Below are 285927 nucleotides of genomic sequence, written 5' to 3'. Positions count from 1 at the left end.
TGGATCCTGGGCTTCTGCATCACAAAGTCAGGTAGAGAACAAGGCCAGTATCAGAGGACTGAGCTATGGTCACATACACACAGTCAAGGTTCAACCCAAGAACAATCAGATATTCTCTATTTCCCACACATTCTACTTTGGTTCCAAGGCAGCTCCTCAGTCCTGTTGCATCTACCTAATCATGGACTTTCTGACAAACCTCGAAATCAGGTTATCAAAACTCAAATATTAGACCTAGCCTGTCATTAAAAGCCATGAAGGTAGTTTCAAGTAATGTTCTTTAAAGCATTGTGTTCTTTCGAATGTTTGAGACTGAACCACAGAAGGCGCTGAACCAAAGCGTGCAAGAGTTCAAAGACTGAGCACAGCACAAGAGTTATTTAATGTCAGCTTTTCTAGATCGCAGACCTCGAGAGCTCTTTCCCACCTTTGGTCACCGTGGGCTCTAATCTTTGTAACTTTTCATTGGCATCATATGTCAATTTATCTTAAGTCTAGTGACAATTCACTAAACTTCAGTCTTAACACTTTCCATTTCTCCCACCAAAACATGACTCATTAGAAAAACACCCAAGTGTCTTTTGGGGAAGATCTTTGCCCCACTGAAATCAGTCTACTCACCGTCCTGTTCACCTGAGTCTGCGAATCCAGGCGCTAGACTCTTCTCTAGCTAATGGGTGGGTGAGCACGTGTCTAAAGATAGGCTCACTGGTTGTTCTTCCTAACAGTGACAAATGTGCTGAAAGTGGAGCTGAAATGCTCACAGCAGCCCTTCAGAGGTGAGACTACCTACAGAGACCCTGGGCTACACTGGGCCCTGCCCTCTTCTTGGGTCTTCCCCTTGAACTTGTGAGATACCCCCTCCCCACACCATTCTAATGAGCTTTTTTTCTATTAGATCACCTGAGTTGCTCTCTTTAGTTCACAAATAGAAAACCCTAAAGGCTATAGTTTCTACTTGTGAAATCCTGAGCCACTAGGGACTGTTTGCAGAGTCCTGTTTCCAACACTTTCATGGAAACCCTGGGAAATAGCCCATGTGTGCTCACCGTTTAGTCCTCTCAACTTTACAGTGGTGCCTCAGGCTTGCTGGGCTCATTGAAGTGTTGCCACTAGCCATTGGAGCTGACCTCTGGTGCTCAACTAATTGCTTGATATTCCAAAACTGGCTCTGACCTCCTGGATCTTCATAAACAGAGCCATGCTGTGTTCTTTGCAAAAAATTATGGCGCTCTCTGCAGATACCGCTGCTTTGCCATGTGGGTTTCAGAGTTGTGCTACTTATTTTCGCAGAGTCTTAGACATACTTACACAGAACAGTACTTCTTGTTTTCCCATAAGTGACTCTTACCTACAGGACTGAGAAAGGAACCCATGGGAGGTGGATCTCAGAAACAGTCATTAAACAAAACTTTATTTGCATGATTAGACAATGGTAAAGGTGATCAAAACTATTCTCTGTGGGATAAACATGTTTCCTCTGACTCTACTCTGAGAGGTTTCAAAGTGATTCTGCACAAACAAACACCTGCCTGCCTAAATAATGCATTTGGGTCCCATTCAAGATTGGCTTCAATGCCTAAAATATTTAACTGTTTAAAAGGTCAAATGGGAAGCACTTATGAATTAATTACATGATTGTATTTGCAATTTTTTCCTTCTATGACATTGAATATTACTCATTCCTACCTAATTGGTAAGTGTGCCAATTTCTGACTCTTCTGGAACACTAGCATTCTCTAAATCATCTCATATGTTCTGGGTTGTCATTCATTTTTATTTGCCTTTGTTAAAAATATAGTTGTCACTCTGATTATTTTTCTATCTTTTCTAAGCCACAAGGAAAAAAAATTATGGCTTTTGTATTAAACAAATGTAATTATAAAATAAACTATGTTTTTAGATTTTTTTAAAATGAGGTATCTCTTAATCTTTATTTCTCACAGTTTACCTAATGGTAATATTCAGGTTTCTGAGTCACTTGTTCAAATGCATTATCTGCTATGTGAAATATTTGATCCTTGTCAATATAGAATTTCCATTATTTACAGCTTTCTGTTGATTTTTGTTTTCAATTTCTACTTTATCCATTCTCCGCTGGTCTCTAATCAGAAATTTACTGTAAGTTTTAGAGTAGTATTAATACTCTCACTTAGCTATCAATATATAGCTGGATTCCTTGTCAATTCCACTAATACTGACATGCTAATTACATTTCAACAAGGTTCAATACTATAACAAAACTCAGATGTGTTACCCAACTCTTATCTTACAAATGCCAAGGAATAGAGTTGGATTGATGAGATTATCATATATAAAATTATTGACTAGTATTGTGAAATGCTCCACTTTAAACATCCTTTGAGGAATGGCTGTGAGTGTACAGGAGCTATGATCCAGGGGAATCAGTGATAACTAAAAAAGTTGATGTTGGCATTGTAGAATCTGTATCAATACTGCACCCCCTCCAGTTCAATTACTGGTACCTCCATTTCTATCTGGATTGGTTGCTCATCTCACAGCTGCACCCTTTGAAAAGTCCCTTCGACTCAATGGGTGAGACTCCTTTACCATGTCATTACTCCTTACTCTCAGAGGACAGTCAGAAGTACATGACTGACTGATCTAAGGGGACACAGACCAGTTCCATTGTGTTAAGATGGAATCAGCTGTGGCGTATGATTCCTGCTTTAGAACTCCTCAAGAAAACAGATAACTGAGGCCCGTTTCTAGTCAAGATTACCTCCTTAACCCTTGTAAACTCCTGTGGAAATGTAGGCTGACCTAGTCCCCATGGAAAACAGTATGGAGGCTTCTCAAAATATGAAAAATAGTTCTACCATATAATTCAGCAATTCCACTCCTAGGTATTTATCTAAAGAACACAAAAAACACTAGTATTAAGGGATATATGGACTCCTATGTTCATTACAGCACTAGTGAATAGCAAAATTATGGAAACAATTTACACTCCCAAGGACGAAAGAGTGAATAAGGAAGATGTGGTACACACACAATAGAAAGCTACTCAGATACAAGTAAAGAAAACCCTTGCCATTTATCACAGCAGGGATGGAACTGGAGGGAATAATGCTAAATGAAATAGGTCAGGAAAAAGACAGATACCAGGTAGTTTCACTTATATGAGGAATATAAATAAACCCAAAGGTCAGACAAAACCAAACCAGTAACACACTCTAGAAATCTGACTGTAGAATTAGGCTACCAGAAGGGGAGGGAGAGATCAAGAGCAAAGTGGGAAGGGTGTACAATGGCCTGTGGTGGAGGACTATGGGTGTCTTGATGGTAGGGGTGAGATCTAAAGGGTGACATCCTGTCCCTCTAAATCATGTACAGTGTTGAACTGTTACCTCGGTAATTTAAAAAATATTGGCTTCCCTGTTTAGCTTTCTTCCTCTCCTGCCTTCCTCACTTCCTAGGTCAGATTTGGACCTAGGAAGCATTCTGAGAACAGATTTCTGGAAGTGGGCTACTCACTGATCACATGGCAGTCAGTGCACCATCCCTGGGGGAAGCTGACTTCTGGTAATGCCAGTACGTTACAACAGAGGGATTGCGAATACTTTCTCCCATGGTGAAATGTGGCAGGAAATTGATGGAAGAAGATGCACCAGCTGGCAGGATGTCTCTAGCATTTGAGAACTTCAACAGAAATAATAACTGAGGACTGAAAACTGGATAGCTCTTTCTAATTTTCATGGTTGCTCTGAAGAGGGCAGGTTCAGGTGCATCCACAATTTCAAGCATCGAGAGCTTTCCTTAGCTGCAGTGACAGAAACACTCATTTGCTGCACTCAGGTGGCCAACAGAGCTGAAGGCCAGGCACAAGACCTAATTGGAAGAATGAAAAATTTTCAAAGACTAAATTTTGAACTTAGACAATTCTCCCAAGGCAAACCATATGCCCTGACAGGTGACAAGTGAGATCTGAAACTTTTGATAGTGATGTTCTGGAAACCTTGACCCTCTGGTTTCCCTTGAACCCTTGGAACCTTCATAAATGAGTCAACGATGTTGATGGAAGGAGAGCCCCCCTTTATTGAGAACTATGCAAAGATCTCAACTGAAACATTTCCCAAGACTATGAATGGTAGCCTTACTCTGCCTTTGTCCTTCCCTCTCCTCATGCACTGCAGAGAGAAAACCAGAGTTATTGTCTACCAGACCCTACTGGGAAGTACTGGACTACAGAAGGGAGCGCAGAGCTCACACACTAAGGGGCTGCAGAACTTCTTCTACATGGGTGGCAGATACTAGGAGAACATTCTTCTCAGAGAAATTCTCTACTAAAACAGTCAATGAAGCAAATCAACTGATAAAGGAAGTTGAGGATGACAGGGAAATTAATATCTCTGCTATAGATAGTACCCATTCTGGTATAATATCCTATGGATGATGGTGTTTTACTGCACTTAAAAAGTTTTCCATTTGGAACTACTTCATTGATCAACAGTAGTGTTTATTTTACATCTCTGAGAGAGCTACATGAAATCTCTAATTACCTTTGTGTTCCTTTTGATAAAAACAAAGCTAAACATCATAATTGTTTATAATTGTATGATTTACCTATATATTTATTATTTTATTATTATTATATTTATCTGGGTATGTATTTATAATAATAGTACTTTTCAGCTCTTTTTTATTCCATATTTTTTTTATTCCACGTTCTTAATATTTTATGTGTATTATTATTTCCTCTATAGGGGAGATCTCATTACTGTCCCCATTTTACAGATGAAAAAACCAAGTCACTAAAAGGAAAATTAAGCTTCTCCAAAATCACCCTGTGTGAGGCTGCTGGGCCCAGAAGGCAAAGCCAAACAGCCTCTCTTCCAGTTCTATGCTTTTTGTTTGTTTGCTTTTGAAATACCATTGTTCTACATCCTTGTTAGTGTTTTGACACCAATTCTGCTTTAAAGACTACTCAGACAGGAGCTCTCTAATTTTCTCAATTTTATACATCTTTCACTAGTGCTCCTATAATTTCAGTCATTCGTGCCTTATATGGCTTTTTATTATACCTCTTGATAGCCTGGGTGCATTAAAATTACTTAGTTCTTATCCTCTTCAGTTTCTTTCACAGTTAACTGTCAGCCAATAGTCTATATTATATCCCAACCAAACAGCAGAAGCAAGAACTTCTTGAGTGCTCATCAATGGTGAGAAAAGAGACACGTTAAAATACATTTCTTGTGCATTTAGATTTGAAAACATCTTGCAGGCTTGTTGCTGTGATGTTCTGGTTCCAGCTGTGACACAGCTGTGTGCCGAAATCCAGCTTAAAGATGGAGAAGCAACATGAGAATAAGGAGTAGTTCCATCCATCGGCAGAGTCAAAACTGAAAATAGGCTTGGGAACTATCCACCATCTACAGTGCATGAAGAGTAAATGCTATATATGAAGTTGGCGAGGGACGTGTAGTGAGATGTTTTACCATTTAAGGCACTCCTTAATATGTAATTACCATTCCCTATGTGTTGTTAAATCCAAATGAAAAGGAGAAGAGTAAGCATTTGACTCTTACTAACAAGCCATTCTCTCACAAACTGAAAGATGGGAAAATTGAAGGAGCACCATTTTATTTTGGAAAACTCTAATACAATCCAGAGAGAGTTGTTCTTTACAGAAGAAGGGGGAAGGGAAAAAAGGATTTGCTGGTAAAATTTTTACATCCTTAAAATGTGGCCTGAGAATTGTTTTTGTTTGCCAATAATTTTTATATTTTATATCTAACCAAAGTTAACCTAAAGAATAAATATTTCACAGTTAAGAATAAGCAAGAACTCAGAAAAAATAATCCTGTGAGCCTTTCCTAAGGAACTTAATAGAGAACATGACTCACACCAACTCTATGACTAATGAGGACTGGCATTACACAAAAAAATATATATTTATCTAATAAAGTAAGATTTGTTTTTGTTACTTTTTAAACATCTTTATTTTTTCACAATATAGGATTACTCCCCTCAAGTCCAGTCACCATAGTTTTCCCACCACCAAAGTGCCCACAGCTCTCCACCAGGCTCTCCCCACACCTTGCTCTCTACTCGTTCCCCTCCCTCCCACTCACCCTTCCTCTCTCCTTCCTCGTGTCTCAGGCCTAAGGTCTGCTTTCAAGGGTGAGTCCTACAGTTAGGAAGAAAGAAACACTCTTCACTAAGATAAATGTCTTCAACAGCTTTAGTAATGGGGAAGACCTCCAGGACATAAGCATTATCAGGAATCGAGGCAACAGAAGAATTCACCAGATTATTTTGTAGCAGAGTGATTGGGTTTTCCTTATTTAGAGAGGGAGGAAATGAGAAAGAAAATAGAGCAAGAGAAGAGAGAGAGAGAGAAGTCAGAAGTCAGGGATCTGGGTACTGCTTGGAGAGCGACTGGCAGAAAGCAAATCTCAGAGGAAGGGTAGTTCAAGGACTTTTAAGAACTTTTAAGAATGGGAGTGACTAATGATGAATTTAAAGTTCTATTGTAACAATGACTGTTCCTCTTCTTTTCTCTATCAAGTTATGACAATGTCTATTCTATTTCCGAAGTCCCAGGAAGTCATTTGAAGGGAGATGTCATAGAGTTGTAAGATCAATTTTATGACTGAGTCAGTGTGTGGCCCAGAGGCAAAACTTCTGAGATGGTGAGATGATTCATATCTTGAATTAATCTGACCAATGCGGAAGTTTGAAACCTGAGGTGCAATACATTTTACCTGTATTCCAGTAGGATCCATAACAATTTTAGGGGAACTGCAGGCTTTCAAAAGTCATACATTGGGCTGGTGGAGAATTCAAGGCAATCTTGCATGTATTTCAAAGATCAGGAAATCATCAACTAACATCTCATTGAATGACTACATAACGTGTAAAATGGGAAAAACTAGTTTAACTGGGAAACAATTATAATGTAAATATATAGTCAAGGAGCTTATGACTTTTTTTCAGTCATTTAACTAATGACTAAAATAAGCATATAACAAAGTTGGTACTATTTCACTAGTCAGTACTTTGTAATAGTTTCCAACACCCTCTATCTCCCGCACTACTCTCAATACTAAAATTCTTCTGCTGTGAAATTAAGAGTTTCCTTTCCAATAATACTGACTTCTCAAAGGGAGACATTTAACTTAAGTGTTTGTCAGTGGACGAATAGATAAGGAAGCTGAGAGAGATATGTTCAGTAGAATATTATTCAAGTGAAAAAATGAGATACTGCTACTTGCAGTCAGATAGATGAAAATGGAGGAATTTCTGCTCAGTAAAATAAGCCAGACATGGAACTAAAAAAGCTGCAGGAGCTCACTTAGATGTGGGATCTAAAAGATGGAAAACATGGAAGCAGAGAGCAAACTCTTCCTGGGAATGTAGGACTGGCTGTAGAAACTGTGGAAACTGATCATAAGGATACACTTGTAGTAGCAATAGTATCTTACTTAAGGATTGTTTTTTAAAGTTAGCAAATAAGGTCAAAATAGTTACCAAAAAATCCCTTAAACTGCCCATAATGTGCATTATACATTATTATTTATATATAATATATAAAATTATATCTAAATATGGATTTATCAATTACCAATATTTACTATAATGTAAAATGCATCTTATTCTACAATTATTTTTAATTGCCAAAAGAGAATAAACATAAAATGTGAGAAAGAATAATTATATACATTATATATAAACTGAAGATTATAAAAGTATACTAGAATGAGCAAATTGTAAAGAAAAGAGCAAATATTAATTCTCAAAATTATGTGACTATAGAGATGTGAAAAATTGCTTTGGGTTGAGGATGAGGAGCTTTTAGACACACTGATATTTGAAAAACATTATATAAAAATTATTCCATATCCCTTTACTTGAAAATCCTGTCTTCTCAAAACTCAGATTTTCTGATCAACACAATGTAATTTGTGCTATTTAAAACTAAGGCCAAGGAGTCCCTTTATAACATGCTAGGTTAACCACTTGAAATCCTGCATCTCTATCCCAAATGTCAGTGAACTAATTTGACCTCCCTCACAGATGTAATGTATTCCTTGGCTCCACCTAAGTCAGAAATATGAACCCAGAAAACAACACTTCGTGTGACTCCACTCCAGTTCACAGCGGAAAATAACAAGAGAAGTTACTAGTTTCAAAATAGAGGAATTCTATCACAGCACTATTTTACAATAGCTAAGCTTTGGAAACAACCCAAATGCCCAAAAATAGATGACTGGATCAAGAAGATGAGGTGCATATACACCATGGAATATTACTCAGCAATCAAAAAAAATTAAACACATGCCATTTGCAGCAACATGGATGGAGCTGGAAGGGATCATGCTCAGCAAAATAAGCCAGAAGGAAATAGAAAAATACCGGATGGTCTCACTCATAGCAGGAATCTAGAAAACCTAAGTAAGGGACCAGGAAAAAGAATAACTATAAGAAAGAAAAAATCAAAATCAACAAACGACTATGAACCAGAGACACAAAATGGGGTGGGAGGCGGAAAGGAGGGATTGGAGTCAAAATAAGGGGGTTGCAATTGTATGGGGAATATAAAAATAAAAAAGAAAATTTAAAAAAAAGAAAAAAAACACCTGGTTAAAAATGGAGGAATTCTTATTGTTTTAAAAGGGACAAAGTGTAAATTCATATCATTTCGGAATTTAATTAAAATTAATTTAATTAAAATTAAAATATGCTCCCTATAAATAAAATTTGTCACATACCATGTTTTTCTTATAGGGCATTCCTCAAACCTAACATAGAAACTGACGCCTCCCCACCCATATCATCCTCTAAGACCACCATCTTGGATCTGTAAATCTAAGTGAAACAGATTGCTTTTTTTCTTTGTTTGGTAGAAGACAGGAACTAGACTTACGGTAGTGATCATAAGGGAGTATACATAGATGTCAAGTTCTAATACTAAACACATGAAACCTACATATGTTATAAACCAATATTACTTCAAAAAAATAAAAAAGGATACAAGCAACTGAGATGTATGTGACTGATTTACTAGTGTGACTTGGCAAATTGCATTAAGAAATGTGGCTTTACAAAGTTAAGCTCAACATACATATATTAAATAGTAATACACATGATATATATTTTCTGCAAGAATCTAAGAATAGGAAATGATAAATAAATTAATTGAAGAAATATGATGGTCTTTAAGAAGGAGTTGGCCATCACCTGGTTGGCTGGAAAATACGCCCCGGTGTGTGAAGAGAAGTTGGGATCTAAACATGGACGTTGAGCAAGTTATTTAATAATGTTTGCAAGCTTGTCTTTCTTGGGAGCAGTAAAAATAATTCTAGATCCTTCCTACCTGCTGAGCTTCTGGTACCTACCTGACAGGTGTGGAAAATGGAGAGAGGGGTCCACACCAAGAAATTGGAAACTCAAGCATGTTACTCTATCAGACATGTTTGCCGTGAATTTGAACTGCTGGGATGTAAAGCTACAGGTTCTGAAGGATGGAGTGTAAAATGATTTGCTATCAATTGCTTTGAATAATTCAACTCTTTAAACCCAAGAACAAAGCAATACTTAGTAAAACCACATCAAAGCAGGTATCCATTCTTCAGCACGCTTCTTAAAAAAAGTGTTGGTGGGCCTCCATCTTGGCCCAAGGGATTAAGATGCAGCCTGTGAAGCTGCCTGCAATCTCTACAGCATGAGTTCGATCCCTGGTTGTCCAGGGAGCAACCCACATGGTGCAGCAGACCTCTCCTGACTCGCCCGCTGCTCCTCTCAGCAGTGTACTTCAGTTCATCTGACTGTTCTGGCCCCCACCATCTCTGGTGAATCCTCTCACACCCCACACATCTGGCCTGTACCCCCGCTCTTGTATGCATAAATAAATAAATCTTTAAAAAGTAATTGGTATTATTCTGAATAAATCCATAAATCATACATGTAAGAAAATACAAAGGAGAATAGTCTTTTTTTTTTTTTTTTTTTAACTATAGCAACCCACAGCACTAGTCTGAAGACTGGGCTGGACAAGAATAGACCTAATTAGAGGCTACTTGGCTCTTGCACAGAACACCACTAAAGAAACAGAATTTTAATTCATTAGAGGAAAACATTAACATTGATTTGTCATGTGAATTCAAAATTTTATTACAGTCAAGGGAAAACTGAGTTTCTGATTGTCCTTAGATCTGTTGCCAGTGAAATAGTTCTATGAAATTGGTGATAAAGATCTTGTTCTTTAGTTTTTAAAATTTTTAAATAAAATGCCTAAATCACCACCAAGAAAACTCAGCCACCACATATTTTATTCAACTAGATTTTTTTCTAAATATTTAAAAGCTTGAAAAGTTTGATTTTCTTATATGAAATCAAGAAATACCTATTGGATAATGAAAGTTTTAGAGTTTTTTACTTCTCACTGTCATTTAGCTCCTATTAAGTAATAGGATCTGGGGCCTCCCTGGTGGTGCAGAGGTTGAGTGCTGGGCTGCGTAGCTGCCCGCAGCCTCTGCAGTGCAGGTTCAATCCCCGGCCACCGGGCGAGCGTCCCATATGGCATGCAGACCTCTCCTGCCGCCCGCTGCTCCCCTCAGCAGTGCTCTCCTGCTCTGGCTCTGGTTAATTCTCTCACTCTCCAGAGCTTCTGACTATACCCAGTGCTTGCATAAATAGATAGATAGATAGATAGATAGATAGATAGATAGATAGATAGATAGATAGATAGATAGATAGATAGATAGATAGATAGGTCTTTAAAAAAAGAAAAAGAAATAGGAGCTAAGAAATACCATCAGTCCTAGTCCCTTGAAGGAACTAAAAAGTGGCTGGCAAAAATAAGAAAGCTAATATATTTGCACAGTAATTAGCTAATGTTTTTAAAATGGACTGAAGTGTCTTAGTTATAATATCACCACCCAAATACAACATATGCCCTGATTTCCACTATGCAAAACCACAGGCAGGTGTCAGTATTTGGAGGAAAAGAGTAGAAAGGAGAATGGCTGGAACAAAGGGGAAGAATTTCCTTTTCTCAGATCTTTATTTGTTGTTGCCCTCTTCTTATTTCTCCCGAAGTTTTTTTATATTATATTCTTTAACAGGCAGAGCATCAATATTTGAAGGTATATTCTCTAGTCTTTTATTTTTCTAATTTGATTTCCTTTATTTTATTAACTGGATGAATAGTTTTACTTTGGCACTAAATGTAACTCCTCATTTATGAGGCTTTTTTTACAAAAATAAAGAATTTCTCCCCTCAGGTGTAGCCACTGTAATTCTCCCACCACCAAATCACCCATAATCCTCCACCAGTCTGTTGTGCTCAGCCCACCTGCTCTCCTCCCATTTCTGTGCATACTCATTCATACCCAATCATTGTCTTATAATCTTGCCTTCTTTTTTACTAAGATTTATTTCTTGAATTTTTTTTTTAATGAAAATCATTACAGGTTTGGGATGAGTTTGGGTTCTTTCTGAGAGAATCTGCACAGACCAAATCTGATGAATTGGGTCAGTAAACCCCTGAAAGTAATTTAAATGTCTGCATCTGTAGTGTGAATCAGGATCGCAAGTCTCATGAGAGGTGACTTTCCTTCAATCACAGCAAGGGTGAGGAAAACACTCACCTTCTCTCCGTCTATTTTATGGTCACCCTCACACAAAATGTGCATTCCTGGAGTTTAATTATTGACTTATTTTCTTGCTGATCAACTTTATAGTTTTACCAATGTATGTGTCCTTGATCTTTATGTCTTGATCTCTGTATTCCATAATCCATGAAATGCAAAATTCATGTTAACCCATTAGCTAATGTCCTCAAGGCAAAGTTACCTTACTGTTCCATTTATGTCTGACTTTCCTTTGTGTCTTAGTTTTTGACATTTAGAGATTTCTCTTTTGAACTCATCAATATATTCCAAAGATTAGTTTTATTTTAACCAGTAATTTCAGTCTTCTTTAGTTCTTTCAGTGGAAGAGTTAATGAAATATGTAGTATACCAAGCTCCTAGAACTAGAAGCATGATTTAAGTCTCTTAATCTCTCTCTATATATTTTATGTTTGGTAAACTCTTACAGGACTATATCATGTTATCACCTATTCTGTGCACATTTTGAAAGTTTAAAATCCAATATTCCATTATTTTAATACAAACTGCCTAACTGTTCATATCTCCTCTACTTTATTTTCATGGACACACCCTATCAATTTCGGTCCCCATGCACTTTATCAAACCTCCCATTTTAAACCTTCCCTCCTGAATCATGGACCTAGATGAAGTAACCTGTACATTCACTGGTCAATACTATCATCAAAGTAGGAATTCCTTTCTACCTTGCTTAATCCACAAATCTTGGGACCAGTCCTGTTCTCCATAGTCAGACTGATGAAAAAAAATGACTCGAGGGCACATTGAGATCATGCAAACGGAGCCTCCCCATTTCCAATCACATGCTCCCATTGAATTCCTTTCACCAATGACTATAATACCCACAGAACCTTACTCAAGTCATTCATTCTACACTATTCTCCTTTTCTTAGCACACAACTTTATCAGATATTTTGCAAGGACATGACCTCAACTTCCAGTTCTTCTCATTGAACATAGGTAAAGGCACAACAATCATTCTCAGGAGGAGAGTCTTCTTTCTGTTGAAAATTAAATCAATCTGTGCTATTAATCACTTTACCGTCCATATCCTCAGAAGTATTCCCACTTTACTCTATTAATTACTAATTCACTCTCCACCCAATCTAACTCTACTTACATAGAGACTCTACCTCCTTAAAAATGCCTCTTGCCTCCCACATATATATATAAAACTATATTTTGTATTCCTCTCCTCCCACCCAAAAGCATAGCAATATCTTCTTCACATTTTCATTTTTTCACTCACTCTTCTCCCTAATTTAAGTTGGCTATCTTTACAGCCACATGCCAAAAGCTTTTCAGTAAAATCACAGGTGACTAATTTTCAAATCCAAAGGATTTGTTTTCAATCAACCTGCTTTATATTTTGAAGACCAACTTTTCTTTTCTCTAGGTTTCATAATACTTTTCTTTCTGCAAATTTTCTTTAGGTTCACTTATGAGCTTCTGTCTTTCACCCCTTAAATATTGTTCTTATTTAAGAGTTTCATGCTATACACATCTATTTTACATCTATATCCTCTTTCCGGTTAATATCACCAACACCATTATTCTATGAATTTATTAAACTAATGACCCCAGAATATAATTCCTTGATCTACACATCTTAATGATCATTTCCACTTGTACGTTCACTTCAAACCCACAGCATACCTTAACTAATTTTTATTAGGGGTCTGAGGCCAAGTTATACTCTGATGTTCTTGCTTTTTTAAGGTGGAATTATCCAATGTGACTCACAACTCATGTACCATGCAGATAAAATCTAGGGCTATCTACTTCTTATTGTCTGGACTCTTCAAAGTGCTTTTAAATGAGCTCAGATAAGAAACATTGCCACTAATCAGTAGAGTTGGCTGCTAGCCAGACATGGATACAAAACAGACATTTCAGCAAAGCGATGGATGATGATGAGCCTTTTCAAGACTTTGTCATCAGTAGTTCAGTCAAGTCTTGTCTAGATTCATTATGGCTCTCTGATACTACGTAAGTGCAAGGGTATATTACTTGCTTAGTAATATTTCATAAAAGTAAGCCCCATAGAATCCCATAAAAAGTCCTCAAAATTTAGCTTTTATATTAATTTCACTTTAGAAGCAAATATTCACATTTGACTGATTGTCAAGGAAAATTATACAATAATTTACACATGACTTCCCAAAGAAAATAAATGTATTCTCTTACACATTATAAAACTGATTTTTAAAACACTAATATTTTTGTAAGAGTTCTTACATATCCAAGATTTTTCAAGAGAATATGGAAATGGATCACAAAACAGCAATTCTTAAAATGATGAAGTACCAGAATATTCTACCAGAATAGAAGATTTGATTGAATAGAATTCTGAAAATACACATATATATGTTGAAAGTGGTATTTCTAATAACAAATGGAGCACTTAAAATATGTAGAAAAATTACTTTTGGACCCCTACCTCACACCATACAGGCAAATAATTGTCAGGTTTCAACCATTGATACAAAAATTTAAAAAAATGAAATCAATCCACATAAACTTTAATAACTATAAGACACTATAACCATTAAGACATTATTATTCTTTTTACTGTTTTTATTTACTGCATGGGACTTAGTACTGAAAACTCCAAGTTTCAGAGTGTCCATAATGTTCACTATTCCCTTCTAAAAGATTTGCATTTCCATTTCTCATCTACATGAAATTCCATGTTGAGACAACCCTATCTGTCTCCTCAGCCAAATTTTCATGATAGATTATATAATTTAAGTTCCAACTGTAAGTGACACTAGTGACCTTTGAGGCAATGTAACAGAACTTTGCTCAACAAGAACGACAGTGATTAACTAAACCAATTAGATACTGGGAGGTTTTTTATGGTTGTTGAAGACATAGACAGAAGGACCAACCCAGAGACTGTGGTGGTAGAAAACATGATTAAAATAATAAACAACACATTTAAGCAAAAATTATTGATGAAAAGAAGTTTAAAGTTAGTGCAAAACAGAAAGATATATAGAGAGAAGGTATTTTCAATGAATAAATTAATAGACAATACTATTAAGAATCCTACTCCTAAGACTCAACAAGAATAGGTCATGAGATCTTGCATGGGAAAATGGGTAAAGAAAATTTTAATCAGCAATGAGTTAATCATTTTACTCCTGTCAAACGACAGCAAAGACTTTGCAAATTGACAACATTTAGATATTTTCATGAAGAGTGAACCAAAACAGCTCCTCTAGCTAACAAAAAAGCTTTAGTAAAATTAACTACTTGTAGACTTCACAAGCCAGGTTCAGGAACAGATATAATAGGCAGGGGATTGTTAATGGATGCAATAATTGTGGCATGAAGGAATTATATGTAAGTTATAAGCCCAGGGGAATGAATAAGTAGATATGGCAGGTAAATACAATAAAAAGGATGCAATCTGGAGTAACAAACTTATCCAAAATGTACTATAGATACATGTTAGAATCACAACATTAGCTAAAAATGAAATTAGAAAAATAATTTACTTATAACTTTTGAGTGCCTTCTAAATGTCAGGCACTGTTTTTATACTGGGGACAAATCAGTGAACAAAATAATCAAGTTTCTAATGAAGATTAATTCTAAAGATAAAAATTATAATATCAATAAATGTATCCTACTTATCCTTATGACTCACATGAAACACTATATATTTCAGGGTTAGACATAGTTTTAATGAAATAAAAACACAAGGAAATTGGCCATTATCTGACTTAGCAACTGGAAGGGAGGTCTTATATAGAAATGACACAGCCAAAGGATCTTACAACCCAGGTGTCTATCAGGAGTGAAGTCTGCCAGTAGACAAAATTCTAGTCCAGTACTTACCCAACAACATCTGGAAGAGACCAATATTTTCCCCTAATCCACCAAAGGCCATATTTCTGTGAAATTAATAATAATGATGTCAATTTTATTATAATAAATTTGCAAAATTTTACTTAATTTTTAAAACATGTAATTATTATTTACTACATAATAGCTGTGGGCAAGGTGCTTTTCTGAAGATGAAATTATTAAAAATGTAATCCTGTGGTTTTTGATTATTGAATTCAACAAATAAATTTATATGCTCAAATTCCTATGAAGTTTTTAAGAGTATTTTTATGTCATTTTGAGGGGAAGAAAGAGAAGGTGAAGAGGGCAGGTTATAGAAGAAGGAAAAGTAGATGAAGATATGCAGACTTCATTTCTGCCTTCTCTGTTGAAAGAGGTAAGTAGATGAGATCTTCCCAGTACATACCCTTACTGAGTTTACCTCCCATATTAACACTAATATGAGAGGAAAGTTACAGAAACATGGACAAATATTCATAATACAGTATTAAGTGAAAAAGCAGTTGGCAAATTATATGTGCAATATATGTCCAGATAGACAGGCCAGTCCATGAATTTCAAAAATAATCGAAGTAGTCCTATCCTAATGTGAATTTATGGATGATTTCTTTACTTGTCTATAGAACATAACAAAGATCTTAAAACAACCTTCTTAACATTGTTTACTTATATTAAATCTTAATTTAAAACTTTTAAATGTCAAAATTTAAAGGCACAGTATATAAGGCTAATTTTGACAGAATAATTTGTCTACAGAGTAAAATACCTTATTAGTATTAAAATACCTTATTAGTATTAAATATAAAAATACCTTATTAGTATTAAAAATTAAAAATACCTTATTAGTATTAAAAATTAAAAATACCTTATTAGTATTAAAAGACTGCAAAGGATTGTTAACTCATTGCTTTATCATACCTGTTTATTAGAAGATAGGAAGATATTTGTTGAGTCCATCAACTCATATATCAACTAAGGATATTTTTGCACTAGGGTAAATAGGTCTCAAAGTTGGAAAGGCTTCTAACTAAATATACACTATGTCCAGGTAATAGAAGTAAAAACAAAAGGTCTGTGTGTGATATTTGCAGATACTAAAAATGGTACTTAAATACAAACACAATTCTCCCTTTGGAGAATGAGGACTTGCCACTAAGATAAGAAGAACACTGCTTTCAGAATTCCCTTCCCAACTCTAGGCAAGCCTCCATGAGTAGGCGACATTTTCCAAAATCAGATATATTACTGAATTTTTAAGACTGATTATCCGAGATTGCAACTCATTGATCCCCACAATATCAGAGATCATGCAAAAATGTAAAACTTAGGGAAAATGAGGTTATTACCAGTATTGAAGAAGGCTATAAATTATAATAATGCTTACTCTTTTGTTTTAGTCATGATCTTAATTTTAAGAAATCTATCTTGCCTCCTTCCCACCTTGCTCACACATCTTCCATTTCAGCCAATAGTCCTCCCTATTTGCCCAAAGAAACCATCAAATCCAGCACCCACACCTTTGTTCACCGACTTTTCAGTCTTTAACCTCCCATGTTTCTAACCATCAGAATTTTAGTAATTCTACAGAGTTCACAGGAAAGCATAGTCCTTCATGGAGGCACCCTGTGATCATTCTTATAGCTGCAATAATTCTTGTTTAATCCAGAGCACACTGACTGCATCTGCTGCTTCACATCATCAGTTATTGTTTGATACTATTCGTTACCACTAAGAATTGTGCCATGAGCTAGTATCAGTAAGACTGAAGGAATCATCTGGGAGAATGTTTTAATCTGTTGTTCAAGCATCTGAGAGAAATCAACAAAAGGAGAGATTTTAGAAATATTTTCATATAGTAAACTTATAATAGAGGTTTGGAAGTTTTCACAACTACAATCTGATGGGAAAGACTATTACTGAAATCGAAAAGTAAAAGATCAACTGAAGTTCATAAAAAGAAGTGCTTTCTTGCACAGGATAACACTCTTCATACATATTTAAGGGAGTACCATTATCTTCCATACTTGTTAATTTGTCTAGTATTTTTATTAACTTTTGAGGTTCATTAATTACAGAAAAAATCATCATGAAAAAAATTAACTTTTTCCTCAAAAAAGGTGATTTACTTGCTAATTATTTTTACTTTAAAATTTATTCTTAAATCTACCTTGTGACCTGAGTCAAAACTCTGAAGCATAGTTTTTTCACTTGTCAAAAAAGAATTGGTTGACTCTTTTCCTTAAAAAAAAGACAACAAAAAGTAAAAAGTAGCTCCTACTCTTCGTGTTAAACAAATGGAGCTCTCGGTTATTGTGTGTTCAGTTGGTTTTTATTCCCTCTTGGTCTTCTTCTTTCTTATTTTAGTGGTATTAATCAAAGGCATTGTGACAAGTGGCTGTATATTCTCTTGGACAAGCAAAAAGGAAGCTGGTCTTGGACAATTGTGTGCCTGCGATCACATGTATCCTGGAATAAATGTGAGGGACATGGATTTGTAAAGAGGCTTTGAATTTCTTGACTTGGAGTCTCACTCCTAATCATTAAGGCAATTGGAATTCTCTTTCTGGTCATTTCAGAAACTATTATAAACTGTTACTATCAACCTGCTTTTCAAACTTAAAGAATTTGAAGTTTTTCCCTTTACCTTTTTCAAAGGAGGCAAACACTTCTATTCTCACAATCTGCCTCCACACAGCGCGAGGGGAATGGTTGTGTTTTCTTCCTGGTGGTATTGCTTTGTCGTTTGATCTGCCCAACTTGTGATGTGCTATGTGTAATCTGAACTTCCAGGAACCAGAAAATACAATTAAATAATTCTGATGAAGCCAGTCACAAATGTCTGGGCTATGACATATACTTCATCATTTTATTATGTAGAGAAACAAGCATTAATAGAATAGATTGAGATTTTAATCAGACAAACATGCAGCATGGAAAAAAATCTTCACATTTCCCTGTGCACCCGCATCTTCATTTTTGTGTCTGACTTTACTGCTGTCATTTCTCTAACATAAACCTGGAACTGTCTTCCTAAATTCATTCCCTTTTCCAAGTGGGAAGCTCCTACTTGCTCACGTTGTTTGTTTATTTGTTCTCTGAACTCAGTAACCCAAAGAGAACAATTGATTATTGACTATATCGCTTTTTCCCTAATATTTTCATATGCATGTCTTCTTCTTCCAAATATTTCCTAAATGCAGTCCACAATCCCATCACTTTATGATACATCCAAAGAAACCAAGGTCCAGAAAACTTAAATTCCTTTATGCAGACATTCAATAAATATTTGTTTATCCACACTGCCTGTCACTGTGCTAAATTTGGGGGTTAAATTACCAAGTAATAGCTAACAATTTCCTGTCTTCATTGACTTCAGTCTAAAAGAGAGATTCAGTCATTAATCAAGTGATTATTTAATAATTTCATATATATTGTGATAAGCTGCTTGGGGAGAAGTCTGCGGCAACATGAAAGGATACAAAGGGGACATGATTATGTATACATTCTGCCATCAGATAAGACAAAACATGAATTAGAACCCAGATATTTTATTTCACCAAACAATCCCTAAGATGATCCTTCACATCCTGTGTGTTAGAAAAATTATTCCTAATCAATCAATTGACTACTGTTCAGATGCTCTCGAAGAGGACAGTGGTATATAAATCTGAGGACTGAGACCATTTGTCACTTTAGACAATGATTTCATATGGTTGAAATTCTGTTCTTCTTGAAACCAAATCCAAGAAAAGATGTAGAAGTCATCATTTACATTGAATTTTGCCATTAGAGTACAGGCCAACCAATTAAATGGATAGTTTCTGGGTTCTGGGATTAGGTTCTTTCCAACAGGACTGAAAAATCAGCCAACATATATTTAACCATCACCCGATACTTGAGTTTCCAATTCAACTTCCCAGCTACATGGCTATTTAGTGTACGCCAGAAATCCTGCAGAGCTGAGCAGAACTCTTATGGCAGCATACTCCATATTTACTGAATTATTCTCTTTTAGAGTGGCAGACATCATTGTTCGATACTGCTTTATAATACAGCTACCTTCCAAGAGGTAAAATTCAGTATTAGTTTCCTATTTTAACAGCGTTATATGAAAACAATAAGTGATAAAAGATGTCGCAGAATGTACATGCACGCAGAGAGATGCACACATACAGATGTATATTTCTGGTGAAGATGAGATACTTCAGGTTTCTGACTATAATCTTATAAATAATGGTAGAGTTGATTTTGCCAATTTTGTAGGGAAAAATAATCCAAAACCTGCTCTGTGTATTAAAATGCCCATTTGAAAATATTTAAAAATAATACCGATAAGCCTATATACATTTATAACCAATTATCTTTGGTTTGAAAAATATTCAAGTGGAAAGCTACTGCTCTGTCTCATAAGTGACAGCAACTTGTAACAGCCATGGACTGTGCTGGGGATCATCAACTGCATTCTGATCTGCTCAGTGAAATTTAATTAGCAAGCCTTAGTTTGATTAGCCACCAGTGCCTGCTACCTTAACTGCTTAGTTCCAGTTTGCGAACTAAATTTTATCTTATCATGTTAATGTATTAGAGAGGATACCTAAACATTCTCAAGTGTTTTGTTTGTCATATTATGCTCCCTCCATCAAGAAAATTGTATTACAATGTTTGACGTCAGCTTAAAATGTTCTCAAATAAATTAAATATTTATTTCTGGACATAAGAATATTTGATTTCATTTTAGATATGACCTACTAATCTATAGTGCTGTTTATATCAGGTGCCTATAACAATATATTGATCACTATAATTTCAAGATTGTTTAGATTTACCTGTGGTATGCGTTTATTTGTGAATGTGTGGGAAGGTGTGTTTCAGAATGGGTGACTATATTCTGGAAACTAACCCCTTATCAGATATAGGATTTACAAATATTTTGTCCCATTCCACAAGATAAAAGATTATCTTTTCATTCTATGATTGTCTTTCTTTTTAGATAAAGTCCCACATGTCCGTTTTTGCTTTTGCTGCCTGTGTTTTTGGTGCTATATTCAAATTTGTATTGCCAAACCCCATGGCAAGATTCTCTTCCACTATGCTTTCCTCAAAGAATTTTACAGTCTTAGGTCTTACGTCAGCCATGTAATGGTCTTCAAACCATTTTGAGTTGATCTCCGTGTATGGTGTAAAGGAAGGGTTCAATTTCTTTTTTCTTTTCTTTCCTTTTCCTTTTTTTTTTTTTTTTTTTTTGTATGTGGATACAGTTTTGCCAACACTGTTGTAGAGATTGTTCATCATTATGTGTTCTTGGCACCTTTGTCAAAGACCAGTTGATCATTTATGTGTGGATTTATTTTTGAAATCTCTATTCTTTCCCATTGACCCATGTACTTATATTGATGTTAGTACCATACTGTTTTAATTATAGTAATCTTGTGATTTATTTTGAAGCCAAACATGTGGCTGGCTTTGTCCTTTCTCAAGATCACTTTGGCTATTCTGGGTCTTTTGTGGTTCTATGTAAATTCCAGGATTCTTTTTTCTAGTTCTGTAAAATGGATAGCAGGTATTTGAAAAAATATTCAACATCATTAATTATCAGGAAAATGTAAATCAAAACTATGGTGAACTATTATTACCTCATACCTGTTAGAATATTATTTTATTTAAAAAATATATTTTGGGGCCTCCCTGGTGGCGCAGTGGTTGAGCGCTGGGTTGCGAAGCTGCCCATGGCCTCTGCAGCACCGATTCGATCCCCAGCCACCGGCGAGGGTCCCACATGGCGTGCAGACCTCTCCTGCCACCCGCTGCTCCCCTCAGCAGTGTACTTCGGTCCTCCTGCCTGCTCTGCTCCCTGCTCTGGCTCTGGTGAATTCTCTCAACCTCCCGCACTTCTGACTGTACCCAGTGCTTGTATAAATAAATAAATAAATCCCCAAAAAAAAGTCTTAAAAAAATAAAAAAAAATACATTTTGGCAAGATATTGGAGAAAATGGAACTTCTGTATACGGTTACATGGAGAGTAAAATAGTGTTGTGGCTAAGAAAAACAATATGAAAATGCACAGAAAAAACAGTGCTTCATATGATCCAGCAATCCCACTTCTGGGTGTATATACAAATTAAATGAAATTAGGATCTTGAAAGATATATACACTCCCATGATCACTGCCATAATTTAGTCACAATATCCACACTATGACAAATAATCAGAGTACCCAATGGTGGATGAATGGATAAAGAAAATAGGGTATATGTACAAAGGACTATTATTCAGACTTGAAAAAGAAATGCTGCCATTTACGACAATGTCAATGAGCCTTGAAGAAATTACACTAAGTGAAATGAGCCACTCACAGAAGGACAGATATCACATGCTTCTTATATAAAATATCTAAAATTGTCAAACAAATAATACAATAATGGTTTCCAGAGACTGTAGGCAGAAAGAAATGTGGAGTTGTTGAATGAATATAGAGTTTCAATTATGCTAGATGAAGAAGTTCTAGAGATCTGTTGTACAACATAGTGCTTATAGAGAACATTGCATTGTGTGCTTCAAAATTTGTGGAGAGTAGATGTCATCTTAATACAAACACAAAGAAACCCTGGAAGGTGGTCAGATATGTTTTGTGCCTTAGTTGTGGTAATGTGTCTACTACTTTGATGGCAGCATAGGTGCTAACATTTGTTCAGACTCATCAAGTTATACATGTTAAATATGTGCAGGGTTTTGTATATCAGTTATACCTCAAAAAAACTGTCTAAAGTAATGAATGGTTATAAATAGTCCCTACTAAAAAGGGGTGAGGCCTAGAAACTAAAACAATCAAATAAGGTCAAGGAAATCAGTTCTGCCTTCAGAAAAAGAAAAGCAGTCTACGCTGATGGGATGAAAATATTGATAGAATAGCTGGAAAGCCATATGAAAGATAATAGAGATTGTCCAGGCAAAATGTGAAAATCAGGAAGTCTAAAAAAGGGTTAACAGGGCATCTTTTAGAACAAATCCATTTGGAGGTAGCCACATCAGCAAAGATTATTCAGAATAGAGTTAGCTTTTGTCCCAACTTCAGACACTAGAAACAAATATAAGGGCTTTAACCTTTTCAGTTTCACACTTGATGGAGAAACTTCCCATTTGCAGAGATTGTCAAATTCACAGTAGGGTAATTTCATTGGTGTTTTGCTCACTCTGTATGCGAGATTCATAGTAGTAATTAGAAGTGTATCACAAGACCTAACAAAAAAATGTGGACTCAAAGAGAATATGTAGGAACTGAAGAAAATGTCAGACATTTTAACATATGGGATTTAACTTTTTTCTAACATTACACAAATGTAATTTTTTTAAATGTGTTTCATATGAATATTGGCACAATTCATATTGTTAATTGGTTCCTCTTTTTGTGTATAACTTATAAGGTGTTTATTTATTACATTAGTAGATTATAAGCTTTGGGAAATGAAGTGTTAATGCCTTTTCTTATGTATCTTGGCACCCTTATTAGTGGGAGACCCAGGCATACCATGAAGCCCCCAAACTTGCACACTTCCAGCCATTCATGTGCACAAACACAAAGCAAACAGTGCAAAAGAACCTGTATATGAAGGATTAGTGTGCATAGAGAGAGAAGAAGGAATAACGGTTTCCCAATAAAATACCCAAAGTTACCCATCCCCTCATGGGCAAATGCCAAACCAAACAGGGTTTACCCAAAGTGGGGCCAGTGAAGCCCAAAAGCTTGCCAAAGGTCTAAGACACATTCTTGTAGGGAACTGTAGGAAAAGGGCAAAATGGGTCAGGTAAGTTGAAACAAAAGGAGCAAAATCTAATACAAATCAAGTCTCCTCTTGTCTCTCCCCAAGGGTCTCTATCAAGTGTCTCTATATGTCTTGCCTCCACATGTCTTCTCGCATACTCCTTCCCAGCAGAACCAGGGTGCAAGTCAGGCCACAGGAACAAGTTCTTTTCTCTCCCCCAGAGCCCACCTGCCTTCTGTGTTATATAGCTTCACCTGGCCGCTTAGCCCCACCCATCATTAAGTGGGGCAGGAAACATGGTGCCTGCCTCTTCTAAACAGATGTTTCTACAACACCCTCACTATGTGAATTATATAGTATCTGCCCAATCAGCATTCCAGAAGTAATAGCAACCTGATCACATACTCAGTCTCAGCACCATTTCCTCACATCTCTTCAGGGGATGCCTCTTCTGATGTAATCACGGTACTACAGATGAACAACTCTGGTAGTGCAAGTCCTCTCAGCAGTAAGGCAGGCCCATACCTTTCCCAAGCTGTTGTAGTCAACTTAAAGGCTCATATCTGTAATGAATTCCTCTTCTCATTCAACATGATGTTGTCTGATATTGAAAGACTTCAGTCTATTTAAGGGGGAATGTTAGCTCCAAAGCTGAGCTTAGGGTATTACCAGAAACCCAATAGGAAATGAGTTCTTAGTAAATAGAAGCCATACTGAACTTGTCTCTCCAGAGATCTCTACAAACAGAGGCTCTGACAGCGACCCTGACTACTGGCTGCTCAGGCAGGTGAGTGGTGCTTTGGATTGTCATGAGTGTCTTCTCATAGTTTGGCTTCAGACATGAAATGGTCTTTTCCAGGGTCACAGCAAAAATAATTGAAGATAATATGGGATGCTCATAATTGGATGAAAGGCTCCTGACTTCACTGGGTGTGACCTTTGCTAATCAGCAGTTTCCTGTCCACAAATGTTTGGAAATTAGAAATTATTCAGGAAATTGTTCAAAAATGACAGAATGGCTTTATGTTTTAATGTCAAATAGTTTAAGCAATTGGACTGGAGACACACAAAGTCCAGAGGTCAATTCTGAATTTCCCAATTGAGTTACATGCTTCAGTGTCTAAAGTCTCTGCTACTAGAGGAGATTGAGAGCTTCATTTTGAAGTTCCTGAGAAGACAGGTCAACTGGTAACTTGAAAGGAAAAAACAAAACACTTGGTTTCAAAAAAGATTCTGACGTAGATATAAAACCTTCAAATCCTATAATGAGGGTCTACTTTAGAGGCAGTACACTCTCTAACTATGGAATGAAGGGAAGATTATCAGAAATTCTAGAAAAGTTTGAATCAGCATTTCTGAATGTTTCTGGAAAAACATCAGATAAATTCTTGACTACGCAACTAGAATGAACCAAACAGGAATTTTCCAGTTTTTGAATGATCAGACACAAACATGCTTTGGATTACTCCATTTTAAATTGAAGGTTTTTCTCTATGTTTAGATAGGTCCCATTTATTTATTTTAATATAGATTCACTTATTACAACAGAAATATTTCATGTAGTCATGACATATATTTATAAACATCATGAATTTGAGATAAGCAGAAAGAGCTGGAATTCCTGATTCAAGAACTCAAGGTACAGTTTGACTAAAGCATGACTGTTTAATCCCTTTTCCTCATTCTCAAATGTCAGTGGTTGCATGTGTTCTTAAAGAGAGCACAGATTATTTTTTTATGGGCCTCTATTTTCTATGTGATCAGGCATCAGGCACACAAAACAATGTTAGACTATATAGTATTTTATGAGGTGAATTCCAAAGCAGTATAAAATAAAATTATCAGCAAGTAATGAAATACAAAGAGAGAAATATGGATCTGTAGTTGCTGTTCAGAGACTCAGAAATCTAATCATCACAATTTAAGTGAAACAAATACATCTTAATGCATCACTTGGCATCCCCTCGAGATAGCAGTACATAAATATTTAAAGGCAGGTAACCGCATCTCTACACAAGCTTTATTTTCCCACTGCAAAGTATTAGTGGAATCTAATGCCTGTCTTTTCCTGCCTACACTATTAAAAGATGATAAATAAGTCTGAAATACAATCTCATCCCCTACCCACCCTCCATGATGGCTCAGTGGCCTATTGAAGGCTGATAACATCTTTCAAAGGTAAACTCTCAAAGGACATTGATGGCTTCTTACAATTTCTAACATGGACAAATCCCAAGAAGTTATACAGTAAATATATTAACATGAAAACTTTGTTATTTCATTTGTCATTTTGTCAATTGCTTAATTCACAGCTCGAGTCCCAAGTCCTATCTATGTATGTTTGTTCTGGGGTCCAGACATTCTGAAGAGCAAATAAAGGAAAAGAACCAAGCAGGTGACTATGAATGAGGGGCCATAAGAAACAAGGAAAACCATCTGGTATTTTTCTTTTTCTTTCTGGCTTATTTCACTGAGCATGATCCCTTCCAGCTCCATTCATGTTGCTTCAAATTGCATGAGTTTATCTTTTTTGATTGCTGAGTAATATCCCATTGTGTATATGTACCACATATAACCAAGATGAAAATGCACACATTGTGCAAAAATGAAAAATGATGTAAAAAATACATAAAATTAAAAAAAGAAATAAGGAAATCAGGAGAGTGGAGTCTTGAATACCAAGCGTTTCTGAGTACACAGAGATGTTTTCTATGCACCCACATTTCTTTAACCAGTGTGTGCTTGTTGAGATTATTTTACAGCCAGGACATTTTATTTTATTTATAATGTGTAACTAAAGCTAGATGTAACTAAATATAATTACTAGTATATAATCAAAGCTACTTACTCACAATGTGCAACTAAATTTTTAGCTATATCTGTTTTAGAAATCACTTCTTTTATTTACAGATGTTAAATCTTGAGGTGGAGAGACATGGTTATGTTGAAGAAGGAATTCCCACTGAGATACTAAAGACAACAGGGCCTAGGAACAAGTGGGAAGTGGTAAGAAGCTTTGATTTTTCTGGGATAGGATTTGGGTAAGAAGAGAGAACGGGGTAATTCATGAAACAGAGAACACGAAGAAAATCAAGGATTCAGGGCAAAGGGTTAAAGCTTTGCACAGAGCTATGTTTACTTCTTTGGAGGGAGGAGAGCAGATGAGTTCACATACGTTCAGTTTTGAGAAGAAGAAAGAGTTGAGGCAGTTTACTATTAATGACCTTGACCTTCTTAATAAAATTTCAGTAGGTCACCAGCAAGGAGTAAAGGGATTAGTGGTGGAGTTGAGAATTTTGAAAAAAACAGAAGGTTTAGGAAAGTTGCTATTGATAATGAAGCAGACTCCTGGAAGAAAATCTCCCAGCAGTAGTACAGGTTCAGCTAAGCTTGCGCAGCATGGCTAGAATCAGTGAATTGAACCATTTGCTCCTCCAGTGTTCTCAAATGCAGAAACAGAGACGAACCCAAGATTGGATTACCACACGGCTGGTGGTGAAGTGGGCTTGGGCATGTTAAGTGAATAACCTACTGCAGATACTAGGCGACAATATGTGAATGAGTGAATGAATGTATGTATTGTGTATGTTGCTGTCTCTCTCCAAGTTCATTAGCAAAATGAGGACAAAGTCTTTGGCTTTGGTTGAGAATGGTTACCTGGAAAGATGTATGAACACTTCACAGAATTGGTGGCCATCTGGAAAGAAAATGGTCACTCCTTTCTAGAAACAATTATCTGTGATTGCAAATCTTGGAAATTATGAAAAACTTTGTGGCAGTTAGGACTTCTCTCCTGGACTCAATTTTTTTAAATCTAGGCATGTGTTCTATTTACCATGAGGATGTTCGTGAAGCATTTCATTTAATTTTTACAATAATCCTAAAAGGTGGGGTGTGTGTTCACCTCCATTTCATAAGTGAAAAAACTGGAAAGTTAAAAAGTTCAAATTCACATGTCAAAGAAATAAATGAGCAGGATTTCGAACCCAGATTGTCTGACTTCCCATCCAACATACCTGGCAATGAGGCTACATAAAGATATTTGCATACTTAATAACTCATTTGGAATTTAAAAAGTTATAGGAGGACACAATTATAGATAATCACAAGAAAGAAGTCATAAGAAATCTTCACTATCTACCAAATTCAGAAAAGACTGACATTTCAAAAAGAAAACAAAAGCTATGATGAAAAGAGAGGCAGTTGAACTCATGATGACTTGTGAGGTTGTCTTCTTTCCTCTTCAGTTCCAGAATGCACAGACATGAAGCATGTGAAAGAATATGCCAAGGTCCTCAGATTCACAACTAAACTTCAAGTGAATTTGCAGCATCATTAGGCCTCCAGGCATTATGGTGATGACATATAGATGTTATCCTTTTTAATCAGAACATAAAGCTAGTATCACTTTCAAACGAAAATCTACAGTTGAAACTTATTTTTACCCTTCCCATCATGTTATGCTATGTTCTCTGCCTTCTAAAGATATTTACTTTTATGTACCATTGAAGTATACTATTAAAAAATAAAATTAGATACAAGCACAATTGCAAAGCACTGTTTGAGGACCATGAGTATGTGTAGCAAATTTCTCTCTCAATTAAAGATCAAGTAATGCAATTTCTAGGAAGATCATTTTAAGAGCCACAAAGAATTTCAAACCCTGTTGAGGCTGTAGTTTCCTTATCGCTGATTCTGGCGGTGAGAATAATCCCTGAATTGGAAGGACTTCAGTTTCCATTATGGGGAAGGGAGTGCCCAGTCCTGATCATTGTAATAATTTGGGATCACTTCTCTGTCCTAAGAATACCAATGCAGGAAGAGAAGCTGGGATGTAATTGCTGACAAACATGCCGTGTGTATTGAAAACCAGAGAGTATGCAGCTGCCACCCACTCCCCCCATTGTGCAAATTGACAATGAGCCACAAAAGGGACATGAGGAAAATGTGAGGTGCATGCGGCACGCCATTTTGATGAAGTATCTGGGGGACAATTTGATATGAAAAATCAGCGGTAATAGAGACCAGCTGCTTATTTAGAAGGATGACTCAAGCGAAAAACTCTCGCTCCCATTCCATAATGAAAAGATTGCTGATCTATAAACCTTCCTGGGGGGAGGGGGCTGAAAAGTGTTGGGTGAATGTGCAAAAGTTACGCACGCAAACTTCCAAAGGAACAGTTTTTCCGCGTCTCCTCCAGTCAAACTTACTTGCAAACTCAGTGTGCAGAAACCAATTCTTAGGTGACGTAAACATTCCTCAAAGCACCTTGCTTTTTACATTTCTGTCAGATGTGAGGTTCATAAGCCTTTATGTGCATATTAAAAATTTTAATCCCTTTGAAATTCATTTGTCTCTGAATTTTGCCTCTGTGCCTCTTTCTTAATGATATTTGGAAAAAAAAATTCTTTCTAGTTCATACTTTTGCTACTGGATATTAAGATGGCTTAAGTTTTTAATAAAAGATCTCTTAAAGGGAAACATAGCTTCCTCCTGCCCCCAGTCCTTTCTCTATCTTCATCCACTAATATTTGTTTCATTGATCTTGAGTTAAGTCAAACTGGTAGTGTGCAGACTGAGGAGTGCTCCAGGACCGCAAACTTGAATGCTCTAAAGGGGTTCTGCCATCCACAGCATAAAGACAAGCACACTCTTAGTGTGAAAGAACGGTCACGGGATTGGTGAGCATAGAGGGAGAAGAAAGGATTAATAGTTTCCCAGTGAAACGTCCAAAGTCACCCATCCCCTTGTGCGTAAATGGCCAACCAAACAGGGTTGGCTCAAAATGGGGCCACTGAAACCTGAAAACTTGCCCCAGGCCTAAAGCACCTTCTGGAAGGGAACCACAGGAAAGGGGCAGAATGAGCCAGGCAAGTCTGGGGTGAAAGGAACGAAATTAAAGTAGAAATCAAGATAAGAGCTGACCCCATTGTCAGGTCCCCACGTCTCTCTCACCACCTGTCTCTCCCAAGTGTCTCCACATATCTCCACTCCACGTGTCTCCTTCCATGTCTCTCCTCTTTGTGTTCTCCAAAGCTTCTCTCCAAGGCTTCTCCAGCTCCCCCTCGCTGCCTACACGAAGTGGCACAGGGAACACGGGACCTCCCCTTTGTAATGGAGAGTCCTCTCTGTAACACTCTCAATCCATCCCATCTTTACTGCACAAGCATTCATCTTTCACTGGCCTCTCCTCAGTACTGAGGGATAAGACCTTCCCTTAACCGGTCCCAGCAGAAAGAGAACTCATGACCCCCCAAAATATCTCTGACGGAATGGAAGAGTCTGAATAGCTACTCTCATTTCTAAACCAAGTATGTTAAAAAATGGCACTAGCAGCTGACATTTTTTTTTCAATTCCCCTTTTCCCCAAAAGAATTCACCTCCCCTATATCTCTGCTGCTCTTGCTGGCTCAGTAGCCCCAGAGCTCCCTCTGTCACTGCTGTGGTATAGACCCCCACCTTCTGGTAGTGCTCCCTTCCTGTGGTGCTCCCTTCCCATGGTGCTCCCTTCCTGTGGTGCTCCCTTCCCACGGTGCTCCCTTCCTTGCGCTTCCTCTTTGCTTTCCTACTTCCCTCGCTGCCTTCCTTTCTTTCTCTCCCTTTCTTTTTATCAAATTGATATTGATCATATTGTATACACACGTTATACCTTCCTTTTTCCATCAAAGTATTTTCCAGTACTTCAGTGAAAATACTGTTTTCCTGTCTGATGTTTCACCCTTTAAACTTTATACAGTCCTTTCATTTCACACACTCCTTTCTCCCCCTACTTTAACTTGATGTATATTTGCCCCATGTTGCTTCCTCCTACCTCGCTCTGAGCACAATGCTTCTTTCCTCTTGTTTTTCAAATATAAGCTTTCCCTCTTAATCACTGTCTCCAAACTTCTCCATTTTGAGGCCTTCATCCACTTTTCTTCTACTCCTTTGATCTCTCAACCTCTACAAGAGCAGACCCTTTGAGAAGTGATCTTAGGTGTCTTTGCATCAATTTTACAAAAGCACTCAAGAACTTTGAGCGCTGATTTTACTGTCCCCAGAGCTCTGCCTGGAGTCTTTTCCTCATCACTACACATGCTGTTCCTATTTTCTGATAATCCTAATTGCCTTTCACCTCTTTTAATCTAACTTTTGTTTTCCATTCAATTTAAACTACACTCAAAGGCAGTGAGAAATTTCCTAGTAGATCCAGGAGCAAACCTACTCAAGGGACTTTTACAGTCATTCTTTTTTTTTTTTAAGATTTATTTAGTTTTGCATACAAGAACTAGGGTACAGGCAAGAGGTGCAGGGGTGAGAGGACTCACCAGAGACAGAGTGGGGAATTGAACAGGTGGATCTACTGAAATACACTGCTGAGGGGAGTAGCAGGGAGACAGGAGAGGTCTGCTGTGCCATGTGGGTAGCTCCCTGGCCAGGGATCAAGCTCATGCTGCAGTGGCTGTGAACAGTTGCATAGGTTGTGTCTTAACTCAGTGCACCACCTGGGAAGCCCCATATCATGGGAATTTTGGAACTTGAATTATAGCCTTTCTATGAGCCTAGCGCAGTTCATTACTGCCTTCTGTTCACCAACATAACAAAGGGAGTGGTTGATATCTGCATATATTGACTAGTGCATATCTATCACTAAATATCATTCAATTTTATTAGATTATATATACATGCTTTATAATTCAACTAATTAAGTTTAATTACAAATTCAGTGTAATGAAATTGAGACATTTAATAATTATTTTATGAGCAAGAGAGACAAAAAATTGGCAAACATAGCTTTTAAATTTGCTGAGAATCAAAGGGATTATTCAGCACAAAATTTTAAAAGTATGGAGAAAGTCATTAATAAGAACTATCAAAAAATCCTTTAGTAAATAAACTGTATGGTATATTTGTTCTATACCATATACAGATGAAATAATTAATGGTTCCCTAATTTTAGTGTAGCATGTACCTCTCTCCTTTTTATTTTACACAGAGTTATTTTTATGGATATATGGATGAGTCCCCACAGCAGTAAGCGAAAAAAGCCAGGTGCAATAGTCTACACGTTGAATATCTCCATTTATATGAGATCTAGAAATACCAAATTTATCAAGACAAAACAGAGTGAGGTAGATTGGTTGTTGCAAGAGCTGAGAGTAGGATTGGACTTGACAAGAAAGAGCAGAAGCACACTTTTGAAGGTGATGGAAATATTTTAACACTGGATTGCCATAATAATTTTACAACTATGAATGTACTAAAATAAACAAACTTATATTGGGTGAATTTATGGTATGTAAACTATACCTCAATCAACCTTGTTGTAATATATATCCAAATATACAGTTTATAAATTTGCTTTAGCATAAAATGCTATTCGTGCAGAGGAAAAATCTCATGCTACTATATGAACGATGCAAAATAAAATGAAGACCAGAACGTGTGGTTTGTGTATGGACCAAAATGTAAAAGAGAACTTGAGTGTTGAGTTTGAAAGTTTCCGAAATCTTCCCAAGTGGACAGAGGCCTAAATCCCTGGTCCCAAAACAGAACTGCTTATTTAATTCTCATAATGTATCAGTCAGTGTTAAACAGTTTCCAGCATGTGTTCCCTATCAATTCCCTATGCAAAAAGCATTAAAAATTTCCACTTTCCTAATGAGTCAGCCTTAGAAAGGCTCAGCCACCCTCCATAGCTAGTCACAGCAAAGCAGTCTCAGATTAAATCCTGTCTAATTCCAGAACTGACACCCCACGCCATTAACCTATACAACGTAATACTTCATTCACTCACCATCAACTGGTGCCTGCCACAAGGTTGGGCTGTAATGGAGGACCATGGTTACCTTGGTGGGGGTAAGGATGGTGGCATGTCCCAGAATGGTGTGTGGGATCCTTTACCTCTAAACCATAGACAGTGTAAAACAATGGGGCAACAACAACAACAACAACAAAGTGGAAGTATCCAAATATTTGTCAAATGAATTTTGATTTGTACACATAGAGAGGTAATTATAGGGTATTTTTGATAATCTTGTAGGAATTGGCTGAAATTATTACCCATAATTTGTTTTTCAGATATATGGTTCCTTCCATTCTCAATTATTAACACTAATGGAAGTATTTTATTATATTTTATTATGTGGGTCCTCCAGAAATCATTGTTTTATTATTGTTTTTACACAAAGCAATTTTCTTTTTTTTTTTTTTTAATAAATTTTATTGTTATATTCCCCATACAATTGCAGCCCCCCCATTCTGACCCCAATCCCTCCCCTCCCACCCCCGCCCCCTAAAAGTGTCTCTGGTTCATAGTTTTTTGTTGATTTTGATTTTCACTTTCTTGTAGTTATTCATTTTCCTGGTCCCTTATTTAAGTTTTCTAGATTCCTGCTATGAGTGAGACCATCCGGTATTTATCTTTTTCTTTTTGGCTTATTTCGCTGAGCATGATCCCTTCCAGCGCCATCCATGTTGCTGTAAATTGCATGTGTTTATCTTTTTTGAATGCTGAGTAATATTCCATGGTATATATGTACCACATCTTCTTGATCCAGTCATCTATTTTTGGGCATTTGGGTTGTTTCCAAAGCTTAGCTATTGTAAACAGTGCTGCTATAAACATAGGGGTGCAGGTGTTCTTTGGAATTGATGTTTCTGTGTCCTTTGGGTAAATACCTAGGAGTGGAATTGCTGGATCATATGGAAGCTCTATGTTTAGTAGGTCCAGAAATCTCCATACAGCTTTCCACAGTGGTTGGACCAGTTTGCACTCCCACCAACAGTGCAGAAGAGTTCCTTTTTCTCCACACCCTCGCCAACATTTGTTGTTGCTAGTTTTTTTAATATGTGCCATTCTCACTGGTGTAAGATGGTATCTCATGGTAGTTTTGATTTGCATTTCCCTGATGACAAGTGATGTTGAACATTTTTTCATATGCCTGTTGGCCATTTGCATTTCCTCTTCAGAGAAGTTTCTTTTAAGCTCTTCTGCCCATTTTTTGACTGGATTATGTTCTTTGTTGTTGTTGAGTCTCATCAGCTCTTTGCAGATTTTTGTGATCAGTCCTTTATCATTAGTGTTGGGTGCAAAAATGTTCTCCCAGTTGGTGGGGTTTCTCTTTGTTTTTGTTATTGTCTCTTTTGCTGTGCAAAAGCTCTTTAATTTGATGTAGTCCCAGCTGTTTATCTTTGCCTTCACTATCACTGCTTTGGGTGATGTGTCTGTAAAGATGTCTTTGATGTGCAAATCACGTAGTGTTTCGCCTATATTTCCTTCTATATATTTTATGGTTTCAGGTCTTATGTCTAGTTCTTTAATCCATTTTGAGTTGATTTTTGTGTATGGTGTGAGGTGGTGGTCAAGCTTCATTCTTTTGCATGTAGCGACCCAGTTTTCCCAGCACCATTTATTGAACAAACTTTCTTTGCTCCAATGCATATTCTTTGCTCCTTTGTCAAAGATTAGTTGACCATAAATCTGTGGGTTTATTTCTGGATTTTCTATTCGATTCCATTGGTCTGTATGTCTGTTCTTGTTCCAATACCATGCAGTTTTGATGATTATGGCTTTGTAGTATAGTTTGAAGTCTGGGAGTCGGATGCCTCCATTCCCTTCTTTTTTTTTCAGGAGAGCTTTGGCTATTCGGGTTTTTGGTGATTCCATATGAATTTCATCAATAATTGTTCTATTTCTTTGAAGAATGACATTGAAATTTTGATTGGAATAGCATTGAATCTGTATATTGCTTTTGGTAGGATGGCCATTTTAATAATGTTTATTCTTCCAATCCATGAGCAGGGATGTCTCTCCATTTCTTTGTGTCTTCTTCTATTTCTTTTAACAGTGTTTTATAGTTTTCTTTGTATAGGTCCTTTACCTCTTTTGTTAGATTTATTCCCAAATATTTTTTTTTTTGTTTCAATAACAAAAGGGATGGTCTTTTTGATTTCTTCTTCTTCAGATTTATTGTTTGTGTATAGGAAGGCTACTGACTTTTGCGTGTTGATTTTGTATCCTGCCACTTTACTGAACTGATTGATGAGTTGAATTAGCTTTTCTGTGGAGTTTTTGGGGTTCTCTATGTATAATATCATATTGTCTGCAAATAGTGATAGTTTGACTTCTTCTTTTCCTATTTGGATTCCTTGGATGTCTTTCTCTTGTCTTATTGCCCTGGCTAGGACTTCCAGTATTATATTGAAAAGCAATGGTGAGAGTGGACATCCTTGTCTTGTTCCAGATCTTAATGGAATTGCTTTCAGCTTTTCACCATTGAGAATGATACTGGCTGTTGGCTTGTCATAGATGGCCTTTATGATGTTGAGGTATGTTCCTTGTATCCCCAGAATTTCAAGGGCTTTTATCATGAATGGGTGTTGCACTTTGTCGAAAGCTTTCTCAGCATCTATTGATATTATCATATGGTTTTTATATTTCTTTTTGTTGATGTGTTGGATAACGTTGATTGATTTTCGGATGTTAAACCATCCTTGTGCCCCTGGAATGAATCCAACTTGGTCGTGGTGAATTATCTTATGGATACATTGTTGGATTCTGATAGCTAAAATTTTATTGAGGATTTTTGCATCAGTGTTCATTAGGGAGATTGGCCTGTAGTTTTCCTTTTTTGTGTTGTCCTTGTTCGGTTTTGGTATTAGTGTAATGTTGGCTTCATAAAACGTGTTTGGTATTGTCCCTTCCTTCTCAATTTTTTGGAAGAGTTTGTGAAGGATAGGCACTAATTCGTCTCTGAATGTTTGGTAGAATTCATTTGTAAATCCATCAGGTCCTGGGCTTTTGTTTTTGGGGAGGTTTTTTATTACCATTTCAATTTCGCTAATTGTAATTGGTCTGTTTAGGTGTTCTATTTCTTCTTTATCTAGCTTTGGGTGATTGTAGAGTTGTAGGAATTTGTCCATCTCCTCTAGATTGTTAAACTTGTTTCCATGTAACTGTTCATAGTAGTTACTGATTATTCTTTTGATTTCTGCTGTGTCCGTTGTGATTTCTCCTCTTTCATTGATGATCCTGTTTATTTGTGCTTTCTCCCTTTTTTCCTTTGTGAGCCTGGCTAGGGGTTTGTCTATTTTATTGATTTTTTCAAAAAACCAGCTCTTGGTTTCATTGATCTTTTGGATAGTTTTTTTAGTTTCAATTTCATTTATTTCTGCTTTGGTTTTTATTATTTCTTTTCTTCTACTGGTTTTGGGGTTTTTTTGTTGTTCTTTTTCTAGATCTTTGAGCTTCGAGATTAGGTTGTTTCTTTGCGTTCTTTCTTGTTTCTTGATGTGTGCTTCTATTGCTATATATTTTCCTCTTATTACTGCTTTTGCTGCATCCCATACATTTAGGATATTAGTGTCCTCCTTGTCGTTCAATTCAAAAAATTTTTTAATTTCTTCTTTGATCTCCTCATTAGTCCAATGGTCTTCCAGTAGTGTGGTTTTTAATCTCCATGAGGTAGGAAAGTTCCTTGCCTTCTTTTTATGGTTTATTTCTAGTTTGATGCCTTCATGGTCAGAAAAGATGGTTGATATGATTTCAATCTTGGTGTATCTGTTGATGTTTGTCTTGTGCCCCAGTATGTGATCGATCCTGGAGAATGATCCGTGTGCGCTTGAAAAAAATGTGTACTCCGTTTTTTTGGGGTTTAGTGTTCTATAGATGTCTGTTAAGCCTAATTGCTCTAGGTCCTTATTTAGAGCTTTGGTTTCTTTACTTATTTTTTGTCTTGTTGATCTATCCATTGTTGATAGTGGTGTGTTGAAGTCTCCCACTACGTATGTGTTTTCTCTGATGTCTGTTTTCAGAGAGGACAACAGTTGTCTGATATATTTTGGTGCTCCTTCGTTTGGTGAGTATATGTTAATGAGTGTTATTTCTTCTTGAAGTATTGTCCCCTTGATCATAATGTAGTGACCATTGGGGTCTCTTTTTATCTTTTTGAGTTTGAAATCTGTTTTATCTGATATAAGTATAGCTGTTCCTGCTTTCTTTTTTGGTCCATTTGCTTGTAGGATTGTTTTCCATCCTTTAACTTTGAGCCTATTTTTATCTTTTGTAGCTAAATGTGTTTCCTGGAGACAGCAAAAGGTTGGGTTTTGTTTCTTAATCCAGGCTGCCACTCTGTGTCTTTTTATTGAAGAGTTTAGTCCATTTACATTTAGAGTTAATATTGATATGTTAACATCTGTATTTGCCATTGTGTTTGTCTTTCCTTTGATTTTATTTATTTATTCTTTTAATAACTTTTTTTTTTTTTTTGGCCTTCTTTCATTGTTATTCGTCCCTCTGAGGTTCTGGCTTTAGGACTCCTTGTAGTATTTTTTGGAGTGGGGGTTTAGTTGCAATGAAATTCCGGAGTTTCTGTTTGTCTGGGAAGGTCCATATTCTTTCTTCAAAGAGGAAGGAGAGCTTTGCGGGATAGAGTATTCTTGGTTGGCATCTGTTTTCTTGGAGTCTGTTGACTATGTCCCTCCACTCTCTCCTTGCCCGTAGTGTTTCTTCGGAGAAGTCTGATGTCAGCCTGATTGGTTTTCCTTTGAATGTTATCTGTTTCTTCCCTCTTGCCAGCTTCATTATTTTTTCCTTGTCCTGGATTCTTGGGAGCTTTACTATTATGTGTCTTGCTGTATTTTTCCTTTCGTCGTGGAAGTTTGGTGTTCTTCTTGCTTCTTGTATATCAATTTTCAGCTCCTTCTTCACATTTGGGAAGTTCTCTTCAATTATCTCTTTGAATATTTTCTCTGTTCCTACATCTCTCTCCTCTCCTTCTGGTATTCCTATAACTCTTATATTTCCTTTCCTCATGGAGTCAGATAGTTCCCGAAGTCTTTCTTCGTTCTTTTTCCTTCGTACTTCTCTTTCCTTTTCTGTTTTGGTTCTTTTTATTTCTGTGTCTTCAAGATTACTTATTCGTTCTTCCATTTCATCTATTCTGCTTTCATTGCTTTTCCCAGAATTCTTTAGTTCTTCCATTAATTCTTTGATCTCCTGCATTTCTTTTACTTCCCTCTTTAGGGACTCAATTTCTTTCTTCTGACCATTGTTTTCCCTCTCTAGGGACTCAATTGCATTCTTCTGATCGTTGATTATTTTTCCCTTATCATTGTTTTCCTTTATGACTTCTGTCAGTTTTTTAATCACGGCAATTTTAAATTCTCTTTCTGGAAGGCTCAGAAATTCTTCCAAGTTATTGTCTTTGCAATCTGGGGGCTGGCTTTCTTTTTGTGGTGTGCTTTTTCTCTGGAGAGTTGCTAGGTTGCGTGTGGTTCTTCTCCTCCCTACTGTCTGTTTTCTAATTTGCCGTATGCGTTGGGACACTGTGTTGTTGGGACTGGCCGGCATCTTGGGTGGGCTTCTCTGTTCCCCTCTGGTTCTTCCAGGAGTCATCTGTCAGTTTCAAGCAGCCTTTAATGGAGAAAGGTCCCTGTTCTAAAATGCCGATGTGGGGACACACTCCCCTGTGCGCCTGGTCTGCCCCGGCGGTGGGTTCCTGCTCCCCTCTGGGCTTGGACTGCAGGCCAGAGGGGGTCTGGCGTGGGCGAACTTCCCCCTCTCACCTCTGGCTCCTGAGGAAGCCTTCTGCAGGTAGTCTTTACTGAAGAAATGTCCCTGTTCTAAAATGGTGATGTGGGACACACTCCCTGCGCGTCTGGTCTCAGGCACACTCTTCTGCGCGCCTGGTCTGCCCCGGCTGTGGGTGCTCGCTCTCCCTGTGGGCTCAGACTACTTGTTCGGAAGGAGCCAGGTGTGGGCTAACTCCCCAGCTGGCCACTAGCTCCTTCAGTAGCCTGTGGTGGGGTCAAGTCGCTAGGTGGCGCCAGAGATCTCTCCTAGAGCCCTTGGGGAGCTGATTTTCCACCCCGTGGGACAGGGAGCAGAGCGGGGATGGTAGGGTACACCTCAACGGCTTTGGGGTGCTGTGTCTGCCTTGTGCCCCACCGTCGTGGGGAACCCACGCCCCAAATTTCGTGCCCCGGGTCTCAGTTCCAAAGCCCTCAGTTCCAGGACGCGGGCTGTAGCCCAGATCAGTGGCGCGGGAAGGGCGCCTTTTGAATCCCGCTCCCCTGCCTGGGCGCCTTGTTCCTGCTCACTCAGGGAGGGCCTCCGCCGTCTCCCCGCAAGCCTAGGTCGCAGGCGCGGGGACCTGGGCAGCTGCGATCCGGTCTGGATCCGCGCCACTTTCCGCGCAAGCTTACCGGGCGGCCGGGGCTGTGTGCTGGTGCTGGTCTCCTCCTGGGGGGCGGGGCTCTCTTTAATGGCGCCTGGAGCTCACCTCCAGGGCGGATCCTGCAGGGTTCGCCTCAGCTCCCGTTCACGGGGTGTGGTGGCTGCAATAGTTCCTTTCCATTCACAGTCCCGCTTGCTGTGTCCGTTTTTCTTGTTGGCCGTTTTGGTTTGTTGTTTCCTCCTCTCTGCTGGTCGGAGAGTGCCGCCTCTGTGGGTGGGGGAGGGGAGCAGGGTTCTGCGCTTCCCTCCCTTCTCGTCCTCTTTTATGGCAACTTTCTTCTTCGGGCAGTTTGCTGGAGTCGTCCGTTTATCTTCCGTGTCCCAGTTCTCACTGGGACCTGCCGCTTTTCCTCCCTATTCACTTTTTTTAATGGGAGATCTTACTCGCAGCGTCTCCTCACCGCCATGTTGCTCCGCCCACTCACAAAGCAATTTTCTGAGTTTAGATCCTTATGAACTCCTAATCCCTCAGGAGATTAGCCTGTTCAATTTAGGATTATATAATCATGTCATCTTTCACCAACTCCAGCTCTACATTTCTAGAATTCTGATATGCGTTTTCCCCTGAGTGTGCAGAGAGAAGATCGAAACTTCTGAAAATGGCTTCTTATAACTCAAAATGAAGTCAGAATGTGGGATATGGGGTCAATACAGGCATAATCATAAATCACAATGTCAGGTGTCGGGAAATTGACAGAACAGGTGCTGTGTGTCAGACACAGTTGTTTGAATATTTTTCTTTTTGTTAGGAGAAAGAGAGCTTTGATTGATGCTGTTAGATTGTGAGCTAATTCTGGATGACAGAAAAAGATGACAAAGCAGGAGTAAATGTTCAGAAATATGTTGGAAGGACCTGTTTGGGGGGAGTTGTGGAGGTTGTTGAAAGGCAGGCTACAGAATTTGGGCTTATTTCTGTATCTATATGTAGTAAAATATAAGTCAGTAGTCACAGAAAACACTTAATAGTAATTATTGCTTATTTATATATATACAGAAGCATATTTCCATTTGAAGAAAAAACCCTTCATCTTACTTAAGACCATGGAATCAAGTTATTTAGAAAAATGAAACCTCAGGATTAATATTTAATACATAAGAATAAACACAGAGCTCTGATTTTCAAAAGACTTATCTATTACAAAATTTAGTTTGCTAATTTATTTGTACATATACCTCCCACAGCCACGCTACCCTCCTCTATTCAGTGTTCACAAATAAAATTTGGGTGGACTGGAGAGCTCATACTTTCACTAATGGAGCATCTAGAATTTCATTTTTTATTGGGCTTTTTGGGCAAAAATCATATGGATTTGCATCCAAGGCTGCCTCTGTGCCTTTTCAATGTGTCTATTTGCTTGTCAATTGAAGAGTGCTTTTACTTTCCAAGTGTATATGCAAATTCACTATTCCAAAGTACATTTATCTTGTTTTCCACTATTTAATCTCATCGTAGTATAGCTCTGCAATGCCTATCCAGGGTAGGATGTGCTTCTCCAAGTGCAGAAAGTTATCAGTCATTCTACTGTTAAACTTTCTAGTAATGTCCTGCAAATGCTATCATACCAATCAAATCTTCTGCATTCCAGCATCTTTTGTAACTTAATGATTAAGACAGAAGATAGGATCAACTTTGATGTACCATTAAAATCATTACTATTACAAAGTGATTATTGCAGTCTGAAGATTACTAATAGCTGTGCCTTTTACAATAGTCACTTTAGCATTTACCAGAATACCTGAGCTCAAAGTATTTAATGTCAAAGTATTTATTTCATGTGTTAATAGTTCGATATATTAGTAAGGTTAAAGTGACTTGAGTTCCTAATTTGTGCCAAGCATTTAGCTAGATCTCCGGGGATTTAAAACAAATAAAATACAAATATTTACCTCAAAGAGAATAAACTATAGTAAGGCAAAAGTTCTTTTCTTAAATAGTTATATGAACTAATCAAAAAGTATCGACTTGATTATTTTGTTTCTTCTTTGCTGTAGACAAATAAACATCAGCCTAGAAAGTGGCATTTTTCTCCATTTGGAAAGACAAATTCTCTAAAATAATTTTCCAAAAGCATTATATTCAAGGAGCCATCTATTCATGACCAATTTAGCAAAAACTAATGAATGTAAGGATGGTACATAACTAAATAATCACATTACAAGGAGGATACAAGACCTTAAGTGACAGGTTTCAAATAACCACTTGAGGGCGCCCAAACAGAAACATTTAGAGCCCTCACCCACAGCCCCTTGGAGAACTGCTTTCTCTGCACCTCTGTTTAAGAGATGGTCTTTGCTTCAATCACCACTACAAGAGTACCTCCAAAACAGCGGCTATGGTGCCATGCATGTTCTCACATTACTGTGTTTGGTTGTTCCTAAACTCTGCAACAAACCTAAGAGTTTCTGCCAACAAATCCTTTATTCTCAATGTGAATGTCCCAGGAAACAAAGATTTCTGTCCGAACCCACCCAACACGATTAATTCACTTTCTCTTACAGTCCTTGCATCCCCTTCGGTCCTATTATACTGTACCCCCTCCCCCAAGATACTTCCACTGCTCTGGCTCCATTCTGCATACAAAGGTCTAAACTGTGTGTAGCACTCCATGACCTATACCTCAGAAACATCTTTGAGGACTCATCTCCAGAAGCAAAGAAAATGAAGGAACAGATAAAGAGCTGGGGCTACATTAAACTAAAAACCTTCTGCACAGACAATAACCAAAACAAAGAGACACCTTATTGATTGAGAGAATACATTTGCACTCCATACAACTGATAAGGAACTGACTTCAAAGATTTACAAAGAGCTCACATGACTCAATAAAAACAAAGCAAACAACTCAGTCAAAAAATGGGCAGAAGAGCTGAAGAGACACTTGTCCAAAGAGGAAATGCAAATGGCCAACAGGTATATGAGAAAGTGTTCAACATCACTTATAATCAGGGAAATACAAATCAAAACCACATTGAAATATCACCTTTCACCAGTGAGAATGGCCAATATTAAAAAAAAAAAGTGGCAATGACAAATGCTGGCGAGGATGTGGAGAAAAAGGAACCCTCTTACCTGTTGGTAGGAATTTAACTGGTCCAGCCACTATGGAAGGCTGTGTGGAGGACCCTCAAACTACTAAAAATGGAGCTACCATATGAACCAGCAACTCCACTCTTAGGAATCTACCCAAAGGTCACGAAAACATTTATTCAAAAGGGCACCCGCACCCCTATGTGTATTGCAGCACTATTTACAACAGCTGAGATATGTTAACAAACCAAATGCTCAAAAACACATGACTGGATTAAGATGATGTGGTCTATATACACAATGGAATATTACTCAGCAATCAAAAAAGATAAAATGTCATTTGACGCAACATAGATGGAGCTTGGAGGGATCATGCTCAGTGAAATAAGTCAGAAGGAAAGAGAAATATATTGGATAGTCTCACTTATAGGAGGAACATAGCAAAACCAAACAAGGGGTCAGAAAAAAAGAGAGGGCCTCCCTGGTGGAACAGCAGTTGAGCACTGGGTTGTGAAGCTGCCCGCAGCCTCTGCAGCGCCAGTTCGATCCCCTGCTACCGGCGAGGGTCTCACATAGCACACAGACCTCTCCTGCTACCCACTGCTCCCCTCAGCAGTGTATTTCATCAGTCTGCCTGTTCGGTTCCCCGCTCTGGCTCTGGTGAATTCTCTCACCCTCCCGCGCTTCTGACTGTACCCAGTGCTTGTGTAAATAGATAGATAAATATTTTTTTAAAAAAGAGAAAAACTAGCAGACAAACTATAAATGGGAGACATACAGCAGGGTAGGGGTGTTATAGGGCAGCCCTGATACAAAACGGGGTGCCTGACTGTGGATCCTCACCCACGTGCTTTAAAAGGACTTATCAATACTCTACTGCAGGCACACGCGAAAGGTTAATAAAAGGTTTATTCACAAGGGAAGGGGAAATGAGGAAACGTACAGCTCAGGGAGAAGAGTGGGAGACAAAGTTTTAAACGCTTCCTATCCGATCCACCGATCAGGAATCCCAAATGGCGCTCTGAGAGCTGGCCCCAGGAGCCGTGAAGCCAGGAGGTGAGCGACAGAGTGAGAGACCCCAAGGCCCACGTGTCTAGTTTTTATACCCAACCTGGCTGCTTAACTCCACCCTCAGGTCCCAGCCACCTTCCTTTTGGTGGTGACAGGATTTGTCTTTCCCAATGTCCTGATGGCTTTGGTCTGGAGTTGGGGTGGAGTCCCCAAAGCCTGAATGGAATTAGCTCAGGACATCCTTTCCCCCTGACAGGGGCAGTGAGAGAGATCAAAAGAGTAGAGGGAAGAGCACACACAAGAAACTATGGTGAAGGTGAACGGGTGATTTGGTGGTGGGAATTCTATGGGGATTACACTTGAGGGGAGAAATCAAACATGGTACAAAATTGAACAACGATGTAAATAAATATATTAAAAATAAAATTTAAAATTTAAAAATAGTGTTTTTGACTTTAGTCTCAAAGTCATTAAACTAGAGACACCAGCACTGAAGTTGGTTTCTGTCGTCTGTGGAAGACAATGTATAGAATAAATTTGGTATCTAATATCATGTATAACTGAGGATGAAACAAATGTATGTTGACAAATGCTGCAACTTCATAAAGATGACTTCCAAAAGAATTAAGACTTTATCTAGTATTAAGTATTTAAAAGTAGAAAGACTAGAGAGAGGGTATCCTAAGCAGTTAAGTTACAAGACAGAACAAAGCAGAGCTAGGTGATGTGAGGTGACAGAATGAGTGTGAGAAAAACCCAGAAAGTTAGACTAAGGTCAAGAGCTGAAATCCAGGAGAAGACATTTACACAGTAAGTAATGCAAAACCTCTGAAAACTGTGAACAAGAGAGTTACCATGAAAGGCATTTTCTAGCTTAAAATATCATATTATCAAAAGTTTCAAAGAGAATCACGTAATGGAAGGGCCTCCCTGGTGGCACAGGTGGTTGAGCGCAGTGCCGTGAAGCTGTCTGCAGCCTCTGCAGCGTGAGTTAGATCCCGGGCCACCGCGGAGCTACCCACATGGCGTGGCAGACCTCTCCTGTCTCGCCCGCTGCTCTCCTCAGCAGTGTATTTCAGTCAACCTGCCTGTTCTGTTCCCCGCTCTGTCTCTGGTGAGTCCTCTCACCCCCTGCATCTCTGGCCTATACCCCAGCTCTCATATGCATAAGTAAATAAATCTTAAAAAAAAAAGAGAATCACATAAGTAGGGAAACTAGTTTTATTCATCTGGCAACAGGAAGGACAGTGGGCATGAAGAAGAAAACAGAATAGAATATCAGCATGATTAAAATAAGAGCCAGGGTCTTACTAGCCACAGTCTAAAATAAAATAAGGGTCTGGGTTATGGCCGCTGGAACTAAAGTAAATGAGATAATGTGAGACATGGCAAAGCATCGTTCTTTGGGGCTTGACTGACTATAAAGAATGAGTGTTCAAAATACATTCTAAAAAAGATTGGTTTACAACAATCTTTGCATTTCTGCTAGAGAAACATAATTATCTGTCTGTCTTTCTTTTCCTTCCTACAGATTAAGAATTCTAATCTGAAGGATCATGGCTGTAAACATGTTTGGAGATAACTAGGGTAGTTCAAGAGTTTGGAGCACTGAAATTTTAAGAGTCCATGATATTTCCAAAGAATAAATGAAGGGCTAAAGAAAATGACTCAGGACTCTGTCTTGAGAAATACTTGAACTAAATGAGGAAAGAAAATAAAGTGAGAGATCCAGCAAATTGTTCTGCTATTGCAGTCCAACCAAGAAAATAGCTTAAAAAAATCATATTATCAAAGCTTTCAAAAGAGAATCACGTAAGTAAGGAAACCAGCTTTACTCATCTATTACTATAAATGCTGAAAAATTACTTGCTCTGATGACAATGAATGTTGTATTTATATCTCAATAGTTTGAAGTACAAATGCCCAATGCATTATTGAGTTTTTAGAGACTCAATTATATTCTTTAAAGTACTTCTTTAATAAGAGGTAAAATTTGTTATAGTAGAACACATCTGTGTTTGCTACAAAACTTCACCAAAATAATTTAATAATCTTCATAAAATATTTATCTACTGGAGTGAATTAACTGAATACTCAGTAGAAATTGCTTTAGTTCTCCAGAGCCATTTACCCACGTGTTGTGTTCTCTGTTCAGATTTCATAAATGCTCTTCCAAGCTGCAGACAGCACTCTGGCTGTATGGAATGAAGAGTCTGTCCTACCAGTGTAAATTTACTCTTTAAGACGCCATAAAAGTAAAAACAAGGGAACATAAAATACTGAGTGCCTTGATTACATGTCTATTTTGTGAGAGTAATATGCTTTCCTGGGGGAATAATTCTTGAAAAAATTCCAGAGTAACAATTGAAGTTAAAACGCTCATGGCCAAATAAATAAATAAATAAAAACTATCATCAAGCAAAGTTAAAATACATACAACAGGAAATTTCTAATTACAAGAAAAAAATGCAGATTATAACCTATAAGAATTAATCCACACCAAATGTTATTCCGCACCAAATGTTGTCAATGAAGGCCTACATCCCTAACACATAAGTAACTTAGGAAAAGTTGCCCTCTCTTCACACACACTCACACACACACACACACACACACACACGCGCGCGTGCAGATATAAATGGGGCAGAATTGGCAATGACTCACAAAACAACATATGTATTTACTCTTTGTTACAACAATTTCATCTAGAAGGTTATGCTAAGGATGTGACTCCAACAATACCAAAACATATGAACAAATGTATTCGTTGTGGCATTATATTTAATTGCAAAATACTGGACACAATCCCATTACTCATAAATAGGAGAATGATTAAGAATATCACATATACATACAGGGAAATACTGTGAACTAGAAACACTAACTAGAAAGGTTTCTATGAACTGATCTGGAATAATATTTAAAATAGAATTGCTAAGTGGAAAAAGCAAGATGGAAGATGGTATATAATATGCAACATTTGTATTAAAAGAGGGGGGATATGTATGAATATATATATTTGCTTCATTATACAAGAAAGAAATCTAGGAAAAAAGGATATATCCAAAATTAATGGCATGGCTTCCCACCAAGGGGGAAGGGAACCAGGAAGAGAATAAGATTTAGCTGAGTTTATCTTTTTGTATAATCTTTACTCTCAAACCATGTCAGTACATACACAGTCAAAAAATAAAAATAAATCCATAAAGACCAGAGGGATGAAAAAAGCAAAATAGGACACAACTAGAAAAAAAAAAAATTGAAGCTACATCTACATCAAATGAATAATATAACCATTTAGAAGAAATTAAATCAAGCAACTCTTGATATAGTATTCTGACTACATTCTATGTGGGAAATGCACTAATTGTTGCAGGGCAGGGAGAGGTGCACCCCAGACCCCCCAAAGCCTGCCTGCTCTAAATAGGTTCTGGCATCCGCCACATCAACATAAAACATGAGACTTTAATGGGAAGGAACTTTCATACAATTAGGAAACAATACAGGAAAGGCAAAGAATATACTTTCTAAATCAAGTACCCAAAGTTACCCGTCCCCTCGTGGGGAAAAGTCCACCCAAGCAGGATTGGCCCAGAACAAGGCCCCAAAGCTGCCACAAGTCTAAAGCACCTTCCAGTGGGGACACACAAAAAAGGATCAGAAATATCCAGACAAGTCTGGAGGGAAAAGAGCAAAATCAAAATCAAGATAAAAGCTGCCGTTGCCACCTCCCCACGGGTCTCATGCACATCTGTGTCACCCAGTCCACGACCACAAGGCAAGCGCAGTTTCTTCACATGCCTCCTCCAGGTCTCCTCCTGGCTCTCCTTCCTGTTTCCTTCCTTCCTCAGTCTCCTCTGCAGCTTTTTCTCTCCCTGCTCAGTTCTACCCTCCTTAGGGTGAGGGAGGAAACCTGGAACCTCCCCCTTTCCTGGGGACCACCCTGTTACAATCCCCCCTTTTAATTTTCATTCCACCATATCTATGGTGGCACAGATGTCAGGGTACAGTCTTAAGAGACAGTCTTTTTTCAGGGTTACAATGTGTGTAAGAGAAGCAACAATTAGCAGCAGCATTGTCCATGAATGTTCAGTATGACAGTTTTCCATTCTGGAAAATAGTCCATCATCCAAGCCAAAAGCAAAAAAAAAAAAAAAAAAAATCTGGAGGCATTAGCCAAAACATGACAGCAAATATACCAAAATCACAGGAAAAAAAAATCTTAAAATTGGTTGAACTTATGTAAAAAAAGAACAATTTCTCTCAACCTTCATCCCAAATTGTTTCAACAGCATAGCAAAAGTTTGCAAACTAAATCTACTTTTAAACCATATTACCCATTTTTGCATAAAATCACAGGGCAGAATAACTAAACAGCAGTTTTAGCTGGCTCTGTTGGAATACTCCATATAGGATTAGAGCGAACTCTTGACATCCGGCCCACATAGGCTTCAAGAACAAAGTTGGTCTCAGACTCCACCTGGGCTTTCTATTCTCGAGGGTACCAGAGCTTTTTCTTTTTCTGGGTTGTCCAGTCCTGCCCATGGATGCAGCTTCCTCACCTTCTTTGGAGGTCTCTGGAACCCTTCAAACAAAGCAGAAGTTTCTCCTCTTTTTGGTTCAGCTCTGTTTCAACTTCCTGGAAGAACTCCACTCAAAGCCACACAATAAAACTCATCTCCAATTGTTTTTGTTTTAAGCAGACAAAATCCCTACGGAAGTTATGCAAAAATAGACACTGGCATGAGTAGTAAAAATTACTATCACTTTTTCCATGCTGCATTGCTGTCAAGAGGAAAGAAAATGCAAACACAAGTTAGCTCTTCCGAAAAAAGAAAAAAAAAAAATAATTGAACATTGCTGCAGGTCCTGGTCAGTCAAAACAAGAAAAATTTTGTTGAATCAGAACAAAATGCAACACTTAGTAAAAGTCAGGTGTATCTCCAACAGTCTATTCAGTCCTTTGTAGGAAAAAAAAATTTTTTAACCCATCCAAAGTTCCATCAATAGGAATCTGCTGAGGCCAGCAAGGTTACCAGCAATTACCAATTACTGCTTAAGGCTACCCTTTCCTTAACACCCAGGCATACATTTGCTAATTTAAACACCACTGCTTCACAGTTGCCTTGCAAAACCCCTTGCAATACCTCAGGCAGGTTTTGCCTTGCAAAACCTCAGGCAGAGGTCAGGAAGTAATCCAAGTCAAAGCAAAGCCAAAGCAACATTTAACTGAACAATCATCATTGCCTTTAGAAAGGCTAATGAGACAGCAGAGATCACAAAAAGAAAAAAGGTCTAAAGTCCAAGCAACAAGAACCTCTGAGTTTTACAAGAGCCTGCCAAGTGGCCTCAGACACCATCTTTGGCCTGGCTACATGGTCCAACCTACTACCTAATCTTGTGAGTAAAACTGCTGCACAGAACAACTTCCACAAAATCAAATCTCTTAGCAAGTCACTACAAACAAATTACACACAGACACACAGAATCTTCACAAAGCCCAAGCCAGTTTTTCAACAGCAAATCTACATATGAAACAAACACACTGGAGAAACCAAAAATCACATTTGTGCTTATGGTAGCCAGTGCCATAGGGAAGTCAGCTCCCTCTTGGGCTGACTAACCACGGATGGCTCTGTCCTAAATCACGTTGGGCACCAAATCTGTTACAGGGCAGGGAGAGGGGCACCCCAGACACCCCAAAGCCTGCCTTCTCTAAATAGGTTCTGCCATCCACTCTATCAACACAAAACATGACACCTTAATGGGAAGGAACTTTAATACAATTAGGAAACAATACAGGAAAGGCAAAGAATCTAGTTTCCAAATCAAGTACCCAAAGCTACCCGTCCCCTCGTGGGTAAAAGTCCACCCCAGCAGGACTGGCCCAGAGCGAGGCCCCAAAGCTACCATAAGCCTAAAGCACCTTCCAGTGGGGACCCACAGAAAAAGATCAGAAACAACCAGATGAGTCTAGAAGGAAAAGAGCAAAATCAATATCGAGACAAAAACCGCCATTGTCACCTCGCCACGGGTCTCACCCACATCTGTGTCACCCAGTCCCCGACCAAAAGGCAAGCACAGTTTCTTCACGTGTCTCTCGGCTCCATGCGCCTCCTCCAGGCCTCCTGGCTCCATCCTGCTTCCTCCTTCCTCAGTCTCCTCTGCAGCTTCTCTCCCTGCTCAGCTCCACCCTCCCTTGGATGGGGCAGGGAACCTGTAGCCTCCTCCCCCTCTCCTGGGGACCACCCTGTTACATAATGACAAAAAGAACTTCCAAAAAATCTTAAACTTGACTCAGTTTATTATTGGAAGTGCTACTGGTGGAGCAATTCTGTGCTACCGGTGAAGCTTCGTAGCAGTGGAACTACTAGGAAGTTTTGTTTCTGGATTTGTCTTTATTTCCAGGGATTCTAGGGCATGTGTTTACTCTTGACAGAATTGCCTAGAAACCAAAGCCAAATGTTGGATCTAATTATGAGCCATAAAATCTACCTTACCTTTTCTTTTGCCCTCTTTGTAATATAGTCAAGTCCCAGCTCTTCTTCAAACCACAACTGCTGTTCTTCTACCTTGACCTCGGCTTCAGGGTAAGGTGAAACTCAAAGTCCACTCAGAGGAAGCTCAATTAACTTCACCCCTGCTTGGAGGCTTCTTCTAAATGATAGATAATTGATGCCTCCACGGGGCAGGTAGTATGCAGGTGGTGCTTAGCAGGGGGATTCAATCAGCTCATTTTCCAATGCATAACAAAGAAGTCTTCCTTCTGATCAAGGAGGTTGTTCCTACTCTGGCCACACCTGGATCTGCTAAATTTACCTTGTAAACTTTATCCTTTGCAACAGCCTCTTCAAATACAAATTTCTGTCAGTCAAAACTCTTGTAGCTGCAAATACTGGGGGGGGGGGGGGGGGGGGGGGGGGGGGGTTGGGTAGGAGAGGAAGAACATTTCAATTCAAAGGTAATTGTTGGCTTCGACATGACTACAAAGTCCAAAGAAGTTCTGACTTGAATTCTGGAACTTGAGTAGTATTGTCAGCTCTGCCTTGACTCTCAGAATCAGTGGCCTTATTCTGTGGGGCTATTTAAGGGAACTATCCGCAGCCTGAGATTCACAATGTCCCGGTTGTGACAAGCAAAGAAACAGCTTTTTCTCTATGATAAGAATAAATGCAAATAAATAGAAATAAAATTCCAGAGGTTTCCTGTTACCTGGTACTAGTCAGTCCTCCAATGTCTCATAGTTGCTGCTGTGAGGGTGTGTGTGCGCGTGCAGTCAAACATCTTACAAAAACATACGTCCTGATAAGGCATTTCAAGTACTAGTCACATTGCAGAGAACCGAAAGTTTCTTGGGTTTTGTTTCTAATTCTGATTCAATGGGCTATTTAAGTTATCCCTCTTTTTAGAATTTTATAGTCAACTTTCCACTTGGTTTAGTATGTGTGTTATTTCATGTGTTTCACTTCCAACTCAAGTTTACTTTTGAAAATATTTGGTCTCCTATTTCAGTTAGAAAGGGGCCACATTTATCTACCATTTTATTCTATAACATAATGCTTATCATATACATGCAGGACCACCTGGCTTTGAATCTTGGGTCTATCTTGTTCTAATTGAGAACCTTCTACAATTTATTTAATCCCTTTAAACGTAAATTTTCCTAACCTACGAAATGTGAATGATAATAGGGCCTTACTTACAAACATGTTCTATTAAGTGAAATATTCATCTAAAGATATTAGCACAAAGACCAATTTTTAATGTAATTTACCTACCTAGTATAAGTGTCCTACGACATGTATGTAAACTTCCAAAAATGTTTTGTCTGTGTATTTAGAAAATACACAAGAATATCAACCCTAAAAATATAAACTTGTGAGCACTAAAATAAATAAATAAATAAATAAATAAAGATATTAGCACATATTTGTTCCATAGGAAAGATTCAGAAAGCTTTACTTTAAGTATTACTGTTATTATTCATAAAAATTGCTCTCAAGAATATGGAAATAATGGCAAAATGACCACAACATTTTAAATACACACTGTCTTTATAATTCACAGCTTCTGATGAGTCACCTTATTAAAGTCCACATGTAATTTTAATGTCATTTGTTTACAGTTTTAGCTGTAAGAATGAAAAATGCAGAGAAAAATAGGTATTCAGGAGATGACTTGTAATATAGTACATTAATATAATGTCACTTAAAATGTACCTATCTGTGTCTTAATTATACTAATATTAGATAAATCACCCCAAACTTTCTAAGTGCTGTGTGCTAGGAAATGTGCTTTATTTTACAAAAGGTCTGGATTAAGGACCCAACTTCTGTTAAATGGTGAGAACACTACTGCACATTGTGCTAACAATGAAATATTATGCAATTACCGTTAAGGACTATTTGAGTATATTGAAGGGTGAGATGCATAATGAGAAACTAATTACAGGGAACAATTCTGGCTGCAGATATTTGTAGAATTTTTCTTTTCTGACAAAATGCAGAATACTTATGTGACATTTATGCGAATCAGCTAATTTGTGGGATGAAATGGTGCAGGAAAAAATTGTTATGCTAAATCAACAGGAAGTAGTCTCTCTGCCCATTATTTTGTCATTAAATTTCATGTCCTTTCATCATCAACGAAAACACAAATTGTGATCTTCCCGCCTATGTGGACGAGGCGAGCCGAGAATGACTTCTATGACGTTATTTTCCACCTGAAAATAGGAGCAATTTTTGGACTCTTGTAAATTGTTTTCCAATTCTTGAAGTTTTTGATAAAACATTTCTTCCTCATGAGACAAAAAGGTAGAATCGCAAAGCGAGTCAAACAGGTTACATTATCTTCTCTATAAATCTCCATTCAGAGTTTCTAAAGTACCATAACACCCTCTTCTCCTCCCAACTCTAGACCCTGTCTGACCCCCAAGAAATAAGGGAGTTTCTAGAACATTGGAATCAACTCAGGAAAGTTCGGCTGGGGAATAAACAGATCTTGAATACAATGGATAGGGGATGTTGAGGTTTTTGTGTTACTTTTTGTAAATCTAGGTCCTAGTCAGATAGATTTAGAAGCAGATTTGATGTGTGGTTTTATAATTGATTATTATGTATTCCAAACCAAAAGGTAAGTTCCATCTATATATGAAATCCAGACTGACCCCAAGTATATTATTTAAATGTGCATGATAAATATAAATCTGAAATATATCGTAATAAATTATAATAGACAATTATGTGTGTATAGTACTTTGCAGTTTGCAAATTGCCCTCACAGATATTACTACTTTCCCCACTACCTGTGAGCATCTCAAGAGAAGAGATTTTGGGTCTCCCCTGGTGGTGCAGGCGGTTGAGCGCAGTGCTGTGAAGCTGTCCTTAGCCTCTGCAGTGCCGGTTCTATTCCTGCTGGCCGGCCAGCGAGGGTCCCACATGGCACAGCAGGCCTCTCCTGTCTCCCCCGCTGCTCCCCTCAGCAGTGTATTTCGGTCAGTCTGCCTGTTCTGCTCCCCACCATGTCTCTGGTGAATCCTCTCACCCTCCCGTGCCTCTGGCCTGCACCCCATTCTTGTATAAATAAATAAATAAAAATCTTTAAAAAAAAAAAAAGATTTTGATTCATTTTGTGACCTTCAGATTTCACAAGTTCCCTGGGTGTCCTCTCACATGTCCTTGGGGTACCCAGTGTAGCCAGGAAGCCCCCTTCTTCACAAGTCTGGGTGCCAACTTTTAAAAGCTCTTTTTTTAAAAAAAAAGATTTATTTATGTATACAAGAACGGGGGGATAGGCCAAGAGGCACAAGGTGGGGTGGTGGTGAGAGGATTCACCAGAGACAGAGTGGGGAGCTGAACACGCAGATTGACTGAAATCCATGCTGAGGGGAGCAGCGGGAGAGACAGGAGAGGTCTGCTGTGCCATGTGGGTTTCTCTTTGGCCAGCCAGGGATCAAACTCGTGTTGCAGAGGCTGCTGATTGCTTCATAGGTTTCGTCTTAACCCCTTGCACCACCAGGGAGGCCCTTAAAAGCTCTCTTATTCTAAATTCACGATCCCAGGTTTTTTTCTTTTATCCCTCCTGTAAGTATAGAAGCTACGTTCTGCAGTTATGACTTCTGGGAGTCACTAGTCTATTATAATTATTTGAATTTTCAGCTCCTTAACACCTGATTGAGATGTCTTCATACTAAATCCCACTAAATTAAGTGATATACTTTCTCTTCTTGACTAGACCTGAACTAACAGAGGAGAGAAGATGGAAACAATGTTGGAACTGACATCAGTGCACCATTTTGAATGTCTGTGCACTTTACAGCCACATCTTTATAAACAAACCCTTGGGATCTTGGTATGAAGTTGCATCAACTTCCACATCCCACTCCTCCAAACAGTAACTGCTTTAGTCCTTCTAATAATAGTAACTGGGAATTTTCTGAGGCTGGATAATTTTCTTGGAAATAGGTACCTTTGGCTTCAGTTTTTACCCCCTTATTTTGTGAGCAACAAGCCAAAGCCAGTAGGAGAAAAAGAAAAAAGTGAAGGAATCAAGAGAAACATTTCCTTTAGCACATTTCCTTAATGGAAAGGAAAAGAAAGACATAAAACTGAGAGCCACAGCCTGATTATTAACAGCATTGTAAGGAGGGGATGGGCAGGTAGATCTGTCTTTTGTTTCTTACAGTTTTATGGAGCGCTCTGAAAAAAAACTTAGGTCTCTTTATACTGAAGTGGAAGTGTTAGGGGGAAAAGGCTGTCCTAAAGCTAATTCCATACAGGCTTTGTGGACTCCACCCCCACCCCAGGCCAAAGCCAAAGACACTGGGAACTCCAAATCCCATCCCCACCCAAGGGAAGGTGGCTGGGACCTGAGGGTGGGTTTAAGCAGCCAGGTTGGTATAAAGCCAGACACGTGGGCTTTGGGGGGGGGGGTTTCCCCATTTTGGCTCTCCGCCAGCTCACAGCGTCAGGCCAGCTCGGAGAGTGCCTTTGGGTTTCCAGGTCGGCGGATCGGGTAGGACGCATTAAAGTCTTTATTTCCCTATTTTCTCCCTGAGTTGTACATTTTCCTTATTTCCTTTTCCCTTTAAATAAACCTTTTATTAACCTTTTGTGGGTGCCTGTAGTGGAGTATTCATAAGTCCCTTGTAAGCGCGCGGGTGAGGACCCACAGCCAGGAACCCGTTCAATATCGGGGCTGCCCTATAACAAAAGAATAATGTCCAACTTTGGGCCTCTCTTTCCTTTTTTTTTTTTATGGAAGTAACACTGGTTTTTCAACACTGTATATGATTTAGTTTTAGGATCACAGCTCTTGAGATGTTTGCTACCACACTGCACCCCCACCAGGCACCCACAGTCCCCCACCACAGTCCCTCCCAGCCCTTCCACTTTGCTCTCCCCTTTGCCTCTCCCCCTCTGGAGGCCTGGCTTCAAAGGAAGGATTTCAAACATTCTGGGAAAATATATCTGAAGAATCAGTTTCTAAAACTAATTAATTTGCTTTGACCTAACACAGGCAACCATTCTTGGGACTAAGATATTGCCTTTTTTCGGGCCTGCCCAGTGGCGCAGCGGTTGAGCGCTGGGTTGCGAAGCTGCCCGCAGCCTCTGCAGTGCTGGTTCTATCCCCAGCCACAGGGGAGGGTCCCACATGGCTTGACAGACCTCTCTTGCCGCCCGCTGCTCCCCTCAGCAGTGTATTTCGTCAGTCTGCCTGTTCTGCTCCCTGCTCTGGCTCTGGTGAATTCTCTCAACCTCCCGCACTTCTGACTGTACCTACTGCTTGTATAAATAAATAAATAAATCTTTTAAAAAAATGTTAACTATTAAAGAGAAAGCTTAAAATAGTGTGATCCACTTTAAAAAAGAGAGAGAAAAGAGGTGCTATTTGAATTTAACTCAATGGTGGTGCATTTCATCACACAAGTAAAACTGGAATATGCTACCCCCACAAAAGTAGGAACCACACTTAAAGAAATGAACCCATGCTGTAGGTTTTCCTTCTAAAAATATGGTTAAGCCCTATTCCATCAGAATTATCTGGCTGCTTGTAAAAATTGAGATTCCTATGACCGAAACTGGAGTTTCTGTAAAGACCAAACCAAATCAGGGTCTCTGATTTATTGACTAAGGTGAATGAGTGCAAAAATCTGTTAAACCTACTCTGCAGACCATCCATATATAGGCCTACATCTGAGAATCCTGATTCAGACACTGGATATCAGGCAACACGGGGCGATGCAGAGAAGCAGCTGAAATTAGGAGCATCTGGTGCAGACATTCTAGAAGATAGTCAGCCAGGCACAGCACAGTGTCGGGAAACAGGAGGAGACAAAACTGCTGATCCAGAGAAGCTGGCAGCCAAGCCTCAGTCTCTTCTTATAGGCCCTGCTAGCTGGAACTTAGAGCGTAATGACTCTGTTTTAGGTGAGAATAGAGTGAGACACCAACTGGAAAGAGAAAAGTAGAACCCACAGTTTCAAAGGATCTTGGGAAACACATCAAGGACCTGGACATGGGCAGGAGGACATACACAGTATTTAGTCACCAGAAAAGGGGACAAGGTAAGAAAGTCAGAAGCCTAATTACTTGAAAGAAGACTAAAGCATATTTCCTTAAAATTTTTAATTCTAGTCCATGATCAGAATCACCTAACAAGCTTTATAATAATAGGTACTTCTAAGCCCCACACTGGACCTATGACATCAGAATCTCAGAGGATGAAACCTAGACATGTGAATTCTTGTAAGAGTTCTTCTAGGAAATTCAAATTTTATTTGGGTTTGAGGAGCAATAAACAAAACTTGCTGCATTTTCCTTCTATGAGGACAACTCCCACAACAACCGCCACCATTCAAAGGTCATGATGAGGCTCTTATTCCCCGTCTCAGGAGAGAAAAGAAGGCCGAAGACCAGCTCACAGATAAAATGACTTGATGGTGAAGGAAATCTTAACTTGCAAATTCTATGATTCTTGCAGCCGCCAAGAGATTTCCAGCACAATCATCAAAATTCATTTTTACTGTTGTTTTATAACAGTTTATAAAATAGTTCTCTGGCATATTGATAGTTAAAACAGCAAAACTCCCTTTGGCTCTTGTCTTGCTTCAGCTCAACAAATGAATATCATTTTCACTTATCACCGAGCCTTCCCTATGTTGGAGATTTTTTGAAATGGAGTGACCACTGGCAAGATGCAGTAGGTTTTCCTCTTGAACGTGATGTCAACTTAAACTAAACGGCATTGTCAGCATTAGGCTACTTGCTTGTTGCATGGTTTTATGTCACATTTTGCTTTTTAAAACAAATTTTGCCTCTGAGTTTTAACTTGATCTCTATGTAAAACACAAAAGACATTGATAAATCACTAAAAGAAGGGGTGAGCTAGAAAGGCAGTACCTAGCTCAACTATGTGACAGATGAAACTTCTGTTTGTAAAGAAAGAGCAGGAAGATCACAAGACAATCTGTTTCAAAAAACCAGTAAATTTATGCTAAATAGGGTCCAATTCCATGGGTGCCACCCAGTTGAAATTGAGCCAGGCCACCTGATCCCTTCTCGCCCTGGTAAAGGCCATCATGTAGGAACCAGCTGCTATGGATGTGGTTCAGAAAGCTGTCCCTGAAAAGAACTCTGGGCCATCTGTGCCTCAGCTCTATTCATAGAATGTTCTCCAAATCATAGACCTCTATCCATAACCTCACATCAAGAATTTCTCCAACATGAGATTTGGCAAGCATCGCTCATCACTGATTCACGTGATCCACTGAGGGGTCCAGAGGTGTGGTGGGAACCACACTAACTGTGCGCTCCTTGCAAACAGGAGACTGTCTTCTACCTTCTTCTCCTTTGGGTCAGACACTAGGCCTGATGACCACAGCAACAACGTGTGCACTTGTAAGTGCAAGTGCCTTGTAAGTGCAAGAAGTGCTGCAGAGCTATCTCACAATGGAAAGAGATATTTTCATTATCTTTTAAAAAGGGATAAGGAGGGCCTCCTTGGTGGTGCAGGGGTTAAAAGATAGCACTATCAAGATATCACCAGCCACTGAAGCACAAGTTCAATCCCTGGCCTGCAAGGGAGCAACCCACATGGTACAGCAGAGCTCTTCTGTTGCGCCTGCTGCTCCCCTCAGCAGTGTATTTCAGTGGATCTGCCTGTTCAGCTCCCCACTCTATCTCTGGTGAATCCTCTCACCCCCCCCCCCCACACCTCTGGCTTACACTCCAGTTCTTTTATGCATAAATAAATATATCTTTTTGTTTAAAAAAAAAGGATAAGGAATCTTAGATTCATCAACCAAGTGCCTGACCCACGTGGAGACAGGCAGTGATTAGCAGAACTAAAACTTAGACACAGAACCACAAAACTGCTGTTTTGCAGTTTTCATCTTCACACACTTTTTATTTTGGCTTTTTGGTTGTGCTTTAGAACTTCACCTCTGTCTGTGATTTGAGAAAATCTTTAATACAAGTTTTCAATGTGTCTCCAGAGAACGGTGCAATGACTAATACAATGAGGCGGAAGTAGCAATGAGCTATTTTATTAGGAGATAAAGGCTTTGATACATAGAAACAATAACAGAGGATATGAGACACAAGATAGAGTCAAACTGTTAGGGGGAAATGATGTTCTGAGATAATCCCATACAGGCTATGTGGACCCCACCCCCACTCCAGACTAAAGCCATCAAGACTCTGGGAAAGACAAATCCCGTCACCACCAAGGGAGGGTGGCTGGGACCTGAGGGTGGAGTTGGGCAGCCAGGTTGGATATAAAAAACCAAACACGTGGGCCTTGGGCTCTCTCTGGCTCGCAATCGCTCGCCTCCTAGCTTCACCGCTCCTGGCTGGCGGCGAACTCTGAGAGCACCATTTTGGGATTCCTGATCGGCGGATTGGGTAGGACTCATTTAAAACTTTGTCTCCCACTTTTCTCCCAGAGCTGTACATTTCCTCATTTTCCCTTCCCTTTGTAAATAAACCTTTTATTAACCTTTCACGTGTGCCTGCAGTAGAGCATTGATAAGTCCTTTTAAGCGCGCGGGTGAGGACCCACAGTCAGGCACCCCGTTTTGTATCGGGGTTGCTCTACAACAAAACCAGGCAAGAAATAAAGGCTTAGTAAACCTAAGAGAAATTATAGACTACACTAGAAAAAAACACAACAGACAGAATGTTTATAATATTTAAATCTTTTTTTAAAAAAAGCTTTTGCTAATGTCATCACTATCTTTTCAACATCATCAGTCAGTGCTACAACCAAAAACATTAACATGAAATGTGAGCATAGCATTTCCACATTTAATGTGCTGTAGAGGAAAGAAATATCAGTAAGCCGAGGCTGACCCTGATCACATGTCTCATATGGTGTTAGTTCTCTGTGGCTCTGCTCTTAACAGAATCAAATATGAGAGGCCTGTTTAATGTAGATGACAAAGAGACTTTGAAATCCACATTAAACCCAAGCATATGACATATTATTAGATCTCTGCACCACTATGTAGCTCACAAAGATCCAGAGGACAAATGACTTGACATGACCTGTACAGAAAAAATTAAAATTTCCAAACTCTGTTGGATTTTTGCCACTCAAGTCACATGACACGCTGCACACCCACACAGACTACTTCAAGGACGACTCTCCAGGGCTTCCCTGGTGGCCTAGGGGTTGAATCTTAACGCTATCAATGCTACGGCCTGAGTTCGATTCCTGGCCAGGGAGATACCCACATGGCGCAACAGACCTCTCCTGTCTCCCTGCTACTCCCCTCAGCAGTGTATTTCAGTGGATCTGCCTATTATGCTCCCCATTCTGTCTCTGGTGAATCCTCTCACTCGCCATACCTCTGGCCCACACCCCAGTTTTTCTACACAAATTAAAAAATAATTGTCTCTCCATAGTTACTATTTTAGCTCTTGCTGTGAATTATGCATGCCCTTTCCGACCTGCCATCTGTCCCTTAACATGCAAAGACAGGGATTGCCTGACCTTTCACGAGGAACAATTTATTCAACTTGAATCATATTGAAGTTAAACAGTTTGACTTTAGGCAGGTGAAGATGATCTTTTTGAAGAAAATTTGAGAAAATGCCTCTACCACTAGGTATATTTTGTCCCATTTATAAAATAGCAAGAGAGTAGTATTTATTCATAAATAATAGAGGAATAACCTGGAAAATTTCTCAGATGATTGGCCTATCAACTGGTATAGGATGTAACATGAATACCTTAAAGGGTCAGCTAAGAAATGCTATGTAGTTCTCTTTACATTTAAATTGCATCCCTCAAGATTTATCTCAAATATCAGCTCTGTGAAGGCTTCCTAGATTTCAAAGCATCCTCAGCACTGGGAGGGGGCTCTCTCCCTTGAGCCTCAATGTCTGCTTCTAAGACAGTGGGGTTTGTAGAATGGTTAATATTCATGTCAGCAGCCAACTCTTCCTGAGTCTTGGAGGCACGAGCACAGGAGCTCGAGACAGAAGGTGTTTAATATTTTCTGAAATGCATCATAGTGGATTAAAGTTGTGACTTAACCTTAGAAACTGTTGCTTACTTTTTATGTAACATCCAGTAATGATGCTGACATTTCAATATCTTAAATTTAATATATTATCCTGATGGATCACTTATTGAATAAAATATAGAGACTATTATGAGATTTTTCTAATCAGTATTGAAGTAAGAGAATGATCATATGCCTGAGGAAAGGGTCATTGAGAATGTTATTGAGAACTTTGGGTTCCTCTCTCCTGCACTGTTGGTGGGAGTGCAAACTGGTCCAACCACTATGGAGAGCTGTGTGGAGATTTTCTGGACCTACTAAACATAGAGCTTCCATCTGATCCAGCAATTCCACTCCTAGGTATTTACCCAAAGGACACAGAAACATCCATTCCAAAGAGCACCTGCACCCCTATGTTTATAGCAGCACTGTTTACAATAGCTAAGCTTTGGAAACAGCCCAAATGCCCAAAAATAGATGACTGGATCAAGAAGATGTGGTACATATATACCATGGAATATTACTCAGCATTCAAAAAAGATAAACACATGCAATTTGCAGCAACATGGATGGCACTGGAAGGGATCATGCTCAGCGAAATAAGCCAGAAAGAAAAAGAAAAATACCGGATGGTCTCACTCATAGCAGGAATCTAGAAAACTTAAATAAGGGACCAGGAAAATGAATAACTATAAGAAAGTGAAAATCAAAATCAACAAAAACTATGAACCAGAGACACTCTATGGGGGGTAGGGGGTGGGGAAAGGAGGGATTGGGGTCAAAATAAGGGGGTTGCAATTGTATGGGGAATATAAAAATAAAATTAAGAAAAGAATGCAAAAAATACTAGTTTGAAGGGATATATGCACACTCTGTTCATTGTAGCAGTGTTTACAATAACCAAGTTATGGAAATAACCTAAATGCCTAGTGACAGGAATAGATAAGAAAAATATGATTTTTATATACCTATATACAATAGAATACTATCCAGCTATAAAAAAAAAAAAGTTGAACTCTTGTCATTTGCAAGAATGTGAATAGAACTGGAGGGGATAATGCTAAGTGAAATAAATCAGAAGGAGAAAGAGAAATACCAAACAGTTTTGCTTACATTATGTGGAATGCAGAGAAACAAAACTAAGGGTCAGACAAAATCAACCCAATAACACACCCTAGAAATCTGACTGTGGTATTGAGGCTCCAAAAAAGGGAGGGGAAAAACAAAGAAGAGACTATGGTCTACGTCCTATATGGTAGAGGACTATGGGTGCTTTGGTGGTGAGTGTGGTGTGTTGACACACATCTGAGGAGACATGAGCCTATGCTTTTGAATCATACAGTGTTGTTAATGTTACCTAAAACAACAACAACAACAAACCCTCAAACTGAGAGTTCCAATCTACAGAGATACAGAAGTTCCCTAAACCCATGTCCTCTGACAGACTCACTGAATATAGTCAACCTTTAGTATCTGTAGGGGAATGGATATAGGACCCCCAAACTGATACCAAAATCCACAACTGTTCTTGTCCCTTAAATAAAATAGTGTAGTGTTTGCATATAACCTACATATGTCCTCATGTATTTTATTTTATTTTATTTTATTTTTTTTTTTTAAGATTTATTTATTATTTATTTCTACAAGCACTGGGTACAGTCAGAAGCACGGGAGGGTGAGAGAATTCACCAGAGCCAGGATGGGGAGCAGAGCAGGCAGAAGGACCGAAGTACACTGCTGAGGGGAGCAGCGGGCGGCAGGAGAGGTCTGCGCGCCATGTGGGACCCTCCTCCGGTGGCCGGGGAGCAGCCGGGGGATCGAACTGGCGCTGCAGAGGCTGCAGGCACCTTCGCAGCCCAGCGCTCAACCGCTGCGCCACCGGGGAGGCCCTGTCCTCATGTATTTTAAATACTTGTCTCTAGATTATTTGTAATACCTAATACAATGTAAACGCTATGAAAATAGTTGTTATACTGTATTATTTACAGAGCAATGACTAGGAAAAAATGTTTGTAAAAAAAAAAAAAAAGAACTTTGGGTTCCTGAGGTCCCTCCTCCTTAGATCTCCTTAAATTCTTTAATTCTGAATAGTAAAAAAAAAAAAAACACGATTATTTTCAACCTATTCTTTCGTTCTGACTAGATATAAGAAAGCAGAAAAGCAATTTTCTTCACTTTCTTCAATAGTCCCACAGGACTCAATTCTCCAACAAAAACTTCCAAATCACTGTTAAACCTGTTAATAGAAGAGGAGAAAATCAGTGCAAGAAACAATAGCCAAGTCCATGACACAACAACATTTTCTCTGCTCTGAGATAGTCTTCATCCAGTGAATTGTTCTGTGTGTCAAGGATTATCTAGACCCTATATTTATTTAGAAAGATTCTTAGGGTTTTACCTCCATGAATGGATTCGTTAGATGTTAGGGGATTTCAATGGAAATTATTATAATTAGGGCCTCTGGTGATAATAAACACACCATTATAAGGATTCTTCTTTGCAGTAGAGGCAAAGATGTCAGAGTTCTGAGGACAAAAGCTCCATTCCATCCTCTGTTCTCTATCTACACACAAAATGTCATAGACAGCAAGAAATAATAGTAAATAGAGGAAGGAAATATTAAATGAAGGAAGGTCTTCAACTTAATGGCTTTGTGGTGGCTTCATGTAGGATCAAAACTACTAAATATGCTGCTTAAGAAATTAATGTCTAGAAAGCATAAATGTGTTTAATTTTATACCTTCCTGTGTGTTCTTTTAACATATCCTGGAAAAGGGGACTATACATGCTAATTCAACACTGTCAATAAACACCAAATTTAGTAGTCACTACCGTGGATACCATTAGTGGTCACATTTCCATTAAAGTTTCACTTCTCTTGCCAATAGGAAGGACACAGTACATACCAAGACCATCTAGGAAGCAAAGCTAAGGCAGGGAAGATGGAGTTCCCAAGAGGGCATCTGATTAAATGAAAGAAGCTCGGGCAGACCGAAGCTCGGAGGATAACAGAATGGTTATTTTTGATCTAGTATTGACCACAGGGAGAAAAAGGATTTACATTGTCACAATGACAAAGTCTAAAGGTTTCTAGGTCACCACATACCCAGTTGTATAAAGTGACTTTCAGATGACACATAACTATGTAATTTATCTTTTGGCTGAAGTTAATCAAATAAAATCTAGGAGGTCTTTGAAGACCAGGTTGACCCTGAGCTGCATGTATTCATTCTCCATAGCTTTCAATGAAGAAACTATTTCAGCTTCAGGCAGTCTTAAAAATAACAGAAGGCACATTTTAACAAGAACCTATACATTAGATTGGGGGAAAATAACCATTTTCAGATGTCTTTTCTTTCCAACACTTGATTACACTCATTATGTTTTGATGTTAGACTTGCAAGCTGGCCACCATTTATAGGAACAAGAAAGGCTACAGTGGCCCTCACAAACACCACTGATCCAAAGCCAAAGGTCATATGTAAGAATATGGTGAAATCAACATATCGAGACTAGGGTATTAGAGCCATCAACTCCCACCTGGAGGATCAGAAGAAAAATCGTCCTGTCAGGGTACAGAAGGAAGCACCCCACCAGACTTCAGCAAGTGAGGACAACTTGAAAAATCATCCCCTACAGAATCAGGCCAAAAAATTAAAAATGATGGATGACTTAAAAAAACAAGATTTTTTTTTTCATGTTCAGTGTCATCTATATCTATACATTATTAATGATTCAATTTTTAAATGAGCTTAGGTGAACAATATTTAGATTAAATTATTTGAACTGTAGCATATTTAATTACAACTATCTACTCATTTATCTTGGTTTGTGGTTAATCTCTGAAAACTTTTCACTTACGCATGATCAAAAATGTTTAAACATGAATAAACTATATACTTTATTTTTTTCACTTTTATAAATGCTATACTTACACATCAGTCAATGTTAAATTTTAAAAATGGGTGTCAATGAGTTAATTCCAATTAATGTTGTTTAATTTCTTCTTTGGGGAAATAAAATATAGAATTATCAGTCACCATAGCCATAACGTAATTCATTCAGCTTCTGTTACTGCACTCCCCAAGTTTCCACTTGAAAGATCACTCAGAAAACAAGATAGATGGCTTTTTCTTGATAAATTGTTTTTTAATTCATCTCTGATAAAACTGAAATTCAATTAGTTTCTAAGTTGCAAGTGTCCGTTAAACTATTAGTTCAGCTCTAGAAAGATTTATTTTGGTTTATTGTTATGAATGGCTTCTGTTGTGGTTATTATTCTTGGGAACAAGAACGTGATTGAACTTGTTGCATCCTATGTATCTACATCCATGCCTACCCCAGATTCTTCACTCATTGAATACTGTGAAAGGAAGGAAAGTAAGATTTTTCTCATAGAATGGTGAGTTCTTACCAAAATAATATAATGCTGTCATAGGGTGCTTTTGAGATTATCAGTGTGTTTCCATATTCACTTTTTTTTTTTTTTTTTTTTAAAAGATTTATTTATTTATTTATACAAGCACTGGGTACAGTCAGAAGCGCGGGAGGGTGAGAGAATTCACCAGAGCCAGAGCGGGGAGCAGAGCAGGCAGAAGGACCGAAGTACACTGCTGAGGGGAGCAGCGGGCGGCAGGAAAGGTCTGCGCGCCATGTGGGACCCTCCTCCAGTGGCCGGGGAGCAGCCGGGGATCGAACCGGCGCCGCAGAGACCGCGGGCAGCTTCGCAACCCAGCGCTCAACCGCTGTCCATATTCACTTTTTAAATATAATTTTTAAAAAGATTTATTTATTTACGCATACAAGAACCTGGGTACAGGCCAGAGGTGCAGGAAGGTGAGAGGATTCACCAGAGACAGAGTGGGGAGCAGAACAGGCAGACTGACTGAAATACACTGCTGAGGGGAGCAGCAGGCGAGCCAGGAGAGGTCTGCTATGCCATGTGGGTTGCTCCCTGGCCAGCAGGGATCGAACCCGCGCTGCAGAGGCTGAGGACAACTTCACAGCACTGTGCTCAACTGCCTGCGCCACCAGGGAGGCCCACTTTTTAAGTATAATTTTTACAACATTTTATTTTTACAAAATAGGATACCAATTAATTGATTTACTCCTAAAATACAAATGCAACATACACTTGTATACAAGATTCCATGAATTGTCTTCTCTGTAGGAAAATTTACATGGACAGTCTGATTATAATCAGGTGATTAAATAATCCTGGGAGTAGAGCAAAAGGAGTGATCTGAATGGTTTTCATTGCAATTGTTATCCAGCTGGAATAGCACTGGAGGGATGGAACATGAAGAAAATATTGAAGTCAAGTTGCAGTACTTTTTTCCTAGGTTGTGTCTCGAGAATACTCTTTCCCAAAACTCTTAACTTCACCATCCTTATGTTATCAAATTTTTTAGTCTTATCTCAACTCATCTACTGGATATTGCCTTTATTTGTATAACTCAGAATTATCAACTAGACTTACTACTCCTTGTCAGACTACTGCATTGTACTATGTTGGTGCTTTATACTTAAGGATACTTATATTTTAAAAATATATTAATACATATTTTGACAAGGACTAACATGTCTAACACTGCCCTGAACACTTCATATGTAGTTTTTTTACATTAACTTATGTGGCAGGCAGATATTTAGTCCCATTATTATTGATAAAGAAACAGAAATAGAGTTAAGAAAGGTTGAACAGTTGCCAAATTTAAGTGTTAATTGTACAGAATGAATAGAAAAATTTTCTTAGAATGATTCACTACACTGTTGTAATGAAAATTGAAAATAAACTAAATGTACAAGAATGGGAAGGTTGGATAAATTATGGTACATTCACACAATGGAGTATACTATGTACCTTAAAAGTACAATTAATCTCATTTTCATTGAAATGGGAAGGTCTTCAAGTTCGTATTAAGTGAAAATTCACATTTAAATCTATATGGAGTTGGGATTTTTTTTAGATTTTTACAAATTTATTGAGATAAAATTGATATAACACAACATTGTATAAGTGTAAAGTTTGCAGCACTGTGGTTTGGTACACATACTGGAGTGTCACAGTGGTAGCCCAATATATTCTCCTCAAGTGCCAACTGTTGGCATTTTATTGGATTCTTCTAGAAATTGAGTCCCTAACCTACTCCCATCTGGTACTGCTCCACACCCGTGTTCCTACAATGCCCTGGGTGAGCAATGCCTCCCAGCAAAAACTGCACATGCCCACAGATACCTTTTTGGTAAAATGGAAATGGTTCCTTTAGAAGAGGGTTAAAGTGGATGATCTCAAAGGTCTTTCCAGCTATAGGAGGGTGTGTCTTCTAGCATTCTCAGCCCCTTGCCTGAGAGCTTTGTGGAACTGAAGACAGTGACTGGCAGCCCCCCTCACTGGTTCCATGGGAGCAACTTGGGCCTAACTGAAGTGGACAGGTCATTGATATTCTTCACCAAAGGCAGCACCACCTTTAAAGGCAAAGCAGGTTATGGGGTCTGCAACACCCAATGCAGCCTCAGGCAGCTGTGAGAAGGGCACTCATACTTCAGTCCAACAGCCAAACATTTAGCTGCTCCCCTATCCTCTAAGGTAACCATAAAAAAGGGTCTTTCATGGATCCATATTGTCTCTGACTCCTGGGCTGTTGCTATCAGACAGTCTAATGGTTTGGTCTGGCCATCGCACCCATTTTCAGAAAATAATTAACACACAGTCCAAACACAGATGCAGATGACAGCTAAGCCAGCCATCATCTTATTTCCCAGGATGTTTTTCAACATGTCATGCTGGTTTGTCCATCCTACCAGAGTTCCATCTCTCTACATGACACAACAATCAAACGTGTAAATCACTGGAAAAGAACTACAAAGACTTCTTTCTTTGCATCCCAGTTATAATATGTGATTAGAACCTAGTGACCTGACACCACGATGAAGCTACATGGGAAATGTCAAAATCCAGATGTGGGACACCAAATGCTATCTTGGGGGCAAATAAAACTGTCTTCGAGACCAGGGCGGAAATCAGGAGGAATGAGCACAACCCCATTAATGACTGTTTTTCTCTTTTCAACAGCTGATTTTAGGACTAAATGCTTCCTCCTGCCAAAAGACAGCAGCACTGGGTTGGAGATAAACAATTCCATATATACTTACTTTCCTAGCACACTGATTTAGGGAAAATGAAAATCATGGAATTCGCAATTACTGTTGTTTAAATAGCATTAATATTATTGTCACTATTCATATTATTTTAAGCAATTTAAAAAACAAGAAATATTCCAAAAAATTGGCCATCAGATCACCAAACACTGACCATCACACTTTCTGTATTTTCTGCTACTTTTTTTCTTTCTTTTTTTTTTTTTTTAAAGATTCATTTATTTATACAAGAACCAGGGTACAGGCCAGATGCATGGGAGGGTGAGAGGATTCACCAGAGACAGAGTGGGGAACAGAACAGGCAGACTGACGAAATACACTGCTGAGGGGAGCAGCGGGTGAGACAAGAGAGGACTGCTGTGCCATGTGGGACTGTCGCGGGCCGGCCGGGATCGAACCCGCGCTGCAGAGGCTGCTGACAGCTTCACAGCGCAGTGCTCAACTGCCTGCGCCACCAGGGGAGGCCCTTCTGCTACTTTTTTCCTATGCATAAGTCAAATCATCTAAAATACGTTACTGTGTTTGCACAGGTTATCTGATCCCATGGGAAAAGTATGTATCTTTACACATTTCTTGACATTTTTGGCTAGTATGACAAAAGCGACATGGGCTTTAGAGAATGGAAAGCTGGGGAAGTTCCAGTGTCTTCCTGAGGCAGCTGGCAGTGCCCAGGCCTACCTGTGTGATGATTTACCTGTATCATCCTCTTTCCCCCTCCTCTTGTTTCTACAGGAAGAAGGGGTTAATGATGTGCAATCTAAAGGAAATGTAATGACAAATATTTCTTTTCCTCCTTTATTTTGTCTCTTTTCTAGTTGTTCTCAAATACTAGCATCATGGAATTTAAAAGGCAAAGCAGTAAATGGTTGCTATTAATGATTAAATCATGAAACATGTGTGACTGACTCACATGTTAATAAATTAGGGTGGATGAACCCTACCTGCCATTTCTGATGATTGGCAGCAGAAGGGAGGCAGTTGGGCACAATGATTGAGAACACCCTGGCCTGCCTCAGGTCTGTGAATGAGCCTGTAAGTCTCCTCAGAGAAGAGGCTGAATTGCTTGGCACCCTACACCTTCCCTAAGGGCAAATACAAATTAAAAGCAAAAGGCTTAATTAACCACTTGAAAAACAGAAAAGATATTTCCCTTTGTTGTTTTTCCTTCCTTTATTTACTTGAAAAAACTTGCCATTATAAATTATCTTTCTGCCTCTTTGACAAGTATGTAGATCTTTTCATAAAGCTAACTAGGCCTATTCCAGTTTTTCAGTCCAGGGATTTTTTTCTTAAGAACCTAGGAGCCATCAGGTATTTACCCAAAGGACACAGAAACATCAATTCCAAAGAGCACCTGCACCCCTATGTTTACAGCAGCACTATTTACAATAGCTAAGCTTTGGAAACAGCCCAAATGCCCAAAAATAGATGACTGGATCAAGAAGATGTGGTACATATACACCATGGAATATTACGCAGCATTCAAAAAAGATAAACACATGCAATTTGCAGCAACATGGATGGCGCTGGAAGGGATCATGCTCGGCGAAATAAGCCAGAAAGAAAAAGAAAAATACCGGATGATCTCACTCATAGCAGGAATCTAGAAAACTTAAATAAGGGACCAGGAAAATGAATACCTATAAGAAAGTGAAAATCAAAATCAACAAAAAACTATGAACCAGAGACACTTTTTTGGGGGTGGGGGGGCGGGAGGGGAGGGATTGGGGTCAGAATGGGGGGGTTGCAATTGTATGGGGAATATAAAAATAAAATTTATTATTTAAAAAAAAAAAAAAAGAACCTAGGAGCCATTGCTTCAAAATGTCCCCACCAAGCGAGACAGAGCTCCCCTCCCCCAGTTTCTATGGGAGGGAAGCCAGCTTCCCTGGACACCTTGCTCCAGGTTGCAAACTCACCCTGTCAAGAGGAAACACTTAACAGACACAGGAATTGAGAATGTGCCACTGGCAATCCCGAGTCCTTGCTCTTGTAGTTTTGATGCTAGAACATGCATGGCATGGGCCTCACCCAGCTGTGTAGACAGGACCATGTCTTCCTGTCTGCGCTGTCTCTTCAGGGATCCTTTGTGCTGGGCAGCCTGTTCTGACGGAATACTCTCTCAGCCATGACTGCTTTCTTCCTCTTCTGCCTTTATGGAGAGGTATTCTCAGGTTGATAGTTGTTGACTGAGTGGAAACCTTCTACAATTCATGCAGTGCTAATCCTTAGTACTTCCGGATGTAGAAATAGATGGGGCCTTTGAGTGGCAATTAAGTTAAAATGAGGTTCATTAGCATGGCCCCTCATTCATCTTGACAAGAAGGGGAAATTTGGACCCAGATGCACAGAGGTAAGACAATGTGAAGACACAGGGAGAAGATGGTCCTGCAAGCCCAGGAGGAAAGCAGACACCTTGACCCTGAAATTGCAGCCTCCAAGAACCGGGAGACAATAAATGTCTGTTGTTGAAGTCACCCAGTCTGTGGTGCTTGGTTAGGACGATCTTAGCAAACAAATGTAGCAGATTTTGTATTAATTCTCTGTCCCCAACCACCTTCACTCTTACTTTCTCCTCTCGTTAATTCTTGTTTTTCATAAATATTAAGTGAACATATAATATTAATGTATATTCTATTCTGGGCCAGGTTTTAGAAAGTTGAATAAAGCATGGCATTTCTCTCACAGAAGTAAAGGCCACAGGGAGAGACAAGCAAGTGAATGAAGAACTGCTGGTTGTGAAAGATGAAGCCGAGAGTTCATTTGCGGTGTTTTCCATCATACCTTTCATGCCCAGTTCCAGTTTTGGGCTAACCTAAAGCAGGCTCCTCTGAACCTTGTCCTCAACTATTCAAGGAGTAGTTGAGGTGCCAGGCAGGTGCAGCTCATGCCATATATGTTCTGGAATAAACACTGCAAGTGCCAGGACTTTGGAGTGGGCGCTAGATAAATATTTGTTGAGTGACTGAAGAGATGCACCAAGAATGGATCAGAGGACTTCCAAGAGAGGGTAATATTTCAACTGAGTTTTAAAAGATAACTTAAACCATTTGCAAGTAGGAAAAAAAAGAAGCAGTCTCCTCCGAGCACTTGTCCTCAGCTACTCCCTGACCTGGGGCTTTGTCCTTGACCGCTCAGCCAGTTTCAGCGAGAATCTTGCTGAGTGTGTTTAGTGCGATCCCCTCACCCGTGTATCTGCTGGCCTTGGTTATCTGGTCAGTTTCCTCATCTCCATATCTTCTTCCTCTGGCCAGACTGCTGAAGATACCAGTAGCAAGAATTCTTGGAGATTTAGGGTTTCCTCTCTGTGGTTTTCTATCCACAGACACATACTCTGCTCTTTGAAATCCCCACTCTCCTTGCATTTGGAATGGAGCCCAGTCTCTCTCCCTACTACAAAGCCCTCATCACAGTCATGTTACTTCAATAGTTCCCCTCGCCATCTTTGATAAGTGCCATGAATGATTTTTCTTAAAGTGAAAAAGAAATGAGATTTCAGAATAAGGTCTTTTAGAATTTGGAGCCAACCTTTTGCTTGACTTTTGTCCTGAAAACTAAGGCAGACTACCAAAGAATTTTTATACAGAAAATGACATTAGGGGGATCATTTGGAGGTGGAAAATTAGCTATTACAGATGCATGTGATGAAAAGAAATATAGGCATAGAATAAGTCCAAGGCAGAAAGGAAGGCGAGCATCAGAAAGCAATCTCAAAAGGGAGAGGTCATTGCAGGAATTCTACAGGACAACAGTGGTATAAGTAGGTTAGTGAGTTAAGAAATTGCAAGCTATATCCAATTATTCCCAGATGTCTCAGTAGATCAGAACAGGGATTGCTGCTATGGCTTTATCAGTCCATAGAATTAAAATAAAAAGGAAGTTTATTTGCTTAATTTTACTGTCAGAATGCTCTTTCCAATTATTTTTCATGTGTTTTAAATAGTTCCCATGAAATGCAATTCTCTGACAGCGATAAAATAAATGAATAATCAATACATATTTGACTTTATGAAAAGTAGATTCTCCAATAACATTTTAAAATATCATTTCATTCTACAAATTCTATATATATAAATATATTGATTATATATGGAGATCTTAATTTGTGTCTTTATTTATGTTGATTAGATTTTTCTCTTTTGCTTGAATTAATATATAAAAATTTGACTTGTGTGCTTATTTATAAATTCTATTTTACTATTTATGTATTTATAACTTCTTTTGTTTTAAATTTTATTATGTTCTCCCTTTTTTTAGTCAACATCTAGTATTTCTCTGCCTAACACTTAAACAGATTGTGCCCATGCATATCTATGGAAAGTTCTTCTACCTATTTTATATTCTAATTTCTATATTCAAAGGGGTGTTGTTATATTGCAATAGAAGCCACATTTTGGATGATAGTTGATTGACCCAGACTTATTGCAGAGATGTCTGCAAAAATTTCCTTTCTTAGCTTGCATTCCCCTGACAAAAATATTAATGAATTATGCAACATTTCTCCAGAACACATGCATATCAAATAAGAGTTTTTGTTGCTGAAGAACATAAGAAAATGAAAAAGTTATTTATAAGAGTACACCTAGTCAGCAATAGGTAAGAAATGACTCATTTTAGACTTTGAAAGATAAGAGGCATTACCTAATCTTCAGTGGGCTTCTGTAAGTATTCAGATAGTACATTTTTCAAATATGGAAAATTTTGAATCTCGGAAAACTTCTGTAGAAAAGGAAATTTTCACCTCCATAAACTATAATTCTATTTTAAACTAATAATACATCATAAAATGTAAAAGTTCTAACACAGCGAAGACTCATCAATTTAAAATAAAGGAAGATTCTATTTTCCTTCCCAGTTTCCAGCATTCTTCCTTTCAACAAGCTTTGTAAAATATATGTAAATTTTGATCAATTACTTATTAAATAGTGTACACAACTGAATATTCTCTGAATGTAGAAAAGCATATATACAAATTCTTTTAAAACAGCAAAGAAAATTTATTTGTAATTGTTATTACTTCTTCACCAGACAAGACAGGATCAAGTTACAAGTCACAATTTTTCATCTGAGGCTCTGTCTATCTGAAAGAAAGTAAATATTAACAGGAGATTAAAGCAGAAGACTTAGGCCACCACCTCACTCGTATGGCCAAACCCACAAATAGATGTGGTAGGATTATGCTCCTTTCAATACTTAACTACTTGTCGTTAAAGTGAAACGAGACTCATCCAGCAGTTTTTCAGTCAATTTTGCACCATGAGATCCAAATCCATGATTGAAAACCTCTGCAGAATACATCTGTCTCTCTGCCATTTCAAATTGTAGCCTTTTTTTTTTATGGTACTATTATTTCTTTATTATAGAGCCTTCTGTGTCCTCTTTAAAATCCTCCACCTAGGTTTCACCCTAGAGTCATCAACCAAAGAGGCTGTATAGTGTTCATTTGATAAGTGAGGAAACAATGCCTGAAAAGGTGAAGTAACTAGGTCAAGAGTACAGGATAGAAAAACTCGTGGGGCTAGGATTTGACCTTGGGTAGCCTGGTTTTAGCTGCTGGGCTCTTAAGAGCCATGAAAAGTTCCTGTCTGATCACAAGAACAAATCTCAGGCCTTCCTTAAAAACTAAGTAGTAGCATAAATATGAGCAAAGCAGATAAATAAGATCTGAAATGTGACTGTATGATTGGGAATAAAAACAAAATATATCAAGCTTTAAAACACTTTTTTGGATAAATGACCTGAATTTAATTTGGGTCATGCTTAATATATAATTGATATTTTAATTAATGTTTGATATCCTTAATTAATATTTAATTAATATTTAATTTTAATTAATATTTAATATCTTCCATTGCATTACATTTTCAAAAATTTTCTGGCTGCATTCAGGATTCCTTTCCCAATAGCAGTGTGATGTAGTGGAAAGCAGATGAGTTTGTGACCAGGCTACCTCCATGTAACTCCTTCCCTTCTGTAAGCTTGGTGATAGTAGAACAAGAGACTTCACTTCTTTGAACCATTTCCTTTATTGTTTTTGAACATTTTGATTATTGAGGTAACACTGGTAACAATACTGTATGTTATTTAGGGACACCGATTCATGCGTCCTCTGCTGAACGTCACCACGCCACACCCTTCATATCATAGACCACTGGGCTTCTCATACCTCTATCATAGACCATTCAGCTCCTCTCTCTTTTGTTCCTACCTCCACCCTCCCCCTCTAGTATCCTCAATTCTGCAGTCAGATTTCTAGGGCTTGTTTTGGTTTCATTTTGTCTGTTCCTTTGTTTTGTTTCCCTATATTCCACATAAAAAACCATTCGGTATTTGTGATTTTTACTTCTGACTTATTTCTTTTAGCATAATCCTCTCCAGTTGCATCTATGTTGTTGAAAATGGCAAAATTTCATCTTTTTTCTAGCTGAGTAGTATTCCGTCATGTATATTTACCACATCTTCTTAATCTGTTCCTGGACACTTAGGTTGTTTCCACTACTTGGCTATTGAAAATAGTGCTGTAATGAACATAGAGTGATGTATCCTTTTGAATTATTGTTTTTTGCATTCCTTGGATAAATACCCAGAAATGAAGTTGCCAGATCATATATCTATTTTTACTATTGTAGAAAGTGGTAATAACAATGGAAAAGTAACAAATAAAAAGTAATTTTTTTTAAAGATTTATTTATACAAGAACTGGGGTATAAGCCAGAGGCATGGGAGGGTGAGAGAATTCACCAGAGACAGAGTGGGGAACAGAACAGGCAGATGACCGAGAACACTGCTGAGGGGAGCAGCAGGAGAGACAGGAGAGGTCTGCCGTGCCATGTGGGTATCTCCCTGGCTGGCCGGGCATCGAACTGGCACTGCAGAGGCTGTGGATATCTTCACAGTGCTGCTCTCAACCCGTTGTGCCATCGGGGAGGCCCAAAAAGTAATTTTTTAAGATGAAGAAATGGTAATAACAGTTAAGTACCTAAGACCTATGACCATATACACTTTTCTATGATTTCACTATATTTTTTAGAAGGGAGCAAGTCAATAAAACAATGGGAAATATCATGCTTAAGATTTTGCTGAACACATGGGTTTTTATGCTGCAGGGGGCCTTGCTGCCCCAGCCACGTAAGACACTGGCAAGCTGCTAAGAAAAGGGCCTCACACCGTGGGGCCGAAGCTTAAAGAGCCTCACACTGTGGGGCTGAAGAAAAAGAGCCTCACACTGTGGGGCTGAAGATTTCTTGTGCCTCACACCATGGGGTTGAAGATTGAACATCCCTTTGTTTTTTGTTCTTGGTCATAATAAGAAAGAACTTCTCAGTAAATATACTGGGCAATAAATTATACATATAAGAATATTATAAGTACATGACATGGAAAATTACTTACTTAAAAATTAAACACTGAATAATTTGGCCCACTTGACAATGGGAAATAATTGCTGTGCAAGGGCATGTCTGATAAACAACCTAGAGCTGGTCATAATAACATTCCTTATATGGAAATTCTGTAGAGAAGCGTTGTAATGAATCATGAAGTTGATTATGCTAGTAGTTTCTGAATAATAGAAAAAAGTTCTAATAACTGATTACTGGGAAGCAACTGGTCTCTAGCCATAAGCCATATAGATAGAGGAGTCTCCTGATATTGCAGCCTTGGCCACAGGGAGATACCAAGGACTGTTAGCTGATCTAGGTAGTTGTTTAGGCTGAAATAATGCATCTACGTTTTAATTATCTATTAACTTTTAAGGTCGTTTCTTTTTTTAAAAACACATAGGTGACAAAATGTCTATGGAAAGGAATGTACTGATTGTTACTGATTGTTTTATTTTGCTTCTATGCATACGATGATGTAATCCCATCACTTGCCTTAAACGTACAAATAAAGACCCACTGGGACCCAGGAGATGCTTTCACCAAAACAAGAGTGTTGGTATCTGCCTCACCTCCCCTTCCCTTCAGCTCTTAAAGTTTCTCCTAGCCCGTCTCAGCCTTTCAGGGACACCTGACCTGACATTGTGCCATAAGCTGGTCTTTGACATTTTTGGATGCCAATGCTCTAAATTTGATGTTGTGCAGTTACAATTATGTATTTTCTAAAGATTTTAATACATTCTCTTTAAAACTTCAGGAATTATACCCAAAAATATGAAACACAATCTAAAGAGTACGTTTTATAAAAATAACCTGAAATTCCTTTAAGATTTTGGAGTGCAATTATAGAAATTAAGCAAATAAGCATGTGAGTATAACGGTGGTTTCTATGAGATCATTTTTCTAATCCAAACTTTTTTAGAAAACTTTATGAATCATAAAATACACATTTTGTTAGCAACTAATGATGCATGAGGGAAAAAAAACAACAGTTGACCCAGTACTTGTGCAGATAGATATGATTATAAAAAAAAAATATTGACTTTCCCAGGCTGTAAGAACCATTCAAGAGTCCTGTTCAAGCTCACCTGAATCAAAATAAAAGAAAAATAAGAATTAGCTATGAAAGAACTTGAATTACTTAGGCTAGAAAAAACTTACCTGAGTAGAATTCAACATATCTTTCAGCATTTTACGTCATTATCCTGAGGTAAACTCTCATACATCTAAGGAAGACAGGAAACAAACAAACAAAAAAGAAACACTTCAAGAGAAGTTTATGAAAACTACAGAAGACATTTTTATTATTGCTACTTGTTCAGCAATAACAAGTTCACTGAGGTCAGTACTTTGTAATAAAAAAGTAGTAATTAATTATGACATAAACAAATCACAGATGGCCACTGTGTTTTAAATTCCAGGTTATTTATTCACTGCAGACTGAGACCCGTTAGTTTAAAAGCCCACTGGCAACCATCTCAAATTTTCACACATCCACCTATTATAAAAATGGTGCCAAAAGCAGATTTTTTAGCCACTTAGAAGCCTGCCTACTTTGCAACAACTCACCGAGCAGTGGTCGCTAATAAGACTGTGGTTATAAGACCCTGAGGTGCCGTGGCCTGTCTGACCCAGGGGCGCCCTATCTTGGACTGAGTGACACCACCTGGATGCCAACACTTCTCTGACTGGTCCCCTCTGCTGGAGGATGAGCCCACTGTGAGCCTCAGCACAGCCTCCTGCCGAGAGGGACTCGGTCCAAACGCTGCCCAACCAAGCTTGTTGTGTGCTCATAGTTTCACCAGCCCCCAAATCTCTTAAACCCTGACACATGTTATCAATCTAGAGCTGTCAACAGCTTTTGTGTAAGAAACCTAGCTTCTGCCTTTTTAAAATTCAATTTATTTATTTTTATTTATTTATGTATAAAAGAACCAGGTGCAGGCCAGAGGTGGGGGTGGGGGATGGGGTGAAAGGATTTGCCAGAGACAGAGTGGGGAGCAGAACAGGTGGATCCACTGAAATACACTGCTGAGGGGAGCAGCAGGTGAGACAGGAGAGGTCAATTGCGCCTTGCAGTTACTCCCTGGCCTGGGATCAGAACTCTGCAGTGGCTGCCAATAGCTTCATAGTGCTGAGACTTAACCCCTTGCTCCACCAGGGGCCCTATTTTCTGTTTTTAATGCCTTAACACTGGTGGCAAATTTGAGAAGCCATCCTCTGAAAAAGGAATTGCTGACGCTACCAGCAGGAGCATTTGCAAGAAGACAGTGTAAATGTAGGCACCCCACATAGAGCAGAAGTGCCAGGCATGTGACACAGAAACAGTCTTGTTCACCAATGTTACCTCAAAAAAATGCAATGGAAAAAAATGTGAAGAGCCCTCTGTCCAGCTGGGAATTGGAATATGCTTTTTACTTGTGTCCAACATCTAGGTTAAACTCTCCTATCGGGGGCCTCCCCAGTGGTGCAGCGGGTTGAGCGCAGCGCTGTGAAGCTGTCCGCAGCCTCTGCAGCATGGGTTTGATCCCAGCCGGCCGGCGAGGGTCCCACATGGCATGTCAGACCTCTCCTGTCTCGCCCGCTGCTCCCCTCAGCAGTGTATTTCATCAGTCTACCTGTTCTGCTCCCTGCTCTGTCTCTGGTGAATCCTCTCACCCTCCTGAGCATCTGGCCTGTACCCCGTTTCTTGTATAAATAAAATAAATAAATCTTTAAAAAATAAAATAAAATGCACCTGTTACACTGCACATAACCATTTAAAAATAAAATCACACGTCTGTATAGGCACAGGAGTGCCGATTTTCTTTTCCAGTGTGCTCATAGAGGATCATGATTAATGTGAATTAAATAAAATAATTCTCCTGAGAACATTGTGTGATTTGGGCTACCAGATGAGCACTCCAGGGTAGTCATTTTTTTCATAGTACAAATTTTCTTCTTTATATCTGGGTCTACCCAATGCATGACGCTGCTCTCATCTCAGAATTGCAGCGATGTTGTGCTCTTATTGCATTTGTCTTTCTTTCTTTCTTTTTTTTTTAAAGATTTATTTATTGATTGATACAAGCACTGGGCAGTCAGAAGTGCGGGAGGGTGAGAGGATTCACCAGAGCCAGAGTGGGGAGCAGAACAGGCAGAAGGACCGAAGCACACTGCTGAGGGGAGCAGTGGGCAAGGTAGGAGAGGTCTGCCAAGCCATGTGGGGTTCTCCCTGGCCGGCAGGGAATCGAACTGGCGCTGCAGAGGCTGTGGACAGCTTCACAGTGCAGCCTCAACTGCTGCGCCACCGGGGAGGCCCCTGACTGCATATTTTATATACTATAGTTCATTGCCCGCCTCCACTACCCAGTGAGCTTCTTGGGTGCAGAGAGCAGACTCCATCCCTTTTGGTAAGCCCCTCACACACTCCAGTGCCAGGCACACAGACGAACAAACACATTTCTATTGACTTGCTTTACTAAATTACTGTAAGCTACTGCAAATCCTTTCTGGTAATAGGAAAAGCGTAACACAAATAGTAATTTAAAGTCAGCATTGGGAAAAGCGTCCATATCTCTTGACATTGGACTAGAATAAATATTTAACTGTTGTTCTTCAAGGAGAAGATAATTTTCTCTATATTTATAAATAGGAATCTCATAAGGGAATTAAACACTGGTTTCAAAATGTGCTGAATGTGGTTTCAAATGTGCTGAACCCCTAGTGTGTGTTTTTATAAATAAGAATTTCATAAAGAATGCTAATGTTGTCATTATGATGCTGGGCAACAGGGGCACTAAAATTGGCCAAGGACAGTGCCCAAATAGTTTAATGGTCATAGTCTGAGTTATTCACCTGCATGCACAATTGCAAAACCACTCAGATTCAGAAAATAACAATAATTGGATTTACTTAACAAACAAGGGAAAACAAAGAGTCACTGAGGCCACAAAAGGCCATTTCCCTCACCTGAAGCAGTGTCCAGTGTTTTGACGTCCCAAACAAAAGACTCCCAAGATGGCATCTTCCTGCCACTGCAGACCTGGAGCACCTTGCAGCCAGACAATAGGCTGAGACCCAACTCACAAAGATAGCAGAAGACACAACAGGAGCTGCTCTCTGGAGCTGCTGAGATGTGCCAGCACAGCACCAGACAAGAGACAGTCAAAATAGCAGCTGCAGCAGCTAAACAACCAGACAAACGGCCTCACTCAAGCAGCTCAGCTAGGTGCTGGCTCCAGGTCTTCGCCTTCCCTTCCAGGCTGTAATAGCAGCAAGGCCGGGAACAGTTTCAGCTGCTCGGCTACCTGCAAAACCTCCAAACTTTTCTTCTCTGAGGTTGGCTGCTGGAAGACTCTCCACGTCCTTCAGACCCCACAACAGCCTTCTGGAAGATCCGCAGGGAGGGGGCAGGAATGGCTGGCCCAGGAATCACTGAAGATGGGGAAATGCTGAAATCCCCGAAGATGCAGAATCCCGATGCCTGCTTCTGCAGTCCCTCATGTTTCCTATCAGAGTCTCCGCCCCCACCGATGCTGTGTCCGTTTTTCACCTGGGGTTCTCCATCCTCACCTGTGCCACCCTCTGGGAGGCACCACCAAAACCACCTGCTTTTGGTTTCAGCCCAGGGTTACAAGAATAGATTCATTCTCTTATGATGTCCTTTTAAAAGAAACTCATTTTGATAGTAAGGGGCCCATGGAACTAACAAAATCATCATGAACTCTTAAGGGCTGCGGGTGTAGACAGCTTTTAGTCTGGCACCAGGTTTGACTTGCTCCAGAAAGTTGTAGAAAGGTGATAGAAAACCCAGGTATTCAGGGATCCAGTCCCTAGTCCTTCTGTGACCTCAATAGGTTACTCTTTTAGAAAAAAAAAAACAGATTTATTTATTCATGCAAACACAAGATGGGGTACAGGCCAGAGGTACAGGGAGGTCAGAGGACTCACCAGAGACAGAGTGGGGAGCAAAACAGGCAGATCTACGGAAATACACTGCTGAGGGGAGCAGCTGGGAGACAGGAGAGGTCTGCTGCGCCATGTGAGTCAGCTCTCTAGCAGGCCGGGCTTGGAACTCATGCTGCAGTGGCTGCTGATAGCTTCATAGTGCTGAGACTTAACCCCTTGCACCACCAGGGAGGCTCTCAGTAGGTCACCCTTTCTTAGTATCTTATGTGAAGATCTAGGAAGAGTGCAAGTGATGCAATACATACTAGTGTTTATTAATCTCCTTTCTTTCCTACATTACTAAGTATTGAATAGTCATTTTACATCTATAACTCCTACATAGATATTCTCGATAGATGTTTTTATATATATATATCTGTGTGTTTACATATGTGTGTGTGCATATATATATATATATATATGCACACACACATATATGCACACACACACACATATATATATGCACACACACATACTGTGTTTGCGTGTATGGGATTCTATAACATTAAACTAGTAAATAAATTTACAATGAAAGTATTATTCATAAGGGTAAACCGATACCAAAATGTTTATTTTAAAGCAATGGAAAATAGATGAGTGTTGTCATAGAATGAGATTTAGAAGGAATGAGATTTAAATGGGTTCACAAGATTGTCAGATTCTTATGTTCTTTTCAGACACAGAATTTCTTTAGTAGATTTAAGGCTTACTCCATTCTTTTTTCACTATTGAATATGGTTGGAAAACTCAGTACCTCTGTGTCCAAACATAAAATGACTCCTTTCTTCTGGAGAATACTTTAAAAATCCAGCATTGGGGTATTATTGTCAAATCATAGGTGTGACCCAAACTAAAAAACCTACCCCGTCTCTAATTCTTTACCCCATTAACAGCCAATCAGCAATTTCCCACTGGGGTTGATATAAAATCCAAACCCTTAACTGTCGCCTACAGAGTTTGCGGCAGGTCCAGCCCAGCACTTCCTCTCCTGTGCCTCTCTGCACTTTCCTATCTCTGGCCTTTTTGTCTTCCAGAAGACCCTGCATTCAGGTCCAGTGAGGGCCTTTGTACAGTTGACCTTGAACCACAGCGGGTTAGAGGCAAGGACCCTGAACAGTCTAAAATTAGCATAGAACTCTTTGACTCCCCCAAAACATAACTCCAGTCCTGCCTTGGTGGGTGCGTTGGGGGAAGGAAGTCTCAGGAACCCCTCCCCTATACCAAAATCCTGGGATGCTCAAGTCCAGCATAGTCTAACTTCTATATGAGCTGCTTCCACCAACTGCCATCTGAGGAGAAAGGTGAGCCAGTAAACACAGAAACTGCAGAGAGGGAAACAATTTATTCAAAGCCAACAAGGGTAGAAGGTGGAGCTTTCCAGTCTCCCTCCCCTACCCCCTAGCAGTTCAAGCTGGGACTTTGGGACTGTAAAACTGCTGGAGACCTGGCAGTTAAACTGCTGATAAGAAGGAGTATCAGGGAGAAGACACCTGCTAGCCGAGTACAGCTTCAGCTTGCACCTTGCAGTCCTGTTTCCATGTATGTGCACGGATAAAGGATTGTCTCCTTTTCCTAATGGCCACAGGTGCCAACCTGTGAATTCTCTCTTTGTCTCTGTCTCTCTCTCCCTCCTTCCCTCCCTGTGTAAATAAATCCTGCTATTGTTTCTCCCTAAGTGTTTGCTTTTGGGTCATGTCCTGTGTTCTTAAGTTTGGGTGAAGCCCCACCAACCAGGTAAGCCAGAATCACCTCCCCACTCCCTCCCCCTGCCTATATCCCTACCCCCACCTGCATTTCAACTGCACCTGCACATGACTGCTTGCTTCTCATCATTCAGTTTGCAGCAATATGTTGTCACCTCAAAAGAGACAGTCCATCTCAATAATTTGAAGTATAAACTCCCCAGGAGACCACATGCTTTCTTATTGCCTCATTTATTTCTTCCTAGCACTTTTTAATATCTAAAATTCTTATCTATTGATTTATGTATTTACTATCTATTTCCCCTACTGTAATGTAAGATCTAAGAGACCAAGGGTGTTGTTTGTCTTGTATAGTTGTTCGATAAATACATGTTGCTTGAATGAATAAATGGGTGAATGAATGAATATGAGCCCATCTTGAGCGTAGGTTACATAAATATACATACACTTCACATTCTGCTATGAAATATACATTTTTTTCAACATTTTAATGATGTATATTTAGGGAAAATACAATCCCTGAGTGTATTTTGTTATTATTGTTGTGCATTTATATACATTTACATGTAAATCAAGAATTTATGTACTATTTAACATCTATATAAAAGCATGGTATGTGTGTTTGGGACAACTTGTGTATTTAGATCTATAAATTGCAGTCCTATTTCCATGCATGAGCATGGATAAAGGACTATCTCCTTTTCATAATGACCCCAATTAAAAAAAAATGAGCCCATCTTATTCTAAAATTTTCTCCCCAAAAGTTTAACATTTTAACAGTTCAGTTAAACTAATTCTAATTTTTTTCCCTATAGCTATTTAAAATTCCAGCAAACAAGGATATAAACTAATGGTACATCATTAACAATAAACTTTAAAAACCCTTATCTTTTAGCTAGCACTTTTTTTTTTTACTGCTCTGTTCTTAGAAATGATATCACATATTGTATTTTTCCCCAGATAGTTTCCATTTTTTTTTAAATCTCCTGGCTTGATTTTTATGCATTAATAGTCTACCAATAGCTTGTTTCTCCCCTGAAACCTCGGTTTAATTTTGGAAAAGTAGCCATTACATAAACAATGGTCTAACCAGTATCGAATGCAGGAGTCATCATTTAATACACAAAAGGGGTAGATTGATGGCTAATAGCAATTTGACCCCTTTATCTTTTCCTAATGAAAATTAGAATTTTATTAGTGCAATACACATGCATGTAGAAATATTCAATTAAAGTTATTCCTTATAGTCATCATTTCCTGTCTTCATTACTTTTGAAGAGAAATCAATATGGCTTAATGTTTCCAGACTTTAAAAATGTAGCTAAATAACCTTTAAAAATGTAAGTTATCATAAACAAATATTTCCTTCAGATCCTAATTAACAATTAATCCCTTTTGTCCTTCCTTCTTTGTCATGAGTTTAAATAATATTATGTTCAATTTGTTAAGTGCCCTCTGACAACTGGGCTCCCAGCTTGCCAGACTTTTCACCACCTCTGAAACAGTCTCTCAGAGAATCCAAAGGCCATCAAGTCCCATTCCATGAATATGATTAGGAAGCTATTTGCTCTGTAAGCAGAAAGAATATCATGCTGTAATAAGACCTGATATTAGCCATCTTCCTTGTGCTATTAAGTAGGCAGTTAGAAATGAGTGTTTTTCTGGGAATCATGCTTCATTCATTCCACTATTTTACCAAAAATGATAATCTATTCTGCTTTTTATCCTTTTATCAAGGTCTTTTCTGTGTCACATCTTTCTTGACCAGAATCAGATTTATAGATATATAAATCTGTAAAGCTAGTCCCTTTGCCAAGAGGAGGAAACATCTTTCGAATAAGAAAAAAATAAAGATAATCAATGAGCTAACTTAATATTTATGTTATTTAATGACATTTTACTGGCTTCCTCGCTTTTTTTTATTTGTGTGGAGGGTGTGTGTACACAGGATTTTGAGTAGATTCAAATGGAAAAAAAGAAAAAAGAAAAAAAACGGTCCCCAAACACAACCTCTCTCTCCCACTATTTATTTGAAGGCCAGCATGTCGTCACCTGCCTTGCTTGCAGTGAGCAGCAGCAATCTGTCTACACCCTCTGGGGCTACCTAACCCTTTTGCTGAGTTTTCAGATTCTTTTGCGATTTGCCTTCTACAACCCAATTTTGTTGTCCAATAAATTCCCAGTCCACGTTAGAGCTATCAACACCTAACAATCAAAACGCCATGTCTAACTTTCGTCTCCCACAAAGCACAAAACATATTCATGGTTGTTGACATGGTGTACGCAGAGAGCGAATCCAAAGTCTTTCCAAACCATTAGCAATATACATGGAAGTAGCGTACATCTGTTGTTTGCTTGATTTCTTGCAGGTAAGTGTAAATTTATTATGTTCTAAATGATGAAAACAAGTGACAATCAATGATATGGCTAGAAAGGAAGCACATTTTGGACAAGGCCATGCAAAATACAGGTTTAAAATAGCAATTTTGGCAGCTTCGTCATTTCTGAAAGCATTTGCAAGACTAGTACACTTTAATTATTAAACATGTTTTCTAATTAATTATTAAATTCTTAGAAAGATTTGCATGATAGGTATAAATTGGCTTCACAAACCATTTACAAATGTATAAACAATTGGAACATCATAAGCCTGGTTAATACAAATGAAAGGCAGGATGTCAGACATTCACGGAGGCTTATGCTCCCTGGTGGCGCAAGGGGTGAAGCACAGCACTATGAAGCTGTCCGCAGCCTCTGCAGCATGAGTTCCATCTCTGGCTGGCCAGGGAGCTACCCACATGGCACAGCAGACCTCTCCTGTCTCCCCACTGCTCCCCTCAGCAGTGGATTTCAGTAGATCCACGTGTTCTGCTCCCCACTCTGTCTCTGGGGAATCCTCTCACCACCCACCCCACACACCTCTTGCCTGCTTAAATAAATAAATCTTAACCAAAAAAAGAAGTCTTGTGCTTCCCCCCTGAACATTTCAAGTGTTGGAATGTTCACTGTTTGCACAGTAATCGTGCAATTAGTGCCTGTTGACTGAATTCATCAACCAGGGAGTTTCTAAATATGTAAACTCTGAGCACTGACACTGAATCGGTCTTAGCATTTCAGCTCAGTTGACGCCTTTCAATCACAACGGCCTTTCTTGATGCTTCCCTACTCTGGGTTAGACCTCTGTCTCAGTCCCTTTGGTTTGCTGTAACAAAATACTATAGATTGGCTGGCTGACAAGCAACAGAAATTAATTTATTTCTCAAAGTTCTGGAGGTTGGGAAGTCTGAGATCAAGGAAGTCACTTCCTAGTTCATGGAGCACCATCTCCTCGCTGTGTCCACACACGCAGGAAGGGGGAAGGGATCTCTCTGGGGGCTCTTCATTAAGAGAACTAGTCCCACTCCTGAGGGCCCCACCTCATGACCTAGTCACCTTCCAACAGTGCCCTCTGCAAATGCCAATATTGGGGATCAGATTTCAATAAGTACATGAATTGGGGGCATACAATATTCAGTCTATGGCAGTGCCCCTGATACACCTACTGTGGGAGAGGGGACATGGAGATCTATGCAATCCACCCCACCTGGTTATTAATGTCTAATTCTACACTCCCCACTGGACCCCACTGCTCCCCACTATTATATGTGCTGGAAAAGCAAGGCCTTCTTCAGGGATACCTTCCTGTGTCTTACAGAATATGGAACTTGAATGAATAATTAATTAGCCTGTGGTATCATTAGGCCTGTATTATGCTAACCTCTATTCTGTCTACTTCTTTCCACAATCCTTTGTTTTTTAAAGTCATTTTTTTTTGCTGAAGGCTAATTTGCATCAAATTGATGATAATCATGATTACCCCTTAACTACTACTATAAAACTCGTAAATTAAAGAAGACCTTTTTTGGTCTTTGTCTTTTAAACTCACTTTAATAGCATAAGAACATTTTTAAACAGAGATATTTAATAACTTCTAATAATTAGCAGAGTCAAAATTCACAAAAATGGGACCTTCCTGTTGGACCAAGGGTTAAAGACAGCGCTATCGAGCTCTCACCAGCCACTGCAGCACAAGTATGATTCCCAAGCAGTCAGGGAGAATCCACAGGGCTCAGCAGACCTCTCCTGCTTCGCCTGCTGCTCTCCTCAGCATGTGTTTCAGTAGATCTGCCTGTTCTGCTCCCCACTCTCTCTGGTGAATCTCTCATCCCCCACACCTCTGCCTTACACCCCAGTTCTTGCATGCATAAATATAAATAAATCTTCAAAAAAATTTCACAAAAATGTATTTTGGCAGATAATTAGATGTCCTCATTTGTTTTGCATAATACCTGCAAATAATATTTGGCCTATTTACTTCTTATTTTCTGATTCTGATTTTTGTTACTATGTGATCTTTAAATACACGTTAAAATAATAAAATGACTTAATTAACATAGCTTCATGTTACATTATAATTTTAAGAGAAAAAGCAGGTAATTAAAAATATCCTAGGATTTTTAAATAATTTTATTTCTCTTCTAACTCTGATGATAACTAAGGATGGAAATACTCAAATTTGTATTAACTCATAGTAATATTCATGAAACCCACTCATGCTTGTATTACTCAATCTGCCTGAATAAATCTGTCACCTTTACTAATATGCTCAATATTTTCAACATTACGTTATTATTTTTACCTAGTTGTGTTTTATCCTGTAAAGCTATTAAATCAATGTTTTCACACAGCAAAAGATTATACTAAATACATTTAAATAAACTCAAAGAACAATTGTCAAAATACTTGAAAATATAAGATAAACTTGGTATAAAATGAAAACTATGGGTAAAATGAAAAATAGGCATTACTTCTCTTAAATTGATACATAGCACTTATGTGTAAATATGTAAAGAGAATTACCAATAAGGAAGCATGATGCTAAATCACATTTAAAATATCATTTTATATCTGACATGTCTATTTGTCTTATCTTATTTAAAAAGCTATCATAAAAATTTTCTAAACTATTTTGAAAAAAGAATAAAAACAATAACTGCCTATATCCTGTATTTGCAGAAAGATAGATTATCTTAACTATAATTGTCATCTGGAAATAGATACATTATCATTTTCTTGCTATTACTCACCTCTACGTCATATGGGGCTTTTTTTTTTTTTTTCCATTTGAGGTGGCAGTCACAGCTCCAGGATGGAAGAGCCAGTAGTTTCCAGAAAGGCCAGTCTTAGTCATAGGTGAGGGAACTGGACTACAGTTTATGATTTCAGAGGCATAAGAAAGTTGGCTGTTTGCAAAATAACTTCTCACTAATTCTGACATTTCACAAGTTGTATCATTTTACTGCAGTTAGGAATAGACCAAACATAGGAGTTCTTCAAAGACATGACACTTTGACTTAAATTTACAGTGATGGTTACTACCGAAGTTAGTCCTCTAGATAAAAGGGTTTTGTAGCTAGACTGGCACAGAAGAGAAGGAATACGATAGAAAGGTCCAGGGCCTCCCCTGGTGGTGCAAGGGGTTCAGATACAACCTGTGAAGCTATCCGCAGCCTCTGCAGGACAAGTTTGACCCCCAGCAAGGGAGCTGACCCACATGGCACAGCAGACCTCTCCTGACTCACCCACTCTCCCCTCAGCAGTGTACTTCTTTAGCTCTGCCTGCTCTGTTCCCCACTCTGTCTCTGGTGAATCCTCTCACCCCCCCCAATACCTCTGGCCTGTACCCCAGTTCTTGTGTGCATAAATAAATAAATCTTAAAAAAAAAAAGATAAAAAGGTCCAGGTTGTCCAGGTTACCCAACCTGGGGGGGCGAAGGAGGAAGGCAACGCATATGCAGAAAAAAGGACACATCTCTGGAGCCACATGTGAAGGACACACCTGACTTAAGTGACCCTATTTCTTTGAGTCCCCCAAAAGACGCATTTGTAAATTGAGAAGTGAGGTGAGAGTTTAAAAAGCGTGTGTGTGTGTGTGTGTGTGTGTGTGTGTGTGTGTGTCTGTGGCTTCAAGGGGTAGAGTGGGTTAAATGGAGCAAATGACTCTATACCATGCAAAATGCTTAGCTTAGCGCCAACCACATAGAAAATATTCAGTGATGTTAGTTGCCATAATTACCCTCACATCTGAAAGTAGAACAGGCACATTCTCTTGGCCAATAAACCAGGTATACATGGCTGGCAGCCTAGAAAAATCAGGAAGGAAAGATCTCATCCAGCCATGAGCCTGGCCCTGTGATGGTCCCTTCAAGCAGCTATTCACTTACTGATACTGCTGCCCCAGGGTATCCTTCAGCAATTCTGGGGTAAGAGGAAGGCATTACATTCTCCTCATGTCAACCTGCAGCTAAAAATCAAGAGCAAAAGGGTAGATCTGAAATTCCATTGATTTAGAAATATATACATGTTTATAAATGACCTGTGAGTATAAAAATAAATAACGAGAGCAGTAAAACATTTATCATGAAATAACGGTGAAAATGATACCTATTCAAACTTTTGGCTTGCAGTCAATCAGCTATTGAGGAAATGTATGGCCCTAATTGCCTATGTTATTATATATTCCTCACATATTTTCCTTTCTTCTAAAAGCAGGAATTTTCTTTCTTAAAGATTTATTTATTTATGCATACAGGAACTGGGGTAGAGGCGAGAGTTGCGGGGGTGGGGGGGTGATGAGAGGATTCACCAGAGACAGTGGGGAACAGAACAGGCAGACTGACTGAAATACACTGCTGAGGGGAGCAGCGGGCGAGACAGGACAGGTCTGCTGTGCCATGTGGGTAGCTCCTTGGCCAGCCGGGGATCGAATTCATGCTGCAGAGGCTGTAGATTTCTTCATAGTGTGGTGCTGTGTGCTTAATTAACCCCTTGCACCACCAGGGAGGCCCTTAAAAGCAGGAATTTTCAATGGCTCCCCTCTTTCCCCCTGAAAGCAGGAAATGAATCTTTATGTGAAAGTTACCCTCTCTGTACAGAGATAGAGAGACATCTTAATTATTAGAGACAGGGAGAGGAAACTTTCAAGAATTTCTTTATCTTCTAATTCTTCACAGATTTTTTGTTTCTTTGTCTAAAAATTATATAAACTGGCTGTTTTGGTCATTTATTAGATTCCATATCTTATGGACCTCTATGTGCATGAAATAAAATTTGTTTTTTCTCTTGCTAATCCTCTTGTCAATTTATTATTGGACCACTCAAAGAGGCCAAAAGAGGTGAGAAGGATATCCCTCCCAAATTACCCCTACACTGGTGATTCAAATTCACTTGCCCACTGAAAGCGACTAGAAAAAGGGCCGGGAGTATTTTATGACCTGTTTAAAGACGTGACGAGGTGGATTTGTTTCATTAACATCTTACTTACAACAAATAAGTTCTAAGTAAGTCTAGGAAGGATTTCCAGAGGGTATAGCATACAGCCACTCTGGGGTCCCCGGATGCAGAAGCCGGGGTACACAGGCCAACCCATGACTGGCTCTGACCACAGAGCACCTCCAAGAACATCAGTGAACTGACCCTCTCGGAGGATAGGGCTCTTTGTTCCCTGAAGATTTTTGTCCCTCTGGAGACAAAAATTCTTGAAGTGGTCTTGCTACTAGTGAAGATAGTCCTTCTGCCCTGGAAATCCCTTGAAAATGCCTTTTTAAAATCAATCCTCAGAAGTCAAATTCCCATGGAATGTAGTTAACTGGTAAGTCATCCGAGTTTGCATTTCCTTACATTTGGCATTCCCTTCCTTACAGTTATTGAGTCATAAGATTAGTGCCTTGGCTCTGAATTCCATAATACCCTGAAGGTATTTTTAACTAAAATAAACCAGGAATATGAGAAAATACAACAGAGGTTATGCTTTATAAATAGTTTGCTGCTGCTAATGACTAAACTAACTTCAACTTGACTACATTTCCAAATAGCCCCAACAATCACTATGGACTTGGGCATATGTAGAGGGCAGGACTGACCACTGAGCAGCTTTTCTGATCCCATGCAGACCGGGTAAAGGAGGAGTCAGAGTCCTCAGTGGTTTTGCAGGTTTTTATTGGGGTTCAGCGGGTACGTGGCAGGCAGGGGTGCTGGGGTGCTGGGAGGCTGGCAGGCCTCCCAGCCCCCAGCAAGTCTTCACTCTATCTGGGCTCTCTGGTGTTCGTTCTCCTGCTTCTCGGCTTCTCTTTCGGCTTCTGCTTCGGCTTCTTCTTCGGCTTCTTGGCTTCTGCTGGAGTCCCCGTGACCAGCCGTTAAAAGCAGTCTTAGCACAGGTGAATCCTATCTACATCTGCCCACACCCTCCTCCAGGTGCCCGCCATCAGGCATGCATTCAGGACAAGGATCCATCATCTATCCTGATGGCGGGAGGGCAGAAAAGCCTGACATTTTTCCTTACCCTACAGCATACTAGTTGGAAGGAGAGAGAAAAAAAGCAAATGAAAACAGCTGCCCTTACACACAAGCACAAACATTTTCAGCAGAATAAAGTCCCTGATTTATGGAAGAAAATATAAAATAGAAGGCTGAAGCCAGTATTTTTCAGGTGAAAGTGCTGCAGCTGCAAATGTTGCCATTCTGTTCCTTCCCTTTTTGTTTTTGGAAGCAGGGAAAGAGTCCTGAACAATGAACTGACCAAAGCTGTTGTTTTATTCAATTAGACTTTCAAGCAAGGACAACACTAGAGATAGACCATCCAGGACTACAAATTTATAGAACTTTAAAGAGAAAAAAACACTATCATTTGACTGAGAAATTGAGGTCATTTCAGAGACAATATAATCAAAATATTCTGCATTTCAGATGAGCTAATGTAGTCAGAGAGACACGTGACAGCCCATGATTACTAATCACGTTCATATTAAACATAGAAGTTCAGTTTTACAGGTGAAAACTATGCGTATGGCTTCGTTGAAAAGAAAATGTGTTAATCCATTGCTTTATTACTAATAGTATTCCTACTTGATCAAGTTTTATAGTGCTGACTTGTACAGATATAATTGAATACTAAAAAGAAAAAAATTATCTACCAAAATATTCCAGGGTCATTGCTGTGTTATTTTTAAAAGCATTTATAGATACAAATATCCATTTTTATTTTGAGGATTAATTATTATTGTACCTCCAAACTTTTGGAAATATGTAAGGTATTACAAATTTTATAAAAACAGTCCACACTTGGTGATGTTACAAAAAAATTCACACATATATATTAAATACCACTAAAGTGATATCTATCAATGTTTACATGTTTAATAAACATATGTGGATCTATGTATCTATTGTATAAGTAGGCAGAGATATTTTACAATATATTCCCATGTAGCTGAATCTGTATCTATCACTGGAGAGTTCCTTGCTTTTTCATAGGCGGAAAAGTTTTATGACCTAACATAAGACGTCTATCACCAAGAATGACAGTTTCATAAATTTTAACTTGACTATCCACCTCCACCTTGGATTTAAGACCCACATTTGGATGATTCACACATAGTGTAAAGGTAGCAGTGACAACAAATGACCTCAGTCTAGAAAAGCCCACAAATAAAGGGAAATCAAAACTTTCATACCAGTAATCCATGCAAGAAATCATTTTGTGAAATTGGAGACATCTGTCTTGAACTGGCATTGTCGGTCCCAGTATCTAAAAGGAAAACATAAATCAGTTTGTAGCGTACATTTTTAACACCACCCTCTCCTTGTCTGGCCCCCATCAAAAAATATTTTTAAATTGTATGGTGCTTGGCATAAATTTTTTCCAGTCTTTGCTTTTTGAAAGCATCTCAATGAGATGTGATTCATTAATCAATGGGAGTCAAATATTTGTTTCCACAATTAGCCATACTGACTGGAGTGATAGTTTTCAAACCTCAACGTGTATATAGATCACCTGAGGGCATATTACAACATCAATTCTGATGTAGTGCTTCTGGACCGAGACTCTGCATTTCCAACAAGTACCCAGGTAACGCTGCTGCTGCTGCTGTCAGCAGACACATACAGTGCACCAGAGTCCTCAGCCTCGGTCATTTGTTTTTGTTCCCTCTCACACACACAGTCATTCAACAAACAAGTATTGAGCATGCACTGGGAACCAGACAGCATGCCTTTCAAAAAGTAATTTAAATATAAAGTCAGCATATACAAATTCATTGTAACATTATTCACAACAGCCAAGATACGGAAGCAACCCAGGAGTCCATCCATGGCCGAAAGCGTGGCGGACACACAACTTGAATATTACTCAGCCACATGGAGGGAGGAAATCTTGACATTTGTGACCACGTGGATGGAGCTTGAGGGCGTTATATTAAGTGAAATAAGTCAGGTCGAGTAAAAAATATATGACCCCACTTACATGTGGAATCTTATTTATTCATTTTATTTAAAAAATAAAAATGAAAAAACGAGGTCATAGATACAGAGAGCAGATTGGTGGTTGCTAGAGGAGGGGCACTGGAGGGGGGGGGTGAAATGGGTAAAGGGTAAAATGGTTATAAGGTGACTCCTGGGGATGACATGTGCAGCCTGGGGACTATAGCTAATAACGCCATATTGTGTATTTGGAAGCTGCTAAGAATGTAGCTCTTAAAAGCTCCAGAAAAACATTGAAACCATGTAGATGTTGGACTTACAGTGGTGATCATTGCACAATATTCACAAATTGCAAATCATTGCTCTGCAACTCCTCTGCAAATCATTGCTCTGCAAACTAACACCATCAAACTAATGTCATCAGGCAGCCACAACTGAATATAAATAATCAAACAAGCAAATAAGAAAATAAAGCAAATTTAAGCCTAAGTGGACTTTCAAGGTTTTTTTTTCTTTAGGTTTTGTTTATAGAAACAAACATTTTAGTTATGGAAAATGCTTGCAAAACGCTTTAGGGAAAACGAGAGCTAGGAATATTTGCTAGACTTGCTTGAGAGTAAATAAGTAATTCCTTCCTTAAGTTGACTTTTTGCTAAGCACCATCGAAATCCTGGGGGGAAACAAACCCCCTAACACATTGCTAAAAGGAATGTCTCACATTCCCCCCTGTTAATGGTATAAAAACACAACCTGGATTTTTCTTATGAGTGTCAAACAGAAGTTCATTTTCTTCCACCCTTTTACTCTTTCTTCAAGGTTGGAAAATCCTATGGCAAGGGGGTGGGTTGGGGATGCCATGTGGGTTCATATGCAGCGTGGTCCACTTATGTGGCCCTTGTCGGCTTTCATCAGCCCCTCAGGTCTCCATTTTCTTACCTGTAAACACCAGTTAATAAAAATCATATTCCACTCAATTAAAACATATGTATTGAACTCCTCCAATGGACCAGGCTGCATCAGTGAATACAGATTTCTCCTCATATGGTTGTAAATTGAAAACGATGCATATAAGCAACGTCTACCAGACACCCGAGAAGCGGCAATGGTAATAATTCGGTTGGCCTACTAGTTGCCAAATCTTTGTTGTTTTCAGGTCTCTCTGGGCGAGCAGAACTGCCCTTCTCATCTCTGCAGCTCTCACTCTGTCGTGCTCACTTTACCCGGGCAGAGCTTTCTTTACCTCACGACAAGCCTAGAAGACTGGGGGTTATTCCCATTTCACGAAAGGGACAATGCTGATTCTTAGAGAGGAAATCGAGGAATTTCTCAGGACACAGCGTTGGTAATAGCAGAGCTAGGATCTGAACTCAGTTTGGCTTCAGAGACCGACTCTTAACCACAACACCTTAGAGTAATGAGATCAGACCATTTTAGACAAGTCCATAAAGATTCACTTAAAACGTCCGCGCAGAAGTGTGCATTGCACGGGCTTGCTGTGCCCTCTGCTGGAAGGCTCGAGAAGGGACAGAAAAGCTCAGTGCCAGGGGAAGAGAAAGCAGCAACATTCTGCTGACATTCTGGGCTCTTGAAAATTTACAAGTTGATGAAAATGGCAGGAAAATCTTCCTGGACAACACATGATTATAAAGAATAAGTCAAAGTAGCCATATGAGGCGAACCCTCACGTGCACATCTCCAGAGCAACAGGCGTGCCCAGGAATCTTGAGGCAAGATCTCAAAGAAATAGAATTACAATTTTTACTAGAAATTGTTACTTTTTTAGGATTTATTTTTATTTATTTATGCATACAAGAACTGGGGTTCAGGCCAGAGGTGGGGAGGATGAGAGGATTCACCAGAGACAGAGTGGGGAGCAGAACAGGCAGACTGACTGAAATCCACTGCTGAGGGGGGCAGCGGGGAGACAGGAGAGGTCTGCTGCGCCATGTGGGTCACTCCCTGGCCAGGGATCGAACTCATGCCGCAGTGGCTGGCTTTATAGGGCTGAAACTTAACCCCTAGGGAGGCCCCCAAAATTATTTACTGGATTATTTTAAGTAAAATAAGTATCTGTCAACATGTCCAAACACATGATCAGAAAGCTATTGAGAAGTGAATTGCCAACAGGTGATGTGGAATTGCCCACCTTGACCTAGAATTTGAAGGCTCCTGCATTCCTGGAAGATGCCTTCCTGAGGCCTTAGGGCAGCTTCTGCACTCCCTGCCCATCATAGTCCAGGCAAATGCCAGAGTAGGATAAGATGTCTTTTGTTTGCTTTCTGACCATACACTCAAGTGGTGAGAGCCAATAGGCCTTAGATGCGAGCTGACCCTTGCAGTTTGATCACTGCGGAGCATTTTATATAAATCACCAACATTTCTGGTATTTTTCCTGTGTTCAACAGCAGGGGAGGCTTGGGGTGGGGGTGTGGCGGGAAGGCTTACCCGCTCATGATCTCTCTTCTCTTCAATCCCCACATAAAAGCCAGGAGTGGGGTTCTGGGAAATCTCTAAATTTCCTCTCCGAGAATTATAAAATGGAAAGAATAACTGCCAGTCCCTCAGGCCTATGAGGACTTGCTGAGAAGAGAGACACAGGTAAATCACCCAGCCCGTAGTCTTTAGCTAAGGATTCTTCTCTCTGCCCTGACTGGCTCTCGCGGGAAGACTTTAAAAATTTGCCCACTGTTAAATAACTGTTAACTCTGTTTTTTTTTAAGATTTATTTATTTATGCATACAAGAACTGGGATACAGGCCAGCGGCGTTGGGGGTGGGAGGAATCCACCAGAGACAGAGTGGGGGGCAGAACAGGCAGACTGACTGAAATACACTGCTGCGGGGAGCAGCGGGGAGAAAGGAGAGGTCTGCTGTTGCTGTGCCATGTGGGGTTAGCTCCCTGGCCGGTGATTGAACTCATGCTGCAGTGGCTGTGAACAGCTTCAGAGTGTTGTGCTCAACCCCTTGACCACCAGGGAGGCCCCATAACTGTTCACACTATTAAACTAAAAAATGAACCTTAATAACCAGAGCAAAAAGGCATTAACAAAATAGTATTTTGCAAACTTCAAATTACAGATTCTCTGTGGCTCTCTCAAGGCTCAGGAGGAAAGGAAAAGCTTATTCCTGAAGAAGGTGAGTAGAGAAGAGTTTAAAAAATGGTTCCAGGGCCTCCCCGATGGCACAGCAGGTTAAGCACAGCTCTCTGAAGCTGTTTGCAGCATATGCAGCACAGGTTCGATTCCTGGCCGGTCAGGGAGATTCCCACATGGCGCGGCAGACCTCTCTTGTCTCACCCACTGCTCCTCTCAGAGGTGTCTTTCGTTCAGTCTGCCTGTTCTGCTCTCTGCTCTGTCTCTGGTGAATCCTCTCACCCTCCTGTGCCTCTGGCCTGTACCCCAGCTATTGTATAAATTAAAAATCAAAAAAAAAAAAAAAATGGTTCCAGCGGGTTCCACTGCTGATTAGAGGCAGAGTCCAAGTTCAGTGTCTGCCGGTTGACTCTCACACTAAGTCCACACAGTTCATTGCTTTACTCAATTCATTCACTCCAAATCAATTACGAGGCCTCAGGGACAAAGGACCTGACCTGCATTGGCAACAGCCGTGACCTAGTTTGGGAGTGAGGGTGGGGGCAGAGGTCAGATGAGGTGTGAGTTACTGCAAGAGCAAGACTGGGAGAGGCCTGAGTACAAACCCCAAGAATAGGTAATAACCGCTTGTCCTTCCTTTTCCAGCAAGTGCCCCCTGAGCTCCTCACATGAAGCTTGATTTGTTTTTAGCGGTCAAGGTTGTTCTGGCTGTCAGGGCTCTAGACATGCTCAGGGCCCCTGGCACTTACCTGTGGGGTGATCTTACCCCCACACTGTCCACCAGAAACAAGCTACAAGTCACAGCTGTAATTTCAAATGTTCTCATTGTTGCACTACAAAAGGTAAAAACAAAAAAGTAAATTTAATTTTCATTCATTTTATTTAACCCCGTATTTTATTGAACACAGTATATCCAATATGCCATTATTTCAACAAGGAGACAACACAACCATTACTCGTGACATTTTGCGTTTTTTCATGCCAAGTCTTTGCTCTCTGGTGTGACTCTTACATTTACCGGCACCTGGATCTGGATTTGGAGGAACCACATTTAAAGCCTGTGTAACCATGTGTTGCTGCGGCAGGAAACAGAGAACATCTAGACTTTGCATATAAACAACAGATAAAAATGTGAAGATAAACAAGATTAAAAGCAAATAGTTCACATCTACCTATCCTAGCTTAGCAGTACATTGTGGGTTTTTCATAATCTGACAACACAAATTGAATAGAAAAGCAGTAAGATGGTTTCCCGTATTTTTGTTGTTGTTGTTGCTGTTGTTGAGTATTTTCTTTTTTCTCATTTTTTTATTTTAACATTTATCATTTTTTACATTTTTTTTAGACAATATTTGCTTCCCCCACCCCCTCAGATTGAGCTTTTATACTTAATTTCACAGGAAGGAACACACTTAAATAGCTGGTGTTACGAGTGCGCCATCTAGTGGCTTCTTGTTTGCGTTGTTGAAGCCGAGTTTGGGGAAAAGGAAGTCCTGCCAAGCAACCCCGGCCAGATTCCGAGCTCCTTTGTAGAGGAGCTGTCCCTGCGTGCAGTGTTTTGGGCAGTCCCCAGCCCCATGGAAACGCTAAACGTAGGTGCAGGATGACGCCTTTGCTAAAGGCAAAGCCAGGCTTGAGTGCTTCATGTTAATGCAGGGCATGCTTCAGAGAAAAGTGTGAGGCTGACTCTGAGAAAAGACCGAAGGGAATGAACACATTGATATTTCAGCAGCAACACGAAAAAGTAAGTGCCCACGAGTGACAACCGAGCTACTACGGGACCACCAGTAATGGAACTAGAGTGAAAAGTTTGGTAGCTCCTCAAAAAAAAGAATTATATCTGGAATGAACCGCATGGCCCAGCAATTCCACTGCTTGGTAAACCCAACATAATGAAAAACATGTTCAGACAAATTTGTATAGAAGTTCACAGAAGTTTTTATTCCTAATAGCTCCAAAGTGGAAACAACCCAAATTCCACCAATTGTTGAATGGATAAACAAAACGTGATCGCTTCTTACGGCGGGATATCATTCGGTTAGAAAAGGGCATGAACCATTTGCTCAGGCTACATGGTGAAGGATCCTTGAACACGTTAAGAAATAAGACACAAGCGGTCATCTAGTGTATTCCATTTATATGATATGAAAATTCTAAGAATAAGGAAATCTATACAGACAAAAAATATTAGCAAGTGCCAGCCAGAAAGTGGGGGTGGTGGGTGATGAATATTTTTTAAAATCCTGCATTTTATATTTTGAAGTGGTCAATCTCATGCTACATTTTGGGCCTTAAAAGGCTCAAGACCAGCAGGTCTGAATAGTAAGAAAATTTAGAGACAGTCCTTATGTTCTATGTGTGTGCATGGATTTCTCTGCAAAGGCATAGAGACCAGAAATCTATGGGTAAGTATATTATGTAAATCTCTCAGATGATAAAGAAAAATAATGTAACACAGATGTGACATCATAATGTAAATATATATAAATGTATAATACAGTCTTAGAGGGAAGACGCAGAAGCAATATCATATATGTAAACGGGCATATCATTTGAAGCTAGACTCAAAAGTTACAGAAATACAAATGCCAAAGCAACTAGAAAAACAAATTAGTTACAGCTAATTAACTATCAAATTTGATTAAAAGGAGATAGTTGTTCCTCAATATACTTAGTGATTTTTCCACTTTGTGATAATATGGAAAATTATTCATTCACTAAAAACTATATGATATCAGACTCTTGCAAGTCACACAGCATTCATTCATCATTTTTGACTTATGATTGTTTTCTCAGGAGGTTATCCTATCATAAAGCAAGTAGAGAAAGAGAGGAAATTGGCACAAAGAACAGATGGAAAAATAAATGTTAAGATGGTAGAATCTACCCATGTCAATAGTCACATTAACTGAAAATGGTAAAATCACCCCAATTAAAAATCAGAAAGCATGGAAATGTAAAAGTCAACACTTAAGCTAGAAAAACAATACTTCAAATATAAAGAGTTAAAAGTAAATGGATGAAAGGGCTATACTAGGCAGACAATTAAAAACGACAAAAAGCTGGGGTGCTTATTTTCATATTAGACCATGTAGATTTCGGAGTGACTATATTATCAGGGATTAAAAGGGCATTTAAAAATGATAAGGGGGGTTATTTTGCCAAGAGGACATAACAATACTTTTTGTACAGCTAGTCATTTATACAGGACCTCAAAATACTTAAAGCAAAAACTGATAGACTTATGAAGATACAGACAAACCCATAATTATAGCTGGAAATTTCAATAGCAATCTCTCAATAATAGTACAAGTATATGAACATAGAAACTATGAAAAACACCATTAACCAAGTTGACACATTGGGCATTTATAAGACATTACGTTAAAGAACAGCAAAATTTATAATTTTTTTGTGAACATGAATTTTGTACCTCAATAGATCATATTCTTGGAACATAAAGGTCATTAAATTTTGAGATTCCAGTTGAAAGTATTTTCTCTGATCACATCACAAAAAAATTAGAAATCATAGCTATCTGGAAAACTCCAAATACAATTCTAAATAGCCCACAGATCAGAGGAAATAACTAAAACTTACGAATGAAAATAAAAACACTACATATGATAATTTGCCATATGATATGCCGTTCAAACAGAATTTGTATCTCTGACATGTCCCCCACAAAAGGTCAAACCAATGATTTCAGCTTCCACCTTGAGAATGTAAAGAAGAGCAAATTAAACCCAAAATGAAGAAAGTAAGAAAAAATTATATGGTAAAAGTGAAAAATCGATGCAATCAAAAACTGCTTACTTGAATGTGAGACACTTCTTCTGACTGGTCAATAAAATGAGACCATTTTACCAATATTTGAAGTGAGATGACTGAAGGGATTATAAATAGGCAGGAAACATTTGGAGGTGATGGCCATGTTTGTTACCTTAATTATGGTGATGGCGTCTTGTATGTCACAATATCGAGTTACTTTTCCTGTTGAGTCAACTTTACCTCAATAATGCGGTTTTTAAAAAACCTGTTAACATTGGTTTTACTCCTTTAAATAAAAGGCAAACCCACAAATCCACTTGTTAGATCCGCTACATGAGGCTTTTACTGAGTAATGAAGGGCAAAAGCTCTTAAGCTTTTCTGAGGTCCTGCTGAAGATGCACAAGGTCCACCCTTGTATAGTTAGAAGACTGAATTCAGTTAAAAATTTTTTAGTCTTAATTGAAATGAAAATAGATTCAACTTGAGCACTAGTAAAGATGTCCTTGTCCTGGCCTCCTGTCATTAGCAAAAAATATTCTGCAGTCTACATTTTTCATTCTTTCAAGTATCAATTGTTCTGTGGCTGTTAAGCCCATTATACAATTTAACACATCACCAACTGTGTTTTATGGTCTTGTATTGAATCATCTCAAGGTGCTTATTTTAAGTCCCAGTTCCACAACTAAGATATGGGGAGTGGACAGAAAACTACGGTCAGAGTAGTCTGGGAATCCCGTAAGGTCCCAGGGAGTGTAAGAGGCACCCAAGCCTCAGATGTATGTGGCTCTACAACTTGCTAATTCAGCTGTTTAAAGATTTTACTTATTTTTGCACAGATGACTAGGGTGTAGGCCAGAGGTACCAGGGGGTGAGAGGATTCAACGGATAGTGGGGAGCAAAACATGTGGATCTACTGAAATACACTGCTGAGGGGAGCAGTGAGCAAGACAGGCGAGGTCTGTTGATTCAAGTGGGTCAGCTCCCTGGACTAGATCTAATTAACTCAGGCGACAGGGGTGATAATGCCGATACTTAACCCCTAGGCCACCAGGGAGGCCCCTAATTCAGCTGTTTATGGGATTAAAATGTTTACCAAAATAAAAACTTCACATTATTAAACTTGTAACAATTTTATTCATAACAGGAACAAAATCTTACTTGTACACATGACAGACATACTCACATAAAAAGAGAAATATTTGTGTATGTACAAAAATATTAAAATATACAATCTTTACAAATAAGGAAACAAGGACGATTTCACAAAGAACACTTTTTTTGGTGGAAACGTACACACTGAAAAGAGGTTTTAAGACGACAAAACATTTAAATTAACAGACTCCAGAAGTTGATATTTCAATTGGCAAGGTAAATAAAATCCTCAAAAGCTATAGATGGCAAGCAAAATTTATGTTTAACACTGTCCAGGTAAAACTGTATGGTCTCCCACTGCCATAAAATTTAATGAGTTTGTTTTACCTTTTCATTACAAATAGCACACAACTAGTTTTTCTTTTTTTCTTAAGTGATACTTTCTTATTTATACTGAAAATGGTAAACTTTTTCACATTATATTGTAAAATACTTAAGAGGTAATGTATTCCATTTGCTGAGGAAACCATCTCATGTACAATATTAACTTCAACATAAAAACGAATTGCAAAAACACACTTGTTTTTAAAGTTAAAACCTACATTTTCTAACTAACCTTCATGATTAGTTACAATCGATTTCATAAGAGATCACAGTCGCCGTAAATTCTTCTTGCTTTTTTTAGTGCCAGGCAGAGGACCCATTTTATAACTGGCTTTTAGGGGTTTGCCATTCGAACAGTCTCTGTTGGTGTGATAACTACACAGACACTTTGTACAATAGTCAAATCCACAGCCTTCTCGTTTGCAGGTTGCTCGTTGTAAAAAGCAATCGAATTTTGCAGGTGAATTACAGCGAATACAGGCTTTGAGGCTTTCATTGTTTTTCAAAGTCTTGGCAACCTAGAAAGAAAATCCATGAACAAATTTTAGTAAGGACTACATGTAATTTAGTCAAGTGTACCTTCCCCAAATACATGTAGTAAAGTACTCATCATGAATGTTAATCACTACCATTGTCTAATTTAAATGCCACCCTTTCTATGAGGTCTTCCTGGCAGCATTCAAGAGTTGATTGCTCGTTTATCTTAGTTTTATCTTTAAAGCTAGAACTTACAACATTGTATAGCATTTTTTTTTAAGTTGTCATTTTCCATCTTAGATTATAAGACTATGAAGGTATCCATATTTTCTCATCTACACAGTACCCGATAGCAGAGGATCCATAAGTGCTTTTTGGATAAATGTGCACGCTCTGGTCATTGCATCACGAATATTTAAGACAGAGAACCAAATCTTTAAATATATATACAATTTATATTTATTTGCCAACATATGACAGTCAACATTTTCTTTCAAAATATACACACTTAAGATTATAATTTTCAAAATTTAACTTGCAAATTCTCACAAATGAGTAGAACTTATGATACACATTACCCAATGATCTGAAGGGAAGGAAGCCTCCAGATTCTGAAAGCTGGCATTTTTGTGCTTAGCTCTCTTCCTCAGATATTATTAAAGGCAGCAATTGCAAAATGTAGTATTGGAGTTTTATAAAAATATTTAAAACCAAGGGCCTCTTCTGGTGGCGCAGTGGTTGAGTGCTGGGCTACGGAGTTGCCCACAGCCTCTGCAGCGCCAGTTCGATCCCCGGCCACCAGGCGAGGGTTCCACATGGCGTGACAGACCTCTCCTGCCACCCGCTGCTCCCCTCAGCAGTGTATTTCGGTCCATCTGCCTGTTCTGTTCCCCACTGTGGCTCTGGTGAATTCTCTCACCCTCCCGCGCTTCTGACTATACCCAGTGCTTGTATAAATAAATAAATCTTAAAAAAAAAAAAAATCAAAACCAAGAAGGTTCTCCATTGTTTTCTTAGCTTCTAAATTAGATCACATCACTACTCAACTTTCAAAAGTGCAAAGTGGCATTTGTTACATGCAGCATAGACATTTTTATGTCCTTTCCTAGTTTTGACTGTTAAGTTATAAATGGTTTGATTTCCAACATTTCTAAAAGTAGAATAAAAAGGACAAAAAATAGATTTCCACCACTAATTCCCTAGTGGTTCTAATTAATGCCATAATTTAAAGCTCTTTTACTTCAACCCCATTCAATAAATGCTGCATATACTTGTAAGCTGATAAACAAATTACCTCAGAGAATTCATCGTGTCGACTGTAAGTAGTACCTTTCTGATCAACTGGATTGGTTAACTTTGTTCGAGCATCTTTTTTGGGGAGAGTCTGGGCTGATTCCTGAACAGAAGCTAATTTGGTTCTGCACGTAACATATTCTCTGGTTGAAGCATGTAGTGAAAACTTAGTGTTCTTTTCCTAATTAAAAAAAAAGTTTCAGTTATTCAACAGTCAAACATTTTTATTACTTTTATACATATAAAAATCAACAAGCAACTATAAACCAGAGACATTCTGCAGCAGGGAAGAAGGGAGTAGGATCAAAATAGGGGTGGGAAGTGCACATGGGACTATGGTACACAGGTGAACTGGTGGTGGGAATTTCACAGGGACTATAACTGAGATGAGAAAGCACACACTGTTAAAAAAACGAGTAACGATGTAAAAATTATTTAAAAAATTACTATTAAAAAAAGACAAATGTATAAACCTATTCCTACATCCAGTTTACCTGTACTAGTTTAAACACAGTAATACCCACCTGTTCACAAATATTTAAACCCTAATAATGAAGATACTGACAGTGTACAAAAGCATTTAAGATATCATTTATAAAACACAACAGCCAGAATAAAAAAATTCTTCCCACCACCAGTAGGTGGCAATAGTTAGGTTTCAGTGTCATCTGAGTCATGAATGGATTCAAAACCTTTCAGATTAGAAAATTTTCCTTTGAGAGCAGTTTACAAAGAAACTGAACTTGGAGAATTTAAACAATAAAGCTACAGTTAAGTACAGCACCAAAACCTAAACCTAAGCATGCCCAACTTAGACCTAAACTTTTAACCATCTGATCTAGATTCTTGGAAAAACCTCCAAAGTTTTGAGGTATTTTAAAGCAAATGAATTCCAGTCTACACTAAGAATCTTCAATAAATTGGTAATTACTGTTTATCTGGTAACTGAAAAAAAAAAACAAACAACAAAAAAAAAAAAAAAAACACACAAACAGCAACCATGATTAGCTATCAATATATGGTTAACTCTCACAATCAGAAAACTGAGTAATTAATCATCTCCTTGTTACTTTTGAATATTCTATTTCTAGGGACAGGCCAAGAAATATGACTGGTGGGATTCCTTTACCTTTGAATTTTATTTTCAATGAGTTTTAGTCAGACTGCAATGTTTTGGGAATCAAAAAAATAACCCCCATATCACCTATTAATTTTTTCTATATCTTCCTATTTCCAAAGGTAAAGAACACTAGTAGTTTATATTATAAAATGAAATCAATGCAAAGACTTACAGTAACTCTTTGTATTGCTTTATAGTACAGTTGCAATGCCCCTTTGTCATCTTCTAGAATCTTCTTCCAAGTTGTGCTCACTTTAGACACACTAGAAAAAAACCAATGAAAGCATTATAAAGAGTTAAGATGAACATATTACAGAAACATTAACAATGTGAAAATGACATTTCTACTAGCAGTGCTTCATAAGCCTGGCTCAACATCAGCATTGCCTGGGGGCGCTTGAAGATTTAAAGGGGTCCAGGTCTAGTTATTTGGGTTTAACTGGTCTAAACTGAGGTCTAGGTTCTGTTTTGCTGTTTTCCTAAAGTTGCTGATCAAGTAATGTTTAGTGCTTCCAGGGTTAAGAACCACTGCCTTGTACTTCATTTTCTTTGTGTCTGCAAACAAGTAAGAAGGAACCATTGCACTATGTGGCACCATATTAGCTCCTGGTATAAGATTGTGACAAATCAAATTAGAAAAAACTGCTATTAGTAGAAATTAATTTCAAAATCCCATTATGTTAATAAAGTAGCAAACACGAGATGTCAATTATCCCTCAAGTACCTAGTGAAAGAAAAGTCAATACTTTAATCATAGTGTAAAGTAACACTGCAAAAACCACCGTAGGGTTTTTTTCCCCAAAATGTCAAAAATGCCCAATTAAATTGAATACAATAGTCTGTATAATTACTTTTACCCTTATCGCTACCTCATCCCAATTGATTTTCATTGGTGGAACAAGCAAGAAAAGGTAGTTAGTATGTTTCTAGGAAATAATCTTTTTTTTTAATTAAGATTCTTTTTTAAGATTTATTTATTTATTTACACAAGCACTGGGTACAGCCAGAAGCACAGGAGGCTGAGAAAATTCACCAGAGCCAGAGTGGAGAGCATAACAGGCAGACTGACTACACTGCTGAGGGGAGCGGTGGGTGGCAGGAGAGGTCTGTGCGCCATGTGGGACCCTGGCCCAGTGGCCGGGGATCCAACAGAGCTGCAGAGGCTGCGGGCAGCTTCGCAACCCAGCACTCAACCGCTGCGCCACCAGGGGGCGGTGGGGAGACCCTCTAGGAAATAATCTTAAGCAGACCTGTTTGTTGGTCTCCATATTTTCTACCAGTCAAACCCGGGAGAGCTTTCCTTTGAAAATGGCTTAAGAAGAATTGAATTTATTTAAAATTTTAAGGTAATACAAGTCATAATGCCTACTGGACTTATACACTAGAACTAGGTTGTGGGTTTTAGTTAAGTCAGAGAGATGTAATTTATGTATTGGAAATTCCACAAATAAGAGCAGCAAAAATCCCAATCTAACCAAAACAGTTCTCTATCAGCATAAACACGGAATTTGAAATAAATGGATCAAACGTGTACTTTTAAGTTATCCTTATTTCATTTTAGTTGCACACAGGTAGTAAAATACCAGCCATCAGGCAAATGCTGTAACTTCAAACAACAGTACAAAAGACTACTCCACTAAGTCTTTGCATGAGTGATGGTGCTCACCCATCTAAAAGGTTCAGGATTCTAAGAATACACTCAAGGCAGTAATACTTACTTGATTAAGTCCATATCACTGAGCTGGGCTAAAACAGTTTTTAAGAGATGTCTGAGTCCCCTTCCAAAGAGTTCACTGAGAATATCTACACATTCTAGGCCCATTTTCCTGCCAATTATATTCTGTAGTCTAAAATTTCCACTGGATATAAATTCCTTCAACTTTTCTCGATCTATTTTAGGATTTCGTTTTGTATTCTTTTTTAATGTTGAACAAACCACTTTTGCAAAATGAAGAGCTGGCATCAAGTTTTTGTTGGGATATTGGCATGGGCTTTGAGTCTGTAGCAGGCAAAATTGTGGACTGTCACTGAAATTTTCCTCCAGGGGAAGGATGCCCTGTTCATGTTCATGGAGGCCATTTTGTTGAGAAAATGAAGAATAGCCACTATCTTCACAGGGTCCACTGGTCTCCAGTTCTTCTATTTCATTTGAGCTGTTAAATGTTTGCTGTACATGTTGATTTTCCTTGTTATGTAGGGGCTTGCTCTCATTGTCAAGGTCTACAGTTCTGGTGCTCACAATGGGTGACCCGATATCTGATAACCTTTCATAGTCTTTAATGCAGTCTTTGTAAGAACCTTCCAAATATGCAGGAGTGTAAGAACCTGGTTTTCCACTGTCATCAGGCTTTACCAGTTTAAGTCCAGAATGTACACGGTTACAGTTAAAATCACACTTCATTTTGACAGAAAGCGTGGGATTTTCTTCTTTACAACCTACAAAAAGAACATTATCTACTTAATAACAAAATTCCTACATATATATGAGCATGTATATTAAGACACACTTCTATATCAATTTATAGTTTTATGAACTTGTATTTCAGCATATTAGCTTGTTGCTCAAACTGTTTCAACTTTCACTATTATAAATTGAGGGATTCGGAGCAGAGAAGACATTTGGACATTTTAAAATGATCATTGGCAGCTGTGGAGAATGGATGGTGGGAAGGTGCTAGTGGAAGCAGGGAGGTTAGGCTAGCTAAGCGTCACAGGAGTCCCTACTGCTGAGTACCTGACAAGGAAATGACTACAGTGGATATAAAGGTAATTGGTCATTTAGAGGGTAAGTCAACAGAGCTTGCTAACTTATTAGATGTGGGTGAAGGTAAGTGTAGTGAAAAATACGCACAGGGGTCAAAGGGTCCACTTTCTAGTAGACTAGATGATGTCTAGTCCATGCGACTACTTGTATAGTTTGCATGTTCTGTCCAAGTCTGCCATGAGTTTTCTCCAGGTGACCCCAATTTCCTTCCCCTTCCCAAAGATGTGCATCTGCTAGGTTTATCGGCATGCCTAGATTGTACCAGTTTGAGTGAGTTGACAGAGCCGAGTGCGAGCACACGCATGGGAGAGCACCCTAGGCTGGAAGGGTCTTATGTCCAGCATTGTTGGTTCCCCTCTTGAGTCCTGAGCTAGTAGGCCCCAGCTCTGCAATACTGAACTGGAATAAGTGGGGTGGAAAATGAATGAATACAAATTATTGCTTCATGCTAGAAATAGTTGAGGTCTTTATTTTAGCAGTTTTTGTGACTGGAAATAAGCTACATAGGAACTCACCTCTAGTTTCTACCAATTAATCTATGGTAAAATTGGTTTCACTATTAAGTCATTTTGCTTTGTATAGGCAATTGTGAACATTTTTTAAAAAATAGATACATTCCACACCGAGAATATTACATATTTTCCCTAAAAATCGAATCCAAGTACAAATGAAAATTGTTTTCCAGGCTTCTAACTAGCTTTGAGGCCTTGGAATGTTCTATTAGTCTTTCATTTTCTCTAAAATAGAGATACTAATATCTACCTCATAGAGTGGTCAAGACTCAAGAGACTGCATTTGTAACACCTCTCACTCGCCACCTCCCTGTCCATCATAAAAGTGGAATTCTAGTTAACTGTACCAAGTTTGATGGTCCAATGAATTTTCCAAATAGATCTGACCCTGCATATAAAACAAAGAACCAAAGTTGAATACAGTGCTTAAAAGATCTTCACAGCTACTACAATACTAACTAGTTAAGCCCTACCATCCCTAATGTCTGTGCAACCACCATGTGCCCAAAGGCAGGCAGGGCTGTTTCTGAACTCAAGCATGGAAGAGGCGCGAGGCTTGCAGCCACTCTCTGAAAGGACATTTTACCCAAAAAAACACAAAACTGGTTTGATAAATGGATTTCATGTTCTCCAATTTGCATATGGGGAAAAAAAAGCCCTCACGGAGGTGGCAGCCATGAGGATGAGGCTGGAGGACTGAATGAAAGGCCCCATCTTAAAGTCACCGGCTGCGGCTTCCCAGGATCTTGGGGAACACCCGCCTTTGGGGGTGGGGGGCAGGTTCTCCTGCTCGAGTCTCGTCCTTCTAAAGAAAGGGGCCCCTTCCAGCGATCACCAAACGTCCCAACATCGAGTTGCTCATCTTGCGAGTTTCTGGCAATCCCCAGGACCCCCTGGCCGCGTCCCCAGGGAGCGGCGAGCGGGGGAGCGCGGTTCCCGGGGCGCCCGTCCCTCACCCCGGGGCTGGGGTCGGGCGCCCGGAGAACCCCTTGGGCGCTGCTGAGCCGACCCGCGGGTGCCGCCGCGGCCTTCCCGCGCCCCGAGCCCCGGGCAGCGGGGAGACGAGCCTCTCCCGCCGGGGCGTCCGCGGCCCGGGGCGAGGGTCCCCGTTTGGCGGGAGCGGGCGCCGCGGGGTCGGCCGGGCGCGCCGCGCGGGAGGCGGGAGGCAGGGCCGGCCTCTCCCGCGCCGCCGCCGGCCCGGGCGCCGACCGGGGGTCGCTCCGGCCGAGGCTGCGGGGCCGCTCCGGAAGCGGGGCGCGGGGGGGGGACCCCAGGACGGCCCGCGCCGCCGGCCGGGCTGTCAGAGGCGCAGCCCGGGTGGGGGAGGGGAGGCCTTTGGCGCCCATTCCCGCGGGGCGGGGTGGGGGGCCCGGCGCGCGGGGGGCGCCCCAGGACGCCAGGCCCGCGCCCCGGGGCCCGGCCCTCTGAGCCCGCCGTCCCGCCTCAGCCTCTCGGGGTCCCCCGCCCCGCACCCCAGCTTCTCTCTCCCGGCCCCGACGCCCCCCGCCGCCCGCCCGCCACCCCGCACGGGCCCGCGCGCCCGGGCGGCGGTGGGGCTCGGCTCGCGGGCCCCGCGGCCCCCCGCGCCCCCCTCAGCGCGCCCCTCGAGCCCCCCTCACTCACCTTCCGAGGGGCGCGGGCGCGCGGCGGCTGTCAGGGCGCGGGGGCGGCGCGGGCGGGCGCGGGAGCAGGAGCAGGAGCAGGAGCAAGGCCGTGAGGAGCAGCTGCAGGGGGGGCGGCTCATGCCAGTGGAAGTGGGGTGCACCTCAGGTGGGGGCCCGCCGCCGCTCACGCCCGCCGGCGGCCCTTGCGAGAGCGGTAGCGGCTAAAAGGCGCCAGCTGGTACTTTTAAAATCTTTGAATTTGGTGCCCAAGTCCGCTCGGCCCAATGGGACGCGCCGCTCTCACGCGCGCTCCAATGGGAAGGCGCCGGGCGGGGACTCCCTCAGCCCAGGCCAATGGGAGGCGGCCCAGGGCGGGGCCGAGCGCGAGGTCCCGCCCCCTCGCGGTGGCCGGCGCCGCGCGTCCGCAAAGACGCGGCGGCGCGGGGGGGCCGGGGGCGGGGCCTCGCAGCGCGGGGAGCCGCGGCCGGGCCGCACGTGGAGGGAGCCTACCGCGCCTGCGCGCACGCGCCAAGCGTCCGTCCCGCGTCCGGGCGGCCGGCCTCCGGCGACTCCTGGCTCCATCCTGAGGCAGCTCCGGCGTCCGCTCGACGATCTCCGGCGGGTATGAAGAGCAGCCGACTCTCTCCGAGCTCCTCGCAGGTGGCACTTTGGTGAGCGGCGACTCTGGCCGCCGGGGAATCGAAACTCTCCGGAAGACGCGCCCTCCCCCAGCCCCACTGAGCCCGCCTCTCTGGGATTTAGGCGCGCTCCGCTCTCCGCCCCGCCCCTTTCCGGCCGCTGCTTGTGCGCAGGCGCTCGAGGCGGGCGGGGGCCGCGGAGTTGGCGGGTTGGCGCGTGCGCACTGGGGTCCCGCCGGCTCGCGGGGAGGGGCGGGGCGGGGCGGGACCGCGCAAGGCGGGGACCCCGCGGCGGTGCGTGGCGGGAGGCGCGAGGGCGGGAGGCGTCGCCTGACTCCGAGTGAAAGGCGGTGTTTCTCCAGCCAGCAGTGCTTTGTCCGCGTGTTAAGTTTATTAAACTTGCAGCGACGACTTCTTGGGCTTTTGCTTCTCTGGCTTAGGGCCGGTTGCAGGAGCCGGTCGCCCTCCAGGGGGCTCGAGCGCCTGGAGTCCTGCCCTGGCGCGTCTGGGCCTCGAACCCGGGGCCTCTGGCCAAGGGGACGATTTTCCAGGGATGACAGGACCGGGTGGAAGTTCTGGTGGTTCAGTCTTTGACCACAAACTGTACCGTGTTTCTGGTCCTGCTTAATTTTAAGCTCTTTGAATGAATGTGGACCGAGCTGCTAGCGGGGGCTGCCCTGAGCTCAGCTCTTTTCCTCAGCCCGGTGAGGCCACAGCATGCAAGTTTCAGAAACTTTATTCCTTCCTTTTACAGTTTCCCTTCTCTTGCTTTCTGCAGCCATGAAAGAGTTAATACTAGGCTTATAGTAAATGCTCAGTTAAATTGGTAAATGCTGTGTGAAGCACAGATGGGATTAGGATGAATCCTGCTGCCCTGGGGAATATCGTCCTTATGCAAATCTATAGTTAGTTCATCATGGGTTTTTTGCATTGATTTTTTTTTTTTACGATTTATTTATTTATTTATACAAGCACTGGGTACAGTCAGAAGCGCAGCAAGGTGAGAGAATTCACCTGAGCCAGAGCGGGGAGCAGAACAGGCAGACTGATTGAAATACACTGCTGAGGGGAGCAGCGGGCGGCAGGAGAGGTCTGCGCGCCATGTGGGACCCTCGCCGGCCGGCTGGGGATCGAACCCGCGCTGCAGAGGCTGTGGGCAGCTTCGCAGCCCAGCGCTCAACTGCTGCGCCACCAGGGAGGCCCTGCATTACATTTTTGAGACTGTTTCATTATTTTTCTTCGTTATCGAAATTTTTGCCGTCCTCTTAAATTTTGCACCTGAGTCCTGTGTCTCACCTGCATGATCCCGGTGTTAGATCTTGGAGCTACAGGGTTGACAGTCCAGTGGTGCTCCTTCGGGGAGTTTACCTAATGAGACATATACATTGACAATGAACAATTTCAGTAGGCAAAAGAGAAATAGAACACAAAGTAGAGGATGGGCTGCAAGGGCAATTGGCTAATGACTTCAGGTGGTGAGGAAGGTTTTCTGGGGCTTTGACCAAGATCAGAATGTTGAACTAGCAAGGCAAGTATCTGCATAAGCAAAGGGAAGAGATGTTTCCATATGCATGACTTGTTCCCTGGGATAGAAAGAAATCTAGAGAATTTAGAGCAAGGAAGACTGGGAGATTAGGTCAGAGAGGTAGTAGTACTTCGTATGTTTACTTGTAGAGAGTTTAGAGTTCCATGGCAAGGGACTGATTTGTTGAAGGAATATTTAAAACTGTATTTTTTTATCTTTTAGGCACTTTGTAAATGTTAGCCTTCTCAAAATAATCTTAGCATTATTTTCATTTTGTGACTGTGCTTAGAAGTCTGAATCAATTCCCACAGAACTGCACAGCTGGTTGTCAAAAATTCCAACCCCAGTCATCAGAGTAAGTCCAGGAATTCCTTATATAACACAGTCCTCTGTGTTATACTAAGGAGTAGTATTTGCCGGAGACCTGTTTTACAGGACATCTTTATATTGCTTCCCTGGGGAATATAGTCCTTATGCAAATCTATAATTAGGCTCTTCTCTATTCATCTCTTTTTTTCAGAGGCGGAGAAGTAAATAAAATTTGATGGGAGGAGGGCTTCTCTTTAAATTAATTTAGCACCTAAATTGTAAGCATGGCTTAAAAAGTATTCCCCAGCAGGTTTTTTTTTTTTTCCTTACAGAAAAAGACTAAGGTATATAATTGGAAAAACCAAAATTAGTGTCATAATAGGTTTTATTGCACAGTGGAAGAGTTTGTCAGTTTTTTTTTTCCAGTTTATTTGGTTGTATACTAATGATTTTTAATTAATTGACCTTTAATTGATTATGAGGAAATATTCTTGACTACTAACTTACTTTGTATGTTGATGAGCACCTGTTAATTTCATTTTCAGTGAGAAACCAAAGGGGCCATTCTGAATTTTCCTAGATGTCAACAGATGTATATATACCTCCTTCTTTCAGTATCAGTTAAAATTGTCCGGTTTTAAGGTACAAAATGACAGAGAATTGCCCTCATTGTTTCAACATACTCTTTGCAAGCTATTGTAGGGTATATGGAAATCATTGGCACATGGCACAAGCCTTGGAACCTAGGCCTGTCATGTAACAGACATAGAAGATGTGCACTAATTTTTGGATAAAAGCATCATGGGTCATTAGGGAAGGAAAGAAGGTGTGTAAAAATACGGCTGTAATGGAACATAGGAGGATTTAAATACATCTAGTTATAGTGGGGATTTTTACAGAGCAGGAGTTACTTCTATATGCCCAGATAAGGTAGTGTATTACCTGTTGGACAGGGTTTCTCAACATCAGCACTACTGACATTTTGGGTCGGATACTTCCTTGTCATGGGAGCTGCCCTGTGCATTGTAGGGTGTTTAGCAGCATCCTTAGAGTTAAGCCTTCTATGGCAGAAGCAACAAAATGAGGAAAAGCTTAAATGCAGGTGTGTTTACTAGGAAAAATGAATTTGATGTGACATAAGGATATATCATAGGCACATTTAGGAGCTGAAATTTTGTTTTGGAGGCAGTTGTGACCTATGAAGTTATTGAGCAAAGGCGTGATAAGATCAGTCTTGCTCTTCAGGAAGAGTAACCTGGTGGGTATTTATGTACCCCAAGTTAGAGAGCAGATACAGAGGAAGCAGGGACAACTCGGGATTATTAAAATAGTCTAGAGAGAAGTAATTCTGGGCAGGAGTTGTAATGGACTTGCAGAGAATAGTGTTTAGAAGGAGAGTAGGATTTAGAAACAAATTGCATGTGAGGAAGAGGAATCAATGATTCCTTCATTTTAAATTTCAGAGGGAGAATGGTAGCATTAAACATCTGTTTATGCATCTTCCAATTTTTGTTCTAGCTGTGAGTTTTTAAGATTAACAGGTGGTGTGGGCCATTTTGAATTCAGTTTTGGTTCCTTGTGAACAATACACAAGATTTCTAGACAAATACTTTAAATACAACTGCCTATTAGAGATCTATTAAGTGCCTTCTATACCACATCAGATAATGTAGAGACAAGAACAGAGGAAGCAAGTCTGTTAATGAGATAATGTGGAAGTCTAGCAACACACGTTTAGTCCATTTATTGGCCCACCTTTCCGTATTTCCTCAGTATGCACACAAACCTGAGATAGGAGTAGACCTCTGAGTTTATTACCTTGCCATAAATGTTGTTACACAGGTATTGTAAAGTAGTACAGAATGGCTTGAAGAGCAGTTAATCCTGCAAAGGGGTTAAGGTGTCCTTTAGGGTGTACCTTGAAATCTGCCTGCAGAGGTAAGTGGAAGGTGTTTTCTAGGCAGAGAGGGCAGCATAAGCAAAGGCAGGTAGGAGTGATACTACAGTTTATAATTAAGACAGCAGGGTAGATGCATTGTTTATGCAAATTGCTACAATCTTTGAAGGCCCTTAAAATTTAGACTTAGGGGTTTCATGCCAAAATCATGTCGCTCTACCCTTATCTTTTCTTGCATTCCAAACATTCCATTTGATCACCTGGAATAACTAATTTAGACTAGTGAATGAAGTAGGAGTCAGCTTTAATTCACAGAGCAGAACTTGTCAATTACACCGCCTGTGTTTCTAATACACAATATGTAGCTTAAATTTGTGGTGTTAAAGTTATCTCAGTGTTACGATTTTTTAAAAAAATTGATCAAAGGCTGTTTCCCAATGTCAGTATCACTCTCTCACCTTTTCCCATGGGGCAGGCAGAGCAGAGCAGGATTGTGGGAGAATAATTTTTCATAGATCTCCTTTATTTACTGAAGGAAATCCAACACGGGAGATGTGTGACAATCTCAGTCCAACTTTAACCTGTAAATCAGTCCCTTTATTTTACACAGAAACCAAAAGAATCAAGAGAAAAGTGATAAAACTGTGGGATACGCCCGCATTGGGCCTTAACGCCTATACTACATGATAAGGCGGGCGAATGTGGCGCTGTGCTGTGGAGTTGCTCCCATCACCGAGAGCTGCTCGGGAAGGCGGAATATTACAGGGCTAGGGATGCCCTTCACATTACAATGCTCTGATATATTTGGTAACCTTTGACATTAAATTCTAACCTGTCTTTCATGATTTTTCTACAACACCATTTAAAGGAATGAGAATAAATTGTCAATATAAAATTACTCTTAAAATCAGCACAAGCGGGGACTATAAAAGAAACTTTACAAGGAAAAATTGACTTAAGAGGAGACAGATGACCTGCTGCTAGTTTTTTTTTTTTTTAAAGATTTATTTATTTATGTATATAAGAGCTGGGTGTGGTACAGGCCAGAGATGCGGGAAGGTGAGTGGACCCACCTTAGATAGAGTGGGGAACAGAACAGGTGGAATGACCGAAAAACACACTGCTGAGGGGAGCAGCGGGCGAGTAAGGAGAGGTCTGCTTCACCATGTGGGTTTCTCTCTGGCCGGCCAGGGATCAACTTGTGCTGCAGAGGCTGTGGATTGCTTCATAGTGCGGTGCTTAACCCCTTGTGCTACCTGGGAGGCCCAACCTGCTCTGCTGCTGGTTTTAAATTTACATAGCACAGGTGCTCAAAAGAATTCAGACTAGTGTGGAAAAGGTGTGCCAATTTGGGGCATTAAGTATCATCTCCTAATTCTTTAACATTTTGTTACATAACCTTAAGAGTTAGTAAAATTGTTTTTCTGGAAATCCTACCTTGTTATGTCTATAAATTTAACATTTATTCATTATCATGTAGAGCTTTTCTCCTCATTGTAGAGTCCTTAGTTTACCTCGTTTTAAAATCCTTGAACCAGTATTTCTAGCTTTTCTCACTTTACCTGATAGCAGACTTGCCCTGTTTTGGTTTTTTTTTTTTTGGGGGGGGGTGGGGGGTCAGTAGATTTAACTCCCACTCCTTGAACACTCGCCAGGGGAGAACCAGGGGTTGGTATTTCTTTATCAAGCACATATTCTAACATTTACTCTTTTAATCTGTGCAGCCTCACCGAGACATTCCTGGGCTTTTCCTTCCTTCTCAGGCCCCAAATCTCAACTCATTTCCTCAGAGTGGAAAAGAGCTATCCATAAACAGGATTCCCTTGGAAAAGGAGCAACTTTTCAATCTTTCAAGACAAAGATTCACAGACTGTTCTGATTTAGCTTTAATCTCACTTTCAATAAATTCTCAATGCACAAAGGTGAATTTATTATTCTCATTTCTGACCTCCCCCCCCCCCCCCCCCCCAGCAAAGCCCATGGGAGCATTGCAACCTGACTTAGTGTATATTTTAACGCAAAAATGCTCAATCACAGGAAGAGGAGGTGGAAAGGAAGTATGCAAAGCCTTAAGTCTTAAACTCTAACGTCCACTATGAAGGAAATACTTGAGGAGCAAGCTCCAGGACACCGTAATAGCCGGCTATCTGATGGAAACTCATGCAGTGTTATAAACAGGAGTGGTGGGTGGGGTGGCGGCAAGGCAGTTCTAGATTAAGAGACTGAAGCAATATAACCGCCAAATTCCATGTGTGTTGCTTGGCTGGTTGTGGTTTGAAGAAGCCAGTTAGAATGAAAATTTTAGTAATTCAATATTTGATGATATTAGAGAATTATCAGTTTTGTTAAGTGTGAGGATAGTGTAGAATTAAAGTGTCTTTTTAGGGCCTACCTGGTGGTGCAAGGGGTTAACCACTGCGCTGTGAAGCAATCTGCAGCCTCTGCAGCACAAGTTCGATCCCTGGGCCAGCTGGGGAGAAACCCACATGGCGAAGCAGACTTCTCCTGTCTCCCCGCTGCTCCCCTCAGCAGTGTATTTCAGTCAGTCTGCCTGTTCTGCTCCCCACTCTGTCTCTGGTGAATCTTCTCACCCCCCCCCCCCCCCGGAATCTCTGGCCTGTACTCCAGCTCTTGTATGCATAAATAAATCAATCTTTAAAAAAAAAGTGTCTTTTTAAAATGCAACCGAGCCTCCCTTTCTCTGGCATACTCTTGTGGTCTCACCTCTCCTGTAGTCACTCCTCTCTTAGCAGTGACACCGCCCCTATATCCCTGGCCTCTAGGCTCAGGTGTGCACATGCCCACACCCATACTCTAGGTGCCCACAACCAGGCAAGAGTGCCCCACTCCCACACCCTCAAGAACCTTCTCCAGGGCCTCCCCGGTGGCGCAGCGGTTGAGCGCTGGGTTGCGAAGCTGCCCGCAGCCTCTGCAGCGCCGGTTCGATCCCCGGCTGCTCCCCAGCCACTGGAGGAGGGTCCCACATGGCACGCAGACCCCTCCTGCCGCCCGCTGCTCCCCTCAGCAGTGTACTTTGGTCCTTCTGCCTGCTCTGCTCCCCGCTCTGGCTCTGGTGAATTCTCTCACCCTCCCACGCTTCTGACTGTCCCCAGTGCTTGTATAAATAAATAAGTAAATCTTTAAAAAAAAAAAAAAAAAGACCCTTCTCCATAAACACAATTAATGCCACAGGTGATAGCCAAGCCTGATTAATCCACTTACCCTGCATTGCTCCTCTCCTATTGTGTGATCCATAGAAAAGACTTGCTTGAAAGAAGTTTAATACTTGTTTGAACTTGTTGGGGATTAAGTGGTCCAAGCCAGTGGAATCAGTAGCAATACCATCTCAAGCTCTGTCAGCCGGTAGAGTGTGCAGGGGAAGTGGTTTCTGTTTCTGATGTGCTTCCTCTCTAGCTTCTGTGGCACAGCTGCCAGCGGTGCTCCCCGACACTGATGGCTAATTTTCTGTGTCAGTTTGGCTGTGCCACAGAGTGCATAGGTATTTAGACAACATTGTGGGTATTTCTGTGATGGTGTATTTGGATGAGATTACCAATCAATGAGCTTGGATTAAAGGAGAATGCCCTCTGTGTGCATGGGCCTTACCCATTCAGTAGAAGGCCTGAACAGAACAGAAGGGCCAGCTACCCATGGCTGATGAGAAGTACTGATGCTGACCCCCAGCAAGATTTGCTGACCCTCCACAAGATTTGCTGACATCATGTTGGAGCTGCTGCTTACTGGGCTCAGGATGTGAAGCCCTGGACCCTAGCAGACCAGCTCTGGCCACCACAGGAATGATTCTGTCATTGGAGGGTTGTAGCCACACTCTCCGAGGGGAAAGGAAACCTCTCCATGGGCTTTCTTTACTTGAATATTCACTCAGATCCCAGTATATCATAGTTTTCTTTTTTCCCTCATAGCTTATTCCTTTTCTAGTTAATGCTTTCTTTGTATTAAAATCCCTGTTCAAATTAATGGTGTGGTTTCTGTGTCCTGACTGGACCGTGACCAAAGTATTTACTGCCATATTTCTACTACTTTTTTGAAGATTTTCATAATAATTTTATTTGCTCGCATTAAATGTTATATAAAACTAGACTCATTTCCTTTGTTTCTTGCAAGGAAGAGTTCAAAATTTAAAACCATAGTCATAATCATTACTGTACATTTTTTTACTAATACATTGAAAAGATTTATGTAAATTATTTACATTTTAAAAATATGCTTATTACTTCCAAACTTCGTAACTCATGTAAGAGCTGCTGCAAGTCTTTAATACCATATTAACTTAAGCCTTTTTAGAAATAATTTCTACTAAAGATTCATAATCAGAATAGTCCTTCAGTGATTGTACCAGTTCATCCAGTAGATTCTCTCCTTGCATAAATGTTTCAAGATCATGAAGTGACTTGTTTATTCTGTGATCTGTGACTCGGTTCTGTGGAAAGTTGTATGTTCTTATTTTTTCTGACCTTCCTTTAGTTCCAATCTATACATTTAAAAAAAAAAAAAGTATGAGACAGATTCAAGGCAACTAAAACTACAGATTTAACTTAGAGATTAAGCACTTAATTTATAATGTAAGCACAATGTAAGAAAGAATTTTTAAACATTTTAAATCCTCAAATGATAAGGGAAGATCATAGAGAAAAATGAATTTGGGCCTTAAAATCAGCAGATTAGTATTTGAAGCCTTTGACATTTCATTGCTCTTACTTAAATTTATTTCAACTCTAACCTTTAGTTTCCCTATTTATAAAATACATGCAAGTAATACCTACTACACAGTAATGATACATATCTGTAGCCTGGCATATAGTGATATTCACATGGTATCTACATGTACATAATCTCTGAATTAATCTAGCCATCTTCAGTGATGATGAATTGATTAAATTCCTGTAACAGTAAATTAATAAAAGGACTCTAATTATAAAATTAAATGTCAAACAGGAAGAAAGTACACTTTGCTCTCCAATTTCCATAATTTTCAAAAGACTCAAAAAGACTGGGGACTCCATCTTTTTTTCAAAAACTGATTAAAAATCATGGGGCAAAAAAAACAGCTGAGGGGCCTCCCCGGTGGCACAGCGGTTGAGCTGTGAAGCTGCCCGCAGCCTCTGCAGCACCGGTTTAACCCCCAGCCAGCCGGTGAGGGTCCCACATGGCGCGCAGACCTCTCCTGTCGTGCCCGCTGCTCCCCTCAGCAGTGTATTTCAGTCCTTCTGCCTGCTCTGCTCCCAGCTCTGGTGAATCCTCTCACCCTCCCGCGCTTCTGACTGTACCCAGTACTTGTATAAATAAATATTTAAAGAGAACAACAAAAAAAAAGCTGAGATTAGAAAACAGGGCAGAGATGTATATAGTTTTGTAGTACTCTTAAACTACAAAGGCTAGTTGACCTACTTAAGTTGGACAAACACACTGAAACAATTTATAAATACATTATATAAACGAGTTATCTAAAGAGATTTTTATCCTTTAGAAGCATTCTCAGAAAATCAATTTTACCTGAATCTTTCTAGCATTGTATCTTTTATTTGTTTCTTCTTCTAGATGCATGCTGTATAGCTTTGCACGTAACTTTTTCATAGCCATCTCTCTATTTCTTAGTTGAGATCTCTCTTGTTGGCATTCGGAAACAACACCTGAATAGTGTTATGAGAATTAGAGAGTTTTAATAGAAAAATCTTCTTCAATAGTTATCAAGGAACATGCTTTTTCCGTCTCATTCTTTTTCTTCTTCCTTTATGAAGGGAAAAAACAGGACTCTAATATAAAAGGAAAACTAAATTTAAATAAGTTTTGTAACATCAAATTGAAAATTTAAGTTTGAGCTATAGCACAAAGTACTTCCATGAAGGGAGGTAAGGGATATATACTAAATAATAAGCAATAATCATTGAATACAGATTTTTTTCTTACATCTTCAGCTAGCAAACACAACTTTTAAAAATTTAATCTATTTATAAACTAAAATATAAAAAATCTTATCCCCACAGATAATTACTATTAATTTTTCTGAGAGCTTTCAACCATTTTGTCTACTGTGTAATACTATGTATTACTTAAGATATCTTAAAATTTAACATGAAGATTTTTGTCATAAAGAAAAAGCTCATCAATCCAGCACTCATATCAACCACTACTATTCAACTGGAATTATGTAGGTGAGATATGATTCATAAGAGATTCTTAGATTCTTTTAGATAACTAAAGTTTTTCTGGCGGTATGCTCTATATCACGGGCAAGTCACTGTAGTAATACTTGTAAAACATTTAGTTCTATTTGGATACTGAAGAACTTTCAACTTAACTATCTAGAATCAGAAGCTCTGGAGATCTGTGGATGAACGTAGTGGAAGAAGCCCCTGAAATTATTCATTAAACCTGCTGTATAAGCATGTTTCTGGACAGTAAATACAACCTTTTATTTTCTCAAAGGACCCCATGTGCTCTTCCTTCCATAAAAGGTTAAGAATTAGTGACCTAGTGGGCCTCCCAGGTGGCGCAGCAGTTGAGCGCTGGATTGCGAAGCTGCCCGCAGCCTCTGCGGTGCCGGTTCGATCCCCGGCTGCTCCCCTGCCACCACAGGAGGGTCCCACATGGCGCGCAGACCTCTCCTGCCGCCCGCTGCTCCCCTCAGCAGTGTACTTCGGTCCTTCTGCCTGCTCTGCTCCCGGCTCTGGCTCTGGTGAATTCTCTCACCCTCCCGCACTTCTGACTGTACCCAGTGCATATATAAACAAAAACAAACAAATAAATAAATAAAACATGCCTCTATTAAAAAAAAAAAAAAGAATTAGTGACCTAGAGCATTTCCTGATACAGAAGAAAAAAATCACACTAGTTACTTCCCTATGGGGATTTTCTAAATGGTGACATCTATTAGGTGTAGCTTCAGAAAGCTCCCTAAAGGGACTCTCAGTCACTGACATGAAGATTCCCCAGGTTTAGATCTGGCCTTCTTCCTGGATTTAGATCCCTGCTGTTTTAGCTAAGGATTCTAAATAAATCAAGTATTTAATGACAATCCTTAGTAGCTTACATCCCTCTGGTGACTGAGGATCTGTTCCACTAGAGAATCAAGTCATTCATATCTGACTTCTGTAACGAGTGTTCTGTGCTGGCGCAGGACACGCACCTGTTGGGAGATGGACGATCCGGACTGCGCTGTCTGTGGTGTTGACGTGCTGCCCCCCGGCCCCGCTGGCTCGCTTAGTGTCGATTCTCAGATCTTTAGGATTGATCACCAGATTAATCTATACATACAAGGAAGAGCTGGATTTTAAAAACCACATGTAAGAAATGCTTAAATGTGAAAACTTTGTTTACAAATATAAACACATGTATAGAATGCAGTGTTAGAGATGTAAAAATAATAGCTAAGTTTGACATGTTGTAGAAAAATTCTGAGTTCAAAAGACCTGGGGGGGGGGGGGGAGACCTAGGAGAACAAAGGGAAGGGTTAATTTTCAACAAAAGAGAACTTAAATATATTCCGACAGGGGATAGACCTGACATCAGGAATTCTACCATTAATGGAAGGGGGCTTCCTGGTCGCCCTTTGTGGCTCCCTGATAACGAATGCTACAATTAAAAGAGAGGATATGTGGAGCCTGGTCTCAATCTTTTCCTGAAAACAACTTCTACCTCCCTAATGCTTAAACCAAAATTTAGTTGTGGCTCCTGCCATTTATTCTATTTCATCATCTCCTTTAACTGTTGTATTCCGCATCTAGGCTTCACAGGAGAAACACAACTAAAGAAGGGAGCTCCACTGACTCCACTAGAAAGTCAAGCAGCACTTTTCTTTAGAACTGATGAACAGAAACCCTCAACTAAACCTCCTTCTCAAATCATTTACACATCATTCTTTACCTTACAAATGCACGGACTGAGAATTTGCTTTGTGAGAATAAAGTGTATTTCCCTAGGATGGTAACACTATGTTTCTTTCTTTTTTCTTTTAAAGATTTATTTATTTATGCATACAAGAGCTGGGGTACAGACCAGAGATGCAGGGAGGTGAGAGGATTCACCAGAGACAGAGTGGGGAGCAGTACAAGCACACTGACTGAAACACACTGCTGAGGGAAGCAGTGGACAAAACAGGACAGGTCTGCTAAGCCATGTGGCTGGCTCCCTGGCTGGCTGGGGATCGAACTCGTGCTGCAGAGGCTGTGGACTGCTTCATACAGCAGTGCTTAACCCCTTGTGCCACCAGGGAGGCCCCTATATTTCTATTTAAATGTGACTGGGTTCTGAAGTTGCTATTTTCTTAAGTAGTTATTAGCCTTTTTAGAACAGGATTCTTGCATTAAAATTCTGGGAACTAGTCACACAAAGCAAGTCTTTGTAAAGGTAACCAATCTTAAACTCACTTTAAAGGAGGTTAATATTATTTCTCCCGCAAAGATGGCCTCAATGGGTCTCCCTGGTGGCGCAGCGGTTGAGCGCTGGGTTGCGAGGCTGCCTGCAGCCTCCGCAGCACTGGTTCAATCCTCAGCCCGGTGCGCAGACCTCTCCAGCTGCCCGCTGCTCCCCTCGGCAGTGTACTTCGTTGGTCTGCCTGCTCTGCTTTCCCCTCTGGCTCTGGTGAATTCTCTCACCCTCCCGCGCTTCTGACTGTACCCAGTGCTTGTATAAATAAATAAATAAATCTTTAAAAAAAAAAAAAAAAAAGATGGCCTCAAAATATCCAAGCTTAGTGGTGATGAAGAATTAATAAATAGCACAAGATTAGATCATTTGTGCATCCATAATTTTTACCATCTATTATAAAATCATTTGAACTGAGATGATCAGATTCTGAAAACAAAATCAAAATATGTGATGAAGCTCAAAGAGCAGGAAAAGGAGACTCTCAATTCTGTAACGTGAGTGTTACTAGGCGGCAAGGTACTGTGCCAGGCCCAGGACTGGCAGGATGAGGACTTACTCACCTCGGTGGGCTGGGGTAATATGGCCACAGTCATGGTGCTAGTGTGGATGCGGCCTTGCTTCTCTGTCTTTGGCACTCTTTGCACTCGATGCACGCCTCCTTCAAATTTCAGGTGCTTATAGGCTTCTGAACCCCCAATGCTGGCAGATGCATGTCGAAGGCCACCTTGAAATTATTGGGAAAATTGGATTATTATTCCTGCCATTTATAATTAACTGTCATTTCTACCATCTTCAGACATGTAAAAGAACTAAAATAATAAAAGTATATAGATTGCAAAAAGTTTGACACAAAATGTTTTAATACTTTAATATCTTTATTACTTGAAATTGTCAAGCATGAAGCACTTACAGTGTTAATGAGATGACTCAAAAACATATCTAAAAGACCACTTGTTAAAGACCACTGGATGACTAAAATGCAAAATCCAAATATTTGCATTCAAATTTATTAGGTAAATGATTAGTGTAAAACCATGTAAGCACCCTTACAAATAAATTCTAAGGGGGCCTCCCTGGTGGTACAGCGGTTGAGCGCTGGGTTGCGAAACTGCCCGCAGCCTCTGCAGCGCCAGTTCGATCCCTGGCTGTTCCCTGGCCACCGGGGGAGAGTCCCACGTGGCATGCAGACCTCTCCTGCCACCCGCTGCTCCCCTCAGCAGTGTACTTCAGTCTGCCTGCTCTGCTCCCTGCTCTGGTGAATTCTCTCACCCTCCCCGCTTCTGACTGTACCTAGTACTTGTATAAATAAATAAATAAATCTTAAAAAAAAAGAAAAAATTCTAAGGCCTAGTCATGGTCTTTCTAACCCTTTTGCTAGGACACATGCAGACACAATAAATTATTAACTCTATACTTTAACCCAAACAAATTAAAGAATTTACTGACCTATTTCACTTGGAAAATATTCCAGGGTTTCAAAATGCCATCTTTTAAATGCAGCATATTGCTGATACATATCAAATATCTCTGAAGTAAACAACATTGCCTCCTGACCACCAACTCCTGCGGTTACCTCCAAGATCAAATCACTTTCATCTGTTTCTTCTGAGGGAACCAAAAGGAAGATAATCTGTAAATACAAAAATATTATCCACTCCTATAATTAAGAATTATTTAAAACTTAAAAAAAGGTAAATGATTAAATGCAGTATTCTGAATATTTACTTGAAGTTTATTTAAGCAACTACTGCTGAATCCTGTTTATAATTAGAACTATTGCAATGCAGAACTTCCAAATATTATTGTTGAGACTATATTATAAATGCTAGAAGGTTCAGCTAAAACTTACAGGTTTGTTTTCGTTGATGTTCATGGATGAAATGCCATGTGTAGGACAAAGTACAGAATTCAAAAGGTTCTAGTGCTATCCTAGAAATTTTTAGTCTGCCATAACAGGGTAAAAAAAAAAAAGAAATAACTCAAACTGCATTTGTATTTTTTTAGTATTTTTGTAATATGAGAAACTTGCAAATTTGGAATTGAAAAGGCACTTAGAGATGAAAGGGTCCTGCTCCCTCACTTTACATGGAAAAGAAAATGAGGCAACAGATTAAATGGAGCTTTAGAGGGTGAAGTATCAGTGGCAGAGTAGGCACAAGAAGACAAATCCTGTGCCCAAATCAGTCTCTTCCTTCCAATATTACAGGATACTTCACACTTCAGCGTGTTCCAACAAGAGGATATCAAATAGACTTCTTAGATTAGGTGAGTTAAATAAAAACAAACTGCCAGTATTTATTGGTTCTTTAATGTATGAAAGGCACTTTGCTAAGCATTTCACATACTTTCTTAAAATAATCTTGGTAGGTTCTACCTAAAGATGTGAAAACTGTGTAATCTACTTGCCCAATATCATACAACTAGGAAGTGCTGGAATTTGAACCCAAGTGCTGGAGTTTTGAAACACGTCAGGAGTTATATTACCACTTTCCCATCTCTCTAGCCTCTGCCAGCACATGATCATTCAAACACTGAATTAACATGACAGTATTTATTCACATCTGCCTGTTAATAATTACTAAGTAATGAACAGAAACCTTTAATACATAGGGCTTCCTAGCTCACCAAAAAAAAAAAAAAAAAAAAAAAAAAGGGAAGGAGGAAACGGTGGAAGACAAGCCACACCAGACTTCTCACTCTGTAGTGAACTTACTTTCTGGCTGCTGAAGACATGAATTCCACTGAGTTCCACATCTGGCTGAAGAACAGACTCTGAAGTAAGCACCCCTTTCCAGGCTCCTCTCACCTTCCCAAGCTCTTTCATCCCCCCAGAGATGACTTCTGTAAACCCTAAAGCTATTCTTGAGGGATTAGCAGAATGGTTCTGTTTTCACACGAGTATTCTCAGTCTAACTTCTGCGTGTTCTCCTGAAGCTCCAGCAGATGGAAAACCAAAGCAGTTGTAACAGTAGCCCCAAAGGCTGCTCCACCTTTGGCCTCTAACAGAAGCAGAGACCAAAAGGGGAAATGTCACACCAATATGTCACTGCCTTTCTGGCAAGTCCTACTAATGTGATATCCATTTTTCTTTCACAGTTCTACACTCCTTTCATTATAATAAAAAAAGGACCACACAGAGTATCCTTTTCCCCCTGCTTTAAAAACCAGTTTATGATTCTTAATACTAAGAAGTCAATTAGTTCTTGAATTGTTTTTACTGACTTTCAACAAAATGCATAAAAAGTATATAAATGCTTAATTCTTTGCACAAATACTATACCTGCTGTTTCAACTGAGTTATTTCTTCCTGACATGAAGTTATTTCACTCTCTGCAAGTTTCCTTAAGTCTTCATTTTCATCTAAGAAAAGAAGCAATGGGTTCAGTTTTCCTTAGTGTTACATTGCCAACAGATCAACGTAATAGTTTTACTGTTGTCATAGATGAAGGGAGGAGTAAAATGTCTTTCTTGTCCTTATTACCATTAATTAAAAGTAGCACATAACACATTAACTTTCGTAAATGTAGCTGTAATAAAAAAAGACAGAACTTTCTTCCTAATGACAAAAGAAAGTTAAGTGTAAATAAAATTAAACGTAAAACCCAACTAATTCAGGTCTGCCTGTTTACAGAATGCTTTCATGGAGTTCTCATGTCTTTTAGACATTACCCTAATTCTTATGTCATCTTTCCCTTACAAGATATACTTTTTCATTCCTTTATCCTATGAACACTACAGCCTTCAGCCCTTCAGCAAGGAGAGAAGGGGAGATCTTTTCAGCTATTACAAATTGTTCTCTCTGTTGAAAGAGCAAACGCTTACAAAAGTATCAGTATGTTCATTTATTAAGAACCAGCTATGCTGGGAATGGGGGATAATAATACATAAGATCTGGGCCTCCCTCGTGGGGCAAAGAGTTAAGACGCAACCTATGAAGCTATCCACAGCTGCTGCCAACAGGAGTTTGATCCCCAGCCAGGGAGCTACACATGGCGCAGCAGACCTCTCGTCTCCCCCGCTGCTCCCCTCAGCAGTGGATTTCAGTCAGTCTGCCTGTTCTGCTCCCCACTCTGTCTCTGGTGAATCCTCTCAGCCCCCACACCTCTGGCCTGTACCCCAGTTCTTGTATGCATAAATAAATAAATCTTAAAATATATATATGTAAGACCTGGCCTCCAAGCAGGATTTTAGAAAATTTTAAGTTTCATTATATTTTTTTCTATGGGACAAAAACAAAGAATAGTAATCAAAGACACTATATGATGAAATGTTAAAATAACACCACCTTGACAGAAGTTTTTTTTTTGTTTGTTTTGTTTTTTTTGCCTGTTTTGTGATAGACAGGAAAAGAAAAAAGGATTAGCTCAAGGAGAAAGACTATAACAAAAGCAAAATGAGTCAAACAAGTGGAAGCATAAGTGGGATGGAAGGAAATTATTTTGGCAGAAATTTGGAGTGGAAGATATTTGGTGAAATGGTAAATGGTTTGAAAAGGAAAAGGAAAAATGAATTCTAGCTCTAGTGTGTCCACTGAGATTCTCTTAGGGCAATGTACCCAGTTCTTCTGAGTCCTAGTTATTTTAAGAGTAAAATGAAGGATCTTTGTGATCTCTAAAGTACCTTTCAGTCCTGAAATCCAGTGTTTGGAGTTTGGAATTAGAATCTAGAACTAATGTAATTTTAATGCTCCATTTTATTTATCCCAGGAGACCAAAACATGCGACACTGAATCAATACATAAGTGTAAGTACATTTTGAAAAAAAGTAAGTCTCCGAAATCTGGTATGTATTTCATACATACATGTCACTTGAGACCTGCCTCATTACAGGTGCTCACTCCATGGCAATTTGTGGCCAAAGGCTACCAACCTGGACAGTGAAGCTCTAGGGGCTGTCGAAAGAGGAGTTATTCCTAGGAGAAGGAAATACACTAGTTCTTTACTTTCACCTTCAGTATCATTAGCCACAATGTTCACTGGGCACTCACTTCATGCCTGCCTTCTCCTCCTGACTTCATCATCCAAGGGTCCTCTTCCAAGGGTCCTCTCAAGAAACCACTGTGTCCTCCTCTCTTCCCACCCAAACTCCTGGGGGTAAAATAAATGCCATATTTTCTTATAATTCTCATCACTTCTGAAGCTACTTTATTGGATTATCATATTAATAACACCCTTTAAATAAAAATTAACTGACAAAATTGCCAAATCTAAAGACTTATTTCAGTGTAAGCTGAGCCTGTCCTAAGTCCCAGGTCACCTGCCTGCCTTCAGTTCCCTTCTCTTGCTCTATGTGCAACCTCCTTACCCGTCAGGATCCATTTCATTGCCAGCCTGTGCTATTTATAACACCTTTTCACTCCAGAAATTAAAATACTCATCCACTTGCATTTTTACTTAACTTCTATAAACATCTCTGTCTCAGTATACTGAGTGGTGGTGTCTGACCCATAGAAAGAAGTCAGGATTTGCTAAATGACAGTTTTCTAATGTTTTTAAGCTGAGTCACATTCTGCCAACAATTTTCTAACATTTTTTACTTCTCTGTTGCTCTGTTTTTAAAACATTTAATCTTAAAGCCACTTAGATATTAAGCTAGGCTTATGCTATAAAACTAATGTAACGTATCCCCCAAAGATATTTTCCCTGATTCCCTCAGTTAATGCTTTTTTATGCACCAAGTAATCCTCCATTTTCCCTCAGTCACTCAATTTAGTCGCTCCTAAGTCTCACCTAGACTACTGCTTAGCTTTCTGTTTTTATATGGTATTTTCAATCTAATTGCAGATTGATTTCGAAACTACCACAAACCATGCTTCCTAAGCAACAAAGCTAATTCTCATTCACTCCCCAATCTAAAAGCTTCTCCTGGGCCTCCCTGGTGGTGCAAGGGGTTAAGCACAGCACTGTGGGGCTGTCCGCAGCTTCTGCAGCAGTTTGATCCCTGGCGGCCAGGTTGCTGCCCACATGGCACAGAAGACCTCTCCTGTTTCGCCTACTGCTCCCCTCAGCAGTCTTTCATTCGGTCCCCCTATTCTGTTCCTCGCTTTGTCTCTGGTGAATCCTCTCACCCTCCAGCACATCTGGCCTGTACCCCAGCTCTTGTATGCATAAATTTTTTAAAAAAAGGTTGGGCCTCCCTGGTGGTGCAAGGGGTTAAGACGCAACCTTTGAAGCAATTCGCAGCCACTGCAGCACAAACTGCAGCACGAGTTCGATCCCCAGCCAGGGAGCTACCCACATGGCGCAGCAGACCTCTCCTGCCTTGCCCGTTGCTCCCCTCAGCCGAGTATTTCAGTGGCTCTGCCTATTCTGCTCCCCACTCTGTCTCTGGTGAATCCTCTCACCCCCGCACACCTCTGGCCTGTACCCCAGCTCTTGTATGCATATATACGTATTTTAAAATACATATATATAAAAAAAGTTTCTCCTGGCGCCCTTCTGCCAACAGGATAAAATCAGCTTTCAATGAGTATCACACACCTCCCCTTCCAACCTGCCATTCCCTTTCTCCTCCCTACTCCCTCAGTTAACAAAGAGTTCAGCGATTAAAAGCATGAAAGCTGGATATTCCCTTTTTTTAAAATTTTATTTTACAAACTCTGAGATGAGTTGTACTTGTATGCCTCAGGTTCCTCTTCTGTAGCATGAGGCCAATAGTAACTACCTCAGTTTGCGATGGGGGCCCGGGTGAGTTAGCTTACAGAGTCAAAGTCTGCACATCAGGTACGAGAGGCCTGCAGAAGGAAAGGGACCACTTAAGGCAAGCTGTTAGGCCTTCTGAGGATGGGGCGTTTTTCCGTCCCGGGTCTCCCAACAAGTTCTCCTTGCTCTCCTGTCTTAGTCAGCTGACTGTTATTGCCAGTCAGCTGCATTATAATTAATTCTTCCTCAATAGATCGTGAGCAGAGCCTCACCACCCAAAACGGGGCCTGAAGACCCGCAGTCGGCCTCCCTGGGAGCTGGAAGAAACGCAGAAACGGGCTCCACTGCAGATCCGAATGCGGAGTAACCCCTCAGCCAACTATAAAAACACATATTTCGAGGTCTCAGGGTTTGAACGTGCCTGGCTTCAGCACGCGCCTCTCCTGACACCACTGCAGGCGGCCCCGTCCCACACTCCGAAGCTTGGCTCCGGGCCCTGGAGCGCTTGCGAGGGCGGGCGCCTTTTTTGTCCTCGCTGAGCCGACGATCTCAGCCAGAGCACGCAGCAGAAGGGCCACCTGAGCTCGCGCAGTGCGTGGAGGAAGCACAAAAACTCAAACAGGAGACGGTGCGATCAGAAAGTGGGGGCCTCCCTGGTGGCGCAAGGGGTTAAGACGAAACCCAGCCGCAGCCTCTGCAGCGCGAGTTCGAGCCCCAGCCGGCCAGGGAGCTACCCACACGGCGCGGCAGACCCCTCCTGCCTCGCCCGCCGCTCCCCTCAGCAGTACTTTCAGTCACTCTGCCTGTCCTGCTCCCCACTCTGTCTCTGGTGAGTCCTCTCACCCCCACACCTCTGGCCTGCACCCGGGCCTCACCCCGCAGCAGGCGCCGCGTCTCCCGCAGCTCCAGCTCCTTCTCGAGCAGCTTCCGGGCCGCGGTCGCCAGCCCGGGGCCCCGACGCGCGCCGGGGCTTCGGGCCCTACCAGCCTCTCCAGCAAGGCGCGCAAGGGCCCGCCGCGGGCGAACAGCTCCTCCACGGGCGGGCCGCCGCCGCTGAGGTGCCGCCGGGCCGGGCCGGGCCCCCTGCAGGCCCACAGGCCGCGAGCGGCTCTCAGCAGGCCCCGGGGCCGCATCCCGCCGGCGACCCGCCGCCACAACGCCGGAAGTTCCGGAGAGCGAGTCTCGCGAGACGAGAGCTCCCCGAGCCCGGCCCCGCCCACGCGCCGGCTGTTTAAAGGGCCTCCGGGAGGTCTCGGCGTGGACTTCCGGCCAGGCATTTACACGCCACATCCGTCACGGAGACCGGAAGTAAGGGGCGGGAGGCAGGCTGGGGGGCGGGTCTGGGGGCCAGGCACCGCCTCTGCCGACTGGGCGGGGGCGCCTCCTCGAACGTGGAGGGGCGGAGGCCGAGGCGGGTCGCCCCTCGGGTTCCTGTGGCCGCAGCGCTGACACTTCGCGCCGCGGCGACGAGAGTGCGGCTCCCAGCGCCAGCCCGGCCCTGGCCCCGCCGGGCCCTTGGGTGGGGGGGTCACCCCGCGACCTCCCCCGCGGGGGCCCCGGCGGCCGGCCAGGCCCGGGGGGCTGAGGCGGGGCGCGCGGGTACGGTGCAGACGCGCGTCTCCGCCCCGCTCGTCCCGGCGCTCGCCTGCGAGGGTCTCCCCCCGCGGCGGCTGCGTGGACGGGGCCGCGGGGCCTCAGATCAGAAAGGAAAAGGGGAAAAATTAAGGACAAAACTTCAAAAGCTCCTCAGGCGGCGGGGGAGCCGGTCCCCGCGGGGAGGACGGGGCCGCGGGTTCGGGGCGCCGGCGCCGAGCTCCCCCTTGCTGGAATAATCCACCAAGTGTTGGGTTTTTTGCACTGGAGACAGCTGAGCTACTGGAAAAGCTTGCAATTTGCTCTTTTCAAAAATAGTAAAATAAGGGAGCCCTGGACACGGCTTAGTCATCCTTAAGTGCGCGAACCCAGACTGGGGGGTTAAGGATAAAATTCCTAGAAAACGAGCTCTCGAGCCCGCTCACCCCGGTGCTCCCCACACACGCGCACAGCCCCGTGGAAGAATGAGGCGACTTTCCATGTAATACAAAGCAAAATTAAGTTTTGCTACTTAAAGGATTTAAGTATTTCAGTTCTTCGTTTCACTTAGCATTTGTAGTAACTTTAAATTTGCTTTATAAAATCGCTGTTTGCACAGTAGTGAAACTTCCCGTTGTGATCCGCAAGTGGAACTGGACTGTTGTTAAGTCGTTTATTGCTCAATTAGGGACCTTTACGTCCCCCGTCTAAACTCAACTTTGAATTTTTTTTCCATCGATGGCTATGGTGACAGTCATTTGCATTCACCATTATAAAGCTCTCAGCCGAATTCTCAGAAAACATCCTTTCGAGATATTTTTATTATTTATAGATGATGTAAAATGCAATAACCATAACCCTATAACACAATGTGAAGGAACCAGCCAGAAGTTATTTTCCCCCAGATGCATAAGCAATTTAAATAATATAAATACATATCTTTCACTGTAGTGTTACACCAATGAGGAAACAGTAGCTTGTCTAAAGATACATTGGTGAATTCTTTATTAATTCAAAACATTTCAAGTCACTGTAATGCATGTGAATTTTACAATAATGTCCGTAAGTTTCCACAGTGTCCTCAAATGAAAACAGTTGTAGTTTGATTTACTTTGAAAACTCAAAGAAATATACTTGAGACTTCTGAATTTTTGTACATTATTGTCATGCTTAGATTATTACATATTGAAAATTCTAGCATTTTCAGGAAGTCTATTATTTTACATAGATAAAATGATAAAACAGATTCCAGGAAGGGGGAATAAACTGATACCAACTTAAATTGGAGGAAAAATAATCTGGATTATTCAATTTATAAGAACCTACTGTTATTCTGGCATTGCAAAATAACCAAGCATGGAAACTCTTACTTTTTTATTCATGCACTCAAAACTTCTTTATGTTCCACTAGTAAATATTGGTGGAAATGTGACTATAGTTATTAACTACAATGAACAAGGTAGTAAAAAATTACACACATTCATATGATGAATTTTACAGAACCAAACACATTGAAATTCTTTTTAAAATTTAGCAAACATCTTAAAACCATATACAAGAAACACTGTATATGTGACAAATAGATTAAAGCAAGGGGAAAAACCAATCTTTTACAGTATTTCTATATTCAGTGTTCCTTTTCAATGGAAGGCAATACAGAAAAGCACTCAGCAAAATAATCAATTTAAATTACCTCTATGACAATTAGTACGACTATGATCTTTACTACCTAAGGGATGTAGAGGATACAGGTAGTTCAAGGGAAAAGAATTCATTTTCATCTCAATTAAGTGACTATTCCAAGCTAACACTGTTTTGGAATTTTATTTTCCCATTTCACTTTCTAGTTCGTAATATTTTCTTAATAGGTCTGCTGAGGAACCCGCTCAGAAATTTTTGCTTGGTGCAAATGTCCAATAAATCTACCTCCAATATAAACTCTTAAAATATGTAACTTTACAGTGCAGAAGTCTACCAAATATCTCAGCCAGATCATCCAGTGCTAGGTTGTGGTGATAGGCGCTTTTGATATCATATGATATGAATGGCCCCTTACTTGTGTTGTTTTCCTTCCAAAAAAAACTGTTAGCCTCTATCTGACCATGGGGGGGAAAAAAAAAAAAAAACCATCAAATTTTACAAACTACTAGTCCAGTACTCAACACTGTCAATTTGGATTTAATGGTCATCAATATTGGTTCATTCATGTTGACAAATGTATCATGGATGTGCAGTATATAGAACCTCTGTACTATCTTTGCAAATTTCCTGTAAATCTCAAATTATCCCAAAATAAAAGATATAATGAAAAATTTTATGTCCAATTCATATTCATGGCAAAATTAATTTAAAAACCAGACTACCCTAATATTAAAAAGAATGCCGGTGTTTTCTAACGGCCAATTTCTTATAACATACTTATTTGGCAAATTACCTGATATTATTCTTACCCTGGGAATGTTTCATTTCCTAATTTAGAAATAAACTTTTCAAATGATTTATTTTAACCTATAATGTTATACACATGCTTGCACGTTTATGTATACATGCATGTGTGGTGGGAAGAAACATAGTCCTTGATTATAGATTCAGTGTGATGGTAAACTGAAAATATTAATTTTGATCACATTTTTTAACAGAGCAATAGATATTCATATAGTTATGCATTTTAAAATAAGTTTGGTTGCATTTGTTTTGGATGAATAATTAAATCAAATTTTTAAAGTATGGCTTGAAAAAAGGTAGGGGGAAAGTGCAATAAAATGGTATTTAATACTTGCATTCTTGAAACATGGGAATTATTATTGAGCTGGAGATCTTTCATAAAATAACAACATTACTTCTCCCATGTTTATTTCATTTAATTCTCATGTGAACCCTATAATATAAGTATTATAGTCCTCATGTGAAGACAAGGAAAATAGGCTCAGAGAAAATACATGAATTGCTCAAAGTCACGAGGCAGAACTTGAAATTAAATTTGTAAGTAAACCTGGTATTGGAAACAAAAATATCAATCTGCATTGTTGTGTGCTCCAGAATACTGTAAAACGTGTACAGGGGAGAGCTGAAACAACTTTTTGGCATCACTTATTAAGTTTTTGCAACTGCAGCAAATGAAGAGTTACTAAAATTTTTAAACCTTTAATACTGTTTTTTCCAGAACAAACATATTGATCACAAATTTTTCAAATAGCTTAGAAGAGCACTCAAATGTGTGTTTAAAAATACACTTTGAAAATTAGGGTTGTAAACTATTGATACAAATACACAAGAGAATTTTCTGAAAATATCTTTACTACATTTCAAAATAATGGGCTACTGTATCTAGTTAAAAGTATTTAAAATTCATGTTTGATAGTGTTCCAGGTGTAGACATTTTAGATTTATGAAATTTTAGGTGGCTTTCAAAGAGCTCATATATTCCTATTTTTCACTGTATTTTAAATTTCTCCCTCATATATTTCTGCCTCAAAGCGTCTGATATATTATCTTTTTTTTTTTTTTGCAAATGTGATTTGTCACAATTACAACTTATTTTTCAGTGTAATTTAAAGGTGTATACACAAAAATGGATAACTTGAAAATTAATAATCGGGTATCCTTTAAATCAGCTTGATGGCGAGAAAATGTATTTTTGCCCCTAATAAGTAAATTATTTACCTACTTATAGGGTCCTTTTGCAAAACTGAACTATCAGGTAAATATATGGTACACATTTCATTCTGGAAATAAGAATCCTAGGCAGCATCAAAGGAGACTACTGAACACCCCATGCACCATGACCAAATAGCAGAACCGGTCATCCTATGTACATAATTTAGGATTAAAAAAGGAGACCATATTATGGTCCAGATTTTTGCACTTCATAACATTAATATCAAAATTGTGTTTTGCTATTACTGTTCTTATGCTAGTGCATCTTCTGTGCTCAGAGCTGCCCTGTAACAGGGCATCTGTGTTACCAAGTGACAGTTATCTGGAGTGAAGAAGTATCATCCATCCATTCTTAATGTGATCTATGTACAAGATCCATTTCTGAAGAAATCTGGCTCTCCAATTTATATATATGTATATATATAAATACTTATTTATATATAATCTATATCCTCTAGTTTCTCTTTCCATTATAGACACATTTGAAATTAGGCACTATAGAAAGCATTAACCTCTTTCTGTGTGCATTAGCAGATTGTACAAAGATATCTTGGCAATCTAAAACACAAAGTGTTCCTTCTAAAGTGCTAATTTTTCCCCAGGGAGGAATTTATTCATTAGGAAAAATCAAATACTATCAAAACAAATATTGTGCTCTTGGAATGGTAGCATAGACACCAGTGGAGGGCTTTTTTGTTTGTTTATTATAGCTCGGCAATTTTAAACAGAAAGAATTATATCATACTTTAAAAATTGGTAGAGTTGCAAATATACAGACATACGCTTAGATAGAAACCTTAAAACATCTGAAATTAATGAAAAACCCTCCCCTGTCCCAAAAATAGGAATTTAGCACAGAAATACTCACACAGTATGTTACCAACATCTGATATAAATCTGCTCTAGAATCATTCTCAACACAACTTCCTAATCGGGTTTCAAAAGGATATACTAATCAAAATCTGTATTCTACAAATGCCCAGGTTAGAGATTAGGACTCTTTATAAGGGCCCTTATCTTTTACATTTGGTAAAATATTAAAGGTATTGTCAAACAGACAATTCATCTAAATAAGTCCAAAGTATCTTATGAAGATAACTTATGACTAGCAGGTCACCATCATATATAGTAACAACAAGAATATAAAGTCTACATTTAAAAAGACTGATGCATGCTCTGTATCATAGTATGTTACATGTTTTCTAGTCGTGTGCACCAATGTATTGTGCCTCAAACACAGCAACAAATATGATATTACAACATATATGTGTATACATCAGAGTAGCATTAAACTCAATTCTAATCAAGAAAAAATCAAATATTCAGGACTAGAATTTCACAAAAGAAGTGATGATCCTTTTAGGTTTTTCCTCACTCCTTAGGAAAAAATATGACTTTTTGTAAACATCTTCAGAGCTATCTTTTTTCAACATATTTCTGAAAACTATTATTCAAATAGTAAATATCTAGTTGACATGGTTAAAGTATGTCTGGACACACTAACACTTTCAGACAAAAACAGGCATTTATTAAAACAAATGATTATAAATATTTTCTATCTTGTATTTTAACTACATTTTCATAAATAATGTATTTAAAAGTGCTGAGTATGTTAGGATAGTCAGCAACGCCAGTGTAAACAGAACATTTTGTTTTCTACTCTGCAATCTTTTTTTAAAATCCCATTTTGTCAAACACTGCAACAGTTAAAATATTTGCATAGGGAATAGATAATAGCCCTTTTAATCATATCTCCTGAATTCTATATAAATTAGAAAATCAAATTCACTTAAAAAAACAATTCTTTGAAATGTTTTAAGTTTATGGAAAAAGAAACTCAGAATGCCAACCTTTCAAGTAAAATAAAATTTAAAAAGAAAACCCCAAGCTTGTTTTTAAAAAATGTTCAATAAATTAAAAAATGAGAGGTAGTTAAAAAATGACAAAGAAAACCTATATTTGTTAATATCATCCTTAATATAAGGCCAGTATTCTCAGTGGATATAAATATTTTTAAAACTTTTATTTTAGATTACTCAATATTTAAGATTAAAAAAATAGCTTCCAGGGGATACTGATATTCAAATTCAAATGTAACACCTTGATATAAATATGACACTGACTTTTTTGTGTGTGTACACGATACTGTTTTCTTGAATCTCAAAAGTACCTGCCCAATGTCAGGCAAGTTTTTTGTCTTAAAGATTTAGTGGTACTTATAAAAAATAAGATGGCAGCTTAGAAGATTTGAGCACTGTACTGCCTTTCAATTATGGATGAGAATTAAAAGTATGGTCTTAACATTTTAAAAATAAGTCATTCTTAAGATACTATGTGAAAACAGTTAAGGTCCAAAGTAGAGAATTATCTTCTTCATAACCGTTATAAAACCTTCCTTGGTTAAAAACTTAGCTTTTCACTGGATTTCACTTTTAAGGAAAATATACCACCGGACAGATGTTATTCATCAAAATGTTTTATGATGCTACATGTAAGCATTCCTTTATTAAATACTTTCTTTATAATCAAAAACTAAGTTATCAAGCTTATTATTTTTCTTCTTGCTAAAGTACATACTTTACACAACCACTTTAGAACTGGAGAGCCAGTCTTTAATAAATTAATTACAGTATTGGACATCTGATATATACATAGATTCATTTTCTTCTATTACAATTAAAAACAATATCATTCTTTGATTTGTCCTTGAAATAGAATATCTTCAAATGGTATTGTGCTTTTTTTTCCTTCATATTTTGTCTTTTTTTTTTTTACATAGCAAACTCTGCTGTAATGAAACGCCACAGTTTTGGCAGTGAACAACCAGAGGACTCCCCCATTGGATTTTCCAACAAACAGAGAGAAATAGCTCTTTTTCATGTACAGAAATATTGGCTTCAAAATTAGTGTACTGAACACAGTATATAGCATGTTGAATACCATGGTTACAAATTAAAAATTGGCTTTTTCTGTCTTATATTTAAAAATGCAAACCACAGCCATTTTGGCAATTATTTCTAGAAGACCATATTGCACAAAAGTCCTTAAATACAGATATAAGTTATGCCATTGGATTAAATAGTACAACTAGGTGGCAAACAAAGCAGTTTTACTTTGCACATGCAGTCTCTGGAGATACACTAGGAGACTGTTTGTAGAACTACAAATACAAGTTTGCTTGCAAGTAGATGATTGTTGAATGAAACAAACTTAATTTGGCAATTCATAATGTGATGTGGTATTTTCTCCAAACTTAACCATGGATAACCTTGATAAAAATGGAGACAAAGACCATGTGGTCATATTTTTCACAGTAGCCTGAGGAATGCTAAGCTGTAGTTCTCCAGGAACTCAGTTTCTGATGTGATGTAACTACTTTTATTTCCCATCCCAGCCCTCCAAAATGAAATTTTTTTTTTATGAAAATTAAGATTCAGAAGTAGAGCTGGCAGTACTTTCAACAAATGACTTATAAATTTGAGAGTTCAAAAACCTTGGAAAAGAATCTCTGTGCATTAAAGTATATATCTGAAGCTGGGCATCTTCATACATGTGAGGGTTAGGATCCAACAGATTTCTGTTGATCACCTCTCTAACTCGAGAATCGAGACTGACCTAAAAAGAAATAAGAGCAGATACATTAAACAATATATATTTTTTTCAATAGATCTCAATTGAGTAACTGTAAGTTTGGGATATTTCAGAGAAATTGCAGAGTAAATTGACTACCTGAAGTCTTAAGGTCATCTTTTTTCCAAGACTACATGACCTTGCACACTTTTCTTTCCACAAGTTGAATTAAACAAACAAAAAGCAGCTAGATATTTAAGCCAATCACGAAATTCACAGGTATCTTGGCCTACTTGGGTTTACCTTTTCTGTACGTTTGCTCTGGAGTTTTCGTCATTTTCTATCCATTGTTGAATTACTGGAGAATTCCCTAGCCAGAATATGAATTTATCTCTTCCCACTGCGTCTGCTGGGGGTGACTCTTGATGAATAAGAAAAAAATGTGACAGAGAGTAATTCTCTGGCAAAAAATAATATGTATCTTAAATATTGATTCCTCACCGTTTCATATCCCAATAAAAGTACCAATGGTAGGAAACCAGGTATGTGCAAAGGCCTTATACAGCAAAAATGCATAGACACTCTCCTGTCTTACCTCTACCTGGCAAAGCGTAGGAAGCCATGTATATCCTACATATAGAGGACTAATCCCAAGATCTCTGTGCTAAAGAGTTTGCAGGAAATTGCTTGCAGTGTAACCTTTCCAAGGAAAAATGTCAGTAGGCATTCAGAATACCCACTGCAGTTATCAAAACAGTATTATTTAGAAGTGATTCAGTTATTTTTCTTCCTCATCAAATGGTGATATTTTGGAACTGGTGGGACACGTTGGAAGGGGAGTTAGGGATAAACATGAATAAGGACATGCTTGGGAACAGAGTGAGGCTCTGCCCCCAGATGACAGGTCAGAAAATCCCAAGAGAGGATGAGCATCCTTTGTGTTCACTGTTTAAACAGGACTAGGGCACCGTGGGCCAATTCTCTGTCTCCTGATGAGCCTATGTCTACACAAACCTTTGATTTTTATAACTAAATTTTATAACTAGATATTTATAACAACATGTGTTATCATAAGCATTTTGCAAAAGCCTTTTTGATTCTGGCTTCTGGTTGCTTTCCTACCCACTGCTTAGACTAAACCCAGGGTCTGAAACAGTCCTAGTGACCAAAGCTGCTTATTTTCTATCTGGTGTTCCCTGATTCCTCAACTCTGGAATTGGGTTGATTGATTTGCCCAGGGATGGCTGCTAGGGGAAGGTCAGTCAGGAGACAGTGATTTAAATTTTGGTGGTGTCACTAGACCACTTTGTATATAGGGGGAAAAAAAAATCAAACATATCTTGGTTAAACTAGTATTCTTCTTTGTCAAGAATTCGTTAAAAAAAAAAAGGAGGTTCTGGAAATGGGTCATTGAGGCTTTAGTGTGTTATTGTTGTTTGTAAACAACATCAAGTACAATGTAATAAAAATAGAGACATTTTCCAAAGCTTTTTATTTAAAAATATCACTTATGCTTGTACTCCACAGGAGAACACTGACTTTGGTGTTTCAACTGCTTGATCTTATTCTGCATGTAGTGTTATAGGATGGGGAAGCCTCTCCAAAGATGGCATTACCTCCTGCAGGTCTGCTTTCACACCACTGCAGTAAAGTATTTTAATAAAGCAAGTCAAGTTAATTTTTAGCTTTCCCAGTGCATATAAAAGTTATGTTTGCACTACACTGTTGTTCATCAAGTATGTCCACAGCATGATGTCTAAGAAAAAAAAGTACACGCTTCAGCTAAAAAATAATTCATTGCTAAAAATGTTAACTATCATCTGTGCCTTTGGCAAGTCATCATTTTTTGCCAGTGGAGGGTCTTGTAAAAGAATGCAGTATCTGTGAAACACAAAAAGTGAAGCACATCAAAATTAAGTATGCATGCACACCCCACTGTTTTTATAAATGGTGGGGGCTCTTTCAAACTTGAGAACTTTTCATGTCTATGGAGAAGGGAAATGTAGACTAGTGCTAATGAAAGAGGAAGAGGTCATTCACTTCTTAATAAATAGCTTAATTAAATGTAGTACAACAGTTTCTTATAGTAGGTAGAATCATATCAGTTATTTATCTTCTAACAGAAAACTTTAATTATTAAATGTGTTGAATCTTTGCTGTTGAATTTTTAATTTTGTTTGCAAATTAAAAATAGTGAAATATCATAGAGAAAGCAGTACCATTCAACATTCAGTCATCTGTAACAAAAATGCATTTGCTATTTCCATTTAAAATATAAAATATTTACCTTAACATCTGGTTGTTTGAAAAGGCTGTCGGTCAGGCATAAGAAGTGTAGAGAGGTCAAAAACAAGGATAACCCCCATGGGTGTAACAATCTACAGTTTCATCTTGTGGCATCTTTGTGCTTCTGAATGTGGAACATCTATAATACAAGTTAATGGGGTGGATCCCAGCGCGGGCTGAGCCACAGTCACCCTAGCAGTCAGGCCCGCTGGATGGCTTCTAGGCCACCTCCTATGGGGACGGTGCCTGCGGGGCTGAGGGGTGCCTGGAAAGAACTCTTCCTAAGGAAAGAGGAAGCTGAGGGGCAAAGGATGAATGCTCTCCTTGGGCAATGCAAATCCTTTTCTTCCTCAGTCCCCAAAGACTCACCTCCAAGGGGGAAAGAGTGGAATAATGCAAAAATAACAGAGTAACACAAACAAACAAAAAACTAGTGCAGTGGGACAGTGAGGGCACAAGACAGCAAGGGTGGATTTGGCAACATCTAACTGGCAGCATTAGCCATACTGGATAGGTTGGCAGTGCCGAGAGGTGACCGATGAAACTTTGAAAAAGGCATGAGTGGTGGTGTGACAGGCCTTTGTGAATTCATTGCCACAGGAAGCTGGAGACAGGGAGGAAGAAAAAGCGAGTGGCATGCAAGCATAAAAATACCCACTGGCCACTCCACAAGCTAGTGTGGGGAAAATGTAATGAGAGCTAAAGGCTCAAACGTATTTGGAGGGAAAGTGGAGACAATGAAGATAAATCTTGCTAGTGCGTCTTGGGGAAATTTAAGTCCAACTGAATTACAAAACTTATACATAAGCTTAAATGTACCAGAGGTTCTACCCAATGGAGAATGTTAAGATAAGTAAATGTTGCCGAAAGGACATAACAAGTCTTGACCTTGCTCTTCTGTGCTAACTATCAAGATGCAACGGAAATTTCGACTCTGTGGACATCTTTGGAGAATTAAACTGAAAATGATGAACTTTCACTCGAAGTCTTTTTCCTTTGTAGAGACCTTCCTTTAAGTCAATTCCTTAACCAGTTTTTACATATGATTAGTATTTTTCCCCTCATGTTTTGGTTTTATTTTTATATTTTCCATTTAATTTTTTAAAAAGTAATTTTGACTGAAGCTGCTTTATTTTACAGGCTTTCCAAGTAAAAGTATGATTTTTTTTCCTTTCTCCTTTCTAAGATCTTACGGAGATTTCCCACGACAGGAGATACCCTTTTTAATTTTAGCCACATTTGGCTTTCTCATTTCTTTAGCTAAAGGATTGTTGTGAGACTCATATTGTAATTATGTAAGTCCATTTAGTCAATGACAATACTTAAGGCTAATGTAAAGAAATAATCATTCTAATAACACCGATCATAATTATGATGACCTCTTTTTGATCAAATTCAATGTCTTCAGACTTTGTATCAAGTTGAATTTGACCTTCTTGGAGTGACCTTTCATGAGTACCCCTATTGTAAATTATACCATTTGATCTAACCCCCCTCATAAAACTCATCACAATTTTAGTTACTTGTTTTTGTTAGGATTTGCTTGTCTTCCTAAAGTATAAGCTCGATAAGGATGGGCCAGATTTTCCTTGTTTACTATGATATTCCCAACATCTAGTGCAGTGCCTAGCTCATGAGAAACACTCAATTTTTTTTTTTTGGATATTTATATGCATGCACAAATAGGTGCCTCTAGGAAAATATAGTCAAACGAGTCTATTTAGAGAATCTGACTTAAGTCCTTGAAATAAATTCACTTAATTTTGCTTGCAGAGGCATATATATGCACACAAAATCCACATGTATATCTCATTCTCATATGCACTATATTTAGATATCTATTTCCTAAGATACTTCCCAAATTGTTAAACATACATAAAGTATGCTCTTATGCAAACAATGAAATGTAATTATCAGCACACAGGCTTCATGAAGGAAATGTTAGGTATATAAAAACAATTTTAAGAATGTGGATTTCCCCTATATTTAACACAGAGGAATATGATAGCTCAATTGAATTAAGGTAGAATGAAAATCTAGTGAAGAAAAATGAGGTTCTAAATAAGAATAAAATCTTGACAATTTTTAGCTGTTTAATCACAACTATTTTATAAATGATTGAAATGCTCATATTCTAAATAGGAGCCATGATAGACTAAGAGGCAGAAGGGCTAGATTTTCTAGGTGCCAAATGGGGAAAAAATCCCAACTCTGATTTGTTTGCGGGGGTTGCGGTGAGGGCTGTGTTGAGAGGGATTCTGAGGGGGAGTGTGGGGTAGCAGGAAGGAGGAGCAAGTCTGATCAGCCAGGCCACTAGGGAGAGGGTGAAGAGGTAGCTTTACACAACTATTCTGGATTTGGTTTACTTTCTCTGCAACCACACCACCCCCCGCCCCCCACCTCCGCCTTTGTATTTTTATTTTTGTAAACAAATCAACTGAACACTGAGGCCCAGAGAGGTGATAAAATTTATCCTAGATCATACAATTAGGTTTTAGCAGCCACAACTAGGTTCCTATGCATCCAAATCTTAGTTCATTGCTCTTACAACTATACAATAAGGACTTCTTCATGTGACATGCTCTATTTCTAAAGTTGGAAAATAAAATGTGAAAATGGTGATAATTCAGGACCACCAGACAATTACGAAAATACTGTGCCTGATTAGAAATTGGCAAGTTTTTTTAATAGAAAGATCAATGAGATTATATATTAGAAAGGCTCTGGGATAGCTAGAAAGTGCCTGTGGTATTGTTATGCATCAATGAGTCAAGACACTTGACAGGGTTTAAAAGCAAATATATGTAAACGTTGGCTTAAAACCTAGCTTTAAATTAAAAAAATAAAAAAAAAACCTAGCTTTATAATAATTATACTTTATAATTTCAAATACATGCTTTAGGTTTATTCATTTTATGCTGCTTAGTAATTTATTGACAGGAGAGTAATTATTTGGCTGAACTTCATACAGTGTAATAATTTTGATTCTATTGCAAGAGTTATTTACAAGTCAGCATACAAGTAGAAAAATGATAAAAAATTGACTTTCACCTGTGTTTATGTGTCTCTCTGTAGTAATGTAAGGAGATTAAAGGCTCAACAACCACTCAAATGTGGCTATTAGGATAAATAAAGAAGAAAACTCCATCAATCAATGACATCTGAAAATCAGGAGCTATAAGGACAATGGGGACAGATTTCCCATAAAATAAATAAAAATTAGAAAATGGAGGCTGTGAGACAAAGGAAGTACAGGTAATTAGGATGAAGAGTATCTTTTTAATAACACTTTAAAGCGAAATACTTAACCATTTTAAGGTGACACATAGATATTACAAAGAAAGAGACTTAATAATCTAGACATCATCTTAAAATATTACATGTTATATATTTGAGGGAGAGAAATGGGCTAGATAACCTGCCCCCAAATTCTGTAATCATGGGCAGGAGGAGCATATTTGTAGCCTTTGGAATATATACCATGTAATGAAATGAAAAAAAAAAAAAAAGAGAATGAAATTAATATGCTAATAAAATCCAAGGAGAATGCTGAGATACAGAGGTTCTAGATAGACCAGGAACCTGAGTAATGTATTTTTAGGATGCAGAATTATAAGGTGTTAGAAATGCAAAGTGGCATCATGAATATATTTAGGTTACAGAAAAACACCTTCTCCTACTTTGCTTCTATGAATATTTTTTCTATGTTAATGTAGGAGATGAAAAAATAAAATAATCTTTTGTGTTTACGTACAAGTTTGCTGCTATTTGCTGGATTCTGGAGAGCACGAATGGTACTTGTAACCTAACTAATTTTTAAGTGCTTAGGTATACCTCACGGGAAGTGCAGTAGCTGATATAGAATTCCAAACACAGAGATGGATAAAGAAGACTCTATTTCCTTTTATAGATTCAAGGTAATGAGCATGAGGCAAGTCGGGGCCACATCAAGTGTGGGATGAAGCAATGATGAGTGTGACCTAGTTCTGGGGGATTCCATAAATGCCTGCACACAAGAGAAAATTGTAGCGGTAACCCTGGGAGCAGAAAATACCAGTCAGGATACATAAATGGAGAGACAGAAAAGGCAAAAGGTTGGTGTGGAGAGGCGAATGCATTCTAGGGACTGCAACAACTCTGGCCACCTGTCACCCAGCATTCCAGGGGCCTGGGTACCTGGGCACCAGATGTTTTTGACCCTTGTGACTGGACCATGTCTGAGGATCCAATGGATTTTTTTTTTTTTTTTTTTTTTTTTTATAGAGGCATGCTTTATTTATTATACATGCACTGGGTACAGTCAGTTACACTGCTTCTGCGCGCCATGACCTTGTGAGCAGCCGGGATCGAACTTCGTCAACCGCTGACCGGATCCAATGGATTTTTAGAAAATTAATGGGAAAGTATTATTTGGTCGCTAGCAATGTCCTTTATTCATAGTTTTCACCATGGGAATGGGAAAAAATAGTTTGCATATTCCATTACAGAAAGACTAGAATAAGTAAAATAATTGGCATTATCCTCTCTCTCACCAAAGAATATTACTGGGTCACAAAGGCCCATTTCTCAGTTTTGTAAAACTTTGATCATAAGCATCAATAAATGTGGCAGGTTTCTGTTTTCCTAGAGCCGCTACACTAGAGGCTCTCAGGTTTGTATGTATTTAGAAAGCTTGTTAAAAGTACAGCTTCCTGGGCTCTATTTCCAAAATTTCAGGCTCAGAAGTCCAGGATAGACCTCAAGAATATGCTTTTCAAACAAATGTTCTAGGTTTTTCTCATAGAGGTGGTCTGGGGATCACACTTTGAGAAACACTGTCCCAAAGTCCATGCTTTTCCACACTAAGGCATAGCAAATTGTGTCTACCAGGCTTAATGTTAGTTTAAGAAGCGAGTAGCTACTACACAATTCAGCCAGAGCTAAACGGTCAAAGCATGATGGGAGGACCTACCTTCTAACAAGTGTTCAGGGAAAATCCAAATAGAGTGCAAATTATCCACCCAGAAAAGCCCTCTCTCCACCTGGCCACACCCCAGGCTCTACCCCTGGAGACCACAGTTTCCTTAGGTACATCTGTGGTGTTAGGAAGCCCGCACCAGTGTTTTCCAGATGTTTACCTCTTTTGGTGACAGTATAGAAATATAATCTTCATAAATCATCCTGGCCTTTTCTTCAATTACTTTTTTGTTCTGCTCTTTCTTTAAATCTTCACAGGCGAGCCAGAAAAGGAGGTTCTCTTCACTGTATTCTGTTCGGAGGAATTCTCTGAAGAGATTTCTTCCTGCCGGGGCCTTCATCATCTTATCAAAATTTTGAGACCAGGACAAGACTTCGTCTGAAGTGGGGTTTTGGCTGTAGAGACAGAATGGGGCAATTAGCCAAAGTGACTTGAACCTGTCGGGCAGCTTGAAAATCTGTCCAGTTACTGCCACCTAGTGGTCACTGCCACCTAGCCTGGCTTGATCTGAGAAATAAATGCAGGACTAGGTTGGCTACTTCCAGGTCTTGGTGTTCTCAATGCAAAAGCTGAGTGTTTGGGAGCCACGTTTTCAGACACCAAAGGCCACGGGCACTATCTGTGTGGTCACCATAAATTCCTGATGAAGCTGGGAAACATTTGGACCTTAATAATATGGTATAAAGTGATAGGAATGATCTGTAAATAACTTAGAGGCAAACTGACTTTTTGTTTGCATCTGATGTAGATTTTAATTTTCAAGCCCTAAGGTACAGGTTCTCCTCTCATCTCTGGGAGCCAATTTTTCATTTGTCATTGGATCTAAAATAAGAATCATTGTGTGCACCTGTCACATAATCCCCGGTACTTCAAGGATTTTTCTATTAAGTGCTATCAATGAATTGTTATCCATGAAAGGAGCTATCACAGTTGAAAAGTACAGGGCCTTTAGAGTGACACTAAGGATTACAAAAACATCTATTTCCAGGTTTTCCTACAGGAAATACATTACTACTTTCTTTGCTTATCTCCCAAAGAAGTGGAGGCGTGAAGCTGGGAGGTTCTTATGGTTAAATTGATCCTGGTCATAGCTGCCCAGGTACTGGTCTGTTTAATAACTTTCCAACCTAAAATCCATTTGGTGAAAGACGTACCTATGCTTTATTTTTTCTTCCATTTTTGACTAAGTACTTGAATAGATTTGTAACTAGTTCAAAATGTCTGACCATCTTCATTCATCCACAAAATTTTAAAGATGGAAAAACTACTATGAAGCATACATATTAAAACCTCCCCACAAACAGAAAAAGAAAGCGCCTATAATTATATACATCATCTACATGTATTTTATTCTGTAATTGTTATCACTTGAACTTCATGCTTTGGAAGAAATATTTAGTTAGAGTCTGTTCTGATGGAGGTGGGATTGGTGCCATTTTTGACTGATTTAGGTAATTCCGTAACATTTTTGGTGTTAAACAGACCAATATGTGGGCAGTAGTTTTTCCATCTTTAAAATTTTGTGGATGAATGAAGATGGTCAGACATTTTGAACTAGTTACAAATCTATTTCAAGTACTTAGTCAAACATGGAAGAAAAAAAAGCTTTGACCAAATGAATTTTAGGTTGGAAAGTTATTAAACAGACCAATACCTGGGCAGCTATGACCAGGATCAATTTAACTGTCAGAACCTCTCAGCTTCTCTCCTTCACTTCTTTGGGAGATAAGCAAAGAAAGTAGATTTTAGATTCATCCCCTATAAATAAAACTTAAAAAAAAAAATCCAGAAAAGGAAGTATGAAATTAGGGCAAGTTGAAGGGCATTAGGTTTTAAAAGAGAAGGATAAAGTCAGGCAACCACTAAGCTGATAGCTTAACATAGTTAATAGAAAAATCAATAAGACCAATTGCCTTCGGAAAATAAGATCTCCCAGATTGAGTGGACATTCATTTCACAAGACCGTTTTGAGGCTTGCCAGGAAGCAAGAGATAAGACTTAAGCCCCGCCAGATGTAAACAATACACAAACACCAGACACAGCGACACCGAGTCACACTCACCACTCTTCTAGGACCTGGACGCTCTCCAACTTTGTGGTGTGTGCGGGTCTTCCTGCACTTTCTCCACTTTCTTCGTTCCTAACAGTGAGGCTGTAATGTAGCACAACGCTTTATTTTGTCTAGGGAAAACCCATTACTTAAAGAAACAATAATTCAAGACACATTTTACAGAATTGTTTTCTCAGCTATGTGAGGACATTTAAAGTACAGAAGGAGCAATCTCATCTTTAAGTCACGGCTAAGCTCAAGCCAACTAAGGGAGAGAGAATATTTAATACAATGTTAGAGGAAGTCAAAATCTCAAAAATGGCCACCATCCCGATTTCATACTTACGTCACGTGAATTACTTAGAATCTCTGAGATGTATAATGATATTCTTTAACATTTGATATAAATCATTGTCACCCTTAAGAGCATGGCAATCTGACTTTTGCCTAGTCCTAGGCATGATTTCTTGTTTATCTCCTCCCATTGATAGCCTGAGAAGATAAAAACGTATCCAAGTCTAAAGCATAATTTGCTAAATTCACACGAGCCTTCCCTGCAGACCAGGATTCCCTGTCACCAACACCATCATCCCCCAATGCACTCAAGTTCAAAATACTGCACGCATGTCTGTTCACTCCAGTTCGTCGACCTCAATGTCTCCACTTACTCGGGAGCTTTGGATAGGAGGGCATTCGGTGGGAGGCGTTTTTGACTCTGGGACATACATTTGAGAAATCTACAGGATTACAAGAGCCAGGATAATCCCATGGGCTGCTAGTAGCTCAGAACAAGAAGAAGAATTGCCCAGATCTGTGAACCGTGATGCTGCAGAACCTCACGGGGAAGCTCCCAAGACTGCAGGTGTAGTCCAGGAAGGACACGGGGCCCTGGCAGGAACTAAGAAGCAGTGTGGGGAGGATCACACCATGGCCTTGGAGAAGTCAAGCTACCTTATGAGCAAACTGACCCCTGGGTCTAGAAGCTGAGGAGTTTCACACGATCCTGTCAGAGAACAAAGTAATGGCTCTTTTATTTGTTCCTTCATTTATTCAACAAGAGTCCATGTGTCCTTGTTATGTGCCAGCACCTTTCTCTTACCTTTCATTTTATTACCCACATTTTATAGATGAGCAAAGTGCGGTACAGATCAGGTTGGCCCCAAGTCAGATGCCAAATATGTGGTACGACTGGAAATGAATCCAGCTCAGCCAAATGACCTTGTTATCTCTACTGAGCTCCTCCGGGGAACATGTTCTCTGACAGGTGCTGAGGAAATACACTGCTTACTACGTGGCTACAGAGGTCGGTTGCTAGATATGGCTGTGATGGAAAGAAAGGGCTTAGTGGAGGGGCTCCAACGAGTAGTTGTGCTTACTCTGGAGGATGAGTAAGGCAGCTGAGACATGTCTCTTTAATTCACTCATTCTCTGGAGCGAGGTAAGGATGGAGGGACTGTCACAAAGGGGAGAAGAGGGATCAATCTACAGCGAAAGTGAGACTATTCAGGGGAATTTAGTTGAGGAGGTGGACTACCTGCAGGAAAGAGAGGAGTTGGAAAGGATTTTTATCAGAAAAAGAACATTTCAATTAAAAAAAAATAGTGAAATAATCTAAGTTCTTCACCAAGTTCTAGGGAGAGTGGCAGGACAGATTGGTGGGTAAACCACACAGAAAAAAGAGTAAATCGCTCACAAAAGTGGTGAGGCCTGAAAAATCCAGGGGGGCAGATACTATAACCAATTGTTACAGAGACACCAGCAAACTGACTGCAGGGAGGTAGGGGTTCCCTGGTCTGAGCAGTCAAAACCTGGTATGGGGTGTAGACCTGGAGCAGACAGCAAGGCGGGGTTCAGAGAGAGCAGCACGTTTTCACGTCTCTGCGTGTGGGTTCTGTGAATGTGTATGCAGCTTTAGGAAACCTCGGTCCTCCTTGTTGCTGTATGTTTAGATCAGATACGTGTTTTAGAGGAGATTCATTAACTGCTCAAAGCAGCTCTAGGTAAGAGTGTATCTCTGGAATCCACTTTATCGCTAGTAGTTATGGAAAAGTGGGTGGGAGGAGGCAGGGATATATCACTGACAACATTCCATAAAATTTCCTGGGAGGAATGAATCATGCCAAATGCATACAATATTCAAATTTCTCTAAATTCTAGAAAGATCTTATTTAAATAGGAAATTGATACTTATTCTATCAAGCTTTACTGAGCTTACATGTATGCATGTATAATGTACTATAAAAAGAGTTTTCCCTGATTAAATAATTAACTCCTTGTGAAGCTTTCTCTGCTATGTTTCCATACATTGTACTACAAAGTGTGCTGTAAAAATGCAGATATACCTCATATTATGCAACTTCTTTGAAAAAAAAATTGTTCCCCATTGTCTCTTTGCCATAGAGAAACCAATCTGGAATCAACACGCATGATTCACAAGTTTTTGAACATGAATTCTGGCTCTTCTGTCTGTTTCTGTGATATCTACAAACATCCCAAATGCCACCATATTAGAGTGATCATTATGAAATATTTGGTTGTGTTTATAGCTTTCATGTCTACAGATGGTAAAATATGGACACACATTTGTACTAAAACTACTTGTAATAGACATTCAATAAATGCTTAACTGTTCCCTGTCTGCTCCATTTCTGGATCTAATATTGCACCCAACATAGCCCTGTAGAAAGAAAACGAACTTTAGCTACCGACAAGTGTCCTTGTAAGCAACCGTCCTTTAGGACTGGTCTTAAAGAAAGTGCTTTCACAGTTTCACTCACCCAGAGCCACAGATAATGCCATTTTAAGATGAAAAGAAACGGAGAAAATAGCTGGTACTAGACTGTTTGCCACCTAAGTCTTGGAAAAAACTATAATCTGCTCCTAATCTCACCTGGTCTTGCTCTACGTAACATAGTGTGTTTCTTTTTCTTTTTTTTTTCTTAGATTTATTCATTCATGCATACAAGAACCAGGGTACAGGCCAGATGCGCAGGAGGGTGAGAGGACTCACCAGAGAGAGAGAGTGGGGAGCAGAACAGGCAGACTGACAAAATACACTGCTGAGGGGAGCAACGGGGAGACAGGAGAGGTCTACGCGCCATGTGGGACCCTCGCCAGCCGGGATGGAACCAGTGCTGCAGAGGCTGCGGACAGCTTCACAGCGCGTCGCTCAACTGCCTGCGCCACCACGGGAGGCCCTTCTTTCTTTCTTTCTTTCTTTTTAAAGAAACCAATTAAAACACATGCAATTTGCAGCAACATGGATGGCGCTGGAAGGGATCATGCTCAGCGAAATAAGCCAAAAAGAAAAAGAAAAATACCGGATGGTCTCACTCATAGCAGGAATCTAGAAAACTTAAATAAGGGACCAGGAAAATGAATAACTATAAGAAAGTGAAAATCAAAATCAACAAAAAACTATGAACCAGAGACACTTTTAGGGGGGCGGGGGTGGGAGGGGAGGGATTGGGGTCAGAATGGGGGGGCTGCAATTGTATGGGGAATATAACAATAAAATTTATTAAAAAAAAAAAAAAAAAAAAAGAAACCAATTAAAGGAAATAGTTGCACATGGATATCATCTGTGCTTGAGGAAAGTAGAAAGGAAAACACCAAACTTAACAGTAAAAGGGATTCTGTGGAGACACACTATTTTCACTTTTAGGATGTCTGTATCATTTTTTTAAAAAGATTTATTTATTTATTTATACAAGCACTGGGTACAGTCGGAAGCGCGGGAGGGTGAGAGAATTCACCAGACCCAGAGCGGGGAACAGAACAGGCAGAAGGACCGAAGGACACTGCTGAGGGGAGCAGCGGGCACGGCAGGAGAGGTCTGTCGCGCCACATGGGACCCTCCTTCGGTGGCCGGGGAGCAGCCTGGGATCAAACCGGTGCTGCAGAGGCTGTGGGCAGCTTCACAGCCAAGCGCTCAACCACTGCGCCACCAGGGGAGGCCCTGTCTGTATCATTTTTAACTAACATTTCTACCTTTTAAGCAACTAAAGTCACAAGGAGAGCAGGAAGTGACCGCAGTGCTCACCGTGGCAGTCTCAATCAAAGCTTAAGCACTTTACAGAAGCCAGTAACCGAGGCCGACTGGACTAACAGCAGCTAAGTCATGGAAACAACCGAAATGTCCCAAAACAGATGACTGAGTCAAGGAGACCTGGTACATACACACAACGGAACGCTACTCCGCAATCCTGCAGCAGTCATGCAGCAATGCCACTGCAGCAACATGGATGGAGCTGGAAGGGATGATGCCCAGTGAAATAAGTCAGAAGGAAAATGAGTATCAGGTGATTTTACTTATATGAGGAATATGGGGCAACCAAACAAAGGATCAGGAAAGAGACCAAACTTGCAGGCTGACCATAGAGCTGAGGCACTCAGCAGGCGAGGAGGGGGGAGTCAAAACAGGAGAAGGAAGAGCACAAGGGACCGTGGTGACATCAAGGGCCCAGAGAGCCCCACTATCACTGCAAAGGCAGACTCCATTCAATATTTTAATATTATCAGTTTTTCCTTTTTATTTAACAGCTTCTACCTCCAATTCCCCATGGCAAAGATGGAATCAACTTCCCTCAGGTTTTGAAAAGAATTGGTAGGTTATTCTTGAAATGTTTCTTTTTCCTTTGTCAATTTATCACGGGAAAATATGATAGCTCTATTCAGAAGTCAACAATTTACAAATAGGTACGAGACACCTGCTTCAAGCAATGTTGCCTGGGTTGGAAATTCAAGATGAGTAAGACAGATGCTCTGAAAGGCAGCAGCGGCATGGAGCGTGGCGAGAGCCGAAACCCAGTGGTTCTTAGATACGGTGACGGCATCTACGCTTCTGCTTGAGGGGACTGAGGGAGGCTTCATGGAGGAGGTAATGATTGAGCTGTTTTGAGCAAATGAGCATGTGTTGGCCAGATGGAGACGCGGACAAAGGGAATTCCACGCCAAGGATGAAAACTATCAAGTGTAGAGGTTGGGAGCTGTAAAAAGGCCTGATACAATCACAGAACAAAGGGGCCAGATCGGGTGTTTCTGGATGTGGTCAGTACATGATACGAGGCGGAGAGGTGTAAGTCAGACAACGGGCCAAGAAACAGGGAGGTGGAGCCAGGCTAGAATTCACCTCCTGTAAGACGACCTTGGCTTTCCACGCTTTATCTTCCCAGGTCACGGCGGGGAGAATGGTAGCGACCTACCGCACAGGACTGCAGAGCGAGGACTAGAACCTCCTGACCCAAGAAATGCTTCATTAAGCAAACGGGTTGCCTTTTAAAATGGTGACCCCACGTTTACCAAAGGACTTTTTATTTCAACCTTTTTATTTCAATTAAAGACGTGAACTTTGCAATGACTATGAAACACTCCCTCCTACAATCCCTTGCTATTTCTTCTTCACAACAGCCCTGGAAGGTAAGCAGGGGTGTTATTGATTATTCCCAGTTTCCGGCAGAGGAGACAGGCACCAAGGGGGACATGACACGATGCCCACAACTAACCCAGCAGGGCTGGCATCAGGACTCACGTCTCCAGGCCGCTCACCCCATGCTTATTTTCACTGTGCTATGACGCTTCTCTTTATATAAAGTAATTAACTGTAGCATTTTACCTTTTCAGATATTTACAAAAAATCAATTGCTCACAAATGACTGGAAAGAGTAGAAACCTTTTGCAAGCCAGTTTATGGAGGACAAACACCCCCTCTATGGGCCTTATTCCCCTGCTATGACTCTCCAGGAGCTCTTGCCCAGAGGACTGAAGATACAACAGATACTGGAAAGAGGTCACCTCTCGGTGCCCTGGAACTTGAGATTACTGAGAAAGCCGTTACAGAGGATGGGGCCAGAAAGCCTGACAGGGGGCGAGAAGAAGTGAGACCACTCATGTCTGCAGATCACGTGCTGCTCCTGCACAAGGGCCCCCGGGGACTGGCTCCGTCAGGAAGAGAACTTTGGGGAGAAGGGAACAAGAAAAGGAGGACAGTACCAAGGCATTGCTTAGAAGACAGCAAAGGGCCTCCCTGGTGGCGCAAGGGGGTAAGACACAACCTATGAAGCAATCCACAGCCTCTGCAGCACGAGTTCGATCCCCAGGCCTGCCCGAGAGAAACCCACATGGCACAGCAGACCTCTCCTGTCTCGCCCGCTGCTCCTCTCAGCAGTGTATTTCAGTCAATCTGCCTGTTCTGTTCCCCACTCTGACTCTGGTGAATCCTCTCACCCCCCGCACCTCTGGCCTGTGCCCCAGCTCTTGTATAAATAAATAAATATTCAAAAAAAAAAAAAGACAGCAAAGGAAAACAAGGTGCCAGCGGCGGGGCAGTAGCCACGTAACATCCATAACTGAAAACAGACAAAGCTCATTATGGCTCAAACCTGGGACTTGACCTTCATCACTTTCATTGGTATGTTTGGTGATGCAACTTGGTTCTGAATGGGGGGTGTGGGGATGGGAAAGCTGGTTAGAAAGTTGTGTCTGGAAATGTTATGCAACACTTGTCCTAAAAAAAATCCTCTAAAATCCTCCCCCTCCTTCTAAAATCATGCCCATGTTTTAACACAAGCATCTCTTTGGCTTAGGTTTTTATTTCATAAACTTAATCCTCTCCAAAGTGAAACAATCGGTTTTTAACAATCTGCCCACTAGATGGCTGTGTTGCCTTTATAAGCATCATGTTTTCAACTAACCAGAAAAAAATGAAACTGAAAAAGTTTCTGGTAATAATTATCCTTATTTGGAAAAAAAGCTATTATTATATGTGTGGAGTTTTAATAATTACATCTTTCTAAGGAATTTGAAAAGAATCATTCATTTTTTTTTTCTGAGTGAAATAATCAAACTCAAAGGGGATAAATTTAATCTTGGAAGGTGCCCATAATTGCACCTTTTTTTCTTTTTGGTATTTAGAAATTTAGTTCTAGTTACTCCCCAGCCCCAAACATTTGATTTAGGAATTAGTCTTTTTTAAAAAGGCAGGCATAATCCTATTAACATTGTAATTATCCTTTCTAATAATAAGTTGTATTGAGCTCCAATGTCTCTTGCTGGGGTAATATGACACTTAGGTCATACATTCTTAGAAAAATCAATTAGAAATGGTTTTTAACTTCCAACAGGCAGGAAACAGTTTTTATTCAAAATGCTTTAAAAGAGCCATTGTGAGTGTGGATTTGCAAACTATTTTAATTCCATTTTGGGGTTGCATGTAAAAGTTAATTTCTTCTTTTGAGTGTGGAAAAGGAAGACAAATCTTTTCATTTGTTCCTGTGCTCTCTCTGTCACCCATTTCTCTGTGCGTGAAAAGAGGGATTTCCAAAAATTTTTCTATATTTGCATGAAATGTTATTTCAAACCGTAAGCCATGCATTTTAGGTTCATTCACACTATTGATTTCAAATATCAACTGCATTTAACAAGTCATTACATGGTTACAATCGTGGTAGACTATGTAAACTTATGCTAGTTAAATCACCAAAGCTGCTTATTTGGTGCAGTTTCTTTTTTTCCCCTTAAAATTTTGAGAATTGTAGGACTGAGTACTTAGATATATTTTACCTATAATACATGCTAATCATCAGAATCTTCTACTTCAGTTCTGCAGAATCTTCTACTTTCAGGTTGACTGAAATTCTATTTTAAGCTCTTCCTTCACTCACTATAATTTACCCTGTAAGTCATAATAAAGTTAGTGGATGCTTTTGTGGGAAAGCAAATACCTTGAAAAGGTCAAATGGACTTCTATTGAGCCAGTAGATACTATTATTAATCATCCAATTCTTAAAATGCACCTGCTTTGTTGCAGCACTAGCTTCTAGTTTTAGTTAACTTGTGTCACCATATAAATCCAGAACGAATCAAGTAGAACTCTAGAAGGTGATGCTCAGAAATAAACCTGGACAGCAGGAAGGTCACTAATCTAACCACCAGCTCAATCCTTCCCTGGTATTTTCCATTTACTGTGTTTATGGATATGTACAGGACGGGGCAGGGGGAGTCCTGGAGAACAACAGGAATGAAGAGAGTCATTCTGCAGGGAAATGTATCCCTAGAAGACATTAAACCTGCACCGAGAATCCTGCGGTGGGTGGTGCTCCAGGTGGTACTGAGTTTTCTACCTGTGCTGGTTAAGGAGAGGGTCGGCAGAGAGGGCAGGGGTGTACAGCAATGGGCTCTGCTACATTCACTGACAGCCTGCAAAGAGACCACTGGTAAGCAGACAGTAAGCAAATCCTAATAAAATGTGGTAGATTCCTTTCAGCCTAAGACTTGCTAGGAAATAATAACTATCAATCCAAGGTTATTCAGGGGGCTCTGAGAATGTACTGAATCCTAAACTAACTGATTTAAAACTGCTATTAATCACGTGTTATAGACAAGGAAACTGAAGTTCAGAAAGGTTAAGTCATTTGTCAAAGATTTCACAGCTACATCAGGAAGCTGGAACCCATCAGGTTTACGGAAGGCCATGTTGTAGGAATTGGTGTGTAGTCTTTTTGTAGAGCAACATGACCTCTATTTAGCATGAAACACCTGGAGTTTTATTCCAGCATTACTTATGGAACTGATGATTAAACTGGTTCTGTACTTATTAAAAATCTACGTTACTTTGTATGAAAGTGCTCATGGCAGAAGCTTGCTTTCTACTTAGGAACCAATTCTCCTATGTGTGAGAAAGAAGTGCATTCACACATGGGATATTGGTACCAGAAACAAAGATCCTAGATCCCGGGGAATAACAATATTTATAAGCCCCAGCTAAGTAGTATTAGGATCCATTCAACTTCATATGCACAAGAAGTAGATTTTGTTGTCTTAGCTGACAAAGAAATAACAAGTCATTCTGGAATGATGTCCCAGAGCAGAAGCAGGTTTTAAGAGGCTTAACATGCCTAGACCACGAGAGGAAGTAAGGCAGGCCCAAAGGAATAACACAGCACTTTAATCAGATGGACAATAACTACTTCAATCAGACGTAGTAAAACCAGGACATTTTATAGATAGGGTAGGGTAACAAAAATGTCATAACCTCAATTTTTTTTTTGTATGGGCATTATTTCAGAGAGACTGGGGGAGGTCCTTAAATACTGTCCAGTTAGCTAATATACTGGCCTGGATTTGACAGGGTTGAATTTCATCTTGTTTTAGAAACGGAAAAATTTGCTCTAATGAAATCAAGAAGGGACCTCCAACGCCCCTCAAATTGAACCTTCATCCCGAAAGGTCAGGGTGTCTCAGAAACTTTGAAGAGGGGCTCACTCATTTCTCCCACAGCAGCTTCTTTCTAGATTCTTCCTCCTGTGCACCTTAACAAGTCCATTCTCAGAGTTCCCTGACAGCCTCCAGCAAGTAACAAGGAGGTTTTATGATTCTTATCGCACTGGACTCTCTGGTGTGTGTGTGTGCAACATGGACCATTCCCTTCCATGTGCAACTCACAACCCTCCTGGCCCTGGTGCCAGCCCTGGGCATACGTCACTTCTAGACAGTCGCTTCTTGGGGTTTGCAGCCTTTCTGCTGAGTCTCTTTCAATGTTGGACTTGCTGAGGTTTTAGTCTTTAGCTCACTGCTTTGTACACTGATCCAGATTCTTATCTGTAGACTTAACAGCCAAATCCAGGGCACCTCAGTCTGAGCAAGTCCACTTCGTCATCTTTCCCTGCCCTCAACCAGCTCCAGGTCAGTGTTCTCTCCCTTGGTGGGGTCCTACCCACCCAGCCACTCAACAAGTGGCCTCTGTCTTATCTACCTCCAACCCCCCCCTTTTTTTTTAAAGATTCATTTATTTATGCACACAAGAATCGGGGTACAGGCCAGAGGTGTAGGGGGATGAGAGGAATCACCAGAGACAGAGTGGGGAACAGAACAGGCAGACTGACCAAAGTACACTGCTGAGGGGAGCAGCGGGCGAGACAGGAAAGGTCTGCTGCGCCATGTGGGTAGCTCCCTGGATGGGGATCGAACTCCTTTTGCAATGGCTGTGGACAGCTTCATAGTGCTGACACTTAACCCTTGCACCACCAGGGATCACCGATCCTTATAGCACATCCCAAGGTTCTTCCATCTATAATCTCCCCATTTCCTTTACTGTCTCCTGATATCTCTCAACTTGGTAATTTCAGAAGTCTCCTAATTTTCTCTTTGTTTTTACTTTGTTCTTCTCTGCCCCGAAGGGGATATGCTCAAAATATAAAATGGACTTTGTCTCCCCCTTACATAACATCTTCAATCACTTCCCATATCCAAAAAGAGCGTTAAGTCCTAATTCCTTAACAGGGCACAAAGGACGGTTTATGATCTGTCACCGCCTTCCTCTCCAGGCTGCTGTTTTGCCCTTCACTTTATAACTAAACAGATGTGAGTGCTCCCTCTTGGAATCCTTGTCTCTCTACTACTATTAACCTAACTACTAACATCACCACCACCACCACTGCACACAAGAGAATAAAAGAAAATAGTACCTAATTAGTATTAGGGAGCCGACTGAGTACATGACCGTGTAACTACACCAGGGAGCCCACACCGGGACCATGTGCCTGTAATTTTTGAAATTTGTCTTGTGACACAAATTTCCATCTTTCATAAAATAAATTGAGTTGGAAAATCCAAAGCCATTCATCTACTCAATATCTTTATCTTAAACATCTACTGTGTACTAAATGTTATTATAAGCTAATATATCTTCTTGGCTATTTTAAAACATGAAATTTTAGTTTATGAAAATGCCCACTGCCAATTGTTCAATATGAACTTTTATGAAGTCAATTATAAAACACACATGATATAATTCTACTTAAGGTATTAACCCAAATAACAAATACATGGAAAGCAGAGGGAAAATCATTCATGCAAAAATCAGTACGTGCATCACGATGGCAAACTGACCCTCAGCTTGTCCAGGGCAGAAGGAGGGGTGGCCGAGGCCATGGACACCACAGGCCCAGTGCCAAGGTCATCTCAGAAGCTTGGCCACTTCCTGGCCACTCCAGACCCAGATGGCCCTCATCACATTGCCACTAATGATGAGTCAGCTGAGATTTGAGAGCTCCTCCCTGGGTCCAACCCTGCAATGATGCCAGCGAGCTATCGGGGGTCAGTGGAGCCCACTCACATCTCCATGCAGACCCCCAGCCTTGGAAGCAGCGTCCCACTTCTCTACCTAGTCTCTTTCCTCCTGTCCCCTTAGGCTGGAAGGCTTCTTCACCAGAGGACAAGTCTTTGTTTCCTAGGGAATCCCTCTCGATGTCAAATACACTCTCCTGCATTCTCAGCTTTTCCTGGTCCGTCTCCCCGACTGGTCCCAATTGGCACACAGCCTTCTGAGGGGATCCTTCTCTCAGAGGCAGCTCCTCCTCCCTCATCCTCTGAGGCTTCTGCCATCTAACTTTCTGTTCCCTCCTGGCCTATCCTCTGGCAGCTGTGTGGTCCCTCACCAGGCTCCTCCCATGGACTCCTCCCTCGCTCCTTACTCCCCACCTCTGGGAGCCACTCACAGGGTGCCCTCCCTGCCCTCCCCGTACCTGCAAGACCCTCCCTTGCTTCCTGGTGGAATCAGCATTGTGAGCCGTCCCACCTTCGAAGCTGGCGCTTCCTTCTTCCGGCCTGAATTAATGATATTCTTTCTCCAGTGCTGCCCTGTTCTTCCCACTCCCCTAAACAGGACTGGACATAATATTTTCCTCTATTATTTTGTTTTCTTCATATTCACTTTCCATGGATGGTATAAACACAGCACACTTAGAAAAACCTGTACTTACACCGTGACAGAGAGTACCCGTGGCATACCGTCAACAGAAAAGGGTCAAGCCAGTTCTAGTTCTGGTCATTTCCAGAAGCTGGCATTCTGGCCATCTATAACAAAGGCTAGGCAGAGGCAATGTGAATGCTAAGCTTTTCTTGATGGCGATCTGGGGGAATGATAACAAATACTGATAGCCCTGTCAATGGAGAGATGGGAAATCACCAGTGAAAATGAAAGACATGTAAAAGTGCCAGGCAATACCTGGCATTAAGTAAATTGCCAGTGAGTGAATCAGTGAATGCATGACATACAAATGGTCCACGGTTCTAATGTCTACTTTTTGGTAGTGTTTATAGCCTGGGAAATCTAGGTTCATTTCGGTAGATATTTGTGTGACTCTGAAGTTCATGTACGTTATAGAAACTCTTGAGGAATTTACCTATGCCATAGAGTTCCAAAACTATAAAATTCTTTGTAACTGATATTTGTGACGATCTGGTTATAAGTACTTTGGAAATTCTATGCAGATAACATAGGTTCCCTGTTAGAGAGATCAGATATCCGAGGAAGACAGGTACAGATGAGACTATTTATGCGCTGGCACCACAGAGGAAATGATTCACCTTGAAGTGTGAGCAGATTTATTTCCGGAGGGGGGGGGGATTTGTTTTATCATGCAGGGGACAAGGATTTCTAGCTTTCCTTTCACAAAATATCCTTTGGCTTTAAAGAAGCCATCTTAGTATATCCATTGGCAGAGAGCTAAAGTGTGACAGCATCAGAGGCTAAAATGGGACATTATTTTTGCACTGTTTTGAATTAAAGAGGCTGTGGCACTTGTTAAAAATGGGGGGAGGGGCAACCCGAAGCACGCTGAGGAAGCACGTAACATGTACTGAGATTATCCCATGGTCTGGGAACAAACAGGAGGTGACTTCATCTTTCACAGGGCTAGTTAATTTATTAAATTTAGTCTGTGACCAATGCCAAATAAGAAAACTAATAAGGTCCAGAGTCCCAAGACTTCTGCAGATGAGATTCTTCAGGGGCATGTAGACCTAAAGGAACCTCCCTTAGAATCATAAATTAGGGATTCCTTAATATCCAATTCACAAGTTTATCTTCTGGACTAACCATGAACTTCTGGATCTCCCCACCACACTTAAAATCTTAAAGAAAGTCCCAATTAGCAGAGTCATCTTCTTGAGGATGACTGCTACAGATTCCCAACACCCACTGAGGCTACTGTTATGATATAGAGGCATAATGTTCTATCACACAATAGAAGAGGAAATTGTTATGCTATTCTGCAGGTAAAATCAACCATATGACAATGTTCCTATTCACAATTACAGTGACTTTATATTTTAATCTCAACTTGTTATTTGGTCCCCAAATTACTTTTTTTTAATGTTTCTTTTTGTTCTGGCCCTTTGACCTATCCTAGGAAATTTGAAGACAATTTCTTTTTTTCTTTTTTTTTCCCCACTCTAATCAGCCTCTAGAATTTTTCTTCCTAAACTCAAAATACAAAAAAGGTGATATTTTAAAGCTGCACGTGTAAAGGACATTTTCATTTGCAGTAAGATAATGTAATCGCAATTAAAATCCATAATTTAAGACAATTTAACTTTTATCAAGTTGCTTGCAATAGTAATTACCCACCCTTTATTATGTACAGATGACTTGTAAATGTATAGGCTGAGCATTTTATGGCCTACACTCAACCATTCATGACTCATTGTTAACAAACACAGTACCTGACAAGGATATCCTAGTTGAGCAAACAGTGCGCTCATCCAATGTGCCACGTGTTTAGAGCCCAAATATGCACCCCCTAGAGGTGCAGAGAGTTAATGAACCCTAGTTTGTCTTCTCTGACAATTCCATCTCAAGAACCTAAGTTGAATGTTTTGTTATTTAATGGGGACTTGAAGAATCCACAGAGGCATGTCTTACAAATAAAAAGCAAGTCTCACTAAATATTTGACAGCAAACAAACATACTGTAACAAAACTTTAGCACTCTTTTGGTGTTTTAATCCTGCAGTAATTCAGAAATAAGTTTGGAGAGGTGGATAAATATCATTAAATCATATACTGATTACTGGAATATGGCATAGTGCAAATGAGAAAAAGGACTATGGCATGGTGCAAATGAGAAAAAGAAGTATAGTCCTCAATACTAAGTAGCAATGTATTTGAGATTTGTCTTTGGAAGTTATGGTAACTTTTCTTTACCAGATAATTTCATTTTGACAAACTGATTTTTTAAAAAATATTATTTCAAACCAGCTTCTCTTTAAAGAGATTTTATTTTTCCAGTATGAGGTATTCCATAGGCCAGTAAACTAGCTCTTACTAAATGCTTACTATAGCTGGGTGTTGTTCTCACTCTGTGTTTTATTTCATGTACATTTTACAATAACCTTATGAGCCAGGAATTCTTATTGTTATCTGACAGATGAGGAATTGAAGGACTAGAGACATTCAGTAACTTGTCGAGGGTCACTCATGCAGACAGTGTGTGGACCAGACTCGAATCCAGGTGGTGTGACTTCAGAACCACCATCCTAAGTCCCAATGTTATATTATGTTACATTTCATGGACTAGGACCAGAGCTACATAATCTTTCTTTTTTGAATTTTTAATGCATTTATACATTTGAACTTCATTCCTTCTTTTTTTTTTCCTTAAAGTTTTATTTTTATTTATTTATGCATACAAGAACTGGAGTGTAGGCCCGAGGTGTGGAGGGTGAGAACATTCCCCAGAGACAGAATGGTGAGCAGAACAGGCAGACTGACTGAAACACACTGCTGAGGGGAGCAGAGGGCAAGACAGGAGAGGCCTGCTGTGCCATGTGGGTCAGCTCCCTGGAGGGGGTTGGAACTCATGCCGCAGTGGCTTGATAGTTTGGTAGCACTGAGACTTTAAACCCTGCACCACTAAGGAGGTCCAGCTAGGTAATCTCATTAAGAGTGACATAGAAAAAAAAGTTACACAGTTATGCTGAACAATATCCCTTTTCTGGCACTCTACTTCCTCCATCTGAAATAGTTAAAGCTTAAGAATGAAAGAAAAGGAATGGTATGGCTTTGCTAACAAAGAATCATTTGGAAAACAATTTCGATATTTATAAAACTACATTAAACCTTCCACACTGCTAGAATAACTTTTGGGTGGTTTTCACCATGCCACCCCTCAGTGGGAAACCGTGTAGAAGGACATGGCAAGCGGCAAGCATTTGGGCCTTTCTTTAAAAGGAAATACCAGGAGAGATGGAAGACCATTGCTAACCCAGAAAGTCTACTTGTGCACTGGCTCTTACAGAATCTCCACACTTACGGCTCCATAAAGTCTGGTAACCCTCTGAGCAACCTCCCCTGCGTAATTCTCAGGGATTCTGGGTCTTATTGATTTTCTTATTTGAAGGGATTCTGAGACTTGAGAAATGGAGTAGGTTTTCTGAGGTAGCTGAAGCCTGGGCATTTAGCACAGGATAGGGCCTTGGGAATCAGGTTGTCTGAATCTTCCTTATTTTGCCAACAAGGAAACAAATAAACAAAAACAGAGATTAAGACGTTACATGATGTCCCAGCCTATAAATATTTCAGCAGAAAGCAGGATGTATTATTTCAGTTTTTCACTAACTGACTTGGTTTTCACCCCCAGCAAAGGTCCTGGTCTTTCATGTCAGAGGATGTGCCTCTGCGACTCTTTTTCCTCTGCCTGCTGGCAGGAACCTGTGGCTCGGGTTCCTGCTTGACCCACAGTTTTCTGGCTCATCACCCCAACTGAAACACTGCATTTGGCTACCTAGGCTACTACTAGACATTATCTTAGTGTGTTTGCACCTTTTGGAACATAGTAGAAGACTGTTTATTGCTAACTACATAGATAACCACAGACTCATTTCCACCCAACCTTTAAGAAGCATGGATGGTGAAAAACACGATATAAAGTAATTTTTTTTCAATTATTTCTTACTATGTATTTAAATGTAGATCCTGAGGAAATACTCTATTTTACTTGTGCAAATGTTTGCATTAAAACAATGACCGTCTCCAATAGTTCCTATCTGCAAAGGAGAAAAACCAAAAAGACACACTGAGAAGTTTCTATCATGCCAAGAACTGGCAAGCACGTTCACCTGAGTTACCACCCAGCGCAGATGTGGTACCACACAGAGTGACATACCAGGAGCAGCTGCAGCAACAGCACCAACAAAAGCAACATGTGTTGTTGGGTCTCTGGTTTCCAGGTGCTTGAGACACAGCAGGTGTTCCTTCATTTTGTGACTGCTGCCTTTTTCGCATTTCAGCTACTTCAGTACCCAAGTGTCTGAGGAGAGAGAAGCATAAGGTATGAAAAAATGACAGAATGGGTAAATTGTCTATGTTGAAGGAAACATACTTTAATTAAAAGGGAAGTGGGTGGGAGAAGGGAGAGGTAGTTTAGAAAAAGGTAAAAATAAACCTTAGCAGTCAAATTAAAAATTCTCAGGAAAAAAACTTTAGGAGAATATTCTAAAAAACGTCAGGAACAACTGTCTACCATAGTCTGTTCCATAAACTCATAGTAACAATGCTGGCAGGTAATCAACATCAGTTGGTAAGGTAAATATGATAAGGTTTGAAAATTTACTTTTAACTTCCTTCTTTACTCAGGAATGATTACATCTGCTTCCTTTATGAACACCTTTGTTGCCTATGAGGGGTGTGTGTAACTCGTTTCTCCACTGATGTTTACAGTAAGGTGAACTGAGTCTTGTAAATCATTCCCACTATGTAACATCATGAGGAAGACGGAGCTTGTTCTGAGGGCTTTCTTGCCTCCTTTTAGAACACTCAATCTCCTTTTCGGCGCCTCTGACTCACCCTCCGGGTACTAGTATTGATAATATTGGCAAAATGACTATCTGTTAGCGGTCCCTGTGGCAAAGACAACTCTCTTCCTCTCATAACCCAAAATTTAATTTAGTAAAGAACTGTAGAAAGATACAAAGTCATCAAATCTAGGGGACTTGCTTTGGTGGAATTTAAATATCATGAGAGATAAGAAAAATAGTGGGGTACAGGATGTTGTACCTGTGACCTTACCAGTCAGGTCAAATGAATCCCCACCTATTTATAAAATCTATCCTTATTTGGGTCTTTGTTGAAGATAAAGTAGAAAATTACATTTTAGTAGAATAAAGTTGAATTAAGCATGACCTCTTATTAAAAGGAATGAATTCTACCTAATGACATTTTTCATAAATATGTAATATATAACTCATAAACAGGGGTTACCATATGTGTGACTGAAAATACTAAAAATATAAAGTACTTTAGGTTATTCTAGCATTGTAAGTTAATACTTTTAAAATGATATTTTCATTTCTGAATACAATGATAGCTTTTTTAAAAAAGATTTATTTATGCAACAAGAGCTAGGGTGTGGGCCAGAAATGGGGGGTGGTGAGAGGATTCACCAGAGGCAGAGTGAGAAACGGAACAGGTGGATTGACTGAAATACACTGCTGAGGGGAGCAGTGGGCGAGCCAGGAGAGGTCTACTGCACCATGTGGGTCATCTCCCTGGCCGGGGATCGAACTTGTGCTTCAGTGGCTGCTGACAGCTTCATAGGTTGCATCTTAACCCTCGTACCACCAGGGGGGCCCCCAATGATAGCTTTTTGCACTCTTAAAAACAAGTTGTCCAATACTCCAATTATACCTTTTTTGTGAACATCATTATGTTTCCATATTGTTAAATTTGAGTCATTTTGTCATCACCTTCTGTGCCTGTCAGCTGCCTTTAACACAGTGATGAAGAAAAACTTGACAAAGTTTCTTCTCTTGGCCTTTCCGGGCACCCCACTAACTGGTTTGAACTCTCACTGTTACTACTTCTCAGTCTTTGATTTCCTGTTTACCTACTTCACCTTCAAATTTAAGATGACCACAGTTTCATAGTCTTAGAACTCTTCTTGAGCATTTCTTTGACGAACTTGTTGAGACTTTTACTGAACCTCCTGGCTTTTTGTTCAAAACCCCCAAATTTACATACCCAGTAAGATGATTTTTTTCTGAACTCCAAACTCATACATCCAACTACCTACCTGACATCTCCACTTGGCCTTCTTAACTTGGGAGTCTCAAATATAAGATGTGCTAGTCTGACAGTCTTACCTTCCCCTTCCCAAAGTTTTCCCACTTACAATAAATGAAAAGCCCCATCTTTCTAATTTTTCAGACAAAAAACTTCGGGGTCATCCTCAACTCCTCTATTTCATTCAGATCCCACATCAGCAGATCAGAAAGCGGGAGATGGGGCGTCCCCTGCATGCTTCTCATGCCCCTCATCTCTTCCTCTGCACATTCAATTCTATTTTAATTTTGGCACAACAGCCAAAGCCGTCTTTTAAAACCTAAGGCAGATGATTTCAGCAAAGAACCCACTCAAAATGCATTGGCTTTTCCACCCAGAGCCACTCAATATTTTCAGTTAGTTTTTCATTTTACTCGAAGTAAAAGCCAAGGTTTTTTTCAATCTTGTATTCCATCACTTCTTTGAGAGCCTCCGTGGATGCACTTCGCTCTTCGTCACACTGTTCGACCACCTCACTGCTCCTCCACCACGCCTGGCACAATACATGTCATGGCCTCTGCACTTAACCGTTTCATACTCGCTGTTTGGTTCCTTCAAATTTTTGCAGGTCTATTACATTCTCAGGGAAATCTAATTTAAAATTATGTTATTTAGGGCCTCCCTGGTGGTGCAAGGGGTTAAGCACCACACTATAAAGTAGTCTGCAGCCTTTGCAGCACGAGTTCGATCCCTTGCTGGCCGGCCGGCTGGCTGGGATTGAATCAGTGCTGCAGAGGCTGTGGACAGCTTCACAGCGCGCCACTCAACTGCCTGTGCCACCAGGGGAGGCCCTAAATAAATAAATCTTAGGAAAAAAAGAAAATTACCTTATATAAAACTACAATTCCCCTGGACCTCCCCGGTGGCCAAGGGATTAAGTCTCAGTGCTATCACCACTGCGCCCTGAGTTTGATCCCCGGCCAAGGAGCTGACCCACATGGCGCAGCAGACCTGTCCTGTCTTACCTGTTGCTCCTCTCAGCAGTGCATTTCAGTGGATCTGCCTGTTCTGCTCCCCACTTTCTGGTGAATCCTCTCAACTCCCGCACCTCTGGCCTATACCCCAGTTCTTCTATCCATAAATAAATAAATAAATAACCTTTAAATAAAATAAAACTATAATTCCCTCAACCACCCTCAACATGACTTATCACCCATTCCTATTTAATTTTTCTCCATACTGTCTGTCATCATTTGTTGTACTACAGATTTTATGTATTTATTATCTAATCAAGGAGAAAATAAGCTCCACAAAGGTAGCTATTATCTTTTCTTTATTGTGGGCCTGTAGAGATGCCTACCACATCTAGCTGGTACATAAAAATATTTACTGAACCAGTGAATTTTACAAGTAATCTGATTAACAACAAGAAAACAACGAAGCCTATCACATCCAACATTAAAATCTATAAATTCCTAACTAATGTAATAAAATAATAAAAAATAAATATGGGTTGAAAAGGAAAATACAAATTTTACTACTTATAAGTGGTATGATTGTTTACAAGGAAATTCAAAGATATTCAACACACAAGTTAGTAGAGACAGTTCAACGAGGATACAAGGTAGATTTCAAAGACCAATATTTTTCTAATAGACTATAAATGGATAATTAGGATAGATCAAAGAACAGCATAGTTTAAATGGATCATAAGAACAAAAAGCTAACTTTATGGATACATTACAAAAATTATTCAAAAAGACATTTTAAAATGTTATTGTTCCAAATTATTTTATACAACTAATGTGATTATAATAAAAATTCTAATTGAACTGTTCCTGGAACTTGACAAACAGATTCTAAAAGTTCTTTGGAAGAATAAAGGATAATGAATAACCAATATGTTTCTGAAAATAAAAACAAGTGGATATACCTGTCCTACCAGTATCCTATCAATAAATATAAAACTATAAAAATTAGGATAGTATGGCAATGGAATGGGAATACCTAGTACATCGACAGTAACTAATATGCACTCGTCGTTAAAATTAAGAGGATGCTTCTATATTATTCAGAAAAAAATAAATGGTATTGAGACAATCAGATTTCTGCATCAAAAAATTACATCTCTAGGTGACAACACACACAATAATTTATCTCCAGATAAATTAGAGATAGATGTTAGAAAAAATTTATAACACTATGATAAGAAAACGTATTAGAGTGATTTTATGTCTTCAGGGCAGGAAAATAATACCCTTTGTCAAGTCAAAAAGGAAGAGATTATTGTTGATATAGTCTAATTTACCAAAACTTTTCAACAAATGAGTCAAGAGTATACCATAGAGAAAGGGAAGAATAATTGTTTTATATTCTCTAACTCAGGAAGAAAAAGAATGTTCCAACATCTCTTAGTGGGCAAGATGCTGCTGTAATGAGATTATCAATTTTGGAAAATTAGGCTGAGCTGGAAAAGAACTGATGCTGCACATAAAATTGGGAGTTTCTCACCTCACTTTTAGTGTACCAATATTTTTAGATCTCAAGCTTTATATATATAAATATAGCCTCAATCCCAGCCCCAAGATGCATGGTGATGAAGCTAGCTGTGGAGCCCTGCTGTTGCTGTCCAAAGCTGGCCTTTGCCATAACCTGGATAATGACCTTTAGTCACTGAGCCTCTCTGTGTCCCAGGTACCTCATCTACAGATGACCACCAATGACAGCAGAACACATCTGGGCATCACGCCTAGTATAAGGGTTAACCGGATTGAATGTGTAAAATCTTTGGAACAAATCTTTGCGCATGCAGTAAGCTTACTCATTAAGTTAGTGTGCTACCAAGAGAATACTGAAAAGAGTTGTTCCTAACGTTGCAAAAATTTGATGAAGTACAACGTTTTCTGGCTACGGATGTTAAAGATCCCTATCAGTATCTTCCGGCTGAGGGATCATTTCACTTCTTATAGGGTGGGTGGTAAAGTTTTGTATCTACTGGGTAGGATCCCTATCTCAGGGATGTAAACAAAGGCTTACTCAGGGAAGAAAGGAGACTCATGGTTAGGTTTTTCATTTCACCACTAACAGTTATCTTTATCACACGTAAAAGAACTGAGTCTCAAGTGACTCACAATACCCACAATCAACTCTTCAGTCAACAATCAAACTTCATCATAACTGTGGCCATCTTTTCACGCCTAGTGGCAGCATTCAGCTTTGCAATATAGATGAGATTCGGTGCTTAGACCCACAAAGGTATTTGCTAAGTAAGCCACATTTGTGAGTCCCTCTTGATCAGTGGGGTGGACAAAGAGGCAACTCATCACGAACAGATATTTATTTCCGGCTGTCATGCATTTTCCCTGTGAAGGGAAACAATTCACGCCTCAATTTAAAATTTCTGATAATCACCCTGCTTCATCTAAGCCAAAATGTGTGTGTGTGTGTGTGTGTGTGTGTGTGTGTAATGGAACGCTGGTGTACTTTTCTTTGGCAGTATAGGATGCCCCCTTCTGGTGCTGTTACCATAATGCTCCCACCACCACAGTCCTCCACCATAGTGTATTGTGCTCCCTCCCTACTGTGTGCTCACCCCTCCCCCTCTCCATGTCTCTACACACATATTTTATTAACAGAAAGTTTCCATCTCACTTCTGTCTCATGACATGTCCATCTAAAAAGTGTATCCGAACCAGTTTTTGCTTTTTCTGGGAAGTGGAAGAGTTGGGTCATTGCATTCAAAGTGTGAGAGATACAAAAGGTAAACTCTTTGTGCAATCAGAGTGAATAATCACTAAGATTACATTTCTGGTCTGGCGTGGGGTGCTCAGGCTGACTCCGTCAGCGAGTATGTGCAAGGGCTTCCTTTTGCGAGGTGATACATACATAAAGCGGCTGAAGCGACACATTGGGCTGAGCCAGCGATTTTCTCTCCATGTTCATAATGTTTTCATACATATTTATGAAGACACACATACAGATCGGACTACATCATCGCTCCTGTCTCTTCCCTGTCTGCAAAGCACAGAACCGGTTCCGTGTCAGCCCTTCTACTCTTGGCTGATGTGTCCACCGGCCACACTGAACAGCCCTGGCCGCCTGTGTGATGCGGACGTCCTGGGTGGCTCAGCTGCCAGTGCTGGTCCCCGGGAGAGTGATTTCTACTCCACAAAACATCACAATTTCTCCTCTTTAATTCTGCACTTTTATCAGTGTTCTGTTTTCTTCTAAGCATGCTTTTTAGAGTGCAGCAGCTTTGGAGTAAGATCTCCACTGAATCCACAACTGCCTAGTAATGGTTCCGTGGTGCCTGTGTGTGTGGTACAATGATATTTACTTCACTGAGTAGTCATGAAGAAGAGACATACATATTCTATGACTACGACTCAGCTGTGTGCCAAGGGAAGCGCAGGCAGAATGGATGTTCACAGGTGTAAACATAGTTCCTTTTTATTATTACTCCTCGACAAACTTCAGTCTCCATATTTACCAAAAACACCTGGTGATTCCTTTTTAAAAACTGTAGGATGGGCTTTTAAATCTCACTGCAGGACCAACAGACTTAAGCGGGGCTGCCTGGGTCTCACAGGAATTGTTACCGTGTGGGCCTTTGCCAGTCAGAAGACAAGCCCTATAGGATTTCTCTAGATGAGGTACATAAAGGAAGCATGGACCAAATCAAAAGACCAAATCTGTGATTACCAGAATGGAAAGGGGAGGGAGGTAAATCAGATAAAAAGCTGCAATTCTATTGTGAAGGATGGAACTGGACTTCCAGCGGTGCAGTGAATGTAGCCTGTACAGATGCCGATTTATAACGATGCACACCCGATTTTGACATGCTATAATGTAATGTTACTTCAATACCATATTTACAATATCCAAATGAAACCAAAGTAACCTCCCTGGAACAGCAGCATCTCATCTCCTAGAAGGTTCTCGGGAAGAAGAATGTCAAGACCCTGCAGATGTACTGGATCTGAATTTGCATTTTCACAGGAAGCCCAGGTGACCGTCACACCCACCGGGGTGAGCAGCACTGGCTCGAATCACACTAAGCTGCCCCTTGAAGCTTGGTGACTGATGGCGAGGCGGTCCACCCATGGGGTGAAAGCATCAGGCAGGAGGCCGGGTGGCCAAAGGCTCACTGAACTACTGTCCGTTCGAAGCTCATTCACCCACCATCCTCGCTCCTCTCCTTCCCATTTGGGCAAAACTTGGTTCTCCCTTCTCATGGAGGTCGCCAGACACTTTGTGCTCTAACTCGTATACAGCCTGTTTTAATTACTGGCCCCAACATCATAGAGTTTCCCCCATTTTGTTATCCTCAGGACCTGTGGAGGCCCTTCCTCCAGGTAATCAACCTTCCAGAAAGGGCTGGGCACTGCTTGGCCCTCTTGGACCTGTAATTCATACTGCTGTATATATACCCTTGCCACTGGTGAGCTTTTCCTACAAGACTATGAGCTCGCTGAGGGCAGAGGTGGGTCATTCATCTTGGTACTCCTGGATCGATTTCACTAAGCTCCCAACCAGGCCTGATGGTTTGTGAGCAGAAGCAAGGATTCCACCCACATAAAGCCATCCCACCCTCCCCTTCGCTCAGAGAAAAAAGAACAAACAGAAAGGCCTCGTAACATTTATTCCATGCCTTTTCTTCTTACATTGCTGACACCTACTAATGTTCGCGCATTTTGGAATCTAGTGTAAATCAGTATTCAATGTCACACATAAATTTAAAATTATTTATTTTAATGCTAATACCCCGAAAATGACTGGTGGTAAAACTGCTATGTTTTCCAGGAATTTCACCACATGGAAAGGGTAAGAACTGGGAGGTTGAATCAACGTGCGTGAAATGAGTGAAACAAGAGAAAGAGAAAACTTCATTCTAGCCCAGGCAAGTAGAAAAGGGTTCTCTGTCCAGGGTTAGATTAGCAGTTAGGAAGATGAAAGTCATTCAATTACTAACCAATTTCAGTAAGTCGAGAAGGCCCATACTGACAAAGTAGCACTTTAGAAAATCCAGTTTTTCACCTCACCTTTGCAGGTTTTGCTTTTGTTTAGAACAGCAGCATTAGCTTAAAGGAGAGTATTTTAGAAAAAAAGGACGAAAAGTATGTTACAGTAAGAACAACCTTTGTCATCAACACCCCTTGGTGACAACGAGAATCCTGAGCAGGCTCAATCACCTTCACTGTGCCATTCTAGAAAATACCTGTGATTAATAAAGAGTCATAATGTGTTTACTTAGGAAAGAACTGGCAGCACTTTCATCTATGTGACATATTCAATTTGAGATTCATCAAACTGCCTTTCAGAGAGCAGACATGCTCATTATTTCAATTCACATAAAGAAGATAAGCCAGTTAACATAAGGAAAGAAAAAAAAGCCTTAAAATGTAAAAAGAAAATAATTCAATTGAGAAAACAAAGCCCACAACACTTCAAGAAGGGTGTAGCAAAGACTGTTGTGCCTAATAGTAATTATTCATATAATTATTTCAGATAGTTGCACAAGCAGGGATAATTGCTATGGAAATTCAACGCAGAGCAACGTTTACATAAACATGTTAAATGGGAATAAAGAGATTTATAGCATGTGGAAGCATTCCCAGAAGGAGCTAAAATTCAAAATACGTCCCGTTTATGTTTGTGTTGGATGTAAATCCCTATATGCTATTTAAATCTTTTTTCTACAACCAAGAAAATGTAGGTCACCCCTAACTGTCCTCTACACATCAAAGTACTTTTTCTTTGTCATTATCTATTCAGCATATAAGGTGTATATTATCTATCCTTTTCCACAACCACATTCTATATATTTTGTCTTAATCTAATGAAAACCTAAAAAACAAAACAAAACCCACACATTTAAAGATATGATCACATAACCAGTAAACTTTTTCAATAACTCATTCTACTCCAGGTGAAAATTTGAAGTCAAAGAACATTTGTGGTCACGACTTCCTAGAGCCCACCATTTATTATGTCTGTTTAACCCAAATGATGACTTCCTATCGCACTGCCTGTAATGGAAGCTCTGCAAACTGGTCCTGGTAAGAAGTTTACACCAGTTCAGTCTCTTTCCTTTGTAAATAAACACACCAACCTCCCGGACTTGTGTGATGGAAAGCACTCAGTTGGCATCTTTATTCCACGGAAAGACATTTCACGCATTCCAGGTGAGCAGGCAGCATCTATCACAAAGCTGTGCAGGGCGACGAAGGATAAAGGTGCTGCCCAGAAGCCCCTTCACGGTATTACCACCCGCCCACTAAGAGATGAGAAGTAAAAATGACAACTCTTACTGGGGGTGGGGAAGATGAACTATTTCCACCCTCTCGTATCCATGGAACAGCACAGGTGATCGAAGGAACCCCATTGGTTTCGCTTTTAGCAAAGATTGACTCTGGGGGGAGAAGCTGAGATTGGCAGCAATACCCAGACATAGTCGGGTAAAACAGACATCATAAATACTCTGGCCAATCACAATAAAGTGGATAATAAAATAAAAAAAAAACATGCAAAACATAAGGTGCAATTAGTTTTGCTATTAGATTGAATAGACATGAAATCATTCTCTCAAATTGCTCTGCAAGTTTCTAAATGCTTACTATCCACTTCATTACTTATTTTGTTGTGGACGGATAACAAATGTCTTGCCAGTCAGCACATGGATAACATGTGACAGGACACTGAGTAGCAATATCTAATAGACATGTCTGTGCTAGATGTTAGAACTAGCGTCGTCGAATACCCTGGTGCAGCAGTTAAGAATTCAAAATATGTCAATACTTCTTATTCTTTGAGCAAGTTACCTAACTGTTTGGAGCCTAGGTCATGCAATTATAATACTGAGGTAATCATATTACCAAATTCACCAGGATATGTGAGAATTAAATGAGAAGATTTTTATGATAAGCACAGTTCTAGACACATAAGCTTTGATTACGTTCATCATACATATTCATATGCCTTTGTCCCTCCTAAACCAGTGTTTGAAAGATAAAGGATAAAGGACCTATCAAATTATTATTTGTATCCCCAGGATTTAGGCAGTGTCCAACTATCACTAGCTGCTCTGTTAATGTTGATGATAAAGATTCATCTTGGAGGAAATATTAGCATATTGTGAATATAAGCAATCCACAAAGTGTTGGAAAAAAGTCATCGAATTGCTCTATTTCACATAATTCACAGGCCATTAAGCCATTAAGCCCATAAACCATTAAATACACACACACTCTATAGTTATAGGTCTCAGTAAGTCAGCCTCATGAAACAAAGACTATGGACGCTTTGTTAATGAGTTTGGGTGAAATGGGTCACAGAAGTAAATAGAGATGGGATGCAGATAATTCTTCACAAAAAATTTTAAAGAGCAAGGTTCATTAAAAGCAAGGTACAGAGATGGACCCTACACTCCCTGCCTCGCATGCACATGCACAACCTCACCTGCTGTCAATACCACTCACCAGAATGATACATATTTCACCAGGGATGACCCCACCTGGATACATCATCATCACCTGAACACTATAGTTTACATTATGGTTCCTTCTTTGAGTTGTGCATTCACACAAATGTATAATGGATATACATCCATTATTATGCTATCATAAGAGTATTTTCACTTCCCTAAAAATCTTCCATGCTCAGCCTCTTCATCCTTATCCTGCTCTCCACCCCTGGCAACCTCTAATCTTTTTATTGTCTGTAGTTTTGCCTTTTCCAGAACGTCTTAGACTCAAACAGTATGTAGCCTTTTAAGATTCCACTTACGAATATGCTTAGCACTGCTCTCTATCTTTTTATGACTAGAGTTGCTCTATTGTCTGGATATACTATGGTTTATCTATTCAGTCACCTAGTGAAAGCCATTTTGACTGCCTCCAAGTTTGGCAACTATGAACAAAGCTGCTATAAACATTACGCGCAGGTCTTTGTGCAGCCTTGGGTTTTCAACTTCTTTGTGTAAATGCCAAAGAACAATATTGTGGGATCATACAGTAAGAGTAAGTTTACTTTTGTGAGAAACTGACCAACTGCCTTTCAAAGGGACTGTACCATTTTGCATTCAACAACATAATTTTTTTTGAAAGATTTATTTATTTTTATACAAGAGCTGGGGTACAGGCCGGAGGCACGGGAGGGTGAGAGGATTCACCAGACAGAGTAGGGAACAGAACAGGCAGAATGACTGAAATACACTGCTGTGGGGAGCGGCAGACGCGACAGGAGAGGTCTGCCACGCCATGTGGGAATCTCCCTGGCTGGCTGGGAATCGAACCCACGCTGCAGGTTTAAACTGAAGATGCCTGTTCTAGAATCTGTGACCCTTCCTTCTCTGTGAATAATTCCTAAGCAACAGGCCTACCATAGATTTCTAGAGCAAAGTGCTTATTGGACCCAAGGAGTGCTTGTGACCTGAAGTAACACTAATCTTTTTTTAATATATTTTATTTTATATAATTCTTACATCATTTTTCATTTTTGCACAATGTATGCATTTTCATTTTGGTTATATTCTTTCTCTAGGCATTGAGCACACCTGTGTCGCTGAAAGGCTGGATGGTCAAGTCCCTCATAATGTGTGACTCTGTCAATCTCTTTTGATGGTTTATGCGTCAATTCCTTTCCATAATAACATGGAATCACCAGAGTTTAATTGTTTGATTCAGCAAAGAAATCCAGAAAAAGCATTTATTTAAATACCTGTAGAGACTCACTATACAAATATTTTTACTATACTTGTTTTCTATTTCACATAAGCCATGACATACTTGACTCCAAATTAAAAGTACACCAATTGTGACTTAAAATGGAAGGTTTGCAAATCCAGGAAATCAATGAATACGCATATATTAAGTTCCTACTATATACAGCTCATATTAGGTCAAAGCCAGTGTCTTCTCTTTCATTTTAATGACCCACCAGTTTTCATTATGCTGGTTTGCAATAATAGGGCATCCCAGTCATTGCAAATACATCTCCCGAGGGGCTTCTAAATTATTTAAGAAAACAGTATAAATGTTTTATTTCACTAGAATTACCATAAAGAAACTGTATCCCTCATTTCCTGTGCAACCCCCTATCTGCTTGCCTGCTTTATCCCTTCTTTCAGGCCCTTCCAAACCCTTGTCCAGGAGATGAATTTACTGTCTTTTCATCCCAATGGACTTGCTCCACTCAAGAAAGTCTTATTAAGGCCTCCTCCTTTTCCAGACTCAGCCTGGGATGCCACAGGCATGCCCTTGACAGCTGGAGGATACTCTATGACATCTGTCAAGAGGTTTCAGCAGTCAGGTTCCCGGGAGGTAACGGATGGCCTTGTCAAACTGAGAGTCTTTAAAAATGAATTGTTTTCAAAAGGTGAGAGAAAATGTAGGGCAATCCCAAAGGAAAACAGTTCTGTAGGGTTAGGTAACACGTATACATGTACAGGCAACAGACACATGATGCTATCTATCATCCCTTACCACGCAGGTGCTACGAAGAGAAGGCAATCAGCAGAACTAAGGACAGAAAGGGCTGCGTGGGGAGAGGCTCCTGATCAAAGTCATTGGCTGAGGTTGGTGGAGATGTTGTCGCAGGCGACTGGCAGGAAGTGAGTATCCCAGCCAGGGCCACCCCCTCCCCTTGATCTCTTACCACTGCTCCTACTTGGTGAACCCCTCTCTGTAGCCCATAGAACTCAGTCTCTTGGGACATAGGAGGGCAGTGAAGAGGTGAATGTTCTGTAGGGGCGATGGTAGCAGTAAGGATGACTCTGTTTCCATTTTCACATGTCTTGAGTACAGACAGAACTGATGACAAACTGGACTAAAAGGGGTTCATTGCCTACACTGCTTGTTGTTAAGAATGACAGTAAGACCTAAAGTAAGAAGGATGTAGTTAATAAAATTAATAAAATAATGCTTTTCATTGCTCTTCAAATATAAAAAGATGGAATATTTTTCAGCATTTAAAAATTGTTGAGGAGGGGGCCCTCCCTGGTGGCACAAGAGGTTAAGTCTCAGCTCTATCAAGCTATCAGCAGCCTCTGCAGCATGAGTTCAATCCCCAGCCAGGGAGCTGACCCACATGGCACAGCAGACCTCTCCTGTCTCACCTCCTGCTCCCCTCAGCAGTGAATTTCAGTAGATCTGCCTGTTCTGCTCCCCACTCTGTTTTTGGTGAATCCTCTCACCCTCCACACCCTGGCTATACCCTGGTTCTTATATGCATAAATTAAAACAAATCTTTAAAAAAAAAAATTCTTGAGGAGAAAAAGAACTCCATGATTCCTAAAAAAAAGGAGCTACCCCTACCGGTGAGAGAAATTTACCCAAATTCCTACATCCCTAAGGCAGGCAGGGCTTTCTGTGACTCACTGCCTAGCAATTCACTGTGGCAGTTCACCTACAAATACTCAGCCATGTGCTGTGGATACAAAGTCAGTATTTCCCCCTTTTGACATCAGGTAAAATCCAATCCTCATGGTAGTATTTTGCCTAATATTGTATCCCCTTTATTTTGCTTGGGTTAGCATTCTTTAACTAGTCACCTATTATTCAACTTCAACAGTTTCCTCACAAGACTCCCTATCCAGGCAGAATGGATCTCAGAAATATTGGAACTCTCCAGTTGTCATATTGACACAACTGCAAAGTACAATGAGAACAATGTTTCCTCGCTTCTGTAACTGGCAGGACAAAGGCTTCCTTCCCAGTTATACAGATGTTATAAACAGGAGGCAGTTTATTAGAAATTCATCCTTAGATTTAATAAATTGGATGCTGTCAGCAATATTTAGTCTCATCATTAATTGGGTTGATAATATTTACAAAGATTTTATATATACAGCCACCTGTGGTTAGTATCAAAGATAGATAAGTGACTGATTTGTTGTATGGAAACCTTCATTTGGGAAAGGAATTAAAATTCTTTGGGCTTTCTTTTTCTTAATATTTTTTTAATTGAGGTAGCATTGGCTTACAACACTGGATATGCTTTCCTTTTCCAGAACACTACTAAGAGAGAAGCAGGTTGGCAAGGCAGGGACCATCAGCTGCTCCCCTGTTAATGTAATTCAGCATGAAACTGTGAGCTGCTCAGCTCTGGATGCAGGTCAGAACAGAGCAGAACTGGGCTGAGGATTTCAACGGGATGAATTTACAGAATGGTGCATAAGTACTACTATAAACTAATTCATACATTGTATTTGTTGCTGCACTTAAAATCATTTACATAAATCAAATTGGGCAACCTACTTTATATAAACTGAAGATAATCTGATTTGTTATTTTGTAAAATTCCATTTTAATTTGTCATTCACAGGTAAATCTAGTATAATATTGATACTTATTTACCCCCCAAAATGGAAATTTAGTATAGAATGCAGGTGAAAATGATCCTTTTAAATAGTGTAAGAAATGAATAACCATTTGGAAAGGGAGAAAATTAACTGAATATTCACACGATAAGCCAGAATATACTCAATATTTTGTAGACATAAATGTCAAGAATTGAAGGTCTACAATTACAATAAAACCTGGGGGTGAAATTTGTTTATAACCTGGGGGAGGGATAATCTTGCAAACCATGATAAAATTCTAGAAAAACATAAAAGACTTTAAATGGCAAAAGCAAAACAAAACAGAATCAATATCACCATAAGCGTAACCAACAAATGACAAACTAGGGAAAAAATATTTCTAATTTATAACTTAAAAGGTCAATTTTCAGAGAGTAAAGAGCTATTCTAAAAAGAAAGAAAAGACCAAAAACCTAATCAAAAATCGACAAAAGATATACTTAAATGGCTCACCAAAAATATTTATGCATATATATTTGCACATTAACATAAAAAAAGAGCTTAACCTTATCAGAATAAAGACAAATTATATTACACTGATATATATCACCTTACAAATATCAGACTTTCAGGAAGGAAAACAAAATTTTCCAAGCCTAATGGCAGGGAACTTGGCGATATCTCAGAAAAGTACATATGCTTGTATCCTTTGATTTAGCCAATCTCACTTTCAGAAATATGGCCTGGAGCTTCTAAGAATCTGAAACAGCACTTCCACACACGATACATTGCAAAGTAACTACAGGGAATACAAGACTAGCAACAAAATCTTCTTGACACAGGGGCTGGTTGAATAAACTATGATCCATTCTGTGGGTAAAGAATTAGCCAGACTCCTTCCCCTTCTGCGCCAGGATTTAACTTCCAGCTCACCGTCCAACATTGTATTCATGGCCTTTGATAAAAGAAGAATGTCAACTAGATCCCAGTAATATTGCCTCTGATGAAAATGACCTCTGACTGCATCTAGACAGGGGACTTGTAAATAAATTATAAATACCTTCACTGGGGACAGTGACATTTGTACCTTGGTTTATGCTTTGTGGGGGCTCTGAACGCAATGCCTATGGACGTGTTACAAGAGATTCTGGCTCCTGGGGGAAGGAGGGTGGCTCTCTCTCTTCCTCCCTTCCCTTTCCTGCTCCCACCTTCTCTGCTATGAACCTTACCTCCATGCACCTGAGATGTGTCACCTGGGACAACAGCACCTGAGCAGCTTTGTGGGTGTCACCAGTCAGGACAGCCAGTTTGAAAATCTCCCACTGGCCAAATATTCCCACTGGAATAATTGAAACATCTAAAAAATCATCTATGACTTTGATTTTCACATACTGAATAAACTTTCACAAACTGAATAAATAATAATAATTTCAATAAAGGGGGCAAACAATTCATTTTTATAGAAGAATGCCAACAACAGCTAAACCAGAAGTGACATTTAGAAAGTCAGTTTAGGGCCTCCCTGGTGGCGCAGCGGTTGAGCACTGAGTTGCGAAGCTGCCCGCAGCCTCTGCAGTGCCGGTTCAATCCCCGGCTGCTCCCCGGCCACCGGAGGGGGGTCCCGCATAGCACGCAGATCTCTCCTGCCGCCCGCTGCTCCCCTCAGCAGTGTACTTTGGTCTTTCTGCCTGCTCTGCTCCCTGCTCTGGCTCTGGTGAATTCTCTCACCCTCCCGCGCTTCTGACTGTACCCAGTGCTTGTATAAATAAATAAATAAATAAACAAACAAATAAATAAATAAATCTTAAAAAAAAAAATAGAAAGTCAGTTTACCAGACCAGCCAGTAACTGCCAAAGGGCCCTAGCATGAAAGACTTCGAAAAAATCACTGTATGGGGCCAAAATATCACAGAGTCCGTACTAATGCAAAGAAAAAATGTACTTCCACTCTGGAGAGGTGCTCCCATCACCATTTTCAGCAAACACCATTAATGGGAGCCATTAAATTGTGTCTTGTAAGTGATGCAACAAAAAGGACACCAGAAAGTACTCAGCCATCCCAAATTCTTGTTCCCAAGATGCATTTAACTAGAACACCAAGTCTCTAGAATCAACATTCAGGCTACAGAAATAAAGGAGGACAGATGGAGCAAGCAAGATGACAATAAGAAAATACAATAAAACAAACACAAAATATGGGAAATTCTAAAATGTAACTCTTATGGAATCCTTGCAAAACCACTGCTGTGGAGGAAATGTAGTGGGATTGTTCTAGATTGAAAGGAACAAGAGAAATAGTACCAAAAGGCAATGCATTAGTTTGTATTAGGTCCAATTTGGGGGAAAATGGTTGTAAATAATTCTTGGGACAATTGGGGAAATTTCAATATGCTCTAGACATTAGATGGTATTATCGAGTGATCACTTATTTGACTAGGTGTGATAGTGCCACTGTGGCTGAGGAGGAGATAGTCCTTTTGCGTTGCTGATACACACTGAAGTTGCTTAGAGGGAAGGTTTCATGACATCTATATATAGCATTTTAAATTTCTGTACATTTTGTAATTAAAACACAGAGCAAAAACTAAAGGAGAAACTACCAGCAAAAACTAAATTGTAGCTACCAAGAGTAAAATTTATAAAATCCCTTCTTAGATGAGTAAGGGACAAAGTATGGGGAGGTTCCTGGCAAACTGGGTTAAAGGATCACTTGAGAGAGAGAAAAGGAAATAAATATTTTATGGGGTTGTTTTGGTGTGATGTGTACATTTTCCATTATCTAAAATGACCATGAATTAACAGCATAAAGGTTATTAACTAATACATTCAGTGTTCAAAATTTTAAATATTTTTGATTATAATTTTCCAAGTATATAAAATATTGGGTTGTAGGAAAATGACGTATTTTTTCTGATTTCTATGCAAAGATGCATCCCGACCTAACTTACAACCCAATAGTGGTAAGAAGGAAGGTGGGATTCATGAGAAAAATATTCAACCATGCATGTAGAACCTCTTTCAATTGATCTTTGGAGAAATACTGTGTATATCATCTGTATTGTTTAATATGTAGCAATACCATCCCTTCTGTTTGTAAGTACTTAGTAAGAAAACCATACCCTGTTGAGAAAAGTGTGCAGGAAAATAAAATCTCAACTACTAGCTTATAAAAATTGCCACCACAACTCTATCAGTTATGTAGCCACATACACTGAATCTTTTTCCCTTCCAGGGGATCCCAGATGGGCAATGATACTGACTTTCTTAGTAAAAGGGTATATATGTATATACACTTTGGATATAAAGTATATTTCTATTTAATGCCTGCTCATTTTTAAATTGTATATACTCAAACTTTATTTTTTTAACAAAAATTGATTTGTGGCTCAGCAAATGATTTCAGAAAGACTTGAAAAGAATGTACTGTGCTGTATTTGGTACAGCTTGTAAGTTTCATTTGGTTGATCATGTTCCTCAAACCTTTTATATCTTTTCCACTTTTCCATTTATTATTATATTATCATATTATATGACATATATTATATATTAATAATTCTACCAACTACTCACAAAGAGATGTTGAAAGTCTCCAGTTATTACTGTCAATTTCTCTACTTCTCCCAACAGTTCTTTAGTTCCTATGTGGGTTGTTTTGAAGCCCTCTTATCCTGTGCACACATACTTATCATTATTATTTCTTCTTGAGGATTGTTGGTGTTTGGTGGGGGTTGGGGGGTGGTAACATACACTTGAGGAGGTATGAACTTACTTCTCTAAAACACAATGCAGCGTGGTAAAAATTACCTCAATAAAAATATTAAAAATATCCTTTTTTATTTCTGGTTACATTCTTTCTTGTGAAGACTAGGGCTTTGACAGTAGTGTAACTTCTCCAGATTCCTTATGATTAGCAATTTGACAGTACATCTTGGGTTACCTTTTTACTTTTTACCTACTTGTACCTTTATACTTATAACAAGGGCTTTTTTGGTGCCAACATATGCAGGTGAGTTTTGATTTCTATTTTTATGCAGTCTGAGGATAGCTGATTTCTAAGTGGAATTTCTAGACCATTTATTTTAAAGCAATTGTTAATGTGGTTGGTTTCAATCCACCATCTGTTATTTGTTTTCTATATTTGTCTTATTCTTTCTCCTTTACTCTTTTCCTCCTTTGAGTAAACTTCCATTTCTTATGCCTACAATTCTTTGTGCTATTATTACCATGTATTTTACTTTTATATGTGTTACAGACCTCATATTATGTGTATTTTTTCTTTAACAAATCAGTATATAAATAAAATGAAAAACAAGGAAGAAAGTGTTACATATTTATCCATGTATTAACTCTGTCTGGCAGACATCAATTCTTCATGTAGATGTTTTCACATGGTACCATTTTTTTCTGAATAATTTATTTCATATTTCGGGTAGTATATTTCTATTTGGCCCAAATTTTCTCAGTTATTGATAGCATGAGGTGCAAAAATTCTAGGTAGACTGTTGTATTCTAGCACTTCTCAGTGATGTTCAGTTGTCTTCTGGTTTGAATAGTGTTTGAGAGAAGATTGTAGTCACACTTATCTTTGTTTCTCTATATTGTGTTTGTGTGTGTGTGTGTGTGTGTGTGTGTGTGTGTTCTGGCTGCTGTCAAGATTTCTCTTCATTGATTTTTATTTTATTATAGTGTTTATTGGTGCCATTTATCTTTCTTGAGGTTCACTGAACTTCTTGGAACTGTGAGTTTACAGGGTTCATCAAATTTGGAAGACTGTTAGCCATTATTTTTTTCAAATATATTTTGTGCGCTACCCCCTTCCAAACTCTGCAGCTCCAGTTACATATATATTGTACAGCTTGACTGTGACGTTCTGTTAATGTCTATTTCAATACTTCTCCATGTGTGTTTGAAGCTGGATAGATGCTATTAATATGCCTTCAAGTTCACCAATTTTTCACTATATAATCTCCTTTTAAAACCTATCAGGTGAGGGCCTCCCTGGTGGTGCAAGGGGTTAAGTACCACACTATGAAGCAATCTGCAGCCTCTGCGGCACGAGTTCGATCCCCGGCTAGCCAGGGAGCAACCCACAAGGCGCAGCAGACCTCTCCTGGCTGGCCCGCTGCTCCCCTCAGCAGTGGATTTCAGTCAGTCCGCCTGTTCTGTTTCCTACTCTGTCTCTGGTGAACCCTCTCACCCCCCACATCTCTGGCCTGTACCCCAGCTCTTGTATGCATAAATAAATAAATCTTAAAAAAAAATAAAACCTATCAGGTGATTTTAGGGCATCATAGATGCTGTATTTTCTTCCACAAGAGTTCCGCTTTGTGACTGTTAAGAAATATCATCCATTTCTCCTCTCATTATATTTCTGTTTTCCCTTAATTCCTGAATATTGTTATAATAGTTCTATTAACATTTTTTTCTATTCATTCATCATCTGTGCACTTTTAAAATTCTATTTCTATTGACTGCTATTTCTACTGGTTATGTCATATTTTATTGTGACTTTGTATGTCTAGTAATTTTTTAATGGATACTAGACATTGTAGTTTTTATATTGCTGGATGCCTGGGTTTTATTTTCTTCTTTTAATGGGAGTTGGACTTTGTTTGGATAGGCTAGAAAGCTTTCTTGCAGATGAGCCTGATCCATTCAGGGCCTCTTTTTCAGCTTTGCCATGTGGATCCAGAGTAGCCATCACTGCAGCAGCAATTTAGTCACACTATTAAGGCATTATTCACCAGAGCTCCTGCTACGAGTCTCCAAATGAGTACCGGGCTATAAATCTATTGGGGTGGGTTGGAGTGGGAGTGATTTCCTGGTTGCAAACCCTGGGAACTATTTAGCTTGCAACTCTCTTCTTCTTTCTTTAACTTTGTGAAGTTTTACCTTAAACCATTATGACTAGCAGCCAGCAAAAGACTCAAGAAGACCATAAGCAGATTTCTGCAGTTCTCTATCTGAAAAGCCACCCCTTTGTGAAACTTTCCCCCACAAATTCCAGTCTCCATTTCCTCCAAGATAAGATCGTATCTCTACTGAAATGCTTATCCTAATTCTAATGATGAGAAAACATTTGTATCTCATCTATGAAGAGTAGTTCATGAGACCAAGAAAGCTCATTTTCTTTATTAGTTTTTAGGGGACAGGTTCAAAATAGTTATTATACCTGCCATCACAGATTTTTAAAAAAAAAAATTCTCTTTTGTGAAAAATGCTGAAACAGAGAAAGGGCTATGCCACAGCCAGATTTATGGGGGACAATTTTCTAATTTCTTTTAAATTTTTAACTAATGAATCATTTCCTACAGGCAAGGCTGCAGAAGGAAAGTTGGCAGCATGGTGAGTCTGTTTTTATGGAAATAAGGTCATTAGTACTAATCTTTGATGGACACGACTCATTAATTCTTAGAAAATATTGATGGGGGAGGAGAGAAGGAGAAATAAACATGAAACAGAATCAGTAAGTATCATTCCATTCCTCAGATCTTGGAATTGAAATGTAAGTACTACAACATTAATTAAATTTAAAATCAAAACAAAAAGCTGTATCTTAACAAGGAAAAATCTGAGATCATAAGCTAAAATTGCTTGAATTTGTTGAGGATATGCAGTATCAAATGGTATGCTTAGTTCCAGAGAAGGAGTTTAGGTTTTGAAGATACATGCACACAACATGCACCAAAATTACAACCATCACTATAAACCTTTTTGTCAAGCTATAGGAATGCTGATGCACTATATTCAGACACGCATTGAGGTATGAGGTGTTACTGTAGGTTGTGAGACTCGATGGAATTTGGGTGAATGACCAGGTTGTTTGTTTAGCAGATGGAGATCTCACAAGGGTGGGAAGTGGGCTCTGGCAGTAGAGGGTCTGGTGACTTAAGGCTGGGAAGTGCAGTTTCTATTCCCCTGCCTGGCAATTTTTTTTTAAAGATTTATTTCTGCATACAAGAACTGGGGTAGAGCACAGAGGTGTGGGGGTGAGAGGATTCACCAGAGACAGAGTGGGGAACAGAACAGGCAGACCAACGGAAATACACTGCTGAGCGGAGCAGCGAGTGAGACAGGAGAGGTCTGCTGTGCCATGTGGGTAGTTCCCTGGCTGTCTGGGGGATTGAACTCATGCTGCACTGCCTGGCACTTTATCAAAGCAGAACAGAAGCGACTCCACAGCTGTTCCAGGTGGGTCCTGCTCCAGGATTTTTAGCAGTGGACCTGAGCTCACTGTGAGGAAATTTCCAGAGGCCTGTGAGCCACTTAAAAGCTCTTAACACATTCACTCCCTGATTTAGAGTGGATTTGATGTCAGATTGACACAGATATCAAGAAAATGTATTGGAGTTAATTAATGGGGGTCCGTGGCCACTAGAGGAAGGGGGTTTTAGTGCAAAGACATCTGACTGCCTGGAGGTAGATGACGTACAAAGGACATGTGAGGGAAGGGGACCAGCCAGCTAAATGCCTCCTTCACCTCCGCCAGCATGGTTGTGACTAAGAGAAGAGTGATTGAGAAAAGCTTGAAAGGATACAGAATCAAGGAAGGAATTTTTATCTTTAAAGATGGAAGCGACTTCAGGTTCCTAAGAAGATTGGAGAACCATATGAAAGACAGGTGGAGACAGACCTAGCACGGGGAGCTGTGCTTGCTTCCCCATTATGTGGGCACCATCCGAGGAACACCTGCTCTGACACCAAGTGGCAGGCACTATCTGTGCAGATAATTGCTCAGGAGGGGCTTCCACTGGTGCATGAAGAAGGAGCTGTGAAAGGCCATATGAAATTTCAAATGGTGAAAATACAGCAGTTATAATACTCAAAAATGTAGCAGGTGTATTATGTTTAATTGAATGCATCTGCACGCTATTTATTTATATCTGTGGACAGTATAATCACATTACACACATTTAGACGATGGAGAAAGAAAAAAGTCACTGCATATATATGCCTCAAAGTATCATAAAGCTTTTACAATTGTGTTTTTAAAGTTATATGCAGTCTTTCTTTGTATTTTTTTAAAGATTTATTTATTTATGCATACAAGAGCTGGGGTACAGACCAGAGTTGTGGGGAGTGAGAGGATTTACCAGAGACAGAGTGGGGAGCAGAACAGGCAGATGTACTGAAATACACTGCTGAGGGGAGTAGCGGGTTAGACAGGAGAGGTCTGCTGCACCATGTGGGTTGCTCCCTGGTTGGGGATTGAACTCGTGCTACAGTGGCTCCGGATTGCTTCATAGTGCTGCATCTTAACCCCTTGTGCCACCAGGGAGGCCCCTGTTTGTATTTTTAAATGATTATAATAGGGCATATATGCAAATAGTGTCAGGCAACCTTTGTTTCACTTATAATCATGCTTCCATCTTACATAGTATTTACAGCCGTTATTTTAATAGTATAAATGGTAAATTGCATAATTTACTTAGCTTTATCTCTATTGCTAGCCACAGCTATACCTAAACTCAATCAGTGCATACACCTGAATTATGGTTCCAAAAGAGAACTTCAGGGATTATGAGGGGCCACGTTCTTTTTCTACAAAATAGAGCAAGATACAAAAGACATAAGTGAATTCCGTCAGGACGGCACAGCAAGGAGTCACAGAGCCAAACCCCAAGCCCCATACCACCACATGGGCAGGAGCGGGCTGGCAGGTCTGATGCACCTGCAGGACTCCAGCTCAGTGCTTCTCAAAGGTCTAGCCTGTACAATGCTTACTACTGGTCCACACCGGGCTAAAGGGCTTGCCAAAGAATCAGGGAAGCAGTGCCTTGATTTATAGTCTATGACTGATCAGTAACTATTAGCTCACATACCACAGAGGATGCTTTGGTTTTTTTTCTGTTTTGTTAATTTTTTTACATCATTTTCCATTTTTAAACAATATTTGCTTCTCCCCACCCCCTCTAGTGTAGTCCCCACAGAGTTTCCTTCACCTATGCACCCGTGCACCATCACCTCAGTCCCCTGTGCTCCTCCCTCCCTCCTTCTGATCCCTCTCCCTCCTGTTCCCCTACAGGATGTCTCTGGTTTATGTCTGTTTTTACCTTATTGTGTTTTGTACTGCTATTATTTTTTTTACACTGACCTGTACACCTATGTTTATTGCAGCACTATTTACAATAAGTAAAACCTGGAAACTACCCAAATGCCCAAACACAGATGACTGGATCAAGAAGATGTAGCATACATACACAGTGGAATATTATTCAGCGATCAAAAAAGATAAACTCATGTCATCTGCAGCAACGTGGATGGAGATAAAAGGAATTATGCTCAGTGAAATAAGCCAGAAGGAAAAAGAAAAATATGGCATGGTTTCACTTATAGCAGGAGTACAGAGGAACCACAGAGGATGCTTTGACCAGGACAGCTCTAATTGAAAGAAAAATGACTCCCAAAATGCCTAGTTCTCTTTGTTCTATGAACGGCATTAGTAAATATTATGTGGGCATTTCATAGCGATGGTTACTTCATTACACTTACATTGTTTTGAACAAAATCAAGTAAGTGCCTAAGAAATTGACCTTTGGAAAATAAAGCACACATACCTTGTCTGCAAGTAGAGCATGGTGTGCTTAGTGTGTAGGTTTCCATCATTTTAATTTTTAAAAAAATTTTTAAAAAGATTTATTTATTTATGCATACAAGAACTGGGTTACAGGCCAGAGGTGTGTGTGTGGGGGGTGAGAGGATTCACCAAAGTCAGAGTGGGGAGCAGAACAGGCAGATTGACTAAAATACACTGCTGTATTGACTAAAATACACTGCTGGGGAGCAGCGGGTGACTCAGGAGAGGTCTGCTGCGCCATGTGGGTAGCTCCCTGGCTGGGGATCGAACTTGTGCTGCAGTGGCTGCGGATAGCTTAACAGGTTGCCTCTTAACTCCTTGAGCCACCAGGGAGGCCCCTCCATGACTTTATTTAGAAGGAGTCACATGAAAATAGAGTACAGAGGAGGTGGGCTGTCCTTTTAGTCTGGCCATTTTTTTTTTTAATCTGCTACTTAGCAGAGTTCTTGGGCTCCATGTTCCCCTGTATTTATCTGAAGAAACAAATCCTTGAAAGCCAATTTCATCCCACCTAACTTAAGGGTTTCATCAGTTTCTGACTATGAAAACAACTTCTCAATAATTTTTTTCATGGATTTAATCACCCAGTGTACCATGGTTAAATGTATTGTTTTGTTCCCCCTCAAACAGAGGGAAATAACAATACTTAAATACACACACATACAGGATGGCATAATGCCATGATTCATCACGCTCACTGTGAATTGATTTTTAGAATGATAAATTTGGATACAGTGCTTTTAAAAATATATTCTATAACTTACAGCCTAGCTGGAAGTTAATTCTAAGTGTGAGAAAAATTACTATTGAATCACCAGGATAAAATAGAACACCAGTGGTAACTCATTTCATTTCTCACTTAATAAATCAACCTGCACACTAATTAAGCAGAAAGGAAATTATGAGTCTTGTTTTCAAAGATCTCTAGAGGAAGAACTGATACCACCATCGCTGTGAAGGATAACATATTATATCCTCCTTAAAGGAAACCCCAATCCCAACCGTGTCCCTTCGCCAATTGTCCTCTCAGTTAAAATGATTAAGTGTTATTATTACTACTGTCAATGGCAGCAGACAACAGTCTAGGCACACTGACTGTATCTAATTATTTCTCACAGACATCGTAAGAGGTAGGCACTAATATTTAATTCCATCCTATAAAGGTGGATATTAATTACACAGTCTGTTAAATGCCAATAGCATAGAAATGCTAATGGCATGTGGGCATCAGATTATGCCCTTTTAAGGAATGTGAGATAAGAAAGCAGTAGCCACAGAACTGGACCCAACTGGTTATTCCCAAGATGGCAACTGAGTTGGGGGGGGGAGTGGGTAGGAGAGGGGGTTAGGGGAGGTCAGCGAATGGGCCACTTGCAAGAGAGTCAGTTGCCAAAGAGGACTTTTCTGAGCACCACCATGGAGACTCTGCCCTGAATTCTCCCAAATAAAAGTAAACCTCTTCCCGGGGCGAATTCAGAACATAAATTCTGTCTTCTCCATTGCTTGTTAGACAAATTTTTGCTTTGCTTAACCAAAAAGGGCACCATGAAGTCTTCTCAGAAAGACTTTAACCAGAAGCACTTAGATATGTACCGAGATTCCTGACCCACAGAAACCGAGATAATATTTGTTTCACTACCCATAATTTTAGAGCAATTTGTTATCTAACAATAAATAAATAGTAAATAAAATACAGATGCTGAGTTTGATATAAAACTAAACCCATGCTTTATTATATTATTTATATTTTATTTTATTTCATTTGCATTAAACCTGACCTATTAATAAGTTAATAAATAAAACCAAGTTAAATAAACTACATTTTTCTTAACGTTTTTAAATTTGCAATATATCTAAACATTTCCCCTTTATAGTTTAGTTTAATAAATGACATAATTTATAGCTTATATAAACTCTGAGGATGTCCTTATTCTGAACATGTTTGTTTGCTCAGTGTCAGTGGTTTAAGTTTGTTGCCATAACATTATTTGTTTCTGACACTTGTTTTTCTTGGTCTTTCTTGGCTGTCTACTCATTCTGTATTTTCCCACCTGCAGATGCTTCTAGTACCTGGGGGTACAGAGATGGTATACTGGCGGGGAGGTCATACAGGTGGCTTATCTTAGGAGTATGTAGTTTATTCATTTATAGCTCACATCACCGGCTATCTGGCATAGTACCGTGTCTTTTAAAGATATCTGGTATCTAAGCCTGGGGTAAACACTGGAGTCTGAGGGGTGAGGGACCAGTAACAATACAGCCATCCCAAGTGCAATTTCAACTGCTCACTTAATGCTATGATGCTTCCCAGGAACATCATACTGTGTGTTTGCAGAATCTTCAGAATCATCCCAACCCGCAAGAGTCTTCTCAAGTACTGTTTGGACTGTGGTTTCTGCTTGATCGTTTCTTTCTTTCAGCAATGCCTCAAAAGCTCTGATTGGCTAATGACACTTTCTTTTACTCTCTTTGATTATTGCTAAGGATGTATCATAAACACATTTATATTTAAACTATAAATACATATCTATTGAGGGATGTGGGACTAGCAGAGTTACGTGCTTATTTTGCCAACTGAATCCAATTAGTAAAATAGATTTATTTTCTTGAAATTATATTTAAAGTCATATGCTTGAAACTAGTCTACATAAGACTTCATATAGAAACAGACAGCCCATTTTTAATAAAACTGAGAACCATGTCTCAACTAATGGTAATGCTGGTGATTAAGTAGTTGAGCTGAACAGTTAGCAAGGGGTTCCCTCATGGAGTGGCTGCTTGCTCCTGCCATTAGCACATTAGGAGGCTGGGCACCCTAACCTGGGTATAAGAAAGTGATATTTATGGGCCTCCCTGGTGGCGCAGCGGTTGAGTGCTGGGTTGCGGAGCTGCCCACAGCCTCTGCAGCACCGGTTCAATCCCCGGCCCATAGGTGAGGGTCCCACATGGCGCGCAGACCTCTCCTGCCGCCCGCTGCTCCCCTCAGCAGTGTACTTCGGTCCTTCTGCCTGTTCTGCTCCCCGCTCTGGCTCTGGTGAATCCTCTCACCCTCCCGCACTTCTGACTGTACCCAGGGCTTGTATAAATAAATAAATAAAAAAAAAAGTAAGTGATATTTAGAAAGTCTGTGTAGACATAAACAGAAAGTATGGTTATGAAATTAGTCCAGTGGACTGTAAATTTTTTTTAAAGATTTATTTATTTATGCATACAAAAACTGGGGTAGAGGCCGGAGGTGCGGGGCGGGGGCGGTGAGAGGATTCACTAGAGACAGAGTGGGGAGCAGAACACGCAGAGGGGAGCAGCAGGTGAGAAAGGAGAGGTCTGCTGCGCCAGGTGGGTCAGCTCCCTGGCCGGCTGGGGACTGAACTGCTGCAGAGGCTGTGGACAACTTCACATTGCTGGGCTTAACCCCTTGCACTACCTGAGAGGCCCAACTACAAAATTTTTTTCAAGGGCAAGTAAACACATATTCTGTTTGGACTTGATTTTTCTTTCACTATTTATTCATTTTACAATCCACTTAAAAAAAATCTAATATTTTAGGGGCCTCCCCTGGTGGCGCAGTGGTTAAGCGCTGGGCTGTGAAGCTGCCCGCAGCCTCTGCAGCACAGGTTCGATCCTCGGCCGCCAGCGAGGGTCCCACATGGCACACAGACCTCTCCTGCCGCGCCTGCTGCTCCCCTCAGCAGTGTACTTCATCAGTCTGCCTGCTCTGCTCTCCCCTCTGACTCTGGTGAATTCTCTCATCCTCCTGCGCTTCTGACTGTACCCAATGCTTCTATAAATAAATAAATAAATCTTTAAAAAAATAATCTAATATTTTAGCTGATAAATAGACCAAAGAGAAAGCTCCTCCCTTTGGCTTATTAAAAGCATACAAAATTACAAATTAAAATTCATTTTATATTTTTATAGCATGCTAGTTAATGTCTCGAGCCTTCATCTATCAAATGTTACACAAAAATCTTTTTTTCCAGATAAAAGATGAAGTATCAATAAGTCTTTTTCAGATACCAACATCTAGCTACATAATCTTTACCAGATGGTTCTCCTGGCATCACCATCTTACTCTTGACCTACTTCTCTGTGATTAGCTAAGGATTGAGCACGATGAATCTTTCAGAATAATCATTTATTATTCCCAGTTAAAAATTTCTTTTTCATAAATGCTGTTACCTCTATGGTGTCAGAGAAACAAATCAATGTAGGCAAAAATGATCTATTTGTGAAAAAGAAGAAACTGAAAAAGGAAAAATGGAGATACTGCTAACTTCATTACAACTGTTCACTTCTGCAATAGGTAGAGGTTAAAAATACATAATTTGCACCCTGTTGTGAACTCCTACAAAAGGATCATTTCAGAATTAATAAAATAATAAAACAAAGCTTCAGACAAGGATGACATTATTTGTAAAAACTAAATAATATAAACATTTTTATGTATTTTAAGACATTTTAGAATTTGTAATACCTAGTACTGTAGGTCAGGAAGTTACAAGACAAAAACGACTTTGATGTAGAAACAACAGAAATCTGTGATAGATTCCTAGTAATTAATTTCACTGTAAAATGATATTCACATATTGCTGTTGCCTAGAAATGCAACTTAAAAGCACAGTTCCGATAAGGGGTTAATATCCAAAATATACAAAGAACTCATAAAGATCAACAATTAAAAAAGCAATTAAAATGGACAGAGGATCTGAATGGACACTTCTCCAAAAAGACTTATGGCTGGTCAGTAGGCACATGAACAATGTCCATCATCTCCTGTTAGAGAAATACCAATCAAAACCACAAAATATCACCTCGTACCTGTGAGAGTGGTTTCATCCAAAAGACAGAACACAACAAGAGTTGGAGAGCATGTGGACAAGGGAATCCTTATCTATGGTTGGGGGAACTTAAATAACCATGATGGAAAGTAGTGTGGAGATTCTACAAAAAAAAAATGAAAAATAGAAATTCCAAAATCCAGTTAGTCCACCTCTGGGCATTTACCAAAAAAATACAAAAGCACTAATTAGAAGAGTACTAATCACCCCATATTCACCTAGTATTATTCACAGTAGCCAAGAACTGGAAACAATCAAAGTGCCCACTGATTAATCACCTCATGTATATATGGTATTTGGAGAAAACAAACAGGGACTAAATAAAAAATACAAACTTCTGGACTATAATATTAATTAGTGGTTACCAGGAGGGGACTGGGGGGCTAGTAAACTGGGAAAAGGTGGGGGACAATAGCATGGCGAAAGATCGATTTGGACTTTTAGAGATGAACTTAATGTAGTCTATACAGATGTTGCTATTTAATTATGCGCCTGAAAAATAATACTACAATGCGATAGTACTCCAGTAAAAAAAAAATAAAAAGCCCAACTGATTCTACAATGTATTCCACTGGTTTTCTGAGATACTGAATTCTACTCGTGAACCTGTAAAAAATGACTAGTTTAGAAAACTGTCTTACATGATTTTGTTAAGTGTAAATCCACAACATATTTAAGGAAATATCTTCATAAAGAGTTATTTGTTGGATAATTATCCACATAATTACATATTTAAAGTCTTTAAGTCTTTAAGTATAAAGATCTTAATATGAAGTCTTTAAGTATAAAGTCTCTAAGTATAAAGATCTTAATATAAATACTTGGCTTCAAAAAACCATCTCCATTGAATAATATTCTATAAATTCAGGGGAATTAAAAAATATCCATTTTCAATTAGTAGTTGACAATATACATTTTAAACCAAGCCATGAGATTTTTTTTTGATGAAAAAGGGAAATCTGATGCTCAGATTAAGTTGGAAATGTCTCAAGACTGACACTACTAGCAGAGAATCTCAATTTAGATCATCATTAAACATTTTTCAAAAGATTGCTGTATTTAACTTTTATATATTTTCGTCTGAAAAATCTACACATAATTCATCTTCTTTTAACCCACCTAAATAAATGCCATGTTAGAATTTTACAAGGTATATGAATATCCACTTTGGATAATTCTTTGCCTGAAAAAAAATGCTTTCTTATAGATGTATCTAAATACTAAGGTACAATTTTAACTTTATGATTTTTCATGGCAACAGTAGAAGACTTAGGGAATTTTTCTTCAAGATGGTCAAAAACACTCTTCCGTTTTTGGGTTTTTTTTTTTTGACACTGAAGCTTTTATCCATATCTGATTTATTAAGATCTCTCCAAGAAACGATAATGTTTTGGTACTAGTATTCTAAAATAATGCCCCAGTAATTTGATTATTTTGTCACAAAGTCTTTCTCATCTTCATCCACCTCAACCCCATCTTTACGACCATTCTGTCTTTTGAATGAAGAATGTGCAATTATATTCATGGTTTAGAGCTGAATGGGCTTGAGATCTTGCAAAATTAAAGTGATAGAATCTACTTAAAAAGTACCTCTAAGCTACAAAGTCAAGTGAGCCTTGGAAATGGTAGAGGTCAGAACATTGCTCACAAATTATCCCAGTACAATTTAGCTTATGAGTGTTTTGGAATTATAGAAATGGCGTCTGATGACTCATCACTTGTACCTTAAATGTGTGGTGCTATTGTGCATTCCTCTTAGTCCAAGCATCCCTGAGGAACAAAGTGTTACCAAGAGAAGCAGTTATGGTTTCAATTTCCCTCTATGATTTGCTTTCATTTGGAAACCAGTAAGGGGGGGAATGGACTAACTCCTGACATTATTAAAGCTTCACAGCACTGCATTTCTACTCTCCTTGAATCAGTGAGGGAGTCCTGCCACTGACGTTATACAAACGATGAGGAAATCGAGAAATAGGGAGATCTTCCTTGGGAAATGTAATTAGCAACAGTAATTTGTTTTACAACCATGTATTCTGTACTTGAAACATTTAAACTTATCTTAAATATCAAACACACAGTGTCTTACTTGATTCCACCTGTGAGCTGGTGTCATCCAACCATGGATATTTTTATGGTAGGTTCACACCTTCCACAGGCAGATGAATTTCAGATTATCATGGAATGTGACCTGATTCTTTGTGTACCTCTGAAACACACTGTTTTATCGGGAAGTCTTATAATATGCAGCATAGTGACCCTTTTCTGAAGTCAATGAAGCACTCGTGACTCTAATCATTGATTTGGTTTGACTTACCCTCACCCCACCCTCCCCCACCCCCATTCAGAAATAGCTTACTTTATCTTTCATAAATTCCTTAACTACCAGGTAAGGGACCCAAACCTGATGATGATCATTTCTCACCTTTCTCCAAGGAAGAGCAGTAATCCAAGTGACAAGAGAGAGGGTACTGAAACCCCACTGGGGGCAGTAATTAAGGGGTAGGCTAAGTGGCATATACGTCATCTGCGGGTATCTTATCATCGGCAGGTATCTGTGTATTCTGTTACAGTATACATCTACCAGAATTCATGGAACTAGGGAGAATAGAGGGAGCCAGAAGAGTATCCACTTAATACAATCTTGATTTAGTAGGTAATTGGATAAATAGAAAACAAATTTCTACTTAGCATCTAGAGACCTAAAGTGATCTCGTGAAAAGATCATTAGCCTCTGAGTCAAAAGACTCAGATGTCAATCCTACCTACACTATATCACAGGTAACTTTTGAGCAGTCATTTACTGAAACTGGCTTTCTCTGTCTCTGAAATAGGGATAACATCCTCTAGTACCACAGATTTGTTCTCAGATCCAAATGCCACAATGTGTATGAAAGTATATTGTACAATTGTTACAGAGGGTGTCACCAAGGCAGAAGCTTTCTTAAGTCCTCTTCCACACTGTTACACACCTTCATAACACAAGACTGAACATACTGTAGTGATGTGTTTTCAAAGTTGATGATGAGCGAAAAACACTCCCAATGTTAGCTACAACTTCCCGTCCTATGCCTTTCCTGCCAAATGTCCACGCTTCACACTCCTTGAGAATCAAATATAGAAAATTCAGAACATTGTACAATTTTGAAAAGGCTGGTTCTGTGTTACTAGGAAGTACATGAACTTCAACTTAATTTTAATTCTTTGTCATATTTTTATCTTTGTAATTCTTAGAAAAGTTTTCAATATATTGATAACTTTAAAATTATATTCAAAAAATCAATGGGAAAAAGGCAGAAGTCTCAAAATAATTTCCTGACCTTCTTTTCTTCCTGCTGCCCTTCTACACACAGCTATATATTTCGTGGAGGAAGGTTTTCATACTTCAGCCAAATAGATTATCCAGTTTGTTATCAATTAAAGTTCTATAAAACATTTTTGAATTAGGATACACAATTAAGATTTTAAAAATATTTTTATAACTGCCACATTCACAGATAAACATAATTTTGGGGTTAACATAACCTTATAAATAAACAAGATAAATATTTGCCACCGGAAATATTAATGGTATCAATAATGCAAAACCTCAAAATATTGGGGCTCAATATTTGGTTTTTGTTGGAATATCTTTTCGCCACCCCACCACCCCTCATCTTGGCCTCAGAGCCCTTAGGATGTTTGTTCATGTCAAGTAGTTTTTGAAAGTGTTTTATGTTGTCAAATTTTCTGTTCTATGAATCCAATTTCTTTTTTTCTGACTTGTTTTGCTTCACACCATTCTTTCAAAGTCCTTCTATTTTGAAAAGGGCTATATTTCATCCTTTCTTGTGGTTATATAATATTCCATGGTATGTATGTACTGTATCTTTTTGATTCATTTATCTGCTACTGAAAGAGATTTGGGCTTTCTCCATTTTCCAACTATTGTAAGCAATGGTGCTGTCAACAGTGTAGAAGAAATGGGTTTTTCTGTTGATGGTTTCGTATTTGTTGGATATATGCTCAAGAGTGGGGTTGTTGAATCATATGATATTTCTATTTATAGTTTTTTAAGGTAAATCCACATTGTTTCCCATATTCCTTTGTGGGAATCTCTGATGATCATTCGTATTTTTAGAATGTGCATGTCAGTTATATTAGTCCATCACGATACGTTATTTTATGAATACAGATTCCTATGTTCTCATTAGCATCCTCTCATGGAACATGAGATCAGTGAGGTAAATAGCATGTGTTTTGGTTAAGCTATCATCCAAGGTCTAAGTGGACCTAGAGGAGACTATCGTAATTTTTTTTTATCATGGCAGATACATAAATATAAAATGTACTATCTTATCCATACTCAGTGTACAGTCCGGTGGTGGTAGATATATTCGTAAAGCCCTGTTGTCATCATCATCCATCTCCAGAGCTCTTCCTATTTTGTAAAACTGCAATTCTATGCTCATTAAATAACTTGCTGACCTCCTCTTTCCCCAGCCCCTGGTAACCACCATTCTACTTCCTGCCTGTATGATTTTGACTATTAGCAATCTTATCTTTTTAGAAAAATAATTAAAAAAAAACAACATGAGGGACAGAAATTTAAGTGACTTATTCTCTGAAAGTAGACAATATATATGAAATTCACTTTGGGCCAATCGCTGGCAAATTATTTAGAGATCTGAATAGCAGAGTAATACCATTATTTACATAATGAAATATTTTTACATTAACAGGTCTGTTAAAAAATTTAAGGAGTATGGATCTTGGCTACCATATAGTCAATATTGAAATAAAAAAACAGAAGCAGTAAAAAAAATTTACAACACGAAAAAAGCAAGAGGAATATTTTCTGAAATAGTATTGTTATATCATAATTTTAAATAGCTCCACTCTGTTCTGGGAAACAGCTGCCATTTAATAAATGATTTTGAAATTGAATATCAGATGTATTTATTACTCTAAGAAAAATCTATCCACTTAATAATTGAATTTGTAACAAAGCAAGCTTTTCAATTATACATGCTATTCCGTAGAGATACAGAATTTAATAGCTAATGATTCTCTGAAATAAATATGTTAAGAGAAATAATCTCAAGATGGTTACCAGAATGACATTTCTCAATTTTATTGACAGATTATGAAAAAAAGATCTAATTATATATTATTCATATTTGCTGAGTTGTAAAAGGGATATATAACTTTCCATGGAAAGACAGTTAATATTTAGAGTTTATAAGAAATATTGACAGCTTGCTTCACAAATAACTATACACAATATTTAGAGATACAAACTGATTTTCAGCTTTGAAAATCTGAATATAACAGGTTCAGTTTTCTAAACCACATAGTTTGTTTTACAGTCAATCATTCCTCTAACGCTTTTCAGGGTCTTCTGCTGCCTCTAATGTAAGTGTTAAGTACAAGAAATGAAGGGAATAAGGAAAAAATAAGAGTATTCAAGGAGATAGCAGCTTAGTGGGAAGAAAAACACATGAAGAGATTTGTAGTGCTACAAAATAAGGGCTTGGATAGTGGCATGAACAATGTGTTACTGGAAGCCAGAGGAGACGGATGAAGAGGCTTCCAAGAGCAGTGATGCTCAGGGAGATGTGGTATATAAACCTAATGAAATATTACTCAGTTATCAAAAAGGACAAGTATATGCCTTTTGTAGCAGCATGGATGGAGCTGGAAGAGATTATGCATGCTAAGTGAAGTAAGCCAGAAAGAGAAAAATAATGAATGTTGTCACTTATAGGTGGAATGTAGAGAAACACAAATGTCAGGCAAAGACAAAACTTTAAAATCAACCCTTGAAAACTGACCCTATATCTGCAGCTTTCAGAGGGGAAGTAGAGAGAGAAGGGTGAGAGCTGGGGGGGGGGCAGTGAGCAGAGAGAGCACAGTGGAATTTGGAGGAGGACCTTGGGTGCTTTGGTGGTGGCAGTGCCACGGTGACCACACCTGAGGGTGATATTTTTCATGGTCAAAACACTGGCAGGAATGTGGAACGATGGTATTTCAATAACAATAAATAAATTTAATAAATAAAAAAAAAAGCAGTCATGCCTCAGCTGGGTCTTAAAGATGAGGAAAAGAGCCTCAGCAGATAGAAAAAACATCAAATGCAAAGACACTGGGCTGGAAAAGACAGCAAGTGTTGGTGGGAAATAAGGTCAACGAGCCGGAAGGCAGGTTGTGGCCCTAACTTGCCGTGCAAGAAGGAAATGTTGTGTAGCCTCTTTGGGCTGTTTCCTCATTGGAAGGAAAAGGAGGCATGACATGGGAGAGACACTAAGACTGAGCTCACTACCTTCTTGTGAGGGTTTTGTGATTCATGTAAAATGATGGTGAAGAGTTTATTTCCCAAGCAAAGCCTCAATGGGCAGTGGCTAGTGCAAGTGGGAGATCCTGGTCATCATTTTCTTATCACTCAAGACAGCCATTCAATCTCATTGGGGTTCCTCTCCCATTTCTATACCAAGAGGATGATCAAACTGAATGATGACCTCAAGACACCCAGTTCACAGGTTTATTGTGACTTTATGATCATCGCCACATAAAGCTATAAGCTCAGATTAACATTAAAATGTGGGCATATTTTTTCCTGAAAGTTCCCATTACAAATTTTTGATATCAAGTTTAATGAATTAAGTGTTTATAAAATTGGCTTTTTATATCAATCATTCAGGTTGAATGACTCATTGAAAACCAAAAACTCTGACTTCCATGGTTATCTCAGGTAACTTTTTTATTTTTAAAAGATTTATTTATTTATGCATACAAGAACTGGGGTACTGAGGTGTGGGGGCGGTGAGAGGATTCACCAGAGACAGAGTGGGGAACAGAACAGGCAGACTGATGAAATACACTGCTGAGGGGAGTAGCGGGCGAGACAGGAGAGGTCTGCATGCCATGTGGGACCCTCGCCAGAGGTCGGGGATTGAACCCGCTCTGCAGAGGCTACGGGCAGCTTCGCAGCAGCAGTGCTCAACCACTGCACCACCAGGGGAGGCCCTCAGGTACCTTTTTTTTTGAAGGATTTCAGGAAGATGATAGAAAGCAGCCAATAAACCCAATCAAAGGAAGAGACCTCCCCACTGTTAATAAAGGGGTTTCTTTCTCTCAATATGCCATTGATGAGGAGGAAAACAAAACTATGTTTTGGGGCTGTTTGAACTCAGCATATTGTTGGATTGTTAATTAACAACACAATGTAGGGCCTCCCCGGTGGCGCAGCGGTTGAGCACTGGATTGCAAAGCTGCCCGCAGCCTCTGCAGCACCAGTTCGATCCTCAGCCACCGGCGAGGGTCCCACATGGTGCGCAGACCTCTCCTGCCGCACCTACTGCTCCCCTCAGCAGTGTATTTCATCATTCTGCCTGTTCTGCTCCCCGCTCTGGCTCTGGTGAATCCTCTCACCCTCCCACGCTTCTGCCTGTACCCAGTGCTTGTATAAATAAATAAATAAATCTTAAAAAAAAACCACAATGTAACAGTTCTAACCAGTTACTTATTTGCTCATTGACCAACCACAGAAAAAGCAGTGAACTAGTCAGTTGTTACTTGTGGCTTTGGATAAAATATGTATTGTCACTACATGAGAGAATGGTCAAATATTTCTTAACAGTCAAGAGCAAGGAAAAACGAACCATGGGTTTTAAGTATTCATCCCATGCATTTCTTCTTTAAGTCAACAAACATTTATTGACCAACTATTATGTGCTCAGTAGAGTTTAGACAATAGTGGTCTGGAGGTGAATTCAGAGCATCAGCGCCTATAAGTGACAAGATGTCAAGGGGATGGAGGACAGTGATTCATGGAGTGTAGGTTCCTGTGTGGTCCAAGGATTGCTGAAGACTGGAAGGAGGGTGAGATAAGAGTATGAGCTGTGGAGACAGAGAATGGGGTGTCCACTTGTGAGGACAAGTGCACATGTGGTGCACATGAGAGTGGGAGGCTAGAAGACTAGATCCCTTGGAGAGATGAGGTCAAGGGCCTCTGGGATGGCTCTCTGAATTTATTTATTTATTTATTTATTTATTTATTTATTTATTCTTAAAAGATTTATTTATTTATTTATTCAAGCACTGGGTACAGTCAGAAGCGCGGGAGGGTGAGAGAATTCACCAGAGCCAGAGCGGGGAACAGAGCAGGCAGAAGGACCGAAGTACACTGCTGAGGGGAGCAGCGGGCGGCAGGGGAGGTCTGCGCGCCCTGTGGGACCTTCCTCCGGTGGCCGGGGAGCAGCCAGGGATTGAACCGGTGCTGCAGAGGCTGCGGGCAGCTTCACAACCCAGCGCTCAACTTCTGCACCACCGGGGAGGCCCTCTCTGAATTTATTAAGGATAACAGAGTAACTATGCCCAGAGCAAAAGGTGGTGAGAAGTAAGGGAGAAGGACACGGGAGTGAGGCTGATGCCTTGAGAGGCATAGCGTGCACTCATCTGATTACTTAATGTGCAAATTTTGAAATTTGGGCAGAGAAAGGAGTGGGGCTGGTCCGGAAGGGGCAAGAGAGCATGAAGGATTACCTGGAAATAATGGCAGGGACAGTTATGCCTCTCGATCATAGCAGGATGGAAAAATGATTCTAATTAAGTCAGGGCTGTATTTATTTTAACTTCATGCCCGCCGGCCCCCCCCCCCGCCCCCCGCGGCCCCTGAGGTATTTAAAATTTAGTTCAAATCTTCTCCATTCAATCTTTTCAAAATATTAAAAACAACATTTTAAAGAGCAAAAGAAGGGGGAGCCAAACATAGCAGAGTGGAAAGTTCTTGGGGTCACTGTCAGGTGGCCACTCAATCTGCTTAGTCTGGAATTATTCATGGTCACAACTCCTGGTTCCAGGTGAGCATTTCCAGCACCCCCTTTTCGTTTTCTAAAATGAAACTGCCTTGGAAGGCAAATGGTATGTCACTCTGGACACAGGCACGGGATGGCAACGAACACGCTGGTGAGACACACACCTGCACAGACATTGAGCTGGGACACAAATCTAACCCACTCACTCCCTCATGCACTTGTTAAATGAAGCCATGCCTCGCCTACTGTGCCTTCGTGTCCCAGCAGAGAGAGCCTGGTGAAAAGTAACTTTGCCTCTTTAATTTTAATATTTATTGATTTGCCTCTAGGCTCTTTCAGAGTTTTTAATATTTTAAAAAGATCTAATGGAGAAGATTGGAAACTAAATTTTAAATACCTCTGGGGGGAAACATGAAGTGAAAATAAATACAACCCTGACTTAATTTGAATTATTTTTCCATCCTGCTATGATTGCAAGGCATAACTATGAGGGAAAAAAAACTTTTCTAAAAATTTATTCCTACATAAAGGAGAGCTGGGTCTGTGATGGTGGAAACATGCGTTCTGCTCACACCACCTCTCTTTCCTGCTGTGATCCCAGAGACTATGTTTTCATGAGTGAGTTTGTGAAGAACAATAAAAAGGGATTTGAATGGAAAAAAGAAGTTTGGCTCATCCATCAGAAGTTCTGTATTTGTTATTCAAAACCTTTGGGACTGACTTTTTTAAAGACCCACATACCATTGATAAAAAAAATTGAATTTAAAAGGTTCTGTATTCAAATTCTGGTTGCACCTCTCCTTAAAATGTGACACACCAGAGACACACTCCACCTCCGGTTTTCTTTAGGGGTAAAGTTGGCAAAACTCACACAGCTTCTAACTTAAGTAAAATTAGAAACATAAATGTGTGTGTGTACACAAATATATACCCTGAGAAAGGCTACTTCTAGACTTGTTACATTCCTAAAGATGTGACTTGGTTTAGGAAAGAGTAGAATAAACTGGAACATCCTTTGACATAAGTCTTTAGTCTTTTTATTCCAAGAAAAAGAATGTTTTTAAGTTCTGTACTGACATCTATGTCACTCTGCAACCTACTTCTATTTTTATTTCAGATAGAAGCGGACCCAAGTGGAAGTTAACATTCTCACTTTATAATGTTTAAAGGGGGAAAAAAGAATCAAAGTTGGAATAGACTCATGAAGATAACTTTCTAACAAGTTAATCTAATCTGGTCAATCAATTCTTCAGAGAAGGGAAAGTGAGGGTAGCTGAATTATAAAGGGTTTACAACCCGATGAACTGAATCACGCGTTCCTGACACTAAGAAATGCAGACAGAGAATGTAATCCTTGAGTCATAGACTAGTCAGGACCTATCAAGCACATGATGACGGGTGACTAGAAGAGTTTCCTTAACATTATCCAGGAAAATTCACAGAACCTCTTTCAACCTCACTCCAGTGGCTGCAGCACAGAAAATGCCACAGACCTCAGTGGTCCCTTTGGTTGCTCCAGACTATTCAATGCACCTGGAGGGATCTAATCACATTTGCCAAACAAGGGCTGGCCTAAGTGGATGGATTTTAAAATGTTTATTTTTCTGCATGTCATTTTCTTTCAAATGCTAATAAGGTCTAAGCCCAAAACATCTGAGTGCCCCCCTCAAATAAAGGACAAGTACAATGCAAATATTAGGCATTGTGCATGTTTGTTGTTTTATGCATTCTATCTTAAAATATTTATGTTAGCCACTGCCCTGATATTCAGTGGCTGGCACTTGGTAGAATCTCAACCATAATTGCTGAATGAATAAAATGAATTGTGTAATGAGCTTCCGCTATTGAAACTCATTATGGAAATATACTACATCCATCTCAGAATTTTTATAGTTCAGTAAACAAAGAATATGGCTAATGTGTGTAGAATTTCTTGTAATCACCCACCCACGTAGCACTTTTCGGTTATTCTTTTCCAATTCTGCCACCTGAAAACCAGGACACTACAACAGACCACAAGATATATAGGAGGATGTAACATCTAAGTAATGACCTACGGCTAGATGATAACACTGCATTAGTAGCTTCGATTAAATAGGAGAGTGTTCAAGGAATAATGGGCTGGAACATCACATATCTTTATGATGGCATTCTTAGTAGTAACTTTTATTCCCATTGTGTTTATATTTTATTTAAAATAGATCATAAACTATTATCACCAATTGTCGGGAGCATGGCAGGGCAGTTATATTTCCATGCCCTCTGGCAGAAGGCAGCAGTGCAGAGTGCTGCTCTGGGCTGCTGGTTTCTGTCACAGTCCACTGGTTCCTCCAGGATGGCACAGCCACATGTGCTCAAGCAACTCCCCTATTCTCCTAGCAACCATTTATGTTAAGGTGAGACTGCTCAGGTTGCCAGGATATTCTTCTATTCCTGGCTTCCATGACTGAACCAAAAGGAAGAAAAAGTGTAAACCAAAGTACACAATCAGGAAAACAAAGTGTCCTCTTCTTACTAGGAGGAAATTAATGACTCTGTGGTTAATGCTTGGAGTAAATTCATAGTTTTCTTGGGTAAAATCAGAAAATAAAACATTTGAGAACAACCTGCCAAGTAAGAGCTATTAAAAAATTTGAGACAAAATTCACTGCCTTATCATTAGTCATCAAAAGTCTTCTTTTTTTTTCCCCCAATAGAGGGAGGAAGATAAATATCTTAAAATTGGCGGGTTGACCTGAAAGACTCTGTACTGCAATTACCATTCTGTTTCATACAGAGAAGCTTTGAAGTAGATGCCACATTTCATTAACTTAAAGATGTTGTTGATTGTAAAGTGTGTACTGATTTCTGCAAAAGTTAAAATGCAAAAATATGCACTATACATCTTAGAATCATTGAAACATGATATATTACTTCATTCAGTAATTTAGTCAATTCTGAGATTAAACCAAATTCCTTACTCATAGAAAAGGAGGCAAATTAAATTGCATAGTCATAATAAAAGGTAGAGACAAACTCAAATCCCTATCTGCTTGATTATTATGTTCATTCTTCACTATGACATCTGCCTCTTCTGCTCCTTACACATGTAATATATCAAAATAATTTCCAACTAACATGCTTACAGAACTTCATAGATGTTGAAGTACTTGCTATAATCTTAGCAATTCAGCGGGTTTCATCAGCCCTATTTTACAAAAGAGAAAACTGAAAGATGGAATAAAAACTGGAAAGATGGAATAACTCAGTCAAAGACACATAAGAAGAAAATGGTAGAGTCAGGAATGAAACCCAGGACAAAAGACTCTTGAAATCTACAATATATTTGATGTTAACCAGCAACCAGACCTGGAATTAGATTGTGGACATAAAGATTATTCAAAGAAAATGTATTTGTTGAATATGCAAGAACTGTGTGCATGTCAGACAGATTGGTTGGTTTATTGAGTGGTTGGAGCTGGGCTCTGTTAGAGTACCTGGGATACAGTAGTGAATAAAAGACATGATCACTTGGAACATCTAAGTGCTACACATAAAAAGGAGGTGGTAGGGGGCTAGAAGGGAGGAGGAACTTGTCAATTTTAGTAGTGGTCAAGGAAGGTGTCCTTGAAAAGGTAACATCTGAGCAAAGATAAAGAAGAGAAGGAATAAGAAGCATGGATATCCTCGTAAGAACATTTCAGGTAGGAGGAACGAAGGACCTCAGCTGGGGATATTCTGGTCCATTGCAATAAAAGGCTGTACGCTGGGGTGATGGAGAAAGGGGACAGTAGAAGGTTATAGAATTCAGAGAGGATGGGGGGACTCTGATGCAGAGAGGGGCATGGACAGGTGAGATAAGGCCTTGAAGGCCAAAGTCAGGACGTTTGGGGAACAAAATGGTAACTGTAGGCAGAGACGCCTCATCGAATTTGGAATCTGGTTAACTTCAGAGAGTATGTCCCAGGCACTCCAAGTATGTCTACCTCATTAGTCTAACTTGAGTCTTGAGGTGCCTGAAAAACAGGTGTTATTACTCTGTGTCCACCTTGTATTATATAGTAGAGTTGGCGGGGAAGTTCCCAGCTATATGGACAGCTAATAAATATTTATTAGATACCTATTATCTGTGTTGAGCATTAAAATAAGGTCTCCCAACCCTCTCAGTTCCTTCCCCTCCGGCAACCCCCCCCAACGAGTCTCCACTCTCATAAGCAGTGAGATCATGAAAGTCTTCATCAAGTGTTCCCCTGTGGCAGAGCAAGCATGGAAGCGGTCAGAGGTAGCCGGGGGCAGTTTTATTGAAAGCAATATATGAAGTACGGCTATCCGAGTGGGTAGAGGCAAGTTAAACATACTAGCTAGAGGTAACAGCATGAACACAATAAGGAAGCTTTTAACAGCCTATACTGCAGGTCCATTTATTCATAATTACTGGGTCCCAAGGTACCTGAGAAGTGACAGCAAGAGGGGACAGACAGGCTGGCAGGAATAATGAAGAGACTATGCAAATTATTTGGATTTTATCCATAGGTGATAGGGAGATAATACATGTTCTTAGGTGCCAGGTACCATGGATGTGGTCACTCCAGCACCGGTGTGGAGGACAGGCTAACTAAAGGGAGAATGGAAGAGAGGAGGCTGTTGTAGTTGTCCAGGCGAGAAGATGATGGTGAACTGTGAAAGCAGGAATGGAGACATGGGACAGGGGTAAGATGGACTTAAGAGGTAGACTAAGCCTAAGTTAGGGATGGGACAGGGATGGGCGGCAGGTTAAGTCAACTCCTAGAGTTCCAGACTGGCTGGTTGTATAAAGGCCAGCTTCTGATAAGATTTTGGGGAGCAAAAGGCTTCTGTCATGGAAATTTTAAAAATACAAGTGGCATTGTAACAATGCAGTTAGTTTCAGTGGAGGAAGAGATGTCCTCATGAGGAGATCAGCCAAGGATTCTTAAAGGTCTCAGGACTCTGGCTTAGGTCTTAAAAGGTGGTCCAAATTTGAAGAGGTGAAGGGAAATCTGTACAGAATCGCAAGCAGAAAGCAGGAGGAGCAAAGGCACGGAAGCAGAGCAGAAACCATTTTCTGGAAGGAAGGACATTGGTCTTTGAGAGCAGAAGAGTGGTGGAAGAAGCGGGGTGATGGTGGGTCCTTGACCAATCTGGAGACTGTATTTGAAATGTCCCTTTCAGGGAGAGATATTCACTGTTTCACGAGGCATCTAGGGATGGCCAATGAGCAATCCCTGGTGACTAACAGCCATCACCCTAAGTGTCTTCTTGCTATGCTGAGCGATCTGAGTGGTCTTATATGAATATGATGGTTCTTTGCCTTGCTGGGACTCACAGATTCATTGAGTCATTTTATAGCTACAGCTGGAACTCACGTCTCCTGAATCCTATCTCAAGGTGGAAAAAACATTTTGGTAGTTCATTATTCATAAACATGCACGCTGTGTTTTTCTCCAAACACCCAATAGAATATTTGAAGAGTAAAAAAAAACAAGGTTAACACAGGGTGAATGCTCTTTTCAAATGTACTTCATTTAACCAAGAAGCCTTCAGTTGTTCTGTAAAGTTAAACTTAATAAATTCTATAATGAATTTTCCATACTGTTTGCATAAAACAATTATAAGTACAGAATAAATCTCCTTAAACTCTATATTTTCGATGATCAGACACGAGGATAATCAAATTTTAATTCTAGCCACACAATATATAACATAAAATAATAATATCTCAGTCTCAGCTATAAAAATATAACTTGTTCTGTTTAACCTGAAATTACTGTAGGTGGTGGCAGGCTACTTGCCATGTCTTCTCAAGTCCACCATTACAAAACAAACAAAATACCAACCAGAGCATTAGCTACAGTTACTTATTTTCCTGGAACACAGTCAGATTTCTTTTCTTCATTTCCCCTTGGCAACAATCAAATCCCTAACAGCTCTTGATAATTTATCAGTTCTTGCTTCGGTGCTATCCCTGAAAACAAAGCCATCCTGTTACTCCGTGTATGTCACTATGAACCAGGATCAGTCGCGGGCAAAAGGGGGACTCAGACTGTTCCCAATGAGTTCTTTCAGGAAATCGTGCTTCCCTTATAATATAATTGGAAACTCTGTCAGTTACAGGGCAATCTCCTAAACACCTATCAAAAAAAAAAAAAAAAAAAAAAACAAAAAAGCAGGCCAGTGCCCTGTCATTCCCTCCTTCCCTGCAATTTTAAATTGCCTCTGCCTCTTCTCTTTTACAGCTATAGTCATTTTTATTCATGTCACTCCCATTCTGGCTCTGCACATTCTAGAGATTCAGCACATCATTTTGCCAAGAGCTTAGATATAATAAAACCGCATCCCTCTTTTATTACCTAAATATGCATATCAGGAACATCTTCCTTTGGGTTTTCTACTTCCATGGAGTGTGACTGCAATTTTCTGGTGTACCTCAACATTCTTCTACTTCACTTAATGTTGCTCTAAAACCCCAGAATCTAGAACAGGAGGAAGCAACTTTGGCTTCCAGGCAAATGCATGGACAGCGCAAGAGAGCAGGCAGCTCATTCCTGGGAAATTCCTGGAGGGAAGTGAGCATTCTAGTCTATGCGAAAGGAGCTCGCTTCTCCCCCTTGTGCCCAGAATTTCAGACACTGTCAGCCATGCGTTTCCTTGTTGAGAGAAGGCAGGAGCGTGGAATCTCCTTCCTCTGACTTCTCATTCCAATATTTTCTCAACTGCAATGAATATATTTCCAGTGGTATAGTATATAGGTTTGAAATGGACTAATATCAAGTCATGTCAGTTTTTAAAATCATGAACATGCAGAAAATTCCCTTTACATTCCAATCTGTTCAGTCACCAAACTCTAGATTAGCCTCAACTATTTATACCTAGTGTAGCATTTTATATACATATATGTATTTATATACATATACATGTATTTGTATACACACACACATCTCTCTTAATATAAGGGTGCGAGTATACAGGTGTAAGTAAATCCATATATCTATACCAAAGTATATATGCATACATATATACACATACATCTACATATATATATAATTGGATAACCCTAATTTACAAAGTACCCCAGATGATTTATAAATTATTCTACTACAAGGCAATTAAAGAAATCAAAGAACAGACATCATGTAAGTCTCATGGAGACAGGCATTTCTGCCTGTTTTGTCACCTAACAAATCTGTATCTACCAGAATAGTGCCCAACACATACATAGCAGGTACCCCATGAGTATTTGTTAGAAGAGAAACTTCAGTGGATGAGTCAGACACAAAAGTTCTGTCTCTCCATCATCCCTTACTTACATTTTCCCCCAAATCATTTATTCTTTATTTGCAGATTATTCTCATAAAAGTCAAACACAGGGGAAGATTAGACATAAACAACAAAGCATTGCAGATGAATTGAGTTTTTTCTTTGTGGTTTGAAAGATTTGCAGTCAAATGCTCATGTCTTCCTTTCCTTTATTATCTGATCTGCAATTTCCTGTTTATCCTCCTACTTTTGAGTGACAGTGCACTGGTCTGCCTTCAATTGGGAAGATGAGGGAAAATGAAAATCTACCATTTCCTTTGCATTTGAAAGAGTCCATCCCCAAAGAGTTTGGGAGGTGATCATTTTTCATTTTAAGGTTCATTTCCACTTTTTTAAGCAAGCATTCTTACCTGCTCAGACCTCCAGTGACTTACTTTTGCTTGTGACACATAAACAGCAGTTACTAGATCTAAAATCCCCTTGTGAAATAACTGAACAAATTATAATCGGTAACATCTTTGTTTACTTGTTTGTTTTAACAACCAACCACTTGGTCAACTTGTAACAGGGTGGTCCCCAGGAAAGGGGGAGGTTCCCTGCCCCACCCAAGGGAGGGTGGAGCTGAGCAGGAAGAAGAGAAGCTGCAGAAGAGACTGAGGAAGGCAGCAGGATGGAGCCAGGAGACCTGGAGGAGGCGCGTGGAGCCTAGAGACACGTGAAGAAACTGCGCTTGTCTTTTGGTCGTGGACTGGGTGACACAGATGTGGGTGAGACCCGTGGGGAGGTGACCATGGCAGCTTTTATCTTGATGTTGATTTTGCTCTTTTCCTTCTGGGCTTGTCTGGTTGTTTCTGACCCTTTGCTGTGGGTCCCCACTGGAAGGTGCTTTAGGGGCCTTGCTCTGGGCCAATCCCATTTGGATGGACTTTTACCCACGAGGGGACGGGTAACTTTGGGTGCTTCACTTAGAAACTAGACTCTTTGCCTTACCTGTATTGTTTCCTAGTTTTATTAAAGTTCCTTCCCATTAAAGTCTCATAAGTTTTGTGTTGATGCGGCGGATGGCAGAACCCATTTAGAATAGGCAGGTTTGCGGGGTTTGGGCTGCCCCTCTCCCTGTCCTATAACAAACTGACTGCATAATACAGTTAATAATCAAAACTCTTCACACTCAGCATACAAGAAAAACTAGATCAAGCATTTTTTTATTCAGTCTTCTAAGTTAAAAACACTTTTTGTAATTTCTGATGCTGCCAGTAATACCATTTAAGAAAAATGTAATATTGTCTCACAACATCTTTCTTCTGGCCATGAGCTTGTTGGTAAGGAGATGAGGGTGGAAAAAAAGAATCCATTACTTTCTGGATTCAAACAGTTTCAAGGTGCCTTTTGAGTTTATTATGTTTCGTAATTCTAAAATCCCTTGCCAATCCATAACCCTGGGGAAATTCCACTAACTCAGAACTGCTAACTTTATCCTGGGGTCTGGAGGCAAACCACCAAGCAGTCCCAAAATTAAAAAAAAAAAAGAAATTCTTTTATGCAATAGGGCTAAGCTAGAATGAATGAAAGAATGAATATTATATGTTATTTCCTAATATTTGTGTTTTTTCTGATATAGAAATATTTTACATCTATAGTATGGTGGTTTTTCAAAGTATTAAAAATCAACCAACCATTTGATCGAACAATTCTACCCCTAGGTATCTACCTAAAGAATGTAAAAAGGGGAGTAATTTGAAGGGACATATGCACTACTATGTTCATTACAGCACTATTGACAATAGGCAAGTTATGGAAATGACCTGCGTCTAGGAACAGATGAGTGGACTAAAATGTTGGGGGGGATAAATACACAATGGAGTACGACTCAATCATGAAAAAGATGAACTTTTGCCATTTGCAACAGCATGGAATGAAACTAGAGGGTATCAGGCTGGGTGAAATAATTCAGGAGAAAGACAAATAGAGTATGATTTCACTCATATAAGGAATACATGAAACAAAACAAAGGAACAGATGAAACTAAATCAAAACATACCCTAGAAATTTACCCACAGAGTTGAGTCTACAGGAGGATGGGGGTAGGGGCTAAAAGAGTAAGGGACCCACTGGACTGCGGTGAAGGATTATGGGTGCTCTGGTGGCAGGTGTGGGGAAGCAATACTCATCTATACACCTAGATCATATATAGTGAAAAAAGCCCATATTACCCCAATAAAAATTAATGTATTTTTCTTAAATGGAAAACAAAGTATAAAAAAAAATCAACAAAAAAGAATGAATAGAATTGGTGCTCCGGGAAATTCATGGTATTCTCCCTGGACCTTTACTATTAATAATTCTGCCTCTTACTGTCAACAAGTTTAGTTCTCTCCAAACCTAAAATAAATGTTTTTAAAAAGTTTTCCTTGGTTCTACCTCTCACCTCAGGCTGCTGTTACCGCTTCTCTATTTAGTCCTCACCTCTCATAGTTCTTTCAAGCGAGTATCTGCACTCATGTAATCTCTGGCTCATATTGGCTGGTTCTAGCTGCCAACGTAACTAAAGGGAGCCTCTCACCTGGCAATCTGCTTTTCTATTTTTCTGTCAGTGACTTGATTTATATTTTCAGCAATTGTGATGCATCCCTTCCTGCCAATACATGCACATACACATTTGGGTTTTACTATTAGCTGCCAGGAGGGATCATGATGGAGATGCAGCTAATGGCTAATTAGACAGGGCTCTGCACCTTCATAGGTGCAAATAGCACACGGAATTTTTTAAAAGACATACTTTAAACTTTAAAACGACAATAGTAAATAATCTTTTTTATTTTTAAGATTTATTTATTTATTTATACAAGCACTGGGTACAGTCAGAAGCACGGGAGGGTGAGAGAATTCACCAGAGCCAGAGCGGGGAACAGAACAGGCAGACTGATGAAGTACACTGCTGAGGGGAGCTGCGGGCACGGCAGGAGAGGTCTGTGCGCCATGTGGGACCCTTGCCAGTGGCCGGGGATCAAACCAGCGCTGCAGAGGCTGTGGGCAGCTTTGCAGCCCAGCGCTCAACCGCTGCGCCACCAGGGGAGGCCCAATAGTAAATAATCTTATCTGAAAGGGGCAAAAGCCGAATTTGCCACAATATAAGGCCCTTCCAACACTCCCCACTTAGACTCTAGCCCTTAGAAGCCTGATCAATGAATATTCATGACCTTACCACTCAAATTAGTACTAATGCTTCTTATTAGTAGAAAAGAAAATGGACAAAGAATCTCAGTTGCTCTTCCAAACCCTAGTGTTCTTAAAACTCCACGTACAAAATTTGTCATTATAAATCATCCTCCTCTTCTCAGTTAACGTTTTAGAGAGCAGCCCTGCCTCCCATTTATTATCACACCAGCTCTGAGCTAAGTTCTTTCCCACACCCAAGACATTCACTCCTGCAGCATATTGAGTCCCTAGTCTGTTCCCAGCATTGTTCTAATTTACATACCACCTCCAGGGAAGAGGGAGACTGATAATAAATAATTTTCTAGAGCCATAATGGTATGAATTCAATAAAAGATTACAGAGTAACAGATAACAGGAAGGGTTAAGAAAGATTTCTTTGAGGAGATGAAATGTGAAATAAAACTTGATGGCTGAAAAATATGTGGGGAAGTTATTCCAGCAGAGCAAGTGCAAAGGCCCTGAGGTAGCAAGGCACGTGGCCCTCTCACTGCCTGTCCCTGAACTAAGCTGGTCTCTCCTGGCCGAGATTCCCTCTTCTCTCACGCTACTCAAGCTGGAGTTTCAGGTCCAGGCACATTCAGCTGCTGCAGTAACCTAAAATCATCACTGTCTTACTGACTTTTGCAGACTTTATGCCTGACTTTCAGGGCTGACAAAAGAGCAGCAATTCAAGGCCTACCTTTTCAGCAGAATCACTGCAGATGCCACATCTAGTATATCACTGTTCCTTACCTAAGGATCCAGAGGATAGACTCCTGGTAGAATTTAATGCCAGTGGGTTAGAGGTGACAGGCGCTCTTACTCTTTGATTGTGTCTGCTGGGAACCTCAGAACTAAAATGCAGCACTCTTGAACAGTAACAATCCTACCCATGTTCTGCTGGGGGAGGTACCCCTTTCCCCCATGTATTTCTTTTTGTGACTTCTTATCTCTCCTTTGTTTCATTTTCATCGCCCTGTGTGAAAGTGCTTTTATTTACACTGCATCAAACCTTCTGGAAATAGATGATGTATAAATCATTAATCACAGGTGCTTTCTAGACAATCTCGAGTAACTTCCTCATTGCAAAATCTAGCCCACTGCCTTGGTCCTGATCTCACCCTATCCGCCACATGACGGATCTCAGCAGTCCTTTCTTCTTTAAACCAGGGCCTCTTCCAATCCTTTTTTGAAGATTAACAGAAATATAAATAAAAGTGGTTAAAAACAATTCCACTTCCTTGGTTTCAAGGTACGCTACAGTATCTTTATTCCCTTTTCAACACTCCCTTTTTCTTTCAGGACACATAATGCCGGCATGTCCAAACACACACGTGCAACACATCTAAATGTACACATGATTTTACATATGTATGTGCATCTATGCACACAAGTGTGCATGCACATAAGTGCACACCTGTGCACACACGTGTGCATGCACATAAGTATGTGAATGCACATAGACTTTATTGTGTGTGTGTTAGACTCCTTCCTTTCCCACCATCCAATGCAGATATACTGAGGATTCTATCTAAACTGTCCCCGCTCTCTACACTCTTTTCCTCTGGCAATCACCTATTACTGTCACCTCCAAGTAAAAGACTTTCAAATTGCATTTCTAGGCCCGTTTCACTTCTGAGTTTGCATTCCAATTCCCTGGAGCCATCTGAACCTCAGATTCAGAATGAGACCTTGCAGTTCTTTTATCCTCACAATCCTTAAATCTCCTCCATAACATCTCTGCCAACTGTTTGTCCAACGAGCACGACCAATGTGCCCCTTTTCAAGGCAGCCCATCTAACTAGCCAGCTTTGGCAGTTAAAATGTTATTTCCAATACAATGGCAAAATCTATAACGTGTGCTCACAAGTACTAATGCTATAGGGTTTTTTTTAAGATTTATTTATTTATGCATACAAGAACTGGGGTACAGGCCAGAGGTGCAGGGGTGAGGAGGAGTTACCAGAGACAGAGCAGGGAACAGAACAGGCAGATTGACCGAAATACACTGCTGAGGGGAGCAGCAGGGAGACAGCAGAGGTCTGCTGCGCCCTGTGGGTAGCTCCCTGGCCGGGGATCGAGCTTGTGCTGCAGGGGCTGTGGATTGCTTCATAGGTTGCGTCTTAATCCCTTGCGCCACCAGGGAGGCCCACTAATACTATTCTTAAGAGTAACAGTAAGAGCCAAGATGGAGACCGCCAAGTGCATGCCAGGGGTGTTGCATGTATTATCTCTTTACAACTCTGCCATGGGGTTTTATTATTCCCATTATATCACTGGGACGATTAAAAATTAGCCTAATCATTTCACATGGCTCTCCTCCAAAAGGTGAAATACACATATTCTCTAGTGGAACTATTCCATTCCAGGTTAAGAAAACAAATTTCTCTCATCACTTCTCACATGAATGATTGTTTTATTAATTTTGCCATCAGTATCACAAACCTCAAAGCATGTCCACAAAGAGAGAAATTCAAAATAACATTGCAGTTGTGATCTGAATATGAGAATAGAACAGAAAAGTCACCAACACATGCTCGGCCCTCTGTGCCTCTGCTGACCTAGTCTAGGGTCCTACCTGCTGCCTCTTTCTCAACCACCGAGGCTTTCCAGCAGCAGCCTGCTAACCACCAGTTAGGACACTGATGGATATGTCTAACAATCTCCCAAAGTGCACTCAGCTTATTTCCTCCCTGACCTCTTCATCCGTATGGTTTTTCCAAATCTTAATGGCATCTGTGTTAGCCAGACATGAAGGCTCAAATCCTAGAAGCTGGCTTGAAAGCGCCTTTTCCATCTTCTAAATCTCATATGACTGGGTCCTGGAGACACCGAGAACAGCGAATTTTTTTTTTAAATAATAAATTTTATTTTTATGTTCCCCATACAATTGCAACCCCCCCATTCTGACCCCAATCCCTCCCCTCCCGCCACCCACCCCCCCAAAAAGTGTCTCTGGTTCATAGTTTTTTGTTGATTTTGATTTTCACTTTCTTATAGTTATTCATTTTCCTGGTCCCTTATTTAAGTTTTCTAGATTCCTGCTATGAGTGAGACCATCCGGTATTTTTCTTTTTCTTTCTGGCTTATTTCGCTGAGCATGATCCCTTCCAGCTCCATCCATGTTGCTGCAAATTGCATGTGTTTGTCTTTTTTGAATGCTGAGTAACATTCCATGGTGTATATGGACCACATCTTCTTGATCCAGTCATCTATTTTTGGGCATTTGGGCTGTTTCCAAAGCTTAGCTATAGTAAACAGTGCTGCTATAAACATAGGGGTGCAGGTGCTCTTTGGAATGGATGTTTCTGTGTCCTTTGGGTAAATACCTAGGAGTGGAATTGCTGGATCCTATGGAAGCTCTATGTTTAGTAGGTCCAGAAATCTCCACACAGCTCTCCATAGTGGTTGGACCAGTTTGCACTCCCACCAACAGTGCAGGAGAGTTCCTTTTCGAGAGCAGCGAATTTTAACAGCATCCTGAGCTCATGGCTTTCAGTGGCCCTTGGCCACTTCCGGCCTCATCTTCTGTCACCTGGACAGCGGAAATCCTGCTCCTGTTTGTCTTCTCCCCCCTCTGCTTACACCCCATAAAACACAGCTCTCACCCTGTGCCCCTCCCCATTCGCGTAATTCCCTGGTGCTCTTGGCTTGTCGAGGATAATTCTAGCTTTTCACGTTGGTGCTCATGCCCATCAGTATCTGGCTCCCTCTGGCCTTATCACCCTCAGACAGCCTGCATGGACAAATACTTCTGGAAAACTGAGACTCGAAGTATTTTCTCCAAGGCCCTAGACTCTGTACCTATCTTCACATTGTCTGTGAGTAAGGGAGGTCTGTCTTTGTCAAATACCTCTCTTTCAAAAATTTGAGAAAATGTCACAACCTCTAAAAAAGAAGACTTTTGCCTACTCCTGCCCTGGCCATGCAAGAGTAGCTGAAAGGCCCTGTGTTCTCCCAGCAATTTATTTCTCACCTAGAATATGACAGTGGTAGCAATTTACACTCAAACCTGCTTTCTTCAACTAGTCTATAGGCTTTTTAAGTCCATGAGCGTAAGTCTGTGCATGGGCTCATTTAATTTTGCAATTTCCAGCTATAGAGGAAGATGCCAAGCACTTGTATTAATTACAGATGAAGAGGTAAAAGAGTGAAATCGATGACTGGCTGAGGCTGAAGAAAACTTGGAAACCTAATGCAAACACTTGGAAAAAATCAGAACCATGCAGGCCACATTAACAGATGCACTAAAGACCAGGCTCTCTTTCCATTATTTCTGTCCCTACTTCATTGTGTTAGATTGCAAACCCCCTGAGCTCAACTCTCAGGCACATGACCTCCTCCTTTTTCCCTGAGAACTAACCACACCATGACTCTCCTGGGGCGGGTGGGGAGAGACGAGCACACTCGGTGCCAGTGTTGATTTGAGTTGTAATCAGCAGTTTCACTGAGTAACTACTTTCAGTGATCCTGCTAAGCCATAAATCCACAGTCCCTTAAAAAATAATCTCTGAGAATGAGCAGACAAGCTTCTCCAAAAACACTTCTTCCTCCAAAATCTTAACAAGAAATAGTTTGGACATGAAATCATCACGCTGCCCTACTGTTTAATGAAAGAAAGCAAAATGTAAAGTTCTTATGTCACCAAAACCAAACTGGTTTTCTTTACATTGGACGAGTTAGATTTAGAGTAGTCACATTTAAAAAGAAAAACATGGAGCAGATTTTCTTATCTATGTCCTTGAATTTTGGTACCATCTACAAGAATTTTTAGCTATTCAACATAACCTATGTCAGGTCAAGAAAAGTGCTTCACATTTTTTCCTTCCTGGAATTAACATTTATTTAATGAAATTCTACCTCACAAAATGCCACTTGCATTACTCAGATGTTCAGTCAATGAAATTACTGAATTAATGGGGAAAAATTACCTTCTTGAGATTAGGTCACATGAATTCACGAAAGTGAAGTAGTTGCATAAGAGCGCAGAGTTATATAATAATGTATTGCATGCTATTATACTTTAAGAGGTAATGAGTTTTTAGCTAATAGTCTTGTTTTCTCAGCCTGGTCTTCCTGCTTTGTACCTGAATTTCCTTCTTAGTCATTGGTACCTCCCCTTGTATTCTAAAGGATGTGTCTTTTCCTCATACACAAGCCTGACATCAACCCAAGAACAAAAAGGGAGAAATACACATAGACTCATGCCTGACACAGAAAATCATCTGTTCAAGATTCGACGCCTTAGAGGCAATTGCATTGTACAAGGGTTTCTCTATCTCTTGGCTTTCAGACTTAAAATGACATGTAAGTGGACCCCAGAACAGAGTCCATCACTTATTAAAAAAAACATGGCTGGGTCATTAGACGTTGCACTTCCTCAAGTTAATGCAGCCAAAATATTTCTTCAAAGGCAAACATTCAGACTGCCGGTCACAGCTCCAATAGCCTGAATCCAAATTGCCAACACAATTTACTCTTCAACTAGCATTCTATGACAATCAGTCCAGTTTATTCCTGAAGAGAACAAAACAGCAGCTTTTTCCCTGACAGACTTAAAATTTGAGTTCTTGAGATGTTTTAAATTCCAAACCAAAAATTATGTAACTATCCTAAAATTACATAAAATAACATCAACACCTGTTTTTCTGCAAAGTGTGAGCGTACAAAAAGAATTGATATTCCTTTCTAGTCAATGTCTCTATTTAGAAAGAATACACTACTACTACTAAAATTAATAATACAGAAGGGAAAAAGAGGAAAGTCAAATGTCAACCTTTACCCAAATAGTAGGTAAGGAAAAATTTAATACTCCAACCCACACTGGAATATTTCATACTACAATTTACATTAGATTATGCAATACTCTAATTCAAAATACAGCATTCAGTTAGTCATACCAGTTGGTAAATGATATAGGTTACTGTACAGATTTATGGTGTTTCTTATGCCTCTGTGCCCATGTAAAGATACTTTCCTTTTGTCCAGTGAGTCTTGAGGAAACTACTTATAGGTCAAAAGTAAAATACTGGATGGTAAGTAGATGGTAAGTAAGATGGTAAATGCTAAGTAGAAACAAATGAACAAGAAATAGGTTAAAATCTCAAATTAGCACATCTGGTTATTATTAATAGTTAAAGATTTAATGTCAAATAAGTTGATTCAGTGACTGAAGTGAAGGTTCAGCTTACCTTCAAGTTAATTCATTCCTAACTATATATAGGCAAATTAAATGGATATTCACAACAATTTTTGCTAGGAGGACACAACATCTTCACCCTCATTTTATAAATGATGTCAAATCTTCTTAGATGTGGAAACACTAGAGTGAACCCTAATTCTGGATTTTAACAAATTGGTGTTGGAAATGAATTTTTTTCTCCAAAATCAAATGTATTTTTATCTTTTATCTGCAAAGAGCATTCTAGATTTCTTGTCAATTTGCTATACTACAAAAAATATATTATCTGAGAAGGAGTTGTAATACTAGCAGAAGAAAAATCTAAAATGTTTTTTGTTGCATGGAAAACATAGAAAACATCCTAAGGAAGGATGAGGGGGGATCACTCCTGCCTTTCTTTGCTCAGCCCTCCTGCAACATTTTAATGCACCTTAAATTGGATTGTGCTGATTGCTCAGAGTAGCCTTTAAGAAGCACTGGGGTGAGGGAGAGAGGCACAGTAAGTGAGTGTGCACATAGACATTTACTTTAATGAGGGCGACTTGGGAGTTGGGGTGGGTCACAAAGAGGGTTAAATCTCAAGTCTTTGTTGTCAGGAAGCAGTGGTAAATCCTTGACCAACAGAACCACCTCCTGTTTCGCCTTCCCCTTGCCTCTGAGCCTATACTTGGCAGCTTTGGTTAGAGATGTCTATGCTTTGAAGTCAATTAGCCTAAAATTGCTTAATCATAAGGAGACCCCAGCTCATTATTTCCACGTTGTATTTAATAATGGCTTGAAACAGAATGATCAGTGCTCATCAGATAAAAGCGAAATAATGAATTGAAGTTTTTGCATCCACAAATGCTTTCACAGAGCTGGGCACCTAATAGGTACTCAAGAATGTTGATGAGACATGTGGGCATGCTCATGGAACTGACTGGTTAAACAAGCTGGTGGGAAAGGCCAAGACAGCTGACACCAGGAGAACAACCTCAACATTAATAAGGACGCCATTAGTTAAGACAAATACTGGCAAGAAATTAAAATCCCTTCAAGCACTTATCACCTACATGATATTTCTTGTATTTTAATTATTTAATTCTAGTGCTGGATCTAACAAAGTGACTGCCAGATATGGAGCATTTTGAGATATAACTTCATTCAACACATTATTGTTTTTTAGTTATATATATTCAGTCTTCAAATTTACAGATAATGGCACCAAGGTTCAATAAGGTTAAGGCTAAATATCTGCTTATTTGAATTCAAAATCTGGGCTCTTTCTATTGGATACATTCTCTGCTTTTAAAGTCTCTTTCTTCTAAAGGTAACTTTTCATATGTCTTTTCACAAATCATATAGATTGTCATTTTGGATATATACATCAGACTCAAAGAATCAAATAGCTGATTTTGATTAATTGAAGCCTGAACAGTGGAAGAGTTGAAGGAAATGGGGTGATGTGGGACATTCTTCCTACAACCAAAATTGACTTTCAAAATCTCCAGTCAGTCTCTCAATACACCAAAAAACAAGCCCCAACTTTTCACTGAAACTAAACGAAATTAAGAAACTGCTATCAACTTTCACAAAAGAGTTTTAATTGGACTTTAACTTACGTAGCCGTGGGGAAGACCCAAGATAATTGACGAGATGAAGGAAATACCTGCTCACATCATTATGTCATAATTTCCCTTGGGCTGTGTCTGTTTTATTGTAATGTCATGGCTCTTGAAATATAACCTTTGTATTTCAACACCCAATCAGCAGTACTGTGACACGTCTGTGACCTAATATAAGGAGGTAAATATTTGCTTTGTGAGCCACATTCACTGTCCATAATAAAATTACATTTATTGACAGAGAAACTTTAAAAGAATCTCAAATACAAAGTTGAGGCAACTCAGAGAGATCTGAGATGCTGATTACTTATGCTAGAGTTTCAAGCCAGAAGCATTTATACAATTTAGTGAAAAAGCCTGCACATCTAGTAAACAGCAGAACAAGAATAAGTTGATTCAGTGACTGAAGTGACTGGGTTGTGTGTCCCATCACAGCTCATTATTTCACCTACAGGTGCCTCTCGTTCATGATAAATTTTAGGTTCACTGATTCTGAGGTTTACTATTACTGAGGTTTAACTATATTGTTAAGTGGAAAGCAGCAATAGTTGTTAAAATTTCTACTTTCTAGGTAATTTAATATCTAAGGGACTGGACAGATTTTCCAAGGCAAATATTTAAGTTTTTGTTTTTTAAATTTTTTTTATTTAAATATTTTATTTTATATAATTCTTACATCTTTTTTCATCTTTGCACAATGTATGCATTTTCATTTTGGTTATATTCCCCATACAATTGCACCCGCCCCCCTTATTTTGACTCTAGTCAATACTTTGTATTGATTAGTCTTTTTCCTGGTCTCTTATTTAGGTTTTCTAAATTCCTGCTTTGAGTGAGACCATCCGGTATTTTTCTTTTTCTTTCTGACTTATTTCACTGAGCAGGATCCCTTCCAGCTCCATCCATGTTGCTGCAAACTGCATGTGTTTATCTTTTTTTGATTGCTGAGTAATATTCCATTGTGTAGATGTACCACATCTTCTTGATCCAGTCATCTATTTTTGGGCATTTGGGTTGCTTCCATAGCTTAGCTATTGTAAACAGTGCTGCTATAAACATAGGGGTGCAGGTGCCCTTTGGAATTACTGTTTCTGTGTCATTTGGGTAAATACCTCATGACATGCACCACAAAGACATCTTTACAGACACATCACCCAAAGCAGTGATAGTGAAGGCAAAGATCAACAGCTGGGACTACATGAAATTAAAGAGCTTCTGCACAGCAAAAGAGACAATGACCAAAACAAAGAGAAACCCCATGACTGGTAGAAAATTTTTGCACACAACACTAATGATAAAGGACTGATCACAAAAAATCTATTTAAGTTTTTGAAACCAAGTTTGTCAAAAGAATTTGACAAGTTAAAATCAGGAGCTTTGAGAACAGCACTGATACAGAACTCACTGAGGCTTCAATTTGATTCTCACCTTTACAATATTTAAATTTCACCTTACGCTTAAAATTGGAAATAAGCCACGGTTTTAATCTAACACGACTTTCTAATAAAACCACACTGATTTCATTCGGATGAGAAATATCGATGACAGGCCCTCCATCGACTCCCATTTTGTCATCTCATTTATCTCAGGAAAACTCCAAAGTTCTCTGCTCTCACTGGCACCTGGCAGAAACAATCCAGTGGCTATCTGGGAGCTCCTCATTTATACGCCTCTCCTAGTAAAGTGTGAGTGTGTGCACAAGGTGCCCGAACAGAACAATGATAGGCCCCAACTTCTAAGTGATTCTAGTTTCTAAGAGGAGCCACACCCTTTTTGGGCAGCCCTGGTGCAGTGGCAGGGGGTGGTCTGTTAGGGGCACCAGGAAGCCCTAACCCAGGGGCTAATAACCCATTGCCACCCTTGGTTGATGGTGGCTCCGCTTCTAGGTATCCAGTTCAGCCACAATGATGTCACTAGTCTTTGCCACATGTCCTTTTTTGTCACTAAGCACTTCCTTCCTTTGTTTTGCATTGGTGTTTTTGTTCTTTTTAAAATAAATCTTGTGCTCGAGAATATGAGAAAAAATACCAGAATAATAATTTGAAAAATTGAGCACAAAGCCTTAATACATCACCCTCAAAGAAAAAAACTGCTTAAAAGCATGTCAAAAAAGTTAGCAGCATTATTAGTAACCAAACAAGTGAAAGTTTAAAAAATTATTTTCACCTGTCACGTGAGCATAGATTTTTTTCAAAGATGATATATTAGCAAGAACTAGTTGCTCTAAGCATCAAGACTAAGGAGGAAAATTGTTATATATACAGCTATGCAGACAAAACGGAGGCATAAAGATGTGCATCAGTTACGGCAGCAAAATATAGGAAATAACATGAAAATCCAAAAATATGAGAATGCCTAAATAAGTGAAGACTGTCATTTGCAGTAACTAAACTGCATTAAAGATACCAATTTTAATATCTTGGGAAACAAAAACCCTAACCAAGTAATATAATTTTTTAAAGTAAGTATGAAGTTCCACAATAGTTCCATATTCTTTAAAATATGGTCTGTTTAGGCATAAAAAGTGGTAAATGACCCTGTATGTTCAGTAGCAATGCCTTAGGCAATGGGATAATTACAAGTACTGGGCACATGTTCAGCATGTGCATATAATGCATCTACAATGCATTATATTTATGCTTGGAGCATCTTGGAAGGTGGGTCTTCCTCCCTGTTGTTTATCTGGGAAACTGAGGCTCAGAGCTGGTAAGTAATTTGACCATGGCAACAAAGTTGTTAAATGGAGGAGACTGGACAGAAGCTAAGGTCAGCTTGACCTGAAGCTTGTTTTCATCGTGTCCATGCCTGCTCACAGATAATTTTAATCTTCTTATATATTTTCCTGTGTTCTAGGGGATCTAAATAGGCATATCTTTATCATTTGCAAACAAATCAATAATATAAACGTTACACTAAAGCCATGCATATTCACCAAGCGACAATTTACTTCCTCCAAGGATGTAGGACGGTGAACATGATCTTTAGGATCTCACACTAGTGTGTCTGGTGATGAGAATGAGAGCTCTTAGAAAATGTGATCCCAAATCTTAGAAGACTTTGTGAGGCATGCCAATTCTGCAAAATGCATTCATTTAAAATATACTTATTTAACACCTGCCTTTTGGCAGATATTGTGCTAGGGGTTGGCACAAAGCAGGAATAATGATCTAAACGACTTTCTTTCGATATTGAGAAAGTCTTTGGGAGATAAGTAGAGATGAAGAGGTAGGGCAGGGCAGACTATTCATTACTCTAACACTGAGAGTCCTGGCTACCTACAGCTGAGGACTGTTGATTTTTTTAAGCTTCCTATAAACACTTATGATATTTCTGAGGATCCAGGACACCCTCCTGAAAACGTCATCTATGATGACATTATAGTAATATAATTATACTCTATAGTAATCAGATGAAATACCTTTTAATAGCACATATCATTATTTTCATCCAGTGGGTATCCAGTGGTCCTCACACTTCCCCTTCTGACTGCTGCAGTATCTTCATTGTTAAGTAAGCAGAGAGGGACTATCAAAAGGGTTCTCAGTGGCAATGCAGCTGACAGGATTCCCACCCCTTTCTCACGCCTGTCTTCCACATATCTAGGAAAGCCTATCGTTATTCAGCAAATGGACTTGTACTACGAAGGCTGTAGATGAACAGGTAAGTGCTTTCTTACTTTTCAGTCTATGAGTCAGCCAGGATTTTTATCAATTTAGGTTTAGATTGGGATGTTATATAAAGTCAAACAGGTGTAAGGTTGTAGGGGTGTGTGTGTGTGTGTGTATTTTTCTTCCCTACAAAGTCCGTGGCTCTTGTGGTCAAACTGTTAAGGAAGAGATGACGATGATGATGACGTGATGACATAAACGTATGAAAGGAATAATGACATAAACTTTCAACATGATGAGTTCAAATAATTACAACCCTGGAGGAAGATCCATAAAAGCAGAGCTCTACTTGACAAGGGAAAGCTGAATGCCTGAGAACCGAGCAGGGGAAGCAAATGAACTCTCCTTGGAGACTCCAGTTCCAAGGGGACTAAACACCCAGGAAGGGTCCAGGAACCAATACAAATGGGCTGAAACTGGTACAACAGACACTTTCTGTTGGGTGTTCTGTGAAGTAGGATGTTTGCTTACTCTTTCAGTCCACCACCTCAGGAGGAAGGCTGAGTGCTCAGGGCGCAGAGATCAGGAGTCAATGTCACTCACTTACTGAATAAGTGATCCCCTCCAGTCCTTTCGTAATAATAAACACCTGTCTTCTCACCTCCAAAAATCATAAATAAACGACTCTCCCCTGGTTTCTTTAAATCTATTTTTTTAAGATTAGAAAGGCAGTGACTAAATCTACTGTCCCATGAGTGGGCTAATGACTGTTTTGGTTTAATCTAACAGAAGAAACAGCGTAACAATAGTGACTTAGCTGGAGGAGGTCAAACTGCTCATTCATTTGATTTACAGGGTACCCAACCCCTTTATTTTTAGCTATTAGTTCTATTATGTCTATTTCATGGATACCTGCTATTACCACAAAACAAATAAAAGGAGGCACAAGTACAATTTACTTAAAGTGGTTTGTGGTTTCCAAAATAATTTCATACTCAGACTGTCCAGCAGCTAGGGAACCAGGAGGGAAACACGGCTTCCCATGAACAGAGTCAAAGTTGCTCGTCATTTCTCCAATTAAATGATTTTCTGATGGGTTCCTCGCCCGGAAAATCAGCGTGTACAACGCCGGAAATGCAGATGGCATCCAGCCTCGGGAACGCGTGTCCTAAACGGGGTGCAAACTAGGAGATGCTCCCTATTTTCTGTCTCGGCCATCCCAGGATGGAAATGCTCTCGCTGTGAAACAATGTTGCAAGGAAAAGGAAACCACCCCGGAGAGCTCGCAAAGTTCTCCAGACCCACCTTCCAGGGACTTTCTCCAAGAAGGAACCATCCACAGAGGGGGCGGCGGGGCTCGGCGACCCTCGGGCGCCGCTGCGCGCGGCCGGAGCCGCCGAGGCGGCCCCAGGTGAGCCCCGGCCCCGCGGGCGGCGGTGGCAGGGCGGGTCCCCGCGCGCGCAGCCCGCGCCTCCCCGGCTCGGCGACCCCGGCGCGGCCTCGGGGTGCGCCCCTCCCGAGGCCGGCGGGGTGCCGGGGAGTCGCCGCCGCCCCACCCTCCCGCGGGCAGGCGCCTCCCGCCCCGCCGCCCCCCGGGCCCCCCGACGCGACCGCGGAGACGCGGGTGGGCGCGCGGGAGCAGCGGCCGCCCCGCACCAGCCTGCGCCGCGGCACCTGGAGAGCGGGCGGCGGAGGCCGGCGAGGGGGCGGCTCTCGCCCCGCGACGCCGCCGAGCGGCTCCGAGTCGCCGGCGCCCGCGACGGGGCCTCGGCCTCGGCACCTGGGCAGCGGCGCGGGCGGCGCGCGGTCCCCGGCCCCGGCCCCGGGCGCGCGGACTCGGCGCCCGGCCCGGCCCGGCGGAGCCCGGCCCGCGGCGCGGGGAGGGGACGGACAAAGACACCCGCGCCCCACGCGCTGCCCCAGGTGCCGCCTCGCAGCGCGGGCCCCCCGTCCGCACCTGGCCAGGGTGGCTCCCCGCGCGCAGGGGCAGGAGACACCCCCAGGCGGCCGCCCCTCGGCCCGCGTGAATTTCACATTCGGTTTCCAGCAGACCAGCGCCCGCGCCCCGCGGGACCCCGCAGGACCCCGCGGGACCCCGCGCCCCGCCGGCGCCCGTGCGCGCGGCCTCTCGCGGCGGAGCCCGCCGGCGCCCGCTCTGCCCGCGGGGACCCGCCGAGGGCGCCCGGGCGGCAGGACCCGCGCCCGCCGCGGGCGCCGCTGGAGGACCGGGCGCCGCGCCGCGGGCCCCGCGGGGTCCAACTTCCCCGGGCGCGCGCGCTCCGCGCTCGCCGCGCCGCGCCCCGGGGGCCCGAGACCCCGGCCCGGCGCTCGCCCCCCGCCCCCCGGCCCCCGCCCCCTCCCTTCGCAGGCTCGGCCCGGCGCGAGCGGGCGCGTCGCTGTCAGCCCCCCGCCGCGGCCGCGCGCCCCCTTACCGGCGCCGGGGCGGGCAGCGCGGCGGGGCGCGGGCGGGTCGGGTCTAGCGGCGCGGCGCGGCGGCCATCCGCCCAACTTCAGCACCCGCGGGCAGGAGAGAGGAGCCGCGGCGGGGAGGGCGGGCGGGCGGGGAGGGAGGTGGGCGGGGAGCGCGCGGGCGCCCTCCAAGCGCGCATGCGCCCCGCGGCCCGGCGCAGCCCCTCGCGCGCCCCGCCGAGGTGCCGCCGCTCCCCGGGCGCGCGGCCGCCGAGCCCCGCCCCGCCCCCGGCCGCCCCCGCGCGCCCCGGCCGGGCCCCCGCGCGGAGGGGTCGGGGGCCGCGCGCTGGGCCCCGCGGCCGACGGGTCGGGGGGCGGCGGCGCCGGGCGCCCGCGGCGAGGGGCGCGGGGCCGCGGGGGGCCGCGGGGGCCGCGGGGCGGGTCCCTCCCCGCGCGCCCCCGGAGCCCGGGACCCAGCCGCCGGCCTCGGGCCGAGACGCCCCCGCGCCGCGCCGAGTCCGCGTGTGGCCCCCGCGCCATCCCCGCCCTGGGCGCGCGCTGCGGGCGGCGGCGGGTCCCCGGGGGGCGCGAGAGCGCGGCGAAGAGGGGTCCCCGGGGAGCAGTCCCTGGGGCCGGGGCTCAAGGAAGCGTGAAGTTTAGCAGAGAACCCCACTTTACCGAGGGACCCCACTTTATGAAGAGTTGCTGGCTTTACGGACACCGCGCCCCGAGATCTGACCCCTTCCCCGAAGACGCCTTCCCGGGGCGCTCTGGCCGGGGCCGGGGTCGGCGCTCGCGGGCCGGGGCCGGTTTCAGGGAGCGGGGCCGCGGCGCGGCGGGAGGGGCGGGCGCTCCGCGGGAGTGTAGCTGCGGGGGGCGGGGGGCTGGAGCCTCGGGGGGCCCCACCAAAGCCGCCAAGTCCGATAAGACTCCGATTCACCCGCAGAGCCCGGCGTGGCGGTGAAGGGGCTCGGGGCGCCTCGGGCGCGTCCTGGGCGATTAGATTGAAGTGTTTGGGGGGCGAATTAGGGGAGCGGGGGGTCTTGCTCTTCAGCTGTGCCATCTGCGGGAAGAGGAGCGAGTGCCTGCAGGAATGATGAAGCTTTTTTCCTTAGATCATTTTAAAACTGGTTCCCAGTAAATATGGATGACTGACTTGGGAATGCAAGTGATTTCCCTTTGCTTGTGCGCGCTCACTGCTGCGATGCCTTCCCCGGTCCCCTCTCCCGGCCTTGCAGGGCTCTCAGAGGACACCCCACACCGGGCCTGGCCTGAGCTGCTCCCTGGGCTGTAGTGAGCGAGGAGTGCAGACCTGGAGAGCAAAATTGGGGAACTTTCATAGCTGACACTGCCTTGGTACCCAAGCACATCAGTCCATTGGACTTTGCGCATTTTGTTTCGTGGAGTCATTCATTTTTGTTGGGTGTGGTTGGAGTCCACGTATCACGGGCTGAGAAGCACCCAATTCTACATGACGCCCACACTTCACATTTTCCATCACGGGGCTGTTGTATGTTCTCAGCCACCTTTGCATTTTCCCTTGACGAATAACTTTAATGGTGAATATTGATGGACGAGTTCTGGTCTGCCAGGTACTGATCTAAGCGCTTTGCATGCATTTTTAAAAGTTTTCTCTGCAAGGTAGATACTATTATTATATTGAACAGGCATCTCAGAAGAACTCCAGATAATCCACCCCCTCCAAACCTGTTCCTCTTCAAATGGTGCCACCCAGCCAAAAATGTAGAAGTCATTCTTGTTTTGTCTCTTTTTTTTTTTTTTTAACCCCACAATCCAATTAATTTGCAAGTCATGTTGTCTCCACCTCCAAAATGTATTTCCTGTTCATCCCTTTTCTGCTTCTTTGCTGTCAGTTGCGTCCAAGCTTCTGGCATCTCTCACCTAAATTACTACAAAAGCCTCCAGTTGGTCTCCGGAACCCAAAACAACACAACACTTTGTCCAAACAACAGCTGAGTGATCTTTTAAAAACATCCCCAGATCTTGTCATGCTCCTGTTTAAAACTCCCCAGTGAGTTTTCATTGCACTTTAAATACCTCATCACAGCCTAGAAGGATTTATGTAATTTTTTCCCAGTTTATCGCTCTTACTCTGCGCTCCCCTAGACCTTGGCTTTATGCGCTGTAGCCACATGGGCCTGTTGACTTTCTTACCTAAGTCTAGCCCCCAGGACCTGCTAGTTCTTCCTGCTATGCTCTTCCCCAGGTCAGTCCATAGCAGACTCCTCAACATCACACAAGCCTGTGCTCAGCTGCAGCTGTCCACACAGCCAGTTTCTAACCATCCGGTCCAATCTGCCCAGCTTTGGAGCCTCTTGCTTTATTTTCTTCCAAAGACTTTTCACTAACCGAATCAGCTTGCATTTGTTTACTGGCATGTTATCTCCTCATCCCCTTCTGGAATAAAGTATCTCAAGAGCGTTGCCTGGACTTCACGGTTTCATTTCCAGTGCCCACAACAAGAGTTGGCACCCAGGACATACCCAGCATTTAGTGACCGGATGCGTGATGGAATGAATGAGTAACACATCAGGAAAAGTATTCTTTATTTTTTTGGGTGCTGCTTTTTTTTTTTTAAGATTGATTTATTTATTAATACAAGAACCGGGGTGCAGGCCAGATGCGCGGGAGGGTGAGAGGATGCACCAGAGACAGAGTGGGGAACAGAACAGACAGACTGACGAAATACACTGCTGAGGGGAGCAGCGGGCGAGACAGGAGAGGTCTGACATGCCATGTGGGACCCTCGCTGGCTGGCTGGGATCGAACCGGCGCTGCAGAGGCTGCGGACAGCTTCACAGCACAGCACTCAACCGCCTGCGCCACCAGGGGAGGCCCTGAGTGCTGCTTCTTGAATCTTAATTGCTGCCTGGCAAAATCTGTTGTTTCTCACAAGCGCACAGATGGGCCCCATGGCTTTTTCTGCCCACCCTGTCAAAGGTGGCTCCATGCACTGGCACACACTTAAACTGCATGCCAGGGGCGTGTTCTGAGAAGCTTCCTTCAAACAAGCAGCGTGGATAAAGCAAAGAGTCTCACCAACACGGTCTTCCCTACATTGTCAATAACTGTTTGAGCAAGTTTTGCCTCATACCATCCTCACTCTTCTGCTCTAGTCAACGTAACCTTTTGGTGACTCTCATGGATGTAGTCTGTTGTGTAATCCTTTATGTGTTAGCCAGAAACTCCGTGAGATGGTCCTAGGAACTCTAGGAAGTGGACACGTTGCTGTGTCCTGAGAGTGGGACAGAGGGGTGGGGCTGCCCACAGCTTAGGTGACCTTCACCTCGCAGTGCCTGATCGCTTGCAGTCTCTGTGCATATCTGGTTCTAGGAAATATTGGCAGCGCCAGTGGCATCAAATGACTAGGCCCATAAATCAATTCAGTAAACTTTATTCAAGCCTGCTGTGGGGTTGGCATCGTCTTCAAGTTTTTTTTAAAAAAAAAAAAAAAACAAGGTAGATGTTATATAAAATTACTTATACTCAAAAATGGAGTTTAGTTCATGTTGGCCATGGGGATGCCTTTTCTTTATACAGAATTTCAGAGATCATGGGGCTTATCGTCGTTAAGCAGCTGTGTGATAACTACGAAACGCAGCATTTGATCACAAGCATTTCCATGCCATTGTGAATGTGATTTTCAAATAGAGAGAATCTGGGTACAGCAGCGATGTTGGTATTATGCCCTCAGAGTAAGGCAGACGGGGCATTGGCAGACAAGATCTATGCAGACTGAAGATATTGGAAAAGGAGACCGCATCAAAATATTTACAGTACATTTATTCTTAATTGGAGATATTTGTCACCATTAGGAGACTGGGAATCGACCTCAGTGAGTTTGCTGCTCTTGCCAGGTTATTTCAGGAAGACATCATGTCGTTTCTTTACATTTCATTCTCTTTCCCCACACGCTCATTTATTTAAAAGCAATTTTTTCACCTTTGGAAAGCAGAGGAAAAAGAAAGAAATTTGCTTTAATCTAGGAAACCCTACTGCTCCATCCAGGCAAACTTCTTCAGAGTAGGGCAGGGAAGGATAATTACAATATGACTGTTTTCTTAACTTTGAGTCAACAGAGCCTGCTGACTTTCCTCAACTGGTTTTAATCGTTTAAACCCCAGAGAGAGGCTCTTCTCAGTGAACTTATTTAGGTAGAAAATACTAGTGTTTCTTCATCAATATTTGAGGAGATGAGAGAAAAGAAAAAGAATCTTCCTCCAAAAATATAGAAAATGAGACAAAATTAGAGTCACATTTTATGTGTACTTTATGTTTTATAAATCACTACTTATTAATATCCCCTTAATAGTTTAACTTACCATCATTGAACTTAAGAGCCTCAATATTATTTTTTCAGAATAGCATTAGTGATTTTATATCTCAAGATAATTGAATAATGGTTATAGAGTTGTTTTTGAGCCACCCTAAGTACTTTATAAAAGCATTCATTAGACCCTGCATATTCACATTCTGCTTGGTTCAACAGATCTTTCATACAATGTTGAACAAAATCCCTTTTTCTCTGTGGAAAAATAACAAAACATGTATCTCACCTAGGGAACATGATGGGATTCAATTATTATAGTCAGAGTCTTTATGAATGGAGAAAAATCCCATCATTTAATGGTTCCTCTTTATCATCTGGAGATTTGGGAAGTTGCCTCCATGATGGTAGCTGGCTTGTGGAACAGGCTTCTGCTTTGTCAAACATCCCTCAGGGCTCAATGGAAAAGAGCGTGGAGAGAGGCCGAGTTTTGATTTCAGGATAGTTTCTCACATCTTTCCAGCGTCTTAGCTCAGAACAGGGCAAGTTCCGAGACGTGTGAAGTTAGCACAGATCTCTCTGTATATGTGTGTGGACAGGGAAAGTTTACTTCCGCTGTTGATTATCTGCAAGCGCCATGTGGCTAATTTTTGAGTTCCGTGTTGAAATATACTTGGGTGGCCAATCAGAAGATTTATACCCGTATTGCAGAAGATTTGTTGAAGGCTCCCTAGTTTCTCGATTTTCTCTGAACTAGTTTTTCAAAGTGATAGTAGTAAATGGAGATCTTTTATAGTGTCATCTACGTCTTCATATTTGAATAGTAGTAGAATTTGATTAAGACTGTATGACTATTCAGTTTAGCCCACACTTCTAGTCCTTCCAAGAACTTAAATGTTCTTGGAAAGCATCTGGACTGGCATTGCGGGGAAGAGAAATATGGCAGAAAACTTTCTTCCTATTCTTGAGTATTTGGAAGCCAAGTGAGGTGGACTTTACCCACGTGAAGTCACCATAACCCTTGAGATAACATGGTATAATCTTTTATTTCCAGGAGGTAGGTCAGCCAGACAATGTCAAGAAAGGAAATTGTGAGTTTTGTAATCAGACCTCTCAACTGCACAGCTTTAGAAATCACAAATGATGAAGTGGCCCCCTGAAGTATACCCTGAGAGCTTTCTTTTTATTGCCTACAGCTCATTTTGAATGGATTTGCAGATTTGTTATAGGAATTCAAGGAAGGACAGATTTAGAATATAACATATTTAAATAGGAAGTTACTTGTTATGCTTTTGGTTGACAGCCACTTCCAAAATGGTAAGCACCGTCAATATACGAGGAATGGGCAGTGCTCGGTGACGGTGGCACCGATGGATCAGATCATGAGGAATAAAGCAGTGGGGACCACATAGCCCAGAGATGTCACAGGGGCTCAGCTCAGTGATTATAGATAACTGTGTGATCTGTAAGGAATGAGAGCCATCTGTACACGCTGAAATACATGGAAGGATGGCAATGATAATATCACAGTGGGTGCTGTAATTGTGTGTTGGTTCAGTGAGAATTAGAGGATATGTACCAAAAAAACTTGATTAATGAGGCTTAGTTTAATATAAAGTTTTATTTATTTATTTAGTTTTAAGAACTGGGGTGTAGGCCAGAGGTGCAGGGTGTGAGGAGATTCACCAGAGACAGAGTGGGGAGCAGAACAGGCCAATCTACTGAAATGCATTGCTGAGAGGAGCAGCGGGCCTGACAGGAGCGGTCTCCTGCACCATGTGGGCAGCTCCCTGGCTGGGGATCAGGTATTAAACCCAGGCCTTAGTGGTGGGCCTTCTGGGTGATAGTGCTGAGCCTTAACCCCTAAGCCACCAGGGGTTTTAAATGTAGATTGAGGCTGCATTGTGGTGGGGGGGTGGTTAAAGTCTCTGGTATAGCAAATCTGTTCCTCTCCATATCAGCTCTAATCAACTGCATCCAATACTGTATGGAGTAGGCTTTGGTGCTACATCTGAGGTTAAGCAAGAAAAATCATTGTGATTTTTAGCAATGTCTGTTACTCTGTTGGAACATATTGTTGTCTAATATTTGAAATCTGTTCCAATGAATTAGGAGTCAAAAAATTTTGAAAAGGGGGGGATTCATATATATTCAGTAAAATCATTTTGGAGGAAATTTAAAACTCATTTTCCCTCCATAATTGGTATTCTGAGAACAATGAATACACTTGGCAAATAAATTGGAACAATGAAAATTGATCTCTAATTTTTTTCCTTGAGACTTGATAATGCACTGGCATGGTAAAGGCTCTGAAAAGGCAAAATGGCTACGAAGTATATGAGAAGATGCCCTTTCACACACACACACACACACACACACACACACACACTATTAAGGGTCTCAATTTTGTTGATTTTATAATCTAAAATTAAAATACAGTTAACTCTAGTTAGTCATAAAGTCCTATCATCACACATACACCCAAATGCAGGTATAAATATATCTCTAGTCTTTCTTAATACATTTGGCTAATCCATATTGAGCATCTATGCCGTGTCTACATGGCAGGCACTGTTCAGGCACAGGAGATATAAAAGGAATAAGAGAAGTAAAAATCCCTACCCGTAAGGAGACAGCCAAGAATCAAGGTAAATAAATAAATAAAATATACACTAAATGAGATAAGTGTAAGGGGATACGTTGATCAGGAAAGAAGTTAGTATGTGGGCACATGAAATAGGGAAGAGTTCTGAAGTTACACATAGGGGACCAAAAAAGCCCTCGTGGAGGTGATACTCAAATCACGATCTGAAGGACGCAAAGAATTGCGTTCATGGATTTCTGCAGAAAGCATATTCCAGCAGAGGGAACAGCCAGTGCAAAGGCCCAGAGGTGAGCATATGCCAGTCATAACTGCAGAACAGCAATGAGCAAATGGGGTGTGGGGCTGTTCTAAGAGATGAGGTTAGAGAGAGAGGAGGTAGCTCAGAATATTGGTTTATATTCTGGTTAAACTGGAGAGCCACTGTAGGACTGTGAATGTAGGAGAGCCATGGACACAAACCATGGCCTTGGAGAAGATCATTTGCATGCATAGAGAACATAACTTTATCAAGAACTACTAAATATCAACCAGAAAATATAACACTCCAATAGAAAATAGGGCAACATGAAACAGCATCACCAGCTACTGTGCGGATGACAGATGGAGATGAGTAGAACAGAGGCCTGGAGTGGAGCGAGGAGGTGATTGTAACAGACTCAGTGAGGGTTGATGATGGCAGGAACCGGCACTGTAGCAATGGCAGGCTGTGGGAGTAAGTCCGAGGCCTGATGGACTTTCCAAGTGGAGTTGATTAAATTTGTTGTTTTGTTTGGATGTGTGGTATAAAAGAATTTGAGGAATCAAGGATGACTCCACTGGTTTTGGCCAGATCACAGAAACTCTCCCTTAATAATGATGTACTTGACTTCCTCCTTCCAGCATCCTTCTATCCCCACAGCTGAGCCCAGTAAATTACTATAAACAGGCTCAACCAACAGCCCTTGCAGGGCCTTCTGGTCCAAAGAACAGGAGGGATTCCAGAAACAGGCAGAGCAGAGGGAGACCTTGAGCATAGCCTGCTGGCCCTGCATCTATTAGCTTCTCATCCTGGGGCAGTTCTGACCTAAAATCTGCTCTTCAGATCTTGTCTTTTGTTTTGCTGCCTTTGCCTATCAATGCCTACTTTTGTTTCTTGGGATACCAGTGCCACTCTATTTTACCCAAGTTCTTAGATGGAATGAAGTCATACTTTGCCATGGCACTACCTGCTTCCCAAATCCATGATGCCAACCACCTGCCTGTCTGGTTATCCATCTATGTCCTGTTGCCAAATCCGTTGACACAGAGATCTGTCCGGCTGCCAGGACATCTGCCTGTTGCCTGTGGTGGGACCCATCTGATGCTGACAACCTGCCATCTTGGCCTGGACCTCTGCCTGCTACTTGCTGTCAGCGCCCCCTAAAGCTCTGCGGGTTTGCTCATGTGTCCAATTATTTCCGTTTCTTAAGTCATTCGTGTAAGATTCATTCATTTCCCTCTACGCTAATACATTCAAATTGGCATTCACCATGTGCTAACTTTGAGTCATTTATGTGTTGGAGGAGCTTGTAGATAAAAGGTACAGAGGTTCTATTCTGTGTCCTTGAGACTCTCCTAGTGTCCAGAACACAGAGTAATGAGGGAGACGGACATGTAAGTAATATTTACAGTGAATTGTGATAATTGCCCTCAATTTATAATCATCTTTTGAAAATGGAGACATTTTGCTGCTATACAAATAGTGTGGTGATATTTTACAGCCTGGAACTGGCTGAATCTGAATAAAGCTGGAGTCCTGCTCCTCCCACTCAGTAGTGAGTGACATTGGCAAGTGCATTTGCCTCTTGCTTCTGCTTCTTCATCTGTGAAATGGGAATCTTAACTAAATGCTTTATGAGGATGTGGTGTGGACTCCCTAAGGTATTCATGCAAAGAAGTTCATCAGGCTTTCTGACACATCCTGGGAGCACCATGAATCCTGGCACATCTGCATTCTCTTTTCCTCCTCCTTCCGTTCCCAGCAGACTGTGTGGGTGTGATCGGAAAACAAGGAGAGAACCCTTGACATGAGGTTGAAATGTTCTCTGATCCCAGGGGTCTGGGTTAGGAGTCCACAGCGCCCCGAGTACCCTATACTCATCTGAGACATAGTGTACTTTAGTATCTGCCTATTTTGGGGGCCACACTCTTCTTAAAACTAATGCCTTCTGTGGGCAGGGACTTGCTTTTTCACACAGGCAGACCCAGCATTGTACACAGTGCCACGTGGGAAGACATGCCCAATAAATATTTGTTGAAGAATGATGATAATAAAGAAAAACAAGTCTTCCCCGTGATGGTGCCAATTACATCTGGCATGAAGGAGGAGCAGTTCCAGCCTTAGGACAGTGTGACAGGAGTATGCCGTGACCCTGAATGTATCGGAGAGTCTTGTGCATCCCCATCAGTCATCTGTCCATGCTTCCCATCAGCTTTTGAATTTGAGGAAGGTGGGCAGGAGTCAGATCAAAAGGAAACTTGTAGGAATAATAACGAGACTGTGGACTTTTCTCTGGGATGCTGTGAGCACAAGGATCAGACATAGGGCACTAGAGTCTTTGCACAATCTAACCCTAACTCCCACTTTGGCTCTTGTGGGCCCCCAAAATATTCATGCACCGCCCTTCCCCCACTCTCTCTCAAAGCCCACAATGCTTCTGTCCCTTGTTTCCTTTCTTTGCTTCATGCTGTTCCCACTACCTGAAACTTCTGGTTCCCTCCGCATCACCAACACCTCTCACCTGTCACCAGCCTACTTGATTTTCTTCCTGTAGCTCAAGAGTTGCCACCTCAGGAAGTCTTCCTGAGCTCTTGTCACTCCCAGCCAGCTCTTGAAGTTCACGTTCGCTCTGTGCCGGCATCTCGGTGTTTCCTTGACGTCTGTTATATAATTGAGTCATTAGAACAACCATATAAAATAAGTACTAATTTAAAATTGATTTTTAATTGAAATAACATTGCTACAACATTATAACGTCTAGGAGTACATCATCGAGACCCTACATCTGCAGAGACCACATGAAGTGCAACACTGAAAGTCCACTTCCATCCTTCACCTACCCTTGCTCTTCTCCACCAATTTACCTGCCCTCCTGCCCTCTCCCTTCTAGTGGGTCTTATAGTGCAAAACTTTGGTTTTGTTTTATTTAGTTCATCTAAATTCAGTGCTGTTATTACCCTTTTTTAAAACTGGACAAACTTGGTTTTTTTTTTAGATTTATTCTGTATTTTATAGATGAGCCAACTAAAGCTGAGGTAAATTATCTGAGGTTGGGGTGGCGGAGCTATGGCCCTCGATGTGGGGTTGCCATGCCCGCCATCTTTGAACTTGAACTGACTCAGATAGGGTCATGTGTACCTTTCCTACCTATGCACCTTTTTTAAAAAACAGTAAATACCGAAGTATATTTTTTTACCGTATTCTTTTTTTCCCCAGTTAGTCTTTATTTTCATTTTTCAGTCTTCAACTTCTTTGTATCAAATCCCCTTTTCTCACGCCTGCTGATATCTTGAGCAGATTCTATCATTGTCTCGTCACTTTCCATTATTAAACTCACTCCAGCCCCATTTAAGATTTTCATTTATCTTTTTCAAAGTTCTTTTTCATTTCATTGCAGGCAGGGCTCTTGGCACAGGCACTTGGAAGAAGCGTTGGCCACAGCCTCCATGGTCTGTTCCTCCCCCACCTCCCCAGCGAGGATGAGGACTCAGCTCCACTGGGTCAGAGGGAGGCAGGGAACAGAGATCTAGAGAAAAGGGCAAATGTCTTTTAACTTAACGCTTTTGGCCACGGTTCTCTCCTTGTTGGCTTCGGTGCTCTGCAGACAGACACTCAGGGGCTGGCATTTTCCTTTGCCAGGCACGTACCCAGATGCCGGCTGGCTGTAAGCACATGTGTGGGTTCTCAGGGCTACCCTGCAGGGACTCCCCCAACCAATTCCCTTATATTTGCGATCCTGCCGTGGCTCCAGCTTTTTTATAGCTGTGCTCACATCAGTTCACAAACTAGTGGGCTCCCCACAGACGCATGCTGCTAGAGGCTCCTCATGGATTCCAGTAAGTTGGCTCCGGCACAGGAACGTTTCATAATATGCACACAGTCATGAGAAATTCACATAGCTCTGTTGTCCCAAAGGGTAGAGAGTGCAGAGAGTCATCTTGCCAGTCATTCTCTGCCCTGCCATCGACCTAGTCATGTGCTGGTGAGCAAATCCACTCCTTAAGCAGCTGTCCAGAATATTGAAGGAGACACTCCTGTGGTAGTAAATAACTTCCCATATAAAATGTCATTCAGATAAGAAGCATATGCAGAGTTAATGATGCTAGTAAAAAATAACAACCTTATATAGACCATTTTGAGAATTAAGATATTTCCTAGTACCTACAAAGTCCCTGAGTAGCCTCTCGGATTCCGGATTTTGTATTAATTCATTTTTGTACACTTAAAAAAAACCCACTTTTATATATGAGTTTTGTACTCATGTTCTATTGCTGCTATTATAAATTACCCTAAACTTCTGGCTTACAACAGTACAATGCACTCCCTTAAATTCAGTGGGCTTGGAGATTGCATGTCCTCACTAAACTCTGAAATCAAAGTGTTGACATTGACAGGCTGCATTCCTTTCTAGAGCTTTCGGGGAGAATCCACCTCCTTGCCTTTGCTGGTTTCCAGAATACACGTAATCCTTAGCTCACGGTCTTCTCTCATCTTTAAAGCCACAAATGGGGTATCTCTCTGAACCGCCCTTCTTTCTTAGTCACACTTAGTCACTCAGTTTCCCTTTGACTCCGTTTGGGAGAGATTTTCTGCCGTTAAGAACCCAGGTAATCTGGGCCTCCCTGGTGGAGCAAGGGGTTAAGCACAGCGCTATGAAGCAATCCGCAGCCTCTGCAGCACGAGTTCCATCCCTAGCTGGCCAGGGAGCAACCCACATGGTGCAGCAGACCTCCTATCTTGCCCGCTGCTCCCCTCAGCAGAGTGTTTCAGTCAGTCTGTCTGTTCTGTTCCCTGTTCTGTCTCTGGTGAATCCTCTCACTCCCCCGCACCTCTGGCCTGTACCCCAGGTCTTGTCTGTGTAAATAAATCTTAAAAAGAAAAGAACCCAAGCAATCATATTGGATCCACATGGAGAATCTCTCCATTGCAAGGTCCCTAACCCCATATCCAAGCCTCTTTCATCCTGTAAACTAACATTTACAAGATACAAGGATTACCGTGTTGTTATCTTTGGTGAGGGCATTATTGCCAACCGTGTATATGTATTGTTGAAACATATTTTCTGTAGTTTTTCTTGTTTTCACAATTTATATAGACAGAATTAAGCAGTATATATTCTTTTGACTATTTTTTCGCTTAATATTACATTTTTTCGTGTTCATCTTTATAACATAAATTATGTAAACATTGACTATCTCATGTGAATATTGATAGATGTTATGAATTTTGATTTCCCCTCAAAAATCTTCTCTTGTGTTCCTATGTCTGTCGCTAGGCCTTTTATGATGTCTTTTTGCTCTTATGATTCTCTAATTTAGAATTCTTTTATGAAATTTTTTTCCCTAATTCTTTATTGATAACTATTAATTTGCTCAGAGCTCTTCTATTTGTTTGTGCTGTTTTCATCAAAGTGTTAATTATTGTCTAATTTTGAAATGTTACATTGCAGTTGTCATTTGCTCTGTGACCTCATTTTTCCCGGTGAATTCTCATTGTTTGTCTTAATGGTATTAAAATCTCATTTATCATTTTCATTACAATAATTTTGTAGAAAGCATTTTTATTGTTGTTCCCCATATTTGAAAGAAGAACAAAATAAGATGAAATTTCCTGGGCAGACCAGGGTAGATTACTCTGGACTACAGTTTAAGACTTTCTTTCTGTTCTTACCAGTAAAGATTCAAAACACGCCTTCTCTTTGTTAGCTGCTTTGTTTTTTCTGTAAGCTACCTCTGGGTTAGAAAGATTTCTGCTTCTTGTCCCAGGAGAAAACTTGCCTTCCAAAGTGCCTCATACTGCCCCTGGCTGGGGTTTCCTTTTTTGTTTTTTAAGATTTATTTATTTATGCATGCAAGAGCTAGGGTGCAGGTTAGAGATGCAGGAGGGTGAGAGGATTCACCAGAGACAGAGTGGGGAGCAGAACAGGCAGACGGACTGAAATACACTGCTGAGGGGAGCAGTGGGTAAGACAGGAGAGGTCTGCCGCTCCATGTGGGTATCTCCCTGGCTGGCTGGGAATTGAACCTGCGCTGCAGAGGCTGCTTGCGGACAGCTGCACAATGCAGCACTCAACCTGCTGTGCCACTGGGGAGGCCCTGGGGTTTCCTCTCTTTAAGCCCTTCTAGAATCCTTCCTTCCTCCCTCCCTCCCTCCCTCTCTCTCCCTCCCACCTTCTCTCCCACCTCTCAGTCCTCTCGTTCTACTTGGGTGGCATTATCCTTCTTGAAGAAGGAATTATATTCTGGATATTCGTGAAATTTTATCAAAGTTTCGAACGTCACATTCATTTCCCTTCCTTCCCATCTAGATGGTTTTGGCTTTACCTGCGCGTATGAAGACATTGAGCCTGTGAGGACTTTTCTCCATTTCACTAGTTGTTGTCAACTATTTCTTTCAGATTTCCTCTCAGGATAAGTCCTTTCCTTTTGGGGTGCATATTTATTGGTGACTTCTGGGCTGCTTAACTGTCGTGCACTTCTCGCTCCCTTGTCACGCAGCTGCTGGCCTGGCGCATGTCCCGCTGGTGGTGGCGGCTTGAACAGCAGTTACCATGGCCTGGGTGTGCTGTACGCCTTCTCCTGGCTACATGCCCTAGTTTTTCTATTTGGTTTTCAGACGAATTCTGGGAGATTACAACGACTACACTATGGACATGTCTTGTCGTAGAAATGCTCCCGCACATCTCAAGAGCATCACTGTGGTTGCTGAGCAGTGATGAGATGAAGTTGAGAATGAGTAAGGAAGAGGCTGAGGCCATCACAGTAACCCACCTGAGGGAGGCTGATCCCTCGGAAAATGACTATCCTAGGTAGATTTCAGATGTTTTCCAGAGGCATAGCCATCAATCGCAGATGGACTGGTTGTTGGTATTAAAAAGAAAGATGATATGGGACACGGGTGGGTTGTCAGTAGTTGGGATATTAAAAACTGGCCACACCAGGTTGGGTTGGCATTGACCAAGTCAGGGCTGGGCTATGCTGCAATGAGAAACCCTGAATGATCAATCCCTTCAGCAATGAATAAGAGGGAAGCAAGTGGCTTCATTTATCTTGCATCCCTGCCATGTGACTTTACCCTCACTCTGTCATCCAAGGGCGAGAGTCAATGGAGCATCCCAGGGGATGGGGCTTCTGCTTCTGCTTCTTCTCTCTCTCTCTCTCTCTCCCTCCCTTCGTCCCCCTTCCTCCATTTCATTTTCTTCTTTGCCCAGACCTCTACGTGGCATCCCCACTCCTGCCCCACCCAATTTGCCACACAGCTCAGTTACATGGATCCAAGCTAAATGCAAGTGGCCTGGAAAATTCATTTGCTGCCCATTTGAGTTTCCTTTTTAGTGAATTCCAGTTGAACACTTCACTAATATTTCAAGGTTTGTGTTTAATAATTCTTGGTCATCTTTGAAGTACAATGTCTCGCATGTTATGGATCTTGCCAACAAATTCCAGTCCTTTGCTCATTTTTTAACCATGTTTATAGTTACTTTTGTCATATGGAATATATAAATTTTGGAGTATGTTTTTCTTTGTGACTGAGTTTCCAACATCTTGTTGAAGAAATTTCTTCTCATCTTGATGTCGTAATATTTTCTTATATATTTTCCTAAGCATTTTGGATGATTTAGTTTGGTTTTTTTTTTACTTGCTAATTTAAATCTCTTTGGGCCCATGTTTTATTTTTCCAGTTGACCCAATTTGTGGCACCACTTGTGTTGTATATCAGGTTCTCATTTAAGTGTAGGTTCATTTTGTTTTGTTTTTATTGTTCCCAAATTTATTGCCATTGGCTTATTTTCTATCCCTTTGGAATAATAAAATGTTTAGTTACCATAGTTTCAAAATAAGCCCTGATTTTTCATTTTGCTGTTTATCTCTCTCTTTTTGTTTGGCTATTTTCATTCATTTGCTTTTTCATATACATTTTAGAATCAAACTGTCAACTTTAACCAAAAATCCAACAGGCAGGTTGATTTCAGTTTTGTTGACTATATCCAAATTTTGAGAGAAATGAAATAGAGACCACATTAAATCCTCTCTCTGGGACATTTGCATATCTTCCTGTTTGTTCTCTTTTGTCTGACAGTGATATTTTTCAATATTTCCATGTAAGTGTTTGCTTTCATTTATTCAGTTATTCCTAGGTGATTAATACATTTATTTCTATTGGGACTTAAATTTTTTGATTCATATTTTATTTTTACATTTCAGTCCTTACACTACTATTATTTCATTGCTTATATTGTGGCTGTTCCAACCCCTCCAGGGATTTTAAAATAATTGTACTATTTTATTCAAACAATTTTTTTTGCAAAGAATGCAGCTTTGTCAATAATCTATCTTATTGTTATTTATGTGGACAGTTTAGAAAAGCATTTCAAAGAGTAAAAAGTTAATAAATATCACATGGTATTATAATTATTTTCATTACTATTATTTTCTTGGTACATGAACAAATCACCTGTAAATAGGGTTACAACTTTTCCATTTTATTTTATAGGTACATCTCATTTCTTTTCTTGTTTTTTTTTGTTGTGTTCATTTCAAATATCATAAATGACAATAGGATTGCAACTGGATTTCATCATTAGGTCAATTTTGCTGCCATGGTTAAGAAATTCTTTTATCAGGCTAAGGAAGTCAACTTCTGTTTCTTGTTAATAGCTTTCACATAATTGTAAACACAAGTTGATTTTTACAGAACATTATTTTTTGCATCTATTGTAATAATGCTTTCTCCCCCTTTGGTATGTTAATATTAAATTCAATATCCAGGAAGATAAACTCTAGGGAGTCTGGAATTGGTGGGAAGTGAGCCGTCGTATCTATATTTTTTTATTTAAATTTTATTTTTAAATTCCCCATACAATTACAACCCCCTTATTTTGACCCTAATCCCTCCTTTCCCCGCCCCCCAGCCCCCATGGAATGTCTCTGGTTCATAGTTGTTTGTTGATTTTGATTTTTTCTTTCTTATAGTTATTCTTTTTCCTGGTCCCTTATTTAAGTTTTCTAGATTTCTGCTATGAGTGAGACCGCCATCGTATATTTTCTACACTGCTACATCCCTTTTGTTTTTCACACCCATCTCTACCTATCTTCTAATATTTAAAGTTCCGGTAGCCCATAGTAACTGCAAAGTGTTCCTGTTTAACTTAATGCATCCATCCCTGTGCAAACAAAAACTCCTTCTCTCTGAAAGTTATAGCACAAACTCTCATTGTTTCTGTATGAATGAATTTCTGCTCAATATTCAATCTTCTGTTTCTTAATTCAGCAGCATCTTGTTCTGCTGCCCTCTCTGCATGAAGATATCATTACCCCCACATAACTGTTATAAAGTCACAGGTAAGGGCCTCCCTGGTGGTGCAAGGGGTTAAGACGCAGAAGAATTCAGGTTCTTTTGGCCCCACTGTCTGTGGTAGGTTAAAGATGGCTGCTGCATATTCTTTCCAAATGCACATTGGAAAGTGTCCTAGCTCTTCTTTAAGAATCCAGGATGACTTAAGAACTTGCCCAATACAGTAAAGTGATGCAGAGCAAATTCTGAGCAGGCCCAGCTAGCTTAGTGGGTAGAGCATGAGAATCTTAAAAAAAAAAAAATCTCTGTCAGTTTTTTCTACACCCGTGACCCCCAAGCAGCCTTGTCAGAGCACAGACTCCCAGAGCTGCGGCCTGAGAGCAAGCTCCACCTACATGCAGGTTCCCTGGAGAGGACACACGGAGCGATGACCAGGCAGACCTCAGTTGTTCCAGCCTCCCTGCCATGTAAGTTATCTCAGCTGAGGTCCAGACATTACAGGAGAAGCGTGTTGTGCCCAGATTTTATACTTGTGAGCTAAATCGAGGCTGGTTGTGATATGAAGTAATTATGACCTGGGGTGATTTGTCATGGCATAACAGAGTAGTGGAGATCACTCATAAAGACCAGTTAACATGTCACTGAAGTTTGAACCAGATGAATCCAGTTGTAGAGATGCCTGTATTGAACTCACTCAAAACAGTCAACCTGCAGCTTCCTTGGTGAATGCAAAAAAGCAAGTTACCTAAGGGTGGTGTGTGTCCGAGAGGCCACCCAGTGGGATGACTCTCAGTCATAGGAGGTACAAGATAAAGCAAGGGGTGTATATTATTTGTGGCCTGACAGGAATATCGCAAATACTGGAGACCTTGAAATGTGCTCTGGTGGCAGCTGCCTGCAGGTTCTGGGACTTGATCATCTACCCTCTGACATGTGTGTTTCTTACTAACATATTGAGAATGTCTGCTAGACTCAACTCACAGGGTCCGATCAATATGATGTCACCTATGTAGGGAGTCCTGGTGATTTTTGTAGGCTTGATGTTATTGTTAATGTTTATTTAACCTTCAATAAGGATGGAGGTCTCGGACAATTCTCTGCCACAGATCCAGGAGAAGGCTGAGGAAGCACAACAATAAAATCAATTTTGAACAATTATTATGTTTTAGTGTCTCTTTGGTCAGTCTGCTCTTGAGGTTGGGATCACTGACTTTGCTAGAGAATCCGATTAATAAAGTTTTGTTAAATAGCACGGCTTTATTTTTGACTATCACTAAAGTGTTGAGAGCTGTTGATACTCAATTGAGATACAAGAGTTCAGGGAAAAACTAAGATACCTGGTGAAGAATTGAGAAACCTGGAGCTGTGATAAAGCTAAAAACTGACCACAACGGCAACCATGATATTTCTTTCGAGTTCCAGTAAGACTGTGGCTCCCTAAAGAAAGGATCAAATTTCCTGTGCTATGGGGTCAAAGGGTCTACACCTTTTTCACTTACATAATATAGGGGAGGTTGTTCTTTCTTGCAAGCTGAAGAAAATGGATGTAAAAAATCCTTGAATATTAGGTACAGGAATATTTCTATGAAATATAAAATTGTGTAGTTTTAGCACACTCATTACCACGTCCTGTTGTACCTTCCTGAAATACATTTAGGTTCGTTCCTGTTCAAGATATCTATGCCAATTTATCAAGAGAGGATAGTTGTGTGTGATGACACTTAAACAGTTGTGATGACTCAATCGTTGTGTGTGATGAAACTTAAAAACATCATTTCTCCTCCCCCCAATTTTATTTACAGCAAATGAAACTGCAGGCCTTATGCTATGATTGAGCAAACAAAGAATCCATGCATTCTTTGTGCTAAAGAATGTTGTCGTGGCAGTGAACTGACTGCTTCTCTCAGCCACTCTTTCTCAGACATGCTCTTGAAGCGTGTGTGTGTGTGTGTGTGTGTGTGTGTCCAGCTTATCCCTTAGATGTTCTCATATATCCACCTCACTTAGCTGAGAGCAGAAACCCCTTATCACTTAAATGCCAGCCTTGCAACCAAGAGGCAGGGTATGAGGAAAGAGGTCTTGCTTCAGTTTCCTGTCTTTGCTCCACAGCATTTGCACTGGAGATTGTGGTCACACTAAGAAAAATTGAGTTGGAGCTTCCTGAGTGATGCACCCTTTCCGAGCTCGAGGGGTTGGCTAGGAGCATTGGTTCTCTTGGGCAAGGTTAGTGCACTCAGACCTTGCCAACCCCTAGGATGGGGGACGGCAGTGTTTGTTCCAACACTCCACGTTGTGTGTTAAGTCTTCCTGATTTAAATACAACTTACCCATTTCTTTCAGGAGCAAAGGCAAATATTACTCTGTTTATATTTTTGTTGTTTGTTTTTACTGTTAAGAAGCCTGTACGTGCTATCCAGGGACTCGAAAGTTTACACATCACTAAGATATATTTTGTCCTCGTTGGTAGAAACAAATCTAGTTGAGTCAACAGTGCTATGCTTGCCAGTTTATTTATTTATTTTTAAGCCATTTATTTCTGCCTAATTTTTTTTTTTTTTGGTGATTTCTGTTCATGACTTCCCACCATGACATGAATTTGTAGTGAAGGACTTTTTTAGGATCTTGTGGGAAAAGAATATTGCCAATCTACTTATAATTTTTCTTTTTAAACTATCGTCTCGGTGATTAAAAGTCATTTTCCCCCCTTTTCAAAATTATGACTGTTCAAGGATTCTTGTCCTGTTACTAAATTGACGGGTGAGTGTGTGTTTTGGGAGGCTCTTTCTCCTTTTTAGGATTAGTGTATTTTTCAGTATTAGTATCAGTTTAATTCTCCAGAAGGAGATGGAAGGGAAGCATCCCACTCCTGTTTTCATATTACAGACATGTATCCTTTCACATTTTCAGCAAGTCTATTTCAATGCTTCTGAGTGGGAGAGTTTTGTTGGTGAACTGTTGGAAACAGATAAGAGGAAAAACTTAAAGATAAGCTGGCAATCCTTTTCCTAAGTGACTCCCATTTAAAAAGAGAAAACAGAAAACTTTTCATTACTCCGTATGTTAGAACTCTTAATGGAATGCTATTAAGGAGTGAGAAAAATTTGTTGAATACTCATTGAATGATTGCATATAATTTAGTCATCATCAATCCATTATTCATCTATATACATGAGGACAAAGTAGGAAATCAAGGAAGGAAATGCCAAATTAATGCATACATTTATACAGAACAAATTATGAAAATAAGAAATTCTTTAGAAGGAAATTTATCTTAGGGAATAGGTAACCTGCACATCTCCACAGAGTAAAGAACTTAATGCTTTAAATTATAGGGTAATTACCAAGTTATATACATATCATATTTTAAGAATCACTTCACTTATGTTTAAAGCATGATAATTAATTCTTGTGTTGTCATGTCCAACAGCTCTTAAAAAATAAATTTCAACTTTTACATTTGGAGGAAAATAAGAATGTAAAAACAGGCATGACTTAGAAAGAGGTCTAAGTACAAAGACAGGCAAATATCTTTGTGTCTTGCACATTCACGTGGGCAAGGTATCATTCCTAAGGTCCCTTAAAACAAGCTACATTTTTAATAAACAGGCATGTAATTAAATTCATTTAATTGAGGTAAAGTTGATATAGCATTACCTTATTCTCAGGTATACAACAAAATGATTTGGAATTTGTATCATTGTGATGACCACAATAATTCTAGTAACTATCTACCACAATCCAAGTTAGACATTTCTATGTGTATGTGTGTATGTGTATATGTGTGTATGTGTGTACATGTATATGTACGTATGTGTGCATTAAGAACCTTTAAGACTTACTCTCTTAGCAACTTTCCAGTATGCAATTCTATATTATTGAGAACAGTTGCCATGCTATTCATTGCATCCTCATGACATTATTTATAGGAATTTGTACATACTGATGACCCCTTTTCACCTCTTTTCACCTGTCAACCACCTTCCCCTCTGTCAACAACTATTCTGCTCTCTGTACATACTGGTTTTGTTTTGTGTTCATTTGTGTTAATTATAATATTTAATTATTATGTTCTGCAGAAGAGTGAGGTATTTCTCTTTTACTGTCATATTTCACTTAGCACAATACTCTCAAGGTCTGTCATAAATTGCAAGATTTCCTTGTTTTTTATGGCTTCTTTATCCATGCATCCATTGATAGCCACTTTGGTTATTTCTGTGTCTCGGTTATTGTAAATAATTCTGCAGTAAGTATTAGGTCCATATATGCAAATTAGTTTGCATTTTCTTTGGGTAAATACCCATAAGTGGAATTGCTGAATCCCATGGGAATTCTTTTTTTAAAATTTATTTATTTATGCATACAAGACTTGAGGTGCAGGTAAGAGATGCAGTCCGTGAGAGGATTCACCGGAGAGAGTGGGGAGCAGAACAGGAAGACTGACTGAAATATACTGCTGAGGGGAGCAGCGGGGAGACAGGAGAGGTCTGCCACTCCTTGTGGGTGGTGGGCATGATGTGATAACACCTAGAGGTGTGAACCTGTTCCCCTAAAACATGTAGAGTGTTGCAAACCAACTTCATCTCAGTACAAATTGATTTAATCAAAAACGGTCACCAAAAACAGAATGATGTGGACTTGTCTTGCCTGATACTTCAGAAGCCCGTAATTCCAAGACACTGTGATTTCTGTTTTGTTCTAAGTCTCAGTCTCCCAGAAGGATTAGGTTACCTCAACTTATGTTCCTTTGCACACCACCCTGCAGAAACAAGCAGGTCTCTGTTCTCAAGCAGTATTTTAATGATTAAATTTCTATTTATAAGAATTGTTTATGACTTATTAGATATGGGCTGTAATTTTTGGATCCTTTTTCAAATTAATCTGCTGCACCTGGCCTTCATTGGTTAGAACACACTGCTCAATGGTGAAAACATACTCATCAAACCCAACCCTCAAACAAGTTACCTTTAAAGGGGAAACCATGCAGACCAGAAAGCTCTAGCATATGTCCACATCCTCCAAACATGCAGCCAACCAGAAAAATGCTTTCTGTTTTCTCTCTTGTGGAATGAAGGGGACAAAATCCTGTGTAGCCCTAAATGGATTGGGAATAGAGGTAATATAACCCTGGTGATGGGAAATATAACATTGTCCTTTCCAGCTGCTGGTGAGTTAAAGTCCCTGCTGAACTCCTGGAAGTTAGAGTTTTTAGCCACTAGTGCGACAAATATGGATGACTTCAGTGATGTCGTGGAGTGAATCTGTGTATCTTTATAGAAGATGGCTTAGAAATTATGTTAATTTGATACATTGTTGATTCTTATAAACATTATAAATTAATATATTTTGCTTTGTGTTTGTTTTGTGGAATGCACTTGTTGAAAATTAAGCTCTTAGTCATAGAAACATCTGGGCAAGAGTGTGGATGACTCAGGACATGCTCATCACCATTATTGAAATTTGAAAAGCATGGCTTCCTGATGGTGAGTCATGAAATCGTATTCTTCCAGCAAGGCAGGGGTCTCAAATCTCACCTCTACCTCCCGCATCCCCCACTCTCTGCATCCCAGCCCCTATATTATTCAGATAGATTTCCAGCCTTCACCTGCAGAAAGTAAGCACACTATTTTATCATGGGGTTTGTTGCCTTTTTGTTTTGTTTTGTTTTGCATTATGGTCTAATGACTTTTCACAGTAGTAACCACAGTATCATTCTTTTCATGAATGATACTGATACAGTGAAAAAGGAGAATCATGAATAGTAACATGGGCTAGTCAGTTTGGACTATTGCTTATGCTGGAAGTTCCAGAAAAAACTGAGAACCAATCAACCATTTTTGTTTAAACTAAATCATAATTATTAACCATGTTAATCTCAACAAAAGTTAATGAAAATCTTTAACACTGCCAGAGTTTCTGTGATGATAGTCAATATTTAAAATAAAATTGTGCCTATTCTTTTTGGATTAAATAGAGGACTGTATAAATATGTCTTTTAGCAACTTTTGCCTTAAATATGTTTTCAATTTTATGGTAGTCCTGGGCCTACAGTGTTCAGACTACATGTTTAAATCAAAGAGTTTCTAGTAGAAGGATTAGAGCACTTATTTCCCAAAGAGTGCTTCCTTTTTTTCTTTTCAAGGCTTGTCATTCTTTGGCAGAGATTGAATCTTTGATGTACATATAAGGTTTGGTTTTTACTTTAATGTCTTAGTTTATGATCTATTTTGTAGATTGAGGATGACATTTTTGGTTGGAAAAAAAAATGAAGTTCTTTCTAGAAAGAAAAAATTTCTCCTGAAACAATCCTTTGGAAATTATTTAAACACTCTAAGAATAACCTTTCAAACATTTGGTTATTTTTCAAATGGTATTCCTAGAGGTGAGCAGCCAATTTCACACTAAGAATAACCTTATCCAGAACTGACATTGTTTTAGTATCAGAAACACAAAAATCCTGCTAGGTCATAGAAATTTCTGTCAAGCCACAATTCTGGAGAAATCTGAATAGATTCCTCTGGGTTGCATGGTGCTGAGAAGTTTCACTGTTGTCTGTCTGCAAGATCCAGCTGCGTCCAGATTGAATATCAAATGAGGCAAACCAGTAAAATGCTGTCTGAATTCAGGAAAATAAGGTGCTTTTAAGTCCTTAAAAAGTAAGGAAAATAGAAGTAAAAATGGAAGATATATAAGAAAAAGGACCTTTTGATAAGTCAGCTATTAAAATATAAGAAAATTAGGTTGGTCAATATATAATATAAAATATATAGGAAATCTCTATATTTTTGATTGACAATAATTTGAAATCCTGACTTCCATTATATTGCCACTTGATTTTCATTTTCCCACACTTTCCTGATTCCCTAGGTATTGCTTAAAGCAATAATATTTTGTAATATTTTGAAAGGAGCAAGCTTGATTGTACATCATACATAGAATAATACAAAGGAAATTTATCTTAATTGTGGTACAAAATCACGAATGAGAAATATTAAGATTACATATAAATGATGTTTTCCTATCTCAGAGGTAAATACAATTCTTAAAATTCCTGTGCATTTTTGAACATTTTAAAAATAGTAAGACTGAAACATTATTCATGAGAGCAGTTGCAACTGAATTTCGCACATTTTATTTTATTGGCAAACGAAAATGTTATGCATATATAATAATGATAGTAATTCTCTAGCATTTGTAGGGAACTCTCTATATGCCCACTGTTGTAGTGCTTTCGCTGGCATAATTTCCTTCCATTCTGTAATGGGAGGTACCCTCTGACAGTGGATCCACACGTTTTTGTTTTCTTTGCCTTTTATTCACTTGTGGATTTATCCAAGTGCTTCCTGGATCTGCCCTAAGGGGGCTCAGCATCTCGTTAGCTGGGGCTCATGGATCATAGGCTTAATACTTGAGATCTTACTTTTATCTTTCTTTACAATGTCAACTTTTCTAGTTATTATGAACTTTGATCAACTGAATAAAATATTAACAATCACTGGCATATTCAATAACATTCAGCCAGGTTAGTTAAGAGAAAAGCTACTGATGAGTTTCAGGATTTTAAATTTAGTAGTTATTGTTTTTATGCCCACAATAAATGAGTTTATAATCCATTAATTTATCAAACATTGATTTATTTTATACTATGTGTCCAATATATTTTATACTAAAGTAGTAGGGATACAAAAATGAGTATTAACAGGTGTGGCCTCTGTCATTGCTGGGCAAGATGTTGGGTATTTGTAGGAAGGATGAGCACAGAGAGAAACATAATCAAATAATCATGCAAATAATATAAAAATTCATTTCCTACGAATACCAGAAGTTGCCTGCAGTATGAGCATTTTAATCATGGAATATAACCTTGTTAGCAGAGACAGAAAAGAATGACTGGGGAAATAATGTTTCAGCTGTTATCTCAGGGAAGATTAGGAATTAATTGGGTACAACATGGGACTAATTCATGAAGAACATGTGCAAAGATCCTGTGGCATGAGTGAACATGGCAAGTAGAAGGCAATGGAAGAAGACTTGAGTAAATAATAGAACATGGAACAACATGATGCTGGGATCTTAATTGGGATCCAGATGGTATAGGTCTTCAGAGTTGTAGTTAAAACATCTTATCTTGGTCTTAATAATAATGGGCGTGAAAATGGATGGGTTTAAATTAGATGTGGGAGTGTGACAAATCTAAATTTTTTTTGCAAAATCACAGTTGAGGGAGTTATCATGGCTGCTGCTAAGCCTGCCTGTGATTTAGCAAAGCGATCTTGTTGAAAGACATTGGTAACTTTGCTATCTAGTTTATTAAAAGATCTATGCTTCATTAAACATAAAAATGACACATAAAACTTTTATCTTCTCTCCTTTTGTTCGTCAAATAAGCTCTGTCAGAGCTTGTTTTTCTATTCCTTAGTGACATCGGAACAGGCCCACAATGTCAGACACTTTCAGTTACTTGTTCCTTCATGTTGGGTCCATATAAAACTTCAGTCTTGGGCCTCCCCGGTGGTGCAGTGGGAATTGAACCCATGTGGCAGAGGCTGCAGACAGCTCCATAGCGCTCCATAGTCTGCATCCTCTGCCACATGGGTTCAATTCCTGGCCAGCCAGGGAGATACCCACATGGTGCGTCAGACCTCTCCTGTCTCCCCGCTGCTCTCCTCAGCAGTGCTTTTGGTCCATCTGTCTGTTCTGCTCCCTGCTCTGTCTCTGGTGAATTCTCTTACCCTCCCACACCTCTGACCTGTACCCCAGTTCTTGTATAAAAATGAATAAATCTTAAAAAAAACTCAGATGTGAAGCAATTTCTTTAAAAACAAACAAACAAACAAACAAACAAACTTCAGTCTTGTGTTGCTTTCATACTCGCTTCCTTCTTTCCTCTTACACCTTCCAGACTTTGCCTAAAGAATTTTCCCATGATGCCAGGATGTTCTCTGTGCTTTTGAACTTTCACTCATTTCTGCTAACCCTTTTTCCTTTGGCACATTGAGAATCTGCAGGAGAGATTAAAAGAAAAGGGAACAAATGTCTTTTCATCTAGCTGATGATGGTGTTATCTTCTCTTGACGATTATCGTCTTCCTGATGAATTTCAATGGACTTAAGAAACCCCTTTGGGTAGACTTCTATATACTACTCTTCTTGAAGGAACACACATGTTAGTTTTTTACACAACATTTGAGGGCCTCCTCACTGCCTAGAGACACCACTGATCCTACTCTCTCTACCTCTTAAGTTCCACACACAACTTTTTGTTTTGCCCAGTAGCCAGTCATGTGTAAGTTGCAGTTAGGTGACTTTATCCAAGCAACCTCCATGGTGTTTACTGGACCTACAGGCCACTTACTCATCCTCACTCAAACAAATGTGGGAATCAGACTCTCTCTTAGGTGCATCTCTAAACTGACATCTCTAATTCCTTTTTTTTCTTCATTCAGATAGTCACAGGTAGTATCTTGTGACACAATCTTCCAATCTTTTCACCGGACCTGGGGTTGTGAATGGTGTTGGTGAGTTATCACTGTTTGATAAACTACAGAACCCTCCTCTAGTTATAATTTTTACTGTCCTCCTGGAATCTTCTTCCTCCTCATCACCATCTGCTGCTATAGACTGGAGGGAGACGTAGGATCCCTAGTGTCAATGCTGCTTAATAAACCCCCAAGAGCTCTTTGGACTCAACCTGTTCCTGGAGTCTTTAGAATGTGGAGTAACTTCTACCTTATATTGCTAACTTTCCTTCTGTTTTGATCTGTTGCAATGGGAAGCATCTTATTTGGAATCCTATGAAGCTTGGACTATAATGGGGCTAACGAAGATGGAGATGATGTGATAAGCCAGAAAAGTACATGATAAAATACACAGAGCATGGTGATAGGTGTGATGTGAAGGGTAAAGGAAAAGAAAGGTAAAAGAATACCTTAGGTTTCTGTTTTAGACAGTTTGATGGATCGAGGTGAGAGAGAAAATACTTGAAGAGGACCAGGGCTCCCCTTAATATTACCCCTTAATATTACCTTGCTCAAGGGAACAGGGAGTAAGTTGATAATTTGAGAAGGTATCAAATAGACAGAGTTAGAGGTCAGACCTGTATAGGCACTAGATATATACCTACAAGCCATCTACTACAGGTGATACAGAAACCATGCCTGTAGATGGTATTTCCAGAGGGATATTTGATGGTGAGAAGAATGCTTAGCAGTGTGTATATACATACACATACACATATACATATACACATACATGTGAGTTTGTGTGTATACATGTGTATATAGATATACACACATGAATATATGATTACATGTCTGCATACATGCATATGTGCATGTATGTGCAACAGTGATAATGATACCATGCATAAAATTATTATTGTTTCTTTACATCTTCCTTCATATGAAATGTGTGTTTCCCTCTTGGCACTTAAGGATGGAGTATGAATTTTCCTCAAAGATGTTTCACAGATGGCTCTGCTTGTCACATCATATTCCACTGGTGGAATCTCCTATAACAGGAGGTGACAGACTCTGGAAACCTCTGCGAAGCAATTACACCTGTGATCTGTTGGGAGGAGGCCTAAAGTTGTTCATGTGCTAAGATGTAAATCCAAAGTGCTCCAAGCACAGTCAAGTAAAGGGAACTTTATCTTGAAAACCTGGACTGTCCAGAAGTCTATTTCCTGATTCATTATTAATAATCCTTTCTTACTTTAGGAAAGAAACATCGTGCTTTAATTTAGTCAGTATTGTGCAAGACTCATTTGAGACTCTGATAAGGAAGTGTGTTTTGCTTAAAAGCACACTTGCACTTTAATTTGCATGTTTAAGTGATTTTATGACTCTTAAGGCTGATTTTATATTATAGATCTCTTCCCTCTCCCTTATCGCTAAGAAACACTCAATATTAAGATATAGCTACTTACCCCAGTGGTTTTCACACTGGTTTTCATGAAGATAAACTTCTTAAAGAGGTCAATTAATTGTGTTGCCAAAAATATCCAAACTAACGGAAAATTATTTGTTTTTAAGTCACCAGGCATTGCTTTTATCTTTGCACTATTTGACATTGTTAACAATTTTTTTGATTTTGGCATGCAATAGTTTCATTAAGAATGTTTTATTCTCCCTCTAATATATAGAGATTCAACAGCACACTTCTGAATGACTATTGGATTAATGAGGAAATAAAGAAGATATTAAAAAATACTGGTGACAAATAAAAAATGAAAACCTAACCCACCAGAATTTATGGGATGCAGCAAAAACAGTACTTACAGGGATGTAAATAGCAGTACAGGCCCATTTCAAGAAACAAGAAAGAGCTCAAATAAATAATCTAGTGTTATACCTTAAGGAACTAGAAAAAGAACATGTGAAACCAAAAGCTAGTAGAAGGAAGGAAATAATAAAAATTAGAGTAAAAATAAATTAAATAGAAGTCAAAAGGACAGTTTAAAATAAGAATGAAACCAAAAACTGATTCTGAAAAAAAAAAATGAAATAGACAGACTTACAGTTAAACTCACTAGGATAAGAAGGGAGAAAACACTTATAATAGAATCAGACACAAAAGAGAAGTTACTACAGATAAATCAGAAATAGAAATAGAGCAAACATTATTGAAATTTATATGGGACTACAAGAGGTGCCAAATAGCAAAACATCTTGACAAAAAAGTAAGAATGGAAGTGTCACACTCCAAACTTCAAACTATACTCAAAGTCTATAGGAATCACAACAGTACAATATCAGAATAATAGACACACAGACTAATGGTATAGAACTGACAGCCCAGAAAAAAGCCCTCATTTATATGGATGGACAGGAAACTATGAGAAAGGACCCAAGAGCACACAGTACAAAAAGGAAAATCTCTTCAACTAATCATCCTGGGAATAATGGACAGTCACATGCAGAAAAATGAAACTCAACCACTCTTACACCATACACAAAAATTAACTCGAAATGGATAAAAGGCTTGGATGTAAGAGTGGAAACTATAAAATATAAGGAATAAAACAGGCAAAACCATCCATGACACTGGCTTCAGGGATGTCTTTGTGGACTTGGCTTCAATAGCCAGGAAAACAATAGGAAAAACAAATGAATGGGATCACAGCAAGCTGGAAAGTTCCTATACTGTAAATTAAATTATCATGAAAACAAAAGACACCCTAGTGAGTGCAAAAAATATTTGCACATCCCATGTCTGAGGAGTTAATATTCCAGATCTATACAGAACTCATATAACAAAAAGGAAAGAAAGAACCAATCAAAAAATGGTGGGAAGAGCCAAATAGACACATCTCCAAAGAAGACATACAGATGGCCAACAGGCACATGAACAAATATTCAATATCACTTAGGATCAAGGAAATACAAATCAAAACCACTTTGAGATACCACCTTATCTTTTACAGAAATCTAGGCAGATGCTCACTTACAGCTGCCAGTGCTGTGCTCCACTCAATAATATAGAGCTGATTCTAAAGATCTGCTTGCTTAGTTCCCATACAGTTAACAAAGTTTATTGATCATTTACTATGAACCAGACATTGCTCTAAGTTATGAGACATAGCAATAAACAATTTGGCAGAATAATTGCTGCCCGTGTGGAATTTGTATACCAGTGGGCATAGATGATTGAAAAGAAAATTGACTTTCAGAAAAAGGGAAAATGCTTAAATCTGGGAATAGAGGGTGATACATATTGATAATGAAACCAACAATGAGCCATTTAGGAAGGAGGAAAATAACCTGTTTGGGGCTGAATAGTAAGTTTGATCCTAGGATTACTGTTGCGTCAGGCAACACCACACTGATAAAGGAACGGGAGTCGTGGAACAGGCTCCATAATGCAGGATGCTGCTGAAGGGCAAGATCCTGGCCTTTTTATTGATACAAGAATTATACAGCATCAGTTGAGAGGAAGGAGGACAAAGAGAAAAGGGAGGGGTGAAACTAGAAAAGGTGCTCTGTCATCTCTAGTATCAGGGGTTGTGAGCCTGCCCTCCAGGCACTTCTCATCTGCTTGATGACTCGGTATTGTCATTGAGATCAAGCCCTAGTTCCCCAGACATGGTTTCAATCTCATCAACAAGACCTTTCCACTGATCAGCTTCTTGGGTCCCTTGTTATACATCAGTCCTCAGCACCCCCGGGTGTTCCCGGTCATACTTGGTGATGTATAAGTTGGGAGTACATTTTATGCATCTGTCATACCTCATGATGCATAGCCTTCCCAGTGTGATCCAGCTTTGTGCTCTTGATTTAAAAGGCACCTTGCAGTGTTGGGCTCCTGTACCTAACTCATCAGGCCATTATGACCTTGTTTAGGATTTAGAAGTTTAGGTTATAAAATGGTGGCCAAACAGGCCACTTAGTATTAGCAGACCCACAGACTACATGTGGCCAAGTAAGACTTGGACCCTACTTATACTGTGCTTCAGTAGGGGCTGCCAGGTCAGCAGACCAGTGTGCCTTAAGGTGAAGACCACCATGATGGGTGATGATGGAAGCTGGCAAGGAAGCTTCCCTCCAGAAGCCCTAGGGACTCAGAGCAGTCACTTGTTGCTGAAAGGTGATCACTAAGTAGGTAGTGTTGGGGGTAGATAAAACGGGAGAGAGGGCATTTTAAGTTGTGTGAATACCACATGCAAGACCAGAAGGAAAGAAAATATGGCACATTGGGGAAGTGGAAATAGAGTAGTAGAGTGGGCCCAGTAAAGAGAGGAAGAGAGAAGAGAGTTTCATGTGGGTCAGCATTTCTCACAGCTGCGTTCTGTGGGACAATTTTCCTCTTCTGATTGTGAAGATGTGTCTCAGGAAGCAGTGGCCATTCTCCACCACAGAGTGCATTGCAGGGTCTAAGCCCTCCTTTTTATCTCCCATGTTAATGTTTTACATTATTTAAAGGCCTGTTACATAATTTAAAAACATTCCTTGCATGAGTTTGAAATATCATGCAAATAAGTAGATGATTTGCATTTGGGTAATAATGTTTGTGGTGATGTTTTCTAAAAGAAGAAATAGACTATTTTATTAAAGCATCATCTCCAATATTAATTATTGATATCTGAGAATGCCCTCTATGGGAGATGGTGCCTGTTTCTCCCTCATACTTGGTCTGGGGAGGGTTGTAGTGTCCTGCACACCCATTTCTTCTGTACCCAGGAGAGGTTGGGTGGGGCATGAGGCCTCTGCTGGGAACACCCTGGTCAGTTTCCCTCTTATGCAGTAGAAATACCATTTTCTCAGTATGGGAAGCATGTGCAAGGTGCTCAGCTAGATCTTACTGTGTGTTTCCCAATTGTCTGTGCAATTTGATCTTCAGATACCAGTGTGTCTTCTCCCCAGGAGAGACGTTCACACCCAGTACAGAAACACAGCCCAAAGTTCTAAAACAGAAGTGCTTGGTAGACGTATCAAGTATTTCATTATTAGTGATTCCTGTTTCACGAAGACTTGAGGGGTTTAGCTAATTGCCTAATTCAGTAAAAAAGTGGTCACCAGGGTCAGAAGGGAAGGGGAAGTAAGAGGCTGATGAAAGACTGCAAGCTTTTCGCTGAGATGAATAAGGCGAAGTCATTACCTAAATGCCATGTCATTACTGAGCACACAGTATGTTCTAAGGACCCTGATCACATGTGGTCTTGGCATATCAAATTAGTATGGTCTTGGCACTCAAATTAGTATAGAGAGCAGGTTTGAATTCTAGCACCACCACTCACCAGCTGTGTGATCTTTGGCAATTTACCTGACATCTCTGTACCTTAGTCTTTTTTTTTTTTTTAAAGATTTGTTTATTTTATAAGAACTGGGGTACGGGCCAGATGCACAGGAGGGTGACGGGATTCACCAGAGACAGAGTGGGGAACAGAACAGGCAGACTGATGAAATACACTGCTGAGGAGAGCAGTGGGTGAGACAGGAGAGGTCTGCTGCGCCATGTGGGACTCTCGCCGGCTGGCTGGTATCAAACCCGCGCTGCAGAGGCTGAGGACAGCTTCACAGCGTGGCGATCAACCGTCTGCGCCACCAGGGGAGGCCTTGTGCCTTAGTCTTCTAATCTGTGAAATGGGACATAGTCGTCACATGTACCTTTATTAGTTGATAATAAAATGAACAATCTTATTGGCTAATTGAAAGAAAAGAGCAGCTTCTTGTGGTAGTTGTGAGGATTTAAGAAGTTATTATGGACATAGAGCTGAGAATAGCATTAGTCATGAGGTAAGTGCTATAAAATATTAACTATTATTATTTTCAGGGATTCCCAAGGTCAGTGAGGAGCAGACCACATATCCCTGCAGAGGTATGGAGATTAGGGATTTGTCTGAAATGATTCTTTGCATCAGCAATATCTGTGGTGATATCCCAATAAGCTATAGGTAACATATTCCTGGACATTATTTCCTGTCCCCTAAATTTTATCACTTTATGACCCTATATTGGGGCTACTTTTTATGATTTGATCAGTACCCTCTGCATACATTCCTTTTTTGATTAAGTTGGTCTGAGTGGACCCTGTTGTTTGGAAACAGAAGTCCTGACCTGTACGTCCCACTTTGGATGTTGAGGGAAAAGGTTTAGAAGGATTATGTTCCAGGGCCTCCCTGGTGGCCCAGGGGGTTGGGCGCAGCACTGTGGAGTGGTCCACAGTCTCTGCAGCACTGGTTCAATTCCCAGCTGGCCAGGGAGATTCCCACAGGGTGTGGCAGACCTCTCCTGTCTCCCTGCTGCTCCACTCAGCAGTATTTTTGGTCCTTCTGCCTGTTCTGCTTCCCACTCTGTCTCTGGTGAATCCTCTCACCCTCCTGTGCCTCTGGCCTGTGCCCCAGCTCTGGTATAAAAATAAATCTTTTTTTAAAAATATTTATTTTATATAATTCTTACATCATTTTTCATCTTGCACAATGTTTGCATTTTCATTATGGTTATATTCCCCATACAATTGCATCCCCCCTTATTTTGACTCTAGTCCTTCTTCTCCACCCCTCCATAGTGTGTCTCTGGTTTATAGTTGCTTGTTGATTTGGTAAAAATAAATAAATCTTTTAAAAAAAGGATTATGTTCTGGAGTTCTTGAAGCTCATGAATAGTGGAGAAAGGATTCAACATATTTTTATCTACGCACTAAGAGCCCTGAGCTCTACTTACTCTATATCCTTGGAAAGACATCCTTTACAATAACCACTTTTAGTTTTGTCATGTTTTCTGCTACATATAATCACCACACTTATTTAATGAATATTTATGTCTCTCAACAACCTCTACCATCTTGCTTCTCCCTTGTCTTTGCTTCTTCTTCTTCCACCCCTCCCAATGCGTGTCTGCTCCATCTTTCCTTCTACGGTCTCTAGGTTTTAACATTCATGTTGTATTTGGTCACCACAAGAAATATTTCCCATGTGTACCCAGGTTCTTTCCAAACATTAAGATTGTACTAGTGAGGTGCTGTGTCTACCTTCAGGCATTTCTTCCATGCTATTATCTTCCATGCTATTGTCTTCCACACTATTGTTTTCCATGCTCTCTTTGCTGTCATCTTCTGTGGATTTGGTGCTGCTGTTTTTAATGTGTCAATGGGCTTCCACTTGAGGAAATAAGCTGGGTAAGGAGAGAATCTAGATTTCATTTTTAATTTTTTAAATTAATTTATTTATATATATTTTTCATCATTGTTCATTTTTGTATAATGTTTGTCTTCTTTTCTCAGGAGAAGCTAGATTTTAGAGGGAGGTCTCCAGTATGTTGAAATGGGAAGGGCTTTCTGTCAGCGTTCTGGAAGCCCTCTGTTTCTGTGGTAGTCTGGTGAATTTGTTTGGCGTTCTCAGGTGTCTGTCAAGATAATATCCAGGTTGCCTTAGGCATGAAGAATGAATGAATTTCAGGTTTCAGTAAGATTTTAGATTCTTCATAGAAATTGAAAGTAGAAGGGCAGGGGAAGTTGGAAGAGGATGGTGAAAGCCTGCAAGCTTTTAACTAGGAGGTGAGAAAGGCCTGAGGAGCTAATGCATACCATTGGGACTAACACTGATGGCACTGTGTTGGGTAATAACTGAAATCTGCTGCGCACGCAAATGGTCACTATGTGAGGTGATGAATCTGTTAACTAGATGGGAGAGATATATATCAAACCACCATACTGAATGTTTAAATATCTTATCGTTTTGTCAATTATACTTCAAGAAAGCTGAAAAAAGACATTTGTTCTGAAAGTATTTCCGTATCATACTCCCTCTCTGTCATGGACTCCTTATTCCTTTTCCATCTAAGTCCGGAAGCTTCATGGAGTCTAACTTCAAAGATCAACAATCTCCTTTGCTGTCATCTTCTGCAGATTTTGCACTGCTGTTTTTAATGTGTCAGTGGCTTCCACCCTGTTTCAGTCTTTCAGAAACTTGTTAAATATCTGATATCTTTGATTTTCCAAAAAATTTAAATATTTTTATTTGTTAAACATCCTTGTTTATTTCTTCACAATATAAGATTTCTCTCCTCAAGTTGGTCCCAATATAAAGGCGCCCACTGCCCTCCACCAAGTTCTTCCCCCTGCCCCCTCCCTTCCCCCCTCCCTACCCCTTTCTTTACTCTTCCCTCTTCGTCTCCCCTCCTGAATGGCTAAGATCTACAGTCTGCTTCCCAGGATCAGTTCACAGTTTGTCTTTGATCCTTTGCTTGGTTTCTCTAGATCCCACATGCAGGTGAAATCATCTAGTATTTATCTTTATTCTTCTGGCTCACTTCACTTAGAATAATCTCTTCCAGCTCCATCCATGTTACTGCAAATGGCATAAATTTATCTTTTTTGATCACTGAGTAGTATTCCATTGTGCATATGTACAACATATTTTCAATCCACTCATCTGTTCTGGGGCATTTAGGTTGCTTCCATATTTAGGTTATTGTAAAGAGTGCTGCTGTAAACATAGGAATGCGGGTTTCTTTTCAAGTTAGTGTTGTTTTTGCTTTTGGATAAATATCTAGTTGTGGAATTGCTGGGTCATATGGTAGATCCATTTTAGTCTTTTGAGGAATTGCCACACATCTTTCCACTGTGGCTGGATCAGTCTACATTCCTACTAATGGTGCAATATGGTTCCTTTTTCTCCACATCCAGCACTTGTTGTTTGTGGTTTTGGTTTTTTGGTTTTTTTTTATATATGGGTCATTCTTATGGGTGTGATGTGGTTCTTTGAATGGATCATGTTTTCTGGTGTACTGGGTTTATTTGTGTATTATTTCATTGGGCATATTGGAAGGGATGGAGAGGAATACTGGCTCTAAGTCTAATTTCTTGAATCAGAAAACCAATGATGATTCTTTTGACACCTCTTTGGGAACATCTCATAAACTGCTCTCAAATTAAAAGGAAAAGAAATTAGGTTACTATATTTATAATGCTTTGAAATATTCATGAAGCTACTTACATTTTTAATATTATTCATCAAGGACATAAAGCAAGATACTCACTGATGAAATTGAGGCATCAGTTCTCTGTCAAGTGATTTCTTGAAAATTTCCTGGATCAACAGAGTAATAAAAAGCAACACTTAGATCCCATAGCAAATTCTGGAATTCCCTATGAGGGCAAACTCAAGGTTGGTTTTTTGTTTGCTTTATACTTGTTGCCTACCAGGGAGGAAGAATAATTGAGAAAGAATAATTGAGAAAACCCCAAGAAACAATCCATAGCTTCAAAGAAAACCTCAAAAGAGTTCACTGGAAATCTTTACAATTCAGCTTTTTCTGTCTTCCTGTTGGCCAGTTTTGAGATTTCAACATGGTGTGGAGATGAGTCATATGATGGTGAATTGAGCCAAGGGTTCCATTTCAGTTTACATAGTCAGGAGGAAGAAATCCAGTCAAGGAGGTTTCAGCATCAAAATGTTTAAATAATCATTGCTAGAGATCCAAGATTTCTAGCAAATGGAAATTAGGAAAGGGGTCTTATGTGTAAAAAAATATGGAGGTTCAGGAATGCAGACATTATTGAAAAATATAGCTACAGATTTTATGTTTCTAATAATATGATGGTTTAGGTCAGAAATAGAAAATTATTCCTTGAGTTGATCATTGGCTTAACCATACATTTATTTATTTCACAAATATTTATTGAGCAGCTATTAACCTGATTATTTTGAGAATTCTGGGGAATCCAATGACAAGAACTCAGATTTGGTTTCTGCTCAGAGAGATGAAATCTGTATGGATCCTGTGGATCCTACAGGAAATATTCTTTCCAAGATTTAGTTAGATCTAAAGCACTTGAGGGTCAGTCAACAGATTTTGCATGCCTAATGCATTCCTCCATGCCAATTAGAAGTAATTTATGAGTAATTTCAAATACAAATACTGGCATTCATAAAGTAAATGCATTAATGAAAATATGGACAGTCTTAGCCATCAGCTGAAACTTAATCTCTGTTACATACTGTTCTCAGCAATATTTAGGTATTAATGATATGCATTCTCCAAATTTTGCAAAGAGAAGCTACAGATAATTTTCTGAAGACTTAATGGTACTAAAGAGTTTTGATGGGGTGTGCACAAAACTTCCTTTCATTTCCAAATGATAAAATAGAAATTTGGGAACTATTTCACTTTGGTCAGAGTCCAGAATCAATGTGCCAAATTTTGATCTATAATTACAGTCCCCTTTTCCATTCTGGTCATTACCTGAATATTGGCTTGTGGCAATTTCAGGATTTGCTAAGTTATGTGAAGGAGGTAGTGTGGATTCTAAAATATGATCTACTTTGGAAATCAACCTGAGAAAAACTTTGATGGAAAGGAATGAACTGAACACACATTTAACAAGCTAAAGCTACATCAAAGGAACAGGAAGAATCACTTGATAATAAAAATGTTGCTTTGATTGAAACGCGGCAAAAAGCCACAGGTACTGAAAGGAGACTGAATTGTTTCTGGATCAAACACTCCATAAACTTAGGTAAAATATGAAATGCTTCTAGTAAATTTTGTGCAGCTATATTAAAATGGGTCTCTTGCTGAGCTCAAGTTGAGGCATTGTTCATGAACCTTCTTTCTTTCTCATAAAAAGTAGCTACAGATACATGTAAGATAAATTCATCAAATGTCTGTCATGCATAAGGATTTCTCAACAATATTTCTAAAGAAAAGTTATAGGTTTGTTTTTTCACACAATTCTCTGATTATAAAGAAACACTTTCACAAATTTCACTGCAATGCTTATTAAAACAACTAAGCATCTTAAGAGTCTAATGATAGCTATATTTGGTAAGGCAATTTTATTTTGCTACCATGGACTTAATAACCTACTCTGTTACATCTCAGTCTATTGCATTCACTGCTTTGCCATCATTTGGGATTAATTAATTAATTTGATAGCAGAATACTGAGATAGGAAGCATTATTGTTTTGTGCAAGACTGCACATGATAGGTGAGCAGTAAAGTTTTATTAAATGAAGCTATCTCAAGCATTGGAATTCTTTGAGAAAACTAGTTTGACTTACATCATTTCTATATGTAATCATGTCTTGTTTCTAAGCACAAGACAATTTATATTATTTAGGAAATTTTTGTATGACTGTTTATACGCTCACAAGCAGATGTAAACAGATGGAACTTCTGTAGTCAGTTAGATTGTTGGTGTCATAGAGATATGTGACGAAGAATTGAGCCAAAGTTTCCATAGCACAGGAAAGCTGTCTTCCAGGGAGGCTGAGTGTTAGGTGACCGCACTTGTTGGTGACGAAGAATTGAGCCAAAGTTTCCATAGCACAGGAAAGCTGTCTTCCAGGGAGGCTGAGTGTTAGGTGACCGCACTTGTTGCCTAGAGAACCATGATATTCTTTGGTCTATCACCATGAAACAGAATAGACACCCCAGAGAGCAGGGACGGGGACTGTTCAGGGGAGAGCAGGGCTATAGAAGATTTAGTTTTATTTACAAATTTACCCACTTCTTCCAGCCTGAGATAAATCCCTTCCTCTAAGGTAATAGAGAATATAAAGCCCTAGTGTGGTTGATGCAAATTTCAGAAGAACAGAGAGAAACAAATAGCCTCTGCCATGATATCTAAGAAAGTTTTCAACCTGGTGTCAAATGGATCAAAGGCCAGTTAACAGCAATGACAGAAGCAGCAACAGAAACACTTGGCACTTTTTTGAACACTAAATGCTCTTGAAATCCTCTTTTAGCTTGCATGTCTTAATTATTTCAATCCTCACAAATTCTGTAAGATATGTACCATCACTTGATGCATTTTATAGATGATAAAGTGACAGGTAAGACAAGTCAAGTGTACCAGGTGGCAGGGTAAGGACTCAGACTCAGGCTACTGGGCTCATACCTTGGACATTTGGGTAACAGTGCCTCAGGTCTGAGAAGAGTGAGCCTACTAGGGCTGCCATAACAAAGTACAACAGGCTGGGGGCTTAACCAACAATTTACTGCCTTGGTTTTAGAGGCTGGACTTCTGAGATCAAAGTGATGGCAAGGTTGTTTCTTCCCAGCATGTAGATGGCTGTCTTCACCTGATCTTCTCTTTGTGCCATCTACATCCAAATTTTCTCCTTTTGGTTCCTCAAATTACTAAAAATGGATCTACCATACAACCCAGTGATTCCACTCTCAGGAATCTACACAAAGGACACAAAAACATTAATTCAAAAGGAAACCTGCACTCCTAATTTTATTGCAGCATTATTTACAATAGCTAAGACATGGAAACAACCTAAATGCCCCCAAACAGGTAGATGAATAAAGGTGTGGTCTATATACACAATGGAATACTCTTCAGCAATCAGAAAAGATAAACTTATGCCATTTGCAGCAACATGGATGGAGCTGGAAGGGATTATGGTAAGTGAAATAAGTCAGAAGGAAAAAGAAAAATATAAGATGGCTTCACTTATAGGGGGAATATAGGGGAACCAAACAAAAGGTCAAAAAAGAAAGACAAAATGTGCAGGCAAACCACAGATCTGAGGCACACAGCAGGGGAGGGGAGCGCACAGGGACTATGATGATGGATCAGTGTGTTGTGGTGGTGGGAGACTTACTGGGACTACACCTGAAGGGGGCAATCAAATATTGTACAAAAAAATGAAAAAAATGAACAACAATGTAAGAAAATAAAAAGGTTTAATTGATTAAAAACAAACAATTTTGCTCCTTTTATAAGGTCCCAGTCATATTCGATTAGGATCCAGCTACTGGCCATGTTTTAACTTAGGATATCTTTAAGGACCCTATCTTCAAGTAAAATCACATTCTCAGGTGCTGAGGGTTAGGGTTTCCACATATGAATTGTGGGGAGGGGGCACAATTCAGCCATAGCGGGGGCCCTGAAGGACAGGTTGTCAGGAGGTGAGTGAACAAAGCAGCAGCTCACCGAGGCCATGAGTGTGGGGTTTATTTTTCAGTTTTAAATGACACCTACTCAGCAGTTTCAAGTTTAGCATTTCTCAATTTCTTACCAATATTTGACAGTTCAAATACGAACATAAAAAGCTGATGGAACAATTAACAATATAAAGAAGAGCAGAAAAGACACACATGGAACCCTGGCAACAACAACTGCGTGTGGAATTTCTCAATTAAGAAAAACCAACTCCATCCATGTTGCTACAAATTGCATGAGTTCATCTTTTTTGAGTAATATTACTGAGTAATATTCCATTTTGTATATGTACCACGGGATCATGCTCAGCGAAATAAGCCAGAAAGAAAAAGAAAAATACCGGATGGTCTCACTCATAGCAGGAATTTAGAAAACCTAAATAAGGGGCCAGGAAAAAGACTCATTAATACAAAGCAAAAATCAAAATCAACAAGCAACTATAAACCAGAGACACACTACAGGGGTGGGGAGAGGAGGGAGTAGGATCAAAACAAGGGGGAATTGATGGGAACTATAACCAAGATAAAAATGCATACATTGTACAAAAATGAAAAATGATGTAAAAAATATATAAAATAAAAAAAAATGAAAAAAAGACACAAAAAAAAAAAAAGAGAGAGAAACCAGGCCATGGGTGGGACAGAAGAAGGAACCCCAGTGAAGCAAAATGGCACCAGCTAAATGGCCACTGGGAACTCGGCCTTGGGACCGTGCAGTTCTCTGCTGTCCAGGGACCACCAGGCTCAGGCGCTGCGTGACAGGAGGATGTCCCTGCGGATCTACTGGAGAACCTCCGTCCCCATGTCCCCTCTCACCCAGTGAGAAGAGAAACGGAATGATGTGGAAACAGTGCAGGACGTGGGGAAGGAAAATGATCATGTGAACACAGATGGAGAAGACAATCTGTAAGGCGCCCCTAAATCCTTGAAAGGGCAAACCTCAGGGAGATTGAAAATAAAGTCTTGTTAGAATGCAAGAGATGTCATTCACCCAAACAGGATTAGAGAGTCCTAAAGACAGACTGAGCAGAGGCGGAGTACCCAAGGAAACAAGGAAAGGAGAAATAGTGGAGACCAGGATGGTTGGCAGTGCAACTAAAGTCAAATAGTTGAATAATCATCCATTTTGAATTGACTGAATGTCAGAACTAAAACAGTGGGGTAGGGGATTCGTAATTTGAAGGATAAAAGTTGGAATTTCTTTGGGAATGCCAGGTGAGTGACAGAAGTGGAAAATGAAAGAACTGATCACATTGCTATATTAAAAAAATTAAAATTCATAGACGCGAAATGGAAATTGAGGTCCTACCTATCTGATTAAAACTACTGCATGAGCAGATTAAAAGACTTACCACATTTCAGGTAACAGCAATGAGAATAGATACACACTGAAATATCTTGGGCCTGAAAAAAAAATAAAATAAAAATTGAGATGGTTCTCCTGTTCAGCACCGCAAATTCTTTATAAACCTCCCTGCAGGAATAATAGGAACCACCTGACAGAGTGTCTGATGCACCCTACGTGCCAAAGATAGAATATACTTTGCAAAATTTCAATTGGTCTACAAAATAGATAATTAGCTGATGTGTCTTTCTCTGAAAGGAGATAAAATATATTCAAATATAGACATGATTCATAAAAAATGCCATCAATATGATATTCTTGGGAAAAACCACTTGTATCTGATATAAATCATTCAAATTGGCTTTATTAATTTAAAGATGGATTTGTTTTGTGATGTAAAGCAAGCATCAAATATATTGAAAGTGTCATATAAAAATATTACAAAGAATCTCCAATAAAGAAAAAGGGAGTTTTATTTTATCTTTTTATTGAGGTGTAATTGACATATAACATATTAGTTTCAGATATACAACATAATAATTTGATGTTTGCATACACTTGGAAAAATACCACCGCTGTTAAATCTGACTGTCATTGGCCACCAGATATAGATGCGTGGTTATAATTTATTCTTCTTATAGTGAGTACTTTCAAGATTTACTTTCTTAGCAACAGTTAAATGTGCAATACAGCATTCTCAACGGTGGTCAGAAGGTTCTGGGTTAAAGCTGCAAGCATAGACAGTTTTAACAGGCAAATGGAAATGTTACAAGATTAGTATCAGCAATGCAGGATTCCCAGTAAAAAGGAATCCAGTGATTGGAAAACATTAGTTGGGGCAAATAAAAATTAGACTTTAATGTAAATTAAAAATTAGACTTTAATGTAAAATAAAAGCTTAAAGAACTGAAATTTTTTTTAATTCAATTATTATATAACTTTGTATTGGACAAGACCTCTCTAAGCTTATCACGAACACAAAACCACACAGGAAAAAACAAATTGATCTTTAAAATTCAAAATTTCAATCTTGCACATGTGCAAATAATTAGACAAATGAATCAATAATACAATTAAAAGGTAATGGAAAATCTAGGGAAATACTTGCAATGTTTATGAAAGATAAATGGTTAAAATTTGTAATATTACAAATCTCTTAAAAATAATAAAAATGTTGGATAAGACAAAAGTGAGTAAATCACAAAACAAGTCAAAAATCAGGAGAAATAAAAACAACAAATAAACTTGAAAAAGTTTAACTCAACCGTGATCAAAGAAATGCAAAATTAAGTGACACTGCTTTTTACCTGCTAAGTTGACAACAGTGGCCTTTTATCTTTGTCATTTTGTTTTTAAAATAATAATAGCATCTTTGTGTCTGCAAGTAACTGAAAATTCTCATACATTGTTGACGGCATATAAATTACCAATCTTTCTGGAAGGCAATTTGGTAACATGTATCAAAAGCTTTAAAATATTCATTTCCTTTGATTCAGTAATTTCACTTCTGGGAATTTATTCCAGGGCAAAAGCATTTATTCACACAACAATGTGTTATAAGAAAGAGTTCAGCACAGATGTATTTATGCTAGAAAAAAAGAGCTTTTTTTCTATTGTATTTTACTAAAGACAAATCTCAAAATACTTTGCAACCATTAAAATTTATGTTTCTGAAATATAAGTATTGACAGAAAATTTCCATGGCATAATATTAAGTGAGAAAGAGTAGGCTAATACATTTTCATTACTTAAATTCTATTTAAAGGATACTTCTACAAAGTAAAAAAGAATGAAACATTAAAAAATATGCTATTTTGACATGGTAGAATTGAGTGGTTTTTATTTTATTGTTTTATATAATTCTAAAATTAACTGTCATTATGAATTAATTTTATAATAAAATAGAATTTAAAAATACCCAAGGCTAAAAGGAGAATACTTCGGGGTATTTCCCCTTAGTGTCAATCATTTGAATATTTTCAAAATTCATAGTTATTTCTGATTGCTGAGGCAGAATTATTTATCCTTTTTGGGGGTCATCCATAAAAGAAACATGTTTGTTACTAAGGAAATTTATTAATATAGTTGTCTCTATCCTTTGAATTTTAAGTCCCTCAATTTTATGTAACCTCTCTTATTAATATTAGAAACCCAAAATAGCAACCGGTAAGGTATTTTCACATACTGTTAACGCTTTTGAAGAATACATTGAGTTGAATAAATTTATTCCAGTTTGATTATGAAGATGGAAACTTATAGAAAGAGGAAGTAGTTTATAAAACTATCCAGTAGTATAAATCACTTTGATAGAAGAGGTTTTAATTTCATCTCTTTTTAATTTGCAATTCATTATTTATGTACTCAGGAAATTTGGTCTAATCTAGAGTTACATGTCATAGTTGTTGATATATTTAAATGACTCAGAAAATTTAATGTACATATTTTTTTATATGTACAGGTTTTGAAATACATTTATAGCATTTTCAAAATACTGTGTTTACATATTTGAGAAACCAGAATGTCTGAATTGACGACTGTTCTGATAGAAACTGTAATGAAACCCCACAAATTAAAATATCTAGTCTGTATATTTACTATTTTCATCTTATATATATAATGTATAGGAATATAAATGTATATATACATACAGACAGACATACACATATTACATTTCTCCTTTACATAGAGAAATATTATGTATTTTCTTGTCCCCTTAGAAGTCTAAAGGAGGAAAATTAATGGGATAGAGTGTATGAAAGAAAGTAGCTGAATAGCACTGTGGCATCCTTGAGAGGTGTCCCATGTTTCAGGTCTACCTAGCACAGAGCACAGTAAACATGAATTTAGATTATAAGTTCCCGAAGGAACTGTGCATCTAAAATCAGTGAATTTTTTTTTTTACACAAGAAGTGTTGTATTTATCATTTTACTACAGTCAAGTGGATTTTTTTAAAAAAATTGACATTTTTGAGATATGTGGTTTATTATTTAATTAAATAAACAAAAAAAAATGATCAAAAAAATACATTATGTGATGATCCTTTGGCTCGTGTCTGTTTTCCCAGGTAATTATTAGCAGACTATCTCTTCATTCTCCAGAGTCAATGATAACTTTTCTCATCACCCTAACTATAAGGTACAATGAAAAATGACAACTGAGTGATACATGTATGAGAGAAACTGAAGCCTTAAACCCGAAAATTTTCCACTGTGAACTTCATATGCACTTGCCCCTGGCAGCTGTTCCTCCCGCTCTTGCACATGAAACAGTCCTTAACTATTCCTCTTCATCCTTTTAATAAAACTCAGGCTGCTAATCCACGTGAAAAATCCTTCTCTTCCCATTTCCGGAACCACCTGAATTTGACCTTCCTCCTGCTAAAGCCTCATAGGACATTCCATATTCCATCCTGCTCCCCGATTTAGAGCTGCCTCCACTCCTGGAGTGTTTTCTTAAGCCAGACATTTTTGAATAAATTCTTACTCGAATGGAACGCTGGTTGATTTTCTTCCTGTAGTAGGAAATACTTTAGGGATTCATAGTTGAGGTGCAAGAGAGAGATCAATGGTGGGGGAAATATTTAAACTGAGCTTACAAAGATGAATTGTTTACAGGTCAAAGCATAAATCTTCTGTATTAATATTTCTAACGCATTATCAGGTATCAGTTTGCACCCAGGTGTTTCTACTATATCATGGCTTACCCATATAGTAAGATAAAATTAGATCCTGGAGAACTTGTAGAAGTAAATATATAAGTGCACAGATCAAGTAAAGTGTAAATAAAGCCAACAAGTGTGAAGGTCTCATTCCAGAGGGGACTTCAGCATGCGCCAAAGCTTTTGAAGAATTAATATGCATTCCTAAACTTTGCATATATTTAATCCCTACAGTCACAAAGATATCACTTCAAAAAAATCCTTTAAATGAAAAACCATTTTTTTTTTGTGTAGCAAGAGTCAAATATTTCAAGAACTATTTGTCTTATTATAATGTGCCAAGGCCATTATCACAAATAACTAATGTAAATGTTCTTTTAAGGTGCAGAAACATAATGCTGAAAGTATTTGCATTAAATTTGAAGCTGCTCCTAGCAACCAGGTTGAACACATGTCAATCCTCACAAATTTCATTTGACCCCTAAATGTATTCTTTTGCTCTCTTCTGCAGTACTTTTCAGACAGGGAAGACATAAGCAGAGGCCATTTCTCTCTCTTTCAAGTCTAGGATTTGAGTGCAGCTACAGAACGCCAAGTCTGCCCCATCTACCATGTGGTTAATATGTCTTAGGCTAAGGGACCAAAACTTTATTATGGACCAGGAGTGTGTTAGTCAAAATTCAACAGTAGGATCTTTGGGGATAAAAGGTATGTGGGGGGAATGATGTGCAGCGTTTTCCATGTACATGTTATGATACTACCACCCAGGCCATTTAAGCAATGTGATGTTGTAACAGGGTAATCCCCAGGGAAAGGGGAGGTTCCAGGATCCCTGCCCTTTCCAAGAAAGGGTGGAGCTGGGCAGGGAAGGGAAGCTATCAATAGAAAAGACTGAGAGAAAAATGCTGGCTGAGAAGTGGACCCAGATGGAGAAGGCAGAAACTAGAGGAGGCACATGGAGCAGAGAGACATGTGGAGGAGAAGCCATGCTTGCTTCTCGGTGTTGGACTTGTACCAGGGACATGGGGGACATGGAAATAGACACTTGAAAGAGAGAGACCCGTGGGGAGGCTGACAATGGCAGCCTTTATTTTGACTTGGATTTTGATTTTGCTTCTTTTGCTTCTTTCCTTCCAGACCTGCGTGGTCTGCCCTTTTCCTGTGGGCCCCCAAAAGGAGGTGCCTTAGACAGTGCAGGTTTTGGGGCCCCAGTGGTCCTGCTTTGGGCCAACTCTGGCTGGGCATTTGCCCACGAGGGGAAGGGTAACTTCAGGTTTTTCATGGGAAAACTCTTATCTACTTTTTCCTTCCTCTTTATTGCACACTAGTTGTATTAAAGTTCCTTTCCACTAAATGTCTTATGCACCTGTGTTTTGCCTTGATGCAGTGGGTGGCAGAACCTATTTAGAACAGGCAATTTTGGGGGTCCCAAGGTACCCCTCATCTGGACCGTAGCAATGTTACTGAAAGCAGAATTAGAAAGAGATGTAAAGGACACATTATATAGTAACCTTCATCGTGCAGATATAATAATAGAAGGGTTGCCACAAGAGCATAGTGAAAATGAATGTAAGGACTAATTAGGAAGTGGTGAGTATTAGATAGGTATTGCCCTTGTCTAAATAAAGTATATTTAATTAAATGTTAACCTATTTAAAATTTTAATAACACTTGCATTAACAACTAACTGGCTTGCAAAATTTCTGAAATTGCAACAACAGCTTTCTCTGAGCTGATACGAGTAAGCTGCAACACAGCACTGGGGGTTTACTCCTTATTTTCAAACTATGGTCCCCACATCCGCAACCCATCTACACCACCTAGGAGCTTGTTAGAAATGTAGTCTCAGTCCCACCCAGGTCTCCAGTTCTACAAAATGAGATTCTACATTTCAACAACAGATGAAAGTGTGAGAAGTACTTGAAATTTTACGCCCAGTCCAGTTCAGCCTTAGGGATGAGGAAGTTCCTGATTAACAGAAGGATGCCTTGCTGAGAGCTGTGGATTTAACATAGAATTAGCACGAGTTGGGGCTTAGTGATGGAAACTTGACACTCTATAATATTACAATGTAATATCACTTCAATTAGAACAGAGAAACTCTGCAATGAGTTTTCAGTCCACCGGGAATAAATAGTTGTATAGAGCCAAAAAAAAGTTTTAAAGTTTGGGGGAATATCACTTTAAAATCTGTGACTAAAAAGCAACTAGATAATAAGTCTTGAAAGCTAGAGAGAAAGTGAAACCATGATAAAGATGAAAATAATAGTGTATATGTATAATTCACCCCACTTCATATATAACTGAATTAAAAAGAAACACCTTAATGGCTACTGGCACAGGAAATATCTAATTAGGAAACAAAGACCGTGTCTTGGCATTTATTTTTTTTGACCACGTAGAACTCCAATTTTAAAGTTGGGTATCAATGATAAATTATTTTTCCTACAGATAGGTTTTTTTTTTTTTTAAGATTTATTTATTTATTTGTACAAGCACTGGGTACAGTCAGAAGCGTGGGAGGGTGAGAGAATTCACCAGAGCCAGAGCGGGGAGCAGAGCAGGCTCTACAACCGCTGCGCCACCGGGAAGGCCCCCTACAGATAGGTTTTTAAAACTCTCTTCCATTCATACAAAGCAAACAGATCTGCACATGAAAAATAGAATATTGGAAAAACAGGAATGCGGAGATGGGTGAAAGTAGAGCGGAATGCAGCATTTTAGAGTTGAGGCCAAGTGGCAATCTTGAATTTTGCAAGGGATTTTGGAGAAAATAATCTTTAGTATTCTCAATAAATCAAATGCGTGAAATGACAGCAGGCATCAATGGCCCAAGATGGCAGGGATGCATGAGCTCAACAACACTGGCTTCCCCTTACAAAAGGATAATTCGGCTAGTTTATTGTTGAATAGCCACTCTCCCAAGAGCAGAGAGCCACCCAGCACCCCCAGTGTGGTGTCAGTGTTGGGAGGTGGGCGGGGGACGGGGGTGGGCAGCCAGCTGCCTGGTGTTTGGTTGATTCCTCTGAACTGTTTCCATCATGGGGTTGGGGGTGGCCAGAGAGTTATGAAGCATTTCCCATTATGTAATAGTGTTGAAAGGAACAGAATTCCATGAAAGCAGTTCAAACACAAGGATCTCGCTTTTCAATGGATTTCTTCAGGTCTTAAGTATAGAGACTTTATCAGGGACTTTATATCTTTGTTCTAGTACCTTTTATATGAAATATGTCAAGCCAACCTTAATTAAATAGGTATTAAGTACTGTACAGTACTTACATTTTCAGTATACATAATGAAAATTTCAGGGCAAACCTTCTCACCTGTAGCCACCGATTCTTATTCCTTCCTTGTGCTGGAAGGAGACGCGGAGAGTGAATGTCCTCTAAACGCAGACATTTGTCCTTCAAGGGCTTCCCGAGTCTTGTTTAAACTCCACTCACGCTGTGATGTCCACTCTGTGTGCAGACACAGTGGCTGCCGTCTTGTATACCCACAGAGAGCAAGAGGGCTCTCCAGTGCCTCAGGACTGAATGCCTTCTGTTGCTTCCCATCCTTTGCTATGCAAATGCCAGCGAGTACCTGCTCTGCCCAGGCGGTGCTGTGTGTGGAGCTGAGATGTGGTGGCCATAGACAGACCCTGTCCTGCCCCTTCGAACTCACAGCTTGCAGGATAGAAACATTCATCCAATATTTAAATCAGTTCCAAAAAAATCATTAAACATGTGAGTATTTATTGCATATTCAAAACTGTTTTAGGTGCCAGTGACAAAGCAGTGGAAGAAAAAAAAAAAGATAGAAATCCTGTCCTCAATGAGATGGTCTTCTAGTATGTGGTGGCAAGCTGGCACAGGGCAGGTTCTCGATGGATCCCGGCAGATGGGTAAAGGAAGTCCAGAGACCTCAGTAGCTCTTTCAGGTTTTAATGATCTTTCTATGCCAATTGCAGTGTGGTATAGTGGCAGGAGGACACGGAGCAGGATCTTTATGACCCGAGCAGCGGGGTGAAGGAGGAGAGTCCTGGAGCCTTCAGTGGCTTTTGCAGGCTTTTATTGGAATTTACCAGGCACACAGCAGGCAGGGGTGCTGGGGGACTGGAGGGCCGGGAGGCTGGCAGGCCTCCCAGCCCCCAGCAAGTCTTCACTTTTTCTGGGCTCTCTGGCGTTTTCTTGTGGTTCTGCTCTCTGCTGGCGTCCCCGGACACTGCCCTTATAAGCCCAGTCTCAGCCCAGGTGGATCCCATCTGCATATGCCCACACCCTCCTCCAGGTGCCCGCCATCAGGCATGCATTCAGGACCACAAGGATCCATGATCAATCCTAATGTCGGGAGGGCAGAAAAGCCTGATACTTCACTTACCCTACATGTGGCAACAGGTAGAGGGCAGGCAGGGGGACAGGGGCCCGGGAGGCTGGCCCCTTCTAGGCCCCGATGTTTCTTGACTCTGGGCTCTCTAGTGTTTTCTGGTGGTCTTTTCCTCTCGTAGCCTTTCTCTGCTGCTCCGCACATCATCTGCCACACACCCTATGTGCTCAGTCTCTCGGCTCAGGTGTGCCCATTTACACACGCCCACACCATGCTCCAGGTGTCCACCATCAGGCATGCGTACCCTGAGCCCAGCTCCCAAGCGCCTCCTGCAGTCAAGGCCACAGGTGATAGCCACGGAGGCCAAGAGTGCAAAATCCTGAGCAGTCTTCATCTACCCCACATAGGGGATATGAAATTAATAACTCTGATACATGCTACCAGTAAAATCTATAGAGTTCAATGACAAAATATATCAGGGGGATGTGAACTAAGCTCACAACTCAAGAGTTTCTGAACTGTGATGTCTAAGCTGAGCGCTGAATGATAAAAAAAGCGTTAACTAACTAGGCAAGCATAGTTAACTATGAGGAGATGAAAATATGGGTTAGTTACCATATAATTGAAGGAAAAAGCCTTGAAATATGAAAATTCAAAAGTGATTAAAAGTCCTAGCAATTAATTCTAAATCCCTGACTAATCAAAATTAATTAAGGAACCACGGAGCTCATTTATCTTGGGACTTTTTCCAACATTCAATTTATGCTAAAAACAATTGCTATTTTATAAAGTGAATATTCATTAGGGAATTCTGATCAAGGATGGAGAAATGTAGATTATGATTAGGACAAATGTGGTGCTAACAGTTACTATAAATACACTCACAACTACACAACCTTTTAAAATTGAAACAGGATTTAACATTTCTATATTTTGAATTTGAATATGAAAGGAAGGGAACGTTTTCATTATTTGTAGATAAACAAATAAAAATAATTTTTTCATAATAATTTTTAAGGTAACAGGCTTATAACATGGTATAGGTTTCAGGTGACAGTAAAATCAAACATCTATATTAAAAGTAACTATTATTTTATACTGAAATCTATATAAACCTGCAAAATTTGAAAAGTAAACAAAATTATTTAAAAAGCAAATAGAAATGAACAATTACCTATCAACCAAAGTTTATATGTTTATAAATTTAAATGTCAAATTAAAAATGATCATATTTTATATGCAAATATGTTAAATTTTGATTATTCAGATACGGACATAGCTTCAATTAATAAACCATATAATTTTGAAGTTGCTGTATTTAGAATATATATTTTTGCATAAGAAAATAGTAGCATTGCTATTTTGTATTATTGTTGAACTTTGATGATTACATTTTAGAAAATGAAAAATTGCGATATTCTAACTCTGCCACTTAATTTTACGGAAAACGTGAGCTTTCGTTGTATAAATGGTAATAAAGAATATGGATTTTCTAATGTTCTGATCGTTATTGAGAATAACATAAAACATGTTAAGCTAATATAAAACATAGATAATGTGGCTTAATAGAATTAGCTGAGTAATGAGAATATTAATAACTGTTAGATTAAAAATGTTTGATTATCCCTTATGAGTTTATTATATACTAACTTCTTAATTTTCCATTTTAGTTCACTAGAGTAGTTTTTTTCTCCTCTAATTACACTGAAAATTCCCAAATGGTCTGGGAGACAACAAAGGAATAATACACAAATATGACGATTTATAAGGTAGCAACAAAAATATTTCATCTAGAGGACAATGCAGAGGATCAGTTACTAATTAATAAACTTTCTGCACTAACGAGCTCGTCTACAGGGGGGCTTGTGACTTAGATCTGGTCAATTGTATTTCTCATCTCTTTTTCCTCAGTGATGGGTCCAGATGATTTGTGTGTGATTCAAAACATTTTACCCCCACTTCCCACATGTAGGCTTGTGACGTGAGAGAGGGTCATTTTCTTCTTCTTTCTACAATTGTAAGATTGAAGTTTGGAGCTGCTGCTGGCCATCTGTTCTCATGTGAAGTTAGTCTGTCTAAGATAACGTAATCACAAGTGAAAGTAGGGTGGGGGATAGAAGGGTGGTGGAGAGGCTGCCAGACAACATTGAATTCCTGAGGCCAGCAGAATCTGAAGCAGCCCGTGACAGTAGGTTTGTTGGTTCTACAAGCCAACACTGTGATTTGTTTCTTCATTAAAACCAAGCTCAAAATTTTTGACAGGTGAGGTCCATCAATTTTTTTATTATAAATTTTATTTTTATATTCCCCATACAATTGCGACCTCCTTATTTTGACCCCAATTCCTCCCCTACCGAGGTCCATCAATTTTTAAAGGAGTAGATCATTTCTACACTATTTAGTGACTTTAGAGATCGTCCCAACTCAACCTGGTATCAAGATTTCTATAGTTTTCCCCAAATATATACTATATATTAGGCAAATCCCACTGATGAATAAAGGCAAGAGTTTAAATATTAGTAAATCAAGCCAAGCACAATACAAATAATTCGACATCTCTGACGGAGTTTTAAAAGTAATTCTACACCGAAAGTTTATTAACACAGTCAATCATATTCATAGCCAAAGAAAAAGTTTTCAATCATCTTGATAATGACTGTTATATAAAATGTGACTGCCTTCCACATCAGCAAAAAAAGTTATTAAATAGACTGAGAAATTTTCCACGTTATAAGGAATAGCTAGCTTGAATTAATAGGTATTCTTACAGCCAATGTTGAAATATCAGCAAGATTTATATTAAATTCTGGAGCAAGAAATGTCTTACAAGTTATAGTGCATTGAATTAGACAAGGAAACAAAACAGGAAGTAATAGAAAAGCTGAGAACGAGTCTTTTTATTTCCAGACAACATCATTACATAGATGGAAAGCTCCAAACAGCAAACTAAAAAACAATTTTGGATTGAAAAAGAAATATATGAAGGAAAATAGTCAACACTGAATAGTTAACAAGTAGAATAATTAAGTCAGAAGGGAAAAGACAAATACTGGATGGTTTCACTTAACTGTGGACTACCGAGAAACACAACAAAGACTCAGCCGGAACCAAAACAGTAACAAGCTCTAGAAACCTGACTGTAGAACTGAGGCTACCAGAGCGGGAGGGGTAGGGGTGGGGAGGGGTCCAATGCACCCCAATGGAGAACTATGGGTGCCTTGGGGTGGGTGTGATGTGGTGACATATATCGGTAGAGGTGGAACCCTCTACTTCTAAATCATATGCAGTATTGTAAACCAGTGTTACCATGATTAAAAAAAATAGATATTTAAATAAATGCATCACAACAACAAAAAAATAAGAGATAGCATTTGTAATAAAATCTATTTTATGAATTTCCCAACAACAAAAAAAATGTATTAGTTTACATTTTTTCTTTATTTTTTTAAAGATTTTTTAAAAAGATTTATTTATTTATGCATACAAGAATTGGGGTACAGGCCAGAGGTGCAGGGGCTGAGAGGATTCACCAGAGACAGAGTGGGGAACAGAACAGGTAGACTGACCAAAACACACTCTTGAGGGGAGCAGCAGGGAGACAGGAGAGGTCTGCTGCCCCATGTGGGTAACTCCCTGGCAAGCTGGGGATTGAACTCGTGCTGCAGTGGCTGCTGACAGTTTCATAGTGCTGAGACTTAACCTCTTGCACCACCAGAGAGGCCCTAGGTTACATTTTGTCTACTATTTATTATATTACTACATAGAATGCTCATCTCTGAACACAGATTGCGGTAGCTGGATTCATTAATGGCTCCTATTAATGGTTTCCCTGTATCTACATTGCTTTTTGCAGCACAGTTTAGTGTCTCCTTCCTCCACAATTCTGACCCAGCCACGCTGTCTTGCTTTGGCCAAATGGTTAACCAATGTGATTTAAATGCAGACCCGACACACTAGGTCTCAAATCCTTGTTCTTCCTTTTTCTTGCTTCTCTGTGATTACCTGCTTGCGTGAGCATGAGCAATAGAAGAGACACGTGATGAGAGACAATTAGAAAAAAACTCAAGTATCCTAACCAAGGCCACGCTAGACCAGTATATAGCCACCTTACCCACACCCACGAGCACCTGGACACAACCCCAGAGTCTCTTCTCCATCCCAGTGTTAACTGTGGGTGCATGTGATTCATCAGCCGTCATCAGAAAGCAACCTAGCCGAATTGAGGGCTTGTAAACAATAATACTTTCTTAGTGTTTTAAGTCACTGAATTTTGGGGCCTTTTCTTCTATATCAATGGGCTACTTTAAACACAGATAAATAAATTAGAAAAGACTTTGGGTCTTTGGGGAAAGGTTTTTTAATCGGTTATAACTGGCTCATAATGTTGAAAATAAACAGGCAGGACAATCAATCAAATTAGAAACACATGTCAGCTATAAACTGCATTACATTTGAGATGACTCAAAGATGTTGTAAGTACAGAGACCATTCTTTATAAGTCTGACCTAATGGTAGAATGGAAAAAAGTAAATTAGTAGTATAATGATAAAGCTCTATTTGGCTAGGTAAAAATAAAAATCTTGCATTCCAAAAAGATCTCTTTGGGGGAAAATCTTAACCTTGTTTTGTACTTAAAGCAACTTCCCCAAGGACACTCAGGGGAACCATGGGAATCAAGAGGTTCCGAGGAATCTCCTTCAGACTCTCACTGGAGCAGAACAATCTTCCACACTGCACTGAGGGGGAAGAGGAAAGCTCTGTTTTGCATTTTCCTCGAGTGTGCTCTGTCACGCTGTCATTGGCAGACTGATCTATTTCCAAATTGGCACTCAGTACATTTCCAGGAAGTGCAAATTTTCTTTCTTTCCCTTTAGCAGGCTCCTTTATCCCAAATCGGGGATTCATGTGTGGGCTTAATAAACACTCCACAGCTCACAAGCCTGGAGACACCTGCATGTCGACCTTGCATATTCAGGGAGTCGGCAAGTGACTGGGGCGCAGCTGCTTGCTCTGTGCTGGCCAATCCAGCTGGCCCCCACGGCAGAGCCTCCCTCTTTCTTGCTTCACACTTGCTGCCTTCCTTACTGCATGTCCTGGGCAGGACTGCTTGTCTGCAAACCAGAGTTGAAAGGTAAAGTGGCGCCATTCCATCTGAGACAAAAGAGGAATTTTAGAGATAATGAAGACAGTCAATATGACTCCTTTGGAAATAGTTACTGGTTCCAGTAGTCACTCTGAAGGGGATCTGTTGATGATATTGTAGAGCTTATCATTGCTTTTTTAGAGCAGAGGTGGGAGATGGTTTCTGGTTTTCTGAATTAGCAATCTACCTTCGACAAAAGAAATTTCATTCAGTTATGATGTGTTCATGGCCTTATCCTTGAACTTCCAGCATGTGATTAAGATGCATATTTTAGGCCTCTGAAAAATAAGGATATTATTGCTTTCTAAGTCATTCTTGGTGTATTAGTTTCCTGTGGCTGTAATAACAAAGTACTAAAGACTTGACACTTAAAATAACATTTATTTTTTTTACAGCTTCATAGACTTGATGCCGAGCACCATGGGGATGTATTTGTCCCTGGTTTCAGAGAAACGGAGACCTGAGATAAAGGTGTCATCAGTCGTGTGTCCTTTACGGGAGATCTAGGGGACAATCCTTCGATGGCTCTTCAAGCTTCTGGTGGTGGCTGACATTCCTTGGCTGTGGCTGTATTGCTCCAGTCTCTTCTTCTATCTTCACTTATCGTGTGTGTGTGTTTTGTGTGTGTGTGTGATCTTTCTATGGCTCTTTCATAAGTACGTGTGTACCAGCATTGTGGGACCCACCCAAATAATCTTGGATAATCTCCCCATCCACACCCTTAAGTTAATCACATCTGCTAAGTCCCCTTTCTCCAACATGGTACCATCATTTGCAGATTCCAGGAATTAGGATCTGATGCCTTTGGGACCACTGTCAACCCACTACACTTGGTAAACATACCACCACTGTTAACTATGTGAAATTATTTAAGATGTCAGATCATCATTCAATTTGGTAGATGTAGCACTCATCATTTTAAAGATGGTAATATGAAAAAAAGGGAATAAATTTAAAATATGTCCTTGGACAAATGGCAGAGATGTGTATAAGGCAAGAAGAAAATTGAATTTGTGAATGAGGGTATGTGGAACAGCAAGGGAGGCAGAGAAGAGAGAGAAGCCAAGAGATTAGCTTCTGAAAGCACTCAAATAATTCCCATTGCTAAGGAAACCACTTCACAATTTCCTGCCTCCTTCTCAGTTCTCAACAGCTGCTTTACTTATAATTTGGCTTCACTGAAGGACTTTAATTGCTAGGTGAAGGAAAGCCACAGTGCCCAACTTAGAGTGGAAAGAAAAATTATGGGGATGCAAAATACCATAAAAACAAATTATTTAACATAATTGGTAAAGCTGATCCATTTAGAAAGGAGGTTTTGCTCATTTCTTCCTCTCTAAAGGTACCCTCTTGATGGTGGTGAAGTTGTTTAAAGCGATTGCTTAAAACTGGTGCTTCTAAGTTGTCTGTGGGCAAAAATGTTGAATTAAGCAATAATGTTAATTCATGGTCCTCAGCAAAACTGCCCAAAGGATATTTTGTTGCTGGTGTTCTTTTCCTCCTGTGAAGTCTTTTACCAAAAGAAGTTAAAATGAATGTTCTGTGGAATAGTCTCAAGTGTCTCTGGAATGAATGGGAAGAAAATCATCAAAGTATGCCTATAGCCAAGATTTTGCTCATTCTATAGGAAGCCAGTTCTATCTTGGGCTCAATCACTAGAATTTTATCAAAATTTTCCTTGGGGCCTCGCTGGCGGTGCAAGGGGTTAAGCCCCACACTATGAAGCAATCTGCAGCCTCTGCAGCACGAATTCGATCCCCGGCCGGCCAGGGAGAACCCACATGGCGCAGCAGACCTCCTCGGACTTGCCCGCTGCTCCCCTCAGCAGTGTGTTTCAGTCAGTCTGCCTGTTCTGCTCCCCACTCTGTCTCTGGTGAATCCTCTCACCCCTGCCTCTCTGGCCTGTACCCCAGCTCTTGTATGCATGAATAAATAAATCTATAAAAAATAAAAAAAAGATCCTTTTCCTCTGCTCTACTTTCTCAGCTTCCTTTTTGTTTATATCTAGCAAGTTCACCTTAGTCTGGTGTCTCACCCCTTCCTGTCCTGCCTCCAGCACTACAGGAAGTTTTAATCTCTCTTTCCATCCCATTTTTCTGCCAACAGATCAATGTTGTTCCTTTTAACTAAATTTTACAACATAAAGGGCCATTGTAGAAATTAATGATGGCAAACTATTTAAAGCTCTTCTTAAACATATAGACACAATTATTTTTTTAAAAAAAGATTTATTTGTGCATACAAGAGCTGGGGTGCAGGCTAGAGGTGCGGGGGGGGGTGAGAGGATTCACCGGAGAGAGTGGGGAGCAGAACAGGCAGATTGAGTGAAATACACTGCTGAGGGGAGTAGCGGGGAGACAGGAGAGGTCTGCTGAGCCATGTGGGTCACTCCCCTGGCCGGGGATCGAACTGGTGCTGCAGTAGCTGCAGATAGCTTCACTGCTGATGCTTAACCCCTTGTGCCACCAGGGAGACCCTATTCTGGTTTTTTACCAAGTGGAAACTCAAGATGATCTGGCACAATCTACCTCCTGGTTAACAGTAGCAAACTTAACTGTTTCTGTACGAGCAGCACATGATACAACTTTCTGCAGTGATGGGAACTTTCACTTAAGCTACAGCCACTGGCGGTGGGTTGTCCTTGAACACCTGTTCAAGGCTGGTGCGACTGAGGAACTGATATAAAATTGTATTGAATTTTAGCTAATTTAAATTTAACCAGTAACATGTAGTAGTGGCTATTGTTTTGGACACTGGTGGACTGCACTGGTATTATTTCATTCACTTTTTTACAATATTTTTGGTTATCTTGCCACCTTTCACCCATTGAGAGCAAAGTAAGCAAAAGCATCTGTTTGTATTTCAAAATATGTTTCAAACCTGAAAACAGACTCAACATGTATTTGGGAAAGGAACTTAGGGCAGTGCTGTGCATATTGCTGACTTTTGATAGTTACTCAAGTAATCAATAAATTGATAAACCTATTAATTTAGGTCATTGGTAAATGATGGATGCAGCAATAAGAGAGATGAAGTTACTGCTTAGTTAAATTCACACATGTCTATTCATTCACAACTAATACATCCTGATGATTAAATTGTTTGTTCTTTTTTTTTTTTTTTTTACTTTCTAAAGTTGGTCCTTGTCTCTGCAGAGACCATAACTCTCAGGAAAGTGACAGACACAGGTTAAGGACAGAGACCAAGTCCATTGTAGGACAGAGCTAGGAACAAGATCATGTTAACTGGAAATAAAGTCTCAATGATAGTTAGACAAAGCGTTGGTTAGATAAAGTGAGAATTTGAACGTGAGAAGCTATCTATTAGATTTTATTCTGTGAGAGCTGTTCAATAAATACAAGTTTGAATTTCATTTTTATAGGTAGGTCAGTGAGTCACTGAGGTTAAAATTATAATTATTGTTTTTTTAAAAAAGATTTATTTATTTATATAAGAACCGGGGTACAGGCCAGATGCGCGGGAGGGTGAGAGGATTCACCAGAGGCAGAGTGGGGAACAGAACAGGCAGAAGGTCCAAAGTGCACTGCTGAGGGGAGCAGCGGGCAAGACAGGAGAGGTCTGCTGTGCCATGTGGGATTCTTGCTGGCGGGCCGAGATGGAACCCACACTGCAGAGGCTGTGGACAGCTTCACAGTGAGGCGCTCAACTGCCTGTGCCACCAAGGAGGCCCAAAATTGTAATTATTCTTGACAGGGGTGGATTCTATTTCTAAGCTGTCCTGGCCTGCAGATAGGCTGATGTTGAGGAAGGCGATGCAGGATTGAATCTTCCTTTCTAAAGAATGCATAAGAAGACGCAGAGTTTGGGTGCCCTTTGGAAAATATTCTCTATCTGCCTCCTTGGTCATCCATGGAGTGAAAAGACCAGCTTGACCCACAGACATCACATTTTGCACAGCTGTTTCATACATCAAGCCTATGCAGATGGTCTTGCTCTCCTGCCTGCCAGAGCAGGGAGAAGTCATTTTCCAGAACATTTTATAGCCCTTTCCTGGTCATCTGGGAGAGCCTGTGGTATAGGAAAACATGGTTCTAGCCCATCATTTCAAGAGCATCTGAAAAATCACCCTCACTGCAGAGTCTGTCCACATCTGCTGGAAAGCCAGGTTGGGAGTGTGTTCATCTTGCCTGTGCTTTCCTAAGCTCCCTGTCCCTGCCCAGATCTCAGCTGCTCATGAATTACCCCCTTCAAGTCATTAAAAGCTGAAGACAGTATTCATGTTATCACTCTTTTGGTGTCATGTTCTTATTCTGTTCTTTTTTCATAAATAAGACAGAATGGTCTATCATAGATTGGAAACTTCTAGAGGGCAGGATCACACCTTCCTAATCATTTAAATGCCATGTCAACTTTGGCATCACAAAAGCTTAAACATTAAAAAATGCTGCTGTTGAATGAGAGGGTGGAGGGAGCATTTCTTCTTTAAAAATCGACATCCGTTAAATTACCATCTCCAACACTACTTGGGAAAAGTTGAAATATTTTGCAGATGCTGAATGAGGAAAATAAAGGAAGGAATCTGGTGTTTAGCAATGCATGCAGCTGCTTCTGGAAACATGCTGAGCCTGGAAAAGTGTCATTCCCCAGGGAGAGGCCAGTGAGGAGGGCAAAGAGCAGAGAACCTGCAACACCTGCTTTTACTCTCTTTAAAATTATTGTGTTGCAAAGCCATCTAAAGAATTAAATTTCCTAATCTGAAATCCTGGGTTTGCTGTGCATGTTTCTGCTTGCTTCATTTTCACTGTATATTAAAAAACTGACACCATGTGTTGCTTATTTTAAATTGTGAATATGAGGCAGGGGTGAAAAATAACAGAAACAATGTTTTTGTTTTTTTTTTAACACATATTCACTCTTTTTCATTTACCAAATCACTCCAGGTTCCCTCACCCCCGTAGGGGTAGAATCCGCCACTCTTTCCTATTAGCCATCCTGAGATTTGGAGGCTTTTCCTCAGATATCAGTGCCCCTGAACTTTGGAAATTAACAGTTAGTTCCCATTCTGGTTTTAATAAAAGAAGTGAAAATGAAAGTTAATTGCTCTTCCATTTAAGACTTTCTGAGCATAATTCATAAATGTCTTTTCCATAATACAATAAGATCACCAATTAATTTTGTGAAAGCCCCAAAGAGACTCTGTCATATTATTCTTTAACCTGTTTTGTCCAGGTAATGAAGGGTAATTGACCTTTAAAATTCAGCATTTGTATAAGGAAAAAAAATAATGACAATACCCTGAGTTTTATTTGAAAACTCTAACCAAGTGGGTTAAGTCACATTTTATAGTAAAGAAGTATTATTAGTACAGAGAAAAGTCACAAATTCCAATGAAATCCAGCTTTCAGTTTTGTATTAGTTGTATATACACACACGTACACACACAACATTTTATATATAGACCCATTACCTACATATATTGTTTTCTGGGGCTTTTATAACAAAGCACTACAGAGTGGGTGACTCCAATAGCAGAAATTTATTACCTCATACTTCAAGGTATCAAGGCCAATGGAATGAGGGAAAGTTTTTAATGCAAATATTATGAGATGAGGGCCTCCCCGGTGGTGCAGCGGTTGAGCGCTGGGTTGCGAAGCTGCCCGCAGCCTCTGCAGCACCGGTTCGATCCCCGGCTGCTCTCCGGCCACCGGAGGAGGGTCCCACATGGCGCGCAGACCTCTCCTGCCGCCCGCTGCTCCCCTCAGCAGTGTCCTTCGGTTCTCCTGCCTGCTCTGCTCCCCGCTCTGGCTCTGGTGAATTCTCTCACCCTCCCGCGCTTCTGCTGTACCCAGGGCTTGTATAAACAAAACAAACAAACAAATAAGTAAATAAATAAAACATGCCTCTATAAAATAAATAAAAAAAAGAAATATTATGAGATGCATATGCCTTTAACTTTTTCTGGAAAGTAATTTGACACTAATTATTACAAGTGTACATACATACATACATAGGCCCTTTTTTGGGGGGAGACACTATCCATGGGTCTCTCGTCTCTCTGTCCTTCCTGAAAGCAGGGAGGTGGGTTGCCTTTGTAGCAAACTCTCTGCCAGCACCAGCACAGAGAGCCCACTGCTCGTTCCAGAGTCCAGTCCTTGAGTTTGGGCTCCTCTGTGAAACCTAATCCCCCCGGGGTGCTGCTCTCTTCCCATCTGTGAGACCTGGGCCTTGGGGGAATGTGGCAAATGCTGATACTGTGGCCACAGCTATTGCTCTAAGTAATGAAATGTCCTCTGTTCTTACCCTGAGTCTCGTGTCCCCAGTCCGCTTCTGTGAAAATGTGTCAGGCTACCTTGGTAACGTGTAAAGTAAGCTAAGAACCTCAGACTCCACTGTTCTTGACACCAGTGGCCCAGCAATCACATTTTTAAGAACTAGAAGAAGAACGAAGGCCATACGGGGTGATGGCGAGGTAAGGTTAAACTAATCCTGGAAATCATCTGAATATTCCTCCTGTGGAAACGGAACTGTTCGTGCTCTGGTTTACCCTTGAAGAGGCATTGAGATGGAGTTGAATTTATATCTTTGGAAACTGAGGGCAATATACATACATACATACAATATACATACATACATTTTTTTTTTTTTGTATAAGAAAAGCAAGTTGTAAGTGATGAGGATGATCCCATTTTTGTAATTGAAAATCAAATGAAACTGAAACTGTGAGTGTAGGTGTGTGGTTTAAACCTCAAAAGAGGGATCTTCTGGGTGATTCTTCCCTCATTTAGTCACTAGAGTCACCTACCTTTTCTCCTTAGTACGTGAACAAATTAATTTCTGATCTAGGTCATAATTACATTACATAATTAACATATTTAACACTATTTATTGTGGCAGAAACTGCTTGTTTTTAATGCCACTGTTCTTTCTTTCTTTCCTTTAATTATTTATTTTTGCATAGAAGAACTGGGGTGTAGACCAGAGGTGCAAGGATTCACCAGAGACAGAGTGGGGAGCAGAACAGGCAGATCTACTGAAATATGCTGCTGAGGGAGCAGCTGGGAGACAGGAGAGGTCTGCTGCGCCATGTGGGTAGCTCCCTGGCTGGGGATTGAAGTTGGGCCATAGCAGTGATAGTGCTGAGACTTAACCCCTAGGCCACAGGGAGGCCCTCTTTATTTCTATTCTGCCTCTCTGCTGACATAACCCCAACAGTGGCGGGAAACCCTACCAGCAAGAAATACATTGTTTTGCTTCTTTTCCTTTCAACTGGATGGAGTCTTCTCACTCAGTTCCTTCCCTCATCTGCAGCCTGGAACGCCCAGACGCCAGAGATGACCACTCAGGAAGTTACGATAGAGCAGCCTACACAGTGCACCTGGGTTAGACTTTCCCACACGGGAGAGGCATAGAGTTGTACCTTATTTAAGCCAGGCTACTTTCGTTAAGCATTTGCTGTGTAAACTGACTCCTCACACGAAAGCAAGGCCCCAGTAGGCAGTGAGCGGCAGCTCTTTGTAGAACACTAGGCCAAATGCTGTCCCTGGGTCCCTGGGATTTACTCTGGAATTTGGCATCTTCATACACGTTGCTGTCCCTGTCACAACTCACTTTTTCTAGGACACATCTTGACTAAAAGCAGTTGCTTCGATGGCTTTGAATCCAGAAAGAACCTTTTCCTTACGTGCAAAGCTTTGAAATCTTTATCAGATGTGAGATGCATTTCATCTGTTTACTGTCCTGTCATAGGACTGGACTTGGTGTCAAAGTCTGTCTTTCTATATTCAACCAGTTATTACCCAAGAACATTTGTATTTTCTGGTTGCAAGTAACTTGTTTCAGGGGGTTCAGACAGCGAGGCCCATGTCAAGGCCAGACCCACTAAGCTTTTGATATCTTATGGGACACTCTGAATCTTCACAACAGCCCCAGTAGGTCCAGCAGCTTTGTAAGAAACTTGGTGTCGCTAAGAGCCCAGTTGCTGGTCAGTAGTCACTACAAAGTTAAGACATTTGCTCAGTTAAAATACTGGCACGACCTTATGCAAATCTGGTCGTCTGCCCAGAACATCCCGTACTGCACCAAGCATTCCTCCAAACTGAAATTCCAAACGCAGTGTGGTCTCCCCGAGATCCCTTTTACTTTCTGGTGGGGATCCAAAAGCTACTCCTACTCATGCTGGGTCCAGATTTCTCCTCTGTGCCTCTCAGCAGGCTGGGAGGCTGGGGGAAAAGGCACATGTGTCTGAGGCCAAAGGTGAGGTTTAAGTCTGAAATCCAACTGGGTATAGAACGCCTTGGTTTTAAAACTCCAATTTCACTTCCATCACCACCATCCAACATAGCATGCTCAAACACTGATCTGGGTTCTTTCCAAAGAAAGCAAGTGCAAGTTCAAAATGACGCATAAAGGGAACAAGTAGAGGCCCCTGGTACTTAAGCCTCCCTGGGCCTCCTCAGCATCTGCCTTGTGTTCACCAGAGCCGCTCTTGTGCCCAGAGCAGGCTGCTATGAAGTTCCCTTTGTGCTTATCATAGCTTCCTTGTACCCTCCGGCTTTTCTCTAATTCTGCCTCACCAAAACCAGCATAGCTGGTCTAATAAGAAAGTCTCCTTTAGGGCCTCCCCGGTGGCGCAGCGGTTGAGCACTGGGCTGCGAAGCTGCCCGCGGCCTCTGCAGCGCCAGCTCGATCCCCAGCTGCTCCCCGGCCACCGGAGGAGGGTCCCACATGGCGCGCAGACCTCTCCTGCCGCCCGCTGCTCCCCTCAGCAGTGTACCTCGGTCCTTCTGCCTGCTCTGCTCCCCGCTCTGGCTCTGGTGAATTCTCTCACCCTTCCGTGTTTCTGACTGTACCCAGTGCTTGTATAAATAAATAAATAAACAAACAAATCTTTTAAAAAAAAAAAAGAAAAGAAAAGAAAGTCTCCTTTACCAAACAGAGGGCATAGAAAAAAACACCAAAATAAGTAAGATGGAGAATTCTCTTTGGAGGGCCGGGGAAAAGTAGGCTGGGGGCACTTATTGATGAATCCTATTTATCCTAACACAGAGTTAATTAACTCTTCTTTCTCATGAGATTGAAAGTATCTTTATTTGATCCATCTTGAAGTCTGGATTTGAAGGCACTAGCAGATTTCATGATTGCCTAACCATCTATCACCACGGCTTCCCTACACTATAAAAGCCTTTATATATTAGAGCAAGAAAATGCAACTGTCTCCCAAAGAAGCTAAAATCAAAGGCAGCCATCAATATCATTTGTTTTCCCCCATCAGTGCCTGTGTGATGAATGGATTCTGTTCCCACAAATACAATGTACTTGTCGACAGAAGAGGTTAGAATAAAGAACTTTACATTGGATATAGAATTAGTGAATAAAAGGAATAGACCAAGAAAAATCATGAAGGAAATATCATAATTAGAAAGTAAATAGGAACCCCCAGGAACACAGTCTTCCAGCACATTCCTGCAGTTTCCCTCTCAAGAAAAGATGGAAGGGCATGGGGAGTGCTTTGGAATCAGTGCACATCAGCCAGGTCTCCAGTGAACCAGGGGAGAGTAGGGTTCTGGCAGCCGGCACATGTAAGTGAAGGCAAGCCGGGGTTAGCTCTTCCAACTGTGATTTGTTTATAAACACTGGGAGTGGGTACTTAGTACTTTTCCACTGACTGAAAACTAAGTCCATAGGCTAGAAAATGAGCAACAGCAAAGCCCACCAAGTGGGCATGATGGAGAGATTCTGCAACATAAAAGATAGAGATTACAACAGAGAAAGGGCATTCTTTAGAATAGTTTTAATGATACAATTTAAGAGGTCCTTTTTTTTTCTATCAACTAACTTCAGGACAGCATGAGCTATAAGAAATAAAAAAAAAACAAACAAACAGATGATAGAACAACAGATGGACACGGAGTTAAGAGGCAGACCTAAGTCTAAAAGAGAGACATTTACACCTCTGCAGATGCGCATGAGCACCACACCCACCTCCGTGTATCTCCAAGCCTATACAGTCTGCAAACCAACGTTACCTTGATTAAATATAACACACTTTTTTAAAAAAGAGAAGATGGAGCAAAGTTAGATGAGTATTTTTGTTTAAACAAATCCACTCACAGGGTCTGCACGTGCATCCTAGTGTGCCTTGCCTTCTTGGGATTCTGATCCTGAAGCCCTAGCATCCTCTGCGACTGTATTTGGAGATGGGACCTTTATGGAAGCAACTAATGTTTAATAAGGTCATATGAGTAGGGTTTTGCTCTTATAAGAAGCGGAAGGGACGCCAGCATGCACAGAGAAGGCCCTGTGGACACGGAGCAGGAGAGCCAACTGCACGCTGGGAGGAAATGTCTCAGCAAAAACCAGTCCCCCTGGCACCTTGACCTTGGACTGTCCAGTCTCTGGAACTGAGAAGGAATAAATTTCTGTTGTTTAAGCCACTTATTCTGTGGCACTTTGTTACTTCAGCCCTAGCAGACTAAAACAAATCTCAAGCCGTAATAGAACTGGAACTGTAGAAAATTAAGACTAATGTGGAAGAACTGTGTTCACAATCATTTTCACAATCATTTTTAGAATATCATTCACAGTAGTTCACAATCATTTTCAGAATATAGAGCAACTGAGCTAAAGAAAGGATTAGGAAGCTATAAGACCTTGGAAAGAGAGGATGGTGATTCAACATATAGATACTGGGTGTATGTTTTTTATAAGAAAAATAGGACAGAATAATAGCAAAATGGCAAATATTATAAAATATTGACAGACCTCCCTGGTGGCACAAGGGGTTAAGTCTCTGCACTATGATGCTATCGACAACCACTGCAACACTAATTCCATTCCTGGCCAGGGAGCTACCCACATGGCTCAGCAGCCCTCTCCTGTCTCCCCACTGATCCCCTCAGCAGTGGATTTCAGTCAGTCTGCCTGTTCTGCTCCCCACTCTGTCTCTGGTGAAGCCTCTCAAATACACAACCCCTCCCTGTACCCCAGCTCTTATATACATAAGTAAATAAATCTCTAACAAAGAATAAACTTAAAAAGATATTT

The 285927-nt window shown here is 40.1% G+C and overlaps 3 protein-coding genes and 1 long non-coding RNA gene across 6 annotated transcripts; all 4 read right to left on the bottom strand.

Annotated features, from left to right (window-relative positions):
• Positions 1 to 98471: 98471 nt before the first annotated feature.
• Positions 98472 to 106747, bottom strand: FBXO5 (F-box protein 5). Of its 2 annotated transcripts, none has more exons than XM_037520640.2 (5): positions 106612 to 106747; positions 103431 to 104148; positions 101885 to 101975; positions 100594 to 100773; positions 98472 to 99340 (listed from the first exon to the last, which is right to left on the bottom strand). In XM_037520640.2, the coding sequence occupies exons 1-5, from the start codon at positions 106730 to 106732 to the stop codon at positions 99089 to 99091; spliced, it is 1362 nt and encodes a 453-aa protein (XP_037376537.1). In that variant the 5' UTR covers positions 106733 to 106747; the 3' UTR covers positions 98472 to 99088. The 2 variants fall into 2 exon arrangements, with proteins under 2 accessions (XP_037376537.1, XP_037376538.1); XM_037520641.2 differs by lacking the exon at positions 106612 to 106747 and adding an exon at positions 105239 to 105884.
• Positions 106748 to 114821: 8074 nt separating this feature from the next.
• On the bottom strand, positions 114822 to 127123 carry MTRF1L (mitochondrial translation release factor 1 like). Its single transcript, XM_037520639.2, is given in 8 exon segments — positions 114822 to 115453; positions 116476 to 116612; positions 118109 to 118226; positions 119910 to 120073; positions 120796 to 120979; positions 122630 to 122709; positions 126866 to 126949; positions 126952 to 127123. Coding segments are annotated over 8 exon segments (1140 nt in total). The 3' UTR covers positions 114822 to 115252.
• A 6691-nt stretch (positions 127124 to 133814) lies between these two features.
• On the bottom strand, positions 133815 to 221707 carry RGS17 (regulator of G protein signaling 17). 2 transcript variants are annotated; one of them, XM_037520637.2, is made up of 5 exons: positions 221682 to 221707; positions 160026 to 160169; positions 144095 to 144184; positions 142193 to 142427; positions 133815 to 134834 (listed from the first exon to the last, which is right to left on the bottom strand). In XM_037520637.2, the coding sequence occupies exons 2-5, from the start codon at positions 160142 to 160144 to the stop codon at positions 134646 to 134648; spliced, it is 633 nt and encodes a 210-aa protein (XP_037376534.1). In that variant the 5' UTR covers positions 160145 to 160169; positions 221682 to 221707; the 3' UTR covers positions 133815 to 134645. The 2 variants fall into 2 exon arrangements, with proteins under 2 accessions (XP_037376534.1, XP_037376535.1); XM_037520638.2 differs by having other exon boundaries at positions 144095 to 144172.
• A 34854-nt stretch (positions 221708 to 256561) lies between these two features.
• LOC119253486 (uncharacterized) lies at positions 256562 to 269012 on the bottom strand. Its single transcript, XR_005127094.2, has 3 exons — positions 268799 to 269012; positions 261824 to 261875; positions 256562 to 256605 (listed from the first exon to the last, which is right to left on the bottom strand). It is a non-coding gene; the product is annotated as an uncharacterized LOC119253486 (long non-coding RNA).
• Positions 269013 to 285927: the final 16915 nt, after the last annotated feature.

The sequence above is a fragment of the Talpa occidentalis genome, unplaced genomic scaffold (genome assembly GCF_014898055.3).
Source record: "Talpa occidentalis isolate TD23 unplaced genomic scaffold, MPIMG_talOcc4v2.1 talOcc4.2, whole genome shotgun sequence".
Classification (NCBI taxonomy): domain Eukaryota; kingdom Metazoa; phylum Chordata; class Mammalia; order Eulipotyphla; family Talpidae; genus Talpa; species Talpa occidentalis.
Note: the sequence above shows the minus strand (reverse complement) of the source record. Positions and strands in the feature narration are given on the sequence as shown.

Bases quoted from the DNA above. Each gene is read 5' to 3' on its own strand.
- FBXO5 (XM_037520640.2), bottom strand. From the start codon at position 106,732: ATGAGCCGCCCCCCCTGCAGCTGCTCCTCACGGCCTTGCTCCTGCTCC. The intron at 104,149-106,611 runs GTGAGTGAGGGG...TTCTTTTTGTAG, and splicing joins GCGCCCGCGCCCCTCGGAAG to GTTGTAAAGAAGAAAATCCC. The intron at 101,976-103,430 runs GTAAGTATTACT...GTTTTTTTCTAG, and splicing joins AGTGATATGGACTTAATCAA to TGTGTCTAAAGTGAGCACAA.
- RGS17 (XM_037520637.2), bottom strand. From the start codon at position 160,144: ATGCGAAAAAGGCAGCAGTCACAAAATGAAGGAACACCTGCTGTGTCT. The intron at 142,428-144,094 runs GTGAGTGTGACT...CTGTCTCTACAG, and splicing joins GTCCAGGTCCTAGAAGAGTG to CCAAAACCCCACTTCAGACG. The intron at 134,835-142,192 runs GTAAACATCTGG...ATTTCTTTTTAG, and splicing joins CTATACTGTCACCAAAAGAG to GTCAGTCTCGATTCTCGAGT.